The sequence below is a fragment of the Apus apus genome, chromosome 6 (assembly GCF_020740795.1).
Source record: "Apus apus isolate bApuApu2 chromosome 6, bApuApu2.pri.cur, whole genome shotgun sequence".
Taxonomy (NCBI): domain Eukaryota; kingdom Metazoa; phylum Chordata; class Aves; order Apodiformes; family Apodidae; genus Apus; species Apus apus.
Window position 1 is genome coordinate 27,495,677 of NC_067287.1, and position 236,503 is coordinate 27,732,179.

General features: G+C 42.3%; 6 protein-coding genes across 35 annotated transcripts; 3 read left to right on the forward strand and 3 right to left on the reverse strand.

The window, feature by feature from the left end:
* Positions 1-1,157: 1,157 nt before the first annotated feature.
* CCNYL1 (cyclin Y like 1) lies at positions 1,158-36,852 on the forward strand. 2 transcript variants are annotated; one of them, XM_051623365.1, is made up of 10 exons: positions 1,320-1,653; positions 15,217-15,291; positions 19,440-19,474; positions 20,907-21,007; positions 22,434-22,469; positions 23,137-23,188; positions 25,926-26,045; positions 28,017-28,183; positions 32,289-32,451; positions 35,106-36,852. In XM_051623365.1, the coding sequence occupies exons 1-10, from the start codon at positions 1,422-1,424 to the stop codon at positions 35,220-35,222; spliced, it is 1,098 nt and encodes a 365-aa protein (XP_051479325.1). In that variant the 5' UTR covers positions 1,320-1,421; the 3' UTR covers positions 35,223-36,852. The 2 variants fall into 2 exon arrangements, with proteins under 2 accessions (XP_051479326.1, XP_051479325.1); XM_051623366.1 differs by lacking the exon at positions 25,926-26,045 and having other exon boundaries at positions 1,158-1,653.
* On the reverse strand, positions 26,745-43,945 carry FZD5 (frizzled class receptor 5). Its single transcript, XM_051623363.1, has 2 exons — positions 42,193-43,945; positions 26,745-26,798 (listed from the first exon to the last, which is right to left on the reverse strand). The coding sequence occupies exons 1-2, from the start codon at positions 43,835-43,837 to the stop codon at positions 26,764-26,766; spliced, it is 1,680 nt and encodes a 559-aa protein (XP_051479323.1). The 5' UTR covers positions 43,838-43,945; the 3' UTR covers positions 26,745-26,763.
* On the reverse strand, positions 28,178-150,286 carry PLEKHM3 (pleckstrin homology domain containing M3). 7 transcript variants are annotated; one of them, XM_051623354.1, is made up of 10 exons: positions 150,198-150,286; positions 139,153-140,014; positions 124,983-125,915; positions 112,504-112,649; positions 106,122-106,315; positions 94,388-94,451; positions 77,799-77,956; positions 62,672-62,776; positions 46,218-46,400; positions 28,178-29,546 (listed from the first exon to the last, which is right to left on the reverse strand). In XM_051623354.1, exons 2-9 carry the CDS (start codon positions 139,754-139,756, stop codon positions 46,220-46,222), a joined length of 2,385 nt encoding a protein of 794 aa, XP_051479314.1. In that variant the 5' UTR covers positions 139,757-140,014; positions 150,198-150,286; the 3' UTR covers positions 28,178-29,546; positions 46,218-46,219. The 7 variants fall into 7 exon arrangements, 6 of the variants coding, with proteins under 6 accessions (XP_051479314.1, XP_051479318.1, XP_051479320.1 ...); XM_051623358.1 differs by lacking the exon at positions 62,672-62,776 and adding an exon at positions 65,983-66,045; XM_051623355.1 differs by lacking the exon at positions 28,178-29,546 and adding an exon at positions 31,290-32,284.
* A 25,341-nt stretch (positions 150,287-175,627) lies between these two features.
* On the forward strand, positions 175,628-187,258 carry TDRD1 (tudor domain containing 1). Its single transcript, XM_051623304.1, has 17 exons — positions 175,628-175,645; positions 175,677-175,824; positions 176,217-176,322; positions 176,779-176,839; positions 177,191-177,265; positions 177,613-177,795; positions 178,020-178,163; positions 178,740-178,911; positions 180,376-180,459; positions 180,882-181,058; positions 181,593-181,700; positions 183,050-183,220; positions 184,569-184,817; positions 184,983-185,099; positions 185,315-185,425; positions 186,492-186,659; positions 186,996-187,258. Exons 1-17 carry the CDS (start codon positions 175,628-175,630, stop codon positions 187,256-187,258), a joined length of 2,355 nt encoding a protein of 784 aa, XP_051479264.1.
* On the reverse strand, positions 180,270-228,572 carry CARF (calcium responsive transcription factor). Of its 23 annotated transcripts, XR_007889885.1 has the most exons (22): positions 223,812-224,359; positions 219,640-219,767; positions 217,893-218,156; positions 216,666-216,786; positions 214,341-214,470; positions 213,604-213,688; positions 209,045-209,234; positions 206,650-206,770; positions 205,590-205,733; positions 204,912-205,145; positions 204,365-204,527; positions 203,294-203,369; positions 201,113-201,243; positions 199,939-200,305; positions 198,374-199,036; positions 194,717-194,761; positions 192,769-193,444; positions 191,525-191,639; positions 189,891-190,071; positions 189,587-189,741; positions 187,329-187,417; positions 180,270-180,307 (listed from the first exon to the last, which is right to left on the reverse strand). XR_007889885.1 is itself a non-coding variant. In XM_051623362.1 (15 exons), the coding sequence occupies exons 3-15, from the start codon at positions 218,100-218,102 to the stop codon at positions 198,939-198,941; spliced, it is 2,070 nt and encodes a 689-aa protein (XP_051479322.1). In that variant the 5' UTR covers positions 218,103-218,156; positions 219,640-219,767; positions 223,812-224,359; the 3' UTR covers positions 196,071-198,938. The 23 variants fall into 23 exon arrangements, 1 of the variants encoding a protein (XP_051479322.1); XR_007889879.1 differs by lacking the exons at positions 187,329-187,417; positions 189,587-189,741; positions 223,812-224,359 and adding exons at positions 226,909-226,985; positions 228,302-228,572; XR_007889872.1 differs by lacking the exons at positions 187,329-187,417; positions 189,587-189,741 and having other exon boundaries at positions 223,812-224,128; positions 224,165-224,359.
* WDR12 (WD repeat domain 12) lies at positions 224,476-233,000 on the forward strand. The gene is made up of 13 exons (XM_051623364.1): positions 224,476-224,628; positions 224,715-224,809; positions 225,507-225,601; positions 226,230-226,336; positions 227,175-227,290; positions 227,673-227,827; positions 228,588-228,633; positions 229,402-229,487; positions 229,681-229,821; positions 229,930-230,035; positions 230,808-230,940; positions 231,754-231,826; positions 232,556-233,000. The coding sequence occupies exons 1-13, from the start codon at positions 224,588-224,590 to the stop codon at positions 232,631-232,633; spliced, it is 1,272 nt and encodes a 423-aa protein (XP_051479324.1). The 5' UTR covers positions 224,476-224,587; the 3' UTR covers positions 232,634-233,000.
* The last annotated feature ends 3,503 nt before the right edge of the window (positions 233,001-236,503 follow it).

The window sequence follows — 236,503 nt, forward strand, 5'->3', positions numbered from 1 at the left end:
AGAAGTCCCTGGGAATGGCAGCAGCCACGTGTAGTGTTTCCTCCCAGGCGGCACGGAGGTAACATGCAGAACAGCAAATTGTGACCTGTTACTGAGCAGCAGGAGCCTGCGTTGCTCGAGCTCAGCTACAGGAGGGACTTCACTGTCACAGACACGGCCACAGAGCCCCCAGGCCAGGCAGGCACCCAGCAGTGCCAGCTGCTTGCTTAGCACACAGGGACAGGTGGGCAAAACTCCTCCCACTCAACCCAGAAGACTTAAAAACCTTTAATAATGGGGACAAGAGATGTTGAGACTTGCAAACAACCTTTCAAACTTACAAGGGCAGCGGTGAGGCTGCCTGCAGACCCCCCCCAGCCTCTGGACTGCTCTGGACTACCCTGGGGGAGCACACAGCACAGCAGGATGTGATTAGTGTTATTAATAGAGCCATAGGACGGTTTGGGTTGGAAGGGACCTTTAAAATCATCCAGTTACAACCCCCCTGCGTGGGCAGGGACACCTCCTACTAGACCAGGCTGCTCCGAGCCCCATCCAACCCGGCCTTGTACACTTCCAGGTGTTCTCCCTGGAAGCTTTGCCCCCAGCTTTCCTGTAGCCCCTTCAGGCCCTGGGAGGCCGCTACGAGGTCTCCCCGCAGCCTCCGCTCCCGCAGGCGGCCCAGCCGCGACTCTCCCGGCCTGTCTCTGCGGCTCCAGCCCTGGGGTCGCCTTGGTGTCCCCTAGGGACTCGCTCCACGCTTTCCTCAGTGTTGCTTATTGATGCAGTCACACAGGGATGCGTTATTTTCAAGCTACATTTCTGCTCGTTGTCGCTTCACTATCACTAAACCCCGATCCCCGGCCGGGCAGCGCGAGCCACGCGCCGGGGGGCGTGACCGAGGGCGTGGCCTCGGGCAGGGGGCGTGGCCTCGGGCAGGGGCGTGGCCTCGGGCCGCGGCCGGCGCTGCGTGTGCGCGTGGGGCAGGAAGGGGGCGGGCCAGGAAGGGCGCGGCGCCGGCCACGTGATCATCCGCACGCCCATTGGCGGAGCGGCGTCACGCGGCGCGGCGGCGGCAAGCGATTGGCTGAGAGCGAGGCGGGACCGGCCTCCCCCCCCCCGCCCTCGTGCCCCCCCCCCCCCCCCCCCCCCCGCGCCGGGGCAAGGTGGCCGCTCGCGCCAGGTCCGTTGGTCGCCGCGCGCAGCAGGCGGCGGGGCGGGCGGGGGCCGCGCCTGGGCCTGGCCTGGCCGGGGCGGAGGCGGCGCCGGTGATGCGGCCCTGAGGGGCGGTGATGCGGCCCTGAGGGGGCCCCGCCCCCGGCCCCTCCCTCCCTCCCGCCCGCCCTCCGCCCGGCGCCTCGGCTCCCCCTCCGCCCCCTCCCCCGCCCCAGCCCGAGCCGGGAGCCGCGCAGCCGGGGCCCGGCGGGGGAGCTCCGAGCTCCATGGGCAACACCGTCACCTGCTGCGTATCCCCGGACGCCAGCCCCAAGCTCAGCCGGGCCCGCGGCGGCGGGGCAGCGCCGGGGCCCGACCGCTGGGCGGACGCGTACCAGGCGGCGGCGGCGGGCGGCGGCGGCGGCGGCTCGGGATCGGCGGAGGCCGAGTCGGGGGACTCGGATCCCGGCGGCGGCGGCCCCCACCTTCAGCACATCAGCGATCGGGAGTTCCCGGATGGTGAGCGGCGGGGGGCGAGCGGCGGGGCCGGGCGGGCGGCGGGGGGCTCCGGGCACCACATCCCCGCCTCGCTGGCGGCTGCCCCCGTGGTCGCCCCGCCTTGCCGCGGGTGGGTGCCCAGGGGACCGGCAGCCCGAGGCGCGGCTCTTCCCCGCCCGCGGCGCGCCCCTTTGTCCCGGCGGCGGGGAGAGCGGGCGGCCCGGCCAGCCCCGAGGGGCGGGGGGGCCGGCCTGGAGCCGACCGGCTTCGCGCCGCGCCCAAGCAAAGTTCTCCGCGGCTGCCGCGGCTCTGACAACGCCGGCGTTCCTGCAGGCTCCCCGCCTTGGTGCCGCCGGGCCGGGAGCGGCCGCGGGCCCGGGACCGCTTCCCCAGGTCCCAGCCGCGGGGTCCTGCTCTGCCCGGGCAGGGTGCCCTGGCTGCCCCGCTGGCCGCTCCCGGCCCTGCAGAAGGGGCCTCGGGGAACCCGGGGTAACCGTGTCAGAACGCCAGTGTTCCCGTTGGAGCTGGAAGTCTGGCTGTTTGTTCCTCCTTCGCTGTGGAGCCGCAGTCGTAATGTTCAGGCAGTTCGCAAAAGCTGCTGCATTTCCAGCCTCTCTGTTGAGAAGAGGGAAGGAAGAGGGTGTGTGTGGGGTGTAGGGGGATTAAGAATTGCAAAGATTGTGAGCATATGACATCATTGTGGCTGGACCCGTGTAATTTATAATCTCGCTGTGCAGGATGCTTGGTTATAGCTGTGGACTCATTCCACCGAGGTTCTTTCTTTCTTGTGTAGCGCTCAGCGTTGCTAATTTACTTTCCTTGAGCTAATAGGAAAGTCGGTGTTTGCTGTAAAGATCCCTTCCAGTTATACCTGGAGCACTGGTGTCACGCAGACGTGCTCTGCAATGCATCTTCTTTCCAGACATGCCTAGGAAGAGCTTGCCCGTTTGTGCTGCAGGGAGTTACCGAGACAACGTGTAACAGGTTCGGGTGCTCCTGTCTATGTGCCCACGTGATGCCGTAAGCACACAGCCTAGTGTAGTAGCTTATGATAGTCAAAACTTAGGTCAATTAACAAGTGTCTTGCTGTTCCTTTTCGTAATTATGACTACACCTCTGATACGCATTCGGTTGAAAAAATATAGCCTGTCGGACGTCTTTAATGTGCAGTGTGTACAGTAACAGTTATCACTGGCCCTACATGCTTGTCTTGAACTTAACTAAAATATGTTAGTTATCAGAGAGAAACTGGCTGCAGAAGAGTGTGAGGAAATGGAATTACTAAACTTGCATGGTTCTACAGGTCACCATGTGATGCAGCTGTTGGACAAGATGGAGCAGTCAGCCTCTTGGATCTCCTTTGAGACAGTTGTGCAGTACAGCAGTAGGAGAAATTATAGCTGCAATATAGGCAAAATCAAACTTTACTTATACATACAATATATGGCAGAAATCTCCCATTATTTCTTAGGGAGGAGGAGCCAAACTCTCCAAAGGTTATAATAAGCCAAGCACAAATGCCTAAGCTAAATAAATGTGCTCAGGAGTAAGGGTTGTTTGACTCTGTAGTACGTGGTCATGTCAGCAGTGCTATGTAACTAGGCTTATTTGTGAATTTATCTGGATGTCAGAACTGGCCTTGAAGTAGGGAAGTATTTAATTTTTTAATTAGCAGACATGAATAAATGTGTATAGTCCAAGAATAAGATAGCTGCTATCACAAATTTTACTTTTGTGGCTATGAAAACTTTAGTCTTGAGACAGGAGGTAATCCTAAGATTAGAACTGCATAAGTAGTCTATGTTTTAGATAATTTTAAAGATAACTTTTACATTGGTATGTGGTCCGCTATTGCGTGGCCTCAGAAGTAGCCCTACAAATGATAGATGCTATTTGACTGCAGTTTTCTGATTGATGTAACTGGCTAGGCCTTCAGAAAGTACCAAAGTTTGATATCTATGAAAATGCACTTTTGGATGGTCAGTATTAGAAGTGAAATTTCATGTGGCCGTTTTTGAATGTTACAAAGCTCCATCTGGGTAGGATTGAAGTGGTAAGTTCAAAATGTAAGGCATTATTTGTGAAGTTTGAAATCAAGTGTTACAAAACAGGTTATACTGAAATTTTAAGTGATACTGCTATCTGTTTAATTTATGACCTTCTATGAAAATAATAAACCTGTAAACGCAGCACTTGCATATACCAGATAGCTGTGCTTATCCCTCTTAACTCCAGGATATAAAAGCTGTCAGCATACCCAAACCATGCAAGCAGCCTACGTGTTTCTGTGCTGTTGACTACTACAGAGCATTAGTTTGCTGCTCCAGTGGCAAGTAGTCCAGCAGTTTCATTTGAGAGATAAGGATTACTTTGGTAATTTCTTAATGTCTATTATCATAGCTTAGCTAAGACTCCAGTTTTGTCAGTAACTGGCGGCTGGGAACCTAGCGACTGGCCTTTTCTTAAATGCTTTGATGGCGGAAAAGAGAGAAAGCTGCAGGGGGAAAAAGTCAAGATCATCTTGGCTATTTTTGTTCCATGTTGCTCAGTACTAGTTTCTAAGAACACAGCTAGCATCAGAAAGCTGGTGACCAAATGTAATGGAGATACTTCATTCTTTAAGTAATTTGTTATTCTTAAGTCTGTTTTAATACTTTGGCACTTGTGTTGCTAAAATTGAATGTTTTGTATTGGGAATGCTGAAGTTGCCACAGAGCTTTGAACTGTTTGGTTTTGATTTGTCTTGCTTTTTCATAGCAAGCAGAATGTGGTTCTCATAGGTCTATGCTCTTAAATGAGGATTGTACTGTGGCTTCTCCAGCATGCTACTTAACAGGCACTGCTTTCCAGTCAGCACTGCTTAGATTGTCTATATCAGGTCAGAATTAAACACGAAAAATTCTTACTTTCTTAAAATGGAGAGGTTATGAAGTGGTATTTATGTAAGACAAAAAAGGAGTGGTAAGTGGGCTGGAGGTAAAACTTGCTGTGAAACTGAAAGTGTAATGTTCCAACAAAAGTTAATTCAAATGGAAAGGGACTGTCAGATACACTGCTAAGAGAGAATTTAAAGAGTGACTTTGTATTTTATAGTTCTCAAGATCCTAGGCTATAACCTCTTCAGTGCATACTTTTTCAGACTGAGAAATAAATTGTCATTTGTGGTTTGATATGCTCAGCCAAGTTGTATTAAGTAAATGGAAATAAAGATAACTTTGTAAATGGTAGTTTATTCCAAATAGGTTCATGCCTACTGTCAATGTTAAATATCAAAAGCTAAAATAAACTTGAAGCTGCTAGGTGAGCATTCAGCAGACCACTAAGTGTTCCTTCTTTCCGCATTCAAGTTAACAATCTGAAGCAGTTTGAATTGAGCAAAAAGGCTTTCCTCTAGTTTTAGAAATGGCAGCTCTTTGATCTTAATGTGCCATCTGGGCTGTGCTGATTGCTGCTTTTTTGGGGTGGGTTTTTTTGTTTGTTTGTATTTTGGGTTTTCCCTCCCCCGAGAATGTCTGCTAATCTTTGGGCTTTTTTCCTGTGATTTTTTGTTTGTTTGTTTGTTTTGCTATTTGGAGGAGAACTTATGGCTGACACTTGCCAAATCCGTATGTTAAAACACAGATCTAATTTTCCATAAATTCTTTTGATAAAACCAGAACAAGATCTTTCTTGGCAGACTTTTCTCACTTGTGGTTGCAAACATTATCTCTCTCCACCACTGCTGTGTACTGAGTTCAGCAGTTCTGAGCAGAGGTTTGCCTGATTCACATGAGCCAAGGGGAGGATTGTTGACCTATTGAACTTGTGGGACAAAATGACCTGGTACCTTCACCTGGAGAACGGGGGGATGGGCACCTGGTGAAGAATGACAAGAAAGACAATCGGGGATGAGAGGGAACAGCAAATGGGTTAAGGAGAGATGCTGAGTGGGATGAGATCAGCGCATAGAGGTTTGATGGGAAAACAAATGGAAGGGGACTTGGAAAGGGGGGAGTTAATGGAGAATGAAGTCAGTGAGATTTACCTGAATGTGCTCAGACAGACTGGTGCCTACAATAACTCATCAAGCACCTGTGAGCCTACTTCTTTTCATCAGCCCCCTGGCTCTCAGGAGGCTGTGCCATGCTGAAAGGGGCAAGATTCAAGTTGCCTGCATGCTGCAGTTATTGAGCAGTGTTGAAGATGAACAGATACGGGAATATATTGATTACTTGATTGATTGATTTCACCAACAGCTTGTCTATAAGCTTCCTTGCAGAAGGTCTAAATACTGTTCATTTGTGCCTCTCTTACATAACGTCGGCTTACTTCAAGCATGTGGGTGGAGAGTTTTTTTCCTGTTTGTTAAAAATACTGGTGACATGTTAGTAAGTTAAATAAAAAAAGATTAACATTTTGATGCAAGGAGGTCAGCTTTTTAATGCAGCAGTCTTCAACACAGGAAAAGGCTTAACCATCTTGTGTTGTTTTTTGCACCTCTATTTGAAGATAGAAGCTGCATAAGCTGACATATAATTTGTCTAGTTAGACAAATAAGAAATTGAGTGTGAAAACCAAATGATGTTCTGGTCCTTGTTCTGGTGTTCCCTCTCCTTTTTTCCTTGTATTCACAGAGTTTATTTTTCACCTAACGTAAGCCCACTTTTCTTTCTCCAAAACTCTTAATATCTCTTTCCTATAATTGACTAGGAATTAATTACAAAGGTATTTGTAGCAATTACAAAGGTATTTGTAGCAGTTACAAATAGTGTGTGATCTTTATGAAAGAATTGACACTTTACAATCCTGAAACACTTTCTGTATCATTGGCTTAAGATGCCTAATGTCACAGCCTTTATGAAATTAACTGTGAAGTACCTGTAGTGGAAGTTACTGAATCTCTGAGTCAATCAGAAACAATTATGAAACTGATCTACAAATTTGGGAATTGGAAATAATAGCTGTAGTATAATATCTGTATTTCTATTCTTATGCTTGGGTACTACTGACGGCTAAGGAATCCTCCATCCTTTTCTCTCTTTACTAAATCTTAGAGACTTCTTCGGTGATCAAGTTTGTGTCAACCTTAGCTTTTTAAGAATAGTTGATTTGGAACATAGGTATATGTAGTTCATATGGAGGGAAACAGACTGGTTTGGTGTTTCTCAAGGCTTCCGGTATAACACTATTGTAACAGAGAGGTTTTAAAAAAATGGGCAGTATTGAAAGGAAATTGTCAAGCATTGGAAAAAGCTGCCAGGGGAAGTGGTGGAGTCACTATCCCTGGAAGTATTTAAAAGATGTGTAGATGTGGTGCTTAGGCACATGGTTTAGTGGGACTTCGCAGTGTTAGGTTAACAGCTGGACTCAGTGATCTTAAAGGTCTTTTCCAAACTAAATGATTCTGTGATTTTATTTTACTAAATATGTGGCTAACCTGAGGATTTTGATGAAACTTGGGGAATTAAGGAAATGGAATTAATCGTCACTTTTTTCTTTTTTTTAAAAAAAAAAACACACAATGGTTTCCAAGTAACTTATCTCTAGGATCCTTTCCTCTTCTGGCTTTCTTTAGGAAGCTTGCTTTTTTCCCCTCCTATCAGGCTAGGTGAAGACCAACAGAAGTTTTTTGGCTAGAAGTATGTGTTCTCTCAAATGCAATCAGTGGGGTGAGGTCATACTGAAAAGCTGACTGACAGGGGAATGAACTCTTGTGTGAGCAAACAAAACACAAAAACCTACTCCTCCCAATTTTGCATTACACATTCAATTAAGGTTTCTAACAGTGTTTCTTCCACGTACAGGAAGAAGGACAAAGCTACTGTGGGAGACAGGAAGAAAATGCTACCAAGTATTAAAAGCCTAGACCTTGGCTCCGTATATCCTAGCCAACAAACTAATCTTGAGATTTTAATTTTTTTATTTTTTTTTTACTTACTGCCGCTAGAGTTTGAATTTGCACTTTTATTTCACTCACTAGAAATTACAGTTTTCAGAAGAAAGCCCTGAATGTTTCCACTTGAAGGGACAAACAAAAGTTTGCAACTGGCTTAAAAACCTTGGCGTAATTTATTTAAATGTGTAGCAAAGCCAGATGGATGCAACTTAAGATCATACTTGCAGGTGATGCAAATATCAGGGTTACCTCAATAGCTTACAAAAAAATCCCACTGTCAACCAGGTAGCATTGTTTGATGATCTGCATGTTTATAGCACAGCTTTGCTTCTGTTTGGAGTTCTGAAAGGGTCTTGAGTCATTGTAATATTCAAACCTAGTTGTTTTTTCCAGTGTGAAAAGTAGCACTGGCTTGTCATCAAACATGTCAGTCAGACTCGGATAATAAACTGTTGAATGCCAGTTTCTCTTGAAGACATAAAAAAAGGTTTTCTGTAAAACTGTTTAGCATGTTTTGTTATGCAGATAGTTCTTTTATAGAACAAGCTGCAGGTAAGCTGAGAATCCACAAAGCCACTCTAAGGGTATGTTTGAGCTTGTACCTAAAATGGTACAAAGCTTGATAAAGTTGTTAACTTTCATTGAAGTTTGTCAGTCCATCAGGTGGCATATGACACCTAGCATGCAGTATGTTACATCTTATTTAGGTTACCTGCAGGCACTAGGTAAGACTGGAATTTCTGGTACTCACCTGTTTTTCTTCCTAAGCCATGTTTTGTGAGAAGAGGCCCCTCAGAGAGCTGGGACTCTTTAGCCTGGAGAAGGCTGAGGAGACTTTATTAATGTCTATAAATATACGAAGGGTGAGAGTAAGGAGGATGGAGTCAGGCTCTTTTCAGTAGTGCCCAGCAGCAGGACAAGGGGCAATGGGCATAAACTGGAACACAGGAAGTTCCAGATGGAACAGGCTGCCCGGGGGTGTTGTGGAGTCTCCTCAAGACCTGCCTGGCTGCAGTCGTTGTGATGTGCTCTAGGCAATCCTGCTTTAGCAGGGGGTTCGACTAGGTGATCTCTAGAGGTCCTTTCCAGCTCTGATGGTTCTGTGAACAGTGGTTATGGGAAAGCCTTCCTTACGCTTGCAGCTATCGGCATGGATTTAGGCTGGTTGGTCTTTTATGTGTGCAGTTAGAAATTTTTATTTGGCTTATCAATTAATAAGTTACAGGAGTTCTGCTTTAGATTCTCATAGTAGCAAATTGTGTTACATGTGAATGTCTATGTGGGGAATAAAGTGGACAGCATGGAACCAATTTTTCTTGTCTTTTTAAATTATCCTATGTTAGATACAGTAAAGAAATATTCATCTAATAAAATGTTAGTTACTTTTAAGATCTAGCTTGTGAACTGCTGTTTTCACTCTAGTTCCAGCAGAAAGTTCTAGGGATATCTAGTTTTCCTCCCTTCTAACTGGTTGTGCCTTTGCTGTGGAATTTAGGGCACTCCTGACATCCTGCTGTTCTGCTTTACTGAAATGTGTAGAAGTGATTGTAACCCATCAGGAAACACAGGGGAGCCTACTCGACTGAGTTCCATCAAGGCTAGATATTGTGTCCAGTGAAGCACATGTCTGAAGTAGTGTTTCCCCAACAGGGAGAACTGAGTGCAACAGGATCATATTGGGATTTGCTGTGGAGGCCAACAATAGTGGTGTGGATCCTCCTGCAGTTTAGGAAATGCAAGAGCGTTAATACCATGTTGATATTTTTAAACTACAGAAGTGAATAGATAACTTCAACCCTGGCTAGCCCACAGTAGTTAGCAGATGATCTATACTTAAGCTTTCTAATTTATTCTGGTTTTAGTAGCAAATTTTGAATGCTGACTGTCCGTTTCTTGTTGAACCCACTCCACCGGGAGTGTGGTGTAAAAGAGCAAATAATTAACTCTTAAGTAAGAGAGCTTGTTGTATATTGGATCAATTTTTAGAGCCTTCTAAAATGTTACAGTGCACTTAGATACGTTCTGGATATTGGTAATGATACTGCTGTTCTCATAGTAGTGCCATAAGAAGTGACTGACAGATTTTAAATAGCTGTACAACATCCTTCTGTGCGTATTTTATGAAGTAGTGATTTTTAGGAATAATAACTTAATAATGGGGATGGCCAAATACTGCACAGGTTGCCCAGAGAGGTTGTGGACTCACTGTGCAGATACTGAAAACTTGACTGACATAGTCCTGGACAGACTGCTCTAGCTGACCCTGGTTGAGAAGGGGCTTGGACTTAGGTGATCTTAAGAGGTTCCTTCCAACTTCAATGAGTCTTTCTGTGAACCAAAACCAACTGTGTGGGTTGTTTTTAGTTGTTTTCCTTTTTAAATAAAGTGCTGATTTCCTCTGGGCAGTTAGGAGTGTTTTTAAGGGACCTGTGCATATGCGAGTGTTGGTTAAGATTGTTTTCACCAAGATCCTCTCTCAAAACAGAGTTTCTTTCTGAGAACCAGTTGTGTTTAAAAAGCACTTTGTTATGCAGTGGGTCCAGGCTTTTCTGTATTAAAATTTGCTTGTATTAGTTGTGAAAACAGAGCAAGTTTTGTATCTTTTGAATCAATCCTGTTAATAGGAGATGTATTCCCTTGAAGATCATAGAATCATTTAGGTTGGAAGGGACCTTAAAGATCATCAAGTTCCAACCCCCCTGCCATGAGCAGGGAACCCTACCACTAGATCAGGTTGCACAAAACCTCATCCAACTTGGCCTTAAAAACCTCCAGGGATGGGGCATCATCACTCTCCCTGGGCAACCCATTCCAGTTCCTCACCACCCTTAGAGTGAAGAATTTCTTCCTAATATCTAACCTAAATCTCCCCTCTTTCAGTTTAAAATTATTACCCCTTGTCCTATCACTATCTTCTCTGATGAGAAGCCCCTCCCCAGCTTTCCTGTAGCCCCTTTCAAGTACTGTAAGGAGCTATAAGGTCTCCCCAGAGCCTTCTCTTCTCTAGGCTGAACAGCCCCGACTCTTTCAGCCTGTCTTCACAGCAGAAGTGCTCCAGGCCTTTGATCATCTTGGTGGCCCTTCTCTGGACCCTCTCCAACAGGTCCGTATCTTTCTTGTGCTGAGGCCCCCAGAGCTGTTGACATTATTCCAGGTGGGGTCTCACCAGAGTAGAGTAGAGGGGCAGAATCACTTCCCGGGCCCTGCTGGCCACACTTCTCTTGATGCAGCCCAGGACACAATTGGCTCTCTGGGCTCCAGCGCACACTGGCGGCTCTTGTCCAGCTTCTCATCAACTACCATCCCCCAAGTCCTTCTCCTCAGCACTGCTCTCCAGCCATTCTTCCCGCAGCCTGGATTTGTGCATGGGGTTGTGCTGACCCAGATGCAGTACCCTGCACTTGGCCTTGTTGAACTTCGTGAGGTTGGCACTGTCCCACCTCTCCAGCCTGTCAAGGTCCAAAGATGAATAATCAGGAGATCAGAGTGCTTTGATTCTGTCGAAATCTGGCGAAGGAGCCACCCATGGAGCATTTAAAGGACAGACTAACCTGTATATGAAGACACAACAGTTGAAGGCAAATGGAAAACAACCAGTGTGCTGGGTGCTGTGGTGCATTTGGCTCTGCTAATAAGGAGTAAACAAAGCAGGCTGAATTTACAAATCAGAATTGCAGTTCTTAGGAAAGTTTTTGGGATTAGAAATAGAGTAATGTAATTTAAAGGACAAATCATTTTATAAGATATTGTTAGGAATAACAGACTTTCTGAAATGTATTGGCAAAATTGTTAGTCTAATTTGTTTTAATTTTTAAATCTGAATTGGGAGTGTTAATTAATCTTTTATACTGTAAGGTAATGAAATATAAGGGAAGCTCAGACATTAATCAAAGCTAGTAAGCCACTGAGCAAGGGAAGAAACTCGGTTACAGCAAAGGGATAACTTTATGATGTAATGCTTTAAATATGTGCTATATCAAAATGTGACTGCTGTCTAATAAAGCAGAGGATAGGGATAAAACTGTTAAAGGAAATGTAATATTTTATTATTCTAAGGTAGTGAAATCAAGGACTGCTACTTTGTAACAGTGACATCTTTGTCAGCTTTATTAATGAGATAATACATGTAGCATGATGTAGTGTGTAAAATGTGTTCTTAACAGTTAGAAGTCACCCGTGGAGGTGTGTAAAATGGTAGATAAGTGGCTCGCTTATAAATTCCTAAAACCCACACACATTCTTATATGGTGTAGATGAGTAGAAGCAGAGTCTTTGTGCAGATCTTATGTTGAGGAAAGGACATAAGATCTTGAGCTAGGATCAGAGATTTGCTTCTAAAAGTAATACGAGCTGCCCTGTGGGGGACTGTGTGCTCTTACCAGCGCATGGAGCACACAGCAGCAGTGGAGGTAGCTGAGATTGTCTGAAGGGCAAGCAAGCTACAACGGAGCCTTTCAGATGAGACTGGTGAGAGAGGGAAGCAAGTTCAGGCTTTTCTCTGCTCCAGTTGAAGACGGTGTTGATCTCGCAAACTTGGTAGTACCACATTTATTCAGAGGGCACAGAGAGATGCAAATAAATAAGAAGGAGGGCTATTTTTTATGTGCAGTTCTCAGAGAGACATGGAGGGCTGTTGTAGCATGGCAGTGTTACTGTGCTGCTCCCACACACTTAATTTCTGGTGAGACTCCTTGCTTCTCACCTCTTTTTCACTGAGTGTGAGGGTCTGATATAAAATGTGCTTTGACATCTATTGAGTTGGCAGCTTCTAAACGAAAAATGTTTCAGTGTTGTTTTCTTGCTTTTTTTTATCATTGTGCTGCTCCTTTCATTTCACTCATTCCTTTTTTTGCATGTTTTTATTCCCCTTATTTCTACTTATCCTGTGGCATATCATGATGCTGTCTTTTTCTCTCAACTCTCTGTGAAGCTTGAGCTTTCTATTTTACATCTTTCTAATAGCTCCTAATCAAGACTTACCCTTATTTTCAGGGTTAGGTATTTTGGTTACTCAGAAGTGCTACCAGGGTGAAGTATTAGGAGTTACCCTTGATTGGGAGTCAAAACTGTTTGTGGACAGATTGATCTCTTCCTCTGGCTTTCCTTTTGCTGTGTTTCCTGTTATATTTTGCCTCTTCTCACATCTTTATCTGCCTCTTGCCTTATGCTTCCTTCATCATCCTTTTTGGTATTTCATGAACAACACTGGCAGTTTAGCAAGAACAAATCACATGACTAATTTTTCCATTGCTTGCACAGAAAGGAGAGTTAAAATTATCTGGCTACTTAGAAGGGGAAAGCTACAGGGAAGCAGTCTACTACATGCATCTTTCTTTGCAGTCTCTACCAAGACAAAACAGAAGTACTGTTGCTCGTAATGCCACAGTATCCTGACATACCAAGTCTAGTTGCAGTTGCTCACTTCTTGTGGGGTTTTATACCAGGACTCTGTGTTCCTCCCCACTCTTCTTTGCTGCATTCCCCTAAACGTCACACAAGTCTTGTACAGTCCTACATACTCTTCCCAGCCATTCCGTAGTGAGTCCTGTACTCCTGTAGGCTTTAGTTTCTCTCAGTGGAAAGGTGATCTGGCCACTCTTTACCCTCACTGGAGTTTTCAAGACTGGACTGGATAAAGCCCTGAGCAGCCTGGTTCTGCCTTGCAGCTGATCCTATTTTCAGTAACAGGCTGAATTCCAAAGGTCCTTTCTAACATGACTTACCCAATTATTCTAAAAATTGTTGTCAAGCTGTAAATAAATACATTCTGAGTTGTTTACGCTGTATTTGCATCATAACTTGCTAATCATAAGCTGTATTTAAAATAATATTTCAGTCCTGTTCTGATTATAATTATGTTATTTGGTAAACTAGCAAAATACTTCCATTTCTGAATTGCTCCTTTATGAAATCTAAAATATTGTTTAATATTTGCCATTATTAGGGAATTCCTTGGTCTGTGTCAAAGTTTGTGGGTTTTTTTAAGAGTGCTAGCATTAGAGACTAGAGCTGGTCTCTTTATGTTTCTTATAAATGATTTTGCTAACTCAGTGTTAGAAACTTGTCAACATTGTCGACCAGTTTTAAATAGCAGTAATACGGTTTTTTGAGATGTTAAAATGGGCCAGTACAGCATACCACTGTATGCCATGGTATGTGAATTTCATTTGTATCAGAAAATTAAATGTGTGGTAGTGGTACTTCAGGTATGAGCTGTAAGGCAAATTCTGTTCCAGGACTTCTTATATTTTAACTACATTATTAAATTCATGTATCTGCTTACTGGGTTCCATGAATGAGCACAGTAAGGCAGAAATAGAAACACTGATTTTGTAAGCTAGCTTTTAAAGCTGGAGATGGTGTGGTTTCATAGCTGACTCTGGCCTTTTTTTTTTTTGTCTTGGGGGTGAGAGTTTTCTGCCTGAGCAATCCCTTACGTACACAGTAGAGACTCAAAATGACAGGGGTCTGGATCCAGAACCAGTGTCAGAGCAGTACTGTCGGATTAAGACAAGTGACATTGTAGGCCAAGTACTTGGAAAACACCCAGGTCTGGATACCAGGGTTGTGTACCAGCAGGAATCTGGAAGGAGAAGTCTTGGGGACACATGTACTTTTGCAATTATGTGCACTTGCTGATGCATGAGGGCTGTGGCTGTGCTATGGGTTAGGTGCAGTAGCACAAAGCATTCATATAGTTAAGACTTCGAGCACCAAGACACTTTATGCATACTTTGGCTACTGTTTAACCAGAGTTCTGTTGGTTTAGTGCATAAAAAGCTCTTAAGATTATTTTTTTCATTTAAAGTTGATGGTGATTCTTAAATGACTGTTTCAGTGATATGGCAGTTACATTGGGGTAGCACCTTGAAACACTTAACATGCAAGTTTGCAAGCTTTTATGGTTAGTATGGCCCAAGTAGCAGACAGGAGGAGCAGAATGACAAATGTAAATGGATACAAATTTGACCTTTCCAAGATGTACAGGATCACAGTACTGGATTATGCTGTTCATATGTTTCATCAGCAGACTTTTTAGTGATCACTCCCGTCTTAGTCTAAGGGAGCAATAGATCCCCTTCTAATGTCATCACTTGTTTATTGTGGCAAAAGATTAAAGGAATAATTTTGTTCTTCACTAATTGTGCATTAGTTGTACAGGGTTTTACTTGAAATTCCAAATGAACAGAGTAGTGCAAGAGCCATGTTTGGTATTCATCAGCACTGCAAAAGTTATTTACTAGGTTCTTTTATAGGCCCACAAAGATTGTTTCCTGCCATATTGGGTACTTAAAGCATAGAGTTATAGATTGGCAGTGTCCCGTTTTGTTGTTTTGGTTTTTTTCTTAATTATACTCTTCATAAAGTTCTAGTTTACTGCCCTCTAGAGAGCCCAGACTCTGCATCCAGCTACCCTGACATGCAGGGTGTTGTTTTCTGAGATATCCCTTTCTAGATACTGTTCTGATGGAAACTGTAGGCTACTTCAGAGCTTCATGGCAGCAGGAATAAGTCTGCAGGCTTATTTTACAGAGAGAAAAATGTCAGATTTTTATTTATTTTGGCATTATAGAGAGACAGCCTATTCTGTGTGTTTCTGATCTTGTTTTCATCGTTATGCTTAAATGTTTTAAGGCTGGGTGGGATTATTGCAGAAATCATCTTCTGTTAAAGGTATCTCTTTTTTTTTTTTTTCCTTTCTGTTTCAGACTTAGCCTTGGAATCTAATCCATCTGATCATCCCAGAGCAAGCACAATTTTCCTGAGCAAGTCTCAAACAGATGGTAAGTGAAGTTTTTCCCAACTTAAAAAAAAAAAAAAAAGGAAGAAAACTGGAAAAATAGGCTATTTTAATTATACAGCTTGAGAACACTTAAATTGCTTTAATTCTTTCAAAGCATAGGGATTAATAATTTGCAAGTTTACAAAGAAATGTGTTCATAAGCTGTTTTACTTAACACTTAAAATAACTACTTCTTCTGAATGCTTAACAATCAGGAGATTTCAGAGTCTGGATCCTAGCAATCTGAAGAAGCAAAGCTTTCTTCGTTATTGTAATCTGAGTTTCAAGCAGTGGTGGGTTCTTTATGACCAAAGAATGCTTTAAAAATTGCTTTAAATAAAATAAAAACAACCAAAACAATAGAGGACAACTTTCTGTAAGGAATAATAAGCCTAAGCCCTCAGTCCATATCAGTTGCTTTTGAATAAGTTATTTTAAACTGTTTGAATAATTTCAGTAGCATTATTATTCTTGAATCCTGGTTTTAATTATGTATTGGGATTTTCAGTTTCTTTGCAGATCCCTTGTTTATGTAATAAAGTCAATTTTGAAGAATTACTATAGCTTGTGCCTTCCAAATGCTGTTAAAAAGTGGAAGTGTTTCCATATTGTACAAATAAAAAAGAATTCTGCCAACAGTAAATTCTGAACTTGCAATTAAAAGGAGTTTAAGATAATTATTTTTAAAATGCTTTTATAGTTGGTTCTTGTTTGAAGCCCTGTCTTTTCTAATAAAGTGTTGCACTTGAGATTGGATGGGTTGATGCAAAGCTGCTGTGTCTTCTACCTTGGCATAGCTTTGCCACAGAGAAGTAGAATTATTTTGACAGGTCTGTCAGTTGCAGTCCTGAATCTTATGGCAAGTAGCAAAATTGTCAGTTGTATCAACTTCACAATGCTTAGATGGTCTGTGAGCAGTGGAAACTAGCGCTAGCAGGATGCCAAGGAAATTGAGGCCACTTTCCTTCATGCCTCTGAGGTCAGTCTTCAAACAGAGGATTGACCTGCACATTTCAAACACCTCTTAAATGAGTACTTCTTAAGTTGAAATTAGCAAGTTGACACAGTTCTTGGACATTTTAGTGCAGCTTTGCTGTACAGCCTCTCAGCCTTGCTGCAAATCACAGAATCACAAAATCACAGAATGGTTGTGGTTGGAAAGGACCTTCGAGATCACTGAGTCCAACCATAAAACAAACAAAAAACAAACAAACAAACAAATCTCCACAAACACCCAACCTACAATCTCGGCCACTAGAGCATGTCCTGAAGTTCTGCATTTACATGTTTCTTGAATACTTCCAAGAAGGCTCCACCACATCTCTGGGCAGGCTCTTCCAGTGGCTGACCACTCTTTCAGTAAAGAAATTCTTCCAATCTAAACCTCCCCTCCTTGAGACCATTTCCTCAACATCCACCTCCCTAAAACCTCTTTCAGGTAGCTGTAGAGGGCAATAAGGTCTCCCCTTAGCTTCCTCTTTTCCAAACTAAACATCCCTAGTTCCCTCAGCTGCTCCTCATATGACTTGTTCTCTAGACCCTTCACCAGCTTGGTAGCTCTCCTCTGGACATGCTCCAGCACCTCAATGTCTTTCTTGTAGTGAGAGGCCCAGAACTTAACTCAGTACTCAAGGTGTGGCCTCACCAATGCCAAGTACAGGGGCACAATAACTTCCCTAGTTCTGCTGGCCACGCTATTCCTGATACAGGCCAGGATGCTGTTGGACTCTTGGCCGTCTGGACACAATGCTGGCTCATGTTAATCTGGCTGTCCACCAGCACTCCCAGGTCCTTTTCTGCTGGGCAGCTCTACAGCCCCTCTTCCCCAGGCCTGTATCATTGCCTGGGCTTGTTGTGACCAAAATGAGGACCCACCACTTGGCCTTGTTGAACCCCATACAATTGGCCTTGGCCCATTGATCCACCTGTCCATGTCCTTCTGCAGAGCCTTCCTGCCCTCTTGCAGATCAACACTCCCACCAATTCAGTGTTATCTGCAAACTTACTGAGGGTGCAGTCAATCCTCTCATTCAGATCATTGATAAAAATGTTGAATAAGACTGGCCTCAAAAGTGAGTCCTGAGGGGACACCACTGGTGACCAGCTGCCAAATAGATTTGATCCCCTTTACCACAACTCTCTGGGTCCAGCCATCCAGCCAGTTTTTAACCCAGTGAAGAGTATACTTGTCTAAGCCATGATTCACCAGCCTTTCCAGAATGCTGTGGGAGACAGTGTCAAAGACCTTACCAAAGTCCAGGCAGACAACATCCACAGCCTTCCCCTCATTCAAAAGGTGGGTCATGTGGTCATAGAAAGAGATCAGGTTGGTCAAGGAAGACCTGCCTTTCATAAACCCATGCTGGCTGGCCCTGATCCCCCGGCTGCCCTGCAGTTGCCCTGTGAGCTCCCTCAAGATGAGCCTCTCCATGATCTTCCCCGGTACCAAGGTCAGGCTGACAGGCCTGTAGTTCCCCAGATCCTCCTTCCGGCCCTTCCTGTAAATGGGTGTCACATTAGCCAGCCTCCAGTCATCTGGGACCTTCCCTGTTGACCAGGATTGTTGATAAATGATGGAGAGAGCCTTAGCAGGCTCCCCTGCCAGCTCCCTCCGTACTCTTGGGTGAATCCCATCCAGCCCCATAGACTTATGCATGTCCAGGTGCAGAAGCAGATCATGAACTACTTCCTCCTGGATTATGGGTGGGTTGTTCTGCTCTCTGTCCTTATCTTCCAGCTCAGGGGGCTGAACACTCTGGCAGGGAAGCTGGTCTGGCTATTAAAGATGGAGGCAAAGAAGGCATTAAGTATCTCAGCCTTTTCCTCATTCTTGTTTGCAGTTTCCCCCCCACATGCAGTAAGGGATGGAGATTCTCCATGGCTCTCTTTTTATTGTTGATGTATTTATAAAAACTTTCTTTGTTGTCTTTTATGTCAGTGGCCAAGTTGAGCTCCAGCTAGGCTTTTGCCTTCCTAATAATTTCTCTGAATGACCTAATGAGATCTCTGTACTCGAGTTGCCTTTCCCTTCTTCCAAAGGTGGTTCAAGCATGTTCAAATTACGTGAACAGCCTTGTTGGGGGTAATATGTCCCTTAAACATGATTGAATATTCTTCTAATGTAGTGTATTGAAATGTGTGCACTTTTGTTCATGTAGAAAAATTGTCTAATAATAACAACTACTAAACCATTCTGTGAAATGTCTATTAGTTGGATTAATTGATTTTTGCAGAGTGTTTTTACAGACAAGTCAGGCAGAAGAATTTATTTTCTAATATCACTGGTGCTCCTGTAGTTAACCTTTCATAGGACTAGTAGAATTAATATCCATAAGTTCTCTCTCATTGAGATGATACCAGGATTATGAGTTTTGATTTAGGCAAAAAGACAAAAAAACTCAAGTCTCTCCCCCAGTTTTTATTTTTTCTTGGTATGTAAGAGAATGTGTCCTAACAAGTGGCAATGATCTAAGGTCAAAACTTTGGCAAAGTCACCTGTCTAGGCTGGTCACAGATGTATATAGCTTTCTGCATTTAAGCAGCTCTTGGCTTGCCTGTAGCAGCACTGCTGTACTGCTGCCCTTACAGCAGGAAGTTAAACCTTAGTCTTTTTTTGAAAAGCTGACACAATTTAAAATCATCAAGTAACATGGGTTGCAGTTGCATGATAAATAGGAGTAGTTTGTGCCCTTCTACCTTCTGCTAATAGAAGGAGAGAAAACACATATAATGCTGGGCACCTCACTTCTGCATGTGTGCCTTGGGCAGGTTCAGGGTGTGATGTTTTTACTTCTGTTTGCTGATTGGTTGCTGTTGGATGTTGGACTTGGTTTATTTGGACTATCTGAAATAATCTAGTTTTTCATGACATCGAGCATTTCTTCAAAGCCGAGACATTTTCCCTTAGTGCAATGGGTAGAAGTAGTTCCTAAAAATACATGTGGATAATTGGTATTGTATGTAGTTTGCTAGCTTGACGAAACTCAGTATATTTTCCTCAAACTACTTTTTTCATACAACTAAAGTCAGATTTGAAACTTAATACTCCTGTATTTCAGAAAACAATGTTATTAGAATTACTTTATTGAATATAAATTAGGATTGTGTTTTCGAAACCTTTCTGTTCACACTCTTTCTCCCTCTTTCTAGTGCGAGAGAAGAGGAAGAGTAACCACATCAATCATGTAAGTAAAACAAATTCTTAATGTGCTGTATAGGTGACATTATTATGTTGGGGCAAAGACAAATTCAAGGAACAACTGTTGCAGTTCTAGGTATATAGTCCTACCCATGTTGCAAATCCTCCTGAGCAGGAGAAAACTGGATTATCTTTGCTTGTCTTGAAAAGCAACCTGGCACAGTATCACAGAGCATAGAATGGCTGTTGTCAAAAGAGTAAGAATTTTTTTTTTCTTCTATCAGTTTTGAGCATTTTGGAATAGTAAAGGAGAAAATACAATTCAAGTGCCTACATTGTTGTTTTATTATACAGAAAACTGGATTCATTTCTCGGCTGAGATGACAAGTCTTAAATGACTTGCTGTTTGAACACTGCTGCAGGACTTACAATCTAAGAAATGTATCTTGTTATCTGTTGCATTTAGTATGATTATGGGGGTTGGTTGTTTTTTCTTTTCTTTCTTTTTCAATTACAGTTCAGCTGTAGTCTGCCAGCACCAAGGGAAGTGTGATTGGATTGTTTTTGCTGGCAAACTTCAGCTGGAATGGGAGATAGTCCCAGGCAGCTGTTGAATTGTGAAGGGTGCCAACATTTTCATATGGATAACTTTCAAGTCTTTTAGACAAGGCATTTAAAAAGATTCTGGCAAAAACGAATGCATCTTGCATTGCTTGATTCAAACTTCTCCCTCAATTATGACATCTTAGCTCTAGTGTGAGGCCTTCTCTAAACATGTTTAGGGAAGCCTAACTTAGTATTGCCTAGGAAGATTCCATACAGTGTAAAATCTACAGGACTAGGATAGATGATGGCACGTATTGCTAGCTCTGAATAGTAAAAGTAAAGGTAATAGTAGTACTTTATTTCCATACCTCAGATGCTAAACAAGACATGAGTGAAGTGAGCAATGTCAGAAAGAGGTTTATTTTTTTTCAAAAATATAACAAGACAAAACCCCAAATGCAAAGTTGTCTTTTTACAGGGACTGGTACTGGTTAACAAAATGTAAAGGTATAGGATATAAAAGAATGGAGAAGGTGATTATGAGGTCACAGGGAAATCTAACAAAGTACATTGTAGAGGGGGAAAACTGAGACCCAAACTGGCAAGAATGTAATGGAGAACTTAGAAAACTGGAGGACTTGCTGCTTTAGCTGCAGCTGTTTCTGCTGAAAGTTACTTACCTAAAAACACCATGTTGTATATTACAAGGGGAAGATTTATAAACCTGTCTTACACAAAGGGTATCCTTAGGAACTTGATTTCTGTAGGGTAGTTTGCATAGCAGGAGCAATCATCTACAAAGACGGCCTCTGCAGGAGCTACTTATGGTGTAAAGCCAGTCAGTATTCAGTGTGGTAAACCAAAGCACACAGAATTCCTCTTCTTGAATGTATTTCTGTTCTTTATTTTTCTTTATTTATTTTTCCCCCAAGGTTTCTCCTGGGCAGCTTACAAAAAAATACAGCTCATGCTCAACAATATTTATAGATGACAGCACCGTCAGTCAACCTAACCTTAGAAGCACAATAAAGTGGTAAGACCCATTTGTCATCAACAAGGAGCTGAGCAGCATTGCAAGGTTTATTTGGTCTTTTGTGATGGTCTTGTCTGTTCCAAAGCCACACACTGCTTATTGGGGTTGGTCAGGGAAGGGGTGTAGAGGTCTGGCTAATTATGACTGCTGAAGCGAGTTTTTTTCCCAGTTACAGAACTAACATATTTTGTTGTATTTCAAAACAGTTATTCTGCACTTGAGAATCTGAGGCAGTGCACAAGTGTGTCAGCATTTTGGGTGGAAAAGCCTGTGTTGGAATGGGGAACTCAAAGTCTTCACATAAAAAGCCAAATCCTGAAACTCTTGATCTGGGAAAACTTTAAATTGATTTTGAATGGAATTGCAGGAAAAACGTGTATGACTGTCTGCTACTTGCCAGTGGTATTAGTCTGCCCTCTAGTCGTGGATAACGGTATGCTACTGGCTTTGGGTTTGGTTCCAGCCTTTCCACTTTTTCTTCATATACTTATTTTAGATAGCTGAGTTTGATAAGTAGTCTTCTTGGTTCTCCAGTGAAATGGCTGTTTGGCCTGGGCACCACAGAGACAGGCATTTGTGCACAGACCTTACCAGCCAATAACTGAGAAGAGAGCTTTACTGTGCTTGAAGGGAAAGTAAGGCAAAGTACCTTTGGGCCCAGAAGCCTTTACTGTGTCTGAGTTGATTTGTTGCTTTCAAATATGGTTTCAAAGCTAGGTATCTAGCATGTCACTCCTCTTTTCTGGAGAACAAAACCTAAAAGATGGTGCTTGTGCCATTTTGAAGTTGTGTACAGCTGCCAACAGATCAGAGCTTCCCTGTGACAGATTCCTGTAATGGCAGTGTTCCTGTTCTCACTACCAGTAACGTATCTGAAATTTGGCCACAGTAGTTGAGTGTCTATATGAATGCTATTGCCTTACGTGACTCAGTGGAGACTGAGATCTTTTCTTTTCCCCTTCTTGGATTATGCTGACATCATATAATCTTTATTATTCTCTTTTTTTAAGACAGGTCCTAAATTAGACAGCCAGAGATACAGAGTTAAAACATCAGTACAACCTCTACAACAGTATATGTAACTTCAAGTAGAATTTTTATTATATTTTAGTTGTGAATAGTCCACATTTTCAATACGTTTCACCTAATCAGGCAATTAAAGTGTGTGTTTAAAATGTGCTATAATATTTATTTCTTGGCACGTATTTCTACAAAAAATATGAAAGTAGCTTGGCTAGCAAATCTGATTTGGCCAGTTTCTGTTCAGGCAGGTAAGCATCAGAAATGAGACAGAGAGTACTTGAGAATGTGAGCCAATGCATAATGGATTCTGAACATTTTGACCTGAACAGCAGCTTTTGGGTGGAATAGTGTGCACAGCCTGTACTTTGTTAAATATTATCTTTTTTTTCTTTCTCTCTTTTAGTGTAACATTAGCAATATTCTACCATATAAAGAAGAGGTGAGTGAATTTTATTTTTTTTCTGAAATGTAACAACTTTCTTTCTGAGCCAGGGATATGGTCTTGATCACTTCAGTAACAGCTAGTATAACTGAAAGGAGCTGAAAAATCTGACACTTTATGCTGCTTCCATGTTGTACCCTAAGCCCTCTGAAGCTGATATGGAAAGGTCAGTAATACACCCACCCAGTGGCACATTCTTCATTGAGAATGAAGCATAAAAAGTCAAAACGACAAGAGTAAAGAGAATACACTTAACTTGCCACAAATCAGCCTTTGAACTTTGTTTAGATTTTTCAGATTACAGAGGTACAGATAGGAACACTGTCCTATCCACAAATAACCCGTGACATTATAAGTAGGTGCAACATATGCTTCAAAATTACATCTGCCTTTTTGAAATAAAGGCTATTAATGAGAGAGTTTCACATTTTAAGGGAGTACTGTACTAAGCATAGTATGAGAACATGGATAGCTATTTGTCACTTCTTAAATACTCAGTTGTAAGATCTCATAATTAAGTGCTTTGTAAAAATAAAATCTAACATCATACCGTATTCCAGGAAAAGCTGAAGTATAAAATGTCTCCCTTTACCCTCTTTTTTTTAGCAGAGCATAGCATTACCAATTAACTCTTGTTGCTAAAACAGAGATTTTTACTTTCTAGAGATTCTGACAGATCATTGGACATTTTTGATGAAAAATCTCATCCTCTCACAGTAAGTGTAACTTTCTGATCCTCTGAATGTGTATCAATATATGTATTTTTTAACATTGTGGTTTGTATTGTGTAAATCATAAAAATGTCTTAGCACCAGGTTAGAAGCGAATTGATCTTAAATTGTATCTTTAGATGTAAAATACAGGGCAGACAGTGTCCTCTGGACTTCTGATATCAGCTAGATCATGAACAGAATCCTGTCTTTCTAAATGTTGCAAAGTATGTGTGGTTATCATAGAATGCCAGGTTGGAAGGGACCTCAAGGATCATCTGGTCCAACCTTTCTAAGTAGGCACAGAGTTTACATGAGATGGCCCAGCACCATGTCAAGCTGAGTCTTAAAATTTTCCAGTGTTAGGGAATCCACTACTTCCCTGGGGAGATTATTCCAATATCCTACTGCTGTCATAGTGAAAAATTTTCTTCTGGTGTCCAGTTGGGACATGACCTCTTGTCTTTTCCATGTGACTCTTTGTAAATAGGGAATCTCCATCTTTTTGGTAGCCACCCTTGAAGTACTGGAACACGGTAATAAGGGCTCTCCTAAGCCGTCTTTTCTCAAGGCTGAACAAAGCCAGTTCTCTTAGCCTTTCCTTGTACAATGTTTTGAATATAAATAGAAAGTGAGCACATGCATATTTCATATCAGAACTTTATTGTCTGACTCCTTTCTTCCCCTCTTCAACACTACGTTAAGTCTTTTCTATTTATTTAGGAAGGCATGGTTGGTAGATATGTGCCTAATCTTAAATGACTGCAAACAGGAGAACGTAGTACATGAAGCAGCACACAAAGCAGGAGAGAGTGAGTCAGGTTTTCAGAAACCTGAGAGGCAAAATTTTAAAGCAAATATGCTTAATGCTGCTTGCAGTAACAGCTGGGAGCATTCAACGTGTTTTTTAATGTGACTGGTTCTGGTGCACCTTTTTAGATAATCTTTAAGATGCAAAAACCTCACAGTACAGGTGAGGTCAGGAGTGGAGTTTGTGCTTTTTATGTCCAGTTTGAGCACCACTAGGTAAGGACTTTCTTACAGAACCACTTCCTTTGGTTTTCATTTGAAATTAATTTAGTGAAGCTCAGTTGGCTTTAAAAATTCAGTTTGCTCTGGGACTTAACTGAGTGAATGCAGCTTAATCTATCTTAGATTTAGCTTGTTAATGAACAGTTTTTAATAAATATAAATTTGTAGAGTTTCATCCCTAAACATGACCATTGTGCTAGGAATTGCACACTTGAATAAATGTGACTCTTTATGCAATAAAAATAATGAACTTCAGGAGAAGAGCTATAGAGAAGATTTTTTTGTAGGTACTGTGGCACTTCAAGGGAAAAGTCTGGTCCAAAACTATTTTAACTGCCTGAATTTGTTGTTTCATATTGAAAATTATTTCTGTAAGATGAACTCCACTTCATCAAACAGTTTATTTAGCAACCTGGCCTGTTTTGATCCTTTCATGTAGCCTACCTCCTCTTTAATGAGTATGAATAGAGGAAAATCCTTGTGTCCTTTAGGGAACACTTAAAGGTCTATTCTATCTTACTGCAGTATACAGACAGAAATAAAGGCTGTATGTCATACTTTCTGAGGGGAAAAATAAAAATGGCTTGTTAGTTTCTACAGCAGTGGGGTTTTGGCTGGTTACCTACAATTCTTTTAAAAAGTTTAATTAGCTAGGAGAAATCTTAGAGCACCTTGTACTGTAAAGATTCAGTCACAAGGAGTCCAAATCCAGGCTCTATTAACCATAAGAGCAGAAGAAACAAACTCTGAGTTCCCAGTATCACAGGGCTTAGTCACACATATCAGTCCAGTCCTTTCCTCTGCAGTGCCAGTCAGCAAAAATGTACTTCAGGTATGCATTTGTAGTACTTGGAGTGCAGGTATTATGCAAGGGGGATCCTGCTCATGTTATTCCTAGTGTTGCATGCCCACCTTGAACAGGTAACTCCATCCATTAGTGGTGTGCTGGAAGGCTGTGAAGCTTCAAAACCACATTGCTGCTTTGCTTACCTTATGACTACTTGTTAAATGACAAGCAGCTGTGCTGTTCTTATCTGGTATATTTAACATACTATAGGTCTAAGTTGGACTGTAAGTAGAAACCTATTCAACTATCAGTTTTGCAGAACCAGTGTGTGAAGTTGGAGCTTTTTTACAGACTGTTTATTTCTAGGCTTTTCTTCTCTAGTGGTTCATTAGCTTTGTTGTCTTTCTGCAATCTCAAGGATGAGTACTACGAAGTCAGTGTAAGTTACCTTCCCATTCTAGCTGTGACAGAATTATTGTCACATGTTCTTTAGCTCATCCTCAGCTGGAAGGGGAATCTTACAAAGTCTCTTAATTTTGCCTTTTGAAGAGCCAGTGCTTCCCTGGTGTGTGTACATATCAATGATTTTCTTGCAGGGAGAGGCCTTTTTTTAAAAAAAAAAAATCTTTTAGTCTTTAAAATGTTGCATAGACGCCTGTAATAACAATGGTAGTTCATGCTCTTTCCCATTAGCCTTACAGATCAGAAAAGTGTTCAAAAGAAAGATATTATCAACTCAAGCTATTGTGTTTTGCTTGGAATATTCATAATATTGCAAGGCTGCTAGCTTTGCTCAGTGCATCATTTTGTTCTGTCTCTATGATGAAGGACTCTTCAGTGAGAAGAAACACCCATGTGTGTCTGTTCTTTAAAGTCAGTATTAAGTAAGACAGATTTCCAGTAATTGTGAGACCTTTCTTTCAGCGGGAAGAAGTTCCAGATGACTACTACAAGCATGACCCTGATCACAAACACATCTACCGGTTTGTTCGGACACTTTTCAGTGCTGCACAGCTGACAGCTGAATGTGCAATAGTGACACTGGTAAGAGATGCCCGAGTACTGAAACTTGAGCTTTTGGGAGACTCTCTTTTTTTCTCTCCCCTCAACGAGTGCGCTGGGCTGAACTGACTTTTAAAATAGTTACAGTGTCTCTTGAAACCTTGTTAATGATGAAGGCAAAGTACAAGTGAGTTAAAGAAGATTTCTAAGTAGTCAAAGAAGTGGTTAACTAAAAAGTAACTTACCTTTTCTATTGAGAAGCACAGAACAGTGGGACACTGTGAAGAGTGGGGTATAAACAGATCAGACACAAAGACATATTTTATTTCAGTTGTGTGGACAGGAAAGTGGGAATTTTGAGTTCATATTAACCAAAACAATACAAGTGACACTCCCTAGGCAGTCGAGGATCAATCCTATAGGAACTCTAGAAGATTAACTTGCTTATTATTATGGCCTTCAAACATTGCCATCTTTCTATCAAACTTTTTTAACTAATCAAAGAGGTGATAACTTTTTTCCTCCAGGTGACATGCAGGTACTTGGAACTTAAGAACAACAGCAAGAAAATAATCTCACTACAGTTTGTTGTATGATTTCAGAAAGCAAAATGGATATTAAAAATTGATTATGATACTGACTGTTTATATGCATGCACATATATGCATGCATATATGTTTATGAAGGGAAAGACAAAACCAACCTATATAACTGCTGTATTAGACAATCTCTTAAACTGCACTTTTTTGTATACTAGATGTCAGTCTTCATTGCGGCTTTTTTCTGGAAAACAGTCTGAAAGGAGAACAGAAGAAAACTGTTACCAAAAAACAATGCTGCAATTAAGCAAGCTCAGCTTGAAGGACTCTCTTTAATAAGGAAATAAGTCATTAAAAAGGCCAGATAGATGGAGCTGTTAAAACTCTGAAAGTAGCTGGAGGTATTTGCTTTTCCTAAGACGGGAGCAATTTTGACAGAACAAGATGATAACTAACCCGAGAATCTAGCCAGCTTGAAGTATTTACAAAAAAAAAAAAATAGAAACAGTTTGGTAAGTGTTTTGTACCACTAGATGGCTCTGTTATTATAGGAACACCTTTAGTCCACTTGAAGGCTAGAAGCAAAGGATGGGAAGAAAGTGTGTGGGGACCTTAGTAATAAAGACTGATCCTGCCCTTAGGCCTGTACAGCAGCTTCCTGCACCCACTAGTTTATCTGAGCTTTTATTAGGACCTTGGACTTAGTTCAGGGAATAGAACATTAAAAACAATCTATATTCAGGTTTTTGAAAGTGCAAATTAGTACATGAATCATTATAGAAGTATGAAATAGCAGAAAACTTTTTTAAGTTCCTTGGGCTGATTTGCAATTACACAGGAGAAATGAGTAAAAGACCAAGACACATACCTTTGACTTGGCTATCTTTGACTATCTTAGCAGCTGGGGATGTAGATGAAAGCAGAAAATGATGATGATGTAGGTGAGGGACTGAAGCCTGTTCTTTATAGGGTAAAGTAGAAATTACACTATAACTCCTTTCATTGTGGAAAGACAGCAATTAATGCATCTTCATCCCATGACTGCAGAACACAATGCAGGTTTTACCACTTTCTGTTAAGCTCCAAGTTCTGAACCTTAACCATGATGAAAGGTGAGTGTGATGCTGCATGAATTACTGTCCCAGATAGGCCCTTATGAGCAGCTGTCACTGACTGCGTGACTCTGAGACAGAAAGAACTCTAGCAGTGTCTCACTGAAGCACCAGTGCTCAATGCTCAGAACTGATTCTTCAGTGTCTTTATATCTTGGTGGTGCAGTTCTTGTGTTGTACTGAAAAATGGAACCTGTAACTCCTGGAATTTTTGATTCTAAGGTGTAAGTAATTATCACTAATATTTATTTTGACACACTTAACAGTAGTGGGATAAAATACTTGTATTGGACTGGCATGCTTGCTGCTCAGAACTCAGATCTTGGTCTTAATTGCACACAAAACTTTTTTTTCTTTTATAGGTTTATTTGGAAAGACTTTTAACCTATGCAGAGATTGACATATGCCCTAGTAACTGGAAGAGGATAGTCCTAGGAGCTATTCTGCTGGCTTCTAAAGTCTGGGATGATCAGGCTGTGTGGAATGTGGATTATTGCCAAATATTGAAGGACATTACTGTTGAAGACATGTAAGTTGCAAGGTTTTGTAGTAGTTTTTCTTTGGAATGGCAGTTTCTGTGATCATACTGAAAAAAATGTCTGTCTCAGTGCTATGATACAGGTATGCATCTTAAATCTGGTGGCCAGCCTCATTCCCTTTTTTAACCTAGGAAAATGTGGATAACCTTACTTTGAGACAAATTTGTATTGGTATTTCTAATTACTTGAGTGAGTAACTTCAAAATTAGGGGATTTTTTTTACCGTCTTTCCCCCATTGATGAACCACAGGGCAGGTTGCTTGTTTCCACTATTTTTTTGCATTGTTGTAACTCTGAAGTGCCTCATTTACAGTATTACTGGGAGTCTTTTGGGGTGTGGCTGGGGGAGGGAGAAGTGAACAGAATTTGTTCCCTGCCTTTTCTATTTTAAAATTTGTGAGGCTGTTCTTTGTATATGTTCTTGTCTCAGATCTAGGTATCAGTTTTTCAGAAATACTGTATCTGCTGTTTTCTTGGTGCACTCAGCTTTAAGCTACATAATTTCTGCAGTTTCAGGACATGAATCCATGTGCTCCAGGCTCATAGTATGGCTGGAGATGTGTCTATGTAGAGTGAATTTGGCCTATTAGATTCTTTTGCTAAATTCTTTCTCAGGAAGTTCTGTTCTGAGAGTTGTTTTAATTCTGTTTGCCAGCTTGTTCCCCTACTCCCATTATTATCACAGTGGTAGGAATGCTAGAAGGCTAGCTTAATATCAGGCTTTCTGGCCTTAACAGACTTCATGACATGCTCTGTGTGTTTCTGCACTTTATCACACTGCTGTGCAGTACTTAAGCACGTGTCCAGGCCTACCTATTAAGTCAGTTCTAGCATAGGAGCAGACTGAGGTGATGGAGGTCTGCACACAGCACTGGGAGAGAGTCTGTTCTTGCCCCAAGCTCTCTTCCCTGCATTCAGCCTGAAGTTAATGTTTAAACAGTAAGTAATTATTTATCTGGAACTCCTTAGAAGGGAGGAATATCCACTTTTTAAGGTGGTGGGCAGCATTTCTAAATATAGGAGAGTTATCTTTACCAAAACATTATTAATTATTCAAATTTTTTCACACTGCAAACAGCAGCAGCAAACGTAGCACCTGGTTTTATACATACCCCTTGCCTGGAGCTCTTTGTCTCCAAATGCAGGGCTGTATCAGCCTTGCTTTCAGGAAAGCATAATTAGTGATTTTACACAATGTACATCTTCACTCAACCTGGCTCAGAGTGCTCATCTATCTGAGGAACATACTTGAAGCATTGCTGCAAATAACTCTGAGATGGCTGAAGTGGGGTCAGCAGTGCTAGGAGTGCTGGAGTACACATCTTGCTCTTTTTGATGTCTCTTCTTCCTGCCCTATTTGAGACAAATCAAATGGATATCACTGAAAACATCTGTAACAAGCAGGATGTTTATTCTCTATTGCCAGTGCTGGGTCTCCTGAAATTGTCAGTACTTATATTTTCAAAGCAAGGATGGTGGTAGGGAAAATAGACTGAATTTTTCCTCTAATTTGGAGATGGGATTTTTTTAATCCATCTCATTTGAAATTACTTAGACCTTTGGATTTAGGTACAGGCTGTACAACCCCTCTCTGGCAGTGACCCAGAGGCGTCCGTCACAGGCGCTGCACTGCTGCAACTTGGCAGACTTCACTGCTCCTGGGTTGGGTAACATCACCATAATCAGGACCTTGGAAAACTGCTTTAAAAACTCAGCAAAAGTGAGTTTTAAGTTTATAAGTGTACTTTCAGTTAATAGTTGCTACTGTAGTTAATTGTCAGCTTTAGTAGTTCCAGTATTTTTAAACAAGTCACTTGCTGGTGAGTTTTATGTTCTGGTTACAAACAGTACTGAGAGAAAACAACTGGCAAAGGATTTCAGCCATGGTTGCCTTCTGATGTTGGAGATGGTTGGTGATGCTGCCAAAAAAACCCACCTGAAACCCCAGCAGCTCTCCAGCTAAAGTGTGCTTGGCAGGACTCTACTAGGTATCACTCCCTAGATGGACTGTTCCTGTGCTGTCTGTGAGGACTGGTGGCAAGTTTTGTTTATGACCTTCATGTGAATTTTCCTCTTGGCTTTGCATATCTAGAATGATCTCACTGACCTGATGCATACTTGTGATAAGCCACTGCATGCATGGGGATTAGAGCACTTTGGAACTGGCAAAAGGGTTTATAGATCTCATTAGGTTCACCCAATTTACAGATCTTTGTGTATGTACGTGCACAAGCCAGGCACCTCTTCTGAAGGCAGCATAGGTGCACCTTGTCCTCACCAAACACGCTTTTCTTACTGCTGAAACGTGCTTGTTTGGCAGCCCCAACTCGGAGCTCTGTGTGACCTGTGTGGCTCTCACAGAAACCTAGCAGTTTGCTAAAGGATACGTGATCCAGGCCTTGGGACTGGCAAATGACTTCATTTGCCTTAGCTTCTTCTTACTCAATGTAGGTAAAGTGTTCATCTCATTTTTTTATCACAAGCCCTTTTGTACTTGACCAAAGCAAAGGTGGGGTTTTACTTGAAAGGGTTTTTTCTTTTGATTTTTTGGGGTGGGTTGTTTTGTTTTACTTCTTTCTAATGGGGGAAAATAAAAGGAAATTAAATTGATATTTGAAAACCATCCTTTGTTAAAACTTGCTTGCTTTGATTAGAGTGAATCCATAATCACTGAAAAATTAACTGCAGCTGCTAATCTTACTATGATTGTTTGTAAGGGGGACACATGCTGTTCATTCTTTTGGCTACATGTATTTGTAAATAAGGCACAGAAGCACATGGGCATTATCCTTTCCCAGATTTTAAAGCACTGTTAATAGACTTGTTAATCCAATGAAGAATTGTATTTTTACATAATTAAAATGTATTAGTGTAGTGAGTACAAAAGGGGCACTGAAGAGCTTTTATTCACTGGGTAAATCAAGGATCAGCTGATCATCAAAACATTATCTGATTTACATTTCTATAGGCTTATGACCATATGAACAGGAAATTAATTTTGGCACTAGGTTCAATGATACTCAAGTCCACTATGCTAGAAACAAGCACAAAGCTGCTATTCATATTGAGACCCACCATCCAATACAGGACACAACCTGGATAATTCCTTGATTTATTCCCCCACCCGATAGGTAAAACATCAATTTTAAAACCACCTTAAAAGCAGCAACATCCGTGACACTGAATTTGTGCAACTTTCCTGGTGTATTCACAGTTGGCCTATTTCTGTTGAGACAAGTCTGCTAGCAGTAGGAACAGTTGTCGAGTTAGTGTTGAACTGAACTGCGTGGTTTGGGTACCCCCAGTTTCTTTCAGGTTAATTTGTAAAGCATTGCTTTTCTGCTGTGGAACTGTGCCACAGTACAGTAGCTGAAGCAGCTGTTTTCATGTCATGGCACTCTCCCCACTTCCCTCCAAATATTTTGCCCAGTGAAAATAGACGGGTGAGTAAAAACTGGACAGTGGCCTTTGACATAGTACTTTGTTATCCTGCCTAATGCTATTGAGGAGAAAATTCCTTCTCCCACCTAATGCTTCTTATTTATTTATTTACTGGAGATGAATCCATGTTGCTTCAAGAGGCTTTTTTCTGTGAGATAATAGCAGCAGCTCTTCATAGATCCATTTGTTGCCGTGGTGATCTGCCTACTCCTTTTGTTAGTTCGCCTCTACTTCAATAAACCCCCTTCCTGTTATCAGCCTGGTGAAAATGTCTGCAAGTTCTTCAGAGCTAATAAACAGCATACATCATTCCTTTCATCTGATCACTATAGTGTGGGGCTGTACGGAGTGAGAATGGCACATGAATTGTACAGCTGCACTAATGGAACTCTGAAGAATGAACCTCCCCGGTCAGCCGAGCAAGTGCACGACAGGGCACTACCTTTCTCTCCGAGCCGGAGGTGCCAGGACTCAAAAGCTGCACCTTGTTTTGAGCACTAGTGAATGACCTGTCTCTTGAAACTAATAATGCAGAGCTCTTGAAGACTATTTCAAAGTTGCTGGTTTTAAAAACAAGCTTGATGTCTCTTCAGTGTTTTCAGCCAGCTAAAACAATCTTTTTTTCCTTTGTCTTCTGTCCTTTGCACCTCCTAGGAACGAGATGGAAAGACACTTCTTGGAGCTACTGCAGTTTAATATCAATGTTCCTGCCAGTGTTTACGCCAAATACTACTTCGATCTTCGCTCCCTAGCAGATGACAATAACCTGAGCTTTCTGCTGGAGCCTCTCAGTAAAGAGAGAGCACAGAAACTGGAGGTAATGGTCCGAGATTGGCTGAGCAGAGGACTCTCTATGTGTAGTAAGAGCATCTGTTGCTAATCATGTTAAGTGGCAGTTAGAAAAACTAAAAAGCTTTTAGATTAGTGTATTTCAGGCTAATTTAACCCCTTTATACCTACAGTTAGCACTTCTAAAACCATGCCTAGGCTAAACTAGTATTCTGAGGAAAGGAAGGGACAGATTACAGGAGTCTAGCAGATTACAAAATAAAATGGATGTTATTTTGGGAACCATAGCTCAGCTAGGCTACTTACGATTGAAAGGATTAGTGTCATATGTAATGGATTGTCTGTCCTTCCCTGGTCACAGTCGATATTCCAAGCACCCAGAGACAGTCACACTCAGACCTTTCTGAATAATACCAGCTGAGGGTTTCCCACTGCACAGCTGCTTTTAGATTTAGAGGGAGCACTCTAACTGCTCTCATGGTTTAATAAACCATTTGTCTGGAGACAGCTGCAGAGATGATAATAAGTTTCTTTTCACAACTGTTAGAACCTCACCTTTCAAAAAATAGCATTGCTTTAAGATAAACTTTTGGAATAACTGCTTCTTAGGGTCCTTCAGAATGTCCAGAGCAAGTGTAAATACAGATCACTGCCCCTTTCTGCTTAATGGGAAGTGCTGTCCTGGGAGTGCCTGCAGCCTTCTTTGCTATGAAGGCTTATTTTAAAAAACTTTAACTTTTGCAGAGTCAGTCTTCCTGGATTTTGGAGATAGTAAGACATTTTGAAAATACCAAAATTACCTGCATTCCCAGGCAAAATTTATTGTTGGATCAGTGCAACCGTTCATCTGTCCAGGTTTAATTGATGACTCTGCTTGTTGTTTTGTTGACCTTTCAACAAAGGCATTACGGCAGGTCCTGTGTACACTGATACCACAGTCCACTTCAGAGAGGGGTGTGCTCTGGTATTCTTGGCTTATATTGTTCTATTGTCCACCCCTAAAAATGCTGCCAAGTGCCAGGATTTTTTATTTCATCCCAGAGGGGCTGAACTTTTGGAATTGTGATCCCTGCTGGTCCTTTGGAATGATAGGTATGATATGCCTATGAATTCCTCTATTTAAAGTTAAGCAATGCAGCTCTTCTGTTTTGTCTCACCCTTGTTACTTGCACTTTAAGCTAACACTGTCACTAATTGTAAATGTGATTTTAGGGCAGTTCATATTCCACAGGAAATTGTTTACTGAACTGCTCAGTGCCCTGGCATAAGTGGATGATTTACAGATTGTGAGCCTGTTTTGTTTCTTCTTTGCTAGTATTTGGGGTTAGGCATTTAAAACCAGAGTAATTTTCTGGACAGTATGTGATTTGCTGCAATGCAAGTAATAATGCACGTATAAAGGACATTTTGGTTTTTAATCTAAAATGGGATAAATATTTGAACCATTTGATAAAATTGTTAATTCTACCTTTTGGTTAGAAGCACATGAGCCTGTATGAAGCAGTGAATTAGTATTCCAGGGACAGAAAACTGATTTACACCATATGGGCGACTGGGGCTAAATATGTCAACACAGGTTGCTTTATGATTGATGTGCTAGCATTAAAACAGGATGGAGAGTCTGTCTGGTCTTGCACTGGGAGCTCATGCAGCCAGTGTCTCAAAGAATGCCCCTCTTGAGCCAAATGCATGCCTCCAGAAGGTCGGCAGGAATAAATGTAAATAATTATTTTAAAATACACTTAAAAGTTTATTCACGCTCAGAGTGCTGTTCACCTTTTGAACTTCCAACACACTGGGCTGTTCTGAATGGGTGCTGCCTTAAAGGGAAGGTGTAGGCTTTAGGCTTACAGCTGATGGCAGGACAGGACTCTGAAAGTTCATCTGGTGATAGGTGGTAAATTATTAATAGAAGTAAATGTTCAGGACTGAAATTCAGTTCAGCCTCTTAATACAAGTATCCTTATTTATGTGCATTGATAATGCCTGAAGGCTCCAATCAGAAATAGGCCTTGCAGGAGAAGACACACAGTGTTTTCTGGACAGCCATGTGTTATTAGGATTTAAATAATTAGACTTGTTCGTAAAATAGCTGCACCAGAATAAAGGCTGCTTGACTAGCTAGATAAGCAAATGGGTGGGAAAGCAGTTAAGCAGTTAAATAAAAACAGACATCCTAAGAGAAGTTAATTTCCTAGGCTCACTTGCACTGAGTGGCGAAGGTCAAGGTGCCTGAGGGGGTGCAGAAACCATTTCAGTTTGAACCTTTTCTCATAGAAATGGCTGTGTGTGGTTTTGTACTGTTACAATAAAAAGGTTGTGCACCAGACCTACTTACTCAGTGCAATTTTGAACATAATTTCCACAAACTTGTAAGTCTGAAACGGATCCAAGTTTTCCATTAGATAGTGAGACTGGTAAAAGAATGAAGATAATTGGATATGGAAACCACTCACCTCCTTGCTTGCTGGTGGATACAGTTCTTGTTAGCATGGGGCCAGAGCCCTCTCATATTTTCCCTCCAAAGTAGTTCTTATTTCCTCTCATTCTAGGTAAAACAGCTACTAGTGTCACTGCTACAGAGTGCCTGCTTTCTTGGTATTATACTTGTAAAAGCTTCCTTGAAATGTTCAAACTTTCCTAATGTGTGCTTTTCACTTTGTATCTGAACATGGTATCTAGGCTATTTCCCGGCTGTGTGAAGACAAATACAAAGACTTGTCAAAAGCTGCTATGAGACGATCTTTCAGTGCTGATAACTTAGTTGGCATCCGCCGTTCTAATGCCATCCTCTCCTGAGGAGAGAGAAAGGTGCAGCACCATGAACCAGCATCCATATGAATTGGAGGAATACCACCACTCCATGCACACAAGCCAGCGGTGATGGTGTCTTCCAGCAAGAGGAGAGGAGGGTAAACTAGTCAAGAGAGCCCAGAGCTTGAGGAGCATACTCGGTGCAAAAGACAAGATCTTTGTCAAATCAACTCTCTCCTCCTTCTAATGTATCCAGAGGTGCAAAACCAAACTTCTCTCCTTCTCTCCCCCATGGATGTTTGCTTACTATGTAGGCCTATAGCTGTGAACTCTTCAGGTTTTTAATAATAAGTAGTTTTAAATTTTAGAATTTAAACACTAACCACATGACTATAGTTAAAATGTTCTACCCTCCTTTCCCTGTCATCCAGAGTCTCACTGCATTTATATTTCAGGCTAATGCAGTGTTAACAAAAATAAAACAAAACATGGGACTCTCAAAGTACAAAGCCACTCTGGAGCCGAAAACAGTAGCATATACATGTGTTGACAGCTTTTCCCTGGTTTGGCTACTAAAAGCTGCTATTACTGGTGATCTGTTCATAACCAAGAAGCTGCCCAGCAAGAAGGAATTCCAGCTCTGCACCCACAACTTCACTCCAGTAGAGATTGTCGAAAGACTTTGAATGTTTTGACTGGGGCAGAGATACGGTTTTATGTATTGTTAAAATGTATAGGGTCCATGCTGCATTTCTTGTGAAATATGGTGCTTCTCTCATTTTCTGATACTTGTATTGCTCTGGAAGAGACGCAATTTGTGTATTTTTCTGAGGCATTGAATGAGAAAGTTGGTCTGGAAACATCACCATCCCAAACAGTGTAGCAATCCAGTGGTGAATGGCATGTGTGCAGCACTGCTTCTCCGAGTTCTACTGCAGATTTCTTGTGCTATATACAGTGGAGTTCCTAAAGCTGATATTGTGCATCCATCTGGCTCTCCCTGGGTTTTTGTTTCCTGGGAGGGATTTACATTCATAATGAGACAGTAATGAGTTTGATACTCCTGGACTACCTAACAAGGTAGATTGAAAAATACTGTGTTCAATTGAGAATTATAAAAAGCTTTCTAGAAAACCCTTTTTTTTTTTTTTTTTTCAAAGTCAGTTTTAACTTGTGCAACTGCTCTAGAGGCATGGGTTTTGCTCTGAGACTTTGGAATGGAGCTTACTTTCAGGCTCTGAAACTGAACTCTAAACAGGATAAGTATTATTAGACTCTTCCTGTTACAAGTCTTTGTAGTATCTTCCCTTCTTGGATCCAAATAGATTCTAGGCAGTTTGTCCTAGGAGCAGATCTGCCTCCAAATGGCACAGGTTTTGTGCACTTCCTCCTCCAGCCAAGGCCCAGAAACTTACACTGACTAGCAAGTCCCTGTGCCTTTGGGAGTGGGGCTGTCTGACTGTGCTCACCAGTCTGGCTGCACTCAGCTGGTTAAGTGATGCATACAGCCTTTTGCAGTATGCAAATATTCCAGCCCCTGGCTCCCAAATCCAAGGAACTTGGCACTTCAGGTATTGATACAGTTCAATTTTGAAAACAATGCTACATCTTCAGGTGGTTTTCATTTCTCATGTTTGTATTAAAAGAAAAGCTAATAAACTCTATTTTAATTAAAGCTAAAGGTGAATTGTGCATTCTGTACAGCTCTCTGATTTCATCCCCCCCCTTACAAGTATTTGGGGATATGCAAAAAAAAAGAAAAAAAACCCGTGGTGTGTGTTCAGGCCCCTCCATTCCTCATCCCAGTGTTTTGCCTTCCTTTTCCCACAGTGACCCGGCAAGTGGCCAGGGAGCCAGGCCCTGGCAGCCGCTTCCTCTGGCGGGGGTGGGGCCTCGCAAAGCTGCCTGCCTAGTTCCACATGCCCTTTGCATTTGTATTTGGACTCAGGCTGCTCAAAGAACTACTCGCTGACAGTGTCTTTGCACTTAAATGGCCAGGACCAGCCTCTCTGGAGGTGATGGTGTTTTAAGTAAGTCCTCACTTGAGAAGCACTACACTGGAAGCTACAAGTGACCCATCATCTGGATTGACTTGGGGCCTATTTTTAATTTGTTCAGCAGATGCTAAACAGAGATCAACTACAACTCAACTTCTTAAGAGAGAAAAAAAAAAAAATAGCAGTTCCATTTAACATTCTGGTCTCCCTAAAAGAGTTAGGTTCTGGAAACCACAGCTAGTTAATTTCTTGGGTAAAAAAGAAAGAAAAAGTCAACCATACAGCTCCCTTTTAAAGGGATAAGCAGTCACAGTGTTTCACAAGAAATTGGATTTAGGTGGTTCTGCCAGAAGATGAACATGAGGAGGGGGGGATATCCTGTAACTTTCAGTACTCTTTATATGTTGGCAGCACTTTGCACAAAAAGATGAAAGAAAAATTGCAGTCATAGAACACTGGAAGTACCGAGATTGCTACCTGCCTCTATGCCCAGCTACAGGATCACTGGACCTTGTCTCACTCAACCCAACAGCTGAATAATATTTAATCTATGTTAAGGTGACCTCTGACTGCATCCAGTTCCAGGACAGCACTCCCCCTCTGGCAGTAAATACTGTTTGCAGAGACAATAACTATGCTACGGCCCAGCAAGACTAATGTGAGCACCAACAAGAACACCAAGAGAATCATGTTAACAGGCAGCAGGGGCAGCAAGTCACGGATGTGTCTGTGGGCTACGTGATGCCCTTGTGCTTCAACAGCCCTTTCCCTTTGTGTACAGGGACTGTATATTTTGTTTCTAAGGAAATTTTATGAGAGCTACTTTGGTGTGGGTTTGGCAGTTAAGAGGACAGGCACTTCAGGGATGGAATAAATCTCAAGACCAGTGCTTCTAGATAAAGAGTATAGGCATCAAGCATAACCTGAGCAAGCAGAAGAGGGCAGAAGAGCAATTGAAACAAGAGCTTGCAGAGGGGGTTGGCAGGCGTGCATAGGGCAGGGTGAGCTGGTGCTGTGCTCAGTGCTCAGAGCTCAGCACTCACCAGCTTCTGCCCCTTCCCCACGCAGGCATTTCCCACAGCACAAGAGTAGCCTGACATAGGACTGACTTGCCATCACGTTATCTAGGAAAACTACGCTTGCAACAAGCTGTTTGAGCACATACAGTGAATTACAGGGTGCTGCCAAAGTGACTGTAGTTTACTTACACACTTCACACACACACAGAGCCAATTGACTAGCTAGGAAAAGAGCATTTAACAGGCTGATCACTGGCTTGTTTGTCATAGGATTAGAAAAGTCTCAGTCTGCCTTTGTGGATACGGTGTTTTCGGATGAAGCAACCACTTTGGCTCCTGCTCTGTCAAACTCCCATTTATGGAGGAGACGAGGTCACAGCAGCTTCCTGGGAGGTAAGGATGACAACAAGGCTGCTGGCCAGGTGCTGGAGTTACTTCCGGAGCCAAGCCGGGAGTGTCTGCAGCTCCTCAGTAAGAACCAGGTGCTGAGATGGTGCATGTCCCCTCCACGCTCCAAAACAGTTGCCCTGTGTGATAGGATCAGCCCCTGACATGTTTTGCCTGTACTTGAGCATGGGGATGCAGATCACCCAGCCCTGAGGAAGGGTGAGTCAGGCTGTGCTGCTGTCAGGTTTATCAACGGGTGCTGGAATGCTGCTTCCAGGTAAGAGATCCTATCTAGTGGGACCTGGTGTGTGCCTACACACCTAACTAGATAGCAGAGTCCTGCACCATTAGTCACCAGGGAGCCAGCCTTAACCCCTTGCTGTCTTTCCTGAAGTGCTTCTCCGAACACAAGAGCATGCACAGCAGATGGCAACACGTACACTCACTCAATGTGTAGCATCCTGCTTGTCTAAGAGCTGTCATCTGCTTGCCCTGAGAAGTATCAAAAGGCACCTTATCAAGGCCTTTGCCCAGTGCAGGGTGAGGGACTGATACTGTGCAAACGGCAGAACACCAATAAAAGTTGATAGTTAACCCTATTCTACCAGCACAGTGTGACCTTGGCCTGTCAAGGAAACTCACTGTCAGGGAGGTCATAGGCACCAGTCAGCAACACAGCCAGCGAGCACAGCACCCCCTGAACATGCATTCCCAAGCCACAAAACCATAAATGCCTCACCAGTCCTCCACCACCCCTAGTACATGCCTCCCTGTCCCTGTCACAGGCAAGTTCTTATGGTAATTAATAGTCTAGCAGAAGCAAAGAAAACAACACAAAGGTTTGGCTGGGGTTTTTTGGTCTTCATAAATAACTAAACTCGATACTTCTCTTTGAATAAAATTTCTTCAGCTCATCACAAAATATAGCGCAGTTATTTAAAAAACATAGAACAGCATCAGTAATGGAAAAGGCAAAAACCGACATGTAAATTGCCTACAGGGTGCACGGCAAGGGCTCCTTCCCCCCCTCCTGCCACTTGTTGCTGTGAAGCCAGGCTCAAACACACGTTGATTGCATTAACCCACCATTAGATCAAAGCTGAAAATGCTCTTGCGTTTTTCAATAGGCAACGGTTTGTTGCTAATCTTGGCTTTTTTTAAAAAATTAATTAAAAAAAAAAAGCTTTACACAGTCAGTTGCACTTTGAAAAAAAAATATTAAAACAACAAAACACCACCTCTGACATGGTTTTGTTCATTGTATTGCATGATGTGTGTTTAGCTGTATCTACAAAAGGCACTACAGAAAGAGGAGTCCAGCAAGGCGTGGATTGGAGCAGGTTGGAGTCATTTAATGCCCTGGATTACAACACAAGACTACCCACAGCACCCCTGCACCTCACCTGCCTCGCTGCCGAGAACACACCTGTCCCAAACCCGTATCAAAGGTCACTACAGCTTCTCTATGTACAAACAAGGCTATAATACAACTATTTACAGTTTGTAACACAATATGGTGCAATTCTGTCCGCAATGAAGTACTGCAACATGCTGGAGGAGTGAGCCCACTGTCACAAGAGTGCTGATATGTGCTGCTCAGCCCCTGCTGAGCCCTCAGTCCCTGCTGAGCCGCTGGCTCCTCCATCCACAGTGCCCCAGAGACACTCCTGAGCTACCTTGGCAGCACCTATATCAGCCGATGTGCTACTTGAGCGTCCCCCTCACTTCCCAGGCTTTGGTTTTAAAATGAGGTGGAAACGTTCTTGACTGAAGTGGTCAAAGGGTGTTGAGAACAACCTCACATCCTTGCAAGTCCTGTGGGAGCAGAGCCAGCAGTTGTTCTCCAGTGCTTGAGCAGCCAGGTCACAGTGCCACACTTGAGAGGGCAAAAAGGACTCAAGCAACGGCTGGGTGGTTACATACATGATCAGCACTCAGGGCAGGAAAAAAAAAAATAAAAAAAGCAGGTGCTTTCACAAGTGGGCTGAAGCCAGAGGCTGCCAGCTGTGCCACAGCCAGAGTTCCTCATCCTCACTGTGTTCAGTGAAGTTGACAACAGCCCCCCCCTTCAACTCCCCCATCATTCTACTTATCGAAACCCAGCTGTCACCACTGCTTAATGCCAGGCACCGTTTCTGTCAGTGCTCTGCTGCTGCCTAACCTGGGGAAGTGAAAAAAGCTTGCAAAGCTGAAGGAAAGGGAGGACAAGTTCTCTGCTGAGTTTTCCTAAATTAACTGCTTACTCTTAAACCCGACGCTGTCTCCAACAGAGGTGCAGCTTTGAAAACAGCAGCCAGAAGTGTTGAAGCTGGCTGGCTGGAAAATCCAGAGGCTCCCCAGGAGTGACAGACCGCTGCCCACCTTGGAAACCCCCTGCACACGCTGCCAGCTGCAGAAGCACACCCAGCCCTGGTGGGCTGGCAGGCAGGGCACCAAGGTTGCTCACCTCAGCCCAGGCAACCTGCAGCACACAAGGGAGAGGCAAGAAACCCACCCTGCGGCAGAGGCAAGAGGTGGGGAGCAGCAGTGACCCCTTCGCAGTGCACACGACAGCTCAGGAGGAGGCCAGAGCCAGTGGTGCCCTGGCAGCCTCGTCACTCTGAGAGCCCCTCGCTTCTCAGGGCGAGTTGCTCCACGGGAGGTGGAGCTGGCCGCCCATCGCAGACCAACAGGTCAGACCCGGGAGTCGTGCCACAGTCCCAAGCCCCACGACCCCAGTCCCTGCCCGGCACTGAGCGCCCCCTGCCTGGCGACAGACAGAACGTGCTTGCCTGGGGAGAAGGGACCTCTGGGGTCGCCTGGTCCCTGCATGTGATGCAGGGAGGTGGGACCCTGACCCTGTCAGCCTCCAGGGCCAGGTGGCATCTCCTCTCTGCAGCCCCCTCAAAGCCTCTGGCCCCGCAGCTGCCTCCCTCCCTTCCTTAAGGCTCAGCACGCTGGGGCCCCCAGTCCTCTCCTCTGTAACATGGGGGGGCTCTGGGGGAGCCATCCCGCTCTGCCCGGGGGCCCAGGTGCAGAAGGCAGGGTGCAGCCCCCACTGCCAGCTCTCTTCAGCCCTGGGCTCTGGTGAGCAGCTTGGTGCCACTGCCAGCACACCTGGGGTTGGGGGCCACCACCTGCCCTATCTGCTGCAGCTCTCCCTTTCACCCCAGCAAGACCTGCCCAGAGGCTCACTGTGGGACACAAATTGGTGCTCGAGGGTGACCTGCCACCTGAAGTGCCCACAGGCAGCAGCACTCCAGGACCCCAAACAGAGTGTGGGATCCCAAATGGGGCACACACAACAGTGCCAGGCTCCAGGCCTCCCTGTCCCCCTGCCCCCACATTGCTGGCAGCACCTCTTCTTGCCCTGCCCTGAGCTGTGGCTGCTCCATGCCCCCCAAACACATATGCTCAGTCCCGGGCAGCACTGCCACGGTGGGGCTGAGGATGCCAAGAGTGGCCCAGTTGCCACCCCCTCTTTTGTGGCCCAGGGTCTTTGCAACCCTCTCCTCCCTGTGGCTGGGGTCACCGAGGCTCCCTCTGGTCACACATGCGACAGCGGGACCTGCTTGTGGTAGGAGGCCATACTGGGCACCACCATCCTGCCTGCCAGTGCTGGGCTGGCCTCACCGTACACAGAAGCACCCACAGGCTTCCTGGCCTGGCAGCAGCGGGCTGTGAAGCGCCTCCAGGATTCAAGTGTCTTGCCAGACCAGATCCAGACACCAGAGGTGATGCCCACCACCAGGCACATGAAGTACTTCAGCATAAAGATGGCGTAGTCGGGTTTGGGGCGGTGGGGGTCCCCCGGGCAGGAGCAGTTCTGTGCCTGCTCCCATGCCTCCCGGTTGTGCTGCTCGTAGATGTAGCAGGCAATGACGATCGTGGCGGGCACAGTGTAGAGCACAGTGAAGATGCCGATACGGATCATCAGCTTCTCCAGCTTGTCAGTCTTGGTGCCACCCTGCTTGATCACACTGCGGATACGAAAGAGCGAGACGAAGCCAGCCAGCAGGAAGAGGCTACCGGTGAAGAGGTAAACCACCAGTGGTGCTAGCACAAAGCCCCGCAGGTTCTCCAGGCTCTGGTTGCCCACGTAGCAAACCCCAGCCACTGGGTCACCATCTACAGAGCTGAGTGCCAGTACAGCGATGGATTTGGCACTGGGGATGAGCCAGGCAGCCAGGTGGAAATACTGTGCATAGCTAGCGATGGCCTCGTTGCCCCACTTCATGCCAGCTGCCAGGAACCAGGTGAGGGAAAGGATGACCCACCAGATGGAGCTGGCCATGCCAAAAAAGTAGAGAAGAAGGAAAACCACGGTGCAGAGGGCAGGGCCCGTGGTCTCATAGTGAATATGGTGGTGCTCCAGGTCGCAAGCCACGTTGGCATGCCCTGCCACCAGCCGCACGACATAGCCCACAGAGACGAAGAGGTAGCAGGCAGAGAGGAAGATGATGGGACGCTCTGGGTACTTGAAACGCTCCATGTCAATGAGGAAGGTGGCAACAGTGGTGGAGGTGGAGAGGAAACAGAGGATGGACCAGAGGCCGATCCAGAAGGTGGCGAAGGTCTTCTCATCCTGGGTGAAGTAGGGCTGGTAGCAGGGGATGGCACAGTTGGGTACCTGCCCAGTCCTGATGCGGTTGTACAGTGGATGTGACTCCTTGGAGATGGAGATCAGGGGCGCTTTGCACTTGCAAGTCCTGCTGCAGTCCAGCCCCGAGGGGCGCTGCCCACCGAGTGGGGTCAGGTTTTTGGCCACATCCTTGGCCGGGCGCGTGGGCTTCCCGAAGAAAGGAGGCAGGGTGGTGGCTTCTGTGCGGTTGTATCCCATGCAGAGCACCTCGGTGTCCCCCAGCACTGGCAGGCTGTCGCAGTTCATCCTCTCAGGCCAGGCAAAGCCGTACTGCTGCATGATGGGCGAGCACCCAGCCTTGGCCCGCTCGCAGACGGAGCGGCAGGGGGGCAGCGGCTTGGTGTAGTCGGGCAGGCAGATGGGGGTGTACATACTGCAGAGGAAGAAGCGCAGGTCCGGGGAGCACTGGATCTCCACTAGCGGCCAGAACTGGTGCACCTCCAGCCCGGCCTCGTCCTGCGTGTCGTGGTTGAACTGGTTGGGCATGTAGGTAAGGTTGTAGCCGATACCCTTGCACATCGGCACCGTGATCTCCTGGCACACCAGCGCCTTGGAGGCGGCGCGCCCCGCCGCCGGCAGCCCCAGCAGCAGCGGCAGCCCCAGCAGCAGCGGCACCAGCAGCTCCCGGCCGCCCATCGCCGCCGCCCGTCCTACCGCCGCCGCATGCCCCGGACACCTGCCGCAGCCGCTGCCCCCGCGCCGGGAGCGGGCCCCGCCGGCACCGACCGAGCCGCCGCCGTCGCCGCCACCTGCACTCTGGGGCGAGCGCCCGGCCCCGCGCCTCGCCGCGCCCGGCCCCGCCCCGGGAACGCCCCCGGGCCCACCCCCGGGGCTGCCGAGGGCCGCCCCCGCCCGGGGCACGGAGTCCGGCGGCGGCCGAGCGATACGCCCCGCCGGGAGACCGCGCTGCCCCGGCCCAGCCGGGTCTCGCTGGCGGGGGCGTCCTGGCGGCCCCGGCCCCTCGCTGGCGTGAGGAGCAAAGCGGGACGGGGGCAGCGGCCGGAGGAGGAGGGGGCAGGCGGGCGGCGTCTGCGGTGCTGCTACTGGTTCGCCCTCTCCGCTGCGGGCCCTTCAGTCCCTCTCCGCGGGAAGTGGCCGGGGCCGTAGCGAGGTGGGAGAGAGGGGGATAACCCCACGGGAGGCGGCGTGCAGGGTCCTGCTCCGCCTGTGCCTCGCTTCGCCGATCTCCCCTCAACCAGGGCCCCGGCAGGACCTCCGGCTACTGCCCGCTCACCGGCTGCCCGGTGGGGCAGCGCTCCCGCCTCCGAGGAAGCTGAGCCTCGGCGGGGACGGGAACCGGCCCTGCCTGCGCCCGTCCAGCCGGCAGGGAGCAGGCAGCTGTGGGGCCACGTTCCCGGATCGGGGTCCCGACGACGGAGCCGCAGGAGATGTTTCGCAAACCCCGTCCCCGTCCCTCCCAAGAGGGCGACAGGCGCTGGAGCGCGGATGAACGAAGCCGGCGTCTTCCTGAGACGCCGCCCGGGACACCGGCCCTTCCCAGCACTCCGGGAAACGCGGGCTCCTGCCGGAGCCACCACCGTGTTCTCGCTCAGCTGCCAGACGGCTATTTGAATCTGTGCACTTAGTAAACACCTACATCACCAGCCCGGGTTTCAGCAGCTTCCACTGCTCCTGCAGCCCGTGAGCACATCCAGGGCACGCTGAAGAGCAGACCTGCTTCAGAAGCCAGATTTGGGAGTGAAAGGCTGCACCTACGATGGCAGAGCCCTTATTCTGGCCAAGGAGGAAGGCTACTCCCACACCCTTGCACAGTGCTTGAAACCACTAGTCAAGACATACAGCACATCACAGAGGGCTCACATTCAGGCCTGGTGCTGGGGAGCCCAAAATACTACCTGTGTCCAGAACCCAGTAAAGCAAAGACTCAAAGCATGACTTAGCTGATGCATTCCTTCCAGAGGCAAAAACTGGCATGCCTATTGCTCTGTGGCCAGTGACTCTTCTGCCTGTCAGCAAAGCCCTGACTGCTGCTACCACACACCAAAGTCCTCAGGGATTCTAAGGCCAGAGACCTCATTACCACCTCCTAAATCCTCTGTGTCTACAAGTGAACCCAGCCCAGGCATGCATGTCATTTGGCACTGTCAACCTTGATGCATAATGACATCATGACTTTTTTTAAAAAAGGCAAAAAAAGCTCAAGCTCCTATACCTCTTTATGCTGCAAGTTTTGCCTGTAATAAAGCTATATGAGAAAGAGAATTACAAGTCACGTGTTCCTTTGGAACACAGTGGCACATCCCTGTAGCAGGAGTCATAACTTTGAATTCTCCCCAACAATGAGTTTCTGTGAACTCACAGCCCAACAGAAAGCAGTTATAGACAGTTTCATTATGGCTTTCAGTTGATTATCCAAATTACAGCTGAGAGCAGAGGGCAGCCTTTTTATTATCATTATTGCTGTACAATTAGAAAATGCTGATGAAGCTTCTACAAGAGCAGAAATTCTCTTTTCTTGCTGGTATTCTGTCATTTTTATAAGCACTCCCTTGGGCAATATCTTGGTTTGATTTGACACACAAGAGGGAACTAGTATATAGGTGGGAAAGGAAAAAATAAGAAGAGGAAAGAAAATGGAGTAGCTCTTCATTTCAGTCTATCTATCAAAACTCTTATAGCCTGGTTCAGGTTTTGCCACTCCTCCAGATGTATCTAATTCTTAGAGCCTGGCTGTAAATAATGCTGCATTTGCTACACTGGGGGCACATAAAATCCAATTAAGGGCCAGGTTTTTTATGAATACGTAGCAGAGCAACCAGAACAGGATTAAAAATGGTGTAAGTGCAAGTACAGTTGGTAGGCTTGTTATTAATCTCTACCGTACAGCATAAGAGTACAGTGCTTTACTTGCACCCAGCACTATTAGTGACAGAAACCATGTCTGCACAAAATCTACCTTACCAAACCCTAGAGACAAAAGAGAAAATGTTCCCCACCCCTAAGAACTTGCTACTATTGTTAATAACCTCTACAAATTATTAGGAAATTGCTTTACCTTTAATCCATGTGCAAAAGTGTTCCAGAAGCTCCACCATGCCAGACAGGTCTGCTTGGAAGTCCAGCTAGTCCCTGCTCATGACTCCAACCCAGAGAACACAGGTGTAGGCTGGCAATATCCATGTCGTTAGGGTCATACCTTCCACCTGTTAAGGCATTTTCAGCTGTGATGCAGCAGCTCCTGGTAGGAGGAAAAAGTAAAGAAGCGAACAGTAGGTATTTCTGTATTTGGTTCTTTTGCTGCTGTATTGTCAGCCTACACTGTTCACCTGGATAAACTTTCTTTGTGAAGGTTACTGTCACGTATAAAAGACTTCAGAAAAGGACTAAGTGAGCTTCCTTTGTAAAGACTAGCTATTGCCCTTGCATTCCATAGAGAACTCAGCAGACTTTTGCAAATAACTCTTCATCTCAGTCTTTGGGCAGGGACCACTGATCTTGCTTTTGGCTTTATCAGTACCAAAGCAGGGCTAGAACCTCCTGCCCTTCTTGTGCTAGGATGAGTGAGTCATCCCTGGCCCTCAACACTTCTGGCTTGGAACAGCAAATCCTGGTTTTGCCTGCACTGCTGACAAGCCTTTGGGACCTGGAAAGGGAGTAGTGGGGGCCCAGCACAAGTGACCATATACTCCTGGTGCCGGTGGGCAGCCTGCCAGTCACCCCAGCTGGAGGCTATGCTAACTCAGGCACTGCTCAAATTAGCAATGACCCCTGATAATGACCTGCTGGAGTGAGGGGAGTGCTGGGGACTACAGGCTGGTTTGCAGCAGCACGGGACTGGCAAGGCTGCGCAGGGACTGACAGCTGCCATGTTTGGCATCATGATGTGCCAGCTCCAGCACAGCCAACCCACCGTGTGCTGGTGAAAAAGGAGCTTAACGTGTCCACAGGACACAGCTGCTTGCTGCACCAGGACAGGCCTGCTTCTGCTTTGACCTGTGGCAAGTGTTTGTGTTCCTGCCTGAGAGTCATGAAGCAGTGAGTGGTCAGCACCACAAACCCTGGCACTGAGACCGACTTCACATAACTGGACCTGAAGGGGTCTCCTAAAAAAGAGAGCAAGGTCCTTTCTGCCCTGCAGGCAGGAGGGACATGGCAGGAGGGAGACAGCACAGCTGTTAGCCCTTTGCAAGCAGGTAGAGCAGAATAAGAATTGCTGCCATTTGCAGAGGGACCCTGGCACCCAAATTCTACCAAAGGGCAACAGCAGCAGGGGCAAACATTTTCTCATGTGCCTGAATGATTTAAAAGCTGTGGGCTGGAGTCAGGAATTCAGATTTAAGTCACTTGAATGCTTTTCACCATGGATGTCTTGTTGAAGTTCCCTTGAAAAATCCTAACCTTTATTAATATTGTTTGGTTTTATATATAGCTGTACAATTACACATCTTAACAAATTGCAGGAAAATAAACCCATGCCAAACAGTAGTCATATGAAAAAAGCTACATGGAACTAAACAACTTCTGAGTGAATTAATGCAAAATCTGATTTCTAATAGTGACAGAGCTCAGCAACACCTGACATAAGTACTGCAGTTTCTACAATGCTACTAGCAGTCCAGATTAAGTAAGACTGAAGTAAAACACAGAAGAGTGGCTGCATGTGAAGCTCATCTTGCTGAACTCATAATTACTTAACAATATTTGTACAAATAATCACAGAAAAAAATGTATTTAATTAGTCTCCACTGGTCTCCCCAGGGACTGAGACTCCTCTCTGCAAGGCATGGTTGGCACAGGGTAAGGGGTGTTACCACCACCACAGCATGCAGAAGGCAGAGGCAGGAGCAGGGCCCTGGCCCAAAGGCACAGGAGGGTCAGTGAGGGTGAGAGGAAGGGTCCCTGCCTGCCACAGCCTGGCTACCAGCACCACAGGCATGGCTTATTTTTGGACCTTGAGGCAGTGAAATCTACACTTGATTTTCTTGGGGAGCATATTGCACCCTGAAACTTCTCAGATATGTAGTTTTTTAAACACATCATGTTGTGCTTTTTTTTCTTTTAACATTTCTTGAAAAGAAAACAGTCCCTGTAGTGAAGTTGACATGATAAATTAGGAGGGCTTTGGCAAAGCTCTCACTCCTCATTGGGCAAATACTTATTTACGGTCTTTCAAATTGTAGCTTATGTAACAACACAGTGACTTTCGAAAAACCTCCCCCATGTATTGACCTGATAGAGCCTAATGGGTCCTTCAGAGCAATTAGGATTTATTGTGTTAACATCTATTGTGTATAGAGACCATTTTAAAAACATATGTTATTTACCCAGAAGGCAGTAATGACTGTTTAAATACACCAATTGTTTCTAAAATGCTTGCTGCTCTATACATTGCAAAGAATTTACTCCACGTATTTTTCATAGTTAAATACTTTGCTCCACTGTGATTTCCAAGCAGGGTGATTGTACTGCACATACATTTGTATGCTTAAAGCTGTAGGTGAATTGAACTCCCAGGAAAGCTGCCAAATGAACAACCTTGAAGCATGCAATCTGTGATTTTTTCTTGACCAAGGGGCCAGTGCTCATCTCTCTAGCTGTCTGAGCAGTTCACACCATTTCCCATCTCAGAAAGCAGGGCATTTCTCACAAATCACAAGACTTTTGCCCTGTCTGATCTGAATGCCCAGCAAAGGTGGCCCTAACACCCATGAAGCTGTGGTTTCCATCGTGGCACATCTTACCCTCTCTAGGCCTAGCCTGCAAAAATACAAGAACACTGAACACTGGTGCAGATCTAAGAAGTCTAACTCCCTACCAGGCTCCTTGGCAGGTGTGAAGGAGCACAGCTTCACCTCCCAGCAAAGACTGGTGCTGGCTTACACCAGCTTTGATTCTGACCACACAAGTAAAACAAAATCCCCACTCACATATGGGACCTATTAAATGCCTTTATGAAATAATAATAATGACTAATTACTGCTTGCTTTATCTTCAGACCATGCTCTTTTGATCAATGCCATCTCTAAATAAATGTTTCCTTTCTCTGCCCTCTCCTTTGCTGTGAGAGATCTACCATGGTGAAAACTGTTCAAAGCAGTTCAGCTTCAGCACAACACTTTACCTGCCCTTTCTCAGGCCACAACTTTTGGAAACTTGTTTCTATTTGCTTGTTTTACACTGAAATTCAAATAATAGCTGTTACAGCTGCAGTACTTTCTTTCCAGGGACAAAAGTACTAGGCCATTTTCTAATCCAGCAAAGAGACAGGTTAGAGGAACCTCTGGCTGAAAATGTTGTAGCAAATACTTCGGAGTTAGGATGCAAGTTTGTAATGGCCAATGTACAAACTCCTCTGGAGAAAACATTCAAGCAGCCTGGACTGAAGCTAGCTGAAACTCACAATTTCTGTTTGGTGGAAAATTCCAACATTAAAAAACCATGTAAAACACACCAGTTTGCGCCAAACAGGGCAAGCTGCCCATACTTCTTAGAAATCCTGAAGCACAGGAAAAGCTAGGAGGTTTCCTATCACAACATGGAGAAGTCCCAGAAGCTCTCTGCCCAGGGAGCCCTTAGGAGCACAGGACAGGGGAGGTCCCAGGGTGGGGGACATGGAAATGCTGGGATAGCAGGAAACTGACAGCAAACCAGGCAGACTTCTGCCAAGAATCAGCCTGGTGAACGCTTGTCTCTTAGGTCCTGCCTGACCTTCAGAGAAAGTCAGTCAGTCAAAATTTAAATGTTTTCAAGAAACTTTCTATCTGTGTTAAACCAGCCCTTTTCAAAGAAACAGCAATCAGTATGAACATCCTGGGTGTGGCTATGGGTTGTGTGGTGTCTCATGGCCTTAACATTCTAGGAATTGGTGAAAAACTTGTAACAACTGTCACCGTTAAAAACAACTTCAGTCTGTGTCCAGAATAGGTCAAGTTCAGTCTGGCCTTTCCTGAAAATACAAAGTTTCATATCATCAAGATAGGTTTCAATCACATAAGCTGCTTTGAGTGAATTTCTTCACTAACCTCTCAAGATGCTGTGATCAAGATTTTCCAGATGCAGTGATTCTGGACCCTCCTAAGGCAACCTTAAGGGTTAATCCTTATTTATAGAAATTGTTACAGACTTGTCCTCTCGAAAGTAGACTCCTCTACAACATGCCACATTGCGAACTCAAGATCAGAGGCAATACGACAATCACACCATTTTTGAAAGCTTTATCCTTTGCATGTACTCATCTATAGTACCCTAGGAGAAAGTTCATATGCAATACACAGGTGCTGTGTTTTCAGGTTGTCATGAACCAGTAAGTATCAAGGCCAAAGACCTCCCAAAACAACGACCTTTCCCTGACCTTTTAAGCATTCTTGCTAAGACCAGGCACTTCAGATTCTCCATATCTGCTTTTAACATCCTTGAAGTGCTTGACATGGGACTGGAGGGATATTTGAAGCTAAAGCTTAGTGAGTCATGTCATTCACATCAAATGAACCAAATTATGGTGAAATACAGATTTAAATCCCTGCATAATCAACATTTATTGGACACAAATAAGAAGAGAAACAGATGAAAAGGCAATTGGCACTAGCTGGAACTATACATGTTTTGATTACTTCCTTCTCCAAGTCATTTGTGGGATAATGTAATACACAGGTCGAAGTGATTCTGGAAAGGATGTTACAAGCAAGCTTCACATTCAGGCACTAGTTAGATGTAAAGAATTAACACATGCAGGTTATCTACATAATTCAAATTTAAACAGCAACAGCTTTAGCAGGGACTAGTGTTACAGAATTGGAGCACAACAAGAGATTTGCTGGGCAGAAGGAAACCACTGTACCTCACTGCAATGTGCAGCACCATCAAGCACACAATGATGCTACCCTGCTTGGGATACGTCCTGGTGATGCAGGGAAGTGCTCAAAAATATTTTAAATTCTTCCACAAGTGCTAGCACAGGCTTGCCAAAAATCTTTGATGAGCAGGTTGTGTAGTCCTGTTACAGGCTCTTTTTATCAAACTGATACAATCAAAGTAATTTCATACAAGCAACAAGCTGACAAAAAGGTAGCACAGCCACTGCAAAGACAGGGTTCACACAAGCTAGCACCTTCCTTATGGCATGAAAACAGTAGAGTGGCTTAGTTCAGCTTTTTGCTTGGAGAAGTCTGTCCAGCTGCAGCAGATTTAGTTTTCTGTGCGTATTTCCCTTATGATGGTGAAATTAACTGTTCCGCAATTTGGGACAAGAGAACAACTGAGCCCTTCTCCATGCCTCTCACAGGCTGGCACTGCCAGATCCTCAGTGGTTACAACATCACAAAGCAGACAGGACCCCACTGGGTCCACTTGGAGAAATTGCTGTGCAAGCTTACACCATGCAACTTCATTATTTGCCCCTCACTGTGCTAGGTGCTGAATGTACCCATAGTACAAACAGTTCTCAGGCTGAGCAGCCAAAGAACACAAAAAATGGGAGAAAGAATAGGTGATTCTCCCTGTTTTAGTAGACTGAAAAACTCTGTATTACCTTTATGGCCACAGACAGCTGGGAAATCAACCTGTTAGTCCTGAGCTGGAAAAAGACCATTCTGCTCTCTGTTTCCATTCCACTGAAGCACATTAGGCTCACAACCTCTGGCACTACGCTGCAGGGATGCGAGGCTGTGTGTCTGTTCAGTCAGGGCCAGACTGATTGTCCTGAAGACAAAATCCCTTTCTGGTAGCAGGGAAGTCTGGAGGGGAACAAGGCCAATAATTCCTTACCTGGGCTGGCCAGGCTGCACCCTGACAGAACTAAATATCCCTCTTTGGGGCATGAAGGGAGAGGGCAAGGTAAGAAGACAGTGTAATCCTTTCAGCTGAGACCCTGTCAGGGATGTTGCTAATTAGCAGGGAGAGGACGTGTTGTAGCTGGTGACAGACAGACATGTTCTATGTTGAGACAGTGCCTTCAAACAGATCCATCTGTGAGAGACATACACTGTGAGCTCCCTGATCATGTTTGCATTGCAGAAGCCACCCCAGCAATGCCAGCCTGCTGTGCTGCCCTCAGCCTCGTGTGAAACCCGTGATGGGATTTTGGACAGACCAACAGTCTTGGTTGTGAATTCTGCTTTCACTGTTTTAATACAATCAAACCACACATATAGAGTGGCTGTGGCTTCCACGTCAGGAAAAAAGACGAGTACTGGAGCAGCAACTGCACTTCCTAAGCTTGCTCTGGTATCTGAGAGAAAGGAGAGTGTTGTACCTGTAGCTAACAGAAGAAATTAAGAGGCCTGTACAGAACTGTATGTGTGTGTGTGTGCGCGCACGTATCAGTTTCATGTGCTGCAGTTTGGAAACGTTTCCAGCAGGGACTACACTAAATTTGCTTGATTGGTGTACGGTCTAATTTATACTGAGCTCAATCTGCAAGAGCTCAGTGTAAGTTTGTGGGGTTGGGTGTGGTTGTGCTTGAGATCAACACCTGCTCCAGCACCCCTGTATCCAAGGCAGCTGAAATTCAAATCCATTAGCTGAGGAAAGCAAACAAACTAACCACAAGGCCCTGCAGCTTTCTTCCATAGATTTTATTTAGCTTCCTTGACAACATAAAATTAATTACTCATAATTTTGTGTCTCTGTGTATTTTCAATTTGGGCTAAGATGCCCTGAATTTTCCTCAATACTTAATCACATTTATGTAAGGTCAAAACTGCCTTATGGATATTTTAACTTGGCATATTCCTGAGACAAAACTAACTTTTGGGCTCATAACCTCCTGACAAAACCCAGTATGAGTTTTTCAAGGAGATGAGCTGAAACTGGTAACAGCAACAAACTAGAAGCAGAGATTAAGCATATTTAGCTGCATGCTAATGCTACCCAGGACAAGCCCATGCCCTGCTGGACTAAAATGTACTTTAAAGAATTCTGCACATACCAATGAAAGCCTTAGCATGACTGAGAGCTGGCACAGAAATTAAGTGAAAGGGGTGGTTGCAGGTGCTATTCACACTGTGTAGACTTGAATGGAGAAGGAAGGGCAAGGTTTGGTCTTCAGCCTGAACAGATTCCTCACCACTACGAAGCTGAGAGTTGCTATTAGGCCTTTCACTAAATAGATCGTAAAAGCCTGTACAAGTGACTGTTTTATGAGCAAAGAGGGAAACATCAGAAGCAAAAGAGAAAAACAGCAGTGACCTCCAAGGCTGTGCTGGGGGAAGAGGGACAGGCCATGAACAAACACAGCCCAGCCACAAGGTGTGTTGTGCCAGGCTGCAAAAAGGGACAACGCTGCTTTAAAGGTCCTTGACATGGACACAGTGGTGATCCCAAAACCATACCCTTGTGCCTTGCTCTGGCTGCAAAGTACCTCCTGTAATTGGCTATGAGTTTTACAGGATGAAATTCAATTTACCTGCCACAAAGAAGAGCTGGATGAGGCCTCCCCAGAGTGTGGTGGGTAAAGAAGGGCTGCCAATTCCCATCCCCAAGCTGCTCCCATCCTGGCTGGATCCAGAGGGAAGGGGGAAGGGGCAGCAGTGGCAGTAAGAGCAGGAACAATTCACTGGAGAGCCACAACGCTCTTTACAGTTTGCCCACTAATTACTATTAAGCCCTGGTTCCTTTCTGTGTTCCAAGGGGCGTCTTCAATGTGGCACTGCTTCTTGGGCCTTTCAAGCGGCTGGGCTAACCCCTGAATAGCAGACTTCGCCCCCCCTCCACTCACTACCTCTTTCTCTCTCCCCCTTTTTCATTCCCCCTTTTGCTTTTCTGATAGTATTTTCTGTCTATGTTGTCTAAGGCCCTAAATGAATCTTGACTGCCCCTACGGCCGACTGGAGACACACAAAAGCGGCCCATTCCAGTGGCCACAGCGCCATTGTGTGCCTGAACAATGCACTAATTGGCGGCGACAATTGTGCGGCTGGGGAGGAAGAGGGGACCTGGGGGGGGACATGGGTCCTTTCCAATCAGCGAGGCAGGTCAATAAAAAGGAGTGCAAGGGGCGAGAGACACGCTCTGCGGCGCTCCTGCGTACGTGTCCCTGCCCATCCCAAGCAGTTTGCTCCAAGATGCCCCCAAATTCCTATGGAGAAGGGTAAAGCGAGTAATTTTAATCTCTGGCCGTGCAGAGCAAGAGATGCACTAACTAAAAGGGTCATCTCAATCACCCAGGCTGTCTCACCATCCCAGAGGCTGAAGAGCTCGCGTGATGAGGACATCACTGAGATATTCATGGGAACAGATCACACACAAAGCCAAGGGGATGCTGGAGCTGCAGCACTCTGCTCTGGGTACACATGTGAGAGACAGTGTTCACCTCTGACTGAACTGAACTTAAAATCCCCTTTTTTTTTTGCACAAAGACAGTGGGATGCAAGGACAGAGTGTTCTACAGTGCTCTGCTGGGATAGGTGGTGGTCCTGTGGTGTAGGAGCCTGTGATGCTGTTGGGAGTATGGGAACAAATCTGGGCCACATCTTCAGCACCAGCTGAGCTGAGGACTGGAGAGATGAAAGACACACCGGGTGCCATGGGACTGAGGCTGTTTATTGCCACTGTTGACACCTCCTAGGACTCAAGAGAGAGGAGGGACTTACCCTGTTTCACACAGATTTGGCTGGAGTGAGCCTATGGACTCCAGAGAGCTGCCCCAGTATGAAGTCAGCCCTGGAGTTTGGAGGCTGATGTAGGTGATGAGTCAGGGGCAGAATTCAGCTCTACTCATTAGCTTTTAAGATAAAATCTGGGACAGGAAACAGCATGGACAATGCTTCTGGGAAGAAAAGTATGGAAGGCTCATCCAGTTGCCTAGGCTCAAAACTAATTCAGACAGTTGAGAGATGTGGGGTCAGACACTGAAGCACTCAACACCTTTTTTCCAAACAGCCCATATCAGCTCCCTCAGAGAACAGTGAAGACCAGCAGGTGCAGAGCACTCTAGCTCCTGACAGGGAAAGCAAGGCAAGTCAGGCTGGCAGCAACACTCGGGTTTACGAACGGCTCTGAAATGTCCCTTCTTGACAGAGATGCTTATCTTTTTTGAAGCTGGCCAATTTTTGAGAAGCATTTGTCCAGAGCAGGTCAGGAAGCAGGTAACTCTCCCACAAGTCACAGGACAGCTGTGGGACTGCTATAGTGGGGAATACTTCTGAAAAATGTTTTGATGGAAAATAATTACCTCCTGCATCTGGAGATGAGCAAGAAACACCTTCCCATGCAGTGGCATCTAACCAGGGAACAACTAAATAGCAACCACATCTAGGGGAAAAGCAATACTTTTCTGCAACAAAACTAACATCCCATGTATTGACATGGTTCGAAGAAGAAATCTTGCCATAACCTCTTCAAGAGCAGAGACAAGGAGCAGGGAGGACAAACTGGAGCCGCAGACCCATGGAGAGGCAGGCACTGTGCCTGGATCTAAACTCCCTGGTGCTCTGACTGATTGGGACTGGCATTTCAGTTTGGTCCACTACATATAAACACTGAGCTCAGCTGCAAAGTTTGATCCTGCAGCCAAAATGTTTAGGGGAAGCCTACTGTGAGCCCAATGTGAGAAGCAGAGCTGCAACAGCCTAGACCTTAAATAATGCCATGTCCCCAGAAACCCTGGGACACTGGACTCTTGCCCTTTTCACCTCATTGCTGACCACAGTATTTTTCTTAATGTCATCTCTCAGCTTTTATGAGGCATTGTCAACATTTCCATGAAACACCAGAGGACAATTCAGTTCAGATACATCCCTGCTCCAGGGAGGGACCCTCATCTCTCTTCAGTAATGGCAAGGTGGACTCTTCAACTCCGAAAATTTGGTCGTGGCAATATCCTCCTTGAGACAAAATCACTAGTTACCTCTTCTAAACATAATAAACATGCTGCCTCTGCTTGCCCTCCCCTAGCAGGCCTCCACACAGCTCCTGCTGACAGCTATGGAAACATTCCCATGGATTACCACGGGTGCTGGAGGAGGGCCTTATATAGTGAGACTTCTCTGCCTCTCCTTTGCCCTAAGCCATTCACAGAAGCACTTTATTGTTTTATGACAGTGTAGTAACACTTGACATAAATCTCTAAGCACAGCTAACAATGTCGATACTGTGTAAATACCTACAGTAGAGACACATATTTTATTTTTACACTCTTTTACCTACTGTCACTCAGGGTTAACTCTGCTAGATGCACATGCATTTTACAAGGTGTCTGCCAATTTCATACACTGCTACAGCTTATGTCTCTCAGAGCCCAGCTCTGGTTCTTTCACAAACTGCAGCTTTCATTGGAGTCAGCAGAGCTTGTATCTGCTTAAAGGATCGATCATGCTGTCTGTTCAATCAGTGACAAGTGTGCTTCAGAAGTGCAGACAGAGTCCAAGCCAGAACAGGACAATATGTACACAACAAACAATATCCATCAGTGTCACAAGAAATTTAGTGCCTATGTCTGGCAACAGAATGGTGCTGGGGTCTCAGTTCTTCCACCCTAACGTTGCTCCCGCAGAAGTATATATCCCATGCTCTCAGAAATCAGTGGGATTATTTGCAGGGAAAGGCACAATTCAGTGCAGAGACACTCATCACGTGTCATGACATAGTCGCTGTACTTTAGGTACCTGCCTGCAGCATCAGTCACAAATGAGATTGGTTTTAATCTTGCATGGTAGGAAAGCATTTTGGACTGAACTCCTCCATGCACACTGATTATATCTATTACTTTCTTACACAGAATCAGTAGCTTGCACTTTCTTCTTTTTAAACAACACTTCTTTACTAAAAATTCCTTGTTATTCACGTGTAAATACACCATATTGTACCTTCATGATAAAAACCTGGGAAAGTTCAAGTCAATGAAAGTTCAGCCCTTAACACAAACTCTTACTCAGTTATCTTGCTTTCCAGATGAGCCTCACAACTTCATTTTTAATACCTGAGGTTAATGCCTCAAACTCAATTACAGAAAATCAAAAACCACACTTACTGTAAGCAGCAGACTGACTTTTTAGCATGTTTATAGCCTTAATATGAAGTTTTGTATTTGTCTACACTTAAAATGATTGGAATTTACTCCTACTTGCCTTGGAGATTTCATCTGGTTTTACTTGTAACACCTGATTATCTGAGATGCTTTTCACCACCTTTTCATACTGGTAATACTCAAGCCTCTAGATGGGACCACTATTTCTGAGAGTATTTAGTTAAACAAGAACTATTTTTAAAAGCCCAGAGCTACGCACATACACCCCTGGATTATTTTTTTTGCCCTCAGTGTGCCCTTCTCTGATAACATATGGTAAGCCTCAGATCTGGAAGGTGCCTCTCCATCCCTAAGGAAAGAAGGAAGAAGCTAGCTCAATTTGTTTTCGTCTATTACTGTACTGTAATCAGGATTGTATCATACAATAGAAAAGTTATGGAAAAGTTGCAAGAAAAAACATAGTTTCCTTGAGCCTGCAGCATGGCTCTGGACAAGGAGCTTGTACCATTTGATTCACTTTAGACAATGTCCTCAGGACCTGACAAACTTCCGGACACTGTTACTTATTCCCAGAAAGACTGCATGCCAGTTCTGCCACCTTTTAGAAAACCAATCAACTTCCCATATTAAAGCAAATACTGTTAATTTTGGTCTAAGAGCTAGAAGGGCAACTTTTTAAAAACGAACTGTTCTGACCTTTAAGAGAAGAACTAGAGCTTGGCTTGGCACACACAGGCGATACAAACCATAATACCACTCATGGAACTTGGCCATAGGAGATGATCAACTCTCCTGGCATTTAACACACAAGAGCATGAAAAAACAAAATCCAAAAGGCTGGCTGTTGGATCTAAGGGGTTATAAGATTTGCCCATTATCTAATATTCCTAAACACATAAGCTTATACGGTTACAAAACACTGACTTGTCCCACCACCATGAGGGTTATCAAGCACAAAGAGAACAAGGTGTGTGGTTACTCTCTGGCTGCCAGTCTGGCCCTCTTGTTCAGCATCAGAAATAAATGCCACTTTGCCACTGTTTCCCAAGGGACCTGTGGGAGGTATGCATGCTGCAATTCACAGTCTGACTGGTATTTTCTGTGGCCTGCATTAATGGCTAGCTGATAAATTAACACAAATGGTTACCAGAACAACCCAAAAAGCATGATTTTTGGGAATGTGTATGCAAGAGTTAAGAACAGGGTTGCCACTGTCAGCTTTTACTGGCAGAGTTACACTTCACTGGAAGGCACAGCTTTCACGTATGACACTGTACAACAGGGAGAAAAACCCCAACACTTTAGCTCCTGACTGAAACCAAAAGAAACATTGCTTGAAACTCCAGCCCCAAGTAGCCCATAACAGCTATCAGAGTGAATCTCTTCTGCAGCTCATCTCAGTGGCAGTTCATACACTGTAGCAGAGCACAACTGAGAGGCTGGGAAGGGGCAAGGAGGAGAGAAGAAGCTGTGTAAATACAGTCCCAGGAAGACAGAAAAAGAACCACCAAAGTGCTCCTCCCAGGGCTATCTACACCCCATGGTCTCTGCTCTTGTGTTGATGCTTTTTCCCACCATTTCTTACAGTGAGGAGAGGTGGCAGTGAAAGGGGAAAGAGATGCTGGAACAGAATTTGCTCACCTTATAAAGCAAATAAGAAGGAAGAGAAGGTCTTGCACATGGTTTTCTCAGTCAGCTTGTGTGGTCCCAGTGAAACATTAGCTCGTTGCTTATAGCCAACTTCATCACGGGGATGAAGTCAAAAGGTTCCTGCAGGAGAGAGGAATGACATTCCTGGTGGACTTCTGGTCTTTCTGAGGAGGGTCAGGAAGGAGGGGATGTGTTTGAAGGCCATGAGAGCATGGGGCTACGTGTGGATTACTCTGGGGACCCTAAGGCAAGAGGTTTAGGCCCATGAGCTCCACCATGGCTCACTACACCAAATCTACAGCACCAGGGAGCTGCAGAAACTCCTCTGTGGGTGCACTGGAAGCAGCAGCCCAGAAGAGCAGGAATCATGTCTGCTCCTACATCTGCCAGTTAGAGAGCCCCTACAATGCGGGCAAAATCCTGCCCTCCCAGCTCTTCAGTCTAGCTGGAAGATGCCTACCTTACTTAGGATTCAAGGCCCTAAGCCTGGACCTTTCTGGCAGAATGCCATGTGACAGCCACACAGTATAAGCTGCCTCCCCATGCCTCCCAGGCACTCCATATCCCGAAGTGCCCAACAACAGCTTCCAGTAAGCCCCACCGGAAGCTGTTTGGGGTCAGCACCATTAGAAATTCAGGCATTTGTGACTTTCAAAAAACACTTAAGAGATTTAACTGGGAATCTAAACCCACAAAGACTGATGCAGTCCCTGTCAGTATTTCCAGAGACCTCCTGGCTCAGACCCAGGAACAGTAAATATCATATTTGCTTAGATTTGGAAGACTTTCACCACAGATGAGCATTTCTAAGGAAACACACTCTTTCAAAACTTGTCCTACCCACAGTGCAGTACCCACCAGAAGGCAAATTAAAAAGAACAAGGAACCTTTTTTTACTGTTTATTGAGAGTTGCCTTTATACATGAGGGACTGGTGCTCTGATGCTGTCATAAGTGAACCCAGATAGACCCTGCTCAAGTGTCAACAAGCAATTCAACTCACTGAATTTAAACTATAACATTATTACACATCAATAATAAATTAAGATTATTGCCTAGTAGTTGCAGATAATTTAAAAAAATCCTTGTTGAAAGTAAAAAAAACAACCCAATACAAACACAAGAACAATGAAACACAAATAATGGTGTTGCCAGTAAATTACTAGAGTAGCACACACATGTAACAGTTTTCCAAAAACTTAGGGTGCACTGCCAGTGATGCTAAAATCCATTGCAAGCCCTGCAAGGTAAGCTGGTGCTCCAGTGGGAAGGGAAGTCCAGGCTGTCAGAGGCAGCATCAGCCACTGCACTCTGCTGCTCCCCCCAGCCTCAAAATGAACTACATGTAATTTGGAAGCTGCCTTTATTTCTTAAAACCCTTCAAACACACATTTTGCTCATGAATTCTTACTTCTGCTTAGCTCGAGTATAGAACTGACTGGTATAAACTAGCCTGATATCACAGGTATCAATGCCATTAAAAATCATTCACTTCAGTTTAAGCAAGATCAACTTTGCAGACAAGTGCATAAGCAAAACTGAAACAAATCCTTTTTCCTTCAAAACAACACTGTGTATTCAAGGATTTATATCAGTTTAACACATGGATTAGACACAAATAAATTAGTAAATGAACCACTGACACTTGTGCACACAGACAACACCCTTGGTCCGATAGCATTCCAGGTCTGGATTTCTCTAATGCTGCCCACAAGTGGCATCTTTGTGATTTGGATTAATGGCTAGCCTAAGGAACTTGGAGGAAATTGGCATTTTAAGATATGACCCAAACCAGTGTGTGCATACCAGGTTTACCAAGCAAAGAAGGAGTTTGCACATCAGCATCCAGGCTCTTTCCTCACTGCACTGCTAAAATGCAGTGACACCACTGCCACTGTCACACGGGATTCCTGCTCCTGGTGTGAAATGCAGACTTGAAAGATTAGAGTCAGAATGGATGTGTGCACAGAGCTGAGATGTGCTGGAAGGGTTAGCCACATACTTCAGCAACTAATGCTAAAATTTAAGCAGGTTAAATCTCTCTCTAAGGTAATGCTGACCAAACCCTCACTGGGTTAGCCTTCAAGGAAACAGGCTGCATTAAAATTAAGCTTCAGGAAATGCCTTCATGCCCACAGCACTGGGCCTCGCTGTGTCATGAGGGCAGGGAGAACTGCATGGGAGTCCCTCACCATGTGGTGTGCCAGTGGGTTCAGGAGGATCAAAACTGCATGTGACCTGATCCCATTTTAATGCCCAGTGTTTGTCTTTACTATACATGCATAGCTTCTGAAAGTCTCACATAACCACAGGCTAAGGAGAAGCCCAGCTAGTCTCCAGAATACAGGCAACAAAACCCAACACCATCCCTATGCCTTCTTTTCTCATATTTTCCTCTCAAAGCATAAATAGTAAACAAGTTTTATGGTCACCACTCCCAGCAAGATGAAAACTGCCATGAGCAATGGCTGTGAACTCCAATGCAAAATGCACATCTTGGCAGCACATTCCCGACAAAATTCTTAACTTTTGAAAATTTAAGGCACCAAATTGAGTGAAAGTGAGGGGTTTCCATGCAGCTTGGTGTCTTCAGAGCTGGTATATGCAACCTGTAGAGCTCACTGCATGAGGGCAGAACAAGCAAACTGATTTAATCAGCTGCCCCAGCAAAAGAGCATGCACAGCCACAAGACAGTTTCTGTTCAAGCTTACAAATTAATCAAACAGCAGATTCAATCAGGAAATCCAAAACAGGAAGATAGACACTAATATACAGTACTGTAAGGCACTCCTACTGGAAAGGGAAAATTAGAAGGCAAATTACGAAGGAAAGTGATCAGACTCAACTGGTGCAAACACAATACAATGAGCTATGAAGCTCAAAGTCAAGCTGTAGGCTCAGCACTGCGAGCAAAGACAGGGATAGAGCAGCAGAAAAAAAAAGTGAGGATTATGTTGATTATTTGATTACGTTTCCTTTATACAGATCAACAGTCAGTTGCAGCTCAGGCTATGACCTTAGAAAGCCCAAGAAATTCAGTGCTTTCTGTTGCTACAGGGAAATAACAAAATAGAACCAAGCAGCTTCCCCATTAAATTGTAAACAGACATCCTCTGCTTTTCTTTTTTTCAGTCTTTCAGGACATTGTCATCAATGCATTACAATACAGAGTTTCTTGATATTAAGAGAAGCCTTCATAACAGGAGCTCTAGAGGTACCCCTGATGACTCACTCCTAACAGGGCCATCAGATCCTGTGGAGTATTGTGAAAAATACAAGTTCCTCACCACCAAGTATCTTCTCTCACTTAGCTAGGAAACCCTCACAACTGCCAATTCCTACCATCCCAGCAATGAGCTCATATTGCTATGTGCCAGCCAGGATATTGTGTGGCATCACAAAGCCATCATTTTTCATCACCTCAACACAGACTAAGAAAAGCAATAGATAGATTTGTACATAAGAGATCCAAATTTGTCTTTTTTGTAGGCTGATAATATATATAAAAAAAAAGCTGTAGTTTGCATCCCCTAGGTAGGTCCTTCTCCCCATTAAAGGAAAGCTGAAGGGTAAGGGGAAAGAGGAAAAGAGACTTGAATAAGGAATTCTGCATCTCAGACTAAAATAAGATGGGAAGTTCTTAAGGAGTTGTAGAGAGTCAGGGTATAGTCCATTGCAGTGAAAGACCCTATTTCTACACAGATTACAAGTTCTGTACATGCAAAAGCAGTAACTGGATCTACAGATCAATTTCTCCTCCATCAGCTATGAAAGCACCTTCTCTGTGAAGGAGACAAACAGCACATTTTATTCTTGATTCACTATGAAATGCTATTATTCTAATTTATTTCATGCATGGGTAGGACAAGACGAAAAGTACAAATACAGAATTTCACCTGTGTGTGTGGGGAGAGAGCTGTGCAATCGAGAAAGACCCCAGGTACTTTTCCAGCTGATGCCACCCAGAAGTCTGCAGAGCAGAGCCACATGCAGGATGTGGGCTGCAGAATGGGAAAAAGAGTAGCAGGATCAGCACGCAGCACTGTTAGTACAGCAGGGACAACGACACAAGGGTACAGTGTTGTTTTGAGCCCAAATCACCTACAGAATCCCAGGCTGAATCCTTTCAGAGCTGGGTCTTCTGAAAGTTAGTAACGGAAGCAGTAGTTTCAGTTTATTCTTTTGCCTTCCAGACCTCAAAAACAAACAGGATTTGTTCCAACTGCATCAGCATCTTGTGGGGGCAGGATCAGGCCTTTCATTATGTTTATGAAAGGCAGTGACAGAAAACCTTATCATACCTGTTCATATGGAGTAACTTTTTTTGCATAGGAGCCAGGTATCCCTGAGAGGAAAGCATCTTCCACATTACAGTCTGCTCCTATAGCTACCACAAGAAGCTGTATTACTTTTCCAAGGTAGAAATGCATATATATCCATTTTAGGAACTGGCTTGCTTATAACAACATTTGATTAAAACAAAAATTGATCTGATTTACTTTGTACAGTATTCCTTTACATAAAGCTTTGGGCCCTGCCAGCATATTGTTAACAAGGTGCTTTTGCCCTTTGTCATTAGCAATGGCTGTGGTTCCCATGACCCATGATTAATTCCAGAGGTTTTGCCAAAATCATGTTCTTTTTTTTTTCTGTAAATATCTGCTAGCAAAATAAACTGTCCTGTAATTCCTGTATGACCCCCAGAGTAACTCCAATGCTGTCTATGCTGTTATCCCAGAATTCAACTAGAGTATCTAATCTCCCAAACAACTGGTACTGGAGGTATGTGTCAAAGTAACCAAGAGTTTGGAATGTCTGAACCTTGATTCCATAGGGCTTCTGAGAGTTCATACAAGCAGCCTTCTCTGAACTGAGCCAGATGTGAACCAGTGCTATTAAGTATCCCAAACACCAGAGCAATGATGATAAGAAAAACACCACCTTTGTGCCTTTAATGACCCACCATTACATCTAGAGCTAATTCAAAATAGTACCTGCCAGATTCTGACAGTTTGAGTGCTACTGACTTCACCACAGGGCTAGTTGTAGTGACACATGCTGAAAAACATGGGAGCGTACTGTTTATTCAGCCAGTACCACTGCAGTTCCTGTTTGCATGACTAATTCCACAATATTTCCCCAGTGTTTGCATTTGTGAACATGCAGAGAATTCTTCACATGGGAATGGACTTGCAAGGAACATTATATCTTTATGTATGATAGTTGAAAGCAACTCATTTCACATGAGGAACAGTGAGCTGAGACAGAGACATCCCTGTAGGGGAAGTATTAACTTTAGTGACAAAGGTGTATGATTCACCAGGTTTATTAAATATGGGAATCCTTACAACGCTTTGTCAAGAACATGGAAAAACCCTAACTTCCAAAGAATCCCACTGTGAGAAGGACTTCTGGAAAAGGCACTGGTTGTCTAACATATACAGATATAAACATGCTTATATATATATATATATAGTAGTTGCAGTCAAATTTGAGAAAGCTCAGATTCAGCTACTTTTTTTGGACTGGAGACTGGAAAGGGTAACTACCTACACTCCAGTACAAGACAATTTGTTGTAGCATTCTACCTTTTAATGTAAGCATGTACCCTGTTCCTTTTATTTAAAATACTTCAGCAATTAGCAAGATGATCAAAACTGCTTTCTGCTTTGAACACAATAGGCTGCAGACTATTTGGGAAGTAAAGATCAGTATTCTGCATTTTCACAAACTGAGAGGAAAAAAACACACATGCATGTGACTGTGCATATATGTGAATGCTTTCATATGTATCTAACATACACATTCCTGCAGGGTCCAGAAAAACAGTTAAGAATGTGGACTGGAGGGAGGAGGATCTCTGCGTGCTCACTGGAGGTAAATCTGCATGAATTAAACATACTGCAGTGATGACACACATGTCCCCAGTTAAGTCCATCATGTAGTCCCCTTTCACAATATATGTAATTCATCATGTTTCATACTTCTCTGTGTTCCAGGTATGTGGAGCTTCACCTCGAGGAACTTGACTCTCCACCACAGAAGTCACTACAGAAGTATAAAATCCCTTAGAGCTTGCAGAGGATGCAGGACACAGCAGAACAGAGCAAACTAGAGTTTTGTTTTTTGGCGAATTGTCTAACTAATGTGGACCACGTTCCTGACTATCAGTCTACCAGGTTCAGGTTAGAGAAATACTTAAAGTAAACTTCAGAAAATAAAAACAAAACCAATGTTGACACTTAAAATGTCTTAAAATGTGAGACTAGCCAGAGGTCAGAACCAACATCATGGTATTGGAGACAAGGACATAGCCTCACACAGGTCAAGAATAACCAGTGCAAAACTCAATGGACTTCAGTGACAAAGGTTGACTGATACATCCAGTCTGAACAAAAACAGTAGCAAGTCCCCTGCTTATCTGCATGGGGAATAGATCACTGGGGTGGTTATAAATATATAAACACAGCTGAAGGAATTATTCTGCATCTTAAGTTTGCAAGCACCCTGAATAAGGTTTGATGGGAGATACTTTTCTTTCCTCAGGGAGGACTGATGTGTAAATGCATTGATCCTTTAAAAATAGCTCTCTGGAAACATGAGAAAATGGAACCACATCAGGACCAGATGGGTTTAAAATAATTCCTGCCTTATTGGGTTCTGTGAAACACTTCACCAGAACCTCTGCCAAAGCTAATAATAAATAAATAATACAAATAAATAAGTAGATGATTCATCAATTCTAAACGAACAACATACAAAATAATGTGGTCATGGCAGCAAATACTTTCTGCCTTGAGGAAAAGTCTTCTCCAGAGGTGGAAAAGAAAAAGCTGGGTGCTTAATTAGCTAGACCTAAAGTATTTCAAGTAAACCACATTTTGTACAAGAGCTAGCGGCAGGACAAAATGCAAAATGCATTTTAGCCATTGGTATTTCAAAGCCAACAGGGCTTTATGGCCACTTTGGCAGCTGCTATTCACAGATGAAGAAGACTATTTTGCAAAAAGGATTTCCTCCTGGCTAAAGTGAGAAGTTGCTTGAGCTGGCAGCTGGGAAAGGGATTCTCTCAAGGCCACTGCCTTAAGGAACTCATGTGTTCTGATATGACAACTCAAACATGTTGCAAGACTCTTCGAAGTTTTCATCCATATTCAGTTGCCTCCAGAAGGATTTCTGCTTCTTCTGCAATTCTTTACGCACACACCTGGGGCATGGTACAGCCTTCACTTTGCACTCAGAGTGGAAGACAGCACCACAGCTTTCACACCTGCAAACACAAATTAGTGTCAAAAATGAATGGCAAAATAGGACCAGAGCATGCAATGGACTTCATAGGTATTGTGGGCACTAGACATTCCTTCAAACAGTCCTGGTAGCTCCAAGAGCACCAAAAAAGTGAAGTTGTTAAAGACACTGGCTTGCCCACATCTCTGCTGGTGTAAAGCTACTCAGAACCACTAAAATAAGTTGACTTGCATCCATCTGCAGTTGCTGAGAATCTGTCCCAGCACTTCTGCTTCATAGACAGAAATTTTTAGAAGGATTAATACTTCTTCTTAACTAGCATTCAGGTCTATCACAGAATAGTAATCAATTTTGTTTTATGGAAGACAAGTTTGACGCTCTGGTTTGTAAATGAAGAATAACAATACTAATTTCCATTAAGACACAATTCAGCATTTGCAACAGTCAAGATACGACATTTTCCTCATTGAAGTTCCAGTAGTCAGCTGTTTTGGAAAGAGTACGGTACAGTCCACTTCTACAGCAGGAGTAGTAGTCATTCCACAAAGTAAAAAATTAAACAGAGGTAGGTGATACTTTCTGCTCTGTGTCCTGTGGAAAACTGGACTTGATCATCACAATTACATCTTCTGGCATTCAAAGCTGTGCTGTTCTGTTCTCAAATGTGATCCTAATGATTTCAAATAAAACAACTGCTCAAAGATGATGAGTAGATTACTTCTGGGGGACTCAGAGGCAATGATTGTAACCTCACAGTAGCTCAAGCCCCAGCTCCAGCTGGCTGGAGCAATGAAAGATCTGGTGATCATGGAGTGGGCTACAAATAAACAGACATTCTCAGCCTTTCAGTGCAAACAGCTATTTGTAGTGATGAATAAGTCACTACTGCTTTGCAAACAAGTGAAAAAAAAAATTAAAGGATAACAGGGGTACGAAGTCTTGTATTCCAGTTGGATACTCAAATAATCAAAGCAACAAAACATCACAACTTAGAGCAATTTTGAAATATGAATTATGGGCGCTGGTCATCTTGGCGAGTCTGTGAGAAGTCTTGAAATGCCTCACGCTTTTCCTTTTTTGCAGTTACTGTAGTCAAGTGACTATAGAAGAATCCAACTGTCCATTGTTATACTTTAGTGGGTTTTTTTAATTTGCTTTGAGCTTTTTTTGCTGAGGTTTGTTGGTTTTGGGCTTTTTTCGCCCTTAGAAATAACAACCTTGTCTTCAAGACTGAGAAGAAAAATTGAAAACACGAAGAAGCTGGAAGGCAAACTGTAGTATTTAGTATGCAGTCTGGCAATACTGAAAGAAGTTGGTAAGCTAATGCAACCTGTTCGCTCTTTTAGCTGCATCTGCTTCTCACCTGTAACTTTGAAAAAACTGTTCCTGATCTGGCTGCACTTTAAGGTTTATGCATAGATCCAAACATGATCTAGATTTTAACCACAGAGCTTTGAGAAGGCTATGCAGAGGTTTAGAGAGGCACATTTCTAGCTAGCATAAACTGCTAAAACTCAAATAACAAGGAAGGTTAAAGAGGCTAAGTATAATGCTGTATATCTACTGTATCTCTTGCTTGACATATGTTAAAGTCAAGCTAGCGAGTCTAAATCTGGTTTTGAATCAAGAAACTGGCTCACACAGAGATAATTGTAATTTCTGTGCTCCAGGAGCGTGTATTATGGCCATGGATCCAGTGAAGCACATAAGCACATGCTTCAGACTCATATCCCAGTGATTTCCTCAGGATTAGCAACGTGCTCACAAGTAAGCGTGTGCTTATGTTTTAAGTCTCAGCTTGACAAGATGCTGAGACATCTAATATAAACTATAGTATTACCTAAAAAGGTTGGACCAGATGATCCTTGAGGTCCTTTCCAACCTCACATTCCATGATTCTATGATTATGTGTTTTGTTGGATTGGAATATCTATAAGCAGACACACTAAGGGATGCAGGAGAGGCAGAAAGGACAGCAGTGTCTTTAAAACTTTACATCATTCTGAACTGACACTAATGGTGATTTTATCATGCTAATTCTCCCTTATTAGTCAGCAATTTGCAGTGCCCTGGAAGTTGCTAGAGGGTAATGATTGATGAGTCTAGTATTGTGCTCTCGCACTGCCACTCCCTACGCTCACTCAATATTTCTCTGCAATACGCATGGAGGTCACAAAAATTGTCAAAAATTGCTGCTGATAGATGGAGCAAGATGAGAGAGGAGCTGGCAACACCTGCTTACCTCAGTCAAAGCCCATGAGCAGAGAAAAGAAAGAATGATGGTGCTTAAATTCATATGAATTTATTTTTCAGAAATAAGTCCAGTGGAAAAATTAAAAAACTTCTCTCACACTGTTCAGAACCAAAACAGAGAGGAGAAATGTCTGGACTTTTCTTTGAGCTGGTGCAACAGCTGAAGTTTTGACCAGGACCCCACTCTGCCAGGCACTAACCAGAGGCAGTGCAAACAGCCAGTCCTGCATCCAACTCAAACCATTCTATGATCTCACAGTCCACTGCATCACCAGCCATCATGACCATCATCAGTCCATTTTGTTGCCTCCACCCCTGACTGTCCCTCTGAAGACCTATTTTCTGCTTTCTCCAGTGAAGGCTGATGTACTCCCATCCCCAACCATGGGGTGCAGATGACAACAAAATGGAAGTCTGGAAGAACAGTGCTCTGAGATGGAGAACAAAGCTGCTTCTTGCTGTCTGTGGGGGCAGGTAGAGAGGGTACCTGGGTCAGTTTTCACTGCAAGCTTGCATTCCCTCATTGCTAAAAAACCTCAGACATTGCTGGGTGGGAGGCAATGCTGATCTTGCTCTGCCTTTGAGCAAATGGTGAGCTCATCCTTTTAAGGTGATGGAGCAATACCATCCCAAACCATTTACAGTTTTGCTTTTCAGTATATCATATCCAGTCAGCCTTAACTGACTCAGGAAATGTCAACCAGTCAATCATTCCTAATCACAGAGATTTGGAGAGATGGTGAGCAATTTTCCAGTGATACCAAAAAACCCATCAATATAATATTCTTTCTTAGACTATTACAAGCAGATTGCTTCTTATTTAATCCTGACATCTAGTATTATCATTAATAGTTACAAAAGAAAAGCCTTTCTACATTAAAAGCAAAAAAATAATTCCTTGTATGCTGAAGAAATGCCAATGTGAGTATGTCCCATTAAGTCTGGGCACTTGAAACATAAATGTATCAATATTTGGTAAACTGTAGATTCTGGCAAATGTTTTCATGCTTCCCACATGTATTTCACAGGCTTATGATGCAATTAATTCCAGATTTTGCACAACCCATTGATTATACTTGTATATTCCTTCTGTACTGCGCCACCATTTAGATGCCCATGGACAAGATGAAGTGCCCAAAGAAGAGTCTGCAACACAGAGAGGCCTCAAAGACCTTCCAACTTAAGCAGACAGAATAAACCAGTGATGATCAAGTGGCCCAGGATGTAATCTGAAAGACAGTTTTATTTGTCTCCAAGGAACCTTACAGATTGACAGACTGACCAGTGTGACCATGTTGGGATGACGCTGCTGGGACCAGCAATGTTTACTAGGACAGCTTTAGTACCAGGCACATGGGGTTTACCTGTCTGGCTTCCAAACACCAAGCTGGGAGTCAAAGCAGCTCATGGTTATGCTGTTCATCCCTGAAATGAACAAACAGTGCATGACAGATACACTACCTTTCCCACCTCACAAACGGGAAACAAGAAGTGACCTTGACTTGCTCAAGGTCAGCCAGGAGCTCTTAGAAAAGCTGAGAAGGGTGAAGAGCTTTCCTGTTTCACTAGAGTGCCATCCTTTCTCTTGTAATTTTACATATTAACTTTCATTATTTTTATTTTAAAAACCCACTTCCTCCGTGCCAGACCTTGCACGCTCGCTAAAGCAAGTGAAAGGAATATCAGTAAAGATTTTATTTAGGGATGAACTTTTAATTGACTAGAACTCTTCAGGTTTTTTTTCCTTTCTTCCATGCAGAGTAAAAAAAAAGATAAAATGGGGTTGTTAATTATGTTTTCTTCAGATGATAATACATTCACCAAACATTCAAAATACTACAACACCTCAAACTCGGCTATTAAAAAACACCAAAGAGCAAACCACAGTAGCAGAAGTAAGCCTTGCCTAGTTCCAGTGTGATCACCCTCCCACGTTATGCACATGTGCCTGTCTGCAAGTATTTCTGAATTGCTTAGATGTGAGTATTGCAGACACACCCTTCAAAGCTCCCAGAGATTTTAGCAGAACACAAAAAGAAAATGGATCAGTCTGTGTTCACTTACAACACAAAAAAAGCCCCAAAGGCAATCAATGCCTGACACACATGTGCAGCAATATTATTACAGTTGCCTAGGAACCAATGCAAGGAGCCTGCCTAGGGAGGGACGCTCATGTAGGAAATTGATAAAGTTGGCACTAATATGACATTGATTTGTCCCTATAAGGAGCTTGTTAGGATAATGACTTGTATGTCACACAGTCTTTACTAGACACAGTGTGTTTTTTTTAATACCATACTTAAAAACTGTTAATACTTCAGACTTGCTTTTGAAAAAGCTGCCCCTGAATAAGGGGGTGGAGGAAGCAGCAAAACCGGAGCAGAGCCTGCTACCCAGCATCTCAAATTGTTAAGTCTGAAATTCACGCTAAATGATTAATTCAGTGTTCAGGGAGCCAGCAGTAATTCTAAGCATAACCATAACTTTCCTTTCCATGTACCTGCTCATCAGACAGGGGTTACCCTTGATATGCGAGCAGAGCTTGAAGATGCTCCTCATGTATAATGGCATGGCTGGGTCTTGGGCTAGCCCCATATGGTAGAGCAGCAGAAATAAGTGTCACTGCCAACCATGGGCACAGCTCATGAGCTGGGGCACCAAGGCAGACGTGTGAGCTGGTTACAGGTGGCAGCTGGCACGGGGTGTACAGTGACCACCAGCCTGCACGAAGGGGACTCACCAAGGAGAGTGCTTCCAGAACAGCTGAGGAACCAGCCCAAACACAGCCTGACATGGTATCTGTGACCAACACTACCACTGCCTCTCTAGCGATGCCACCCCAGGATGGCTGAAGAACACACTACTCAAGTGTCCCTGCATCAAAACCACCAGATCAGAGTTTGCTCCCTCTCACCCAGTGCAGGTTACACTGATCTGCTGGAGAAGCACCTCAGGCAGGTAGGTGACCATGAATGAATAAGCTCTTGTCCTCGCTTGGCTGCCCAGAACTTGCCACCAGGTGCCTCTCCCTCTCAACACCTGTTGCCCCTCGCTGGGTCATGCCAGCACCCACTGCCAAGGTCTGCCACATCTAACAGATGTGCAAAGTGGTCAGAGATATTAAAACCTCACAAATGAGGGGAAAAGCAGGCAGCTCACTGGAGGGGAGAGAAAACCACTGGCTGGGAGGAGCCTTGGTGTTAACTCCTCCATTGCCAGACCCAGTGAAATGGCAGAGCAGGCCTTTGTTTTGTATGCTCACAGAACAATTTGTCACAGGCCGGGACTGAACAAGAACAGCTTAATTCAACTGCTGGCTATCATCCGGAGACAGCTGTGCACACAGGCTGAGTTACCACTCAGGAACACAGCAGCAGGGTCAAGCAGGAGCAAAAGGATCCTGCAGCTTGCAACCTCCTCTCTGCAGAGCTCTGTCACTCCTGATTAAGTAGGGAAGCCTGCCCTCAGCTCCACCCCACCTGTGGCAGCAGGGATTTAAACAACACTTATCTACATGTATTTTCATATTTGCATCCAGCAGTAGAACTGAGGCCTGACTGTCCACCTCAGCACTGCACTTTGTGAGTTGTCTAAATTCAGAGATCTTAAGCCAAGTAACGTGGCCCGTACAGAGCAGTTTACAAAAAAAAAAAATCAGTAAAGTGACATTAAAATCAGTATTAAAACATTTAATCTGAAACCAATGTGATTACACTTAAGTCACAGAATCATAGAAAGGTTAAGGTTGGAAGGGACCTTAAAGATCATCTAGATCCAACCTCAGTCAGTTGAGCTAAATCACTCTGGAAAGTGGAAAAGCCCTAAACATGGTAGATCCACTGCCTGGAGAGGCTGAGATGCCACTGAGATTGAAGTGCTTGCATTGGTCAAGTATACATCCTCTGCCTCTGCTAGCTGCCACACCATGGGCAGGACTTCACCCCTCCACCCTCTGTATTCACAAAGTGGTGGTTTAAGGCAATACTATTAACAGTAATACTAACATACTGCCCCTCAACAGTCACAATTTGACTGCATGACTCTACTATTTTGCATTTTCTTGTAAGTCTTTGAATCCTGTGATTAAGTCAGGACCTTTGCTTTTAATAAACTAGAAAGGCAAAGACACCTGGACTTCGTAGCTCCGCCATAATGCTGAAGACATGCCTACCTGGATCCAAGATGGAAAAAAGGAAGCTAACATTAAAAAAAAAATAATTAAGTATATAAACAACAAGATTCCTAAAGTAATCTTCCAATTTCTGAGCACTTAGAGTTGGCAGTGTTGGCTTTCACAGGCAATTGAAAAGCTGTTGTCTAGACTACAAGGAACCATACTTGGGAGATGGAGGAGCCTTTCTTAAAAGGCGAATTTGCATGAGGAAGAGGAAGGAAAAACTAAAAGGTGGGATTAGCAGGTGGGAATTATCTAGAGTGGGGAAGACAACAGAGGAGGGAAGCCACAAAACAGAAACTGTAAGCAAGATGGCTGCCATGTTCAGCATGCAGGGACCTTCCTACTTGAAATAAGTATGTGCCTTTACACTGAATGTTCTATTTAACACCACTCTGACACAAGGCAGGTAAACCCAAGCTCTAAAGCTAATCCAGTTCCAAAATACAATGCTTGATGAAAAGGCCAGCATATTTTATCTTTCTTTTTATGTATTCTAGATAACTTTACTGCTACCCTGCAGACAAAAATCAGGAGATTTGAGCCAGAATATTTTTACCAGTTCTGATAGATTCAGGTAAAATTAAATTATCAAGAGAAATTAGCATCTACTTAGGACCTAAATTTCTTTAAAGAAAGTGCTGAGCAGATCACTTTAGGGTGCTTTGAACCAACTCTCAACAGCTGATAAGCTAAGCTCTTTCAAAAATTAGGTAGTAAACTACTAGCATAGGTCAGGGAAACCAGGCCTGGGGAAGGCTGTCTAGTGTAAAATAAACTAATCACAGCAAGAGGGGAAAATTATGTATTTTGAGTGATGTCTTTGACTTGTGCCAAGGTACTTCCTGTAAATGCTCTGTACTATGTATTTTCGGTTTCTCCACCTAATACCTGTCTTTAACTTTCTCCCAAATGCTCAAAGCTGTTGTTGTCCAGTGACACAGCATCCATAACACAGTGAGCTGTAATCTTGCAAAGACTTTGGCATGCACATCAAGCTATGCACAGCCCCAGAGCTTTTACTAAGACTTCTTGCTATGTGTAAAGTTAAGTACATTCGTAGGTCTTATCAGGATGGTGGCCAAAGATTATAGAGGCATCCAAGCTGGTTGATACAGTAAGCCTGTCCTGTGGCATGTCTGTTTTAAACTTGGGTCTTCTGGTTTGTATCTCAAAAGGTCTACATGTCTTAACTGATCTGCAGAACAAATTAACTTCACAAAGTGAAAACAGGTTAGCCTTGATAAATGAATAGGAACACAAAAGAGCAGCTCTCCATGGTTCACATACATCTAAAGTCAGCACCTAAAAGGCAGGGAATTGACTAAATAGTTCACAACCAGCTTTACCAGCAAAACACAACAAATTGTCTCTCAAAGTAGTCATTAGGATGCTGACACACAGGCAAGACCAAAATTTTATGAACTGTGTAGCATGCAAGAAGCTTAACCACATCTATATAATTAGTTCATTACTTAACTGGATACAAATTCCTTCCTAACAAATAACTATTTTCTCATTCCAATGGTACTTTTCTCAGTATTCCTTAAGTTTTAAGACTTGTTAAAAATTTTTCTAGGTTATAAAATAATATATGGCCACATATCATAGACAACAGTACCACTAAACAGGCATTTTCTTTTCATATCTGCTTTCTAAAATAAAATCTAGAAGAAAAAAAATCTTTTTACCATGTTAATGAAGAACAATCAATATCAGAAAACCTGAGGAGCAGTGCCTGGCTGATAAAAATGGGGAAGGATAGCTCTAACAAGCCAATTTATAACTAGGAATATTTAAACTCATTTCACAACACTTGTAAAAATGAAACTAGTTATATAATAGGATCATTTTATACATTATTTGCTAAACTTAATCACGGGTCAAAATTAGTCCAAAAAATAAAACTGTAGGTAGATGCTCAGGTTGTTTAAGTTGCCAGGGCTCAAACAAAACCAAAGCTGTGAGAGTTTACATTAGCTGGCAATTTGCTCCATGAAATACACCATTAACTCAGGAGGTTTTAAATATGGTTCTCATGATTTAAAGGCCTTCAAAAAGATGCTGAAACAGTGAAATTTAGGAAGAACCCTGATGAACCATTACACAAATATAGATATGAATATAGAAGAGAGGAAAATGGGGGACAGAGGAATCAAACTGACTGAAAGAGACATCCAAAAGTATGGGACAATTTTAAAGAAACTGTTCAACTACTGAATCATGGCTTTCATTAAGCTCCGTGCAGAACAGCCACCTCCCAAGAAAAGCCACAGAGAGGAAATATCATTAGAAAGCTTACGACTTTGTGAGCCCACCTTTAAATTCAAGGCAGCAAACTGATGTGCTGTATTGTTGAGCAGGATGTAAAAAGCCTGCCAAGCACAACCCACAGACCCACTAATTAAGTGAACTGATTGTGTTTGTTTTGGAACCATTTGCCAACAAAGGAATGTGTCACTCTGATTAGTGAGAGAAGGGTATGTAATATATGTGTATTCAAACCCTGAGGAGTGCATAACCCAGGTATTCACTCTGTTTGCTCAAGGACTGACAAAAATTACTCTCAAGCAAATAACCCGACCAAAGAGAAAAATCTACCCCTCAAGAGGGGCCCTTCTTTTCTCTCAGCTTTATCTACCTAAAGAAGACCCATCTTTCATAGAGGACTATTGAAGACTGCTCCAGAAACTGCTGAGAATATTTTTGAGAGAAACAATTTCTCCTCCCCAAAGCTGACCTAAGAGACCATTAAGATGGAAAGGTAAGAGCCAGCTAAGAACCACCTTTGAATTGTAACTGCCTCTCTAACAGCTGTCACTCTTCTCTCCAAAAAGTGAGAAATGTTGGGAGAGTGCCAGAATAACACATGCCAGCTCAACACAGACACCCACCCCAGAGACACAGACTTCACTTTTTAAACATTCAACAAAGAGGTGAAGTTTGCAAAAGCTGTCATGCACCCACTTCCAAGTATTTCTAACCTAGCAGCCCAGTGTACTAGTAGAATTAGTAGCTCAAAAGTGAATGAGCAACATTACAAAGCAAGAAGGAAAAACAGTCTTCAGATCTCAGCTGCTCTTCCCTCCTTAACTCAGCAGCTACAGCCAGGGTACTTGGCAGTCCAGTACTGAGTAAAAAATGTGAATACTATGCTACAGACAGCAATTCCAGAAATTCTTACTGCACGTTGTCGACTCAGACTAATACAACTAAATCAAAAATCTGAGCTGTTTACTCAGAGCTCTGTACAACACTTAACTAACAAGGAAAGCTGAATGCATCATCAGAAATTGCAGGTATAATTTCAAGTCTTCACAAAAACTTTTTGTCACCTTCCATTCCATCTGCCACAGGTTACTCCGTACATCAACCTATTTCTAACTAGCCCCCTCAGCTTACATCTGCCATAGTAGTGGTCAGCACACCTACCTCAGAAAGCTCTCTCACCTCTACCTGGCCTTCTCCCTCACTGCTTTGCAGCTGATGGAGCTGCACAGTAAAATACACAAGCTCCTCTGCTGGCATGAGCTGCCTCCAGCCTGAAGGTGGAAAAGGGCAAAAATATGGAACTGAAAGAATCTAGTTGGTTTCACAGGGGTGGACGTGCACACACGAGCAGTAATGAGATAAGAGAACTAACTAGGAAGGGAAACAGAAAATGCTGGGGATAAAAGCAAGATTTAGTGATAAGGAAGACAGGAGGAATAAGCAGATTGACCTCTGACAAAATACAAAAGATAAATATTGGAGAACCTTTCATGTTAATTGTGTTTTAATTAAAATAATTAACAAAGACTGCTGCCCCTGGCATGACATCAACCATGACTTTACATGTGTGAAACATGAACTAAAGTCCTTTTTGGCTTCTAATTCATATAAAAACTATCTAGAGCATAAAAAAAGCTAGAGCAGCTTCTTTTGGCTTTCACCGAACTGCTAACAAACTCTGTTTGATTCCAAAAGGTTTAAAACTCTGTAACTGCAAGGTTTGTCTCATCTCAGCTAAAGGGCAGAGGAACAATATATACTCAATGGTGTTTCTGGGACCAAAAAACCCCCAGACAAATCAAATGCAGAGACATTTCAAGTAAACTTGTCTTCCCAAATGCTCTCACACATTGTCATCAATCTTTCAGGAATACCTTCAATCACCTTTTATACAGTCTCAATAGACATCTTATGTTTTATGTCATCTCAGTCTCTCTCTTTTCAACTCAGTCTATCTCACCACGCACCCTAAATACATTCTTTCCTGAAAACCATGTATACAGATCAGCTGCAAACCTTGTTTAGCTTATGACCATTGCTTTGTCAATGCATATTTTAGAATCAGCATCTGGGAAAAAATATGGACAAACAGTCTTTGAAACTCAGGCTAGGCTGAGTAGTCCTTGGTTACTTGTAATTTAACATCTTTGTGCATGCAGGGGAAAATCAGATTGTTAACAAAGCCCTTTTAACAGGCTGGTTCAGATTGCTTACTAAGGTAGCAATTTTAAATTATTTTTTTCCCCTCAATTAAACATTTTGAAGAGAAAATTGAAATTACTCTATTTGGAAAAGCCAGAAAAGTACTTATCTATAGAGGAATGCTGTGCTGTCAGATACACTGCCTTTCTGTTGAGTTAAAAATTAAAAAAGCCCTCTTCTTTATTCAAAATCCAAGACATTTGTGAAAAAGTGTGGTAACATTGCTGCATTGGTAAGTCTACTGTGGGTTCCTGCATTTTCCTTCTAGCTTTCCCATGCAGCTTCTGCCAATGATCTGGCATTCAGTGTTCCATATAATGTGAAATAAAGGTTCTTTTGTTGAGTTTAGGACTGGCATCTGCTTCTATTTATATTGTAGCCACCTGAGAATAACCATGCCAATTAAAAAACTAATTAAAAAAAATCTTGCATACATAGGCACAGAGGGGTATGCACACAGAGAGCAGAAAATTAGCCATAACATCCCATAAGGAAAACGTTTTAGAATGGATAGTTATTGTTTTATAATGTACAATCCCAGTAGATCACAGGTCTAGTGACATTAGATACCAGAAGGATGTCTGTGATGACTCCAGAGGACCCATTTGGCTTTTCAGGACACTTTGCAGACTCAGAAAAGCTTTGGATAAATCACGCTGTGTAATGCTACTGGGGGACTCTTCCCTTTTTGAACAGCTGTTGTGAGAGTTACAGGGTTTATTAAGTAGCTCTTCCCATCTATTTCCAAGTGTACTCATGGTGGCCTCTCTAGACCAGTAATCTAGTGCAGCTGCCCAAAAACAAGCATTACTGGGAGGCTAAGAATCTGCAAGGATATGATACGTGGGTCAAATGTATGACTGACATTACAGTACCTGCTTGTAGAAATGTCTTCAAAGGGGTAAAGGATTTCTCCATTGTTGCAAATTTCACAGATGAAACCCTTTTGACTACAAAGGCTGCAGCTGTACACATGAGAGGTGGCAAACTTGATCACCTTCCCCAAGAAAGGAGCCAGCTTTCCTTCAATAACCTGAAATGAGGAGAAGAATGAATGAGCCTCCCAAAAATTACTAGAATGCCCTGAAGGACTGAGAAAATATTAATACAGAAACGTAGCTAAGTGCTGCTGGTTAAAACAACAGGAAAGTTACTTCCCAACAATTACAGCACCACAAAATCACAAGTGATAATAGTAGCCAATGAACTGGTAATGATCCACCATAAAAACAAAGTTACTATCTCTCTGTAAGTCTCTATATGGCATTAACATACAAGATCAGTAGTCATCTTAGGTACAAAAAGAGTTTAAGGCATATTATAATAAAAATGACAGCTATGGATACTGCCTTACGTTTATGATTTTTATTTCTTGGTATTTCTTATGCACAAATCATAGTTTTTTCTTTGTTCCTTTATTCAAAAGCACTAGTTTTCTGCATATTTTTTGTGAACGGGACCCTGGCTTTCCTCCTTTAGCAAGGTTGTGTCCTACAGAAAAATACTAAAATACCATATTCCCCTCATTACCAAAATGAATACATTCTCAGATAAACTCTTGAATAGAATTGTGGTTTTTTCCTTCAGTGTCCAGTTCTCAAATCAAGAAGTCTCTCACTGTCAGACAATCCTACTAGACCAGCACTCCGTGTTGGTGTGAAAAAACAGCACTGCAGTATAGATTAAACTGCTAGCCAAAACACTCATCTAGATTTGTGACTCGGTGACAATGCCTCAATAAGGGGTGCTATTCAGGCAAAATGCTCCCCATTCAGACCAAACTTCCAGAGACTTTAAGGAATTCTGTTGGTGTTGGGAATAATGAAGACGAAATAAGGCTCTAAGTAAGTGTATATTCTACTCTCCTGGGCTTCCTGTGGCCTGAATGGCAGCCTGCCAGATTAGCAATAGAAAAGTGTCACAGGATTTGATAGTGACCTCCTGTAAAAAAGAAGAAGAATGCAATAATTGTGGATTGAAGGCTTGCACAGGGCTGTGCCCTGAAAACTAAGAGTGGGGAGATTTACACTTAAATGTGTGCCAGATTCAATTCAGGCACCCATTCCCTCAATACAGTAACACACCACTTGTAATTTGGGTTTAGTGTAAACAAATCTAGAGAAGGCAAAGGTCAAGGCAGAGAAGAAAAGAGATTTTTGGCAGCATTCCTCCCCACCACTAAGTAGAAAGGAAATTAATTTGTGTTCCAGGGCAACTTCCTGTCCACTAGCCAAGGTAGCCACATATGGAGAAGGAGGTGCACGGGTACAGTTGATGTTGATGGTGCTAAATGGCATGGGCTGAAACCTGACCCCTCTTTTGCTTTCAGGTCTAGCCTGCTAACAACATCTGCAACAACAGGAAGCAGCAATGTTATTGCTACTACTGCAGATAGGACATCTGCTCATGTTAGAGGAAAAATGACGTTCCTATTACATCCTGGTATAGGAAGATCCCCTTCAACCAGAACATAAACAATGCAGAGAAGCTGCTTCACAAAATACAAAAATGAAGCTGTAGTTCAAGGTAGTGATATTACTAATCTTCTAGCAGATAGCCAGAGGTTAAGCTTAGCCTCCCCTAGGCTGGATTTTGTTTTTCATTTTAAAGAAATAATTTTTTTGCTCACAGACTCCAGAGTTACAGAGGGTCTGAAAGTCAAACAACTTGAGAGTAGGGGAAAGATATGAAACCTGATAGTATTCAATAACCAGGAGGAAAGAAACAGTGAAGCCACCCAGCTAGTGGCAAGGCTACAACCACCCTCCAAAAAGCTATTTAGCACTAATAGGTGAAATATGCATACAAATACAACAAATAAACCACAACACATACATACTTTCCAAAGAATTTCTGTGCTACAGCAACCACCTCTGACAGGCCACAAGAGCTCAGCTCAAAATGCCAGGCTGAAAGAGCTGCAAACAAAGTCTGTACTAATGTCACTGTCAGCAAGGACTTAAAAGATAAATCTCTTAATTAAAACAACATTTTATATAATGTAATAAACAAAATTAACATAATCTATTACCTTCCTAATCACCAGGGGTGAATTTAAGTCTGTAGAAGGCACAATAGGTTTCCTATACTGAAAAGCTCCCAAACCTAAGCAAGACAGATTAGCAGGCAGCTGCCCTCAAGAAGCTGGTGTTATTTGTCCTTCTTTATTTATTTGCATGGCTCATCCTAACACTGTGGTGGGTTGGCTTGTAACTTTGGCCACTGCAGACATACAATGAAGATGTTCTCTTCAAAGAGGCATGCATGCAATTTTGCAATGTGAATTACAGGCCATTTTACTGCATTATAGGAGGAAGACAAAATGCAACATCAAACTGGTATTGTAACTATTTTTAGCATCTGTAAATTTTGTGTAATTTTGTTTCATCAGAGACCTCAAGGCTGTGCACAGGATATTATTTTCTTTGCAGCCTTCTCTCACTTGTGTTTATAGCTAATAAGAATCAAATCCTCATTTCCATTTACCTTGGCAAGTAAAAAGGAAGATTTCCATTTGCTGTCCCCAGGAGGTATTTCATGGAAACACTTCCTCAGAAAGTGTTTTATGGTTGGGAAAAGGAGTGTAGGACATGTATTCAAAGGTGTCAGAACTCCTCCTGTGACTAAGCACTCTCTGTGACAGCCAGAGGCCCAGGGTCAGTCAGTTTAGACATCCCAGACTCATAATGGCAGAATTCTGGGATGTTCTCCCAACTGATGCCAGAATCTGACCTTTAGTTTCAAGGGAACAAAAGGGATTTAAGAATAGAAGCGTGTTAAACAAACATAATGCATTATTTAGAGATCAGGAAAGATGGCCTCAAGAGGCCATCTTGGTAGAGCCAGTAACATCTGTGTAATTCTTTACAGCTGTATCTGTTAGTAAAGGCTTTCAGTGACAGAGACTCCACAGTGAGATGCCATCTAACCCACCACGTATCTGTTCTTCACTTCAGTGTTGGAGTCACTCCTAAGCTTTGACCTGAACCTTCTCTAAGAACATTTTAGTTTACAAAATAAGCTTACAAAATAAGTTTACAAAATAGAGAAACTGTGAAATCATACACTATGAGCTGTAGAACAGTCCATCACATTTCATAAGAAATGCAGAAACTTAACACAAAGCGGACAAAGTTAAAGAGTATGCCAAATGAATAGAAACAAAAAAATTTCACCACTGACTTACCCCTGTAACTCAACCCTCAACATGCACCTGTAAAAGCTTAAAAATATATTCCTGCCTTTAAAAAAAAAAAACGCAACAAAACAAAACAGCATCAAGCTTAAAACAAATGACAATTTTGCTTATTTCAGATTCCCTTCCACCTGCAGCAAACATGAAGAGCAAGGTCTGTTTTCTAATCCGAATTCTTTGTAGTGCAAGTAGCTGTTTCATTGTCTAAAATTAAGAATGAAATGTAACACATGATGGCATCTTGGTCATTAATTGATGAAGGCTGCAATGCAGCTTCCTCTTCCCAGGCTGGTCAAGGAACATCTCCCAGAAGGATTCTGGACATGGGGACCCACTCCAAGTTACCTTACTCCTGCTGCAACTGGAGTATAGAGGGGTACACCGCTTGTGTTTGAAGGCCCAAAGCAAGCTGTGTCTAAGAGGCCCAGCGTTCAGATCTGAATTACTGTTTACCTCTGGGAATCAGAAAAAACACTTTTCTAAGCTACCACAGGACAGAAAGATGTGGCTTTGCATACTGCAGCTCCTAACTGCAAGTCTCGTGTGAAGAATTGTATAAAAATACACACCCACATGTACACACATAAAAGATGGGTCCTGCCCTCAAAGCATTTACATTTTAAACCAACAAAATGAACATTGTTTTTTACAGTAACTGCCACGTATCTCTGACCCAAAATGGGACAAACTGTTTGCAGGAGCCTTCCAGGCTCCCTGCCCACACTGCAGAGAGCACCCCTACTGCTAGAGAATGGCTGCAGGTGCCTGGACTGCCAGGGAGGGGAGAAGAGAAGCCAGAAGACAATTATTTTAGATGATTTTTAGAACAGAGGGTTTTCATACAAGTCAAAGTTATGAATAAAGGTAAATCAAACTTTCTTCTCTGTTTATCTGTGTGCTACTGTTTAGTTGGGTAGCAGTATAAATCCAAAGAAACAATTATGCTCTGTATGAGTGAGGTGGTGGAGGGGGAAACATGGGGTCTGCTGAAGGCTAGCAGACAAGCCAATGTTGGCAACATTATGAGAGCCTTGGACAGCAGGAAGACACGACGCACGTGCAGTGGGTTATGTTTTTCCTGATTCAGCAGGAAGACGGAGAAGAAGAAAGGCAGCAGCAGCTATGGTACAAGTTGAAATCTCTTTGGATACACCACATTAATATGATCACGAGGGCAACGTGTGATCAGCCAAAGTTTCACTACCTTCAGGAGCGGCTGCATGTCCCCAGAGGCTTCCTGATCCTGCTATGCAAAGACTGGAAGTCACTCATAGCGCCATCGCTCTATGAAGATGTTTTCAGAAACAAGTGGGCAGCCAGTTGTCTCCAGAGAGCAAGAACTGGAAAGGCCACAGACCACACCATCCTCCACAGGCAGAGAAATCCTCCTCAGTGGCCCACTATGCACACAGCAGGGCTGTTGCCCATAGACAACTTCCAGGAGCAGCACATGCTGCCCAGGGGACTCTCACTGGTATCAATGTGCCCTACCTTCACAACGCATTTCTGAGCCCACAGCACTGCCCTGTGCTGGGGAAGAGGCAGTACCCTTACCTCCAACACATGCTGAGCTACAGCTGTGTCCTGACCTCATCCCTCATTGAACCTCTCTGGTCTGAGAACAGTGCTGGTAGAAGTCTACCTCTGAAGGTCCCCACTTCCCAGCCCTAGCTTGCCCCTAAACGTCCTCCTCCTCCCACGTAGCACAGTACAGGGAGACCAAATGCCAGCCCATTATACACAGCTGAGAGAAGTCACTTTGTCTTCCCTTTTCAGTCACCAAAGACCCCATGTCTGAGAACATACTAACCAGCATGAAGGAGGGCTGCACAAACTAGTCCCACGGGACAGCAACATAGTGAGCACAGTGTTGGAACATACATGTTTTCATATTAAAATCAAACCAGAGAAGTAGCCAAGGTGGTAGAACTTCTTGTCTCTGTTGAGAATTTGAAGCCAGAGAGGTTCCTAAGCTCTCCTAAACACTTGGCTGGTAAGAAATTTATGTTTGGAAAACAGAACAAGACAAAAAAATACACTAAAAAAAACTAATACAAAACTCATTAAGAGTCTGTTCTAGTCCCTGACAGTTGTTCAAATTAGAAAAGACATAACAGAAGCCTCTGACAAGGTAAGTATGGAAGTCCCCTCCAAACTCAGACTGTGCCATTCTCAAAGAGGTAATATTACAAGTGCATTATGGGGAGCAAGGGGGGGATTGTGCAGAAGTAGATGGAAAAATGAGTCAGATGAAATCCACTACTGTTTCAAGTAACACCTCCATAGCCTTCCACTCACCTCTTAGATCAGGTCCACAGAAATACCCAATCTTTGTATCATGGCCACATAAATCAACACTGAAATCTATCAGACCAGATGAACTTTCTGGACAGGAGACAAAAACCAGTACCATTATCAGACATTTCTCAGGGCAGTGAACATTTGTTTTGAGGGCAGGACTCCTGTCACCAATGCTAGCTAAGAAGTAAGAGCTAAGGAATAAGACCTCAATCCCTGCAGGAGGCTACCTTTTGAATCTGAGGGTCATCAAATCTCCTACTCTGTGCATTTTTATGAACTTCTGAAGCACAGTAGATGTTTACATAGCATAGAGATCATAAATACCTTTGATCATCTACATGAAGAGTGTCAAGACAGGCAGTAAAGGGAATATAGCTTGCCAAGCTTTCAGTTACACTGCTCTTAATGCAAGGAACTGCCAAGGTTAAGAAGTCCAAATTCTGAAAAGTGTCACAGTATATTAAACTACATCATGGGTTTTTGCATTAAAATAAGTTTTAGATTAAATCTGCTAGTCTCAGTAATTTCCAACACATGATAAAAAGAGTAAAACAGAAGTGGTTTTAAATTTATTTTTTTTTCTTAATTAAAATCCAAGATAATGGAGAATCAATAGATGAAGGATATTTTAACAGAAGCTATTGAGAATCTAAGAGAAGAACTAACCACGCCTGTATATTGTGCCAGCCACACAAGGGACAGCCAATAACCACAGGCATCATGTAACAGCGTGTCTAGAAACACCATCACTTCATTGCAGCTAAGTGATCAGGGCATAAACACTGAGAAGGGAGCTAGAAATGTCTCCAGCTCTCCTGAATCCTCAGATCTGGACCTCTAATTTCCTCATGTACCAGATAGACAATAGGAAACCCTGGTTATTATCCTCACAGAGTAGAAGTATCTGTTGCTACTGCTAAGAGCCCCAACACCAGGGTTTAGTATTCCAGGTAAAGTGGTGAAAATACTGTAACACTCAAGTTCTCTATCACTGCCACTGTGAGACAAGCTAAATTTGCCAAATGGTTTTGTGACCCCACCCTTGTAAATCAGCTTGTTAATCATTATTGTCATAGAGGTGATAAAGTTGTTTTATAAGCCAACACTGACGCAGTAACATTAACTACTTATGTAGGGGCTGGTGTATTTCTCTACAGATAACATTTATTAGAAGGCACTCTCTTTAAAGGCACAGGTTTGCCTCATAACCTTCTTCTAGAGCATAGAACGATCTGCTCCACTTACTTCTCCAGTCTGCTTTGCATGTCAGACACAAGTGACGCCTGGAGGGGATGGGTTAAGTGATATCAAACCCCTAAAACACCTTGAACTACAGGTTTAAATCTCAGCTGGATTGTCCTGGCCTCTCCTCCTGACAGAAGAAAATTTATTCTTTCTCAAGGCCAGAAGCACACTTGGCACTATCTGAGAGTCAGACACAGACAAAATTTGCCAGGAGGCACTGACGCAATACAGTAAAGTCTTGAAAAGGCCAAGAGGCACTGAGAAAATAGAAGGGGTAGTAGACATGAAGCTCATTCACCATCCTCAATTATATACATTGAAGGGACAGAAAGTACTTTAATTATTGGGATTAATGTCACAAGCATGTCTGGCAGAAGGAAGCTATGTGAAGGAGCAGTCAACAATTGTGCACAGCTTTCCACCATCCTTTAAAGACAAGATTTCTGCCCCTTCCTGGTTGCTTACTTTCTGAATCTGGCCTTCTGCTAACTCAAGCCTTTCCTTACATGCTCAGGGGTAAGCTCCAGCCTTGCCTAGACTTCAGAGTACCATAAACAATGTGCTTCCTCGACTGAATGAAAAGGAAAAAACTCCTGACCAGATCAGCTTGCATTCGCTTCTGTGCTCACTACCCTCCAAATTCCACTGGCGGAAGCTTTGTGTAAGAGGACTAAAACACTCCGTAATCTTTTTTCACCTCCAGGACAGAGAAGAAATAGGCTTTTGAAAGAACTACGGATGATACAAGAAAACAGTGCTAGAAAAAATACCTCTAGAAACCTCCCCTGCAGCACAGCCAACTGTGACAAATGACTGTCTGACTTGCTTAAAACCATCTCACCACAGAGATCCCGCAACTTTCCAGTGCTCAAATCAACTATAAAGTTGTTCGTAGTGCCTGCCTTCAGATCTCTTTTTCTGCAGTCAACTATCACTGTTTCACACTACCTCCTATCCTCAGATAAAGCAATCTGTTTCAGAAACCATTTCCTGATGCGTTCTGTCACAGGTGATCTCTGTTACAAGCCAGGAAGAGCAAAAGCAGACTGGGGCGCAGGAAAGCTACAATGGTTACCTTCTTTACTTGCTAACTGGAGAACTAGCAGGTATTTTCTGCTTAAGTGTGGAGATTGGACATTAAAGCACAAACGCTAAATGGAATCTCTACCCTTCGACAGATTTCAGCAAGGTCAGGATTTCTGTGATGAAAACATGGATGTGGAGACAAGCATGCTACAATATGCTTAGCTAAGGATAATACAAGCTGCAGAGAACAGAAAGGGAAAACATTCCCTGGCTGGAAAGCTCGTAGTCATTTATATCTAGGGAACAGACAATGCTCATGGACCGCTTATTTCCTTGAGGTTTTTTTCTCCCTTCTGTTTGCCAGATTCCTAACTCCATGAATTCTTGTTACTATTTCAATGTGCAATTAATCTTTAGTTCAGAGGAAAGGGAAATGGAAGGAGGAAGGACAATGATGAGGTAAAAAGCCCCAGGGAGGCAGATATCAGATCTTAGCTCTGCCCCATCTTTTGTGCAATATACCGGTCTGGTCAGCTTTCCTTGTTCCATTTTGACTCCCAGTCATCTCTTTCAGATTGTTTGCCTTGTTTATTTAAATTGCAAGTGACTTCAGGGAAGAATGACTTCCTGGTATTTGTGTATAGCACACTAGAATTGATCACTATGCATTGCTGTAAAACAAATCTTAAAAGAACACAGCAGTAATTCCAGGAGAGCCCCATCTTTTGTTGCTACAGCCATGCTAAGTGCCACAATGCCACCTCCCAGCAGTAAGGGTGATACCACCACATCCTCTCTGTCCTCTTCCCTTTACAGCCTTTGCAGGTCCCTGGCTGGCCCAAAGGCCTATTCAGCCTATGGCACAGGTGGCAGCAGGGTAGACAGGCGTGGATGAGGCCAGGGACTCGATTCATCCTCTGCTGTCACCAGCACAAGGTACTGGCTCTGACACACGTTACACCATTTTGCCACTACTGGCCTTGAGACAGACAAATCTCCATTGCACAGCCACACGTTGTACCGTGCTTTCTCATCACTTAAACAGGGCAGAGAACATCCCGAAAGGAAACTTGGTGATAAACACTGCAAAGAACAAGAAAATCCACAAAAACAATCACCAAATAAATCAAACTACAACAGAAATGAGTGAGAATTGAATGAACAGAAATCAAAAGCTCCCTTTGACTTCCTTGTACCAGACAGTCCACACTGACGGCAGAGCCATTTGCTGTTCATGGTCCTTCCAAACCAAACCAGTCAACATGTTTTAGTTTAATTTTATATTTAGTATTACGTTTAGTATTAAAGTGATATTCCACAAAATATCCACTCACTATATAGGTACTAGGAAGAGGAGGAAAAACAGAACAAGATCAAGAGCAAACACTGCTAATCTGTGACAAGCACATACAGGCAGGGGGCAAGGCAAAGTCGGCCTTTTACACTGGCTGGGGGAGAGAAACAAAATGGTGACAGTCCAAGTGAATTTATAGCAGGAGGCAGAGGATGACAAGGTCCCTCCAAGCCCTTCCCTGCTCCCTTCATAGAAAGGAAGAAAAGCGTGAAATTTCAGCAGGTCTCTGGGTGCAAGCTGACACAAACGAGAAAGAGAAGGAACTGTCTCAGTATGAACAACTTGTGCCAGCTCCCGAGCCAGCCTTGCAACAAAACTCCAGCCCCACAACTTCTGCCTTCATACTCACTATGTTTCAATCATCTCTTCTTCTTTCTCCTTCTCCCAATGTTTCCAGGTAGCTACATGTAAATTTTGTCACACCCCAAGTTCTCCTAATCTTGTTGCAGGGATGAATTATAGGTTGTTTTAAGAAACAGGTCTTCAAGCAAAGGTTAAAGGCTGTTTTAATCAAACAAGGTTGAAAGAGTACCAGGAATTTGGCTGGTAGAGAAGAGAAAGCACTTTTCTTAGCTTAAAAACATATGTGACTCTAAATTTAGACACAAGCAAAATACACATTCAGGTAGAGAGCATATATGTGCTTTTTTTTTTTTCCCCTGCCTCTTTCTTTTTTAAAAGATGAAGCAGGCAATTGCATGCAGAGACAGTAACTGACTCCACATGCCCACCAAGTAAGATGTTATTTCATGAGTGATATCACAAAATCAGAAACTTTCCTGCCTTGCACAGGACTGAATCAAGGCATTTAAAGGAGGAGTTATCTGAAGGATTTTAGAACAAGAAAGCAACATACCAAGAAAACAGCTAGGGTTACTCTGAAAAATCCGAGTACAAAGTATATTAAAAAAAATAAATTAAAAAAAAAATTCTTCTCTTGTCCAAGCAGGTAGCCCCGAGACAGTATTTTGTTTCCTCAATGAATATGTGGTTTCTTGGGATGTTATTCCTTGAGATATGTCCAACTGCCTCTCCTGAATAGACATTTTATGTGAACTACAGCAATGAGGTTAGAGCCCAATCTTTTCACACTGTTAACCCTGATCTCCAGTACTGGGCTTTTCATTCTGCACAGCAAAAAAACAGAAGAAACCTGGTTAGCACAAAGCACTAGAAAAGGGGTAGCTTATATTGCTAGTGCCTCTTCTAGGGGCTGAAAAAATCAAAGTATCTCTGAAAATCTCAGAAGGTCTTGTGAGCCACTGGCAATACTGCTGCGTTGTTTTAAACAGACTTTCATTGTAAAAAGCCACACTTCCCCAAGCAGCCTAGATTATATATTCAGACGGAAAACCACCACATGTACTTAATAAGCCGTGTTGAAAACTCTGGTTTCAACCACTGCAAAAAACAGTTCTGCTATAAAAATATCTATTAACAGACTTGGTGTATCTACACATCTCCAAAACTTTAACACGCCTAACTCGGGTGTCACTTGCCAAAACACTCCTAGCTGGCTCTGCCATGCTCTCTGCCTGACCATGAACCATTCTGAGTGACAGCAACTCCCTTTCTTAGCAGAGCTGTGGCAAAAAGGAAACACCAGTAAGATCTTTGCCATTACCACTAATTGTAAGCAGAGCTGTGAGCACTTTGGGGAATTGTACACACACCTGGAATATAAACTATCCTGAAGTCTCCTATTCTGCTGAAAGGCAGCTCAGTGCTAGAAACCCCAGGGAGTGACAGAAATGAGTGATAAAGGAACCATAGCCATAAGGGAGTATACAAGTTGTTTAACTGCTCTTTTGCTATCAGACCTTTAAATATTTATGGAAATCTATACTGTGTGGGTTTGTCATCCTAGGACTATTTTAATATTCTTCTGCTAATACAGTTACCACAGGCATACAGGCACAGGTTGTAAAGGAAGGACATAAATATGGCTACTAGTGTTATCTTGTTATGGTCCAAGATGCATGTTTACATAGTTCAAGTACAGAATAATCTAGGAGCCTCAAAATCTTAGCATATTTAAATTGTACAACCTATTTAAAACAGGTCAGATGGACTACCTCTCCAAAGTGTTGGTTTCTATCTTTTAAACTTAATTGTGCTTAGGATGTCTATTTTAAACATACACATAGTAAAGTGGGACCCATTTTACCTCAATCCCATCAAAAATTACTTGTCCTGTCTGTCAGAGAAAACCTGCAGCACAGCTGGGAAGAGAGACCAGCTCTCACGTGCCTTAGAATGAGAACTGGACAACTGTACAAATTAACAATGTGTGCATCCTCTCACCTCCCCATGCAACCATCTGTTTCTGTCCACCTCCTACCAAGTATTTAAGAGCAGGAGCTGTAACTGACATGTCAAGTTAAACTCTACCTCTGTTTTATACCAGCTCTACTCTGAGCAACATCTTCCATCCTGTGGTCAGCTAAATACTGGTATTCAGCAGTATTTGCTAAATACTGTTAGTATTTAGAACTGCAGAACTTGCGTATCTGTCTCACATGTTGTGTCAATCCTTGCTTGGAAGGCTGAAGACATAACTCAGTGTTTTCACTAGGGTGCTGAACTCTGAACTGCAGCAGCTATGGCTCAGGCGTGCCTTGCATTTTGCTGCCCCTGCTGCTCACAGAGAACTTGCAGAGAACTGGGACAGACAAATCTTCAGATATCTCAGCATTGCCAGACTTGCCAAAATCCTAATTTTTCTTCTTACTTGCCATCTCCTGCCCCTCAAACAAAAATACGACTTGCCTAAACTGCTAGTACAGCTACATGGGTGAACCTCTTCAGTAAATAAAAGTTTAAGATGATACAGCTTATATTGAATCACTGAATGAAAGAAATGATAGCAAAAGACTTTCCCACTGATACAATGAAGTTTGTAGTGTTTTTACAGGTATGGCCATATCCATTAAGAGCAGGGGGTGGGGGTATTTGTCATGCATCTGTCCCAGTAACACTTCGACAACAGAGCAAGGCCAAGGTATGTTAGCCAAAATCCAGTTTTGTCCATCCATAAAGCCACACATACACTGCTGGCTGTCACCAGCATAGGCATGTGGGTTGCCACAACACATCTTTTTAATGCACGAATAAGCAGGAACAATAAGCTGGGTAAGGACATCACCACTGATGGGCTTGGAATTCATCAGGGTATGTGTTTAAAATCTAAACTACACATTTCTCTGTAATTGCATGCAGACTGAGTGATCAGAAATAGAAGCTTTACTTCTGAAAAAACAGCAAGTAAAGAGCAAAAAAAACCCTCCACATCCACTTGTAGTATTTGCAATTGTTGGGACTCAGGAAGAAACTCATCTACACCGACCTAAAGTTTTACTCACGCAAAAATGCTAGAAAGAGCAATTCCAGCCTCCTCCTCCACCTCAGTCTACGAAAATGCAGGGAGGATCCAAATTTGCCATTGAGAAATGAGATGTGATGAAAGTACAACATGGGTTAAAAGCCTGGAAAAGTGAATACAACCTAACCATTTCTTTGTTCTTCTAAGGCTTCCTAATCCAAATCTAACAATACAGTAGGCTCCAATTAGGTGAAATTTGTGTTTCCGTGAAGTTATTTTTTATCCCCACATTTTTTTTAGGGAATCTCATATGTGCAAAATATTGAACAGAAACATTAAGATTTTCATATTGGGAATGCTTCTGTTAGATGAACTGCTCACCTAGTCCAAAGCCCTAACAGATGCTGTAATCAGGACTACATATGTCAGAGGAAGATGAAATCATTCATCTGTCTGTCAATAGAGAAGACATCTTCCTAATCCCCTCAGTAAATAACTTGTCTGCTCTGAAACCTTATAATCTCTTTATTTTACATAGTGTAACTGTGGACATTCTCACTATGGATACTTAATCCTCTCAAAGATGATAAACTTCTGACCTCAGTAATATTACTGTGGCATTAAGTTCCTCAAATTCACTACATGTAATGGAAAGAAGCATTTCCATTAAAGGTTTTTATAAGTATCTGATATTCACTGCATGACCTATGCTATATTACTGTGAGAAAAGGTCTCTACTGTTCATCCTCTCTCCACTGTTCTTCACATTGTTTGTAGGTTCATCTACAGGTAGATAGTCAGAAAAGTTGAAATAAATGGATGTTTTAATTCAATTTTAAAGCATTAGTTTAGCTACAATGTTAAAATGGATAAATTATACTATATTAAAACCCTGTTATGGATGTACATATCCAGAATTAAAATGGTCTTAATACAATTTAGCTCACTTTTCTTCCAAAGTAAAGGGAGACAACCAAATGAAAGCCAGTTGTATTTTGAATAACAGTACCTACACAGTGATTCAATGTAATTCAACTTGTAATTTTAAATTCCCATATTTTGTCACCTCATTTTTTTTCCCCTCTGTGTTCCTGTGTAAACCATCAGTAAAGTCAGCAAAGAACAGAGTTCACAGCTCCAGTAAGTTTAGGGTGAAGTGACTCTGGCTGCAACATCAGGGGCCATGCTGCACATAAATAAGAGTAATGAATTTTTCCAGTGTACTATGTCTGCACTTCAGGAGTGAATACTTGCTTCCTAACAACTGTAGGTCTCCCTCTTCAGAGCCTTAGTTGGTTGGGATAGCCCTGGATAAACTGGCTAACAGAGACGCAGTGGTGTTACGGGTGATGCAGGGCAGAACTACTCGTGGCAGATGATGCCAGGGAGAGTTGGAAAGGAAAGCACGTGTAGATGATGGGGCAGAATAAGCAAGCCATCACACTTGTGCTTCTGCTTCTTAACTCTGAATGCACCTAATTAGTTATCTCTTCTGCTAACACCTCCAGTAACAACAATGACAAGAAGATTCTAAGAATATGTACTCCATGAGAATGCCCATAGACAGACTTGCTGCAACTTTAATGTAGTCCTTGGGGTCCTGGTCTGCACCAAAACCTTGCTGGGGTACATGTCTGTATTTGTGTCTATTTTAAATAAACATGCGCATCCAAATAAAGACCATTGCTTGCTGTCTCTCTGGTTAAAGCGCAAGCCTTCTCACACCTGAACTATGAATATTTGCTAGTAAGTAAAGTACTAGCAAAACCACTACCTCACCAGGATTTTGTGAGTTTCCAAAATTAAGGACTTACCACCACCACCACCACCCCCAACTAATTTTTTCCAAGTGACAACCATCCTCAGACCATCACCAGCTCAGACAGCTCAAGATAACTACCAGCTAACTCTGCCAAATCCATAAGGTCTAGGCATGGAGTTCTGTTAAGCTTGGAAAGAGATTTAAATTGGATTTCATTTTAGAATAGTAGGCAATTCAACTTTTTTTACACCTAAGAACAGACTCTCATACTACATTTTTGAAACTCAGCTGCTTGGTAGGAAACAACCCATGTTTTCTAGGATCTTTGAAAAGAACTTGGCCAGGAAACAAATCAGAACTGAGCCAGGACTAACCAGGGTTAAGTGTTGCTTATATCTGCAGATTACCCCTCTCTGCTTTTCTAATTCACTCACCATGCCTTATCTTTCCATTAATCTTTAATAAACCTTTTAGTTAATTCTCCAAACACACACAATCTACATGACAGCAGGACACAGTGTAAAAGCAGCCCATGGATATGAGGGAATAGGCAGCAGAGGAATCAAAAGGAGGAGAAAAACAGGATTAAAAAACACCCAAACTGCAGGTCGGTAGAAAATTACGAGCGATTGGGAGAAAGCAGTGGCAAGGGGCAAACCAGGGAGGAGGCAGGGGCCACAAGGGTATTAGTGTTTCTCCAGCTGTTGGATTAATTTTCTCAATGAGGCTCTCCTCCCCTTTCCACTCTGGTTCCACTTTGACAAAGCAGTCAATCAAATTCCAAGCTTGGAGCCTCTGAAATGCAGAAAACACTCTCCAGGCTCATAACAAGGGTATAGCTGGATTAAAAGGTAAATGCAATTTAATCCACCCCCACAGAAACGGTAAACAAATTATACTGCCTCTAAATATGATAAGTTTGGGGCTGGGGCCCTCAGGGGAACAGAAGGTGTCTTGCAAACACAAAGACACATGCTAAAGGGAATTGCTAAATCAATGGATGAATTGTGACTTCTACGCTCCTTCCCTCCCACAGGGTGCTTGATAAGCTGCTGATTGCTTCTAAAACATCTACTACCCATGTTAGGAACTGATTAAGCAGCTTACAAAGCACTGGGGGCTAACAGACAGGCCCACCAGGGAGACTGCAGCTCTGGCACTAAGTAGCTTGCTTTTTCATGGATTCATTATTAAAGATGAGATAGCAGAACATGCTGAAAGATGTAGAAACAATTACAGACCTCAGATGACTGGCCTTTTTATTTTATACATGGAATAATTTCTACCCTGTGACTTCACCAGCCAACAAAAAGCCATGTTTCCTGCAGTTCTGTAGTGTCAGGCTCTGAGGGACATCAGAACTACCTCAACTTACATGTGTGAACTGAACATCCAGAACTGAGTACACCACCCCCGTTATCCTGTGGAAAAGGGACCACTAGACAAGGGAAACATCAGTGGGAGAAGCTTAAAATAATGAGTTTTATCTATCACTGGCAATGGCGTTAGTGTGTGAACACAGATGTGCCCAGTCCAGCTAATGAATCCTACCTCATTGCATCTGAGCACTGCAGGACATTCACCTTAGACTCCATATCCTCTCTTTTCAGCTTTTTGCCAAATTCTTCTTGTTTAATCTGGTACATAATAAAATTCTGCTATTCAGACAGATGTACTGCAAGGTACTTGCTCAGTTCAATCAATATCAATGCAAAGACATTTTGCTGGCACACTATCTCTTCTGTGGTCACATCTGTCACAATAACACTACATGGCCTAACTTTACATAGCAGGCTTCCTGAGGTTTTTGTGGGCTTTTTTCCCCTCTTGTGGTAATGCCTAGCAGACTTTGTAAATAAAGCATGTTGCACCAGGGACTGTACAAACTCATAAATTCCTGAATAACTATTCCTTCAAGCAAAGAAATAAATACTGCTTGTCACCCGTAGGCTGAGCCATAGAGGAGCCTTCCCTGATCAGATGAAAAATTTACCACAGGAAAGTTCTCTTTGCAGACTGAAGTTTTCTTTCACAGACGCTTCCCAGACCCTTTTCAACACTGACACTCTAAGCTTTCTCTTTCTCATCCCTAACCAATGCCCCTGTTTACCCATTTTTATGTTAAACTATAAACCACAGAGATGGCTTGGAAGTAAATCTATTTATGCAATGATTGGCTAGAAGGGGGAATGTACTATTAGCACTGAAGATAAGAACATGCTTGACATGTAACAGGTAGAATTAGTTGAAGGAACTTACCTGCTGAAGGTCTGCGAGAGAATAAAGATGGATTTGCTGGAGAAGATACTCTCTGGGAAAGATCCTGAAAAAGAGGAAAATGGATGTGTCACCCCTTTTTGACTAGGAAACTCAAAAGATTTCCTCTCCCCACTAAAAGACTGTGGAACAACTATGCTAGAGTGAGCTTGTCAGAAATTGGAATTTTGACACCATGTAAGCACCAGCTACTTTGACAGCATTCCTCATGGGTACAAAAATTCCACAATAAGAGTGAATGCTGTGCCAGTGTCATTCTCCAGCTGTCAGGTAAGCATGTACCACGACATTGACACCTGTTGAAAACTCCACCTGAGCTCAGAGGGTGTTTCTTTAAACAACTGACCCAGTAATAACAACAAGTAACTCAAACGACACATAGAATTTATCTATCTTATGGGTTTGAGTACAGGATTTCTGGTCTGCTAGAAAGCTGTAACAGCTAATTTCAGATGTGATTTATGGTTTTGTAACTGAAATAACTATATTGGGAAAACTGTAATGCAGATACTGTTTTTTCAACATAAAGTTGATAGATAGCAATTCCCTTTTCTATACAGAAATACATGCATTGGTGCAGACTTTATAATGGTTTATTTGAAAAAGGTGTATTCTCCTTACATATACCAAGGTTTCAGGCAAGACCATTGATTATCCAGACAGATCTGTTCATTAAAGCTAAATTACAGAAACCTGAACAGAGATGTTGTAATTAGAGTGACTTGCAGTAAAATGGAAAACTGGGTTAAAGTAACACTACAGAGAAAAATGCATCTTGTAAAAGTAAGTGGTTATTAGCAAGAAAAGTTTATGAAAACCTATGTATCTGTCATAACGATGTCAGGAAGAGAAAAAGTGTGTCTAATTAAAATGTCTATCTTTGTGTACACAGAGAAACAACCAGCCAACCAGCTCTATTTCCTATCTACACAGAACAAATATAACACCACGCTAAGGAACTGTGAGTGGTGAATTACATCACCCTTGAAAAAAGCAACCAGCTATGTCAAGAGGTTCAACTGTTTTACATTACATATTGCTTAGAGAAGAAACTGAACTTGGTTTCTACATTGCAATCATGTAGTTTTAAGGCAATACAGAAATTACATTATTGATATTATTAAATGCATAAACAAAGCCCTGGCAAAAGACTGGTTTGTAATGGTAGAACTGAACAGCAGTGAACTGAAAGACCACTGGACATGTTCAAATAACTAAAGATACTAAAAGGCCAATATGAACTTACATTACCATTTCATGAGACTTACGAGAAAGCACACAAGAACTTCAAGATGAGCTTTTAGAAGCTGCAACAACATAATTTGCTAAAACACAGATCAGCAGGGATGACAGTACCAACTGCAGTCTTTGACAGAACACAGAATCTAAGAAACACTGGAAGGACCCTGGTTTATTCTACTTCATTAGTTGTCTTAAACAAGTATCTTAAACTGATGCTTTCAAAGCTGTCTCAGAGCGAGTAGGACTTTTTGCTGCCATTATGGTGAGTAGTACAAAGTCTTATCCTCCTTCTATACTTTTGAAAAAAAAATCTAAAGCTTTATTGGAGTGGGAGGGGAACAGTCCTGTAAGCAAAGCATGGACAACTGAGCACTGTCAATCTTACAGTACTCATCTGGAGCAGAACGGTGCTCTTGCTCCTTCTGACTCTCCAAGCACATCCGCCCTACCCTCCTAATTCTCAGCTGCAGTCTCACTGGGATACTGCTTTTTCCCATTTCAGTTCTCTAGGCTACACCATTGCTCCTATGCTCCCATTGTTCCATCTCTAGATGAACATGTTTCAGTTGCTCTGCTGCATCACAACTTCGTAATATATTTGGCACAATGTGAAAGACCACAAGAAAACAGTAAAAATCCAGATAACAGACAACACATGACATTGGGATTCCTCATTTGCAAATAGATGATTTACTAAAATTGCTTGCTAAGGAGTCAAGTCTGACAGCATTTTGAAACCATTAGTATTTTTCAGCTCTGACAGAATTTATTTCATTAAAATTTCCCCATCATTCTTCCCTAATCACACAGGCAGGCACTCAACAGTTGCGGTAGCTTTGCCAGGAACTATATTATTTGCTGATATCCTTGCAGCACTGCTAAGCAAAATCATTAGCTAATGAAAGATTTCCTTTTCAGGAGTCTGAATAGCCCATAAGGCAGAAACTGTCAATGACTAATACCAATTACTAACATCACATTCCCCTGCCTTCAAGGACTGCATTTTCTTTCCTGCAAGTTCTAACTCCTAATAAAAAGTGTGCAGATGAGAAGCAAACCCATGATCAAGGGACTATCTTTGGTGGAGGGGTCTCAGCCACGACAGGCCCTGGTGACAGTCATCCTCTCCCTGTACTTCTTCACCTCCCTGAGATATGTTAGTTTGTGGCAGCAGCTCTGCAGAGCCAGCATCCAATACTCCTCCCCCCTTCCAAAGCTATTTCCAGGAAAAGACATAGGCACTGCCCTCTCAGTCTTATGCAAAACACATATACACTTATTTTGATTGCTATGAAAACTGAGGCATTAAAAATCCCTCAGTAATAAAGGCTGGTCAAGCTTCAGATTCGCAGTCCTTCTATTGACTCAAAAAAATAAATCACAATTTGGTTGTGGTGGGCCACAGAAAAACAGCTAAGCAGCCAGAGCTCATATATGCAACAGCATTTACAAAATGTCTTATAAAGCAACCAGACCAGTTCCCGTATGACTCCAAATACATGCGGAGGTGCAAAACATTCCCTTGACACCTGCCCACATCACCAAAGGTGGAGAGCACACAGCTCCATGAGTATGAAGTCACTGAAATCACCTAAAAGTAGGCAGCTCAGTCCTGATCATCTAAAATAGAAATTGTGCGCCCCCACCACACGTGTGGTAAGCTGAGCGGTTGTTTCAAAAACACATCTTACTGTGTTGCCTGTCTGCAATTAAGGTCTCCTCCAGCAAACTTCTGCTAGTCCCATTTGGAAAGAAAAAACAAAACTGAACAGCTATCTGAACATCACATGCAAAGCCCCCTCCCAAAAACGCGTCTGTTTATTTCTAGTTTTATCAGTGTCTAGTGGGTGGAGAACAGGAGCATTAAGAGGCACCAAAATACCAAACTCAAACATGTTTTCAAAAAACCTCATGGTAAAAAGCAAGCAAATAAGCTGGGGCAGGAAAGCCACCCAGACTAAGAAGTCCAGTGAGCAAGGGTTTGCTCGTCTGCACAGGTTCTCTGAGCCTAACAGGGTGATGGCTTATATAAAGTATTTTTCAGTAGGGGGCACACAGGACTAATTCAGAGATTCTTGCTTCTTGACTGAGACACTTCCTCTCATGTCACTAGTAGGGATGCAGTCTTTGCCATCTCCATCCCTCTGTCAACTGCAACTGAAACTGGGCAGATGAAGCCAAAAACCAATAGCATACAGCAGGGGAGGTGGGACTCATGTAAACACCATGCCATTGCATTAGCATCCAAAGTGTTACATGGCATCCAAATCAACCTAAAATCCCATTCATGTCTAAAAATCTGACACAGGCCACAGAACAGGCTAAGATAACTATACTTTAAAACATTTCACTAGAAAATATGCATTTACTTTCTGCATGAGATGGAGCTTTGAGTTAATAAAAAGATCTTGATCCAAAAAAGACCAAAACACGTGCTTGTATTTCATTTTTCCCTTGATATAAGGTCCTTTACAAACACCAAATGGGAAACGTCTGATAAATTATTTGAAAGCAAAATAAAAGACATCAGTTTTGTAAATCTTTTGATTGATGCACTATAACAAACTGGATTAATTTTTAAGTTGGTCAATTAAAAGCATTCAATAAACAATGTCCTTTCAGTCAAATCTTAAAATAGAAAAAAACCTAGAGTGAGCTAGACACAGGTCAAACACAAGATGTTAAAGACTCATCACAATAAAAACTCAAATCTCTGCTGCTTCAGAATGTGACCTCTGATCCTTGAGAGGCAAATGGTATTGAGTGTACGTCCCACTAAAAGCACCTCCTAGGTTTTTACAGTTTGGAAACTCCCGGACGAGTTTCACCAGCGATACAAAACCAGAACAGTTGTGAGTCATAGGATTGCTGCACTGTAAACCCTGGCTACCAGTCAGGGTTAAGACTGCAGTGAACAAACCAAGTTCAATGTTAACCAGTCCTCTGGCTTTGCCAGTTCCTACAAACAATGAAATCCAAAGTCCTATTGGTTAAAGGTCTCTAAATTGCTTTATTGTTTTGTGTTAGAAATAAAAGCAATCAATGAAAGCAGAAAAGAAACCCACCATGAGAGACTTCTGGTCCAACTAAAAGAGAGAATAGCTCATTTTTAGTTTGTGATTATTATTCCTTTTTCTTTCATACTTTGTAATCCAAAGCATAAACCTCAGGCAAGATAGAACCAGAAATGTAATCCGTTCCCTTTCAGATGATCTTATCAGGTAAGTATTTGCACAAACAAAGGTTATCTTTTAGTGTCCTCCTGCAAACAGAACCTCTGATAAGACTTTGCTCTTTGCATTTGGACAAAGTGTGTAGTCATGGTGCTTTGTTAGCACTAAGTAATTGCTCTGCATTTAAAGCCTGTTTATCATCGGCTTAGGTAATTTTTCTCCAACGGGTTAAATACCCTGACAGCTCTGCTAAAGCTACTACCAATTAATCTGCCCAAGCCTGACACTATGACCAAAGCACAAATATGATAAGCAGAGCAAGCTCTTCTTTTCACAGTGCAATTAAAAAAAAAAAAAGTCAAGTTAGCTGACAGGTGGGCACAACCAAGTCTCTTTTGTACCAAAAAGCCTGTTGAAACCTCAGATGGGAGGGGGGAAGGGAAGCTGGCACCACAATTTCATATGCCAGCCAGGAGTGTCTTGTTTGATTAGGTTGAGAATGGTATGACTGAGCTCTGACTCACGCAGATGCACCCGTCTAGCAGGCAGCCCTATTCAGTTCCTCTCCACCCCTCTGCAGGAAGCTGCTACACCCACAGCTGGCACAGGGCTGCAGGTACCAAGCCCACTTCCTCAGCCAGCGCAGTTCATACCCTGGAACTGCAACTTACGACACCACCAATAAGCTTTTGAGCTGCTGCACCATGCTGCACACTAAAGCAGCTGACAGGCAAGCACATGCTGACTACTGCCGTTACCATATTTTTTTGCCCTCCTAGATGAGGGGGACGAGGAGCTCTGAAGGCCCCACAGCAGGCACCACCAATCACTGTGGCTGTGTGTGTAGCACCAGCAGGAGCTGCAGGTGCTCTGATCTCATTGCCAGGAGTGGAGCTCCAATTTTTCAGTTACTATTCAACTTAAAAAGTACAGAGGGGTATCAGTGAGATGCCAGTTATTCCAAATATATGAAGTATGGTAAATAACATCTTGCTAGATTTTCTCTTGCAAGTCGTTTAACATGGAATCTGTTAATTTAAGGCAGAGAAAAGCATTAGAGGTGAGGGGCAAAGGCAGGATTTTTTTCAGTGCTGCTAACTCTTAAAAGTTCTATTCAGGCTTTTGATTTTGTATCTCCTTGGAAATCACAGCTCCTGGAAGTAAATTGGAAGAGAGGCCCAACCTTCCAGACAAAAAACTTTCCAGACCTACTCAGTGAAGTAGGTTGCTGGGAAACCAGGTGATTAAAGTCAAAAGATAATAATAAATTAATTAATTTAAACCAAAACACTACTTATTTATTTAATCCTTGTGGTATTATATCTCATTATTTTTTCCTAATTCTATGGGTTTGGCTAAAAAGGCCTTTGTGAATCATTTACTATCCATGAGGTATGAACCCTTTGGTTCATGTTCTGGGAGCAGCCATTCCTAAATATCTTCAGCCCACATGAAGTGCTAGATTTCTTAGCGTGTCCAGGTAAGGTATTGTTTTGTTGTTACAAAACTCCCTAAGAGCATCCCTATGTTAAAAGAGTTATCATTCATCAGCAATCCTGAGCCAGTATACAAACTTTCAACTAAAATGGAGTTCACTAACCCTCTCTCCTCCGTGGCTATGGCAACATTATGAAATACAAGAATTACCACACATCTAACTCAGGAATCAAGTACTGTGGTTACTAAAAGCAAGAAGCATAAAATTAAAGGCACAGTTTCCTTTTGAAATGAAAATAGCTTAGATCCCTCAACTAACTTGAAATTAAGAATAAAGAAAATACTCTCTCTTTTGGTCAGGTACTTCTGAACCCTTGCAGTTTGCTGCTGGGAAGTTCCCATCTAAAAACACAGATAAAAATGGCACGAGTCATATTTAATGTGGTGTCCACATCTGACAGGAACTTCTTTCAAAATCATTGTATTTTTTTAGTCTCAAAAGGTGAATGGAAACTATAATTTTGAAAGATGTCTTATATTACTGATCTTTTTGACAAGGAAAAGCAGGTGCCCCTAGACTGGAAAACGCTTGTGTGAACTGAAAGGCCCACCTCTCCTCTGGAAAACTGATCATACATACCCTGGCATGCTTCTCAGCTAGATCCATGGTAGAGCACCAGTTTACGCTTTCAGCCTTCCCTTGGCTTGAAGTCAGTACAGCACTACTCCCTGGCTGCTCTGGCATACATATCGTTGCTCCAGATCTGTTTGTTACCTCTAGTTGAAATGAAAGCTTTAAGTTCACCTTAACTTCTTCCCTTACAGCTTTAGCCAACTGCTTGTTAGGATGCTAACTTGCATGGACTTGGTATACACTGTTACTTCTTCAAAAAGACACAGGAGTAGAAGCAAATAGGTGGTCTGTTTGTAAGAGCTCCATCAACAGGCATGCTTTATTTCAGCTACTGCAATGACTACATGCACGCAAGATCTACATAAAACAGTAAATGGCTTGTGCACACTGCTCTGCATTTATTCTCTCACCTTTCCTCCCTTTGTGGTGTTGTTTGGTCTTAACACTGGATCCTCTCAGCATAGCCAGATAGCATTTTTCACTGAGTTTCCCTCTCATCCTCTTTCCAATCACCCATGCAACAAATTTTCTTCTTCTGTTGGTCTTGCCATTAAGTCAGAGCCCTGAATGCTATGAACCACAACATTCTACTCCTTTCCTGCTCCAACTTTCTTTTTGCAGTCTACTGTTTTCACAAGTTGTGTCTTTGTTCTCCTGCTTTAGGATTTTCTGCTTTTTGAATGGCCGACCCATTCCAAAGAAAACGGAGAAAACAGACTCCTTTGACAGTCTGGACATGACTTAGTGACCTTCTGTTGTCCTTGGTCTGAAAGATGACATAGCCCCAGCTTCACATACGTGAAGGTATTTGGTGGTATAGTGATTGCATGAGATCAATCAGGATTCCTGTGATGTGTTTAGACAAGTTCCCCAATTGCCACACAAATATTTTGAAAGTAATCTATTCCTGTGTCAGAAGTGATATGTCTAAGGCCTCACTGTAGGAAGTGACAAGACTCTATTGTTCAGCATAACTGAATTTGGGCTTGTTTCGCCTTGTGCTGGCAGACCAGCAGGTTCAGTCAGGACCACAAGCCTGTGGCACTGGGGGCATACCTTTCACCTCCTGCTGCAACTCCGAGCTCTAATCTGGTCATCTTGTAAGATGCTAAGTAATGTATCCAGCACTAGAATTTTGCTAGGGTAAAACTGATATATTGCTGTTGTGGAGCTGATAGACAAATGGTATCAGACAGAGATTAATAACAAGAGGGAAATTTTTACATATAGTTTCTCACCACTATTCAGAATATTTACTTACAGAACAAGGGCACTGCAACAAGCACTAATGTATAGTGGAATATGCTGCAGGACATTTACCTTGTGCCACTGCCATCTGTCTAAAATATCTGGGCTAGCAACACCTGAACTGCAAGTTTAGGTATGTATCTGAGAGAGCAGAGAGCTCAGAGAAAGCTCGAAGGTTGATCTGGGTTAGCCTACCCTACAGCAGACCTGGAGGGGCCTGAAGACTTCCCAGAAAATCATTCAGACAGTTCCTTGATCTGAACAGCCTTCAACCATGACAAGAACAGAAGAAAAGACATACTGTTAGTGTGTCTCATGTGTAGAGATAAAAGAAAGCAAAACCAGAATAAAACTTCCCATCATTCAACATGGCTTTACAGGATAACCTGATTTAATGGACACAGAGATTCTTGCTCTTTCCTAGCTATCAGTTTTACTTAGTCCATCCTGTTTTCCTGTTATTCATTCATCATTCATCATCCCACAATCTGCAGGTGGTCGTAGGATCTGTACAGCTCCACTTGTTCTAATTCTATGTTGGCTCTAGGTTTTGGTCTTGTATGTATCTGCCTGAACAGCATCAACACAAGCAAAGCAACCAAAACCAGTGAGAACTTGTTGAGTAAAGACATTTGAGGCAAATTGTATGTGTTGCAATACTGAGGTGACAGCCACAGCAAACTAGGCATAACAGCTTCCCTTGTAAAACAGGGAGCTCAGCAACAGGCTCAGTCTCAGCTGGCTAATCTCAGAGGAACGCTGTGGATTCGCAGCAGTGGAGGGCCTTAATTTTCCTCCCAGTCAAGTCTGAGTTCCTTGCAAATATAAAGAGTGCTTAGAATCCGATGGAGCAATAGGTGAGAACAAATAATTTTAACTGTTGAAGGCTACTTTCATTGTGGGCTTTCTAGCTACTTTTAGGATTTCCTTTGCTTCTTTTCCTTTCTTCTTTTTTTTTTCTTCCATTCTTTCTACTTAGTTACTTACTTCTTCAAAGTTCACAACGTGGTTCAGTCCTGGGCTCTCTGCTAGATGCCAAGTTTCAAAGTTCCCAAAGTACCTGTCTATGCACACCAAGCATTATAAATGACAATTCCACATTTAAGCCAACCAGTTTATAGCCATCTGGGATTCTTCAGAAAAAGTGGCTTGTAAGCACTGTAAACAGTTTTGTCTTTCCTGTGGACACCAAGAAGTTTCCAACTTCATTGCCATCTTCATTTTGCAATCTGGGTTCAAGAGCAAGGTATAAATTTAAAGAGGATGATAATGCAAATAGTATTAATAAAAGAAACCTCAGAGTGATCTGCTTTTCCCTAATAAAGCAGGCTCTATCAGTGTCCCAAAGGCAGCAAGGTGCCAATACAATTAATCAGTCTGTTTTAAGTTCTCCCTAGACAGCAATAGTAACAGCTTGTTTCAGTCTGTTTATACGGGTCTGACAGGTCTTCAAGATGCTGTGTTCACTTTCTTGTGATTAATAGTCATTCACATACTAAGGTGAAGACTAAGCAGAAAAATAATGTTTTTAGAGCAGGACAGATAACTGGATTCTTTCTCCTCCAGCCTTTCACTTCTAACCAGGAAACAGTACTAAATGTAGGAATGCTGTCTCACTGTACTGTTTAAACTCCTCCTTTTCCTGCAACTTGCCCAAATGATGAGCCAAAGGGAAATTTAAATCATGTATTTTCTTTGTTTACCTTTCAGCTGTGTTTCATAAAGCCATCACATGATAGTGAATATCTGCACACTGTGATACTACATGCGGAAAGCAAAGCCCTTGGAACCAGTTTTGAGCAAGGAGTAACTCCTTCTGGGGAAAATAACTCTTCCATTTCTGCACACCTCTTGGAGGAGATCTGAGAGACCAGATGAAGCAACAAACTTACCCCCCCAGAGACTTCACAGATCAAAAGGAGATGGACTCTAAGGTGTGTTTTGTACCTTCCCTAGCGGCTTTTACAGCACTATTAACAAGTTTTACCAAATTGGAGATGCTTCCCTAGTACAAAAGTAAACCTTTATTGGGCTTCGCTCCTCTCTACCACAGAGAACTTTAATTGGAGGAACTTGTAGATAAGAAAAGGGAGCATTTGGAGAATTTCCCAGTTTGCACTTCTGCCATTCTGGGCATTTCATTTTGATACAGGGAGTTTTTTCTCTCTTCTCCCAGTCCCAAGAAAAGTCCATTCTGTGCTAATTTTTGTCCATTGCCTCTTCTCTCCATTTCCTCAGCCCTTGTAATCTCTCATTTTTGGAGGTAGGTTTTTGGGCTTCCTCTTTGTCCTGGTTTCTTCATTAACCCTTAATGTCCTCAGAGCCCTTCCCTCTTTGAATTTCCTCCTCCTGGCTTTCCCTCTTCCTTTTGTCTAATTCATTAATTTCTCCACTTACGCCTTCTTTGATCTCTCCTCTTTCACTCTCTTACCCGTGTCCACTCAGCTTCATGTCCTCCTACTTTAATCAGATCATTCTTTTCTTCAGCATTAATCAGAAAGCATAATTTCTTTTCTGTTACTTTTCTGAACAGCAGCCTTCATGAGTCTTTTTCTCCCTTTAGTTTTATTGCAGTTGAAGAGGATGTCAGAAGAAAGTTATTAGAGCTGAACAGCAAAACAGCTCTGCAAGATAATATAATCCTCTAGAATAAATGAAAAAACTTCCTGTTTTTTAAAAAGCCATAAACTGTCCTATCAAATAATAGGAATTGAGCAACAAGACACAAACACTTATCAACATACAGTAGGTCTGACTCAAGAACTCAGTGGTCGTCTCCAGAAACCTGTTGCTATATCCCTCTCTTAGTTGTTCTAGGTAGTTCAGGAAAGCAATGACATAGGTTATGTACTGAATAGCAGATCGCCTCACTTCTTACCTGTGGAGCCAGTAGAGACACTAGTAGAGCCTCCTTTTGCTCACAGAAAATTCAGGTCCCCCATCCCTACCAACACCATGCTCGAAATACAGCCACTGATGTCATCTGCTTTCTTGCCCTTTGGCAGAACGTAAGTGTAAAGCAGTGGCTTTCCTATTTGCAGTCCTGTCTCACATACAAACTAAGCATAAAAATGCTTACAGATGCATTTACCTATCAGATCAGCTGCATGTGTCTGGAGATACTCCACACTATGGCATGGGCAGAAGTATCTCCCCATGTCTTTCAGAGATTCATAACAAAAGTAACTCGGCTTTTTTAAGGTCACAACTGTGGCTTAATGGTTTTAAGAAGACTGTTCATTTTTAGTTTGTTAGAAAAATGCAGCAGCAGCTGAATGGACTAAGATACGGCACTTCTAAAATGAAATTAAACTTTTTATAAAACTACTGTGTTCACCACAGAACACTCAGCATGAACCACCCTCTGACATGCTGTGACCAATGTGTTTTCCAGTAAATGGAATGCTCAGCACAGCCACGTGACAGTGGGAGAAGACAGTGGCTGAGCAAGAGCACAACTGTCTGGTGTCACATACATCATATGTTGGGTCATGAGCCAGGGGACTATATCTGGTCTCTTAACTTTGTGTGAGATCTTATCACAGAAGAGGGCAGAAGCGCTGGACAGGTGGTTGATTCTGGCCTCTCTCATGTTTTGCCATATTGTGAGGTGTTTCAAAGGTCCCCACAGTGGCTACCACACTGTGATGCCATGGCAAGACGCATGAGGCAAGAAGCATCACATCTGACTAAAAGTACTCATACACAGCAAGGAAGCCTGAGGAGGAGTAAAAGATGCCCACCACTATGTGTGACCCCTGGACTAACAGCTGTCAAGAACTTCAGATATTCAGAACCTATAAAAACATCATCTTTGGCAGCAGATAACCAAGCTGCCCAGGGAAGTCAAAACCAAGCACAACATCTTTCTAAATGGGTAAGATCTTCAGAATTACAGTGTGAGAAAACAAATTAAAAAATGAAAAAAGCAACATGACAATGAATCTATACCCTTGTGCTGTATGTTGTCTGCGGTTCTTACCTTCTACGCAGATCTTCAGCCACTGCTGCTCTGCAGCTGAACAAATAGGCTCGGAGAGATTTTAGCTGCTGTCTCAGGCGGACAACAGTTGCCAGAGGTTCAGCATGCTTGTACAACATAGGATTTTCCTGCTGGATATCAATCAATGGCTCCTCATAAACATATTCCAGAAACTCTTTGGCTTGCTTTGACACCTGAAAAATAAAGCAAACAGTTTAGCTAGGCCTTCCTCCCAGCACTTTTAAAGCAGATCTTCCCCTCTGTCATCTGTCAGCTATTCTCTGCATCTGAAAACTTTGTTACCAATTACAAATGAAGACAGATTTGAGAGAGATCCAACTGTCTCTGCTTACAGGCAAGTCAAACTTCATCAAGCCCATCAAATCTGAGTGTATGGGATAATTGCTTGCTCACTCAAACTACAGCAATATTCACAGTCACACATTTTCAATGCAGGATTACACAGATTACTAGATGCTTTTCAAGTCTAAAACCCGATTACTACTCTCTTCCCTGTTAATGTTTTTCTGTTTATTTTATTTTTTGCAAGAAGCAAGTGACTAGGTAAGTGCCAAAGCACTCTATTAGGATAGGAAACATACACAATGCAAATACAATCACATTTTACTATCCCAGGGCACAGAACTCCTCTGTAAAGTACTGCTTCTATTTGTTTCATGTTTAGTCAGCATGGTTAAAATTATGTAAAAAGAAAACAATCAGAAACACATCAATCAAGTAATTGCATTTTTTTTTAAATACAGCTAAATAAAGTTGAATTTTACTGGTATTATTCTCCGTGTTTCATCTGCAATAAATTTTTATTATGCTCTTCTCATGATCGTGCTCTGTTCTATCTCCACCTGCAAAGAGCTACTGTAATCCCATAAATTAATGGGACTTTTGTTCTCACTAGAAAACACTCCTGTTTCTGAGGTGAGAAGGCCAAATTCCCTCTCATTCCTTATTTCTGCATTTTATCACAGCTGGAAAAGAGAAGATGGGATTATGTGAAATGAGCTGCAAATCACTTGAAACTGTGCTGTAGAAATACTGCTACTGCCACAATTCAATTAGTCCTCCTGGACCTTTAAATCAGTGTTTACATTGAGTGGAGGAATGGACAAATTAGGCTAACAAAAGGAGAAAGGGCACCCCACAGCCTCTTGAGATTTAGGATGTTACAATGTTAGTTTCCTTCTGGTGCTGTAAGGTAGGAAGTAGGAAAAAGCAATATTGATGCTTATAAACAGCATCACTTCCAAAACCAGCACAAGCCACTAACTACAGGAGTCACTAGATACTTACAGGGAAAGCCAGCCCCCAATGCATAATAAAGACATAAGAAACAATGCCAAGGCCAGCCTTTCCACCAGTAACTACACAAATACAACATGTAATTTTAAATACAGCAGACCATAAATCCACATTTTCCAGGCCCTGAAGCTGTATTGAATACCTAACCTATTTTCACCTATTTGTATTACACATCCCACTCGCCACTAATTTCTTTCTCATTTCTTTTTTTTGTTCGTTCATTTTTTGTTAAATAATACATGAGCAAGGAACTGTGCTGTCTGAATGGAAGCACAGGTAAACTGCTATGAAAGAAGCAAGACAGACAACTTGGATTTTGTCAAACAGAACTCAACAGACCCAAAATATATCAAGTTTTCTAACATACTATGACATACTAACTGCAGTGCACAAAAGAGACTGCAGTTAAGCAACCTGCTTTTATAACTGTTAAACTATCTGGCTGTAATATCTCAGCCATCTCCTGACAACTGCTGTATCTATAGTAAATATTATGCCTCTTCCACCAATAGGTAAATTAAGCCACATATTCACTGATTCCCTAGGAAGCACGTGAATGCTTGGTACAGTGACCAGCACTTCCTACTGGGAGGACTTGGTGCCCAGTGTGTCCTTCTACAGTCGGAGATCCTTGCTTTAAACCCCTGCTGAAGCAGTGGGCTCCTCATCCACCTGCCCTGCTGTCTGGGAACCAGAGGATGATCACTAAGTACTACACCCACATCTGTGCATATTTGTGCCCTGTATGGGGCAACCTTCCTACAGCAGCAACAGTAACAGCACAGAAACAAAAAAAATGCCAGAACTGAGGTCACCTGAGTGACTCTGCAATACATGCGCACCACGATGACCAACTATTACCATGCAGCTCTGGTGCTGCATGGTCTGAATGCAGTCTCTGAGGAGAGAGAAGCAAAGCAAACTTTTCTCTCTCCTTGCCAATACAATGTACCTGTGGAGTGTTAGCTGCAGGAGAAGTAGCTTTGCCCAGCATCACTGGCTGACAAGCAGGTATCAGTTTACTCTGCATGCCTGACACAGACATTTAAAACATTAAATGTTGTTTTATTTTTAGCAAGTCCAGAGATGAGCCATTAAGATGATCAGAGGGTTGGAGCACTTCTCCTACAAAGACAGGCTGAGAAAGTTGAAGTTGTTCAGCCTGGAGAAGAGAAGGCTCCAGGAGGACCTTATAGCAACCTTCCAGTATCTGAAGGGGACCTACAAGAAAACTGGGGAGGGGCTTTTTACAGTGGCATGTAGCAATAGGACAAGGGGTAATGGCTTTAAACTGGAAGAGCGTTGTCATCGTTTGACTCGGGTTTAACAACAATGCTCTCGATACCCTCCCCCTCCCACCAGGTAGGGAAGGAGAGAGAGAAGAGAGAGACTTTGCTGGATTGAAAACTAAACTACTTAGTTAGAACATACTGTGACTAGTTAAAAGAAAGCTGGCTGGAGAAAAAAAAAAAATCAGTAAAAGGAAAATTGGCTTCATCCTGGCTTAAACCAGGACAAGCGTAGACTTAGATTAGACATTAGGAAGAAATTATTCACTGTGAGAATGGTGAGACTCTGGAACAGGTTGCCCAGGGAAGCTGTGGATGTCCATCCTGGGAAGTGTTCAAGGCCAGGTTAGATGGGACTTTGAGCAATCTCGTCTAGCGGGAGGTGGCCCTGCTCATGACAGGGGGCTTGGAACTAGAAGATCTTTAAGGTCCCTTCCAACTCAAACCATTCTATGAGTCTATGATTCTACAAACTCACCTTGCCAGCCATAGCAAAGTCACAAGATGCTGAAATGCAGTCTTATAATGGAAAGGGTCAGGAAGTCATAATAATTCAGATTGGTACCAGCCACTATTCTAGTACACGTATGAGCACATGTACACCCTCAGTTTCACTGGGCAGATCAGACAACCCTATTAAATAAGCCAAGAGGAGTGAGAAGACGGAGGGTTTTAGCTTTAAATGTTATACAAGGATAGATGCTAACACTTCCAAACCTTTCTTTTCCAAAGGCTGCAAGCTTACAGTTAAGAATTCAATTTAGCATAAGTCAGCCTCCCTTGAAGCCTCCTGGCACAGAGAGTTCATTTCCTGCTGTGTTTGTCTGGCATTTTGCACAGGCTGGAATCCACCTGAAACAAACTGCAATATTTAGTGGATTTTGTGTGCAAGTGGGGGAAAACAGCTGGACTAAGTGAAAGGAAGAAAGAATGTTCACAAGATTGCCTCTTTTCCCTTCACACAAATGTGATAAACACATATACAAAACCAGCAGGGAGAAAGGGAAAAAAAAAAGTTAACCTGGAGTCTAAACTGCTGCTTTGGTTATGACAGAAGAAACACGCCTAACTGCCAAATCCTCTCAAAGAACTTCTGCTGCAGTCAGTGGAATTTTTCTTTTCCTACCCATGTACTTTCAGGTGTGAAGTGCATTGCTGGCTTTCAAGATCCTGGTTGTGGGAAGACACAATTCTACAGATTTCTAGAGCTTCTTTTTTCTTGACCTACCTTGCCAAAAGCAGTCAAAACTCTCTCCCTTTGCAAAACTTACTTGATTCAACAGTTTACTTTACTGCTGCTGGTCAGCTGTCTAGGAGACCAAGACACATAAAAGGGAAACATTTCTAATAATACCGTGTCATCATAAAAGCTCATGTCCTAGATTATCTATTGTTTCTTGCTTTGCCAGAGACATATGGGACAGAGCCCAGACACCCCTGCAGAGTGAGGGAAAAGCTGGAGGTGCAGGGTTTTGAACCCTTCTTTCACTTCCCTTCCATTTGGTGGACTCAGAGGTACATTTCATACTAGGTGAAACACGGAAGTTTTGAAGACTTGGGCCCACTTCAGCTCTGACCATCAAATGTGCTATGTATTTATTTCCTGCACAACCCCCCTAGGCTATGCTATGAGTCTGGTCAGGAGCAAGTCACCCACTGCAGCAGCTCCACTTTCAGAAATTGCTGCCACACCTGTGAGGGGTAGGGCTGTGCATCCAGGAGAAGCTGTTACTTAGCTTCATTTTGGGATGTGGCTGCATGGCTTTGTGTGGGCACACTGGCCAGTTATGGGAGGCAAAAAGCTGAAAAATTAAGAAGTGACCTTCTTTTGAAAACAAGCCTAATAAAAATTTTTACTACCAAGATCACCTCATGAAAGTGGGACATGGTATCTGTCTTTGCCAAATCAGCACATTTACTCAATACACTATTAAGAAATCATGCAGCTTCATTATAACTGTTAAGGGCAGCTGCTAGCCTTAAGTTGCCTTTTAGACTATACCAAAGAAATAAATATGAGACCTTATCTCTGAATGAAGAAAGAAGATGTGAATGTAGATGTGCAGGCAATATGTATCCTTCCTCAGAGAAGTACTGCTTAGTTCACATGAGGTATAGCAAAGACAGAAATTAAAGCACATGCATGCAGAATTGAACAGAAAGATTTCACAAAAGAAACAAGAACTACTTGTTATTTTAATTCTACATATAGATGGGATAGAGCTGAGGAGATCTAGCCAATGATCTCAGCTCAGTTATCACACTGCCACATGATGTTCTCTTCACCTTCCCTCCCTGCTTTAGTTTCTGCTGTAATAGTTGAAGGTGTAGTGCTTTCCTACCTAAGGGATGATGTTCTTTTCTTAAATTCACCTCTCTGAGCACTTTGGCACAGAGATTCGTAAAGTATCTGCACAGAATTTGCTTGTGCTCCCTCGCCACCTCACAGCTGTTCTGCCTGTCTGCAAAAACTACAAATTGATAACTTATCACTATTATAGTGAGGTCACAGATTAAGTTAAGAATGTTTAAGCTTAAAAGTCCCATTTACTTTTGTGCCTCAGCTGCCTATACCAAGACTACAGGAAACAGAGCATAGTTTTTACCCTGCAGCTTAAGAAAACAAAAGGTTTTTTTTCTTGGCAGTATTACTGACAGCTTTCTATGAGGTATCTGCCCTACCATCCACTTGCCCCACATCAGGATTACCTATACTACCAGGGGCTAGCAACTTTATTCCTTGGCAAAAGTACCCACAGAAAGAACTCTTAAATATTCATTGCTAGATTCTAGGAAAGGGGGGTTGGGGGGTTGTCTCCACATGTAGGAGATGCAATGTTGAAGAATCTTACATTCATGGTGCAAGGGTATAATTTTCTTGATGGCAGGCTCTGGATACCTTTTAATAATATCCTTGTCTGAAAATTTTCCTCAAGACAGAGCTGCTTTTCCTCTAATGGGGCATTTACTGGTTATTTTTTCCTTTTCAAATAGCCCGTAATAATAATATTTGCAGACACAAAACATCAAACAGCCTCTCCTAACAGTGGTTGTTAGGTCTGAAGCTCTAGCATGGTCTGGATTCCTTATGACTTTGTTATTGTTTTAGCACACATCTCCAGAGACCACAAAACAACACTGCCTCTGTTTGCTGGCACAAAGCTTTGAGGCATGGCATCGCTGCCCCTATCTAGCAACCAGCCACCAAGACAACAGCAAGGAGCAGATTATTGAAGTTTTAGAAAAGCTGCTTCTGTGGCAAGCAAACAATTGTTCCTTTCAACTGTCTGGTCCAAACAAGAGCTATAACAGAGTCCCTCTAGTTTCTTCAAGATATCTGTGCCAAGAGACCAGGACATACTGGGCATTGCAAACTCCACTTTTGGGTATGCAAGTTTCCTGTGGGCATTTCCACAGTTTTAGCATTCATCACCAAGCAGTACCCATCCATAGTCTCCAGTGCTCAAGGAACAGGTACTCTTCAAGGGCCCAATAACTGCAAAGATTACTGCTGAAGAAGAGGTTGATGATGGAATAGAAGCCTCCAAAGAAAAAGGAGTGTGGTTGCTCCTGTGGAGGAACGCCTTAGGCCTAGCTAAAGAAACTGTGATGAAAACATCTGCCTTGTTGAGAAAGTGTGGCTCATTCTAGCAGGAAAAACTGAGACGACAGTATTAGCAGACAGTGCCTTTAATCTTCAATGTTGCAATGTCTACGTTTCTGTCTAAAGAGCAATTCTGTCCACTTGCTAGCAAGCCAACCTGCAGGGAAATTACCTTGTACTTGGAAGTGTCCCAGTTATGAACGAGCCGTGCAGGGATGAGGAAGCTGTCATCCACGTGACAGGTGCTGCAGTAATACCATCCACTGTAGCTGCACACCTTGGCTTTTCCATTGGACAAGCCTATGGAACGCTGACAGCCTGAAAAAGAAAGAGTCTGGATCTGTTCACCATGCCAGAGGTACACACTCAGTATGCAGGGGAAAAAAGTAGTTATTCCATCTGAGCCCCTTTCAAAATTTAATTTCTTTATTTTACCAATGAGCTATTTTTCATTCCCTAAAAACAGATAAATAAATATCAGTATGGACTAGTGCTGAACAAGCATATGCTAACTTGGTCATCTATGACAAAGAGTTCAGAAAGCAGTTAAAGGACACTCAGTACTTCTCAAATAGCAAAGGCAGCGGACCAACTTTGAGACAGACTGGGCTTTTAAAAGGCATAGCCATCTGAAAACCATGACCCAAAGCCTAGACAGAAAACACCTGACTACAGAAGTACTGTGTGCTCGCTCCAGACAGCTCCTAGTTTCCCTACAACAGAATAGGGGAGCACTGACTGCCTGGAGGAGTGCAAGCTGCCTCCTGCTGACAGCTGGAAAGGATGATGACCTGGCAGGTAGGATTTGTCCACAGAATTAGCACAGCCAAGGCAAACCACAGTCAGACCACGCAAAGTAACTGTGAATAGCAGTCACATTGAGAACAAGTAGTCCACGACTAGCAGTAGTGACACAGCTAAATTTCCTGCAGGTTGTTGTTGTTGTTTTTTTCCCTTATGACTGGGTTACCCTCTGTCTTATAAGGTCTGAGGTTGGCCTGATACTTCACAGCTGGATCCCTTGCCTATTCCCATACCCTCTTGTGTGGAGTCCCTGGAGTAAAACAATGTAGTCAAAAGCTGCTGCTTTAGTTGGAAAGAACTGATGCAGAGCTCTCCTTCACCTCATCATCTGTTTTCACAAACCACATAGAAACTCCATATATTTGACATCTCTGTCTTTCAACTGCAGCTAAAACTAGTCAGCAGGCTCAAATAATATTAGAGTGGAGGGTTGAAGACAGCACAGACACATTAAACAACCTGCTCAGGAAAGGAGGCAAAAAAACATTTGGATAAGATATAATGAGATGTCTCTGGTTGTTGTTCACACCTCTTCGACACAGCACACATGATAGCATTTGTGCTTTTCCTTCATATGCTACTGTCCCCGTATGACATTTGGAGCTACACACACCATTAGCACCAGAGCCTCACTCTGGCAGGTTCTGTATGCTCAGACAGTCTCTGCTGGAGCTGGTTAGCACTGCTGATGAGCAGAGTCCTTGTGCATCACTCTGATGACATGAAATGCCAGTCCTGTTCATCTGACGTGACATTCATCTGACTAGTAACCCTGGAAGACGCTTGCAGAAGGTACTCACACTGTTGCTATGGAGGCAATGTTTTGAAAAGCAAAATAGATGTAAATCTTGCCCCTTTGTAAAGGAAACCAAGAAGTATGCCCATGTCTCCGCCCATGGAGCAAGATGAAGCAATCTACAAAAGAGAACATCCCCCCTTCCCAAGCTAAATGGGAACAAGCCCTCAAAGAGGATGTTTGTGTTAACAATATCTCAGAACACTCTTCTGTACCAGCCTTGCTGAAAGAGGTGAAGGATCTGAATCCTTCTCCTCACTATCTGCTCCTCTGAATTTTCTTTCACTGAAAAGCACCGAAGCATCTGTCTTTATACCTCAACTGGCTCCAACATTGGCATTCATTACATACAGCAATCACCTCACACTGGGTGAAACAGAGACTGCTAAATGATGTGAAGTACTTTCTAGCTCAACTGGAACAGCTGATGAGCTAGTAAAGCTGTGTCTGAATGAGACTGAAGTCTCCTAACTCAGTAAAATTAAAACCTTTATAAACATTCCCCACTAGCCAACACTTACTTGTCTGGGGGATGAGGATGGGGCAGGACACACTGATTTCACCTAACTGCCACTGTGTACTCCTTGTACTCCACAAAGGCAAAAATAACCTAAAGTCCAATTTGAATTGCCATAACTCTAAACTAAAACTTTTGCAGTTTACAAGTCAACATTTTAAGGCCTAAATTCTTGCAACCTCCTAGAGCCAGAAGGTCCTTCCAGTCCACAGAGTTTCCTCAGGAGTACAATGATAAAGCACATAAGTGATGGGGAGGCTTCCTTCCTCCTCCCTAGAGAGGGCTGGTCCCTCAGCTCCTAAGAACTGAAGGTCTCTGGGGTGAGAAGCATCTCAACAAGCAATCTTGGATGCTCTTCCCTTCAGGAAGACTGACTTTATAAAAAAGATAAAGTAGAAGTTGTTCCTATCCAAACAGCAATGCATTGTTTTCTCCCTTATTCCAGCCCTTCTCTGAGCACACGTTTGTTTCCTTGTTCCTCAAAAAGACTTTTACAGAGAGTATTTCTCATTCTTCTTCATATCCTCAAGTAAATTATATTCTGCAAAACTACACAGCAGTTATAAGACTGGGGTATTTTAGGTAAGAACACAGCACTGGCAGCTACCTTATGTTTTACCTTACCTTACAAGCTTTACTGTTTGAAAATCATCACCCCTTCCATTCCTATCTGTCGTGATTCATAATGATGGCTATTTCTACAATCCTTTCAAATCAAGTTATCAAAGCACTGATTTTCTTTGATCTTATGCAGTTCAAAGCAATGTAGTGTGACAAACATATTTCTGTGGCATAGACCACTTATGCTACTTTGGTTTTTTAAGATAGGGGGAAAAAAAAAAAAAGAGAGAGCAAGAGTGAGAGACAGAAGAGGAAGGAACAGCTTGCAGCTTAGTGCCCTTGGAAATCCTGCACCTGGACATTCAAGCAAATAAACTTGCCATCACTTTTAACAGAAGCAAAGCTAATACTGATCCCTGGCTTTAATCTCTCGAGCACCCCTCCCATCAAGGTAAGTCAGATGTAGCTGATCACCTCAGAGACTGATAAAACAACTCAACAAATAGATTGGGGTGGGGAGACCATTTTATGTTTGCAGAGAACACACTTGCCTATAGCTAGAGAAAAGACCTTCCATGGGATGGAGAAAAAAAAGCAGTACAACTTCCACAAAATCTCTCTCACCTACTCCCTATACTCACATAGAACATGATCAAAATAACATCTGTACAAAGGTCTAGCAAAACCTGAGCCTACAGCAAGGAGAACACTGTGGTATTTACTATTACCCCAAATTGTCATTACCTAAAGGATGTTATAGAGCAAGCTACAGAGGGAAGAAGTGCAGCTGAAGGTATTCTGTTAGCAAAGTGAGGGAAGGAATAGTCACAAACCTTTCATCACAGATAATATAACAAAACAGCCTTGGAATCAAGTAAAGAAAAGAGAAGTTAGAAAAATGGCAGCAAAAAAGTGCTGCTGGGCACAGATAAACGTCCCTCAACAACATGTCTGTGAGCAGAGCATCAGCATCAAGAGGTTCATCTCCAAGTGCTAAGGGTCTGGAAAGAAAGAAGTACAGAAACATGAGGCCAAAAAGTTGTAACAAGCCTCTCTCCTTGACTTAAGGTGGTGGTGAGGATAGTATGGAGGAGGGATCCAAGATACTTGAATACAATTCCTCTTCTGCAAAGTGTGCACTTGAGCCACCTTCAGGGTGTTACATATTCATACACTCAAGGAACACACCCAATTGTTCTTTTTATCCAGATACCTTCTTCTTTAATCTTTTAGCAAAAAAAGACTGGAGTAGTTGCACAGTGAAACAGATAAAGTGGAAGATGAAACTAGAATTATGCACACACCTGTTTTCCTTATTCAATAAAGTTCCTTGCTCGGTATCAGGAAAAAGCAACTCCCTTGTGATGGTGTACCATAATTAAATCTGTGACAGATTAGCTTGGAAGCTAATTCATTTAGAAACAACACACAATATGAAGAAAAGAAAATGACCCATGGACTTCAAAAGGCTTTCAGCTTGATAAAGCCATAAAAGAGACAAAGCAGAAGGAGCACAGCAACAATTTTTCAGTGTTAGACCAGACATACAACATTGCTCTAGCTGCTCAGCACAAACAGAAAGAGAAGGTGAGAATTACTTCAACTGCTGGCCTTGTGTTTTTGTGTATATGCCCCAATTAAATTCACCACGGGAAAATTCAAAATCATGAGAAGGACATACTAACAACTGAGCTCAGTTCTCCCTCACGCCTACGCAGGTTTGAATTTACATCTACTCTTTGTCCTTTTCCCAGGATTAGTTTTTTCCCCAAGCAACTCTCTTTCTAAAGAAATAATCAAAACTCCTAAACTTCCAAGTACAGTCTGACACTTTATTCACTTTGCCTGCTTATTTTGTGAGCTTCCTACTGATTTAAAAACCAAACAAAACCTTAACAGATTAAAGGCAGATGCCACCTGGGTTTGACCCTATCCAGTTATAATTATCTAAGCAACATATAAATTCCACATTATTTATCTCAGCAATGTACAAATTCCACTTTAATTATAATCTAGATCAGCTTCTCCAGAAATAAAGAAGGGTTCATTAGACCCAAATTCCCACTCTTTTTTTTTTTTTTAATAAGACCCCAAAGGATGGACCAACCCTTATGAGTCAATAGAAACTTTGACCATGTAACTGGAGCTCAGAACTAAGCCCTAAATTAACAGACTTCCCATCTTTGTTAGTGCTGTTTGAAGATAAAATGCATAGCTTTGTCTCTCCTGTCTCACACAGTCCAGCTCAGCTAACCTAGCCTACCCAATCTAGAATGGCTGGCTACAGGCTCTCACCCGGGCTGGGGAGACAGGGCATTCCAGAGCGACCCATCCCACCCCACTAGCAATGTCTCACAGGCACCCTGCCACAGAGCTCCTCTCCAAGGCAGATGAGACTAATTATCCTCTAGGCACCCAGACTTTCTTTCCATCAGTGAAGATTGGATTATCCCATACCCATCCACTATTTAGACTGCTAGGTTTAGGTGAAGTAATCAACACCCTTTACATCAGTCATGCTCAACACACAGAGCTGTGACCTTCTCCACCTTCTCCAAACAGATGAATAATCAAGAAAAGAAAAAATCACTGGTGGAAACAAGCCAGGTGATAGCACATACACATACACACACATTCCGCATGTTTGTATTATGGGGTTGTTCAGCCTGAAGAGAAGTCTCCAGGGAGACCTTACAGCAACCTTCCAATACCTGACAGGGGCCTGTAAGAAGGCTGGGGAAGACCTGTTCACTAGGGCATGTAACAATAGGACAAGGGGTAATGGTTTCAAGCTAGAGAAGGGTAGATTTAGGTTGGACATTAGGAAAGAGTTATTTATTATGAGGGTGGTGGATCACTAGAATTGGCTGCCTAGAGAGGTGGTGGGGGCCTGATCCCTAGAGACATTCAAGGTCAGGCTTGATGGGGCTCTGAGCAATCTGGTCTAGTGTGAGATGTCCCTGCTTATTGTAGGAGGACTGGACTAGATGACCTTTACAGGTCCTTTTCAGCCCAAGACATTCTATGATTCTATGATCTGTGGCCAGGTCAGTTACCAAAGAGAGCCTCAATTCAGTTCTCATTTCTACTCCACAGTTAAAGTTTGAAGACCACTTGCCCCTGCACCACTCACTCACCACTTACACTGAAGGCTATCTGGTTTGCCAAGTTACATTTGATACAGCTGCTATTAACAAGCCTAAAAATAATCAGCTCCATTTCTTTTTGCATACACACCTGGTTTTGTACCTCCTTTTAACATGAGGAACAACTGTGCAGCAAGTGTGGTTATATTTTTTTTTGCCAACGCTATTTGGCTGAATTTCTTTTTGGTCACACATCTACCACAGCACTACCTTGGGCATATGCACTACTTGGATTTATGCAGCACAGGTACGTATCAGAGCCTATTATTGGTCTTAAGGCCAGATTCAGAATCTGAAAACTTTTCAACTAGCTGGCCTGTGATTTTTTCCGTAACTTTTTACATTCCCCCTGATCTGATCCACACTGAAGAGTTTTGCCAATAATACCCAGCTTTGGCATGTGACAGAAGGAGGGGAGCCCTGCCAACACACAGGTTGTGCTGACAGTTGAACTCTGTGATCTTAGAGGTCCTTTCCAACCATGAAGATTCTGTGGTTCTGTTTAAATGCCCTAGTTTTGTGGTGGTAAACCTAATGCAGCCATTTTTCTTCTGCATTTATTTCTCAAGGCTGCACACCTGCATGGCTGCTCTGATGCTGAGCAAACACACAGGGCACATCACAGCTTTTTTTCCAGGACAGTATTAAGAGGGGCTCCCTGTGATGTCAGCTTCAGTGAAACCTCAAAGATTTCCACATCCAATTTTGTTAAAACAGGTAGATTCAAATCTTACGGAGCAGGGGTAAAACTGTGAGCAAGCAGCATTGTAACAAAAGCTTTGTTTTCTTAGGAAACTACATTAAGAGTCAAGTCCCAAACCAGCTCAGGGACCTGTTATAAGCTGCAACTGCAGAAAAGTGTTGTACAGATATACCCTCCCTGTACATTTCTGCACAGGCAAGGCCTTTATTAGCAAAAGCTGGCTTGTCTGATTTAAAAAGATGCTAGCCCAATAAATAGAGCTGTGTCATGTAGCACAATTAATGAGAAACTTCTGGGTTCTCCAGAGAAAAAACTGCAGTAGAACACCAGCTAAGGATCACAAAGTGCACACCAGGGTGCAGGACAGGCACTGAACTGGCCAAGTAACTTATCAAAACTGCTCTTCTAGGCAGCAGCAGGCCAACTCCAAACCAAATATTATGAAGGGGAGAATCTCACTCTGTGAAGATGCCTGCCAAATCCCAGGAAGGTGAAGGACCCAACATTTAGACAGCTTTCACTGCCATTTCCCCTAGTCAAGCCATCTTAAAACTGACTTGAAGAGCTCACACACTGCTGAAGACTACATGGCTTCTGTTATCATAACTCATCACTGATAACAGGTTTAATAAACTCAGCAAGTAAAAGAGATACCATGCAGTATCTTCTGATCTTTCCCCAAACAAGATCTGTCACATGGAAAAGCACTATGGACTAGCAACCTTTTGTTTTGAAACATGTAGGTCTACTGCAAATTAAGTACTCCTTCCTACCCAAATTCAAGTCACTCTTGTCTAGAAACCTTCCCCTCCACTCCTCCCAACAAGTCAGCAGCACTGTTTAGACTGTTTAGTATTTTCCAAATACTACTTTTGACAAGGACAATGTTTCTTCTGCTCAGCTGGTTTTGGCTAGCAAAGAACAAGAGTTTAGAAACTCCGCTGTTAGCAGTGGAAGTTTTACTTTTCAATCAATAGAAACAGGGCCTGAAAGTCACGTACAAGACTGAAAGACTGTGGTCTAAAGTGAAGATACTTCAACAGTAAAACCTTTACAGTGCAAAACACATTCCCAAGGGATTTTAGAGTCGAAAAAACAGGGAAGACATAATGCTGCTTAAGTCTTGGAATAAATAAATCAACTGAAAATAAACCAAACAAAAAATATATTCAGCACTTTGAAAGCACAATCCTAAAAGCCCTAGATGTGTTAGAAAACTTATTTGGGACTAAAAATGTGGCAAGTGTTGACAACCTTCTAAATGACCTTCTGGTATTTTATTATTGTGCTGCATTTGCTATGATTTGTCCCTTAGTATTTTTATTTCAGTGACATGGTACAAATAGGTGCTGGGTGTGATGAAAATATTTGCTAAATTCAAGGAAGGAACACCCGTGTTTTTGAACTATCTGGATTTGAGAAGTTTCAATTATATGGCATGTTGAGAAGTTGAACAAAGTCAACATTGAACCTGGCTAATTTATTATTATCATTATTATTATTTATTATTATTATTATAATCATCATCACCACGCTTGCTGGCTTGCAAACTATTAGGAAAATACTTTGTTTTCATTGAGGGGGCAAAAGAAAAAAAAAAAAAGGGAACTTTACTTTTAAGGCAGTAGGAGCTGGTTTCAGACCAGTGGGGTGAGCTAGAACAGGCTGCATAAGCTGGGCACATTGCACTGGACTACAGTGCCCGTCTACACGCATGATCACCAAGCACCAGAGGCAGAATGAGAACGACTCTTTGAAAGCCAACAGCTTTTCACCTCCTGTTCAATTTGACAGGGCTGCAAGCTCAGGAAATAGCTCATTTACTAACCTGGCTTCTCTGAACCTAGTACTCCGCTCAGCCAGCCTACTCAGTCAAGCCCTACTAACGTATTTATCCTTTTGGCAAGTGAGAATACATGGAAAAATCAGCAAGGAGAATCACAGAATTGTTAAGGTTGGAAGGGACCTTAGAGATCATCAGGTTTCAACCCTCCTGAGCCTCACACTAGACCAGGCTGCACAAAGCCTCATGCAACCTGACCTTGAACAGCTCCAGGGAGGGGGCATCTGCAACCTCCCTGAGCAACCTCTTCCAGTGCCTTCCTACCCTCATGGTGAAGAATTTTGTCCTAATTTTAAACCTAAATCTACCCTCTTTCAGTTTAAAACCATTACCCCTTGTCCTGTCACTGCCCTGTAGTGAAAAGTCTCCCTATCTTTCCTGTAGGCCCCTTCAGGTACTGCAAGGCCACTGTAAGGCCAGAACCTTCTCTTCTCCAGGCTGAATAGCCCCAACTCTCTCAGCCTGTCTTCACAGCAGAATAAAACAGAGCAATCCAGAAGAGGGGCAAGGAAAAACACAGACAAACAAAAGGGTGCAAAGCACATTCTGCAGAAGGCAGAATCTCCCACATCCATTAGGACTTGCTGTCTAACCAACAAGGGTTCCTGGCAGATGCAACCGACTTCTCAGAAAAAAAAGTTTGTTTCAATAAAGGACAATGAGATCAAAAAAGAAAAGGTGAAAAGAGAGACATCAAAAGAACAGGAGCTATGCAAAACCACAAGGCAAGGGCAGAGGCAGCTTGTCTTCCCCATCTACAGAAACGTGAAGGCACATGCCTATGGAATAGCAACAGTGAAAGGCAGCTGAGGACATTTGCTCCTTACAGACCTCCATGAGCATTCCTTCAGTAGAATTGCCTGCCTCTCCCCACAAGCTCATAGTCAGCCTAAAAGGGAGACAGGACAGCCACTGGAGCAATCCCAACCAGCTACCACTGTCTGCAAGATGTTGCACCTACCAAACATATTCTGATGGAAGTCACCTCAATCCAAATTTGGAACATGAATGGTTTGGGGATTTCGCTTGAATCCAGGTGAAACAAAGAGATAAAAAGTAACAACACCATGCCTCCAAAAGATCATCCTAACACAATGTATGTCTCTTATTTCCTACATATTAAAGAACAAATCATAATACCTGACTTGCAACCAACTTTCACTTCATATCCATTTGAAAACAAGAGGTAGGTCCTACTGAAGTCTCACCTGAGCAGAGCAACATTCACAAATGCCACTCTTGCTCAGCGTAACAAACACTTCCCATGGGAACACTGTTGTACCCCAGCAAAGAGATAAAATCAAGCCTGCAGTTATATGAACATGCAAAGGACAGAGGAGGCTGCCATTCCAGTGCCAGCAGCTTGTAGTTAATTCCATGCTTCAAAACGTTTTGCTGTTCTAAAATATTAATAATGTAGCAAAGGTAAAACTGTTTATAAAAACATGCCTCTCTACTGTTAATCAGTGGTCTATTTATTCATTTTTTGAAATAATGAGAAATAATTCCCTGCCCTCCACAGGAAGACAAAAACAGAAATGTGGGGCCAAGTTTTTTATCTGCTGATCAAGCAGAAGAAAACTTTTTTCAAGCTGCCTTTCTGATTTCTATGTATCAACAGTTTGCCCTCCTGCCCAGTGACTACATCGGACAACACTGCCCTGGCTTACATCACGAGTTGAAAAGTGCTAGCCAGCCCTCAAGATAAACTCGTCTGTTGATAGCTAGGCACAGACATTCACATTCTTCCCTACCTGCTTGTGAGTGTCAGCTGTTTGCGTAGAAGAGTCCCTTGAAAAGCTTTTACTGAGGGAGAAAAGGAAAAGGGGATGCAGTGGGCATTTCAAGCAGGAAAAAAAACTGACAAAAGTCGGGGAAGGAAACCCCACAAAGACTGCAAAGAGAAAATAATAATAATAAAAACCCTGTCCCCATCAGGTCCTCCCAACAACCTTCTTTATCAGAGGTTCATTGTCAATCAATTAGCCAAGGCAGCAGGGGTCTGTAGGAAGGGGGGTAGCTCGAGAGACAATGGTCTGCCCTGTTGTATTACTATTTAATCAGTTTTCCTAAATAAATAAAGCAACCCTGAGGTGCTGTCATGTCAAGGGAATTTACAACAAAAAAACCCCAACAAACCTTCATTTTTCATTGGTCATTACTTTTCCTTCCCTCCCACCCCTGCAGGACTAGAGAGGGTTATTACTGTAGCCTTAAGTTCCATCTTTGTGTTGCTTGCCTTTGATTCCCACTCGGACCTTGCCACTTTCTGGCACTAATTTGTCAGGACGAACAAAGGAGGGATTTGTACCTCCTGTAAGGTCTCAATTAGGAAAGGCTTCTGCTGCATTATGTGCCACTGGGACAGGACACAAAGACGGTAATTACAGGAATTTGCACTAAATGGCTGAAGAATTCACAGCAAAACTTTTCTTCCTCCCCCCTCCTCATTCTTTTCCAAGCTTACCCCTCCCAGCCGCCCTGGGGAAAACCGCTCCCAATGCCTGCGAGCTGTAATTACCAACTGCAGGCCCCTGAGGTTAAACAGCAGCCTACGCCGGGGAGCAGCGAAAACTGCCTGCAGGGAGCACGCTGGAAAGAGAGCGCCTCCAAAGTCTCCTCAGCACTAACTCTGTATGCCAGACAAGTTTCCCCAGTTTCTCCCACCTACAATTACAATTATTCATTTCTTTGCGCCGTGGTAACAGCTTCAAGTTCCAGCCGACTCTGGAAGACCAGATCTAAGGGTCTCCAGCAGACGGCAAAAGGACCACTCCTACAGCAATTGCTGTGCATCCCCAAATTGAGGCAAAGAGAATCTCAGCGACCGGCTCCTCACAGATGCTCCACAACTCACGTTTCTATGCACAAGTGTTTTCAGTTTTGCAGACTAAAAGGAGACCACAGGAACACTGGGAATGCCTCATGTGTATCAGGAAAAGCCTTCATGCAAGCCTGACATGGTCAGAGAACTTTATTTATGTGAGGAATATAGTAGTGCAGATGAATTGTCACCCTTGGGAGAGGAATCCCTTCCCACAAAAAAGTCTGCTCCCATAATAAATAATGCAAGATCTGTTTATCATTGGTGACATGCATTTTGTTGCCATTCCAGGGCCTAATCCTATTTTTGAGGAGGCTGAAAATGCTTACTTGAAACTCCCCTGGACCTCAGTCACAAGATGAAGGAAAATTAGAAAATTTTCTTTTACTGAACTTTGAATTAAAATAAATGAGGAGAAAGGAATAAAGTTTAAAAGCTGCGTGGGACATTTTCTTAAAATGAGGCCATTAATTCTGCTGCTTTCTTGAGTTTCACAAGGCTGTCTGCTGGGTAACACACTGGGGTGGATCTATCTGGGGGATACTTATTTGACCCACTCTCAAGAGTCTCCCTGCAGTTTTCACTCTCACAACTACCCTTAGAGGTAAGGCACGACCGTTGTCTGATAGTGTTTAGGTAATCAGACTTATCACAGGACCCTTCAGTTTCAGCTGCAGTTTGGCACATAATTATTCAAAGAAAAAAAACTAACACCAAGAGTTTGTGGGTAAGAAGAGAACTGAATTCAGGCAGAAGGCCAGATACTGTGATTAAACCATTATATGCAGCAACGCCAACCTTCATGATGCTCCAGCTGCCAGGTGGGTTGCCACACACTGCCAAGAGGGGAGCAGAACATCACCCTGTGCTGACTACTGGAGACAGGCGAACTCAGCTGCACCTATGGCCAGTTTTGAGGGTAACCCAGCATTTCTGGGGCTCAGGTCTCTCCCAGAGGCCATTCAGGCCAGCCAGAATGTCCTGGGCCTGCAGAGACCTTTCCCAGAGCAACTGGAGACCTCCACATTAGACCCCTACCCCAAAGCAGAATAGGGAGGAGGCAGGACCCAGAGCTGAAACAGAGTTCCAAAATATTACTTGGAGGAGACACAGTAATAAAAGAAAACAAAAGTACTAAAGGCTGGAAAGTTGCATCATACCCAGAATTTAAATTATTTTGATTCTGGACTGCTTTTCTCATGTCCTGAATCAAGAAAACAGCTCAACCACCCAGTAAGGCAGCCCTGGCCCATGTAGTGCCTTAGGTGGAGGATCTAATGTTTCAGCACTGCTCATCAAATGCAGGTGAATCCCTGAATATCCCATAGGCTTTTCTCCACATTTTCTCCACAGCAAGGAATGGCTGTGTGCTGCTAAAACACATACATGCTCTTCCAAAAGATTTTCTCTTCCTGCAGAAGGGGAGTGGGTGCAGATGCTGCAGCGTGGGTGCTTACCTGCACACTTGAAGCTCTGAACTGTGAGCCCTCTCTCTAGAGACAGTGTGGTAAGGATGCTGAGGAAGCTGGTGGTCACAGACTGGCGCTTGCTCTTTCTAAGATCTTTTACAAACAGCCGATCTCCAGGTTTGTTCCTAAGTGTGACTTGTGGGTTCTGAGTTAAACTTCTAGTAGCATTGGCTGCTACTGTCAGTGCCTCCATCCACTCCTGGGCCCTCTGACGGGTCTCTGCACGTAGGCGGAGGACATCTTGAGGAAAAATTACCTGAAAGCAAGAGTCACAGCCATCCTGAGTATCTGTCTGGACCGACAGGCACACATCGACATTGTAGCTCAGCAAAGGATCTTCATCAAGCCTACCCGGCTGGAATGCCATGAGGTAAGACCTGTTCAAGACAAAAGTAAATGCCTTCCAGTTATTCTGGACAGTTAACCTATAAAGAGTCCCTGATTTGAGAATATTTTGGTACTCTTTAGTGTTTTCAGTCAAGTTCATGGTCAGGAAGAGCTCCATAGGCTTCTCTAGTAATCCATTGGTTTGTGAAAGGTCACTGTTATTTTCAGGCTTTGGCACATTCAGTTTCTCCTGCTGTCTTGTGAAAGCAGCCACAGAAGCTCTCACCACTTCCCAGAGTTTCTGTCCCCAGTCCAAAGCTTCCCATGAGGACTCTGCCTTCAGCTGTAGCTGTGAGTTGTCTGACAGGACGGCATCCACCACCTTGGTTTCAATGCAACCAGTAACAGTGACCCTTTGAAAATGCATGAGCGGATACACAGTGGGAAGAGCCTGGTTGCCACTGCTGTCCAAGCAATACAGGTACAGTTTGTATGGGGAGAGCTCAGCGTAACAGGCTTGCCAGTAGCTGTCATTGTTTCTTCTAATTTCTAAGTATCCCTTCTTCAGAATATTTGGGAACACCGTCTTGTGTTCTGGAGGAAACAAAATGAGAACATGACCATTAATTCTTTTAACATAATAGTTTCAAACTGCTACATGATTCTGACTTAGATATCTCTCCTACCTTTACATGATATATCACAAGAATAGCCATCTTCACACAGTAGGTTATAATTATCAAACACAAGTACTAACTACATTTGAGACAATGAGAATACAGCAGTTTTTTACCCAGAGATACCAAAATACTTCTCAAAAAGTGGACAGGGAAACAGAGGAATGGAGAAACAAAGCCATTTTTCCTGAGATTATCCAGGAGAATAGTGACAGAACAACAGAACACTGCAAGACTCCCACAACCTAGCCCAGAAAAGTACAATATTATGAAGGAATCTACAGCAAATTAAAACAGATTTTGACAGTGAGAAAGAAATAAAAATTAGAACACCACCTTCCTCTCCTGCCCCCCTGTTCCCAGGCTCAACTTCATGCTTTCACACCTCTCTATCTTCTCCCAGTCTCAAGTAGCACAGAAGGAAGGGGAACAGGGAGCTGTGGTCAGTCTCCCTCTACTGCTCTTTCCTCCTCATACTTTTACCCTGCTCCAGTGTGGGTCCTCTGCAGGCTCTGCCACCCTTCAGGATAAACCCGCTCCTGCATGAGCTCCACACAGCCTCAGTTCCTTCAGGAAATCTCTACCTTTTCTAGCATGAGATCCTGCATGGGGATGCAGGGAGATACCACTCCACCATGTTCTCCTCAGGGACTGCAGGGGATTCCTTGCCCTGGCACCTGCAGCACCTTCGCCTCCTCTGACCCTCGGTGCTCCTCACACCACTGTGTTGCTTTGCCCTTTTTGAAAGGCATGGACTATGCCAGAAGGCCCCACCTGAAGCTGAAGGGGCACAACTGTGCCTCACTGGGGCTGATGAAAGCAGCTGGAACAGCACCTTCTGCCAGCACCCTTTACACCATCCCTGGCATCTGAACTTACCCAGGACACAAGAAATAGAGAACTGTGCCCAACAACAGTGGTTTCTTACAGCATTTTGGCACAACCTGGGACTGGAATATTTTGCACAGCTCTGTTTAATAGAGAGGAGCTTTGCTGATTTACAAGAATGTGGCTCAGGAGCAGGAGACATGACCGAAAATGAAAAGACACTGTCCAGACTGAAACACATATATCTAAGCACCTCAGATGCTTTGGAGCAGATCCTTTCACAAATCCTGGCCCAAGACCAAGTCAAGGGGAATTTTCTTTGCCCCAAGAAAATCAGTCACAAGTCAATCTGGGCACCAAAGTGATATGAATTCAAAAAGAATTATCTAAAGCACTTCTGAGCTTTGGAAAAGGTTTCCATGCAAAATTTGTTCCAATCTGATTTGCATTACTTCAGCCCACATTAATACATGCTAACATGGTATTTTCACATTGGGCTGAAGACATGGCTCTATGCAATTTCTGTTGGTCCCTGTATAAATTCAGTGGCACTCACTGTTATGCTCTAACACCAGCTTCAAGGCTTGGCACCCCAAAACAACCTAGCCTGAGGAACAAATTCTTGCTGCCATTTGACTTCCACTTCACCTTTCCAATAAGGATACCCGTAATGGGTCATAATTTCCAAACAGTGGCAGAATTAAGAGACACCAGTGAAGAAGTTTCTGCCTCTGGTTGTCCATCTCCCTTGGAGACTGCTTTTTCTGATGCAGGAGACAGGTAGCCACCTGGGACCAGCTCCTCACCCCTACCCAGCACAATTAGGTCAAAACAAAATCACATCACTCAACCTTAACAAACAGCCATTACAAACTGCAGTAAAACAGGAGCTTCTGCCCTCAGGCTGACAACCTGTGAAACAGGGTTAGGGCAGACAGCCTGAGGCACAAAATATTTTTAGCTTCTAAGCTTCACCAGTTACCACTCACATTAACAGGTCATGCTCTAACAAGTTTTAGACATGATGACCTCCAAGTATACCTACGATGTTTTCAATGCAGAGCTAAGAGAAAAGAAGCATCTGGGCTTGACGAAGCTGGGAAATAGATGAGACTACAGAAGTTACTGCATCCCCATCTGTACTAGGCTTCTCTGCTAATATGTCCACTATTCCAGGCCAAGCTGCTTCCACCACTACTGGTTAATGGTGTCCATCCTCCTAGGGGTGCAAGGAGGGTCAGGGACTATGTGTATTTCAGGGACTTTGTTACTGCCCAGGGGGCTTCTGACACCAACTGGTGAGAAAGCAGAACTTAGGCTGTAACCTACAGTCTAAGGAGAGGCTCCTATCCTTGCTGAAAGTATTGCTCTATTTGGTTGTGAGTTTTGTGGATGGGCAGGAGGAGGATTCCTGACAGCAAGAGTGGAAAAGCTTTGGCTAGCTCTTCAGTTAAGACCAACTTTAAAGATTTAAAAGGATTAAGTAGACAAATTTCAGTTAAACTTAGTGAGCATGCATGAAAATTAATTGGTTTATATACTTAATGTGAATATGCAAACCTCATGGAGGTTAAAAAACAGGGGAAAGATGCTACCTCCCATCCACACTAAAAGGATGCATTTTGGATTTGCCTTGCCAGCTCTGCCTCTGCTTCCCTACAGTGCCCACTTATTTAGAATGGAGCCTGCATTTAACACCACATTCAAAGTCCTTTACGCTTCACCTAGAAAGATTTCCTGCGTATGTGACTAAAATAATAAAAAAAAATTAAAAATTGCTACTTTGGCACTAGGTCTAAAAAGATGGGGAAGAAATCAATATACCTAAACTTTGCTGACAAATAAGCTAGTCAAGAGTTTTTCAGCTAAATATGAAAACTGAAGGCCTAATCTAAAACTCAAAAATAGTGGAGAAAAATCTTTCATATCCCAAACGGAAACACACAGTAAAAGAGAACATATTTTGTCCACTGTACATCTCTGGCCCTGAAGTTCATTAGTATTTCTGTGCTAACTCAAAAGCCATTAATTTCTCTGAAACCCACACTAATCCTTTTGTAGTGCAGATAATGGGCAGCCATTCTAGAGTCATCTTCCCTTTCTATTAAACCAATCAGGGAGGCAGCTCTTCTGCAGCTCCAACCACAATCCCTCTCGCTTCTATCAAGTACAGTTCAAGCTTCTCCATAATAATATGACTCGTAACCTTCCCCCAGCCACCCCTCCTTCATCCTGCACACAGGTTTCCTTCTCTTTTGTTGAGTTAGAGAAAGGCTACCTCTCCCTACCTTTCACAGAGGCACCTCCTCTCTCTCTTTCACTCCATTCCTTCCCTTCAAGCTCTTGCGACTCAGCTCCACTGAATCTCTCACTAACTGGGACAGAATCAGCAGTCAACTTGATTAAAATTCAAATGCCTCATTTGTTTAGCTCAGGGCAACAAATACTGGCAGAGACAGGTTTGATCTATATGCTGCACATACACACTTTACACTCTGTTTCTTCATCTCTTCAACACGCAATGTGCCAGATTATACCTTTCCACTCAACAGAGAAAAAACCACCATCTCTCCATCAGCCTTCCAAACAGAAACTGCATCTTTTCCTACCTGCAGAGATAGGGAGAGCAAATTGAGGAATAGTAAAAAAAAAAAAAGGGAGATAATCACAGTGAATGGCTCATGCCTGAGCCATGTGGAGTTATCATTTCAAGGGAGAAGAAGGCATAGTGAAACAAAGAGAGAGACTCAGCAGCTGGGGACAGGGCAATATCCTCCTCAATATCTCCCCTCTCCTCTGAGAACGGTCCACTTGTTCCAGCTAGTAACCCTGCACCCAGCACACACCTACTCCTCTCCATACTCAGGGGCACTTGGTGCAACCAGCACCAAAGTAGAGGGAAACCAAATGTTGTCTAAGCATGTCCAGAACATATATATTCCTGAACAACTGTCTGTAGATGCATCTCTGTTGGTACGGCAGGAAAACTTGCCCTGTTTTCCACCACTGAAGCATTTCTGGTAACAGTAATACCAAGTAACTTGGAAAAGAAAGAAGCAGAGATCCTGAGGGATTTGTGTCTTGAGGTGGCACTCCTCTGCTTAGTAAAACGTAAGTGTAAGTTACTGAGTTTTGTCAATAGACCTCTTTAGCAGACAACTTTAGAACCTAAAATACTCTCAAATTGGGTGGGACTAGACACCTACTTGGTGGGAAGTGCTGGATTAGGAACAAACTGAGCCTCAGACAGTGTGACTCAATATCAACCATGTCCACTTCCCTCCTACTTTTCTTCCTATTTATTTTCCTATCTGGCTCTGCAGGTACATCTCTTTCAGGCAGGTATATCTGATTCCACTTGGTCCTGAAATAATGGCATTGAAATTTAGCCACAAATTTGCAGCACATGACTGTCCTGGAGCCAAATCTAGCTTCTCCCAATGCCATCTCTTTTCAAGGGACCACTACAGCAATGGGACTGGTAACTAGGTAGCAGCTTGGATTAATTTACATAAAGAAACAGCATTTCTCTCCATCACAAGGACATTCACACTTTTTCATCTTCCTTAGGTCTAGGGAAAGTGAAACCTGCTTTGAAAATGTTGAACTTGCAAACTCTTAATTGTAGATTTATGCATTGTTAGTGAAGTTGGCTTAGCTGTTAAACAAAAATAAGCTTTGCACCGAATGAACTGCTGAAACGGATAAAGGACCTGAAAACATTATTCTTTGCGTCTTTCCTTTCAGGTGTGGTACTGTACAAGAAACGTTGCTGAAATTTACAGGACCCTGGCTGCTCAGACACTCCATGCAATCCTCTTTGCTTCTCTGCAGCAAGTCAAATACTGTACAGTGTTTGCACAGCAGAACACTAGCACCATGTGTGTATTGACACAGCACCTGTGCCAAGGGGGCTGTGGGGAAGGAGGTGGGAGTCAAACTGCAAGACCAGCCCAGAACAGGACTCCACTCTGGAAGAGACAGAAGTATAATGAGTTGAAAGAGCTGGTTACCTACCACCAGTTAGGAGATACATAAAACAGCACCACTTGCAAAAGAAGTGAGAATATTAAATGAAGATGATTTGCTGATTTTTCAAATAAATTCACCCAATTCAGCTTTAAAAAGAAGGAAGAAAGGGTATAAAATTACTGTGAAAGCTACAAAAACAGGGTCAGTTCACATTAGGAGATTTAGCTGACACTACTAAAGGAATAATAGCAACTAACCTGAAAATTCAGTTATGAAAGTCATCACAAGATCACTGGAAGCAATCAGCACTGCCCCAGGAGATGAAAACCCTGTTCATTAGCTTTATGGACTGTTTTAACTGCAGAGCAAAAAATCTCTGTAACTAATAACCTTCCCAACCAGACCAGCTTCACAAACCAACTCATAAGTGCTGCTCACTGTAATCCTCCAGCTCTGGGAATTCATCCCTTGTGTGTGAGCCCCTCCCATCACCTCCCACCACACTCCCCTCTTCATCACTCTGCACCCTCCTACAGCATCCCAGGAAAGGGAATGGAGTAGCTCACATTTCCCTCCACCCTTGGCAGCTGCCCAGCCTAGCCCACTCAGTTGCTGCTGCTCTCTGCCAGCCCCCCATGGCCCTTCCAGCTTGGAACGTGCCTGTGCCCAAGGAACAGTCAGGAGTGGACCTGGCAGGGAATAAGTGCAGCACTACCCAAATTAGCCAGAAGGGTTAGAGTGGAACTATCATTCAGCAGACAAGCTGAAGTGAAGTGATCCAAATTATACTCCCTTTTGATCTTCTGCAAAATGCCTCAACTCTCTGTCCCTACTCACCCTCCCTATCTTTACTGTGTGATGTATTTAAGCTGTAATTTCCTGGCAGAAGGAGCTACTGCTTGCTAGATGCACAGACAGTGCCCGGCACTTACAGACCCTCATGGTGGAGGGCATCCAGCTCACATTAAATTTTAAATAAAATTTTGTCCTCCTTAAATCTTGAAAGGCCACAAAACTCTGCAGTACAGCTAACTTTTTCCTTACTACCTTTTAATGCTGAAAATAAATTGGCCACAGGGGAGGCATCAGTTCTCCAACTGGCTTGATACCTCTGGGATTATCTGCAAGTGGTTTGAAGCTTCCTGCTCTCCAGAGAGGAAGGTGCAGAAGTGTTGTTTCCACACATCTGCCTCTTGGATGACAGCAGCATTATCTTCTGCACAACACCACAGATCTATGATGTTCTGCTATCCCAGTGGCAATGAATAGCCTATTGGGCTGCCCTGGCTGTGTAGCTTCTACACATACAGACAAAAGGTGGTGCTAGAGGGATGTTTTTGCAGACTAGCAATCAGGCTTCAGAAACCTCCCTGATGGGTCAGGAGGTTTTACGTGACCATCACTGGAGTAGACGCATGAAGGCTGCATGTCACCCCTCCAATCTTTCACACCTCTCAGAATCTGTCCAGGTAGCTGTCTTTCCAGCTCCTCCCCGAGCAGAATAACAGCAGCAACTGATGGCCCTGCTGTTCTGTGACCCACCACCCCAAACCTGCTCAGCACACTGTAGGGACCACTAAATGTTGAATGAGCCAGAATCACAGGCACAGAGCTAATACCAGCCACTGCCACCTGCTGTCAAAGGTCAGGATATCTGGCAAACAAGGAAAACACCCTGACAAAGTCTGTGTGGTTGCCAGAGTAAGAGAATACAGCACTGTAAGAAAATTCGCAGCACTCAGTGATCACCCGTAGTCCTCAGCCAGTGAATCAGTGGTGTGTTGCTCAGGAATACAGATGTAGATGTCTCACCTCCACAAAAAAAACACACTAGAAAAGTACAAAATACATAAAAAAGCTGTATGAAGAGGGGCCCAAACCTCTCTTCAAATATCCCCTGCACAAACTGTTTGAGTACAAGATCAGGGTCCTTCAAAAGGTCCCAAACAATGCTTAGGCTCCCAGCCAGACAGAAAGATGTGGAGAGAGGGGGGAAAAAGGTGTTTTTAAAAATCAGTCAGTTGAAAGAAGGAGGTAAAATCTTGGCCTTGATCAGATGCAGTAGAATTTGGACCTGTTGACCAGTTTTAAGGCAGTCACCTTTCTCTGTTATGTCTACTTAGCCATGCCACACTGCTGCAAATACTCCATAGGCCCAGCTTCCTGAGACAGCACACTCCCAACATCAACGGGGCTGGCTGAGCACTTCCATAAGTGCTTGTTGGAGAGGGGCAGAAGGCATCAGCCTTCTGCAATAAGGACAGCTTCCCAGCTTGCAGATGCTCAGTGCAATGACAGCTCTGGAGTTACCAAGTTCATAAGCAGGTAAACATGGCAGGCAAACAAAACAGCTCCCTGGAAAAACTACTATAGCACTGACAATCTCTGGAGTACCTGTGTTTGAATGAAAACATTCACATGACTATCAAAGATAACTGCTCACACACTGTTTTAATTATCTAAGCAAGCTTTCACTGGACACTACAGAAGCAGCATTCTCCCTTTTTGTTCCAGGCCACATGCCCAGAAATACAAAAGCCTGTCTTGAATTTGCTTACAACTTCCATCTTTGCTAGCTCCACTTATGGCTTGACACTGCTCCGTAGCACACATAGTGCCCACTCCTAGTACACTGTTTTGCCAGCAAGTCTACAGAGACACTGCCCCAAAAAGCACAGCTGCTTTTCAGGTCCTTTTCTTTCACAGGACATGGAAAGGATCCAGGTTCATTTTATTTGTATTATGAAAAAGCAAGCAGCAGGAACAGATAAGCTCATAGTAATAAATAAGCTACGGAGATAAGAGAAAAAAAATTGGGAAGAGTTTATCTCTGCAACCGTTCAGCCAGACTGGGAGGGCTGGGGGACCTCTGCAGGCTCCAGAGGGAAATCCTTGACCAAAATGAGGACTAACAGAACTGCCTCAAGTTGCTTTCAGTATCTCATATGCACTCATTTAATCTGTATTAAAGCCCTGGAAAGGGATGTCTCCACAGGCTGTGGCCACTAGACTCCTTTGACCACTGCAGCTTTTCATAGAATCATAGAATCATAGAATCCTAGGGGTTGGAAGGGACCTCGAAAGATCATCTAGTCCAACCCCCCTGCCAGAGCAGGGTCACCTAGAGTACATCACACAGGAAGGCATCCAGGCGGGTTTTGAATGTCTCCAGCGAAGGAGACTCCACAACCTCTCTGGGCAGCCTGTTCCAGTGCTCTGTCACTCTTACAGTAAAAAAATTTTTCCTGATATTCATCTTAAACCTCCTATGCTCCAACTTGTATCCATTACCCCTTGTCCTATCACTGGTCTTCACTGAAAAAAGCTTAACTCCATCGTCTTGACACTCACCCTTTACATATTTGTAAACATTGATGAGGTCACCCCTCAGTCTCCTTTTCTCCAAACTAAAGAGACCCAGCTCCCTCAGCCTTTCCTCATAAGGGAGATGTTCCACTCCCTTAATCATCCTTGTGGCTCTGCGCTGGACTCTTTCAAGCACTTCCCTGTCCTTCTTGAACTGAGGGGCCCAGAACTGGACACAATATTCCAGATGTGGCCTCACCAATGCAGAATAGAGGGGGAGGAGAACCTCTCTTGACCTACTAACCACACCCTTTCTAATACACCCCAGGATGCCATTGGCCTTCTTAGCCACAAGGGCACACTGCTGACTCATGGTCATCCTCCTGTCTACCATGACCCCCAGGTCCCTTTCACCTACACTGCTCTCCAGCAGGTCAGCCCCCAACCTGTACTGGTGCATGGCGTTTTTCTTCCCCAAATGCAAAACTCTACACTTGCTCTTGTTAAACTTCATCAGGTTTTTCCCCGCCCAAGTCTCCAGCCTGTCTAAGTCTCTCTGAATGGCAGCACAGCCTTCTGGTGTGTCAGCCACTCCTCCCAGCTTGGTGTCATCAGCAAACTTGCTGAGGGTACATTCTGTGCCCTCATCCAGGTCGTTGATGAAGATATTGAACAACACCGGTCCCAGTACCGACCCCTGAGGGACTCCACTAGTCACAGGCCTCCAACTAGATTCTGCCCCATTGACTACAACTCTCTGACTTCTTCCTTTCAACCAGTTCTTGATCCACCTCACTGCCTGATCATCAAACCCATACTTGATCAACTTATCTACAAGGATGCTGTGGGAGACGGTGTCAAATGCTTTACTGAAATCAAGATAGACCACATCTACCGCTCTACCATCATCTATCCACCTAGTAATTTCCTCATAGAAGGCTATGAGGTTAGTCAAACATGACTTACCCTTGGTAAAACCATGTTGACTGCTCTTGATGACCCCCATCTCCTTGATATATCTAGAGATAGTGCCAAGGACAAGTTGTTCCATTACCTTTCCAGGGATGGAGGTGAGGCTGACCGGTCTATAGTTACCCGGGTCCTCCTTCTTGCCCTTCTTGTAGACTGGAGTGACATTTGCTATCCTCCAGTCCTCAGGCACCTCTCCAGTTACCCATGACTTACCGAAGATGATGGAGAGTGGACTAGCAATGACCTCCGCCAGCTCCCTCAGCACCCTTGGATGCATTTCATCCGGACCCATCGATTTATGGATGTCCAGATTATGCAACTGATCCCTAACCCAATCCTCATCTACTATGTCCTCACCTATCTTGACTACTTCTGGGGTTATATGAATCTGGGGCTCATGGGAAAAGCCTGCAGGAGTAAAGACAGAGGCAAAGAAGGCATTCAGCACCTCTGCCTTCTTCATATCCTCTGTCACCAGGGCACCCACCTCATTCAGCAGTGGGCCTATATTGCCTCTGGTATTAGCTTTGTTGGCTATGTATTTGAAAAAGCCCTTAAAGTTGCCCTTTTAGGCAACTTTGAAATACATTTTTGGTTTCTTGTGGAGAATAATTACCAGTCCCATATATATGCCATCTGCAACATCTACTGCCTTGTTTTTGCTTTTGTCTTTTCAGCTCAGCTCATAGTAGCAGCAAACTCTATGGCAGGCTCTCTTGTAAGCACAGAGAGAAGAAATACCATTACTACCTTCTAAATCCTGCACAGCAGCTGAACAGAACAGGTTAAGGAAACAGGTTAAGAGTATATATTTTCAGAGCACAGAAATTGTCCTTCCTCAAAGAAGGTAACACTGCCTTCAAAAATCCCTTGCAGAACAGCTCTTGGAGGGCACACAGCAAGCACTGACAAATGCCTTGCACCCTTTGCAAAAAGCAATAGATAGTGTGGGCCGAGCACCTTAGAGGTACTGACTGTTGCTGTGCTACAGGTGAGTATTGGGACAAGTTCTTCAGCCACTCTTAGTAATTAATTTTCTTCCCTTGTTTAGTTCACCTTCTAGATCCCAGAACTTAATCACAGTCTCTTCTGTAAAAAGTCATTTTGAAGAGACCTGCCCTTCTGAACACAGCAATGGGACTTGTTCCTGGTACCACAGAGAGACTGAGGAACAGATGGGCTAGAAGACACTTGGTACTAGTGCAGATAGTATAAAAAATATGAGTTTTCTTTACGGAAATCTGTCAATTTCAGTGTTTCTTAAGAATGCTAAAATTGCTATAATAAACAAAACTACTTTATAAATGCCGGATCTTCATGGTTATAGCTCACAACAAAAAACTGTTTAACATTAAATCATCATGATAAAGAGTATATCACAGTCTAACACAATTTGTTCACTTCTTCTGTATGGAGAAAAGACTTCATGGCATTAACTGCATTTAAGCAGCAAAACTGCCTGCAGATGGGCCTGGAAGAGCTGAACCACTGAGCTCCATTGCTACTGCCGAAGCTGCACGCCTTGGGCACACACTGCAATGGGGTGACTGAATTCTGGACACAATTGAGCTTAAGGAATCCTACTGCTAGTTCCAGCTGTACACAATGCATTTCTTGTCTTTTCACTTCAAGTTTTCTATCAAGCTGTTCTAGACACTGGTTTGAAATCCTGCTATAGACCCGACTCTGGATACAGCAAAGTCCTTTTAAGGCTTCCAAAGGGTGCACCTCCCGGGGGTCTGCTGTCTCTAAGCGAAGTGGACTGGAACAGCTTAAGTGGGAGCTGGGGTTGAAAGAGGACAATGCTGCAGACAGCCCAGCTTATCATAGAATCATCAAGGTTGGAAAAGATCCTCAAGATCATCAAGTCCAACCACCCACTCTACAGTCCCTAACCACTAAACCATCTTATGAAATACCATGTCTACCCCATTTTTTAACATCTCCAGGGATGGCGCCTCTACCACCTCCCTGGGCAGCCTGTTCCAATAGCTTCTGAAAGTGCAGACAGTCTTGCCCAGGAGGGAAGAGACACTGCAGTATGTAGTCCCTGCGTTGAGAAGCAATGGTATTCCAGCACAGCAGCACCTAATAAAATGTATTTGTTTGCCAGAAGGCGAAGAGAAACCTACATTGTTTCCATTTTTCTTCCTTTTATGAACAGCTGCATCTCTCTGTCTTGCGTTTGTGTGTAAAGGAGAGGGGAATGTAATTTTCTTCACCCCAGACAGAGGTGCAATGTATTAGGGTGTATCACAATGTGCTCTTGCAGTCACCTAAGCCCTGGAAAGACAGAAGGGAGACCTGCTCTGTCTCAAGACTGTACTGCTGAGCACCACCTGGATTTGCTGCTTGCTTCTTGCAGCTTAGGGATCCACTGGCAGCCTGAATCAGTCTCACTAAATAAGTAACTATATGAACAAGCCTTTAAATACAGAATGGCTTAGGTACTTCTTATTATAAACAGTAGAAGTAATGGAACCTCTTTTTTTTCTGCAGGCTGTGTGGGTAAATTGAGCCAAAAATATTAAGTTTAAAACTCCACTGGGAACATGTATGGACTTTTAATGGCTAGATTTTGATGGTGTTTCTGTGGGCATATAAAGGTGTTACATGCTAAATTAAACCCAGGAGATGCCCAGGATACAGCTGACAGAAAATGAGAGCTTTGTCTCCAGGCTTTTGAGTGCATTCTCCATCCCTTTCATGGGAAGGGAAAAGAACAGATACCCCACTGCAGGAAGCAATAGACCTCCTGCAACAGCAGGTATACTTGGCTTTGTAAACCAAGAAGACCCTTCTTTGGGATGCAACACCTATGTCACAATATAACACAATTACCTACAAGTGTGTGTGTATATACGCATATTTATATATACATGTGTGTATATATGCCTATTTACCTAAATATAGTATTTATTTATTTATACATGCACACATCTACAAACAAAACCATTTAGGTATCTGCTTTTCATGTTCCAAAATACCTGACATATCTGGAAAACCTAACGTCCTGTCTCTGGCCTCATCTCCTGGACAGACCTCAGACCTTTGCTGCAGTAGGGTCTCCAGCTTCATCTCTCACTGCTCCTAATCAGACTCTCTGGATGAACCCTGGACCTGTTAATGACTTTGCTGTTTTAAAGCTACAGGCTACCTATTCATAACTGGAGCCATTTTACCATACACACACTTTCACAACCCTTTGATTTTTAAATTATTTTGTTAAGTCCTGCCTTTATTTATATTATAAAACCTTTGTGCCACTAGTTGCTTTTCTTTTCCAGAAGTGTCCAGCCCACTTCTGGCATATACACAATAAATAATGGAGATGGAGACACTTGATTCAGTGTTTCCAAAGTCCAGAGCATAACCTCTTCTAGTGCAATACTGGAGAAAAGGAAAAAGTATCACTTGCTGAAATACCACTTCATATGGCGCTGGGGACGCCTGCCCTAATCTGATCATTAGTCTTCCTGTAACCCACACAAAGGTGGCAAAGATGCTTTAATATTGACAAGCACAAATTACATGCTTGAGTTTTTGTTAATTGTTTATGGACTGAATAGCCAGCATTTCTTAACAAAACAGAATGGATATCTCAAGCCTCACAGTAAAGCTTTGTATACCCTCTCTTTAATGGCCACTCTTTAACTTTTATAAAAACTGCTTTTGTTTGAATTTGCCATTCTCCCAATAGTTTTAGCATTCAAAGCAGGTTTTAGTTCGGGAAAATCAGGTAAGGAAACTATCAGAAGTACATAACAATTACATTACTTTTTCCTGAGTCTAACTGAACAAAGTAGAAGCAAGAAGTAAAGCAAGCTTAGTTTTTCACACCTTGAAAGGAACAGAAGTCAAGTTTAAAAACTGATCCTTAGGAAGACAAACAGAGCTATATCAAAAACAACAGAATAATGCTGATTTCTGTCATCTTAAGAGCTACCTAACACACTTGGGGTTTTCTGGGAGGGCTGTTTAGGGTTTCTTGAACATGCAGCTCCTCTGTCAAGGTAAATTTTAAAAACAAATACAAAAGTCCTCATAGCAACAGAAACAATAGTAACAGCACAAACCTGTGTTTCCTTGGATGTCCTGTCCCTTGGCTAAGGCCAGGTAAGAAAGCAGGGTGCAGTTATTGTCCTGACCAGGCACAGGTGGCTGCTGCAGGGAGGTGCCTGTGAAGACAAACCCCCAATTTACATGGCTGATGTCAGAGCGTGACCTGTTGTGTCCTGGCTTGAATGTGGAGGCTTCCTCATTCTGCACCAGAATGTCACTCACTGAGTGAGGCCTGTCTCTCCTCCGCTGGCAGATATTGAAGACATTAAAAGTGGCAGTCTCCCCTTCCTCTGCCCAAGCAAGGTTGTCAGCAGCTCTTCTCCTCTGCACCACATGCTGGTCTTTGGCAGGGAATGCCATCTCAGCTTTGGTTTCCAAGAGGCCATTTTTGCAGTGATCCCAGATGAGGCTAGTTTTAGCTAAGGAGGCAACGTTCCTCAGGTTCCTGCTCTCTGTTATCTGATCAAATACCTCATGCCCAACCAGTTCAGGGACCTCCTGCACACCGTATACCTCAGAGGACTGAACAATCTTTTCAAGCTTAGTATCAAAACTATTGAAAAAGTCTTCAGTCACTTCCAAGGCAGGGCTAATGTCATCAACCTCAAGAGCCTCCATACCCTGTGCTGCTGATGGGCCTGAGGCGTCGTGATACGTTTAGAGGGTACCACATCAATATCCAGGGAAGGAGCTACTTCACATCTGTCCTTGACACACCATTACTGTAGAGATAGTGAGGCAAATACATTCACCAACCACAACCCTAAGTGGTTGCAAGGAATCAAATTGACCTGCCTTCAGATGGGAGACTTAACATCCACTGATGAGGTGGGCTTCAGACCCTCTATGCAGTAAACACACAGTGATGGAGAGCACCTGTAAAGCAAAGCAGAACATCACATCAGTAAGGGCTTCTTCCCAGATAAACATGCATAATCACATCACTGCTTTCACAGTCACAGTCCACTTGGTGTTACTTTCTCCTTCATTTGGCACTAACAGTATTGTGTACGAAGAAGCCTTTGGGGTTTCTGTTGTTCACTGTGTGTGAACTATGTGTTATTATCATTTCTTGAACTGGAACCTGCTGAGAGCAGGATGGAGCACCAGATATAGGGGAACCAAAGAGATCCACTTATTAGCCAGGCTTTAGAAAGCCAGACATAGAGGTGGTCCTGACTAACACCACAAATGCAGCCACCTAGGGAATTATTAGTACAGGTTCCCAGGGGGCTGCAAGAAAAAGTAGAGAAACAAAAGATTAGTAAAATAGGCCAACCAGCCTCAAATAGTTTTGCCTTTTTCTCCCAGATGGCTTGCACTCTCAATTTTAGGAGACCAACATCAAATTTACAGCAGCTACTTTGCCTACTTGTCTGCATAAACATAACTGTGGTATTTGCCTATTTGCCTAACAAATCAATGCTATTCAGCTGCTGCAGAGCACTGCGCATAGAGGTTCTTCCTATAATATCACTGGGAACTTAAACGAAATAATGTGGCTACCTAAGAACCAGAAAGACAAAGCAACATACCAGCAAAACAAAATATACCATATCCTCCACCATCACAAATCTTCACATCTTTATTTCCAAGCAGCTGAGTCGCTGGGCAAAACATAAGAATAACCAAGGGCTTTAAGGCTGAAACTACTGAAAAGCTGTACTGACCCACTTGAGCTCCTGTAAGGAGAAAGGAAGGGGGGCTTCTATTCCCTGTGGTGCAATAAGGGGGTGTCTCATTGCTGACTTCTGTTGCACCAAGCCTGCTGTTTTCTAACCTCTCCTTCATGACGCTCCATCCACAGTGCTGCCATACTCAGGGAAGTGCATGGTAGGTATGTTTAAACTGGAGAAATCAGTCAAATGCATGCAAGTTCTTGAGACCTGGAGACTGGGCATTTGTATTAGCAGGAGAACAGCTCCCATGGCTTCTAGGAGAAATCACAGTACCTAGAGCCCATGCATGCAAACAGCCTAAAGTCAAATATATACATCCCAGTTTTGACCACAGCAGCTCAAGTCCTAGAAGCAGCAAAACTGCGTTAGCTCAGTGCTCTGCCTAGATTTAAAACACTCTTAACAGAACTAATTAGCCTGGGCAGGGCTGATAATTAGCAGTTCATTAGCTTGTGAATGCCGCTGAACTGCTATCAGGACCCATGAAGATTTACACTTAGCAGGAAAAAACAGCTATTAAACAGCATCAAACACACATAATACTTCAATACTTACATAACTCTATTAATTTAAGGTTCTTTCTTAAATCCAGAACAGTCTATTTGCCTAACTTTGAAGTAATTTAAACAGGCACCCCTTCCTATAGCAAGCCAGCAAAAAGGAGACCAGCAGCCACCCAAGAAGGGGGCACAGAATCTTGTAGCACAAACCAACCCCTTCCACGATCACCTGCTGGCTTTATCCCACCCCTGCTTCAGTTGTGGCCAGCCATGACACAGTTGTGTTGGAAAGCAGCAGCTCCCTCCTAACAGAACAGCAGTTCACGATCTTTGCAAACACACTCCAAGTAAATAATTTCCAAAAACAATAAACAATCACATACTTAACTCTGGAAACTTCAAGTCTTTAACACTGGGATCTTTCTCCCCTTATCTCTCTGCAAGGATTCACTTCACTAGCCTCATAGTGAACTAGGACTAGGGTAAATTTCAACAAGTAAACATAGAGTAGGACACTGAAGGTAAAGCCAGAACTGCAAGCAGAGGCTGAACAAAACAGATCTGGAGTGGTTTCAAATCAGAACAGTATAGGAACAGATTCTTTGTAAAGCTGTGCAACTGTGACAGTTAAGGCAGTGGAAAATAAAGTCACCCTGGTCACATCTGCCTTGTCAGCTTAATGCAGCATAGAGTTCACTCTTGAAGAGGACTCCTGCCAGCAACACCAGAACAGCATTCTGCTCCTTGGCACCTTAGAGCTTCGGAGCACCAGGAACAGGCTAAGGGACATGCTGTGGTGCAACCTCTCTACTTACTCTGCATTCTCCTATGGCTTATCTTTAAAGCAATAATGGTATTTTGAAGTTGCAAAACTGCAACAGGCATTCACTTGATAAAACTGGCACTAACATAAGAACAGTGAAAACTACGGGCTGGGCCTAACAAATATGCTGCTTTGTAAGGGCAAACACAGCAGAGAACACCACCTTGCTGCCACTCAAGAGTGTGGAGCAGCAATTGCTCCAGAAGAGCTTGTGAAACGCCACTGAGGTGCTTCAGTGGTAGCAGATACAATGTAACTCAGTTATTTATTTTAAATAGTTAGGAAAGGTGGGAAGCAGGGGAAAAAAATTAAACTTACATTTAACAGGTTAATTTTTAAATGCTGGAGGCTTCATTTGGCCGCCTGTGTCTCTGGATCCTGCGAGACTAGAGTTAGCCAGTGTCATGCAGCAGTGTGATGATGCTGATCTACAAACTGACCTCATATCCAGTAAGATGCTGAATCACAAGGTCATGAGAAGATGACAGGCCTCTGCATCACACAGTTCAAAAACTGCAGCAATCATACCTTCCAAACTAGTCTGTTTGCCCTGCTCAATAAAGACCTGAAAGTTAACCTCGATAGTGGCAGGCTCATCCTTTCTTACACTGCCAAGAACCTCCTTAGGTCAAAGAAAAAGTTGTGCCAGTAATTCCCACTAGTGCTGGGATTCTGCAATCACATATCCTCCATAAATGAAATTTGGCGTTGTCTGACAGTGGTACTCAACAAAATTTTAATTCAGACTTCTGCACAGATTTGGTGCCAAATGAAAGCAAACTTTCATATGGTAGTAAACAGCTCCATCAGAATCTCCCCCAGGAGGGAAGGCAGTGGAAATAACTTCCTTCACATGACAGAGAAAAAAAGGCAAACAACAGCATAGGACGAACTTTTAAAATTACTATAAAACATATTGCCTTATGTATTGTTCCTTGGAAACACCTGACATTTTTCAAAGAAATTCGGCCTAAGGCTATAAGTAGAAGAGAGAAGCATCAGCCCAAACTACTGAAGACTGCCAAAGCTATAGGGAACTGTAAGAAGGGATTTGTCATGGGAAGGAGAAACCTAACAGCTCACCCAGGCCCTGGGAACTAGTCTTACTGAATAAAAGGTGAAGGAACATGATGCATTGTACTTAGCAAAAAACTGCTAGACACAGGGATTGCAGCAGCTGAAAAACATGCGTTTCTGGATGTCTGTCTAGCACAGATACAGCTTTCATTCACAAACGTGCAGCAGTCAGATAATTAATATGCATTTACAACATGAGGAAAGTCTTTACTACCACAAGTTTATAGTGGCCACATTACTCATACAGGTGAGTCATGCAACTTGACTAAACTCAAGTTTAGTCAAGATTAACTCCCTTAGAGAAGCCACAAGGACTTAATGAAGGTGACAGTACAGTCTGAGAGCAGAGAAAAATCACAGACAACAAATGCTAAGGAACGTACACTGGAAGAGATAATTTAAGTTCCTGATCTGCTTTTCTGGATCCCCACTGGCCAGGGAAAATACTCAGGCATGATATGGTAAAAATTAAAAAGCACAGAAGAGGCAAGGGTAGAAAGCAATCTTGCAGGTGATACACAGCCCCACAACATGCACTTGCTGTGCACCCCCAGCCTACTTATTATGTTCAGGACTCTAAGAGAGAAGCAGGCAAAACCTGCTCCCTTATCCATTCTAGAAGGCCAGTGTCACCACCTGGGTCTCTCCAAATTAGCCACAGTGTTAGTGTCAAGATCTGAAAACATTGGGAAGTGGAGGACGAAAGCAGGAAGGAAGAATAGGAGGCATCACACAACTTGTAAGCAGTCTTTTTGCTTTTGGTGCTCACGGGTCCTCCTCTTCAGTGATCAGGTAGCAGAGATGTATAAAACAATAAGTGGATACACACAACAGATAAATAGGGACTTGCCTTTTCCCTTGTATTTGGAGACAGAATTAGAAAGGAACAATCCACGACGTTCACAAACAATGTGTTCAATAGGAAATGCATAAATGAGAGGAGCTCTCAGATAGCAAAAAGGCACATAATAATGTTAAGAGTACTCTTGAGTCTCACTGATTCCTAATGATTCTTAGGGTCAAATTCCCGGCAAACTTTTGCATGTTTTGCAATTTTATCTCCAGGGTACAAGAGGAGTTCACAAGTTGCCTGTATGCAAATAGAGAGTGGGGGTGCCTCAGCGACTGGAGAGCTTGCCCCATCTTCTTCTCAGCAACCTGGAACTTGCTGTGGGAATAAGCTCTGCTTACCTTATGCAGCATTGGAACTGTGGGTTCAAACTCCAATGCCAACAAGGAAAACAGAAAGAGATGTTCTTTCAATTGAGTAACAACATGGTAGCAGAGTATATTAAACTGGCCTCAGGGACCTTTACTTCGGCTATGTTGCAGGCCTCGACCACTACAGTCCAGTTTACGGGTTGTGACAAGCCTGGTCTGAACAACATCTGAAGAAATGATGGATGTACAGCCTCTTTGAATACAATCCACTGGGGGTGGAGCAGTGAGTACCTGACAAACTTTCCTGCCTACCCACCTGAGCAAACTCAGCCTGTGACCTGAATGTCTTCCAGTGGCACCTTGAACAATCACGACCTACAGATTTTGCTGCTACAAGGACTTCTGCCTAGCTCTGTGGGTCTCACCAGCCAAGTATTGACCAGAATCTAAACAGGATGCACTTAGGTCAATGACAGTCCCTGAATATCAGGCTTTGCTCTGCAGAAACCCTGAAAAAAGCAATGAAAACTGAAGACTTAGGTGTTACCTCTTAGTTAAGAAGCTGAGCTGTATTTGTCAGATGGGCACACCTGGATTTTTCCATGTTTGCTGTAGTCTTATTGCCCTTAAGAACAAAATTGACTGTCAGCATTTATGACTGAAGAAGAGCTCACACATCCTGTTTGCTAGAGCCAGGGAGAGGCAAAGAGTAGGAACAGCTGCCAATTAACAGCTGTCTAATCTCAGTCAAGCTAGAAGACAGCAGTGATCCCTTCCACACTACAGAAAACAAAACAACCGAGAAAAGATGAAATTAAGAAAGTGTTGAAACCAGGGAGGGAACAGAATGCTATACTCTGTGGGGAAAGCGGACTCACAGCAAGGATATGAGTCTTGGTCTGTGAAAGCACAGATTTTCCCCAGCTGCTGATATTACCCAGGGCCTTTAACACAGGAGCTCTGCAGGCAAGGCTACAGAACAGCTCATCCAGTCATAAGTACATTGTAATGAATAATAAACAGTGCTTATAGTTTACATTATCTTTAACTGCACTTTGGAAACAATAATTAGAATGCAAGAAACTCTAAACTGAAAAGCTCACAGCTGCCTGCTGCACCAGAACAAAAGTGGGTCCAGAAGGTGAGGAGGACCCAACAGTGGAGGAAGACGGACCACAGAAGGCTTTTCTCTTCCAGAGACTGACTGCTGTACAGCTCTCCTGAAAGCTTTATCACTGACCCCTGTACCTTTCAGCCATCTGACACATATCCCTTCTGGCTAGGGAGCAGCACCCAGTAATGAGGAGCTGTATCACTCCCCATGGATGAGCAACCATTTCAAATCCCCGTAGCTGGACTGTGACTCCAGAAAGGATGAAGGACACTTGGCAAGGAAAGGAACAACAACCAAAGCAGATGGACTGGAGGGGAGTTAGCTGATGGTGACAGGCAGCTCAGGACATAGGCCAGCCAAACCTATCAGCATCTGGACACGTTCACAGGTTATACCAGACTAAAATCCAGCCTTGTACAGGCTGCCCGTTTTCTGGCTGACCTTTCAGGGAAGGATGCCAGGCAGAGGGGAAGAGAGACTCCCCTCAGTCCTGCCACTGCCCCAGTAGATTGTCTGGATGCAAACATCTCAAACCCACACTTCAGGCACAAAATCCACATGGACAAACTGAACAAACCACTGCCATGATTTGTCCTGAGGCAAGGATGTGTGGTCTTAAACATACCTGTAGTCCCAAGTAACCACCTGATGGAGGGTGAATTATTTCATTTGCTTTGCACATACAGGTTTGTCAAAAGTTGTGTAACCTGCAATTTATACGCTGCCCTTAAGTACAAGGACTCCTGCCTGTTCTGCCATCCAGACTGATACCACGAACAGCCTGTGAAAGCCTAAGTACAGACACAGTCAGGGAACAGGGTATTGGAAATGGGCCATACAAACTTCCTCCAGTACAAGAGGAAACATGATTGAACTGAACATTCAAGAAACAACATGACTCAGTCTAATATTTCTAATTGTATCTGCCATGATGAATCAGTTTGTTTCCTGCTGGGATGTGGAGGAACTTTGTACAAGCCAGGTGACATGAGAAAACTTTTTTTTTTTTTTTGATCAAAGAGTCACAGAATCATCATGGTTGGAAAGGACCTCTGATATCACAACCATCAACATAAAAAACCCAAAAAAACAGACCAAACCCCAAAAACCAACAAACCATACATCCCACCAAAACATCCACAAAAAACCCCACAACCTCAGCCACTAGAGCAGGCCCTGAAGTGCCACATCTGCATGTTTCTTGAATACCTCCAAGGATGGTGACTCAACCACCTCACTGGGCAAGCTGTTCCAGTGCCCATCCACTCTTGCAGGATATAAAATCTTCTAAATATCCAATCTAAACCTCCCCTGCTATAACTACAGACCATTTCCTCTATCCTATCATTATTTACTTGGGAGAAGAGGTTGACCCCCACCTCCCTAAAACCTCCTCGCAGGTACTTGTAGAGGGCGTTAAGGTCTTCCCTCAGCCTCCTTTTCTTCAGACTAAACAACCCCAGTTCCCTCAGCTGCTCCTCATATGACTTGTTCTCTAGACCCTTCACCAGCTTGGTAGCTCTCCTCTGGACATGCTCCAGCACCTCAGCAGCTCTTTCTTGTAGTGAGAGGCCCAGAACTGAACTCAGTACTCAAGGTGTGGCCTCACCAATGCCAAGTACAGGGGCACAATAGCTTCCCTAGTCCTGCTGGCCACACTATTCCTGATACAGGCCAGGATGCTATTGGCCTTCTTGGCCACCTGAGCACACTGCTGGCTCATGTTAATCTGGCTGTCCACCAGCATTCCCAGGTCCTTTTCTGCTGGGCAGCTCTACAGCCACTCTTCCCCAAGCCTGTAGCATTACCTGGGCTTGTTATGACCAAAATGCAGGACCCAATTTAGCATCGTCTGCAAACCTACTGAGGGTGCATGCAATCCCCTCACCCAGATCATTGATAAAGATGTTGAATAAGACTGGCCCCAAAACTGAGCCCTGAGGGACACCACTGGTGACCAGCTGCCAAATAGATTTGATCCCCTTTACCACAACTCTCTGGGTCCAGCCATCCAGCCAGTTTTTAACCCAGTGAAGAGTATACTTGTCTAAGCCATGATTCACCAGCCTTTCCAGAATGCTGTGGGAGACAGTGTCAAAGACCTTACCAAAGTCCAGGCAGACAACATCCACAGCCTTCCCCTCATTCAAAAGGTGGGTCATGTGGTCATAGAAAGAGATCAGGTTGGTCAAGGAAGACCTGCCTTTCATAAACCCATGCTGGCTGGCCCTGATCCCCCGGCTGCCCTGCAGTTGCCCTGTGAGCTCCCTCAAGATGAGCCTCTCCATGATCTTCCCCGGTACCGAGGTCAGGCTGACAGGCCTGTAGTTCCCCAGATCCTCCTTCCGGCCCTTCCTGTAAATGGGTGTCACATTAGCCAGCCTCCAGTCATCTGGGACCTTCCCTGTTGACCAGGATTGTTGATAAATGATGGAGAGAGGCTTAGCAATTTCTCCTGCCAGCTCCCTCCGTACTCTAGGGTGGATCCCATCAGGCCCAATAGATAATAAACAAACAGATTTAAACAAATGAACAAATTATTTATCCAGAAATAAACATTTCTGGTTAATGCAAACTAAAATTTTCAAGGTATCTCCCCATTCTACACTTTCTAGAACTATGCTAAGGGGAAAAGACAGCCAGCCCTTAAAAGCTTGTTTGTTTTTTTTTAACAGATTAGAAATTAAGACATTTGCAGTTTTTCCCTGTGAGTTCTGAACAGAAATAAAAGGTACATTTCATTCTTGGAGATGCTGCTCCTCCAGGAGTCATTTACAGTGACTGCTGGAAACCAAGCTGCTGAGCTGTCAGCTGTTATGTGCAGCAATGTCCTGCTGCAACCCGACGTGGCTTCATGTAAGCAATGAAGGACATACAGAAGGGGGCTGCCAGATGAAGACGTTTCTCTCCTAGTAAGTAGGACCCTAGGACAGTAGGATGCTTTGGGATCTTTCTAGATGAAGCACTAGCTAGTATAAATAGCAGTAGAATAACTGAATCCTTTATCATCTATGCCAAACTATATAATTTTTACTTAGCTCTGCAGGGTAGTTTATTTGAGGCACACCAAACAGGAAGCAATGATCAGGCTCCAGCACAGCCCAGTATAACCCCACTGCTGGGAATAACATCTGACATTGCCCCAAAGGCCAGAAGGAGGATAAGAAAAACAGTATCTCTCACAAAGAGACATTTCTTCCCTGGGATCATGGCATGGCCATAAGCAAATATACTTGACAACCAAAACTGTCCAGCACACAGCTTTTTGACTAGCCCTGATCAGCAGCTGCAGACCATTCCTCTCTCTAACCATTGTACTCAAGGGGCTCAGCTGGGACAGGACAGGCCTTTGAACAGTGAGACCTGGACTTCTGTAACTACGCGTGCTTGAACGTTGACACTGACAGAACTACGGTGTTTAATAACAAACTCATTTTGAAACTCAAATGGAGCCCTTAACAGCCAGGACCACAGCAGCCTGGCATGATAATTATCAAAGGAAGAGAGACAGGGGAAGGGAAGGAAAGGGTGCAACAGTCCAAGAAATGCTGAAGTTCAGCAAACTACCACAGCAATCCAAACCCTCAGGGCCTGGCAGCTCTGCCGCAACACCTAACTCCACAGGCTGGTACCTGCAGAGCCACCTGAGTACTGGGCACAGAAGCTTGCTGCCTTCTAAAGGGAACTACAATTTCACTGCCAAAAATGTTTGTGGAAGCCCAATAGAAACCTCAACCATCTGATGGAATTGAAATGTTAACACATAACATGACTTCAGTCTGATGAGGTTCTGCAGGAATGACGTACCTAGCTACTGCAGACTGATGAGATTCTTCATTCCACTGCATAGTGCCCTGTTTCATGTTTTACATTTCTAATTCTTTAAAATCCCCAATTTAATTTCCTAATTTTGCATAAACGATGCTTGAAAGTGGCAAGATGAAAACTAGTTGCTTGGAGAGTATGGGCATTGCTCTCACTAAGATTCAGATGCTTCTTTAGTCTTACGTTCTGCAATTTTCTGTAGCCACTTAGTGGAATTATCCACTGCCTCAAATTAGAATGGTTTGCCTGTCTTTGCAGGATCAGGGCCACAAATGTGTACTGGCACAACAGACAACAGGGTCAGCAGCATGACACAATTTCTTACACAAACGTGACTTCGACTTTCTTCCCCTAACTTCCCTTGCAATGCCAATGATCCTAGCAGTTCTGCTGATGCCCTGACCAGCACAAGTTCCCATAGAACAGAACATCTCCTGTCAGGCCTGTTAAGATTCCAGGTGTCAATCCACTGGCTGCGCTTAGGTGCGTGCTCTGTAAAAGATGCAATTTTACTGCAAATTAACAAGACCGCAGCATCATGTCATTCTCTGCCTATTAAGATAGAGAGCGATGCCAGTGCACTGTGCCTAAACGCGATGGAATGTGGTGCTGCCATCGAGAAGCAGCCCGAGGCTGTGAGCAGGGAAAACCACAGAACAGGGCCTTTCCGTGGGCACAGGAAGGTGTCCGCAGCTGGACACAGGGCCTCGGGCGTGTCTGCGCTGTAAATGCAAACACCGCCGCACCCGGCCTGTCGCACACCGCCCGCACCGCGCAGCGCGGCCAGCCCTGGAGGGAGCCCTGGGGGGAGCCCGGGGGGCCAGGGACCTCGCGGACCCCCCAAGCCCCGCCCCGACCACGGACCAAAGCGGGTATTTACCTGCCGCCCGGGGCCGCGGTTTGCCTGTGCTCCGAGGAGGGAGCCCGATGCGGAGCGGATCCGGCGGCACACAGGCCCGGCCCGGCCCCTCCTCGCAACCTCGATGCTGCCGGGCGGCGGGGCCGCGTCCTGCCACAAAGCCCTCCCGGCCGCCGCGGGAAACGGCTCCGCGGCACCAAGGTTCCTGCCGCCGCCGCCCAGCCGGGACCCCCGGCGCTGGGGGAGGCCGGGCAGCGCTGCCTGGGAGGCGGCGGGGACGCTCCGGCTTTTGGCCAGCACCAGGGACGGCGGCTCGGAAGGCACCGCCTGTCACAGCGACCTGCCAGCCTCTCGTTTCCCTTTAAAAAGTGGTAACGGAAAAGTCTTCCGTCTTCCTAGACAAACACCAGGGGTAAAACTGATCCTTTACAGGTGTAAGGCTGCTGAAATTCTCAGGGAGCTGCTGCTTGACTTTAGGAGAGATGGAACAGGCAAAACAGTACATGGATTTTTAACAAGCCCAACTATAAGCACACTGACCCAGGCACGAAGGCCCCAGGAGCAGCACGGGGTGTGAACTCACATTGCCATGGGACAGCAAAAAGAGCTCTGGTACAACCTGTTACCAAAATCACTTATTCAATAGGTATATAGCATTGGCACCCTAACCAAAAATACACATCCAGTGAAAATAACCTTATGGAAGAAATGCCCATGTGCAGATTAGGGATGTACCTGGATTTTGGTGTCCAGTGTACACAGAGTAACTTTGAGTTGCACAGTGCACACGTTGAAAATCAGGGGCTGTTTCACTGACTGCATCCCCAGCTCAGTGCCAACATATACCTGCACAAAAATGTGGTACTGAACTGAGTCCATGAGGGGGGTTCAGAACTCAGAACAAAAGGTAGGTGTTAGAATCATAGAACTATTCAGGTTGGAAAAGACCCTTAGGATCACTGAGTCCAACCATCATCCCTAGTCTACAAAGTTCTCCCCTAAACCATATCCACCAACACCACATCCAAACGACCCTTAAACACATCCAGGGACCTCAACCACCTCCCTGGGCAGCCTATTCCAGTGTCTAACCACTCTGTGAAAATTTTTTTCCTAGGTTAGGTTAGTTTACATCACTAGCTTTTATTATCTTCCTCACACACCAACCATTTAGTATAAATCGTTTAGTATAAACCATAAAACGTGACTGACTCAATTAACAAAGTTGTGTTTGTGTGGGTTATCTCACTTCAATGACAGCAAGGATGAATGAGAGCCTTTGACACAAAAAATACCAGTTTATCTGACTGAAACTTAGTAAATCTTAGCCTTTACAAATAATACATTACTAGAGCACCAGGCATTTCACGTTCTGCTCCTAAAGATAAATAGCTAACAGGTAATAGTCAAAGATGGATCTTTTTATTCTAATTCAACTGTACACACCGAGATCTAAAGACTTTAAACATGAACTGTGGAAATTTTTTTGTTATTACTATGTATATTTAAGAATGCAAGTTCCAGATTTTGCAGTTTTCATTGTTTAAGCATATTCAACACAAAATCATGAGCGGTATCAAGCAGGATATACTGATTAAAGACATGGTAGTGGATACTCAACAGAACCTCACACACAGCTTGACTTGTAATTTTTTTCCCCTTGCTCATCAACCATCGATATATGGCCCAAAACTGGACAAAGAGCATTGAGCCATCTGGTGGTTAACTGTACAAGTAAAATTGTGCCCTATATCCATGCAATGAAGATGGAAAGGAAGTCATCTTCCTTGTGCTTGGAATGTCTCAAATGTCAGCCCTTTCTCAGCTTTTAGAGTGTGGTTCTGGAAGTCTAGAGAGCTAACACCAAAAGGGAGAAAATGGCTCTGTTAACACTAGAAACCTAACTTGGCTGCTTTCTTTTTGGAAGAGCTTGCAGGATGAAGTCCCCTTCTTTAGATCTGAACATCTCCCATGTGTACTGCAGAATCATCTTCCAAACACCAGATCCTTGTACTATGTATTCCAGAGTTTGGCACCTGTTTATAAGAATCCAAACATCTTTCTCAAACTGGGAAACTCTCAAGAACCCTTTGGGCACATCCTTCGCTGCCATAATGTGAAGAAGTGATGCCTATTTATTGTGGCCATTGACAGACTTGCCAGTTCACACCGGCTGAGCATTAGACCCGCTGTCTTTCCCTATCGCCTCTGAAGGGGCCTTTTTTTCACACATTTTAATTACTGACTCCCTACATAGAAGCTATTTTTTCACAGGAAGGCCGTTAACTGGCACATTCAGCACAAGATGAAACCCTTCCGATAATTGTTGCTTGAGTTCATGTTTGTCAAAACAAGTACCATCAGATAATTAAATTAAACACTGCAGCCAGCCCAGCTATACATTATTTTCACTCATCATGCAGAAGGGGAGATCAAAGAGAAAGGCTCAGGTAGAGTTGTTCCAACTCCTCCAAGTTTGGTTGATAGCTACCTATAGAACACACTAATTAGCTTTTTGCTTGGGGTGTGCAGCACAAAATTAACTTCCCAAAACTGGATGGTATAGCCATTTTCATGCTCTATAATCACCTGGACGCAGAGGAGTAACTGTCACCTTGTTTCCTCTGTACAGTAAAGAAGCATCACAACCTGACTTTGATTTTGGAGGCTCCTGGGCCTCCATCCCCCTTGGTGGCTTGTGGGGGAGCAAGTGGAGAGCTGTGCCTGGGAAACATGAGGAAAGGCTCGAAGGGGTACTCCTCTTCCTTCATCCTGCAGGGCTCCTGCCCCTCAGCTCTCCCCTTCCCTTTTGGGAAGCAGAAGTGCCATCTCCTCACTTCTGTGGTGACAGGCAGCACAGCTCTCACAAGCCCCTGGCTCAGATGTTGATTCAACAGGGAGATAGATGGCTTCTGAGTGTTGCCCAGCACTTCCCCACTTTGTTTTGCTGGGTTGTGGAGGGCAAGAGAGAGGAGGGAAGCTTTGGGCAGCATAGCCCCATCCCACCGCCAGGCGCTGCCCTCCCTGCGAGCACAGCTCCCCCACACTCCGCACAGCCCCCTGCACACCCCCTAGAGCCCCCCACAGCCCTGCACAGCCCACACAGCTCCTGCACAGCACCCCACACTCCCCCAACCCTGCACACCTCTGCGCACACGCCCTGCACAGCCAGAGCTCTGCTATTCTTCTGCTAATGGGATTGGCACCGCTCAAAGCTGTCTGCGAGGGCATTGTCTGCAACTGCAGCAAGAGAAACATTATTCAAAGGCCATTCAGGCCCCAAAAGGAGCGGCAGAGCAGAGTAATTATCGGAGACTCTCCATTAACGAGGGCATCTTTGCTCTTTGTCTGTGTTGGTTTAATAAGGGCCACTAATGGGGCCGGGGGAGGGGCACGCTAATGCTTCTAAACAAACCTCCTCCCTCCCCCGCCTTGTGAGGAGAGCTGCGGTGATGGGCGCTGACAGCCGAGTTGGGGTTACCGTATTGCAGTGACCTTCGGGAAAACCGAGTGTGAACGCAGCCGCCTTCAACCCCATCCCACCCGCCGCTGGGAGCATCCTTTGGGATGGAGCTGTTCTCTTTTTAGCCTTCCCATATGTCCCGGTGCTTGCCAGGCCCTTTTATACACACACCCCCACCTCCTCCTGGCCTCTTTCATGTCACCTTGTGACCCTTCATGGCTGGACATGACGGCATTGAGTGGCAGTAATGAGGGACGACAGTACGGATTAAGTTCTCGCAGCAAAACCTGGGGCTGCTGTCCGTTATCCAGCACCTGTGCCTGGGAGATGCTGCTGGGAAGGCAGGACTGGAGCAGTGTCCCCCACTCCCACCCCCCACCGCTGAAGGATGGGCCAAAGTCTCCTACCTTCTGTCTGTGCACACTTTTCTGGTGATGGAGAGATGAGCTGAGGCAAAAGCCAGGATGAACATACATCCTGAGATCCTTCAGAGCCACTCCCAGGAACATGCAGCTAAAATTCTAAGGGGTCCCAGACTGTTCCCATCTTCAAACACCAGTAAGGGGACAACTTCTGAGGCAGTTTATGACAGATGCCCACTGGTCTGCTAAACAGTGAAAAATGGACAAGAAGTCTTCGAATGTCTCTGCAATAAAAAAGAGATTCAAACAGGGAACAAGAGGTCTCTGGAGGCCTCTGCAAAAGACAGCATTCAAACAGTGAACTGTGATGATACATGTTTATATGAATAATGAACACAGCCTTTTTCAGCCATAGTGTGCAAGGGGTTCTGGATACAGGTTGACAAATGCTAGACTTGTTTTTAGTCAATACGGAAACTATTCCTCCAAGTTTCTGCAGGAGTTTTACTGAAGCCAAGCCCTGGACATTGTGCTATTCTACTTCGCCTTCCAATGGTGCACCCCCAACATATGGTTGTACCTTACAACTGGCCTGGGGATTACAGACACAAAGCAGCGCCTGTGTACACATGTATGTGCATGTGTCAGCAGTCTCAGGAACTGCACTTGAGAGCCACCCAACACCAGTGCTGCCTCTTTTGTTATGAGAAATGGTGGTACTCAGCTGAGGTATGGTATGACAAAATCCTCTCTACAGGCACCCACCCAACCCTCTCCACCTGGGCAAATGTCTTCGTGCTAAAGGTTTATCACAAGCAGAGGAGGAAAGACACATGGAAACTCCTCACTGCTTAAACCACAAGACTCTGATTTGAAGAAACAGACTCCACATAGGACTGATTTCACCCTTGTTTTCTGAGGGCTTGACAGTTTTGAAATTTTCATGTTTTTAGCCTTCTTTCAACATTTTATCAGTAACTGCATCTCCTGTAACAAAAGCAACTTTTCATAGGTGCTCCTCTGATTCATCTCTATAGGGTGAAAAGATCTCAGAACAACCTTGCAAGTCAAAGAGTGTGGGATCACCCTTTAAGGGTAGAGATCTAAGTCACAGGGAAATTAAATAACAATACATGAGGTCCTTCTTGCCATGGCAAAGCTGGCAAGTGGATACAGTTGTTTCTTCAGAGTCTTACTGCAATATTCTGAGATCACTGGTATTCCATCTCCCTCTTTTGAAATGTCTGGAGGATCACACTCCTGAAACAGTCGAGACCCATTTTCAGCGTTTCAATCTTCATGCTCATCAAAATTTCTGCTCAGATTCTCTTTTTTTTTTCAGAAGAATAATCATCAAACATATACAGAGGAGCTGCCTTTGCCTATGGAATTTGTAATCTAAATGAGGAAGTTAATATATCAATACATAAAGCAATGGGTTAGTAATAGCACACAACCTGGCCTCTGATTGGTGCTGGTTTTGCTTTTTAACTGTCTTCAACTGCCAGCCTTCTTTGTCACTAGCAGATAATACAGCCAGCATTTTTTGTAAATGAACACAGTATTTGAAAAAGTCAAATCTCGTTGATACCAGAAGCAAGGAGAAATGAATGGAGAGGTGAAAAAAAAAATAAAAAATTGTTGTTTTATGGCTTAGAAGCTCTGGGTACCAAAGAAAAAGCAACTGCGGCATGAGAAAGGAGGGATGGCCAAGGCAGACAAAGAGATTTGTAATGAGAAAGGGGAGTTTTGAGGCCCTGCATGAAGGAAAATTCAGAGAGCACCTTCTGCATGGCAGGCTGAACTGAGATGGTCCTGTGGTAGAACGAAGGAGAGCTCACAGTAGTGATGGAGATTGGGTGGAGGTGTAAGTAGATTCTTTCTGGGTTTCTCTGCTGTCACACTTGAATTATCTAACAGAATTCTGATCTGAATCCCACTAAAAGAATGAAGAGGTCTGTATTGGCTGATCAGTTTTGGATTGTGCCCTGAGTTTTGTTTGATCTCACTAATGTAGATTTCAGACACTTTTTCAATTGCCTCTGTGCCTTTAAACCCAGGGGAAAACGAACAGGAGTCAGGAGGAGTAAGAGATGCCTTTCTACAACATCAATTTTGTATGTTTGCAGACTATTTTGAGCAGAAGACATACTGAAATATGGATCAGGAAGCAGCTATTAATCTCTGCAAGCACATCTCATTTTAGTTCACTGTTAACTTCCCTGCTTTGTGTTTGTATCCTTTCAGCTCTTCTCTCTCTACAAAACAGGTCTCTTTTTGCCAGCTCAGCAAAAACCTTTCTCTCTCTAATGGTCTTGGCATGCACTTGTTGCACCTGCCCTTTGCTCTTCGTCCCTGTTGGCCATTCTCCTGGTCAACAAGAGGGGTACAAAGAAGCACCCACCCTCTGAGCAGCCAGGGAGACCAAGGCCCCACAAGAACAGGGGAACATCCAGAGTTGTGTGACATTTTTTGCCTGTCCATGCAGCCCTGTTTGGAAAGGTTTAAAGGCAGGAAGGCCAGATTACAAGATCTTTTACTCCTCTGCAATGCCATGGGCTTCCTGCGTGAGCTTAGCTAAGCTGCTTCTAGCTCCACACCTCCATCTCTCTGTTCAGGAAGAGCATGTGAGGATGATGTGATGACACATTGCCAGCAATTAAGTAGTTCATGAACTCAGCTCCTGATGAGTCTGAGGTGGCTTCTGTATGCAAACAATTAAGAGAACTGGGTTCATAACAGCACTGTGTTAAGCCTCTCCATGTTAAGGAGTACAGGCAGGCTCAGCAGATGCAGCTGAATGTTCATTACTGCTGTTTCCTGTCATGCCTTTGCTCCACTCTCCCTGGCTATGATCCATCCCTGCCTGTCTTTGCTCCAGGCCAATCTCTCTCCTCGTCCTGATCCCACCCTGGTTCTTTGGCCTGATTTGATGCAGTCCATGGTTTCTCCAGCTTTCCAGTCACAGACATTTACCTGATTCTGGTCTCAGGACACTGCTTACTCTCCTGTGAAGATTTTAATACAGCAAACAAGGTTGATTATCTATACTATGAGAGGCAGATCAATGCAGAGATCCCCTAGCACCATTCCTGCCAGCTTTGGGACTGAGAGTAACACGGACACCTCAGTGCTGTGCAGTTCTTAACTCACCTACCTGCGCACTGTGCTGACAGCCATTCTGCACCCACAGACAAGGCCAGTCCCTCTGCAGAGTAGCACAACAATGTGGAACCTCCAGCCAGTTCAGGATCTCTCACAGGGCACTGCCCACATGCAATATATATACAGCCTATGGGAGCTTCTTGCTGGGCAGCAGATACTTTAGGAAGACAACACAAAAGCTGGAGTCAGTGAGCAGGTACTATATGGCAATGACTTCCAGCCCTGACTCCCTTGGAAAGGTCTGGATAGAGACCTGAAGCTGATCCATCTAGAAGTCTGAGATGCCAGAGCTTTCACAAATGTAATCTGCTGACTCTGCTTTCAAAAATGCCTCTTAAGATTGGCTGTTGCTAGCTGGTGCTGCTAGGAACTTGCTTGTTTTCTTCTCAGAACAGAAGTTACAGCCAGACCTTCAGTGTCTGCCTCTGCAGCAACTGTTCAGCTTAATGCTAATTTAATTAGCAAGTAGAAAAGGGGGCAAAGCTGCATTCCTGACATCTCTGGCTGATGTTGTAGCCTTTCAGGTGAAGCTGCACTTAAGGTAAAACAGCAGCCTCAAGGCTCTCTTTGTGGTATGAGGAGCAAGAATACAAACATGACTTACAGGTATACCTTTCCCATAGCTTGCAACTCCTATGCAAATACTGTCCTGAGAACTAAAATTCTCTTTATTTCATATATCCATCATCATACTCATGTTCAGAGTACATCCAAGAACATTACCAATCACTTTGTAAATCCTGAATAGCATGTGCTATAAAAGTCCCAGCCATTTTTATTTCAACTTCTATTGGCCAGGCACAAATAAAAAGGAAAAAAAAGGAAGAAAAAGAACAAAACAAAAGCAACAACAAAAACTGGCAGAATTGTCAGGGAATCCAGCCAAATAAAAATTTTGCCACTGATGTTCATGGAGATGAATCTCTTGGGTGAGAAAGGAACAGGACTGCCTTGGCCAGAAGATTCTCTATGGTGTCATCTATAAAAGAGCAGGTTACAGCATCTTTTTGGTACTTACTGCATCCTTTAAGAGTAAAGGCTAAGCAATTTAACTTTATGCAGCTGTGTTACAAGATACTGATGAGCAAAACTTCAGTCCTCTGCACCCAGGTATGTTTGAGTATCTTCCACAAACTAGACTGAGCTGTTATTCATAGCAATCATCAGCACTTTATGTTGGGAAAACTGTAATACTTAGGCTCAGGTATCTATGAAGTCAATGAGTTGCAATGTCTTCCAGCCCCGAGCACTTTGCCAAAGCCCCTCTTCAGCCTTCCTCTACAGTATCTATTCCAGCAGGAGAGCATGTTTCTAGTTGTACTATTCCACTAAAATCTCCCTGCTGCAACTTGCATGGGAGTGATCATTCTGCATCATATGTAATATGGTCTGCATGGTCCTTCCTAACTGATACACTGTACTTTCCCCACCATAGCTATTATGGTGAAGAGCAGGTTGAAGGCTCCCAGTTATGCTGATGCTGGCCTCACAGCACCCAATAGCCCCTCGGAAGGACACTGCTCTGGCCTTGCTGGAAGAGAAAAATCATGACACTGAACACTTCTCAACACTAAACTGGAAAGGGTCAAAGAAGCCCAAAGAAGTCACATCCCCATCCAGTGGTATTGCACTTGTTTATCTTGCATGAAACACTTTACATTCAGAATAAACTAACCTAGTAGAATTGAGGTATATGTGCAGGAGGTAGCTTTTAAAAGTCTGTTTATGCCAGAGCATCACTGCCCTCCGCTGGGCAGGCCTGCCCCTGCACACAGGGAGCTCTGGCTCCCAAAACTCACCAGAGCAACTGATTTTGCTTTGCCTCAGGCACTGATGGAATATGATTGTCCACATACTGTTGCCCTGACGCTCCCAGTAACCTCACTGAGCATCACAGTGACAGCTGAGCTACTTCTAAAGGAATAAGGATTTGTTGGCATATAATTAAACACGATACAGGTAGGGCTCAACAGGATTATAAGTCCACATGTCATGAACTTTGGGGGATTAAATGACTGTAAAGTAAATTAAATTTGCTCTGATTATGCAATTATCTTAACAAAAACATTTAAGCTAGCTCATCTCAAGTGCTGCTTCTCAGCCTCCAAAGACCCTAGCTCAGGGTGCCTAATCTGCCCTCAACTGCCCTGTTACAGTGACAGATCCCTATTGTGGAAAAACAGAGACATGGCAAAAGAGTCAGCCAGCATGTTTCCGGATGCTACCTTCTGCTTTTAAGTCTCCTTGTGAGGGCTTTTAAAAAATCCTCTTGGAATACTTCTTTGTGCATATATGTATTAACAGTGCGTTTGCATACATCTGTTCATGTGTGCATGCACTCTCTTCTCTGATGGTTCGGCCCCTGCAGACAGCAACACTCCATCACGCTGCTTTATGCTCTTTTTACATTTCTTTCCCACTTCCAGGGTACAAATCCTGCCAGCTTGCTTTCTCCATCTTCTGTTCTGGCTAACACTCTGTGGACACCTAGTGAGCTGTTCCTCACCTCTGGCCAGTGAGAAACAGCCTTCTTTTTTCCAGCATACTGCAGGCTGTTCATCTTGTTGAGCTGCTTCTGGGATGTGCTAGGTCTAGGAGGCTGACTCAGCCTTCAGTGGCTCAGAGGAGACCTTAACAAAGTCCAAGATGTTTTTGTCTTTCACTGCCTCAAATCCACTGAACAGTTGTTTGCTGAGTTTTGTCTCATGGGAATGCGTATGAGGTGCCTACTGTCGGTGTCGACACTGCCCTGAGACAGAGGCCCCTCACCACCTCCATGTCTGCCCCTGGCTGTGCCAGATCTGGGGTGAGGGCACAGCACAGAGAGTCTTCAGAATCACAGAATTATAGAATAATTTTAGTTGGCAAAGACCTTTAAGATCATCAAGTCCAACTTTTAGGCTAGCACACTGCTAAGTTCACCACTAAACCACGTCCCTAAGCACCACATCTACACATCTTTTAAATACCTTCAAGGATGGTGACTCCACCACCTCTCTGGGTAGCTTATTCTAGTGGTTGACAACCATTTCAGTAATGAAATTTTTCCTAATATCCAACCTAAATCTCCCCTGGCACAACGTGAGACCACTTCCTTAGTTGGAACACCACCCACCCGGCTACAACCTCCTCTCAGGTAGTTGTAGAGAGCAATGAGGTCTCCCCTCAGCCTCCTTTTGTCCAGGCTAAACAACCCCACTTCCCTCAGCTGCTCCTCTAAAGCATAAGTCTAAAAGCATGTCTCTTAGTTTTGTCTACCCAACAGCCAGTCTCAAGACTTGCTAGGGTGGACAAGAAGGTACTGTGGCAGGTCTGTGTTTGTGTCTCAAGGAACGGCTGAGCACAGAAATGCTACAGCACATCAGAAGGTCTCAAAGACACTGATGTGGTGGTGCTCTCCTGCCTGTGTATGAGACTGGTGCCTGATGAAGTCGTTATGGCATGTACAGCCAGAAAGCTGCAATACCAAGAGTGCTCCCCAAGGTACAGCCCCCTCTATATTACCAGGGATATGAAAAGGCTTATTTCCACAGAGGAAGTTGTGAAGATAAATCCAACCATGACAGAGAGGTGCTCAGATATAGAATAAATTGCAGCTACAGCACTGCATTATCTGAGTGTCTCTGGAAGCCATGTGTAATTTCCTAAACAGATAAATACAGCCCTTCTAGCTTTGCCAGCAATGGAAAAAGGTGCATTATAGTCATCAGTGCCACTTTATTTCCCATCTGTGTTTCCTCAATAATTGCCTAAGACAATCATGGTTCACTCTTGACTACTCAAGCCATGAGCTCCCTCTAGTATCAAACAGGATTAATGCAGTTGGTGCCTTTGCCATCCTAAGGGAACAGAGAACAAATGCTGTAAAGAAGGATCAGCAAGATCACACTGTTAGGACATTGTTACTGTGTTTACACACAAACATACAAAGTAACTTATTGGGCTTTAGTGACATTCTCATAAAATACTTCTGTTTTCCTGTTCTATATATGTATGTGCTTACACTTTTCACAGGCATGTTTCCCCCCATGTCACTGGAAACTACTGAAAAGTCTGGCTTCATCCTCCCTGAACCCACCCTTACATACTTGTAGGCTTTAGTAAGGTTTCCCTTAACCTTTTATTCTCCAGGCTAAAGAGTTCCAGCTCTCTCAGCCTTTGCTCATAAGAGAGATGCTTCAATTCCCCAGTCATCTTTGTTGCCCTCCACTGGACTCTCTCTAGTAGTTCCCTGTCTCTCTTGAACTGGGGAACCCAGAGCAGGATGCAGAAATTTCAGATGTGGCCTGACAAGGGCAGAGTAGAGGAGGAAAATTACCTCCCTCCACCTACTGGCCACACTCTTCCTTATGCACCCCAGGATTCCATTTGCCTTCTTGGTGACAAGGGCACACCGCTGGCTCATGGATAATTTACTGTCTACCAGGACTACCAGACCCTTCTCCTCAGAACCGCTTTCCAGCAGGTCCATCCCTAACCTGTATTGCTGCATGGGGTTCCTTCTCCCCAGGTGCAGGACCTACACTTGTCCTTGTTGAACCTCATGAGGTTCTTCTCTGCCCAACTCTCCAGCCTGTCCAGGTCATGCTGAATGGCAGCACAGCCCTCTGGAGTGTCAGCCACCCCTCCCAGTTTGCTATCACCAGCAAACTTGCTGAATACACACTCTGTCCCATCGTCCAGATCATTGATGAACATGTTGAACAAGATCGGGCTGAGTACTGATCCATGGGGGACACTGCTGGCTACAGGCCTCCAACTTGACCCTACTTCTCTGAGATCTGTCACACAGTCAGCTCTCAATCCACCTCACAGTCCACTCATTAAGCCCCCTCTTCCTGAGTTTCCTAACAAGGATGTTATGGGAGACAGTATCAAAAGCCTTCCTGCAGTCAAGGTAGATGACATCCACTGCTCTCCCCTCATCTAGCCAGCCAGTAATGATGTCATAGAAGGCAACCAGGTTGGTCAAGCATGATTTCTCTTTGGTGAATCCATGCTGACTTCTCCCAATGACGTTCTTCGCTTTCACACGTTTTGTGATGACATCCAGAATTATTTTTTCTAACACCTTATCAGGGACAGAAGTGAGACTAACCAGCCTATAGTTCCCTGGGTTCTTCTTCTTGCCCTTTTTGAAGACTGGAGTGACACTGGCCATCCTCCAGTTCTCAGGCACCTCTCCTGTTCTCCATGACCTCTCAAAGTCTATGGAGTGGCCTAGCCATAACACCTGCCAGCTCCCTCAGAATTCATGGATGCAACCCATCAGGGCCCATAGATTCATGGATGTCCAGTTTGGCTAAGTGGCCTCTAACCCGGTCCTCCTCTACTGAGGGAAAGACTTCCTCTCTCCAGACCTCATCTCTTTCCTCCAGGGTCTGGGATTCAAGAGGGTTGGCTTTTGCAATGAAGTCTGAAACAAAGAAGGAATTCAACAACTCTGCCTTCTCTGTGTCTTCTGCCACTAGGGCACCCATCTCATTCATGAGCAGGCCTGCATTTTCCTAGTCCTCCTTTTTTTATTGATCAACTGAAGAAACGCTTCTTGTTGTCCTTGATACCCGTCGCCACATTTAATTCCAGGTGGGTCTTGGCTTTCCTCATTGCATCGCTGCATTCTCTTGAGTACGTTCCTGTATTCCACCCAAGTGGCCAGTCCTGTTCTCCACATCCTGCACATTTCCTTCTTCCGCTTAATTCTTCCAGAAGACCCTTACTCATCCATAGAGATCTCCTGCCTCCTCTTAAAACTTACATGGAGAAAACAAAATTTGAGATCTTTGAGGTAGGGAATATATTTTGGCTGTGGTGTCAACTGTTAGTTGTTACTTTATAGCGAAATTCAGGTATTTTAGTGCTGTATACAATTCCCAGATTATTATACAAACAGAATATTGTATTTGGTGTGAGAGACGAAGAAAGCAACCTGTTCCATTGTCCTTCAAAAGTTGTTCTTGTCAGAAAACTTTCATCCTTTTAAAGCCCTTGGAACTGTAGGAATTATGATTGTTTTTGCCTGTAAGTGTTGGTTTTGTCCTTGTTTTGTTTTGGTTTTCAGGTTAGGCTCTACTCTAGGGTAGTATTCCCAGTAGGAGAAATGCATATTTTCTCCTTAATAGATCTATTAAGGCTGGGATTTTCCTCAGCCCCAAATGTGTACATTTGAGTAAATTGGAAAGGAATTTTTGTCTTCCCTAAAATTAAAAAGGCATGGACTAAACTGGATTCATTGTCCTTAAGGTATCCAAAACAATGTCATTACCCATTACTCAACAGGACTAGTTCACAGCTAGCTAAGGAAACAGCAAATAATCACAGAAGGGTTTGAAGTGCAAACAGAAAGACTTTTCCTTAACATTCATCTTCATTATTGATCTTCCATTTCTCACTCCACTTTAACTATCGGCCTTCATTGTTTTGTGTGTTCTCTGAAATATTAGTGATTTGTTCTTATCAAAGAATGCATAATGGCAGAGATAAGATGCTGTATATATGAAGAAAATACTGCCTTGTGAATAAGTGAAAGGCAAAAGACAGCATAAATCAAAGGGGGATTCTGTGAGAATGGCTCAAGAGCACTCCACTTTCTGCTCTAGTTTTTAAGAGACTAGAAGATACATATACTGCAAAAAGTTAAAGAACTAGATGCAGTAGCTTTCTATTTTTAAAACATGCTTGCATGTTTTGTTGGTCCTGACTACAAATTTTAAGGCTTGCACAATGGTAAGAAAAAATACATTTCTCTTGAAAAGAAAGGCTGGAGGCTGAGATGCCTAGATTCCCGCTTCTAGTTTTCACTACTCTGCTTGCTATTAGTCTTGTCAACCCCAGCTTGTGGCAGCCACTTGTCTTTCAATTTGGGCTCCTTCCTTAGTGGTACTTAAAGCCCAGGACTGGTTTTAGTAAACCTTGGGTGTGGAAGAACATAAAACCACAGCAAAAATGGTCTTGAAGCCTCTACTGTAGTTCCTATTGGAGAAGTTAGTGACAGTACTACACGGCTGCTTTACAGCTAACATCTCACAGTTAGGGCTGGCTATGTAAGGCAGTATTAATTTGTTCTGAAAAGGGTTTCCAGTGAAATGCAAGTCTGTACTGTTTCACAGTTCACAGGTATAAGCATGATGGAAGTTAAAACATCAGGCAGATTTCACTAAATGGTTTCCATGAAGTTGCCACTGTATTGCATGTCTTTCCTTTACTGGAGCAAGAGCAATCTGGTGGTTCTTTTGCAGAGGGAATTTCTGTTTGAATTCCTGTGGGCCCTGTAGGCCAAGAGAGTGTTGAATTAAAAGACTAGTCTTCAAGTGCTGTTCACATCAGTTGTAGTAAGCTTGTTGATTTTGTCAAGCTGAAGCTGTGGCAGAGAGGAGAGTTTTGTAAATATGTGAGAGGTTGACTTGAGACGGTCCCTTCCATGTAGGACTAAACTAAGGAGCTTCTTACAGGTATGAATAAGAAGTAAGATTAATAACTTGGGATTTAGGTGCTGTGCAAAGCAAAAAATCACTAACAATGGGGAATTAGGCCTGAAGTATTTAATTCAGAACGGTGTTAAAATTGAAGTCAAACTTCAGACCATAGTGTATTCACTGAGTTACTGAGTTGCTTAAAACTAAGCTTATGTTTAAATACTTTGCTGAACTGCATTCTGAATACAAACGCGGTTAATGTTGAGCTGTTCAGCATTTGCCGTGAGTCCCCAAAAAATTATGTATATATTTAATAACATGTAAGATATTGAAAATATTTGAAAATCTTTTCTTTCAATCAGCAGTCCACAAAACAGATGCAAACAGAACCTTTATCTTCATCTCCCAACGCTGTGTCACTGGTGCCGTTTAACAACATGACCAGTGCTCCAAGGTTTGGAACAGTTACTCCAAATTGCATCTTTGTAGGAGGAACTGATTTTAAGGTTGTTGTGGTTTTTTTTCTAATTTTACCACTAGATGTTAATTTATGAACCTATAAAAATTCATAGGAAAAATAATCATATGTGTGGTAAGTGCCCTTCATTATAACATTCAAATAAACAGAGAAGAAAGATTTAAGCCTTAATTTGATTTACCTAACTGTACTACCAAGCTGACTCTCCATACATATAGCTGCTAGAGACTTTTGACATACTGGTTCTTCAGAGTTTTCTCTTTACAAAAAGATGGCTCTTGTAATTAGCAGAACTTATGGTAGAAAATAATGTAGAATTTTATTTAGTATGTAGAACAGTATAATTTAGTAAACCATAAGTGCAATGTTACAGATTGCATAGATGATTATCTTCAGATCCTCTAGCACTTTTCTTCCATCTAATACAAAGAAGCTACAATGCATGTATTCCTCACTTAGCATAGTAATGTTCTTAAAAGCAAGTGTTTGTTGTAAAATGAATACTAAAACTTGTCATGGAAATTTGCAGTATTGATCTCGATACTTAAAAATACTTGAGCCTTTACATATGCCCTAAAAATGTCCAATAGCAGTGAATACTGAACCATTCTTACTTTGTTCAGTTGCTTTGACCACTTGCATTGAGACATGTACCAGAACTTTATACCAGCTACTCTCATTTTTCCTTCTTACCACTTTAGATAATGACTTAAAACATTCTTGGTCTACTTAGTTGCTTCTTTGTGGCTACCAACAGCATCTTCTCTGCCTTCATCCTCCTAGGCTGAGGACCTTTTGAGCCCTGACTCAGATGAAGAGGAGGAGGAAAGACAATTCACTCAGAGTATTTTGCATAATAAATACAAGAAATTCCAGGATCATCCTGTTCATTAGGGTGAAAGGAAAGCGTTCATAATTCAAGAGATGTTATACAAGGTCTTCAGTATGTGTCCTGTAGCAAAAAGGCACAGTAGCCTTTTGCATTAATAGTATGCAAATTACTAGAGCTGTACAACATCAGTTCTTTCTTCACTGCAATTTCAAAAGTTAAAACACTTCTCTGGTAACGTATCTCTATTCTTCTTAATTTTAATATTGATTGTTCATTTTGAAGGGTTTGTTGACTTTGGTTCAGTTATTGATAGGTCAAAATCTATTATGAATCTTAATTTCAACAACAAAGGAACTGGTTTTATCTGTAGGCATAAAGAAGATGGATTATTTTCAGAAAGTAACCAGAAGGGATGAAACCTCTCTAGACATATTAGCTACTCTTGCATTTGCTGTGGCTCTAGATATTAAGTAGAGTCTTAAATTTCTGTTCAAAACATAGGATATGTATGTCAGTCTTTGATTATTTTTTATTGGGAATCCTAAAGCAAAAGGCATTGGTGGTTTGTTTTGTTGTTGTTGTTTTTTTCCCAAAGGTCTTACGTCAGCTAGGAGGTAGGGTACGAAAGCTCTTCATTTATTTTTGTGTAAAAGGGAGGCGCTTTATCAACAAAAAATTATTTGCTTTCCAGCAACCTCTTTTACCATTTTGCCAGGCACTTCTATTTGGTCTGTCACCATTGCAGTGACTCCTATTTGCAAGAGGAAACATACAGCCTCTTAAAACAGCTCAGTAAGAGAAGTTACAGCTGGGTGCATTTTCATCTTGGTCTGAAAAGCTCCTTCAGTGGTGGATGCCATGTACCTTTGACATAGGTGAAGGCTTAACATTAGCCTTTCTTAAGAATCTGACAAGTGCCTTTGTCCAGTCACAAGCAGAAGTCAAGTCCCAAACACGTTTCTGGCAAGCTTCTAGATTCCATGTTTGTCCAGATACTTGCAAATTTCACTGTCAGTCTTAGAACAGTGTTTTCTTCTTCCTCTCCTTTAATACAATGCTCTGTAGATAAACTTTTGGCTTTCCAAGTTTACAGTCTTCTGTAGTTATACTTTACATCCCTGAGGTACTGAATGGCACTGATCAATCTTAAAGGCTCTTTGGCTGTTTCTTGGTGTCTTTTTAGCCTTCAAATTTTGTCATATATTCTTTATCTTTGTGAAGCAGCTGACCTGCATGTAACATATGGAGTGTAAAATAAACAATCTCCCAGGCACGGGAATTTTTTTCTGGAGGCCTTTAATTTCTAAGCAGATACATTTTGGTGTTCACTGGAGAAAATTTTATGGGAAAGGAACATCTCCAGTACAAGTCTTTTGTAATTTGCATATGCCTTTCATTACTTAAGAATAACACTTCAGCATATGCTGTAGAATTGTTCTATATAAGTGATCAGTTGTTTGGTTTAATCCGTTTTCCTATGTACACTTCTTTCAGGTGCAAAGCATGATCATCAAGAGGGTGTTCTGGACTCCAGTCAGACTTTTTTTTAACCTGTTCTTGGTGGATAGCTTCTCAAGAACTGGTACATGCAGTTTCCAAGGAGAGGACACATTACTGAGCTTTAATAAAACACTGAAGAATTTCATGCCTGTTCGGTGCCTTTGTATCTGTTGTTACTCCTCACACTTCCAGAGTGACTGATTATTTTCTGATATTTTGATGCATTAATACTTGGATTAGTGAGGGAGAGAAAGCAGTCATTCATCATCATCACTGCTCTCTGCTGGACTGGGAGGTTGTAACAAGCAAGGTGTCTTATTTCTCTTTGTAAAATGTGTCTTCAGGGTAGAATTATTAAAGAAGGGCATTCACTTCATATTCTTTCCAGTTATGAAATGCCTAAGTCAGAGGCTGGGTGGAAGCAGAAAAAACTATGCTCCTGAATTATCTGAGAGCTTATGAAAATAAAATTTCTTCTTTTTAATTAATAATTTATTACAGATTTGAGGTGGCTTTGATTCTTTTATGTTGGAAACTCTGCTATGTGTATGCATATGTTCTTAATCATATAACTAAAGTCTATTTTTATTTTAATTTAGGCACCAACACAAATCTGATTTAAAGAATGTATCTTCCCCTCCTCTTTCCCTCTTGCAAAAAGTTTGCATTCAATTAGAATTTATCATCTGCCTCAATGATCTATGAACAATGGTTCTCCACTGTTACGTTACACTCTTTGCATGTGTGTCATACAAAATGCTGATGGCTCAATATTTCGTGTGTGCTGTGAAAATTTATGGGTATCAGTCCCATCAGGGGACCGCAAGCATGAAATGTGATAAAAATTCTTATTCCCCAAGAGCAGAAAAACGTTCCAAATGTGACAGAAAGGAGAAGCAGCAATAGTTAATTGCCAAAACCACCTACAATGATCCTTTTTCTTCAGTAGGATTTTGTAACTGTAGTATGAAAAAGGTCAGAAGTTTTAATGAAGGCTGTACTGTGTTGTTGCTGTATAATTAGCAAGAACTGGTTTTGTCTGTCAATATGTGTGAAGTGCTACATATACTTTCCTAACTTTTCTACACAGTGGTGTTTAAGCATCTCAAGTGTGTCTGTAGTGTAGACAGTCTTAAGCAAATTCATATTAGTTTTTTCTTGATCATGCCCACACTGGAAATGATTCAATTGACCAATCTATAAACACCAAACTGTAATGAAATGTATTATTTATCTGATGTGCTGGAAGGGTCAGGCAGATGTAGAATTAAGCCCCTTTTGGACAAGAGTGAAAACGGTATGTTACAGTTTACGGTGACATGGGAAAATTCTTTATACATGATTTTATGGCACAGGTTACTCACCAAATAATAACCTGTCACAAACACGACCTTATTAGTATTCTTCAGATGCTATGAGTATGCTTTTCATATGTGAATAGCTCAATAAATTCACAAGTCACTTGATAAGATTCACACAGTTCTCTAAATCAGTGTTAACTGTGTTGCAGAAGGACTAGATGATCATTGTAGGTCCCACTGAACTATTCTATTCCTTTGTCTTCTAATATGTAATGGTTTTAAGACTCACTTGGCATAACACACAGGGTAACATAAATAACAAACTTAGTGCATTACCCCACGCAACTGAATGTGAACATCCTGGAATTATTTTTTTCTCTACCTGCTGATGGTTGTTATTTATCACTGCTTAGAAGCTTTCCCTCAGAGGTAGTTTTCTCTTAGGATTTTGTTGCAAACACCCTGGAACAGGAAGGATCTTAATTTTTGCAGGCGGAATTGCTTCTACTAAAGCATTTCCCTTTGAAGAGTAGGTGGGGGAATGAAAATAAATGGAGGGTATAGCTAGGCCTGAAAGGTGTCCCATTTTCCAAACAGAACTACACATTCTGCCATAATGCACACTTTATACTTTTTTGTGAAATGAAGTATCAAATGTTTTGCTTCATTCACCTAGCTGGGTCCAACCTCTCCTAACCCTTGTCAAGCACTGTTGCAGGTGAATAATGACAATGACAGAATCTCTTGCATTCAGCAGGAAATGTCCTGTGACCTCCAAATCCTTCACGTGTTGAGAGATTTGGTATAGTTAAAATAAGAGACTAGAATGCTGAAAGTAAACCTGCAAACCCATATACCCAAACTCATAAACCCAGTGAGTACCCACAGAACTAAGCTGCCCAGTTGTCTGACTGGCTGGAGTATGGATACTCTGGATGCATCACTTGCTCTTACGAAAGATCATATTGAATTACCTGTGAATTACTCTACATTACAACCAATATTTCTCATGTCTCAGTTTAAGCTTTATATAGACAATTAATTCAAGGCTGCTTCACTTACTTGCCACCACCTGTCAGCAGAATGATTGCATTGCATAGACTGTGAGAAAAACTCTTGTACATTTCTAGTACCTCCAAAAAGCAGAGTGCTACCCAAATAATTTTTAAATAACTTCTGAAACAACATTACAGCTGCCTAAATAATTAATGTATAGATTAATGAACAACCAAACTATATTAATACAGAAGTATTTTGATCATATTTTCAGACTACTGAGGCAAATTGTGCCATTTGATTGTGTAGTTTGGAAGCCTGAATGCAACATACAAAATACTCTTGAATACTCATAGTTCTCAAATACTCTTCAATATTCATAGCCCCCCACTTCGCAATTCGTGATTAAATTAATCTTTAAAAGTGAGACTACTTCATACAGCAAAATACTTGTACTTCCTCTACCACAGGTTACCCACACACCTGCCAATATTTCAACTATTTGTGCGAACTTCTGTCACGTTCAGTATTTCCAAAGTATTAATTTATTAGTTCTGAATAAAGAGGTGTCCAGCTGCTGCAACAAACCCTGTGGGGCTTGGCGCCACGCTCTGAAAGGTAAAGAAGTGACCCCTCGGGCGGGGACGCTCTGCCCCCCGGCTATCCAGGCAGCGGGCTGGCACGCCGTGTCTTTAGAACTTCCCGCTACCCCGCTTCAACCCGCGCCCGCGGGGACGCGACGCTACTGACCCGCACGTGTCACTTCCGGCTGTGGACATGGCGGGGCGGCGGCGCGTGACTCCGCGGGGCCCTGCAGCGACCCCTGGCGGCGGCGGGGAGCCCGGCCCCCTGGGTCCCACCGGCGGCCTCTGCCAGGAAAAACACCCAACAGTGAAAACCTGTGACACGCCTTCTCTCACAGTTCCATCTGAACGAGGCATGTCAGCGCATGGAGGTTATACTTGTTACCCTGCAGGCCTTCGGAGCCACCACAGGAAAATAACAAAAAGGTTGTATTTATGAACAATGTTTAGGTCTAACACTCTCAGTAAATGAAAAAATAAAAATTTAATCTCAATTAAAATCTACAGGTTTAAGTAATTTGTATTTTTAACATTTTAACATAACTTGCTCCAACAGCTCCACATCCTTCTAGCATTGGGGACTTCCGAACTGGACACACTACTCACAAAGCACAGTGGAGTACAGGGGCAGGATCACCTCCCTTGACCTGCTGGCCACACTTCTTTCCATGCAGCCCAGGCCAGGGTTGGCCCTCTGGGCTGCAAGTGCACATTGCCAGCTTCTCAACACCCCCAGGTCCTTCTCCTCAGGGATACTGTCAATCCATTCTCCCCCCAGCCTGTATTTGTGCTTGGGATTGCCCTGACTCGGGTGCAGGACCTTGCACTTGGCCTCGTTGAACTTCACGAGGCATGGGCCCACTCCTCAAGCCTGTCAAGGTCCCTCTGGGTGGCATCCCCTCCCTCCAGCATGTCAACCAGACCACACAGCTTGGTATCATCAGCAAAGTTGCTGAGGGTTCACTTGATTCCACTGTCCTTATCACCAATGAAGATGTTAAACTGCACCCAGACATTAAACATTACAACCAACACTCCAAAAAAAAAAAAAGGTAAAAGCACTGGTGGCACAGTATTACTGAGCTTTTACTCAGCTCTTCTGGAATGGTCACTGAGAATAATGAGAAGTAATGGAATGGAAACAAGTTAAAAATGGGAATGAGGTGCCAAGCACAAGTTTGTCCACAAAGGGCATGAAACTTGTTAATTTGTGGACTGTAGGGGCCTGTTAGATTTAATCCCCATGTGGATCCTTCAAACCGGATAAGGTCAGGATTTGATTTTGTCAAAATAAATAAGCGGGAGATTTGTTGTTTGCTTCAGGATGGGTGTTGGTTCGCAATTCCAGGACCTAGCTGCAAAGTTCCTAAATTGTTTGAATAGGGCTTTCCAGCACTCTGAATGACGCCCATCTGAGAAGAGCCATCTGTGAGGCAGCCCTGGCTGTTTCAGAAGCAAAGGATTAAAAAGGCTTGGTGACTCCAGCACATCTTGGAGATGCCCTGAATGTCACTGAGAGTTGCAGAACCAAAGGTGGAGGGTTGGCAGCTTTGGAGGATGACTGAAGTGATCATAACCAGATTGGTCACAGTATGTTCTGACCCACAGCATTGGCTGGGTATCCGTGTGCAACTGCAGCCTTGGATGGAGCTCTGCAGAAGACTTCAGCAGGTGGCAAAAGAGATTTTAGGCAATTTTTTCAGCACTTGCCAAATTAAGGTATCAGAAGTGGTGCAGGTTTTCTTCACACCCTTCTTGAACTATCTAGCATGCCATCTGTTTTCTCTACTCAGAGCCCCGTAACACACAGCATTTACTTTCCACAGGCAGAAGGTCCTGGAGCAATTGCACTGTTGGTGTGATCAGGAGTCAGCCCAACTGGCCACCAGCAGAGACAAAAATGTGTGGAACAAAGGACACTGGGAGAAAGGAGGATGCCAAGTATTCATCTACACTTTCTTGAACAGTGAAATAATGAAGTCCCTCCTTTTCCTAGCACCTTCTGGGTAACAGTCTATGCTGAAACCTCTTCTTTGGGGGTGAAAAGACATGAAAGGTAAGCTATTCAGGGGTTAAAATTAGTTCCAGATACAGATAAAAACACGAGTCCCTAGTATTTTGTATATAGTTGAAAACTGAGTATAAAACCAGAACCGATTCAGGGAGGGGGAACGTTCCCTTCACAGCTGTGGAGCCGTGTGTTTGTATGTGAAATGGCGCCAGAGGGTAAAAACAGAACTGAAACGCATCTTTGTGCACTGCGGGACTTCAGCACTTAATTCTTTGCCTGTCCCCAGGATGGGATGAGGGGTGTCTAACTCTGACTCAATACATCTGTATTTTCAAGGAAACAATGCAATACCCCGGATAACTTCGCGGCTTGACGCAGAAGCTGTTTGTGCCACAGCTCACAGGCGCGCGGGGGCTGAAGTCTTTCCCCTCTCCCCACAAAAATACCAACCTGGAGTAAACGGTAGAGCAGCTAATTCGCTTTCCGGCTGTTCCGCAGAAGGTAGCGGAGCAGAGACGCACCAGGGCGCGGCCGCAGGGGCGCTGCTCCCGGGCGCTGCCAGCGACGCACCCGCCGGACGCTGCTCCTAACATGGCGGCCGCCGCGCAGCTCAGGCGCAGCCCGGCACGCGCAGCCCGCAGTGGCGGGAAGGGGGAGGCGGGACCCCGTGTCAGACAGACAGGACCTCCAGCCAATGGGAAGGCCAGGCCCGGGGCGCGCCGCGGGACACCGGCCAATAGGCGAGTGCGGGTCAGCCCCGGGCAGGCTATAAAGCGGGGCCCTGCCAGCGACACTTCCCCTCGGAGTAGTTCCGCTTCCCGGGGCGGGCCGGCGGTGCCAGTTCTGGTCTGACGGGCGGGTCTGGGGCAGCGCCGCCCTGGAGCGGGGAGGGGGCTGGGCGCTGCAGGGGGTCCCCCTCGGGCCTGGTGTCCTGGCCTGTGCTGGGTGAGTCTTGGCTGTGGGCTGGGGTTCTTCAGTTTTAGGCTGAGTTACTTAAAATAGCAGGTGGTTCTACTCAGCTGGGATTGTGAAAATTAGTTGCTTATTGAGTTGATTGCATTATGGATTTATGTGCCAAAAACTACCTTGTTTTAGTTGCATTTTAATTTGATTTCTCCCATGTAATGTAGCAAGAGACTATTTTTATACTTAAAATAATGATACTGCATGTTGACATTGGGACAGCAAGCACCCAAAGTTTATCTTGGCAGAGCCTGGTGCCGTGATCTCCCCTCAGGTGCCGGTTGTTGTCAGAAAGCTTGGAGCCTTTGCCCATGGCTGCACTCCCAGTCATCAGGAGCTGATGGGTGCAGCTTATGCTTCAGTGGAGGGGCAATTTATCTGAACTGGAGAGAGGATCCATCAAGAGAGATGGGTCCCTCATATCCAGCAAGCTTAATGTGCAGCTTCTGACAGCCTCTCCTGCTCTGTAGTGCCCTCATACTTTTTGTCATTTGTTTTTAATCTGGAGTGTTCATTGTTGAGATCTTTAATGCAGAAAGTATTCTACTTTTTACTGTACAAATTCAAGAAATATTAGAGAGTTAGCCTTCCAAAATGGATGTTTAAACATAGCTTCAGAATATTACTTTAAATTATTTAATTATTTGTGTTCCTGTTTAAATTAATTTTTAAATCCATGCTTTTGCAGTTACCTGTCCTGCAGCCACTCTTTTCATCCTGCAGCTGCCTTTTGTCCTGCCCTTTTCGATCATTTACTTGATGACAGAACTGAATCACGTGAAGAACAAAGGTAATAAAAGCAGTAGAATCTTAAGTGCCAACGTCCCATTGAAAAGGTCTCAGGTTTGAGGCTGAATTTCTGAAATACCTAACAAAAACCAGTATTCTATGAACAAACAATACAGGGTATTTTTTGCCAAGTATAGAAGGAGTACAGAAAGTTCTAACTGCAGCACAAGTGCAAAAAAAGAAAGGTTTTTGTCCATAGCATGACAAAGATATCTTGACTCTTCATCTATGTATATGCTTGATTGCTGATAAACACAATCAGGATGAGTATAGCTCATAAATACAGCCAACTCCTAATTAAGCAAACTTGTGTAGGCTGGAATGTCTTAGCTAGTTGGAAAAAACAGGATCATTGGATTACTGGGGAATTTGGTGCAGATATATGCAGTGGGAGTTGGAGTTCCCCCGGTAGTATTTCTTGCCTTCATCAAGTGCCTCAGTACTGCAGATTCCTGTTCTCTTTTACTCCACATGGGGCTGGGAAAGACCTGGTTCTGGGAGATCTGAGATAGCTGGGCATGCAGCCATTTTGGGTGTGGAGTGTTTGTGAAATCTGGTCTCGAGTCGGGCAAGAGCTCAGGCAAAGTTTACAAGATTAATTTGCTTCCAGGTGGGGAAACAAGAACATACAATTTTATGCTGGCTCAGTAGAGAAATTGGGCTAATAAGCCTGCCAGACTGGAACAAGCTTGTAATGGCATGTGTAGTCTACAATTGAAACAAATTTTTTGTAGGTAAAGGAGTTTCCCCCTTACAAAAGCATAGTTCCTAGTATATTGATATGCAGACTTAGCTGAATGGTGTCTTTCAAGAGTTGTTTGATAACAAAACTGACTGGAAAGACCACAAGGCTTATAAGGCAATCACTGGAAAGTCAAAATCTCTTATCTCAGAGTATTTTATTTCTCAATACTTGCTGATGTGACAAAACTATGTATAAGTATAAATGTAACATAGACCACATGTTCAAAGGTATTGAAAGAAACTTGTACTATTTCTGGCTACTGCAGAATTGCCTACTCTGAATTTCTGCCCAATAGATATTGGAAATTATGTAAATTTGTTTCATTCCCACAGAGCAACTTTAATTTAAACAAATTCATGGATGAAGACATAAAGACTTACACTGAGTGATAAGCACAGAGTGATGAAACTATTGTTTTAATAATACCACTTATGGTAGGTTTGAATGAACATTACATCAGAGTGGTAAGTGACTTACAGAGCATGTCATGACTCTAGAGCGTCTCCAATTGCTCAGACTTGCCAGCAGAATAGTAGGAAAGAGCCTTCTGTCCTCCTGCAAGTGTTCCAGAACACAAGCATGCACTAGTGTTGTTAATCAGATCCCTTTGCAAATACTTCTGCTTCCAGGAAGCCCCATGGAAGGTCTAACTGGTGGAGGGAACTTGCTGCTGACAGCTGCAGATGAGAAAGGAAATACTGTGAGTTATTTCACTTCAGAATTGTCCCAAATTTTCTGTGCATTTCTAGAGAGCAGAAATGGTCAGCATATATTGCTTTATCTAGAACTTGGACATTTTGACTATTACTGTTGTCACATTTTGGTATATTAGAATATTTTTGCCCTAATGGCAGCTTTTTTTCTGGCAAGAATCACCTAAAATTTTTCTTTGACAGGTTTTGCATTCTGGGTTGATTCATGAGAAGCCAAAGAAATTCCAGTATTCCTCTAAAAAGGTTTTCTCTATTGGCTATGAAAAGAGTGTCTTTAGTTCATTAATGCCACCCCCTCAAATGAGGCCGTGCCATCACTGTGGTCTGTCTGGTAAGTGCCTGTTGTCCTGTGGTCTGTGATGCATCGTATCGTAGTGAAATCAGATCAGAAAGTTTGCTTAGAAATGTCTTTAAATGGATGTATATTTTTCTCTCATACGAGAATAGAGCAGAATGTGGTTGGAGTTACAGAACTGATAAACAGAAAAGAGAAAGAGCTTTTTTTTTAAATAGACTTTTTCCTTCTTAAATAGAGGAGGGATTTGGCAGATGTGGGGCAGTAATATCTGACAGCTGTATGCAAATCCAAATAGTTATTTCTGTGTGCTTAGAACTGTAGTGGAACCATCCTGGAGAGCAGTTATTTAATAATAAATAATGGAGCCTGTACCTTAACAGCTGTGATCTCTTCTGATACAGATGTTTCTCTCTGACTTTTTTAAGGATCTTTCAGATGTTCACAGTGCAAGCAAGTCTACTATTGCTCTGCAGATTGTCAAAAGAAAGACTGGCCAGCACATAGTGTTGTATGTGAGCCAATTAAACAGACGTAAGTTTGTTAGAAGTTCTGCCAAATGATCTTTGCAGAAAGACAATATTTCTCCCAGTACAACAATGACCATGTAAAGGCACTATTATAGTAAAATATGTTGCTTTACTCTTAGGTTAGTGCTGCATTATCTTGTCAGAAAACTCAGCTCTGATGCTTCAGAAGGGTGAAGTTCCTAAGGTTTGCATGGGTTTACAGTGTTAGCAAAACTCCACAACATTCTCTATTTTAATAAAAAATAATTTAGTTTTTGTTGAGGGTATCAGGAAAAACACAGCAAGTGTTTCACTACAGGGAACTAACAGATTTGTCATTCTGCATGCTCTTGGAGGAAGAATTATGTTGACAAACCACCCACTGTGAAGAGAGCCTTTTTTGTTTTATTTGCAAGTAGCTGTTACAAATGCTACTTGGTCTTTGGTTCTTCAAAATCATCATGTTTTTCTTTGATTACAGTGTAAGTAATAACAATGGAGGCAAGTTACCTGCTAAAACTGAGAAGGGACTTCATCTTAAGGTATAGAATACTGTTTTAACTATGTCTTGATCTGCTCTGAGGTAGCTGCAATATGCTGGTCCAGTTGTCCTGGAAAACAGGTGTGAAAGAGGTGAATGTCTGAGACTTAAGCAGTTTTTCATCACTCATTCAGTAGATCTCTGTGATAATGGTTTAAGGTATTTTCAAGAGTAATACAGAGTGTAAGAGTTATTACTGAAAGTCAACAAGAGCCACTTTTTGTGTGCTTTCTGAAATGATAGAAGTTTTTTTGTTTGTTACTACATGGAGCTGCAGCTGAACAATGTTAGTTTTAACATAACTTGTAGCTGGTTTACATGGGCTGATTAAACTTCTGTGAATTTCCCCAAGGCAGAAGAGCACATCAAGAAAATAATGCTTTCGGATCTGCAGATTCCAGGGATCAAAAAAGCTATGGAAGTACAGGTACTTTTATTTTGGAAGAATCCTGCAATGCTTTGCTAAGTTGCATTTGAAGCTTGTTAGTGTGTATAAGCTGTGTCACTTCAGCTCTGTCTCATTCTGTTCACAAGTAAAATTCCTTTAGTTCTATAAAGGTGAGTAAGTACAAGCTGGGGGAGGGAGGAAGATTATTTCTGTGAAGGTGACCAATGTTGGTTTTGTTCCCTGCAGTTAATTACTGTTAGTTTCCAAGTAACAGAACAAAATCAGGTATAGGTTGAAACGCATTTGTTGAAATTAATACTGGTTCTGAGTAACATCCTTTATCTTGTTCTTGTGTAATTATAATCTCTGGTGGCTTTTGTCTTTAGGGTACAGTAACAGAGTTCAAGAGTCCAAGAGAATTTTATATACAGATGAGTTCTCCAGAAGTTTTAGACCAGATCAGTAAACTTTCTGTGAAACTGCAAGACTGTTATGCTAACACAATTATTCAAGAGGAATATAATGCTGTCAAAGGGGAAGTCTGCATTGCAAGGTGTTCTTTGGATCAGGTAACATCTGATTATCAATAAAATAACCATTCTATGTTGAGCTCATATTTTGTTTGTTTTCCTTTTATGTCTCACCAGTGAAGGCTGCTAATTAGAGATGAGTTTATTGTGATGGAATTGTGGTAGCAACTAACTTTATAACATCTGGAACTCAATTTTAAGGTATTGGTGAAGTAAAGCAAAATGTTGTGTTCTTACAAATATGGTAATTGATTCCTACACAGACCTGGAATAGAGCACTGGTAAAAGATGTGGATGTATTGCAAAAGAAAGCACAAGTATTCTATCTAGATTATGGAAATGAAGAAAATATTCCTCTCTCTTGGATTAAAGCTCTGCACAGAGACATTGAACTGTTTCCTCCATGTGTAAGTTCTATTTTTCTAACATTAGCTAAGGTATTTTAAATTAATAGCTCTGAAAGGAGTGTAACTTGTCTCAGTGTAACTGTCATTGTAACAGTGTTTTGCATGCAGTGGAAATTATGCATAAAAACTGCTGCACTACACTCTGGTTCCCCTCCTGAAATGTTTCTTAGCTATTCCATAGGGTTGAGGAAGGCCACCTGGCTTTTATTTCCTAGTCCCAGAATTCTGGGGTTCTGAGTTCATAAAAAAATCCCTGGAGGGTAGTTAGGTCTGCATGTCCCTTATACACTAGAGGACAACAGGGGAAACATTCTGCCTGCCTCTTCTAATCTGGTCTCATGGGCAGCATAAATAGTGGGAGAATCAGAAGAAATGTGGTTTACATTTGGAACTTAATTTGCTAATTAGTAACTCTCCTATGAAGAAGTTAGTGGAACTGGTAGGACTTCAAACTCTAACAGCAGCTTTAACTTTTATAGACAATATTTTATTTTTGAGGGCCTTAATTATTCAGTCACTTTTTCTACAGGGCAAACAACCCCTATCCTCTCTTGTTCTAATTGTAATTCTTTCCAGGCCATTAAATGTTCTTTTGCTCATTATGATCCAAAACAAAAAGGATGGAATGAACGCATCTCCAGCTTTTCTTCCCAGCTTATGGGAAAGCACTGCTCAGTAACTATTGTTGACATATTACAGGAAGAAATGATGTTGAGTTTTGCTGTAGATGTTGTTCTTCCAGATTTTGGTAAGTACTTGATAGTGTGTGTGCGAAAAACCCAATAGAGTTTTAAAGTCTTTCATGTTCATTTGCCCACCCCAATACCTTTAAAATAATTTTTTTTCTTTTGCTGTCTTCCTTCTTGCCACTCTCTCAACCTGCCTCTTGACTTTTAAATTTTTTTTCTTTATTTCATCTTTCCATGTAGAGGTCACTTCAGAATATCTGTAACTGAAATATCTTGTTATGCTTAATAGCCTTAGATTTTAGTAAGGTTACTTTTCCAGTAGAATTTTAATAATTTCAGTGTTTTCTATTTATTGTCTTTTTCTATTTTATTTTTTTGTTTTAATAGAAGCATGCAAATCTGGGACCATGTTGTTCCTTTTATCTCATGTAGTTTTGACTCTTTAAAAACTATTAGTTTCTATTTCCACTAAGGATTTTACTGGCTTTTTTTATATTTCATACATGCTCACTAAACAAGTATCCCAAAGAAAGTGCAACCACTGGATATTGTTGCATCTAGTAAGAGAACTCTAAGCATGTTTATATTTCTAACTTGGCAAGCCTCAAATGGATGGAAACAAGCAGAGCACCTCCGTTCCGAGTAGTCTGAATTCAGGTTTCCAGTTGAGTTGAGAGGTAGCTTTGATTGTGGAACCAGAGGAATGCAGAGATGTTCCTGTTGTCACTGTTTGGAGGGCTGTTTTGTTTGGGTTTTTTCTGTCTGCAGAGCAAGAACAGTAATAGTGCAAAGAGTGTATTCTTGTCACTGACAGGCAATCCACAGAAACTGTGAAGGAATTGAAGGTTGATTCTCTTAGCTTGCCAGAATTCCTGATGGGCAAGAAGCTTATCTCCATGTTACAGTCCCAGCAGTCGATAAAATGATAATTCACCTTAAGTCCTTTGTAAATTCAGCTGATTCAGGGTTGTGCTGGGCATGTTTCACATTTGCTTACTTTACAGCACACTAATGGCAAAACTATGTTGCTTGCCAGACTCTTGGAGAGAAAAATCTCACTGCCTTCATGAAATGTTGCATGCATATATTCCATCACCTTACAAGCAACTTAAACTTCTGTATTCAGGTTTTCAGTTGAAAATAATAATGCTGAAAGCTTGGAATACTGCTTCATGTGTCAGTTCTAGTAACTCATTGCATACTTGCAGTTATAAACATGGAGGTAAGTTTTTAGTCCTTGTGTGAAAACTGGAATTGGTTTTTCAGCCAGCAGTCCTTAGTGGCTACAAGTAAATGTTTATTGTTACTACTTGGAGCTGTGAACATCTTCAGAAAACTCAAGTAACTGAATTTCTCTGAAACTACTTTTATATTCTAAGCATATTAAGTGCACCACAAATAAGTAGAACATGCTTACCTTGTGATAAGGATGTAGGTCAGGCTCATAAGATGTTTCTGAAATAAAATTAAATTATTACTGTCTTACATGGTAAATTACTTTGTTTCTTACATCTGTATTTTAGGAGACTGCCTCTGTAAAGTACCTGTTGAAATGAAGTCTGATTTCACTCCAAGAATTAATGCCAAAGGAGCAGACTCTCCAAGAGGTAAGCAAGTAAATCAAACTTTCTAAGAAGAGATGGAGAAAAATGGAGGAATTCTAAGTCCTCATGTGTCATATGATGTTCTGAATGTAATAAATATTTTAGCTGTTCACTATTGTCAGCTTCTATTTGAACCCATTGGCTAGTGGACTTTCCTTCAGGTCACTAGTGACAGTAGGACATATGCTTTTTTAATATTATAAAGTACTTGTTTAGTGATGATTATGTGAGCATTAATTTAATGCATAATTTGACAAGAACCTTCAAATTTCTAAGAGTCAGCAAGAAAAATAAACTGCTTCAGTGTGTTTAAATTTTGTAGTTTAATATAGCACTGTTTTAAAGTCTCTAAATCCTGGCTGGTAAGGTTGCACCTTTTAAAGTCATCTAGCTTTTGAACAGTAACTTTTTTTCCAAATGTGCAGTGACAGAAACCCATTCTAAGGGAAGTAAAGAAGAAATACCTGCAGATGAAGGATGTCTTCACTTTGCTAATTCTGTCACAGAGTGTATCTCTGTATGTGTTGGAGATGCATTTTCTGGTGTGGTTTCCTACATTCAAAATCCAGAAAACTTCTTCTGTCAGCAGATGCACAGTGCCCGTAAGTGAGGCGTTGAAAATGGGGTGCAAGTTAGGGAGAACGGCATTTTTCTCTTCAGCAGAGAGTGGCTGGAGGGAGGGAAGTGTTGCTGGTTTTGTAGTTCAACCTGAAACAGGGATTCCCTGTAGCATGAGGCCATGCTGCAGCCAGGTAAAAGCTGTGGTGCTGTAGAGGGTGTTTTGGCAGTGTGAGCTGCTGATGTGGTTGACTGAGCTGGAGGGTGGTCATCTGTGGGCAGAGTAGTGCTAAGTAGAAAGGTGGTTTTTAACCATCTGAAGTCAAGCTTGTATCACAAATATTTAATGTTAAATATGTCTCAGGTGTTCCAGTAATGTGTGCTTCTGATTACTTTGCTTATTCCTGTGATGCCTTGTTCCTGAGGAATCTCATGGTGATTCTCTGGTATTACTGATTGGTATTATGTTAAACGTTATGCTACCAGATGTTCTTCCAGGCTTTGAACTTAAGATTTGTATACTTTTGTGATAATTACAAGACAGTGTATGTTCCAAACCCTGTATATTTTAACATCAGGTCAACTTGCTGAGCTTCAAGTGGCTCTTAATGAGCATTGTGACAAATTTCCCAGTAGTCCGGCTTTCCGTCCTGCTGCTGGAAATGTGTGCTGTGCCCAGTTCAAAGGTAAAAAATGGAGTGAAAAATATGGCTCTTAATTTATGTTGCTTCAACATATTTTATTATGTTTAGAAATGTTTCATTTAGGTTTTTTGCTTGTCTCTGGTTTTAGTTGTGGATAACATTATTAATAGCCAAAGATGGCATCTATAAAACACTATTTTAAAAAAGACCATTAAATGGTCCTTTAATTGAACAAATTCTTAGCACTGGGGTCATTTTTGTATAAAGGAGCTTTTTAAGACACCATATGGCTGAGCACTATTTCCTGTGGTTGGAATAAATACAAACTTGAAATTCCAGACCCCAAAAAAAGAGAAGAAATGGGATTATATGTAATTATGCTGCTTTGATGGACTACTCAGTGTTGTTTAGGCAAGACCTGGTGCTCATGAATTGACTTTCCTAGCTCAGTTCCACCTGACAGTTATCACTGATGTAGAGTTTCTGTAGGTTTAATGACAAAATTGAATCTTGACTAAACGTGCTAGTATTTTGAATAAAGCAGTGTTTTGTGCTAGGAACTGGCAAATCCATATGAAAGAAAGAAATTCTATCTGAAGTCCTGTTTGCCTAAGTGCAGTACGATGAAGATTATTCTTCTTCTCACAGATCATTCTCCTTTTCATACAGCTTTTAACATGGAAAAACAATCCACATGCTGCAGTTCCTATGCCTTTTTTCATCAGAAATGATGAGAAATGTTGCTGCTATAATTTCTTAATGTGATTGATAAACATTCCTAGTTATTTATTTCTTCCTATTTCCTGTAGTTTTTCTGCTTTGAATAAGCCAGCTGTGGGACTGAGCAGATGAGCTGAAATAAATGCTTTTTTTTGCATGTTCAGAAAAAGCTAGTACCGCCAATAAAGTGCCTTGGCATTTGAGTGGGCACTTATTTCAGGTGCCTAGCTAGGGAAAACTGTTAGATGAGCACTTCAGATCTCTTGATACACTTGAGTAAGCTTGTAGTTCTATTTCTCAAATAATTTAATTGAATTAAAATACTGAAATTATTAGATCTGTTGTGTAGCCTTTGCATTGCATGTTACTGTGTTCAGCTGTGATACTTTGTGCTGTTCAAGTCGGCTGAACTTTAGCACTACGTCCACATGATGTAGTCAATTCTTCATTCCAAGATACACTGCACAGATACATCGCATGTATCTGTGAGGGGGAGGATCTTTCTGAAAAGAATGAGTTTGGAACACACAACTCCTAAGAAGGTTGATGTTGAGTCCACAAGGGTTTTGTGAAGGTTTGAGATAGACCTATTTTTATTTTGGTTTGTGCAAAAAATCATCTGTTCTCAGAAGTTAAAAGAAAGTACAATGAAAATCTTTGTTCTTTTCTAGAAGACAATCTCTGGTATCGTGCTGCTGTTCTAGCATACGCTTCTGAAGATACTGTTTTTGTGGCCTATATAGATTATGGTAATTCAGAAGTTCTTCGGCTGTCTAGACTTCGTCCTATGATTCCAAGATTAGTGGACTTGCCAGCTCAAGCCATAAGATGCACTTTGGCAGGTAGGAAATACATGATAAGCTGATTCAAACAGGTCACAGGCAAAGTAAGTGGGGTTAGATAATGGTCACATCTGTAGTATCTTGAAATATAGGGGAGGGTGGAGACAACAGCGTTATTTCCAGAACTCTTGGTGGTTGTGATATAACTACAAAGTGTGACAAGTCTTTCCTAATGTATCTGGTGATTTGCAGTAACATTACCTGTTAGGTTTTGCATGTGCTTTTGTTCCAGGCAAAATTCAGTCACCTATGGATTTGCGGAATTATTAAACTTGAGGTTCTTGCATTGCAGGACAAAGCAAAATTTCATTTTCTATATTGTATTTCAGAAATACTGTGTCTGTGCCTCTTTCCTGGGGCAAATCTAGTGAAACTACCAGTGAATTCTCCATGGGCTTGTGAAATCTGTAAGGTTGGAGAGGACTTGATGCTTCCTAGTTCATCCTTCTGTCTCAAGCCATGATCATAATTTTTTTTCTTGACATACTTAACCTGCTGTTGGAAATTGTTTATTTTCTGTTTCCATCACTATGCAAGGTAGTCCACTCCTTTGCTTCACTACCCTTGCTTCAGAATACTTGATTTCTATCCTTGATTTACAATACCTGATATTTAACTTGCTTTTAAAATATTTTTGTAAAGTTCAGAGCAGCATTCTGGTTTCTTTGAAGGAAAACATAAAACAATGTTTCCCTTGTATGCAGAGATGGAACCAATGCATAAGGAATGTGACCTAAAGAAATCTCTTTTACTGGGCAAATAATGATGCCTATAGCAGCTAGTGAGTGTTCTAGGACTAAAAAAGGTCCTAAACACTATGTGGACCTGAGAAAGGGATCAGATGTTAACTGAATAGAGTCAAGGAATACTGCTGCATAAAAAACATCTTTCTAGAAAGCAAATTCTGCCAATCTGTTACTGTAAAGTTCTGGATATAACCTACATTTTATAAATAAATTTACTAGCATAAAGAACAAACATTTGAGGAAGGAGTTTATAGTAGCAGTTACATTGGCCAAGAGATGACTCATATTGTTAAGAATTGTGTTGTATTTTTGAGACCCAAAGACTGACACTTAACTTAGGCATTCAATCTGAATTTAGGCATCTCTTTGTAATAGACTAGTTGTATGTGATCTTGGTCAGATTTTTACTAAGTCTACATAATACAAAAGTTCAGAATCTAAATATTTGGGATTGGAATCTTGTTTACAAGCATGAGGAGTGCAGGGTGAGTTACTTGGTATATCTGCTGCTTAATCTATTATTTTAAACAGTGTTGTACCTTCCTGCATATTGTTGAGACTGGACTGTCCTCAGAACCTTTCCATGCAATGTGACTTTTTAGGTGTAAAGCCACCACTGGGAGTCTGGACCTCAGAAGCCATTTCTGCTATGAAACAACTGGTGAATGACAAAGTGCTCACAATAAAAGTAGTGGACAAAGACAGTTACAGGTCTGTGGTGGAGCTGGTAGATGCATCAGTTACTCCAGGAATAAATGTAATGAAACATCTCATAGAGAGAGGCTGTGCAGCTGAGGAATCAAGGCTGGCCTCACCAGCAGCTGGAGGAAGGGATGTTAAGCAAGCAAATGGTGAGTACAAGCACCGTTTGAGCTGACTTTTGGATTGAACAAGAATTTGCAGTATTCCAGCCTTTAACTGTGATCTTGCTGTTAATAATTAATATAAATAATAAACATATTTATTATATTGTTAGTTTTTACAGTTACCCTGCATTTTCTTACTATTCCCATTAGAAGCCTCATGTGGGCGCTGGAAGCCAGTAGAGCTGGCGATAGGTGAAAGCCTGTCTGTCTGTGTAACAGAAGTTGACAGCCCAGACTTGTTCTATGCTGTACCAGTTCAAACTAAAGGTAAGAGTGTTCACTGTTCCTTGCACCAGTAAGAAGTCACTGTTGCAAGCTAGTTAATAAACTTAATGCCTATGGTGACCTGAACCATGTGGAAATGTAGCTTGGACAGTTAGAAAAATACAAACATGCCAAAGGTGGGAGCAGGAGAGCTTAAAAGTAAGTATGCTCCTTATCCTACCCTAATGTGGTTAGTTACCTGGTGTTTTTTCCTGTAGATGAAGGGAAGCTGTATAGGCAATCGATGGAACTAGAAGACTATTGTAAATCTTGCAGGAACCAGCCATTCACACCGCAGCCGGGTGAGGCCTGTTGTGCCAGGTTTTCAGGTGAGGCAATTGTTCCTGCTTGCATTTCCCTGAAAGGCATAAAGTGCCACTTTCCTTTTTGCTTTAGAAAAGGATAAAAGCCAACTTTAAAGTGCTTACAGTTCTGGCTGCATCTTTAGGGCAAAGAAGCTGTCTGACAGCCTGGGAGAGAAAGTAACGGAACAAGTTGTGCCTTGCAAAATGTATAGAGCTTTAAGAGGAAAGAAAACTCATTACTGTAAATACTGAAATCTGTGTTTGAGTCAGAGTGGCATATAAAATTCATGGTAGAGCAATAGTCAACTTGTGCCCATATGGACATACTTCTGGTTTGTGGGTGCCTGGGTGGTGGTTTGTTGTTGCTCTGCATGAACATGTCACTGGCTGTGACAACTGATTGTTCAGCCTTGGTCTCACAGGCTGTTGAGGCTGAGCAAACTCAGTGTGGGTCCAAAGACTTAACACTGAGGGAACTGAGTATGTCCCCTTTTCAGAAAAGAGGGGAGACTCTGCTGATATATTAATTCAATATTTTTTAAAAAGTAGTGTTGACTCATAAGTAACTAAAAGTTGACTGCATGTAGATTGTTACAGATCTAATTAACTTGAGTGCTACATCAGGTAACAGCTTATGGAAAACCGGATAGATTAATTTAAAAAAAAAAAATAGTATGCAGACCACAAGAGTATACCTAAACATTTAACAGTTGTTTTCAACTTCCACTGATATTTAAGGAAATTATACTGTTTATGTCTCTTCAGGATAATTAAGGAAAGTATTTTTTTAATTGGTTGTCTTGAGAGGGACTATGCATTGGAAAACAAAAGTAAAGAGCTGGAAATGCAGAGTGCAAACATCCTTAAAAACTACTGTAGCAAAAATCTTCCCTGTGTAAATTGAGCAAAATTCTGAAAGCAAGACTTGCATATTCATGAATACAGCAATCAGAAACAGTAGCCTTGTTCTGTGGGCTTGCTTCTTGTGTTTAAAAATTCTTGGAAAATTATACACATTCTTTTTCTCAGGAGAAGCTATGTTTATAAGGTGGTACTTCATGTGTGATTCCTCTTTTCCCAATCTTTCCAGGTGATGGCTGTTGGTACAGAGCTGTTGTTCTAAAAGCTGCTCAGTTTGCAGTGAAAGTGCTATATGCAGACTATGGGAACACAGAGACTTTGCCACTTTCAAAGGTGCTGCCAATCCCTGAGTCCTACTTAAAGATGCCTTTTCAGACAATAACGTGTTCACTTGCAGGTAAAAAAACAAAAACAAACCACAAAAACAAATTCCAAACCAACCAAAAAACCCTGCTTAGTTTTCTTGAATATTATACATCTGTACCTGTTCTGATGATAGCGTTAATTTTTCAATGCTGGTAAATAACATGATCTGTTGACATACCATACTGGTTAATTCTGCAGAAGCTGTTTTAGAAAGTATGTTTTTAGTCAATTATCTGTAGGATCTAAGCTGTTTATATTAGGAAAATTTAGCATTCTGTTTTCAAAAACAGTGGTAACATTCCATGTAAGAGTCAAGTCATACAACAAAGGAATTCTTCCTAGAGCAAACTTGATTTTTTTTTTTCAGGAATAGAGAAAGCTGAGTGGTCTCCGTTACTACTTGACAAGTTGAAAGAAATGTTGTTGAATAAATATGTCAAAATTACAGTGGAAGGCATTAATGGAAATGTTTATGTAGTAATGGTAGAGAAATCTTCTGGAAGCAGCTGTCTGAATGTAGCTGACCAGCTGGTCCTGGAAGGTTTGGTCAGATCCTGTCGTGCTGAGAAGTTATGTATTGAACATCAAGGTTTGTACGTTCACTTAATTGCTTCAGATAACTTCATTTGAAGAACTGTGGGCATATGGGATACCTAAATAACTTTTCATTCCAAAAGTCTTAAAGAATTCTACAGGTCACCTTTTAAATTAGGGAAGCTGTGTCCCGTGGGTGTTTTCTCATTCACTTGCTGCTTTTTTTTTTGTAGGCCATGGAGGTGAGACCAAATGCTGCTGTGCAGAATTAAAAACACAAGTAAGGTTCAGTCCATGCAGTACTTGCTCTTTTATGTTTCCAGAATTGAAAAAAACCCTCTGTGGGAAGCAAATGGGAGTAGGGAGTTAATAGCTAACCAGAACATTGAAGATGTGTCAAGTAAATATCCTGACACTCTCTTAGTTTATGCATGGTAATAATTAGAGCACCCTGAAATGGATGGAGGACAGTGTATTGATGACACTGACTTGAGTCAGTCTGTGTTTTGCTCCATGTACAGCTATTTCTTTTTTCCCCAAGTACAGAGGCTCAGAAGTGATACTCTTGCCTGTTATATAAAGGTCGCTGCAGTGTTTTTCATAAACTGTGTCATTTGGACATCCGAGCAGCTGGCTTTTTTTCATTAGTGTGGCTGTTTTGCTGTGCATACAACTTGACAAACAGCTGTACAATGCAGGAAAATTCTGACAAGGTGTATTTCAGGTAGCAAAGATTAATTGTACCACAGTTTGGTCATCAAGCTAGGGCCAAGAACCTGAGGTCAGTGGAATACTGGAATTTGTAAGCATTTTCCAGTTGCAAGATTGTTGTTTCATTTTTTTTTTTAAAAAAGGAAGTGCCTCTTACAGATGTGTCATTCCTCTAATTTTTGAGAGCTTTCTGGTTTTAAGCTTTCTCATTTCATCTTAACTTGGGTTTTTAAGAAAAATTAGAACTTTAGATTACTAGAAGTAACTCTGAAAGTATACCAGAAAAGATGCATCTCTAAGGATCTTTGTCAAAGCAATGAGCAAAATGTTGAGTATGAAAGAGAAACTCCTTTCAAGGGTGGTCTGAACTGCCCCCAGCCACAGGCAGCGGGGTCAAAAGCAGAAGTGTGTTTTGGCAGGAGGAAAAGAGCATTTCTGTTTGAGGTTATGTAGACTTTTGCTGCTTGGGAGTAAGTGCAGTTACCAGGAGGGATGTGGCAAAAGGCAGTAAAATGGTGCTGCTCCTGAGAGTCAATCTCTGTGCCACTGTGGGGACACAGATTTCTCTTTGCTCTTCCAGTTCAATCTAGCTCATGTCTCTTCTTAGTTCAGTTTGGTCCCTGTTTCCTGTCATCCTTCCTTCTTGGGGTAAGTTTGGCCTGAAGTCTCATAAGAAAGAGAAGACTGGCTTCTTCCCCCTCCAGATGATTTTCCAGCAGAAAGGAACAGCATATTCATTGAACTGATACAGACTTAGCTCTATGTTTTTAGTCTTAGGACCTGCCCTCATCTGAAATCAGCAATTTATAATAAAAATCTTTCTAATGCTTTTTGTTTATTCCACAGCTTAAAAAGCATGAGCAGATCCTGCTCTTCCTTTTAGACAAGTTTGGATTACATGAAACAAAAACCCTGTTGTACCCCTGAGTCCCTGCCATGTGAGTCTATTCTGCAAACCTAACATCTGAAGCGATGATAATCATTTCAACTTTGATACCATTAATTTTACATGGGGAAAAACTTGATTAATTTATCAACTTAATTTCCAGTCTGAGGCTAGACTGAAAATTGTTCATCAGCCTGGTTCCAGTACCATGAGAGGCTGAACCTTGTCATGGACTGCAAGGCATAGGGCTCTGTGTGCCCCCGCACGCTGTGTCAGGGGCCTTGGCGGATCTTGCTTTTAAGTCAGTTGTGTGAGAGCTGTTCTCTCTGCAGCTGCCTCACCAGGATTTCTACCTCACCAAGTTTTTGTACCTCGAAATAGAAAAGCAGAATTCTGGGATATGACAAAAACACTGAATCAGATTTTCAGTCATTTCTCTGATTGTAATTTCTGACTGACCCGAATGGGGAGAGATAGCAGAGATGTATATGCACAAACAAGGTTTACTGCAAACAGCACTGGGGTCTTAACTGTTTTAAAGTAAAAGGCACAAGCACAGTCCAATTGTGGGGAAATTGGGAGATCAGAACATTGAAGCTATAATGCAAAAGGTATCTTAACAATAAAATGTACCACTGATAGTCAAATCAATCAGTAAAGATAAACCATTAAAATGCTAGCAGCTTATTAACAATTCTTATACTAGATCTAGAACATCAATTACTGACTTCAAAAGGATCCTAAAATCTTAATATTTAAAACTTAACAATGAAAGGTTGCTTAGTGTTAACTAATATAAAGACAATAAGGGAGTTAATCTCTCTCACCCCCACATGGCCTCAGCTGGGTGTCCCTTTGTCTGGTCCTTAATTCTCAAGAATTGATCTCTCTGGCAGGTCTCCTCTGTGGAGAGGAGAAGGTCCAGCACCCCTCCTGGGAAAGTGTAGGGGAGTCCCTCTGATCACAGATGGGACCAGGCTTTCTAGAATAAAGTGGATTGTCTGCTGTCATTTAACTATTTAGCCATACCTCCAAAATCTCTCATTGGAGAATAAAAGGAAAACAGTGGGAAAAGCCAAGAAGGCCCTTTTCTCTCCAAGCAAACTCTCTTGTTTATCTGTTCATTCTTACTTTATCTCCATTTCAGGTCTAGTTGTGGCTAGGCTGGGCTCTGTGTTCTTCAACACTGGAGAGCAGCTGGTGTAATAAACTTCAACTTGGCCCTCTGTGTGTACTTTCAAGGTTGTTACCAGCTCAAAGCTTGCTAGGCCCATTCCCTTCCCATGGGAATCTTTCCACTCCAGGCCTGGGCCTGTAAAATTGAGAGACAAAAAGCAATTGAGTCATAGAGGGAAACTGAGGCAGGCATACTGAGAGATGGAGCATCCTGCTACACTAATCAAGTGGTGATGTCAGGAAGGAATGCCAATCTCTGTTCACAGACCACAGTTGACAGTGGCTGATTGGAACTGCAGGGTCAGCTCTTTTGGCCTCTGGCAGAACATATTCTAAGTACAGGCTTTGTGCAAATGGAAGGATCTTGAGCTTAAACTAGTTGTGAAAGTGAAATATTTTTGTTTGACTTGATGTGTAATAAAACATTAATTGCCTCATTTTTTCCTGTCTCTTAGGTTTTGTTGCATGAGAAGGCAGACTGAGAAAGCAAAACAAGATGGCATAGATCATATCAAGTGTTCCCTTCATCTGTTCACAAAACAAAGGTTCAAATAAAGTCACTTGCAAAACAATGGAAAAGGTGATGTTGTCTTTATGAATCACGAGTTAGGAAAAAATGGTGGTCACCTTAATTAGAAAGATGTAGTTGTATTTTGAGTGGCATTTTCTGTGTAATTTGTTGTTGTGTGTAAATAAAACATTAATAACATTCAAGATTTAATTTCCCCTGGAGTGGACATGGGGCAGCTGTGGGATGGTTGTGGGTCCATTCTTTTTTTTTTTTTAATATGCCAAATTCACTTTCCTTGATCTAAGTTCACAAATTTATGGAGTACTTCAGTGCAAAATAATGGTTTTGGTAGCTAGGGACCATGGATAATAATGTATTCTTCCAGAGTAGCTGGTGACTACAGCTGCCCCTTAGAGCTGGAGAACAGGAAATTCCCTTTCATACAACTTGAAGGGAAAAGAGGATTGTTACAGGCATTTCTGCTGTGGTCTTGATAGAGCCAGGAAGGCTTGTGGGCTAGATTGTATGGTAAGTCAACAGTAAGATGACTAAGGGAGTCATCTCCTTGGAAGGATGGGAGGAAAAAAGGCAATGGGAGAAAGGCAGAAAAGCAGCAACTGAGAAAGTGTTAAAACAATTCATTCCCCCACTCCTGAAAAGTACAGTGGTAGGAAACAAAAAAGTATGGGAGGCCAGGTAATTTTATGGCTTGTATTGTGTTCAAAGTTAGACATGTGCTAGAACCTGACAAAAAACCTGTACACCCACCAAGTTATTGTGAAGATACTGACTTAAATGTGTTAAAGACTTCTCTCCAGAGATCGTCTGTTCTCAGTAGAAGTTAGTAAGGTCAAGAAGGTTCCCATTTTCTCCATCTCCTTCCACATACAGAACACCTCACATGTGGTAACAGCTTTGTTAATAGCCAAGAACATGGAGTTGTTACACCAGGCTGCACTCAGAAGATACAGAGGCAAATATCTAAGATTACCATTCAGGCTTTTACTAGATGTGATCTCAGAGCATGAACAGCAGCAAATTCAACAGTAAAAGTGTTATATATTAAAGTAACATTTACCATGTAGCTTTGAGAGTTTTCCATCTCCTACAAGCAGCTTTATACAAACTTCACTTTCTCTTTTCTGTTCTGGTCCCTTGCTGGTTATCTGGAGTACTCTCAGAGGTAAATGATCCTGAGAAAACATCCAACACATAGTTAACTAATAGCTAGAAGTAGAAGCCAAGGAGGAAACATCTGCAAACTTCAGAAAACTGAAGAGTGTGATCTGCAAGAAACATAATTAATTTCCAGTTCTCTCTGCCATTTAATTTTAGCTTTAAGATAAATACCTGTGAGAAAAAAAAAGTTAAATTTGTCTAGAAGAAGAGTGGCTTGACAAATCACACCTGATTTTTTTTAGCATGGTCCTATCACCACTGCACACTTAAATCTAGGATAGAAGATTATTTTTTTTTAGGCCAAATTTGCAGCTAATTTGCAAAACCACTGTTAAACTCTTAAGGTTAGGGAGGGCAGGAATTGAGATTTGTTTTTCTCCCACTGAGAAAAACGGACCAGAGTTTCTCTCAAGATGTTTTAAGAAAAGGTACTATGTGAGAAGTGCACTGCAAGAATTGCAACTTTTACCATTATCTTCTTCACTTGCTTAACACAGCTTAAGTTGCAGCATACTTGAGGGTGGCTGTTCTAGATGCTCCCACCTCACTCAGACTATGAACACTGTCCATTAAGTTTTCACACAGGGAAAGCTCCATCTTCCCTTAAGCTGGGAAGAAGGATTCCACGAGCCATCCTTGAGAAGATAAAATACAAGCAGCTGTACATCAGGCACAAACACAGCTCTTGGGAGCTGGAAGAAATGGAATAGTTTTCTTCTGCTCCACAAGTACTGGAGAACACATGGGCACAGCCTCAGCGTGTGTCCCTAGCTCAAAGAAGACCAAATTCACAGCTGAGGGCTGTCAGCTTTTGACACTTAACCATTTATGACACCATTGGTTTCACTAAAGCAGTATGAATCCCAAGCACAATGAAAATTCCTAGCATCTAGACTTGATGTTGATACAGATGTTTATAACCATGTGGTTTGCAGATGTAGTTACTGACAGGCTGTCAAGTGACTGCTCTGCAAATGAAAAGGAAGAGCCCTTCTGTGATGGGAGAGGTGGTAAGTAAGGATTCTGGTGTCATCCCTGCCTCCCACTCCATCCCTTCCCCTGCGTAAGTTTGATTCTATAATTGCTGTTCTTTTTTGTGGAAGACCCTGAACACAGTGAGTTGCAGCACAGATGAAAGATTACCTACAGAGGAAGAAAACTGCCAAGCCTTTCAGACTCTAAACATGATGGTTTTGAAGGACAGTTTGGAATGCTTCCTGTATAAAAAGAAAAAAAATAATTGTAAAAGGCTTTGGTTGTTTTAGATTATCATAGGGTTAGAAGTATACACCAGTATTTCCTTGTAAGGAATTTCTGCAAAAATACATTATCCACATAAAGCTTACTCTGTAAACAGCATGTGTCTGAGAGGACTTCAAACAAAAGCTCTCCACTACTTCTTTACAAAATGAGCTTCCATTTACTTCAGAGAATGCCCAGACAATAAAAAGATCAGGAGACACCACTTACCTACAGCTTCATTATGACATGCAAAGATGGCATTCACATAGGTAATCATTCATTAACATTTTGATATGTACTCATAAAATCATCAAGATCTGTCCAACCACGAGGCTTCTTGTCAAGCACACCAGAGAGACAAAGCACTTTTAATACTTCTGAAAGGGAAGATTTATTCTCTATTGAAAAATCTGATTCCTCCCGCTAAAGAATGTAAGCTTTACAGAAGTCATACTGTCAACCTTTAACCTTCTCCATTCCTTTCCTGCAGCTCCTCCCAGAAGATCTCACACACTTTCTTCATGATCTCCATGTCCCTTGCAGGCTTGTACAGCCTCTTGAGCAGGCAAGCAGAGAGCTGTCAGGACACAAAGACAAAGTGTCGCTGTGTCTCGAGGGGACCGTTCAGGACTAGTGCAGAGAATGTTCATCTGCACTGAGGACTGAACTCCTCCCTCTTCCACCCATCTGCCAACACACGTCTCTGTTTCTGGCTTCCCTGCTGCCACTGGATTGCCATGCCTCATTACATTTTAAACACCATCTAGCAATAAAGACTATTCTACAAAGAGCAGAAGCAAGTCTCTCATCTTTCCTGAAGACACTGGACTATCAACACTTGATCAAAGGATAGAGATTTATGTCATATTGACACTGTCCCACTGTTGAAAACCGAATATATTAGAAAAATGACCAAATGGCATACCCAGTAATATGCAAGCTTTTGCTCTCTAGTTTCTTAGTAGTGAGGACCCAGAAATTAATTCTTACAAAATCACTACACTACAAACAGATTTTCACCCTCCTATAAGCCTTATCAATCTCTATTAGGAAGAAGATCAGAAGAGTGAGAAATTTAATTTGCTTAGAACAGCATGCTCTTGTTTAAACAGGCAGACTGTCATCAGCAGAAGCCCAGCATACACTAAATGACCAACTGAGCTGCACTGCAGAGCTAGGGATGGCAATAAAAACATGAATTCCAATTATCTACATTAAAATATCTGATTATATGTGCCCTAAAATATCTACGTAATTTCACCAAAGACAAGTGTAATTAAAACTGTATTAAAGAACTAGAAGCAAACTACTATATTAATGTTTTAATTTTTTTCTTTTTTTTTTTTTCAGAGACATACAATCCCTTATGCATATGTCACTTAAAACTATTAAGCATCCAAAGGTAACTTTTTCCATAAAGAGGTTATGTGCATGCCTTTCACAGGTTTTCTTCTATCTAGCACAGGCTAACTGATTACTGATGAGGACTGCCCTCACACCATCCAATGCTCCTAATTTCCTGTCCAGGGGAGACTCTGTAGGACAAGGACACTCAGTATTTGTTCCCAGAAAGCATTCCATGCTTTTGAAATGCCTTATGCCCCAGGACAGGATTGGGCCCTAGATGCCACACACCCACAAATGCTTTCTGATACAGCAGTGCTGTTTATGGTCACTCCAAAAGCACATCGAATCACTTCAGAAAATAAACACAACATCTGCCACATGCATTAGAAATGGAATGAAAGACTAAGGCATAACAGCTCACATTGGGGAAAAAAACCCAACCCACATACACTCTAGTCATGTGACATTTTTGCCTTCCCCTCCTTCTCCCCCCAAATCATACCTTAGTTGATGATTGGTGGATAGAACTGCTGGAATAGTTTCTGACCTAAAAAAATCAACACAGCCTGTTTTACACAACACTTTCTTCATTCATTAATGAGGTGAACTGTTGCTGGGAAAAGATAATCTTTACTGGCTCTGAAGTTTATTCCTGCAAAGCTTTGTTCAGAAGGGAGGGCAAATCAAGGAGAATTTTCTTATTAGAGATCCACAAAGAGCAGTAACTTTTCACAGCACCATACTCAGCTATATCACACTTTCTGTCCCTAATACAACAGATTCTTCCTGCCTGACCTTCTGAGAATATATCTGTTTTGCTAGGCTTAAGGGAGCAAATTGTAATTTTGCTAACAGACAAGTCTACAGCCAGCTAACCATCCACAGCCAGAATCAGAAACTCAGGTGGCATAAAAGTGGCCAGCACTAAAACTGGCAGAAATAATCCTTTTCTCTTTGTTTTCTCAAATCTTTTCAGTTGCTGCAAATGTAACAAATGTCCTGCAATATGTTGCTGCCTGATATTCATCCAGGTAAGGTTAATATGCCCCAAAGCAAGCAAGGAAAAAACTTAATGAAATTAAAAGGAACTTACGGATTTAGGATCCTGGGGAGACATGAAAAAAACCTGACAGGAACAAATCTCACCAGTGTTTACTCGTGCAGTGAACTGGCCAGCTGCTTCAACAGAGTAACAGTGAAAAACACGGAGAACTGGAGGGTCTGTGGGCATGAGACTTGGGTGGAAGCCCTTTCTAAGTGTGAACAAGAGAGACTTGGATGGACAGGGACAATGCTTGAGGTAGCCTGAGCTGCAGTCAGAGGGATGAGGAGAGCAGGAAGTTAACACAGTTGGGAAGCAAAGGTGTATTTTCCTTGGTTAATATGTAAAGAAAGATAGTCTACACACCTGGGATGAAGGTCTGAGAGGAGTTTCTTCATATTAGAAGATTAAGAATGGGTGTCTCGCACTATGGGAAGTCATTTAGCTGCCTCTGGTACTCAGCAAAACTTGAGCAGCTCTGTTGGTTATGATGTAGGACAAGCTTCCCTTTATTCCCATACCTTTAAATTCCTACCATGAACTCCCTGCTCACTGATGGCACAGATTCAGGAGCTGCATGGAGCCTCTGCAATGGGCTTGCAATCCTTCTCCAGAGCCTTGGAGCACCCCCAACAAGTGCAGCCTCTCCAGACCTCCCTGCAGGACCCTTGCTTTTCACACACCTTCAGGACCTTCTTCCACCTGGTCTCCTTGGAGCTGACCTACTTGTTCTCCTTCATCCCCAGAGATCTCTGCCCTCAAGTACCTCATATTACTCCCCATAAGCCCCCATAACCAACACATAGACCATTACTTTAAAAGAAAAAGTACTTTACATGTGAATAGGATCATTATACATTAAGTTACTATATAAATATATATATATATACACATACATATACAGACATTTGTCTCTAAATTTTGTACAAACTGCAACAATCTTCATGCCACATTATCAAGTCTGGACTTTTGAACAGGGCAAAAGAAGACTCATAACCACTGCTGGTTTCCATCCAAGAGGCTGCCAGACTTGAACAAGAGCTATGGCCATATGCTGGTTTATGTCTTCTCTACATTTTAGCCAAAAGTTGTTTTTGCACACACATATATAAGCACAGCCCTTTTTGTCAAGCCAGCCAATCACTGCTATAGGTAACCAACAGTGAGAATAAACTGGAGAATAATTTTCTCATTTATAGTACTGTGGAAACTCAGAATTTCTAAGTTTTAAAAATAAATGCTTGAACATAACCACAAGAAAACAAAGTAAGCATCAGAAAAACATACACAATGTCAACACAAAGTAACAACTAATTACTTTGCCCAAGCTACATAGTTTTCTCTGAAAAATCAGCCTCGTACTCTGTTCCAACAAATATTAAGTGGAATTGTTTACTTGTGATTTTATTAATAAACATAATAGAGTATTTTCTGTAAAATTTAGGTGGGCATTAGTGAACTGAGGTGTTGAGCTGAATATAGATACTTGATATGGGTGATGAGTTCATGTTTCTTCATTAACAACATGCACAAAACAAATGTAAAATTACTCCTTAGAGTGGAAAGCTTATGTTAACTTAAAAAACAACATGGTACTAAACTGGAATAGGTATTTGCAAGACAAAGAACTGAAATTCTGCAAAAATTAAGGAAACAAAAATGTGATTATTGGCTGAAGAATCATCCTATCATAGAATCACAGAACAGTTTGGGTTGGAAGGGACCTTAAAGATCGTCTAGATCCAATGCCCTTGCATGGGCAGGGACACCTTCCACTAGATCAGGTTGCTCAGAGCCCCATCCAACCTGGCCTTGAACATCTCCAGGAATGGGGCTTCCACGACTTCCTTGGGCAACCTGTTCCAGTGCCTTACCACCCTTCTCCAGTTTTAGCTCATTACCCCTTTTCCTCTCACTACAAGACCCAGTAAAAAGTCCCTCCCCAGCTTTCCTGTAGTCTCCTTCAGATACTGGAAGGCCAATACGAGGTCGCCCCAGAGCCTTCTCTTCTCCAGGCTGAAAAACCCTAGATCTCTCAGCCTGTCTTCATAGCAGAGGTTGCAAGTGCACTTTTGCAATGAACAGAACTGCAACTCTCATCCCCAGCTTTTAAAACCAACTGATACTTTATTGCTTCTTTACATTTCTCCCAGCGTTTTGTTCTGCTGTTTTCAGGGCATGGTGCAAATCAGGGTACTGTGCAAACTCATATAATATTCCTAACACTCCTCTACACAAATGAACCAATTTTTTTTCTGTTTTTTGGACTTTTTAAGTCTGAAAAAGAGAAGTCCTCAGATTGCATTCTTCTACAGCATGCAGAAAAAAAATACCTAAAGTTTTTAACTGCTCAATAGGAACTAATAACAGAACTGCTGATACTGTTGTATACAAAATACTCTGAATATTGCTCTAAGAATTCAACATCTGAAGCAAACAATGACATTGTTTAGCTTTATATCTCTCTTGGCATCAGTTTAATTTCATTCACTGCTTTAAATTGATTCAAAGTTATTTGTAGGTGTATTTTACTAGGTGTGGCATCTGTCACAGATTGCACAACTCAGTGCTTGTCACTTTTTATGGCTTTGGCTTCAATATTGCTAAAATATATTCTTTACAATATTCAGTTTTTCAAGATACCTGGTCATTATTTTAAGTCATATGAACCACTTTTGTATTAGAAGCTGCCACCACTGAAAAGACAAATTTGTTTCTGAATGTTATAGTGATGGCACACTTGTACGTATTGCTTGGATTTGCATTACTTGCCTTGTTTTCTTGGGCCTCTCTGTTAGTAGCAAAGTCTCCGTAAGCCCCGAATCATGAACAGCAGCAGGTTAAATAATATTTATCTGAGCTGTGCATAAATCATACTTACCTGTGCACAAAGCACAAGGTAGATAAGCTGAAACGACAGCAACATTTTCCAAGAAACCAGACTCCTGATTTTAGTTTTTATGACCAACTGCTAACACAGCCCCACATGCAAAGTTGCATGCAGCAATGAACCTCAAGATAAAGCCAGAACATAAGTTCAAAGATGTCAAACATTCACTGTTACAATCCACACACTTTTCCTCATTATACAACCTTACTTCCACCTGGAAACCTCACCTTTCTCCTCTCCTTGATCTTCACACCATTAACATTATGATCAGGTCAAAGCTGTATTTTCTTAAGCATCCACGTCCTTCATAATTTTGAAATTTAGCATTTTGGACCTCCATTTTGTCAGAAAGCCATTGCTGAATTGATACACTTTGCTGTTGGATTCTGTGGTCTTGGAGCTGGCAGACTCTATAGCGTCTGTAGCACTGAAACAGTTGAGGGTTTTGAGGAGAAAAGCAAACCCAGTATTGGTATCCACGTTCTAAAGCTAAGGAATTAAATAGTGGAAGACCTTCTGAAATGCCAACCAAAATGGGCCATATGGATAGCATCCAAATGACTCAAAACTGGACATAAAAAGGGAGAGGTGGTGTTCCACAGGGCAACTGAATGACCTGGAATTGGCAGTGAGCCACATCAGCCACCAATCAGAACCTGAATGTCACAATGCGATGTAAAATAGAATGGCAATACTTTTGAGAGCACCTGCCTCTCCTTCCAAGACATTAAGAGTTCTTCGATTTGGAAAATCCTTCCAGGCTCCACAAATTTAAATAGGTGACAAACTACGTCAGTCTCTGATTTTAGCCGGCTCCACAGACAATGCTTTTTCTCTGGGCTCTTGTTTAACTTGGCTCACATGGACAACACCCTCTGCATTTTCTCCAGCTTAAAAACAAAACAAAAATAAAACACTGAAGTTCAAACTCCACTGATAACACTTCAACCCAAATAACTCTATACATTTAAAAGAAAAAATATTTCAGTAACCCAAGCTAATAGGTAACGCATTTGTGAAGTTAACTGTGGTTTAGTTTGACAGCCAGTTATGTCATCTATTTGCTGTAAGACAACACAAGTTGATATGAATGTTCTGCAGCAAGGGCCCCCTTGAGTAAGAAATTTAAAACATTTTTTAAAATAATATGTTTGAAGACACATAATTACTCTCACAAAAAAACCATCTTTTCTCTTTCCCAAGGAAAAATAAAATTACCTTTTTTTTTTTTCCCTCTCTTTTCCAAGGGAAAGGAGGAATGCAGGTGCTACTGCTGAAAAAAATAACTCTACAGCATGTTGATTTAGCGAATGAGTTACACTTCATGCATGACTGGCCACTTCTCAATGACTGCACAGCCATTTTCAGCAGGAAATAACTTATTTTATGTTTGCACTTGGACAAAAGAAAATCCAGAACATACAGGATAATTTTAACCAAGCACATGTGCATAAGTGCATGCACACAGACAGAAGAAAATATCTTGAAATACACACTGACTGAACTGCTAACTTTAAGTGTATGGTGTTCTCTCCCAATAAGCTCTGTCATATTATTCCCTCTTCAGTGCAGACTGTTTTTGTCCTCCTGCTCTCCAAAGTCCAAAAAACTAAGTTTTGTTTCGTTCTGCAGTTATTGTATTTTCACAGTGAAAACTAATTAGAATGAGCTGAAAGAAGTCTGTGCTGGAGTTCCCCATTATCAACACATTTCTCTCCTTTCTTCAAGACTCACAGAAAAAAATTCACTGTTTTTTCTATATTTACATATTATTGGGAAAACTGCAACTTACTCAGTGCTGGATGGCTGTCCACAATCCGTACGGGAATAGTGTGTACATCTCCCAAGAGAATCTGATGGATTCCTCCTTCTAGGTTTCTGGAGTCATCTGCCCCTCCAACTGCTACCAGCCGGCCCATGGTGACCAGACTCTGATCAGAGGCAGATGGAGTCCCAAAAGCAGGGGCAGCAGCACTATGCTGTGTTAGGCCAGCACCTGCTTGCAGACAGTGTCCCTGACTAAGTACTAGAGAATGGTTGGTTACTGCACTCCCTGTGGAATCCAGGAGACTTGCAGGGCTGGGCGGGGAATGGTTATTTACAGCTATCAGGGCTGTTGATCCATTTGGGGAGGTAAAAGTTGACTGCAGCTGTAATTCCTGTGAAAAAGAAGGCAGAGGAACTAATGTACCAGTGTTTACAGGAGGAGGAATCTGCATTTAGCTGGACAGCTTCTGACTTCTGACTTATCATCTCTTTTGAATATTCAAGCTCAGTGAGGGGTGGTCATTCCTTGGGAGGTGGGTAACTTTTGGGATGGAGGTGTGTTTTGTATTATAATGAGATTATAATGAGCAAAGTTCACCTAAAGGACAGTATTTTGTCAGAAGATGGCAGGTTGATGGCCTAGGGTATCAGACATGTAGCTGATGTGTTCCACAGTACCTTCGAATCCCATTGTTGCCACAGCGTGCAGCCACGGTGTCCCCGCTCTGCTCCACCCTCCACACAATTTCTTAAGAGTTAGCAAACCAAGTTCCCCTGATTTTGCCAACATCTAGGGTTGCCTAGGGGATTGCCATGGCACAAACTTGTTGCACATTCCACCTTCCACCTCGTAGCTGCATTCCACCTTACCTCAATGCTGTACCTTTCCTTAAAATTTGAATCAAACTTTAATTTCTAAGTCCCCTCCAGCAATTATTCCACAAAGCCCACTATGTCCAACTTCTTGGTTTTGCCTTCACCCTAACTTCAAAAGACGGTAGTGAGATCCCCTGCACCACAGCTATGCACTAAATGTGACATTCAATAGAGACCCAAGTAAGAGTTGACAGCTATTTCCAAGTCCGTGTTACCCAGCCAGCGTTTGAGATCATTAGCTGACAGAGAACTTGCTGTTCTCAGCTCACCTTCATCATTCCCAGCACAGAACATCTGACGTTCTGTAAACAGCCTGACTGTACCTGAAGCTGTGCAAATATCTTGGTCTGAAGGGAAGACAGTGAAGACAACAGCTGAGCTGTTTCTGGTAGCAAGGACTCCCCGCTCTGGTTGGATTCTGCTTTAGTGATGACTGATTCCCCTGCTGAGCTCCCTACAGTGCCACAGAGAGGAAGCAGACAGTTAGGACAGATTTCTTCTTGTTTAAAAGCCTCCCCTGACAACTGAACAAACCCCTCCAATCAGTATAGATATATAAAAGACATGTATGTACATATATGCTGCTCTCTTTGCAGAAGTTGGATGTTAAAGAAAGAAGGCTGAGTATGATAAAAACGACAACACTGTAGGAAGACTGTATTTGTCTGTTTACAGTCCAAAACAGAAGCACCAATTAATCCCTCTTGGAGAGCAAAGTAATTGCAACCTACTCTGTGCTTAGATTTTTCAGTTATTAAAAGAAAGCTGAAATATTTCTATGAAAGCAGAAATCAAATTGATCAATTGCAGCAACAACTAAATAAGAGTTTAAAAAAATTCCAAACAAGACAAAGCACAACATTAGCCTTTTTATTAGCTGTAAATCCACTGGCATACATGGAACTGTTCCACATAAATCAGGTCCACCAAGTCATTCAGAAGAAATCACATGGTGAGACAAACCTCTAGGGGTTTACTGTTCCTACTGCAACAAAGAAAATAAATAGATCAGAGAGTGACAGGGGTCAAAGAGGAAAGAAACCCAAAAACATCAGGACCTCTTCAGGCAAGAGCCACCATGAAGGGTAACTGTCAACATGAGTAAATCTTTAAATATGACAACAGTGGCAGTGCCACTTTGGTCCCTACAGACTTCTCTATCAGCTGTCTGGAACAAGAAGTACTCAGCACTATCTTTCAATTAAATGAGGAAACAAGCTGGCACTGCCATTGAGATTAAAAACATCTAAGAGGTCTGCAGCATGAGAGCTTGACATATGAAAACAATGAGGCTCTTCCACCTTACTGCAATCATATCCCTGCTGAAAGCCAACAACTTTTCTAATTAGTTTCTTATCAAACCTATTAAACAAGGAATAGAGGGAGCATCCACAAACATGCAGAAAAGTTCTTTTGGTGTCACACTAGACAAAATATCCTTGAAACCTGGGGAAAAGAGCAGAATAACCTAATTTTTAAATTATTATCAGCCACCACGATTCAACAGAGCATGTCAGTCTACATGTAATCCTAACAACACGGGTAGCAAGTAGATCTAGTTAAACACACCTACAGTTTGCATTAGTACATTTTTTTAAGTCAAAGCAATAGTAGCAGGAACCCACTTTCAAAGGAAAAGTAGTGTAACTAGTGTCTTAAGAAAAAAAAAACAGACCTTCAACCACAAATGCATAAAACTTAAGTTTCTACAGAAATCCACTCTCTGATTTTGCAGCAAAGAGGGAGGAAGTTTAATACTCTGTTAGCTGGCTCAGCAATCACTGGGAAGAGATGCTACTTTGGCTTCACACATGAATAAAGAAGTTACACCATGTACAGAATTGAAGAAACATACCTCACAGCCGTGATGCCACTAAACACCTGTGTTTTATTTCAAGTCTAAGAATTAAGAAAAATGGGAAAGAGTGGTCTCAATTCTGCAAACAGAAATACAGTTTTCATTGTTCAGGACTTGATCCCAGCAGTGGAACTCATCAAGCCAATGACCTTGTGAGAAGCAGGAATCCCAGTATGCATTAAAGTCCTTTTTAGCAAGATGTTTAAGCATGTGGGAAGCATAAATCATCAAAAAGCTCAGGTACCCACTTGGCTCCTGGTTATTCTGCGCCCTGACAGACATACCTGTTGAGTAGGGCTTTAATTCTCTCTACACAGGTGTCATTAGCACCTCCATCCATGTCAAAGTTATTTCCACATAACCATCCTGTTAAAATCTTCAGTTGCTTGAGAATGGTAAATAAAAGCCAAATTTGTCGTTTTCATACTTCCACCAACCCCATCACAACTGCATGCATGTTTCCACACATGCAGCCAAACAGCAAAAAAAAAGTATGCCACATTAATCACAACAAAATAATCCTTCTTAAGTTCAGTTGAGTGATAAAATATGACAGCAACCTCCCTGGAAGGAAAGTGAACTTCTGTGACATAGCTAATAAAACAAATCACATCTGGAGACAGCTAAGTTATTAATGCAGTCCTACCATCTGAAGGTGGTGAGGCAAACGTAACAGTCACTGTTTCTGTGAGAACATTCCCACTGTCTGTGGTCCACTGCAGCTGAAAGGAAAAAGATCTCAGTTCTCAGAAAGGGTGCAAGTTTGCCTACTAAAGGAAGACAAGTTCAATACAGGACTCATAGGAAAACTATGTCTAAAATTACACTTCCTTTTTTTCTTGTAACTATGCATTTCAGAAGCATAATCCAAGGATCATGAAAAAACAGAAACAAAAACTGTAAAAGATTTTTTAACATGGACTATATCAGGAAGGCTAAAGTCTGATGACAGTTCAAAGACTTAAAATAGAAAATATTCAAACCATTTGGCTAACTAGTAAGTCCCATCCATTCACCTGAGCCAAGAGCAGTGTTGGGAGAGGGAAAAGACTGATGACACAGCATGATTCAACAGTACAGATTTTCAAAGCTGATTTTAAATCAGCAATTTCTTAGCAGTCAGTCTATTAACTGGGAAAACTAGGAAAACACGGATCACTCTGTATCCCTTATTACTCAGTAAGTGGAAAAACATTAAGGGACAACACGTAAGAGTTACTGAGCATTCTTAAGTCTACTTCATGCTTACTTCATCTGCTATAAAGTGCAATTAATACTTACACATTACAAATGTTGTGCAAGCCCTAGTTTAGACCACACCTGAGACATACTTAATCCCAAGTTCTCAGATACTGAAAAGTAGTAGTAACTTCTCCAAAACACAGACAATAACAAAGCCATTAATAAAGTTTTCTGAAGCATGTTGATTCGTATACACCATACGGCTTCCAGTTCATGAAGTCATCATGGAGTGCTAGTATTGGATAATTTGTTAATCAACTAATAGCAATCTAATGCTGAACACTGAATAAGGTCACAAGTTTTTAATCACACTAAATCCAATCTTACTCAGCCAGAGGTTCCACTGAAAATATTGCTGCTGGAATTATAAAGCCATACAGAATTTTGGACAAAATGCAGCCAAGTGGTAAAAATTAAAAATAAGACTTCTAGTATTTAATTCCAAAGATAAAAAGAAATCCTGAGGCCAACGTACCGTTGCTGGGATACTTTCTGAATTATACACTGTGTCGCCATTCCTCAATGACTTCTGCACTTCATGAATGTGGTTCTTGATGTCATTCACAGTGGGGAAGAACGACAGGTTATGTCTTTCTGGCACTTCATCAGGCTTGAATAATTCTCTTTCCACATACTTTCTGTCACACATTAAAGGACATTAAAATATGCATATTTAAAATATATTGTGCTATTTCCCCCTGTTATAGACACTGCTGCCTTCTCCCAACCCTTGTTGCAATGAGAAGAGCAAGCTAGATCTTCAGATCCATTTATTTGTGCAGCTGCTACAGACTTTGGAATTAAAAAAAACCCCACATTTATTTAACAAACTTTAAAGTGGACAGCAGGTCTTAGTGGCTAACTGCAATGAAATGGAAAAGGAAGACAAAACCAGACTCTCACAACTTGTGGGAAATACATTCACTAATTCATCAGCACTGCCATTTAGTTGGAAACCAAATTAATCAAATGAAAAGTAGATAGACCGCTACAAATTAAGAGCATGCCAGACAATTCTGTACCTTAGTTGCTTCCTCACTGCATAGACCTGCTCTATTCCTTGAGACACCAGTTCTCGGATCTTGTCTGCCACTTGAGGATGAAGTCGAGAAGGCAGGGTGCAGTTCTCATCTCTAACAACTTCCTCCTCCTCTTCAGGAGGAGTCACAGAAAAATGTGAGGGTGAAGAAGAGAGGCAGGAAGTTTCCATTTCATGATATTGGTGGGCTTGCTGAGTGGGTAACTGTACATACCACCTGGCAAGAAGGAAAGAGGGTCTACAGAATTCTCAACCGAGGCAAAGGAGTCTCTCAGAGGAACAGTCTGACAGTCACAAACGATCTAGTCAGAGTGACTTTTATAGCCCTTGAGCTGGAAGATACTGCCTTTCAGAGCTCAGGGCCCTCTCACACCTTTCAATGCAAAATAAACCAGCTCAACCCCCCAAACAATACAACTACTTCTATCTATTCCCTGCACGAAAACAGCTGCTGGAATTCCACAGCTTGGTACATAAAACATTTACCAAAGTAAATACTGCAGAGCCACAGCAGTCATACTGACATTGTGGGATTTTTACTACTGATACTAAGCAAGAGCCTTAATAACATGACTAAGTAAAAAAAATTAAGTAAACTAAGCAAATTATTGCTCTTTTTTTGCTTCATTTATCAAGATATATAAAGAAGTTGAGGTTTCACCTGAGGACACCGCCAGCATCTATCAAGTTCTTCTTCAACATGTTGAATGCTTTCTCCTGCTCCATTCTTATGATTTTCTTGTCAATTTTAGGGTCAGTAGGAACTCTGTATTCTGGAAACTTTTGAACCTTTTTAATATAGATCCTTCCAAGGGCAGAGGGGGGAAGGAAGGGAATAAAAAAAATAAAATTCTCCTTCAATAGACCTCAGGGGGAAAGCAAAAAACCCCACCAACTTCCTATCAGATATTAATACAGAAAAAGTTCAAGCAGCGTGGAGCAGGAGGCAAGAGGTGTCTAAGAGAACTGTGTAATTGTTACAGACACATCAACAGAGACGGATGCAGATGCACACAGACACTCTTCTGTTCCAGTCTGGAAGCCACTCAGCCAGGGTGATTTTGCACCTCTACAAAAATGCACTGTCTCTCAATATAGTAAAAGCACAACACCATTTCTGAACAGGCTGTAGCTCACACAGCTTGAAGTTAGAATTGAGCACATACATACCCAGCTGCAACTGTAAACACATGCTTAGCTCAGTGAAAACTGAACAAGCACCCAGGAGGATGCCCAAGGACAAGGAAAAGAACCAATAGTGCTGGATAAGAAGAAAGCTCCCAGTGAAGAGGAAGAACTGTAACTCCTTCAGCAAATAGGACATCTGTTAAATTAGGAGGACTGACTGACATGAATGCCATTAAAAGCCTGAAGGAAAAGCAACAAATAAGATGAAGAAGTTTTAGGACCAAAAATGGTCACTAAAGCGCACCACAATAACTAATGTTCAGATAGAGAATGATTCCCACTTGTATTTCATATCCTGACATACTGCTACTTTGCATCCAGGCAACCTATCAAACCTCAGACTTATTCAGTTTAACAGGACAGCATTTCCTCCTTCCCTCTAAGGTAAGTATCAACCTCAAGCTATCAAGGAGATAAAGCAAAGAGCTACAGTGATCAGCCATCACCCTCAAACAGCGCCCTGTCAACGCTCAGAGAAAGAGCCCTTTCTGAGGGTGCTGAGTAGTTCTTCCAGCTTTCTAGACAATGCTCACCTTGCTGGACAAGTGGCTTTATACAGACGGCCAGAGGTGCTTTCCTGCTCACCAGCTTTTTTGGGCTGGAACCCTTTCCTCCTTGGCCCATATTGGCACTCCATTACAATGGCTCTGCTTCCTGGGAACAGAAAGTAATGCCCTCTATTTATTCAAGCAATCACTGAAGCCATTACAATAAAACATTAACTACAGAAATGATGACAGTTCCAAAACAGTTACTTCTGTTTACCACCAGACTCTTCAGAAGGCGGAATGCTTCAGTGTAGCAAGCATTCAAATAGAGTGCAAACACTTCTCTCACAGCATGTAAGGAACACAGAGCATCTTCAAAGCATTTCCCAAACCTATTGCACCTCATAACACTTCTGCGACATATGTTGAGGCAAAACATTGGATTCTGCCCTGATGAACACAAATACTTCTTAGGATGAGCAGCCTTGCAAGTTACCAAAGGAGCACCAGGCAGGTAATAAACATAAGAGAAGCAGAATTCCCAAAATAACCAAGAAAATCCACAGCTGACATCATAGGTCAGCAGCTATTCCCAGCCTTCTGTCTTAAATCAATACTTCAGATCATGCTCTCCCATAAAGTCCTACTTGAAAGTCTGACCTATCTAATCCGCTAAATAACAGCTTCAGTGTGCTATACCCACACAAAACCAGTCAGGCTTAAACAAATATTAATTAGCTTTATACTTGAAGTAAGTGACTCTAACAAAAGGGGTAAGAGGTGTAGCATTAAAGTGGTCAAGACAGGAACAACTTCTAAATTTTATCCATGTTGAGTTTAGTTATCTTTTATTTATAGTTCCTATACTCTAGTATGCAGGCAAGGAGCCACAACTGATATAACCAAAACCTTGTTAAGTATCACAACAGCAAAATAATGTGTTTCCGTAAGATACTCAATAATTTATTGCCTTAGAGTGTGACATTAAAAAAATATTTGAAAAATTCATTCAAATAAACAAATACGAAACTTAAAGGATACTATGTATAGGAAGCAGATATCCTGTCTCTTTTTTAAAAACAAACTAATTTAATATTGAAGTTCTAGGTTTGAGAAGACCCTAACAGCTTTAAACTAGTCCTTGCTAATATGAATCTCAAAAGCAATTTGACAGAGCCCTTGTTTTGTAAAAGTATCAAGTATCCAAAATCCTTATTCAAAACAACAATAAAGATTTTGATGATTAGTGCATGTTTTACAGTACAGTGAGCTACCTCACTTCTCTATATTTCCTCAGAGCTGAAGCATAGTAGGGAAGGTGTTACACGTTGGTTCCACTTATGCAGATGGGATAAATTCCTTGAAAACACTTTTGTCCTGCACAGTTTACAATTCAGTTACCTGGGATTTAAACTGCAGTTCAGTAAAAATCATATTTACAGCCTCTTCTCTACAGGTGTAAACGATATTAATGCTTTTCACAGAAGAGTTACAAACAAAATCTGAATGTATTGGAAAGGCAACACATTAGAAACATATATAATGCCTGTTTGGGCATCTGAGCAAAGCAAAAAATATTACAACTTAACAATCAAAGTCTCTATTAGCCTACAATACTTAAAAAAAAATTAAATCTATGCATATTTTTGCTCTTAATATCTTACTGTGGAACACCTCATTTTACAAGCAAATCTTACCAGAAACTACAAATGTCTCTCATGCATTTGAGGGGAAAAAAGCGTAAGCTGTTTCAGCTTTGTTCTCAGCTTTCTTAACCTCACAGTTTATGGATGAAGCTTTAAAACTGGTGCTAACATTTCACTTGTCCAGTTAACTTCAGAGAAAAAGAAAAAAACAAGCACATAGCCTCCATTCCAGTCATTCGTCATCTCTATCAGTTAAAACCTGTTAGTTTCATATCTGAATGAACTCTCTGTAATTTCACTCATGCATTGCATGAGCTAAATGTGATTACCAACCTGTGAAGTCTGCACATTCAGTTAAAAAAAAGTAAGTCTGTCTGCTGCGATATGCTGATGCTTATTTTGCTTTTAAAATTTATTTAATTGTTTTGAAGGGCAGTATTTAAATAGCTTACTGGCTCCTGTGGCATACTCGAACAAGCTCTTAGCTTTATGAGAACTTTCACATTGTGACAGAGCAGATTGGGCCTCCATCTAAAGATCTCATTACAAGAACCCCCATCAAATGGTACTAAACTAATTTATTTCTAAAGAACAAAAGGAAACAATCACAACAAAACATAGCCTGTGGTCTGAGGGAAATGGTGCTTCAGACTGTGTCATGGAGGTGCCCAAGCTGCCCTTTTTTTACATTTGTGCCTTAACTTTATCAACACTAAGCAACACCATAAAGATCCTTCTTTATGGCCAGTTGGCAACTTAATTCGAAAGCAGTTATTAAAATAAAAGTTAGTTACCTGCATTGACAAAGGGGATCCCATCATATGGGACATACTGAGATTTCCACATCAACCGTGTGGCAGGTTTGGCTGGGCTTGGAGACTGGCGCGTCCCCCACACACTTTGTGTTTGCTGCTTGTGTAGCGTTAGAACGCTCTCTAATTCTGCCTCGCTCACACAATAGCCGCGGTACGAGTCCCCAATTTTCTGCATAGAAAGGAGGTGAAATAATAGGGTTATTCACCCAGGTGACTGCTGAACATTACACAAGAAATGAAAGCAGTCAGGGACTCTGGCAGGTGAGGACACAGGACCAGATTTTTGGAGTTTCATGGGTTTTTTTCCCCACCCTAGTATCCTCAACAAATTGATTTACCATAGGATCTAACACCAGAGCAGTCCTCACTGAGGTCAGGGGTTTGTCAGCCCTCCAAGACTCTAAGCACACCAAGAACCCCAAAAAAGATTATAGTATCTGCCAACTCTGATTTCCACAGGACAACTTTACTCCTATTGTTTCCTCCAATACACACTTCAGTTGAAGTCACCTCCTAAACAAATGCATCTTAGGCAAACACTTCACTTGACTCCAACAGAGGATCTCTGAAGCACTAACATTTGTCTATGCAGCTGCTTCAATACAAACATGTTGCACTCAGTTGGAGCAGAATACACCTGCTTGTACCACCAGTAACCACCTCACCCCCCCCAGTGCACTAACTTTGAATTTAACACCTCAGATAATATCCCAGTACCCCTCCCAGTCTTCAAGGCACTCTAGATTCTCCACATTACACAGAAACATAATACACCTGACTTGCCATGTACAAACTGATGATGGTTTCAATGAACTGTGCTAGGCTCTGGGCAACTCCAGAAAAACTGCATCTAACCTGACTTAAAGCAAAAAAACCCACAAAATCCAATGAAGAAACCACAAACAACTTGCTGATTTTGCAACATCGCCTGTGACAGCTGTCCATTAACTCAGTACTATTACAGCTGGTTCAGTGCTGCTGTACCAGGACCAGCCAGCAAGAAGAGAAAACACTGGGTCAGACAAAAGCTTTCCATCTGTATTTGGAACGCCATGCTCATTTCTGTTCATATGCAGCTCAGAATCAGGCTGACCAAGCAGCTGGAAGTAACATACAGAATAGTTTGCCAGCTCAATCTTCTGTGAGGTAAATGCATGGTGAGTGAGTACTAAAGTGTGATAGATCTACTTTGTCACCTCCAATGACAGAGCAGCCAGATGTTTAAATAATACTGACAACAAAAGCAGCACCACCATCTCTCCAAGGTTAATATCTCAGAAACACTTCAGCAACAACTGCATAAAACCTGCCTCACAGGCAGCTAAGAAAAACAAAATGTCTGTAGCTAGCAAGACCTAAAGTCAACAAAGAACAAATTAACACCTTGTGAATTAACTGGGCCAGCAAGGTGCTCGATGCTAGTGCAAGCCCAAAAGCAGAGGGTTATGTCTGCACCGGCTTCCGGAGTAATTTTGAGACAGCAGCTGCTTACACATCAGCAGCTCACTGCACTGCAAGCACGATACTTCAGCTGTTGAAGTCAACATACACTGCACTAACACAGCTGCAGGGAGGAAAAGAAGCCAGCAATTGTTTAGCCAGAAATTATAATTAACATTTCTGTCCAAAATTTGATCTGAAAAATCCAGGAGAAGCAAAGCAGCCTGAGAAGTACAAGTATCTTCTTTACAGAAACCTGGGATGCCCCTTTTCACAAAAGGGATTGCAGTATCACTCCACACAGGGAATACTGCATGACCATTTTTTTCTTCCATATCTTATATCTGTCACTATAAATAGGTCATTGACCTTATTCTAGTGAGACAAGAGAAGACTAATGAAAACTGTTGTGCCAGAAAGTAGTGATAACCCATAAGGCACTGTCTCCTATTCTGGCTTTACTTCTGCACAAGACAATTTTCCCAAAACTGGTGGGAGGGGAGGAGGAGGAGAAGGAAATCATACAGCACATAGGATCCTTGCTCTAGATGAGCTTCCCAAAGTAGGGACAAATGGACAAATGAGACCACTTGCTCCACACATATCAATTAACTTAGTTTTGCACAGTTTATTAATTAATGCAGTTTTTAATTACACTGTATTTCAGTATGCTGACATATGCTGGACATACATTCTGGTCAGAACACTGAAAACTAAGGAGGTTATAGAAAATAATTATTTATTTTTAAAGTCACCTTTTTTTTTTTTTAACAATGTAATTACCCTGAAGCAATGAGATACTCTCCAACCCTTTAACTTCAACTAAGCTTCAAGGCCAAAAAAGGAGCAATTTTCTCCCCCGTGGCCTCATCTCAGCAAGGGTACATAAAAGCTTACATGAAGCACACACATCAAGACAGTTTTCACTGAGTGAACTAAGAGCAGCAGGATACCAGAGACACTGCACTGTCTAGGCACAGCAAGCATAAGTTGAACATTTCAAGGCAGTCAGGGAATCAACACCAAACACTGAGCTTAGTGCTAATTTTGGACAGCTGCAGCTTTGACTGCTCTGTGTTTGCCTGCAGTACTGACTGCCAAAGGAGTCACAGCCCTTTGGAGTTCCGTCCTGGCCAGCTCCCAGGGATATACAATTGGCAGCACATATGCAGGCTATGCTATGGCTTCACCTGCTGGAATCTTCTGTGACATTCATTCAGACCTCCACACTGCTGAAGTTTATTTTATTCTGGCTGAAAAAGTGGATCTGTGAGTTGCCGTATTCATCTACACCTCTACTAGATTTCCAAATTCCAGTTGGACCCTTCAATCCTGTTATTAGTAATAACACATTTTGCTAGACAGTCACACCTGAAAGATAAATGACATCTCAAAATCCCATTGCCTCTAATCTGTACCCATGAAAAGGCACATATATCCTGGCAGTCACCAGGGGATTTACACTGTGCCACTGACAAAGTCAGCACAGCAACTGCTGCTAACAATCACGAGAGGAAGACAATCTGGGTAATTCTTGCTTGGATGAGCTTACTGCAAGGAGAACAGCAATACATTTTTTTTCTTGTTGTTTAAGGGAACAGGGAGGATTAATGCATACAGGCAACAGTTCTGCTGAACAGCAGAAGCAGATGTTTTTAACTTCAGAACACATTCAAACAGACAATTTTTTATTTCCTTTTCTTTAAAAATAGGAGCTCTTCTATAAATGCTGCTGCTGTTAATTTTCAACACAGCAGATGAAATTTCTTGTAATAGACTCAGACAGACCAAGCAGACCACAATACATGTCCTCGTATAAAATGAAACCAGTGACAAATTACTCAGATAAGCTATATTGATATTAAGACAGGAAAGTATGTACCACACAGAGCTAAAAGCACAGTAGTAAGGCTTACACGTCTTGCTGGACTTTAACAATTAACTGGCCATTTGAATTAAGTGTAAACAGTATCTCCACCACAGAGGAATTAATGTTATTAATTTTCTGACCTCTTAATGTTCAAGTGGATATCATAAATAGTACCATTTGGATTAAATAAAAGGCATACAACAAAGAGGAACAGATTAATATATTTTGTTAGCTTAAACTTATTTCCAAATGGATACAGAAATAAATTCAATTCTAAGTCACTGCAACTAGTTTCCAGTTACCAGTGGCCAAGACAATAGGAAAGACCTCAGAGGGTGGGGATATCTAAAGAGGTGAATTAGCTAGAAAGAGTTGGAGTTTTCCTTGAAAGAAAGAATTAAGATAATGTAAAATAAATATCTACTAGAAGAGTCTGGTAGAAGGAAGAAGGGGTAGGTGATCTCTCAAGAATCTTTCCAGCTCCCCTTCCTTCCTTTTAAGTGACTTATGATGCATTCTAGCTTTTGATATCATCCTAGTACTGCAGACTTCTAACAATATGCAAACAGAATTCTGTTTAGGTCAAAAGTCATCACAGGGAATAAAGACAGACCATTTTTTAATGAAAGAGAAAACAAGCACAGGTAACGATGTTAGCAACTCCTCTACAAAAAAAAGAAAAAAAAAATCTGTGAGAATATCTAAAATAGAAATCCTTGGTAAAATATAGACATTAAGGTGCTCTGATAAGTCCCAGACTTGACCCTGGCATGGATTTTGATTTCTAAGTGGCAACACAAACTAATAAGAACAGTTGCAGACTTAGGTCATACAAAAGCAATTCTCTTCTTTAATTAATAGATCACTAAGGGCAACAAACACCAGTTTGCTCAGCAGAAAACAGCAGAGTTTGTACTGCAGTTACAAGAGTGAACTCTAGCACAGCACAGCACGGCTTTTTCCAGTGCTATAGGGCATCAAGATTTCAGAAGCACATTTTTTGCTTCAGGAGGTGTTGACAGTCAGTTATTCTAGCATTCTCGAAAAAGGAAAGGATTCCACAGCACTCTACGCCTCTAAATTTGCTAGTAGTACCAGCCAGTACCAGTACTATTTAATCATACCAAAAGCTTGAACACTACTTCTGCAACTATAAACTTCCACAGAACAGGACTGGTATCTTAGATCTAGATGATAAAACATCAAGTCAGAATTCTTTGCAGCCCACCTCATAGCTCCTGAGATGCCGCGCCCATGCAGGCATATTTGGCAGCAAAGGCTGGAGAGGGATAGGAAAGGGATCTTTCACTACCCTGAAAAACAAAATAAAAATACATCTACAGATTGTGTACACAAAATACATTCACAAAGTGTTTCTCTTCATTTTAAGTGTTTCTTGCATATTTATAATTTGTGCTGTGTGCAATTATTCTCATCTCTTCCAAGTCTTGGAAGAGTACAAACCCATGCAAAGCCAGTGTGCAGTCCAGAGAACAAATATTTGGGGGTTTGTCTGGGGGTTTTTCGTTGTTCTTTTGCTTGCTTAGTTTGGGTTTTGTGGGATTTTTTTAAGTAAAAGAGAATCCCAGGGTATTCAGGAATTAACATAGTAGGCATCACTTAGCATTGGGACAGAATCAGGTGGATATTAACAGAAGAAAAACATAACTATTTTAACTTCAGATACTTGAGTAATTTTGGTAGCTTGCACTGCTCATCTACTGCTCTGGTCAGAATACATCCATCTCTGGAACACAAGCGCTTTAATTGCTTTTTCCACTGCTCTGGTGCATACAAATCTGCCTGCAAACACAGTTAGCTACATGTCATTCACTAATACCATGGGTTCATAAGCTCCCTTCTATGATAATTTTGCAACAACCATTGAAAAAAGAACTGCAGGAAAAAAAGGCAGTATTAACAGTGGATCAAAGTGATTGTTCATCCTTTAAACTCCTGACCTACCTGGTGGTTGGTTTTTTTGATATGGTGAGAGATGTCTGTGGATGTAGAATATAACCACTTGTGCTGTCTGCTATAGCAGCCACTGCCACAGTCTGCAAGTTCCCATCACCACATTTCTCTTCCAAAACATCTTTGCAAAAATAAAACATCCTCCTGGTTAATAACTGAACTCAGGCTGGAGGAAGGACAAGCTCTAACTATACTTTTTGTGTTGCAAAAGCAAGCATTTTGACATATGAAATAAGATTTCTAGATTATACAGTAGTTCAGTAGTTGTGAATCAATACTCAAATTCCAGGCACACATATGAAGATATACATGATAAGTTTGCTTGAATTCAAGGACTTTGGTAATCATGCTACTGCTAACAAATTCCTCCACAACAAAGCACATTCAGTAAATCACCCTGCTTTACATTTCTTCAAATTCATATAGGATTGCAAAACTATTTTGCTCAGCTGCACATCACATATTGGTTGCTTTTAAAATAAGAAAAAGGGAGATTATGATACTGCTTTGTACTTAGAAAACTACATGTAACAAGAAAAAAAAGGCTTCTTGTAATTGAATCTGACATACTGTTACAACAAATGGTTTAGCCTTTCTTGATAACAAGGAGCAATCCATGAGCCAAAAAATACTGTTAGATGAAGCCTGCGTGTATAGTTAAACAAAGGCATAATGGAAAACTGTGAAAGCATACATTGACACTTTGGTCTCAACGTGAAGAAAAGGGAGCTCTCTTCAGATGTGGGATTTTTGCCCTTCAATTATGAAAGCTTCTTTCCCCCATCCTGAGAGAGAGGGATCAGCTACTGACTCAGTACAGAATCACTCCACCAGAAGGCTTCTGCCAGAACATTCCTAACTGTGCATCTCAGAATAACACCACTCTAGCTCAGCTCGGAGCACTGGTTCCTTTTACTTAAACGTGCCCTTAAGATACAGAGGTCTGCGTGAAAGCCTGTGCCATTTCGTGCATTACCACCACCTGCAGGCAAGTGAAACACACGGGCTGGCAGTCCATTCTTCCTTCCCCTCAATCTCCATAGTAAAATCACTAACAAGTCTTCCTGTCTTTTAAAGTTCAAATAACTAAAATGTATTTTACATAGTAAGTCCCCAAGGGAAAACAAACCAAAAATAAGTAAAAATGCAAAAAAAGCCCCTGCAGCACTGTTGCAGATGTTTTCAAATACTGTGACTGAGCTATATGCAAACAGGGAACTCCATGTAGGATGAAAAATGGGAATACAAAAACACACTCAGCATTGTAACTTATTGCCTACAGAAATCAGCAGCAATTCTTTAGTAACTGAAGGCTCACAGTCAGCTTACAGTCACCTAAGGAAGACTACACTGTAACTAAACAGTGGTCTTAGCCCTGCAAGACCAAGTGGAGAAGGCAGAAAGAATGAACACTGGGGTAGGACGAAGCCAGGATCACGACTTGAATCCCAACTATTTTTTCTGTCCACCCAGCAGCAGGAGTCTAGTCTCACCTTTGAGCTCTCAGTCCACAGGAACACTTAACTAGCATCAGACTGAGAATTTGCTCAGATGTTGAGAATCGTATAAAGAAAATACAAAAACATTTTGATAAACCTTGAAGAGTTCAAATAAACATAACAACCTAGTTCTCAGCCTTATTCCATGAATATCAACTAGTACACAGCATTTAGCCACCTTGCAGATAGATAACCAGTGCTTTCAGATTTCAGTATGTCCCTTTTCCAGATAAAAGCTTAAATCTGCACTTCTAGTTTTGCATCTCACCACATACTTAAAATGTGACACTTGGGGGAATGTGACACACTAAGGAGAAAACACTTAGCAATAAAGTGAAAGTTACATCTAATTTTTTCATTAGGAACCTAATTTTGACCTAGGTACTTCATTCCTAGCTTCACAAAAGATGCATCATCACCAGTGAACACACCAGAAGAACATTAATTCTTCTGTCTGTACTACACGAATCAACTACTTCACTCAAAGTAAAGAGAGAGTGAAAATTTAAAGCTGATAGTACAGCTGTCTGACTTGGCACAAATATCCTTATTAATGGTAAATAAGGCAAGAAGCAGCTTTGTGCTTGATATTTCAGTCTATCCATCACATATCTAAAGTGATAGTTCTTATTTCATAAGGCTTCTACCCAACAGAAAACATGGTGTGTGGGGTGCCAGATTAAGCATCAGAAAGCAGATGTAAGTATGTATTTTTGTCTCATAACTGACTAAGGAAAGGAAACGCATACAAACGAGGTGCTTAAAAAGAGATCATTCAGGATACGATTAGTCACAGGAACACACTAGTTAAACTCACCCTGTGTGCTGGTCACATCCAGAAGCTGACCTTGAGGAATAATCACTTGGGCCATACCTGGCTGGATAGAAGGAATGACGTGCAGCACCTGTCCATCTTCTGACTGGCTGGCAACAATCATCTGTAAAACAATCACACAAAAGCAGGAATGGCATTAGTTTGTATAGTGATCATCACACAGCACGACTGGCTTTGCTTTTTACCAGAACAGGAAATATTTTGGTTGGCATTAGGGCCTGTAAATTAACTTAATTTCACATAAGGAAACTGCCTATTTACCATAAATTCCTTAAAACTACTAGCCCCCTTTTAAAATAGCCCTTTTATTGATTAAAGGAGAGGAAAAAAAACCCTTACAGGATTCTACAATGAATTAAACATTTATTTGAAACTTAACCCACTGTTATTAAAGATATCAAAAACCTGAAAGCCATTCAGATTTGGATTCACTGTGACCCCATTCATGGACTTGCAGAATTAATCACATAATATAAAACTTTGACCTTTACTGCTAAGAAACTGACCATTATGGGCAACAGTTTATGCAGACAGAAAAAAAACTACAGGACTGAAAAAAAAAGTAATTAAATCTCCCAGAATTCTGGAAAAACTGAAAAATTCCTTATGGCACATTTTCCTGTAATTACCAAGGACCTGTTTCCAACAATATTACAAAACCTAGAATAACGAAGTATCATCACGGATTTAATTTATTACACTTTAAATGGGTCAAGCGTCTTTAGTGACAGTATAACACGTGCCAGCTAAACCCTCTGAGTGAGAGTTATCTTTTTACAAAGTAAGTGTTAAGAATTGTGATGTTTTGAGAACTTTAATTGGGGGTGGGGGGAGAAGGAAAGACATAACAGGTTAGCTTATTGCTAATGTTCCAATCTCCCCCAAAGAAGATAGACACTTAACTAGGGAATACAGAGAAAGCAGCAAGAGTAGAAGTAGGAGATCTAATCACACAGTAACATTCAGACTTGATAATGACAGAAGACGTGAATTGTTGTTTAATAAAATTAGTAACAGGTGGGGACAGGATTTGTCTACCTGAGGAAGGTCAACGGGAGCAAGAACTGAACATCTGAAAAGTTTCACCTTGTTGCTAACATCTGAATCAGCTGTTGTAACAACTGCTGTAACAACATGCTGTCTAAGAGAGTTCTTCAAAGAGCTCCCTCATCTGTGAACACACCACCTGCCCTGCTTCAGAGCACTAACCATCTGTGCACTGGGCCCTCCCAGGGTCTGCAGCTCATAGAGAGGTGGCTCGGTTTGGTCTACCGGGTGGAAGTCCTCTGCAGGGGTAAGCTGTGGCTGGGGTGGCCGTGCAGGCGTGGCTGATGATGGAGAACTGCCTGACAGGTGACCTGAGATAGGCAAGGCTGTGGGAGAGTCACTCTGTCCAAACAACAGATCCCTCGAATCCATGCAGGTTAGATGAGGAAAATCAATAAAATGTACTTAAATCTTGAGTAGCAATTTCTATTTAAAAAAAAAAGAAGAAAGAACATTTAAAACCAGTGTGCTGTATTGCATACTCAGAGAGAGCTCTCCTGAGCAAGAGGCTACTAGCTAACACTAGCAGTCCTATTATTGCTTTGTTTCTATACTGAAAATGTATTCAAATCTCTGCTTCCTAAAACATACTCTCTCTACTAACATGAAAGAAAATCCCTTATGCGCAAGATCTGTCCCTCAGAACCACTCATCACTTTAAAGACATCTCAAGACTATCTAGAAACTGAAAGAACTTACATGAAAAAAACCCCACCCCACTCTGTAAAACATCAGCCAACTTGATTTGCCTTTAAAAGAAATCCTAAGTTATTATTCTAAATCAACCTTTAGATACACGCATTTGGCTATGACAAAGAACTCTACAAGTTTTCTTAATTCTTTACCACAGAAGAAAAACAAGCAACAAAACCCCACTAAGTCCAAGAATTATAGAGTGCAAGACCAAAAGTCTTTTCTTGCAAGTCTCAAAAAATGGGTACTCAGAGCTTACTCTCATCAAACTTGAAGAATCAAGTGCTTACAGCACATTACATTTTCATTACATTTAAATGTTTAAGCACCAAGACCTGTCTTCTTGGAGCTCTGACAACACAAGTATTAAACATGTAAAAATAATGGAAAATAGGTAGTCCTTGTGTAAAATATGTCAGGCTGTCATCTGGCCAATGTAAGGAGTGAAATCTGTTGGATCTCTTGCAGCAATCACACAAACTACTCTGACACTTCTGCTACAAAAACTTGTGAACTACAAATCCAAAGAGCAGGGAAAAATGCTTCTAAATTGTATATGAGAGCCAGACCTGGGCCAAATAACCTTCTAAAAAATTCTGCAGGTATAAACCTTCTCTGCTGAATCCGTCTGCTATAAGCAACACCAGAAAAGCGGCAACAAATAAATGGCACTAGTTGTGTTAAAGGTGTTGCGTAAATTAAATATTTTATGTTAGCTGAAGTAATATGCTGAAGAACATTTAGGCACAGAAATCTCTCTGACTAGGAATATTTTGCAATATTTGTTTAAAAATTAATTAAAGACTTCCCTCCTGCAAAGCCCACATAGATGCCTTGCATGACTAGATTTGTATTTGCCACATTTGGTGACCAAGCAATCTGACCTTATTTTCAAGTGTTCTGAACACCTCCTAATCCAAGGCATGTCATTAAGTAGTCTTTTACTACAGGATTTATTTAACACAATAAAACATCTACTTCTTCAGCATGATAACAGGATCTAATACAAGTACTAAAGGTTATCACTACAGGTAACATCTGGATATTCAGCAGTTCAAAACTGAATGGCACAAGAATACAAGGGAAGGAAATTCTGTACGTTTTAAAAAGATACAATGAATTACTATAAAGGCAAGAAAAAAAAATAAACATGCTGAAAATTCATCAGAGAGTATATAAAGAAAGCATATACAAAGACAGGTCATTCATACCTCACCTGAAAAACCTGATCATTTGTTTCTGACACTCCAGCACTATTACAGTCACCTACGAACAAATCATTAGATCCTCCCATAGTAATGTCAGCTCCATGGTCAGCTCCATTTTTTTCCATTACAAGATGACCTGAAAAATAATAGTTTGTTTCATCCTTCAGCCTCAACCAGGACATTGTTGCAGGTTTGGAGTTTTATTTGTTAGGTTTTAGTCTTACAAGTTCTAATGCCACTGCAAGCTAACAGTGAAGCTTCCAAAAAATCCTTGCTTCTTTAGTGCTTTATTACTCACTGCAGAAACATTTCAGTGTCTTGCTGCAGCAATACAGTTTAGCATCTTGTACAAGACAATTTGCTCAACTTATCATTGCAGAGAGATAGAAAACACACATACACATTTTCATCTAATTATGTCCACAAGCACTCAACTAATAACCACACACACATCTAGAGAACACTTTATATTTAAAGATATGCTAGCACTGCTCTACAAAAATATTAGTCACCTGCTTCCATAACCAACAGACAAGATTTGCAACACCCAACTAAGTCATGGAGCCATCTTGAAGTAAATCACATTTATTTTAAAGGGTTAGAAACCAACAAATAAGTTAAAGAAAATTACTATTGATAGTCTACAGCAGTAAGCTTTGGGCAGGAAAACACCAGATATTAGAAACAAAATCTGGCATTAATCATGTGTTGAAAGACAAAAAAAGTCAGAGGTCTCAGCACTTTGGAGATCTAGCTTCTATCCCAAAGAAAAGTACTTCAAGGAGCTCAGCTGCCTAAGACAGACCTTCAAGCCAACAGACCACATTGGACAGTGAATTGCCTCATCCACAGGATAAGGCTTTCACACAGACAGTACACCCTTTAAAGCAGTGACCAACCCCTAATACTCATAAGCAACAAGACAAAATAACAAATTAACTTGGCCCTTACCTTAGCAAGTACACACATAGTAGACTACAAACATAATATGCCAAACTGCATAGAAGAAAACTTAATTGCTGCAGTTCGGTGTGAGGGAGGGGGAAAGGTGCTCAGGATTTTTCCTTTCAGTATTTCTTTTAAAGCCAAACTGTGTTGTATTAGCACATGGCTCCTACCAGCTTTATCTTCTTTACCACACCACACAGTAAATTCCTTGAGCCGGACCCTCTTGGCTGTGGTACTTCAACTGTTTACAGTTTTAGTAAGGAGAATGTAAAAGGCCAGAGAGTCACTTGATAAGCTGTACAACCCTGGAAGCACAAATTTACTTTGCTTTGCAAAGACATAAATGACCACAGGTAGAGTAAATCCACATCTCCTTGGATTTTGAAGCGGCATAAAGCATCCTGCTGATACAAACAATACTGTGAAGTGAAGCCGCTCATATGTTCAATATACTAAATACTTTAACCTGAAGTAGATTTAATTTTCCATTCAATTTTCAAGTGATAAAACTAAGTTCCAAATGAAGTTACCTCATGTTTAACAAATATTTTGTAGCTTTGGATCTGAGAACAATTATGAGATGTTTCAGTTAAAATGTCTGAAGCATGTGACTAGCAAACGAAAAAAAGACAGAAAACTAGATTTCATCATTGCCCAACCATTTCCCCTCAGCTAAAAGGTGTAAAGAATAAATGTCACTTTTGCCAAAGCAGCACATTTTATTGTTTGAGATAAACAGAAGAAGTTTGTTCCAGAGATACTGATGGCACGTACCCTCAGTGTGCTGGAACTCAACTACAGAATACAAGGAGAGCTGCGTCAGGACAGGCCAACAGCTCAAGTAGTCCAATTATCCTTTTTATCTAACACTGGTTAATAATAAAGCTCAGGGAAAAAAATTATAGCAGTAAGGTAAATATACAGTGATTTTTGTCCAGCTTCCTCTTACAAGCAACCTAGAAATATCTGAAGTTTTATCTTTGTGTTTAAAAAATGCTCTTGGTACATTTTTGCCTTGTGACTTCACCTAATCACTGTTCTAACCCAGGAACACCACTGGCACATGCATCACCCCAGACAACGAGCTTCATGGCTTCACAATCCAGGTTTAAGTAACCTAAGTGTTGTGCAACCCCAAACAAAAATAATTAAGTTTTTTGTCTTAAAAGAAGCAGACTTCTCTAGATGCTTACAAGTACAAACACATAATTAATAATGTTTACCATTGTATAAATATTGCTAACAAATTTCCCAAGCAAGATGGTTAAATCCTGGATACATATATACAGATGGATATTTTGTCATGAATGAGTAAATAACATACAAGTACCTCTTCTCTTCATAAACACTTTACCTAAGTGCCAAAAAAAATCTCCAATGTAACACCACTGTATCCCACACATTTAAAAACTGATTGAAGGAGAACTGTGGGAGTTTAATGTTAGTGTGAAACAGGATCAACAACTGTTTCCTCAGTGCACACACCAAACAGGCAGCTCTTCATACCTCAGCTCAAGCCTCAGTGCAGCTGCACCCAACCCACTCTACCAGCTGCTCTCCATGAAGTCCACCACTCCATGTCCGTTTCCAGCTCAAGGGTTAGGACATTTTATACCACAGGACTGTTTCCTTTGCCCTGCCTGCATCTGGGTAGCACTTTGCTCAAAATAAAGGAAAATCTATGGCCATTGCTATCTTTGGTTCAAGTCTGTAAAGAGAGCAAGCAGCCACAGAAAACTGCTAGCACAGGCAAACATAATAACCACTGTAAGCATTTTATGCAGGGAACAGCTTCTTAAAGACAGGAACTTCAAGAGAGCAAACATTATGCACTGCAATCTATCCTACACATTACCATCAGTGGTTCAGTTCCAAAGACAAACACACGGATAGTTCAGATCATTCAACAAAACACAAAAGGTACTTTCAAGAGGAACTGAACCTTTCTCATCACAGTTGCAATCTCCTCTCTAACCCAGAAGCCCACGTACTGATTTTTAGTATATAAACTTTTAAAGACGCTATCAGAAAAGTCGAACTAGAATGACTTAAAAACCTTACTATTGACGTTAAGGCAGAGTATTAGACTTCTGTTTTCTTGTTTCTGATCTTTTATTCTACCTGCATCTACCAACCACAAGCAGTGGTTCCTAAATATACACCAGTTCTAGACGACATAATTTTAAGGCCTCATATGAATGCTTGCTCCTGCCTCTGCCACTCATGAGAAAGGCAACACACAGCCAGATCCCAAAGGGAAGTACCACCTTTCAAAATCTCAGAGCTAATTATTTTAACACTGAGTCAATACTGCAAGATTCTAGTCTTAAGAAACCTAAATTGCAAAAAACAAGTACGTCCATTGCTAACACTAAGTACATACTACCTAGGAGTACTCTGCTGCAGCAGGAAGGAGGGAATTCTCTTATATTTTTCAAGCTTCAAGTCTTCAATGTACACAGATTAAAACAAAACAAAACTGTAAATCAAAGCTTGACAGTGCAAGTTCATGTTTTCAGCACTTCTGACAGCAACGATCCCCATTCTGGTTTTAATTTATATTTCTTGACAGGAAATATACACAGTTGAATGCCTCACCAAGGATTTTTTTGTAGTATTCCATGAAACGTTTCAGAGGTTTTATATGAAGATTTAAGATAACTGTATAGTTTACAACCATTAAACACTCTCTCTGAAGAAGCTACCTCTGATGACATTTCTTTATTACCATTATGCAGGGCACAAATTACAGTACAACATAAACGGGAAGGAAATCAGGGCATAGTGATACCCTCAAAATCAGCTTCCTATTAACTTGTACCAGGTTTGAGATTTAGCTTATCTCTGTCACAGAGACAGAAGGCAGATACTGTTAAGAATACACAGATCTGGGCACTCCTACTTAAAATGTTTCTCAAGTTGCTTTCGTGTAGTTACCACATCTGGAAAATGTACCTGTGTCAATTACACTGACAATCAATGTCAGATCGTTTAAGCACACTGACGAAATATATGAGATTTCAGTCTCACAAAACACAAAGACTACAACACCTGCCCACTCCAACACTTGCCCCAGCCTGTGTCACCACACCTGTAAAGCTCAGCTGTTCCCTGGGAGGCCACAAGGCACTGGCAAAAAGGCAGGGAAAAAAAGTAATTTAAAATAAATAAAGAGTAATAATAAATATATAAATATATATATATATATACCAAGCAGACAGCAAGTACTCACACAAGTAGCTTTCTCCCAGAAAGGCAAATTCACTTACAGCTTCTTTTAGAACCCCCCGCACGTTGGGTTTATCACTCTTAGTGTTAAGTTTATTGTTGATGTGTCACTTCACGCGCAAAGGACCACGACCCACGTCACGCCAGGACACCGCTGGCAGCGAGCGGTGCCGCACGCCGCCCCAGCACCGCTCAGCCCCACGCGGGGTCCCCACCGCCCCGCACGGCCGGGGCGCGGCAGGGCCCGGGGCAGGGGCGGCGCTAGGCCCCGCCGCTGTCCCACCGGCCGCGCCTCAGCCCCGGGGGCAGCAGGGGGGACACCTCATGGCTCAGCCCCGGGGGCAGCAGGGGGGACACCTCATGGCTCAGCCCTGAGGGCAACGGCGGCCGCCTCAGCCCCTGCGCGCCCGGCCCTCCCGCCCCCGCCACACCCCTCCGCACCGCAGCCCCGGGGAGGGGGCAGCGGGACGCGCGGGCGCGGCTCGCCAGCCCGAGGGAGCTGCCAAGGGCAGGCCCGCCGCTGCCAGCGCCCGGGGCCCGGCGGGGCAGCCGGAGGAGGGACCTACTCAACCTGGGCTCCCGCACGCACCGCCACGCGCACCGCCTCGCGGCGCACGCGCGGCCGCCGGCTGGGCGGGAGGGGGCGCGCGGGGGCCACCGGGAAGGCTGCGGCGCGCGACCTGTCGGGAGCGCGCGGCCTACCGGGCGCGGTGGCCTGCGGGGCGCCCCGCGGCTGGCGGGGCGGGGCTGGTGGCGGCACGTGGTCGGGGCGGCAGCATCATGGCGCAGCTCACGGCGCGGTTCCGCACCGAGAACCGCAGGTGAGAGGGAGGCCCGCGCTTGGGGCAGGGGGTGAGGGGTGGGGAGGCGTCCGGGCAGGGCCGGTAACGGCGCTGTGTGCCCGCAGGTACGCCGTGGAGGATGTGCCCTTCTCGGTGCCCGCGGCCTCCGAGACCACCGACCTGAGCCGCCTCGTCAACAAGCTGCTGTCGGCCCGCAGCGGTAGGTGCGGGGCGGCCTCGCGCCTTTCCGGGGAACCGGCAGGAGCGTTGCCGAAACGGGCCTGTCTTGAAGGGGTGGCGGGGGAAAGACACCGGTTGTTAAGATCCCTTTTTCTATAAGGAATGAGACCAACTGTCTCTTAACCCGCCGAGAGCTCTGTCAGTTGCCTTTAACCACGCGAAATTGGTAACAACCCAGAATACAAAAACTGGTGCACAGCACGCTGCTCGTGGCAAAACCCGGGGGCTTCCTCAGCAACGCCATTAGAGAGGGAAATGTGAACAAAAAATTCCTGGGATTTTCCCATTGGTGCCTCGTGTACAGGGCTCTCGCCCGTGGTGATGAAGCTGTGGGCAAACGGGCAGGGACCACATATCAGTGATGAAGCATCACTGGGGTTTGATTGCAGATACAGAGAAAATTATGCAGAAAATAGTGTGTTAACAATGAAAGGCAAATTTAACTCTCTGAACCCCTACAGGAATTTTTCCTTCCCTCTAAACTCACATAATCCTGTGTAACTATTGGGCTGCCCACTTACAAGTGGGAGAAGAAACCCAACTTTTGTTGGGGGGTTGTTTGTTGTCTTCTTTAACCTCTTGTTGGTCCATTCTCCTGAGCCAGCCACAGAATGATGCTGCTCTTGATGGTATCAAATACTGACACCTGAACATGGATTTTTCCTAATTTGTTTTAGTGGATCACAAATATGTGGAATTTGACTTCCTTATCAATGGCCAGTTCTTGCGTATGCCACTGGTCACACACATGGAAATGGAAAATATCTCCACAGTAAGTCATACTCAGTTTCTCCCCATCTTGGACAGTAAAACAGACTTAATGAGTTTACTTAATCTGATTTCAGTATTACAGTTATCCTGACAAGGTGGTTTTCTTTCCTCAGTTTTCTTTCTTTTCTGACTTTCCCAGAATTCCCTGCATATTTAAATCCATTCTGAGCTGCAGAACGTTTAGAGAGTATGGGAATGAGCAGTGCAAGCAACATCATTATCCAGTCTGTTGTTTGTATACAGTTTAGAGGGGAAATTTTTATTTACTCTGTTCATCATTAATATATATTTGTCTTCCAGCCTATCAGATACATTGGGGGATAAGGGGGAGGTTAGTATCGCCTCTAGAAAATGCTGCCAAGTATTTTAGACATCGTTTTGTATGGGCAAATACAAAAGCAGAGGAACTTGTTAAAAGTGAAATTACTTGCTTTTGCTTCCAGCTTGCTATAAATAGTAATTTGATAAAACTATGGAAAGCAATTTGCCACTAATCTGGCAAAGGTCTTGGATACCAAGATCTTTGCCTGACAAACTTGTGTATTTGCACCACACTAGAGTTAAATATTCCTGTTCTTCATTTAAAAAAACAAAACCACACTAAATAAGTATTTTGTCTTTGAGCTCAGGAAGAAGTCGTGGAGATAGAGTATGTGGAGAAATACATGGCCCCTCAGCCAGAGGAATGCATCTTCCATGACGACTGGATCAGTTCTGTTCAAGCCACTGAAGAATGGTACTGCACTAAGCCAATTCTAAATTTTGTCTTGCTTATTCCTGTTGTGTGCAGAGGACTCCATGGTGTCAAATGGAGTGGTATTCCCTCTCGCTAATGTTCTTTTTTATCCCTCTCTTTGTTCTGTTTTTGTATTAGTTTTAACCTGTCAAGTTGCTCGGCTGCTTTTGTCAGCAGTTTGTTTTAACACCTCTATTCTATGACAGTGACTTTAACACAAGTAGAAACCAGCTCGAATCACTGAACATGAGATCTTAGTACAAATGGATAATACAAATGCTGCCTTTCATAAAAGACACAAGATTTCCTTATCTCTTTTTAGCTTAAACCCTTGATTTCAAACGTCACATTAATTAGTAACAAATACAATTGTGTACCTTCGTGCAGAGCTTTTCTTCAACCAACCAAGCAACCATAATTGTCCTCCTGTATTTTCACATTCATTTTCCAATCAACTAGGCAATGTTCTTATATTAAGTAATGGTTTGAAAATGCTTTTGAGATCCTCTAGTAGCATACCATGAACAACAAATTATCTTATTTTAGATTACGTGGGTGATCTTAAATCTCACCAAAATATGCAGTACTCTCATGGCTTTTCTCTCTGGCCTGTACTCCTTGCAGTTGCAGGTTTTAATGGAGCTTTGCTCTGTAACAAAAGATTTGTTTTACTTTTTTTTTTTTTTTAAACACACAAAGTAGCTGTATTTTGAATTCATTTAAGCTAGGTATTTACTGTGCTGATATTTTTCCAAGTTTCTAATCAAGGCTGGGTTTTTATTTTATTAAAAAACATTGGTTTTAAAGACTACAATGTTTCATATTTTGTACCCTGAAGGATATTAACTGGCTGCTATGATCAGACTGCTCGAATTTGGTCTTTGGAAGGAAAATCCATCATGACAATAGCTGGGCATACAGAAGTAGTGAAGGATGTGGCATGGGTGAAACAAGGTCAGTATATTTATTAGAGGAGTAGTAATAGTTTGATTTATTGGGGGGGAAAATTCCTCAACCATAAATACTTGATTGTCTAAATACTACAATTAATTTGATCTCTGTCAGTGGTGTTAGAAATGAAGTAATGGTATGAGTAAAACAGCCCTTTAACAGTAATTAGTATAGCTAGTTTAACATGTACATTTGTCTATCCACTTGCAGTCTTCATTAGCAAACACTGCTATGCATATATTAATTGTACTTGCAGGGTAACACAGAGTAATCTGAAATACGTACAAGTTCCTATCTGTCTGCTGTTGCTTCTTTGACTAGAATAATTACTGCAAAGACTCTGGAAAGCTGAATTGGGTGTGAGCATGACTATTTTCTTCCTCAGATAGTTTATCATGTCTGTTACTCACTGCTTCTATGGACCAAACTGTCCTGCTGTGGGAGTGGAATGTGGAGAAAAACAAAGTGAAAGCCCTTCACTGCTGCCGGGGACACGCTGGGAGCGTAGACTCCATAGCTGTTGATTGCACAAGAACTAAAGTGAGTGACTCCTGCAGAGAAACCTTTTGTCTTTTGCCATGTTATCAGCCTGTATCTCAAAAATAGTCTTTTTTTGTCCCAGCATAGGTACTAGTCATGTTATGACTGACATGCTTACAAGTTTTCAGTCTTGTTATAAATGGTGGTTATTGAAGATCAGGAGTGCAGCATCAACACTAGACCAGGTTTTCAAAGTGATACACTTAACCTCCAGTATCACTAAAAGCTGAAGGTGACTTTAGGTAGCACAGCCATTATACTGCTGGTTTTGACTTCTATGAGAGAAGTTGAATGTTTATTTCTAAGTAAATTTTACTTTTAACACATGAATTTTGCATTATAATGAACTATTTTCAAGTTTTCACAGTATTTTTTGGTGAGGGAAAAAATTTCCAGAGTGATACTTCAGAAAAAGCAAGTGATAAAAGAGGCCCTTTCCCTTTATCCAGGAAATCAATAATTAAGAGCACTTACACCAAAGGTGGATTCATTGCTCCCAGCTTGACTCAGTATCACACAGGTTAAAATAAAACCTTTTGATGCTGAAGAAAACAGAGCTTTTGTAGATATTTTTCCTGAAAAGGAAAGAAAAATAATAATTTGATCTTTGCCAAACATTCTTTCTATTTTTTAGAGTAGCCCAATGCTGTTTCTTGTGTATCATAATCCATTGGTTAATTTATCAAGCAGGAAGCTAACTTAGTATGGTTTTCAAGGTCACTCTGGATCAACTTTTGACTAAATGTTTCTGTTCATACAGTTCTGCAGTGGATCCTGGGATAAAATGCTAAAGATCTGGTCTGCAGGTAAGATAAGTGTAAGCTGGGATTTTTGGCTCTCAAAAAAACCCAAACCAACAACCCTGTACTTAAAACAGCCTGAAAGATATCTGAATACTTTTTTCTTTAAGAAAATTTGACTCTGTAATACTAAAAGCAAGCTAGAACTTTTTTCTGTTAGGCTTTGTAAGGCTATATACTTCACTTTAAGTTACTGTTTTGGTTGGTAATACAATTTCAGATACAGTTTTCAACTGCATGCTGATAGTTATTTTATTCAGAACACAGTGCTTTGTATCTCTTATTTTTAATGTTTATATGCCTTTTGAACCAGAAGTTTGTGCTTTGTTTTCCTGTTCTATGACTGACACCATAATATGGTGGATAGCAAGATGACTGGGTCTTTTCTAGAAATGTAGACTAATTCCTTTTGATCTGAATGCTTTCTTTCACTCTTACAAGTCATATTCTTTCAGTTTGGGACTACGTATGTAGGTATTGTATTTAGAAGAATGATTGTGTTTATCACACACCTCTGTTACTGTTGGGATTTTCTGTAACAATGGTCTTAAAAAATTGGGACTTCATTTTTAAACGGCATGACCTGCAGAAAACGGCTTAGATTGTATTCATTTTCCTCATGCTCAAAATGGAGGTAATACCGATCTGATCAGATGTGCAAGTTTAAAATACTCACACATCATAGGTTAGGTACCATCAGTACAGGGGTTCACTTAATGCTTATATGCAAATGCAATTCTAAAACCTCCAGATTGAATCTGTCTTCTGTCACAGTGCCTACAGATGAGGAGGATGAAATGGAAGAAGCAGGTAACAGACCACGGAAGAAGCAGAAAACTGAACAGTTGGGATTAACCAGGGTAAGATGAGCTCCAAGTTTGTCCAGGACTTTACTTTTTAAAGTGTGGACACATAATAATTACTCTTTGTTAAAAGTTACATAAAAAGTTAACTTCTGGTGATATATCTCAGGCTGATCAGACATACTTTGATTTGTTGAAAGAATGGATTTGTTGACGATACTCAATGTAATCTCTCACCTTGAAATTCTAGACTCCCCTGGCAACCCTCTCTGGCCACACAGAAGCCATTTCCTCTGTGCTGTGGTCAGATACTGAAGAAATCTGCAGCGCGTCATGGGACCACACCATTAAACTCTGGGATGCTGAGACTGGAGATCTCAAATCAACTTTGGTGAGATCACTGTGCTTTGTCTGTAGGTTCAGCTAAGGTCCACCTCAAATAAAAAAGTTGTGCAAAAATAGTCACTCTTCTCTTAGTTACTATTTTCTTTTCTGACAGACGGGAAACAAAGTGTTTAACTCTGTCTCCTACTCACCACTGTGTCGACGCCTCGCATCTGGGAGCACCGACAGACACATTAGACTCTGGGATCCTCGCAGCAAAGGTGAGCTGAAAACACACGTTCTCAAAGTTGCTTTTTCACAATCAGAACTTCTGCCTGTTGGGAGATGTTTCACAAACTGCTTGCTGGTCCCTCCGCTTGAAACAAGCCAGGTGGGAGCTTTTATTAAATACAAAGATTACATCTATTTTCTGTAATCTGGTGCAAGACTTAGTTTGATTTCTCATCTAATAATTTAGAAAACTAACTCAGCTTTTACTTTTTTTTTTTCTTTAAACTTACTATTCAATGTTCAACTCAAATCTGCAGTTTCAGGCCTCAGCATTGTTTTTTTTATGCTAAGGTTCACACCTAAAGTTGGTTGGACCATAATGAATGTCAAACAGTTGTGCCATGTCTGACAGGATTTGTGGAGAATTTATTAGTGAGCCTGCCAGATTTATTTCATAGGCATGTTTACTTGTTTAGCTTCTCTAAGTCTCATCTACAGTTTTCTATGTCTCCTATTTTCTATGTTAATAATTAAAGCATTTATTTGATTGCTTTTTCAAGAATATTTGAAAGGAGAGTTTAATGACAAAATACATGTTGATAATTTTGATTATTTTTTTCTTACCAGAACTTGAGCAGCTTAGATTTTTACTTGCTTTCTTTAAAGTTCACTTCAATTTTTGAAGTTAGAATTACTGGTGGGAGACTTATCTTGAACACAAGTATGTTACTGACTGCTTTTCTCACTGGATTTTGTATGCATATTAAAAGTGCCTATTTTAGTTGACATCTATTGATGCCTTTTTTGTCTTCTTCTGTTCAGATGGCTCCTTGGTTCTCCTGTCTCTGACATCTCACACTGGCTGGGTCACATCTGTGAAGTGGTCACCTACCCATGAGCATCAGCTGATCTCTGGTTCTCTGGACAACATTGTGAAACTGTGGGACACAAGAAGGTAGTAAAATAAACATACATTCTTCACTGTTCCAAAGGCATGTAAGATTACAGGGTCAGTTAACCTAATGAAATAGCAAAAGCAGTCTGAGACATTGATTGGAACTCCTCTGGTGTTTGTGAAAATCCTCTAGGACTTCAGAGTCAAGCATATATAATGAAAGGGAGAAAAATACATGCAGTCTATCACAGGACCCATGACTTAACATCTGTGGGGGGTGTATGGCATTTCAATCTTGGACATACCTGGCACTAATAGCAAGGATTGAAATGCAGAAGGCAGCACCTACAACATTGCTAACTGGGATTACGAACAGCAGAAGGTCTGCTAACCTTTCCTTGAAGGAACAAAATACCTTCTCTTTTTAAAGAATGAGCTGAATAGTGTGAAGTGTCACTTGATAAGCTTTTCAGACTTTTCATTCCAAATTTCCAAGCAAGAAAATGGTTTTCATTCAGAAGACAAATATGTTTTTTCTGAAACACACACATAATTGAGCAGCATCCACACTTGTAAGAAGCAAACTATGAAATAAACTGTTCTTAAAAAGCAGATTCATTCAATTTCAGTAACAAGTTAGTCTGAAAAACATTGCTGCTTTTCTCTTTGGGGACACAGGAGAGGTTTAAACTGATGTGATCAGCTCTGGACAAAGCAGAGAAAACATCACAGATAGTAGATACCTGTATACTCCAAGTGTTTAGCACATCCGTTTGATAATACCAGGATAGTATTTTGTCCAGGGACCAGTTTTGTTTTGTTATTGCTCATGTGACTTCAAACATATGACTTTAAATACCTGTGCTTTACCAGTTGCAAGGCTCCTCTGTATGACTTGGCTGCTCATGAGGACAAGGTTTTGTGTGTGGACTGGACAGAAGCTGGGGTAAGAATCTGAAAAGCAAGTTACTCAATTTATAAGCATCGTGGCTAGGAAGAGGCCAAAAAGCAGTCATCGACTTGTTTTTTCCTTTATGCTTAAAGACAAAATATACGAGGAAGTTTTAGTTCTGTGGGTGATACTGGGTTAAAGAGAAGCTCATATGCACTGCAGCACTTCCCCATGCTACTGTGCAAAGGAATAGGATGGGAGCTTAAGCTCTGTAGCGTTAGTGGGTGTTACACTGATAATACAAACAAGGATAGTCAGGAGAACAGCACCACACCTCGCTGGGAAAATACATGTTGAAAGGTACCACTTGCTGCCATATAGACTAAAGCAGCAGCATGAACTTGACAGCTGGAGCATGACTGGACATGTATACACAGGAAACTATATAATCCTCTATAGCAAGCTGTTCTGCTAATGTAGCGGTACACATATAAAATGGGAAAAAACATTTTGTTAACATTCAAGATTCTCAGTGTGTCTCCTGTTCTGCACAAAAGGCAAGAAAAGCTTTAGAAGTTTTCCCACAAAAACTTTGCTTCTGATTTTAGAAGGGTACGAGATGAGGCTGCTTCTGTACTTTGATTCTGGGTTTTAGTCATGCATTAACAGTTCATTAGTCATTACTTTTGTTGATGGCTTCAGACAAAAGAAAACCAGAGTCCTCAACTTTTTTGTAGCTATTTTGCTTAGTTCTAATAATCAGTTTTCTTTTCCTCTTGTCAGTTGCTGTTGAGTGGAGGTGCAGACAACAAACTCTATTGCTACAGATACTCAGCTACTGCCTCTGATGTTGGAGCATGAATGTCAACAGCCAGAAGAAGACTATTTTAATAAAAAGATTTTTTCAGCAGCCAGTCTGTTAGCATCCTTACACAACATCTGAAGAAAGTTTTCTGTTGTTCTGGGTTTTGTGTTGGTAACCTATCTCCTATTTGTCACAGAAAAACAGCAACAAGCAGTTATGAATGTGATTAGTGTGAAATGAAGCAAAGGGCATTTCCTCCATTTTTTATGGCTTTGAATTAACATCTTTTAAATGGCTATTTGTATAGCCTGTTTCATAAGGAGCAAGCTGTTCCTGATACTTAGAGAAAAATTATTCACTGGACTAAACTATTTTTTGAGTTCACCTGCTTTCCCCTGAAAAAAAATAAAGCTTTTATCTACAGTTCATTGGTTTAGTGACTCACTTCAGATAGAAATCAGACTTCAACTCTCAGTATGGCTGTTGGCAGTTAAGATTAGGTCCTGAACTGATTAATCCAGTCTTCTTTCTAGGATGAAGATTTACACCATTTGCTGCAAACATTGACACAGAGGAACTTGACAAATTTACTGGCAGACTTAAGTATTTTTTTGTTGCTTGTAAGTTAGGGCTGTAAGTTACTTTACAAGAATATGCCTGCCTTGTGCCACAGTATAACTGGTATTTCACTCCTAAAAAGCAGCAGCTGTATAGAAACAAGTGGGGGATAATGCAGAAGGCATAAGAAAAATTAATTTGTTCCTAGAAGGAATGGGTACAAAAACTGGCAGTTGCTTTTAGGTTAGTAGAGGGTAAGTACTGTCCACACATGCACATTTTTTCTGCTGGTGGTCTTGTTTTTAGTTCAGCATTTAAATAAAAAGAAAACTACTACTTCAATTTGTTAAATGTCATATAAGTGATGTTAAATCAGTACAGAGTTTACCAACATGGAAACCAAACCTGAATATCCTCCCTAATGTCTTAGCTTACAATAAATGTAAGACCTGTATAACAGTCAAGTCAAATGCTTAAAGCACAAGGTTTGTGTGGGGTTTTTTTCCAATTCTTTCTTTGAAGAGTGAAAACTCTAACCTCCAGGTTCATAATAGGGACAGGTTCTGAGGAAGCAGTTTAGGAAATATCAGAACACCAAAACTATGGAGAAAAGGGCAAGGATACACGGGAGGGATCTCTCATCACTTAGTTCTGCATGTAATGTACTGCAACTAACAGTTCAATAACCTTTATTTGCAAATGCTGCTGGCAAGGGATCAGGTGTCTTGCCATCACCTGACAAAGAACATGTACATGGATAGCAGGTGCTTCATCCTTTCTAAAGCAATATACACTATTCATACCTTAATATGGCAACTAATTATTTTTTTTTCTTATTAAACTTTGTTCTTTTAGAACATTGCCTTCTACTTGCTCCACAAAACTGGAACTTGCAAAGATAGGGCGTGTTCAGGACCTGCTGAATATTTTGTTTTGGAAGCCTACTAAAAATACAAAGCATTTTTGAGCAGGAATTTATTATGTGCTGGAACATGCAGAATGCCTTCCTCCCCACTATTACAGGTGTGTACAATGTCACTTGCACATTTTTGGATACACCAGTCTCTTCTAGCAATCGTTGGCCTAATATTCATAAAAGTTCTTATAAAAATATCAAATAATTTTTTAGTATGAAAAGGGAAGAGAGTAATATGCTCTTTAGGCAATTCTTAATCCAGTATACCTGACTTTTTGAGGCCTTAGCCAAATAAAGTTTGGAGATATTTTTAGTGGAAAGCAAGACAGTGGAGGAAGAAATTTGAGAAACTACTTTCCTTCATTTCCTTTCAAGACTGGCAGTGACCATTTAATCTGAAGTCTTCAGATATTTTGTATATTTTAAAAAACATCCATTTTATTACTTTATTTTCAGTTCTGTCATGTAAGTTATGCATGAGTCTAATTTTTAGAATTACTGTGATATTTTAGTCAGATAGCTATGAAACACCTCCAGCCAATTAGGCAGTTGATAAAAATATGTGGGTTATAGAATCATAGAATCATAGAATCCTAGGGGTTGGAAGGGACCTCGAAAGATCATCTAGTCCAACCCCCCTGCCAGAGCAGGGTCACCTAGAGTACATCACACAGGAAGGCATCCAGGCGGGTTTTGAATGTCTCCAGCGAAGGAGACTCCACAACCTCTCTGGGCAGCCTGTTCCAGTGCTCTGTCACTCTTACAGTAAAAAAATTTTTCCTGATATTCATCTTAAACCTCCTATGCTCCAACTTGTATCCATTACCCCTTGTCCTATCACTGGTCTTCACTGAAAAAAGCTTAACTCCATCGTCTTGACACTCACCCTTTACATATTTGTAAACATTGATGAGGTCCCCCCTCAGTCTCCTTTTCTCCAAACTAAAGAGACCCAGCTCCCTCAGCCTTTCCTCATAAGGGAGATGTTCCACTCCCTTAATCATCCTTGTGGCTCTGCGCTGGACTCTTTCAAGCACTTCCCTGTCCTTCTTGAACTGAGGGGCCCAGAACTGGACACAATATTCCAGATGTGGCCTCACCAATGCAGAATAGAGGGGGAGGAGAACCTCTCTTGACCTACTAACCACACCCTTTCTAATGCACCCCAGGATGCCATTGGCCTTCTTAGCCACAAGGGCACACTGCTGACTCATGGTCATCCTCCTGTCTACCATGACCCCCAGGTCCCTTTCACCTACACTGCTCTCCAGCAGGTCAGCCCCCAACCTGTACTGGTGCATGGCGTTTTTCTTCCCCAAATGCAAAACTCTACACTTGCTCTTGTTAAACTTCATCAGGTTTTTCCCCGCCCAAGTCTCCAGCCTGTCTAAGTCTCTCTGAATGGCAGCACAGCCTTCTGGTGTGTCAGCCACTCCTCCCAGCTTGGTGTCATCAGCAAACTTGCTGAGGGTACATTCTGTGCCCTCATCCAGGTCGTTGATGAAGATATTGAACAACACCGGTCCCAGTACCGTTGTCTTATATGCCCATGTCTAAAGAGTCATGAATGCAAGATAGGTAACCATAATACAGTTCTCGTCTCCCAGAAAGATTTAAAAAATAGTTTTTTAAAAAGGGTGTGTCATTCAGACTGTCAGCTTACCTTAGAAACTTTAATACTACAAAAAATCCCAGCTGGCATGAACTGTTTCCATTTTGAACACTGAATCTATTAGACCTACTGCATTTGTCACCCATAGTAAATACAGGGTGTAACTAGAAAGGTAGGGTTTGGTAGACCAGACTCCAGAAGCAAGATAGTTTTTACACCCTCCTCTCACCTTAGGTTCTCTTATTAGGAAAAGTACTATCAGACACAGAAACAACTAAGTAAACCATATTAACACTATGAAGAGATAAAAGCGTAAGTGCCATGTATTTTTGGAATGCACCTGTTTTACCATGGATGTAAAGTATCACAGAACATACAGAAATACATTTTATATTTGGCTAACTGACAGTTCTTAGGATAACCTGTAATCTTAATAAAAATCTTCTTAATACAAGTATTTGTTTTGCTCCAAATGTGCAGTTCTTTCATTTAGAATAATTAAATGACATTAGAATGGCCAGCATTTTTAAAATTGCGGAAGAACTGAACTAGAAGTTAAATTATGTTTCAGAACCAAAGTGCTGACAGTGATTCTACTCATAAAAATATTTTTCTTTAAAAGAACAAAAATATTTCTACATAATTGTAGTGCTCTGGTAGCATATTGAACAGTAAAAACTGTTCTATAGAACTGATCTACTAACCGCTAGTTTTCTTTAAACATCCAAGTGATATACTAAGTCAGGAGAATAAAGATAACAGTCCACTACAGCAAGTTTTACTCATTTTTTGTATCACTAGGGATGGAAGTGGGTCAGTTTGCTTTTTGAGAGGTTGTGC

What these genes read in the sequence shown, in the direction of transcription:
- TDRD1 (XM_051623304.1), top strand. An exon ending in CAAGGTGTTCTTTGGATCAG is followed by an intron (nt 177,796 to 178,019) that starts GTAACATCTGAT and finishes ATTCCTACACAG; the next exon opens with ACCTGGAATAGAGCACTGGT. An exon ending in TGTACCAGTTCAAACTAAAG is followed by an intron (nt 185,100 to 185,314) that starts GTAAGAGTGTTC and finishes TTTTTCCTGTAG; the next exon opens with ATGAAGGGAAGCTGTATAGG.
- PLEKHM3 (XM_051623354.1), bottom strand. Translation starts at nt 139,756, where the DNA reads ATGGAGGCTCTTGAGGTTGATGACATTAGCCCTGCCTTGGAAGTGACT. An exon ending in GGACATCCAAGGAAACACAG is followed by an intron (nt 125,916 to 139,152) that starts GTTTGTGCTGTT and finishes TGTTTCCTCCAG; the next exon opens with AACACAAGACGGTGTTCCCA. An exon ending in GAAGACATTTCTACAAGCAG is followed by an intron (nt 62,777 to 77,798) that starts GTACTGTAATGT and finishes CCCATTCTGCAG; the next exon opens with CCCACATCCTGCATGTGGCT.
- FZD5 (XM_051623363.1), bottom strand. Translation starts at nt 43,837, where the DNA reads ATGGGCGGCCGGGAGCTGCTGGTGCCGCTGCTGCTGGGGCTGCCGCTG. An exon ending in TGTGGGTGCTTCTGTGTACG is followed by an intron (nt 26,799 to 42,192) that starts GTGAGGCCAGCC and finishes TTCTCCTTTCAG; the next exon opens with ACTGTTTTCCAGAAAAAAGC.
- CARF (XM_051623362.1), bottom strand. Translation starts at nt 218,102, where the DNA reads ATGGATTCGAGGGATCTGTTGTTTGGACAGAGTGACTCTCCCACAGCC. An exon ending in GGCATCTCAGGAGCTATGAG is followed by an intron (nt 209,235 to 213,603) that starts GTGGGCTGCAAA and finishes CTTTCTATGCAG; the next exon opens with AAAATTGGGGACTCGTACCG. An exon ending in TGCCTCACCACCTTCAGATG is followed by an intron (nt 201,244 to 203,293) that starts GTAGGACTGCAT and finishes GTGGCACTGTAG; the next exon opens with GGAGCTCAGCAGGGGAATCA.
- CCNYL1 (XM_051623365.1), top strand. Translation starts at nt 1,422, where the DNA reads ATGGGCAACACCGTCACCTGCTGCGTATCCCCGGACGCCAGCCCCAAG. An exon ending in AAAAATCTCATCCTCTCACA is followed by an intron (nt 23,189 to 25,925) that starts GTAAGTGTAACT and finishes CCTTTCTTTCAG; the next exon opens with CGGGAAGAAGTTCCAGATGA. An exon ending in AATGTGCAATAGTGACACTG is followed by an intron (nt 26,046 to 28,016) that starts GTAAGAGATGCC and finishes TTTCTTTTATAG; the next exon opens with GTTTATTTGGAAAGACTTTT.
- WDR12 (XM_051623364.1), top strand. Translation starts at nt 224,588, where the DNA reads ATGGCGCAGCTCACGGCGCGGTTCCGCACCGAGAACCGCAG. An exon ending in GCTGCTGTCGGCCCGCAGCG is followed by an intron (nt 224,810 to 225,506) that starts GTAGGTGCGGGG and finishes AATTTGTTTTAG; the next exon opens with TGGATCACAAATATGTGGAA. An exon ending in GTTCAAGCCACTGAAGAATG is followed by an intron (nt 226,337 to 227,174) that starts GTACTGCACTAA and finishes TGTACCCTGAAG; the next exon opens with GATATTAACTGGCTGCTATG.